Consider the following 269,029-nt stretch of genomic DNA (forward strand, 5'->3'; position numbering starts at 1 on the left):
TACACTGCGTTACCGGTCCCTGCGGAGCCGCAGCCACCGCCACGGCCGGTGCCATCCGCCACTGCGGGTGGAGTCTACACAGCGCTACCGATGGCTACATGTTCGCAATCAGCGTTAGTTGTGCCAGCTGAGCCAACCACACAACACATAGATTTAGGCACACGTAAAGAACATCATTGTAATTGCTACCAAAATAAAAAGACTGATCATGAGGGTACACAGATTTATCAGCTGGCTAACGCAATTGCGGACCTCAAGCGGCCTACACAGGTTTGTGAACTCCTTAAATTTGACGGGCGCGTCGCGGACTGGTTCATTTTCAAGAAGGCGGACGACCAGTCGAAGGCACACTTCACCCCAAGCGAAAATGTCGCCAGACTTAGCGCTGCACTGTGTGGAGCTGCTAAGGAGGCCGTCGCAGTGCGCTTGGTTGCTGCTGATGATCCGGACCAGATAATGAAGGCTCTTGAGGTTAGATTTGCACAGCCTGAAGTCATCATTCTTCACCAGCTTGCCATGGTAAGAGCCCTTCCTAAACTCGGTCTTTATGACAACTCGCGCGAATTGAATACTTTTGCCTGTCGTGTTCGCAATTGTATTGATCTAGTTCGCCTACTCAATCAAAGTGAATATCTCGCCTCGCCAGAGTTATCCAACTCCATCATTACTAAATTGACCCCGCTTCTCAGGTCTAGATGGGCTGACTTTGCGGCGGCAAGAGTTGGCTCTGGCAAATTTAAATTAGAAATTTTGTCAGACTTTTTGGAAAACGAAGCATATTTACAAACGAAATTTGGCATTGTCATGTCAGAGCCGACGTTTGTCAAAAGTCAAAGTCAGCCTGTCAAGACCAAAGACAAAATTTATCAGAATGTAGTTTCGTCTAGTTCGCCTAGTCAACCAAAAAGTTCCGAATCATTGTGTAAATATTGCGCAACCGGTACGCACGAGGTAAGCGAATGTATAGGATTCAAATCGCTTGGTGTAGATGATCGGTGGCAGTGGGTCATGGATAATAAGGTTTGCCGCAAATGTTTAAGGAAGGGCTCTCATCTGTATAAAAACTGTAAAAAGCAATGTGAAGTTGATGGCTGCGTGGCGAATCGTAGACATCATACGTTACTTCACAAGCTTAGGTCCGACCTGTCGGCTTCCACGACTCAACCGGAAGAGCAAGCTGCCATCGTAGCGCATAACGCTGCACCGATCGTTAGTAAGCGACAACCGCTACTCAAAATTATTCCCGTGACGCTTTCAGGTAAAAAGGGTAGTGTCGATACCTTTGCGCTATTGGATGACGGTAGTTCCGCGACGTTGTTGGATAGATCAGTTGCTAATGCACTAGAGGATGAGGGACCGAGAGAACCTCTGAGAATTCATTGCATCGGGGGTCTCACTAAATTGTCGGACGTCTCTTTTTTTAATATTAAAGTGAGAGGCCGGTATAGCTCAGACACTTTCGAGATTCGCGCTCGTTCTATCCCCAATCTCAATCTCAGCGCGCAAACTGCCAGCTTTGATGATGTCCAGCGATTCAGTCACCTTACAGATTTAGCCGACGTCTTAGCTTATGGGGACGCTCAACCAACATGCCTTATAGGAACGGACAACTGGCATCTTCTCTTGACCCAAAGCGTACGTCGTGGTACAAAATCTGAGCCTGCCGCTGCCCTTACCCCTTTGGGCTGGGTACTTTTTGGTTTTATGGGCAACACGGCCAGTTCGGTAGAATTTGTCAATCATGTAAATCAAGTTGAAGATGACCAGTTGGACAATAATTTAGAACATCTGGTTAAAAACTACTACAAATTAGACTCCATTGGCATAGAAAAGAAACTTCATAGCAGTCCTAGCGATAGACGTGCTATAGAAATTCTAGATGAGACTACGGTGCGGTTAACCTCTGGTCGCTTCCAAACTGGTCTTCTATGGCGGGACAACATTAAGATCATCCCCAACAGTAAGCGCCTAGCACTGTCCCGATTTCAAAGTCTCGAATCTAAAATGGCTAAAGACAAAACTTACGCGACTTCCTATAAACAGAACATTCAGGGTATGATTGACAAAGGATACGCGGAGCTTTGCTCTGGACCACCAACTGGTAACATCACGTGGTACCTCCCGCATTTTGGGGTCGTACACCCACACAAAAAGAAGTTACGCGTGGTGCACGATGCGGCAGCGAAATGTAACGGGGTGAGCCTGAACTCTATGCTTTTATCAGGTCCAGACTTGCTGCAACCCCTGCTTGCTATTGTCATGAGATTCAGAGAAGGTAAGATCGCTATTACGGGGGATATAAGGGAGATGTTCCCACAAGTAAAAATTAGACCTGAGGACCGCGACGCTCAGCGCTTTTTGTGGAGGGATGACCCTCAGTCCCCTCTCTTAGAATATAGGATGTCTTCTATGATTTTTGGAGCAACGTCTAGCCCGTGTACAGCACTCTACTTGAAAAACAAAAATGCTCTTGAATTTCAGAATTCTTATCCGAAAGCTGCTCAGTCCATTATAGAAAATCATTACATGGACGATTATCTTGAAAGCTTTGAAAGTGTAGAGGAGGCAGCTCGCTTAGCTTCGGAAATAGTCACCGTCCATAAGGCTGCAGGATTTGAAATGCGATCTTGGGTCTCCAATCACGCTGAGGCTCTTACCTTATTACCTTTAGACCTCCGCGCCACTGAAGCCTCTGAGGTAGGGTTAGGTCCGTCTTCTCCATCGCGCATTAGAGTTTTGGGATTGACTTGGCTTGTTGGCGATGACTCCTTGTCCTTTCTTAAGTCCATCCCGAAATTTCCCCCAACGCTTACGAAACGTGCTGCCTTGTCTTTACTTATGTCGATATACGATCCGTTAGGGTTGATAACGCCTCTTATTATAAAGGGTCGAATTCTTTTCCAAAAGACGTGGAAGTTAGGTTTGGATTGGGATCAAAAATTATCTGAGGGGTTATTTCTAAAATACCAGTCGTGGTTCCGGGAACTTGAGAACTTATCAGGGAGCGCTATTCCCAGATGTTATTCGGAGGGAAAGCAAGTTATAGAAAGTCAGCTTCACGTCTTATGCGACGCTAGCGAACTAGCTTACGCTTGCGTTGCCTACTGGCGATTTGTTTTATCGGATGGTTCAGTCAAATTGGCGTGAACGTCAGAATGGCGGGTGTATGGTCACAGAAATGAATAATATAAATATGAATTTTTAATACCTGAGGTGTACCTTTATGTACCTTTAGTTATTAATTTTGTACTTCCCTAATACGGGAACAATTTAAATTACAAAATGAGCCGCCAACCTGATATCAGGTTGGCGGGTGTATGCTGAAATTGGACGAAACAGGTAAGTTATGGTTTTCTTATATTTACCATTATTTAGTACCTCAAATGTACCTCACAAATATATTATGATAAACCAAATGCGACGAATAATTAACGAGAAAATTGATACGAAAAATTTGATGTCCACCATTTTTTTGATGGCCACCATTTCTTTTAACAAGTTAGAAAGTTGACACTGACACAGATAATACATACCATACAGATATTTTTTAAGTCTGTTTTTTATGGCATGCACACTTGTGCATTTGCCAATGCCAATACTTTCCTAAAATCTAAAAGTATTGATAGTAGCGCCCTGCTGTAAATGTCATAAGGTTGTCCAACGTGGCAATAATAGGGATGTTGACTGGGTAATGAAATCGAAATTCTATTCAGTCCGTCAGACAGATAATAAAAATATTTTGGAGACATTTTTTTTTTCATAATCTAATAATTACAGTATTATATTGAGTTGAAATGTCGCGTGACGTCACTTTTGAGTAAAAAATCTACTCAAGCGTGACGTAACGCGCCAATTCAACTCGATGTAGGACTGTTATTATTTAATTAAAAAAAGAAAATAAAAAATATGAGTTTAATATTTTCTAATATCTGTCTGACGGGCAAATAATTGAAAATTTGTCATTTAGCCTTTAAAAGTATTGATTGATAGTAGTGCCAAGTGCTCTCCTGTATAGGTCTACCAGAATCTCATGGCAAACAAAAATATTGGAAAAGTGTGGCTTTCAAGGAAATTGTCTATGGCTTTATTGTCACCTGTCAAAACAAATTACGAGATTTGTCAACCACTGCAGAAATTTTGTGAATCTTCATGATTATTTGTTATTTTTGTGAAAATATAAAAAAAAAACTCAAGCGAGTTATATTGTTTTTAATGTGTATTGTAAAATATGGCGTAATTTAAACTCAATCTTTGATTTTAAAGCACGTCGTTGAGTTGACAGGTAAGTCGGACTGAAATGTTAAGATTACATTTAGTTTATTACCCGACTGCGTCAGAAAGAGGGTTATGTTTATTTTTAAGTATTTTTCTTTCTTAATAGCTGCTTTATTGAGGTTTACCTACAGGTGAATCTCACAAATTGGTGCAGAGGAATGGTGAAAATGTTGTAACCATGTAAAGAAACTTGATAAGATTTCATCAAGCAAAATCATTATTAATCATCAAGCAAGATTGAATAATAAAATTGAAATGCTGGAAGAGCAGTTTATAATAAATACCTCTTTCTCTTGATTATCTGTTGAAGAATAAGAAATAATAAATAAATAATATCCTTGGACATTTTAGACTGCGCTTCTAGTCCCAAACTAAGCAAAGCTTGTACTATAGGTACTAGACAACGGATATAAACATATTAAATGCTTTTCTTTTTAAATCATACATATACATAGAAAACACCCAGTCCAATACAAACAAAATATATGTTCATGCATACAATTTGTTTGTAATATGCGATAATCGAACCCGCAACCTCCGGAATAGTAGTCCGTTTCGAAACACTACACCAAGCGGCCGACTAAAATGCAAGTGGAGTTCTTAGAATCGTTTTCTAGTATTTTTTTATCCACAACGAGGAAGCTCTGAATAAAGTAATACGTTATAAGTTGGATACATAATAAAATCAATTTTCTTTGTTTTTTTTTTCGTCTTATTTCTTCTTATTATTTTTTTTCTTTCATCTTCTCATATTTTATTTCTTTTTATCCTCTTTTTGTCTTATTCTTCATTCATTTATTCTGTCTGTATTTCATCTTGTTTTTACTATTTTTATTCTTCTTATCTTTCTTCTTATCATAAAGATATTATATCAAGAAGAAGAAACAAGAAAAAATAAAAGAAAACGAAGAAAAAAGAAAATAATAATATACAGAAGATAAAAGAAGAAGAAATAAGACAAAAAAAACAAGAAATGAAGACAGAAGAAGATAATAATAATAATGAGAAGAACCATGGGAAAAAGAATAAGAATAGAAGATGAAGGAGAAAAGACAATAAAATTAGAAGAAGAAGACGAATACGATGTCACGAATAATAGTTCCAATAGTCTAAATGACAAAATTTCAATTATTTGTCCGTCAGACAGATATTAGAAAATATTAAACTCATATTTTTTATTTTCTTTCATAATTAAATAATAACAGTCCTTCATCGAGTTGAAATGGCGCGTTACGTCACGCTTGAGTAGATTTTTTACTCAAAAGTGACGTCACGCGACATTTCAACTCAATATAATACTGTAATTATTAGATTATGAAAAAAAAATGTCTCCAAAATATTTTTATTATCTGTCTGACGGACTGAATAGAATTTCGATTTCATTACCCAGTCAACATCCCTATTATTGCCACGTTGGACAACCTTATGACATTTACAGCAGGGCGCTACTATCAATACTTTTAGATTTTAGGAAAGTATTGGCATTGGCAAATGCACAAGTGTGCATGCCATAAAAAACAGACTTAAAAAATATCTGTATGGTATGTATTATCTGTGTCAGTGTCAACTTTCTAACTTGTTAAAAGAAATGGTGGCCATCAAAAAAATGGTGGACATCAAATTTTTCGTATCAATTTTCTCGTTAATTATTCGTCGCATTTGGTTTATCATAATATATTTGTGAGGTACATTTGAGGTACTAAATAATGGTAAATATAAGAAAACCATAACTTACCTGTTTCGTCCAATTTCAGCATACACCCGCCAACCTGATATCAGGTTGGCGGCTCATTTTGTAATTTAAATTGTTCCCGTATTAGGGAAGTACAAAATTAATAACTAAAGGTACATAAAGGTACACCTCAGGTATTAAAAATTCATATTTATATTATTCATTTCTGTGACCATACACCCGCCATTCTGACGTTCACAAATTGGCGCTTATAGGAGGCAAAGCTAGGCTCGCGCCACTAAAACCAGCGACTATTCCGAGAATGGAACTTCAGGCGGCGTTGATAGGCGCGCGTTTTGCTGCTTACATTATTGAGGCTCACAAAAATAAGCCCTTTAAAACGTTTCTGTGGTCTGATTCGATTACAGTGCTGAAATGGTTACGTAGCGACGCCTGCACGTTTAAGCCATTCGTGTCCTTTCGTGTAGCCGAGATCTCGGATCTTACTGATGTACAGTCTTGGAGATATGTTCCTAGTGGCTTAAATGTTGCTGACGACGCCACGCGCGATACAGCGGAGTTCTCTCTACATTCACGTTGGTTCACTGGCCCGACTTATCTTCTTTCACCGGAAGCTACGTGGCCCCGCGAACCGCTTTACACTGATTCTTCAACCACAAGTGAAATAAAAATGGTTGAATGCTTGGTCGTACCTTCTGCAGAATCCCCGGCTCTTTCGCCTGTGGTCGCAGACCATCGGAGATTCAGCCGATGGATTCGCTTGCTCAGAGCCACAGCTCGAGCACACCAGTCGGCAAAAATGTTTAGGACCTTATTACCTCTAAATTCTAAATTGTTTCTAAATTCGCCTCGTTGCGATCGAAAATTACCTCTTTTATCAGCCGACGACTTAAATTCGGCAGAGCATCATTTACTTATGTCTGTACAACGCGATTCATTGTCCGAAGAGCTTGATTGTGTTAACGCAGGACGCCCCGTTTCTAGATTAAGTAAACTTAAGAACGTGTCCTTGCTCGTCTGTAACGGTCTTCTACGGTTATCCGGTCGCACATCCGCTTCAGATGCCATTGAGTCCCACCCAATTGTCCTTGATGGAAAGCATCAGATAACAAGACTGTTGATTCATGAATACCATATACGATGCGCTCACGCAAACAATGAACTCGTCGTCAACGAAATGCGCCAGAAGTTCTACATCATCGGCCTGAGATCTGCCGTCAAACAAGTGGCTTCAAGATGTCAGCGTTGCAGAGTATGGAAGGCTAGACCTGTGCCGCCGCCCATTGGCGACTTACCAGACGTGCGGATGGCCATCTATGAGCGCCCATTCTCCTACGTCGGTTTGGACTATTTTGGCCCTCTCAATGTCACGATCGGCCGGAAGCATGCGAAAAGATGGGTCGCGCTCTTTACCTGTATGACTGTCCGAGCAGTTCACCTGGAAATCGTCGATAACCTGTCAGCGGACTCTGCGATAATGGCCCTACGCCGCTTCATATCTCGTCGAGGCTGCCCGACTTGCATCTATTCTGACAATGGGACGGCTTTCGTTGGGGCCTCTAAGATGTTAGCGGAAGTCTATGAGTTCGCGACCACCAAGCGGATACAGTGGAAATTTATCCCGCCGTCGGCTCCTTTCATGGGTGGATGCTGGGAGAGATTGGTACGGAACGTCAAGTCTGCGCTATCCGCAACCTTGAAAGAACAGTCACCCAGAGAAGAGACACTCCACACCCTACTCCTTGAAGCAGAGGCTATAGTTAACTCTAGGCCGCTAACTCACGTGTCAACGGAACCCGATGCAGAGGAGGCGCTTACGCCGTTTACGTTCCTTATCGGCACCCCTTCGTACGATCTGCAAACACGGCCGTTCGACGACACCGATCTGTCCAGCCGGGCACAGTGGCGGAAGGCACAGCGTCTGGCCGACCATTTTTGGCAGCGCTTCACCAAAGAATACCTGCCCAGCCTAGTCCCTCGCCGCTCTTCACCGACGGCTTCTACGAGCTTCATCATTGGCGATCTGGTGGTCATAGTGGACGGGACTCTACCCAGGCGTTGTTGGCCACGTGGCCGCATCGTTGCTACCTACCCTGGCAAGGACCGGATAGTTAGGGTAGTGGATGTTCAAACTAAAGGGGGTGTCCTGCGTCGGCCCGTAAAAAAATTGGCCAAGCTGGTCGTTTCACCCTAAACCTGGTGCTTACACCGCCGGGGCCATGTTCACGACCACCTTTTTTATAAGCCTTTTACATACTTTTTAGATTTACCATAGATTTAACCTATTAAGAAAAAATAAACCAGTGTCAAACTAGCTTCTGTTTGTTTCACTCAACAGTATTAAAAACGGGTGCGAATCGATCCCTTTGAGAACTAGTAATCGCATACTACTAGTTCAAAAAGGAAAATCGTGCGAAACTACTACTAACCCAGAAAATCATTTTTTTACAATCGGACTTTTCAGCTTTACCTTAATTTTTTGGGTAAGTAGGTACATACATACATACAATTTCGAATAAAAATATATAGCCCATTGCAACATTGGTGAACTTACCAGTCAGCATTTATGTTGATCCGTTTATCAAAACGCTAGTAACAAGTGGGTTAATTTGTAGATCAGTAAAAGTTAAGAAAGACTATAAAATTATCCTCTCTTCTATTTTAAAATATTTTTGGACGTAGGGATATCAAAATCTGTGGATTCATTTTTCATAATCCAGATTAACATTTAAAATATTATGCTGATTTCAACCAGACATGCAGTTTGCAGTCTAAATTAATTCTATTCGAATTATACTTGAGAATTCACAAGATATTTAGATTTCATATCTGACCCAATAATTTCAAAGAACTGAATTGGCTTTTAATTGATCTTCATACATCGTATTTAATGTTACGAATACATTATTTTAAATTTTGAAATAAGATAGCAAACCAATTCAAAAATGAAAAACAAATCCCATTTCAAATAAAAACTGCGCGGACTAAATACTCGTAAATATAAATCATGGAAGGATAGTGATCATATTATTATGATCATAGTCATAGAACTGGAAGCTAAGTGGATGACATTATTATTTTTTTGAAAATAAATGAGTTTTTAAATCCCATACAAAAGACTTCAACGCGTAAATAAAATAAAATAAATTAACTAAACGTTTAATTAAAACTGAAATAAATTGAAGCACCATTTAAAACCCTTTTCTATTAATTTTAAATGAGTTTCGTTCTTCAGAAACCATTTGCCTGTTGATAAAAAAAATATGAAGAAAATGTTGTCGGACTACAATCTTGCAACCGGCTTTATGCCGTATGCAGGCAAAGACTGCGCTGTGCACTGCATCGCACAATGCATAAACAAAGAGATAAAAATCGAAGATGAGATAATTACGTTTCCAGACAAAACTAAAGGCAAACGGCCCGAACAGGTACTTGACAATATCTGTGAAAGCATACATCGTAAATAAAAAGACAATTTGTAAATTGCGAAATGTAATTGCAGACGCCGGCGGCGAGTGGCGAGCGGCGAGCGCGGCGGCAGCGGCGGGCGGTGGTGAGCGGTGCTAATGAAAATTTAAAGTAACCGGTGTGAGCGCCTCAACTGTCACAAGTTATGAGCTATAGCGAGTTTTGTGGCAATAAGTGGTTCATTATTTTGTCCTAATTATTGAAAATTACCAGAAGTACGTACCGGAAAGCGCAGCGTAGGACGTCCACCTACAAAATGGACCGACGACCTCATAAGGCGCTGTACTCGTATGCAGGCCGCCACCAACCAGCCATTGTGGAAATCATGATGATGATGAATTATTAAAAGATTATACATATATCCTGAGAGGCTAACTTAACCATACATTGGATATTAGCTGACCAAATCGTAACCATCATTTATTAATATTACGAACAAAAACAGATACAAATTATCACTACGTACGTATGTAAACATGTAATAAGATGCTGTTGTAGGAGGTTGGCTGAATCGAAAACCTAACCGAGTACCTTGCCCAGTTTCGTGCACTTGACAAGGACTTCATTCCGTGGGCTAAAGATCACGAAAACCTATTCTAGGAGGAGTAAGCAGAACCGCATTTTGACCTTCTTCGGCCATGTGTCTCGCCGCAGTAATGACTCCAGCATAAAGCATCTCGTAGTGCAGGGAAAAGTTGAGGTCACCAGACCACGTGGTAGATCATCAATGAGATGGACGGTCCAGATCAAGGCCGCAACTAAATGTTCGGTTAACGAAAGTGCCCGGAAAGCTGCAGTCCGCGAGGAAGACGCCGTATTGCGAGGAACATCACTCATCGTTCACAACGATGACCACGACCACTCTGACAAGAGTGTACCGACCAGCGTTGCCAGACGTCCCTTTTTTGGCGGGACGTCCCGATTTTTTGATCAAATTTAAATGTCCCGCGCGGGACAGGCTCGGTCCCGCTTTTCGGAGAGAGACACTCACTTCACCAGACTATTGTTTGAAACGCCATATTATTCTAAAGAATAAAACTTTTTTAATTTTTTTCTTTTTTTATTCTAAAGACGAATAACGATACAGTAAATCTGATTTTAAATATTATTTTTTTGTTAAAATACTTTTTCTATGGCTACTTTTGCTATCTATTGTCACGTAAACGTAATTTTAAGTCAAATAAAAAGAGAAATATTTGAAAACCTTTGATTATACATATACGTTTTTTTACTATGTCCCGCTTTTGACGGAAGAATCCCGCTATTTTCACTCAAAAAGTACCAAAGTCCCGACTTGGCGAAAAAAAAAACTGGCAACGCTTCTTCTTCTTCTCAGTCGGTACTACCGACTGAGAAGAAGAAGAAAGGAGAACCGCCACCAGCTCATGGCATGAAGAAAAAGGCTCCAGCGGCGGGGTGCAGCGGGCGGGCGGCGTGCCCGGTGCATCGCGACCTCGGTGCAGTGACCCCCGCCCGCGTCACTGTCGCCGCCACATTGCATTACCACGTGCATTTCTGCGAAAATCTCCTGACATTTTCGAGATAATAATTGAGCAGGAATAGCTGCATTGCTAAAGCTTGAAAGCTAGTACTAACCTCCCGAGCGCACCTCGTTAACAGATCAACAGATGTTTTACTGCTTTGTTGCACTTTCAGGGTATGAATCGCTGAAAGACCAATAACTATTTTGTCAGTACAAAACCGATTTGTGTAAATTGATACTTTTATGGAAAATAAATTATTGCGTAGGTACGTGGATATACTTACCTAGGTAACTTTTTCTTACAATACAGAAGGAAATACTGAAAGGGCAAAATATAGGGTGTCTTATCGCTAGGAAGCGATCTCTTCCAGAAAACCCGAGGAGGGACAGTTATTTGAGACAAAAAATACACAAACATAGGTAGAGTCTTAATCAAGAAATAATTAAGGATGGACAAAGAAAATTTTTGTAATGTCAGTTTTACCTTCTAAAGTACATATAAGTATCTATTTATGGATATTGAATTGAACGAGTTCACAAACGATGCTTTCTTAAGTGAAGCAGCAAATCGAACGCACAGTGTTGAATAGAGCTCTGTGATTGGTTCGTGTGTCATCCTATGCGTCCACGCGGACTGTGAGACTTCATAGTAATGTTTGTGAATACTAGCGTTAAAGTCGTTGAATCCATTGATACCTAAATCCATGAATACCTATTCATAAAATTATTTTTTGCACGATCCTAACTTTTTACTGATTATTTTTAAGAGGACTAGTAAAAACCAAACTTTTGTAACTACATACTAATTTACCGTTTTGCAGCTATTGCTCCTCCCTTACCTTTGAGTAGCTACTGCCAGTCATGAATCATCAATAGGTCTCAATAATTTAAATAGAGTGTACACATTCTTATCGATATCTGTCGACATCCAAAGGAAATGAAAATACATCAATAAATAATTCATCATCTGTATCCGTTATTTTGAATGCTGCACGCGCTGGTTTTGTAGGGCACCAGCACGTGTCAAACGAAATTGAGAATGATAGGTATGTTTTTCTAAAAATTCTATTGATTTTTGTGAGTCATTGCTTACAGACCACCAGTTTTGGAATTTGTCGTGAATTTTTCTGATTAATGGCATTCAAGCAGAATCATTTTAGTGCTATTTTTTATTTTCAATTTTGTGTAAATTCTTACACACACAACAGGTTCGAGACAAAAACAAAGTATCTAACTGTCACAACTCCAAGTCAACGCCTTTATGAAATAGAGACGGCTTGAATAAAGTTCAAATATTAGATGGAAGCTGTATGTCGACAAACGTTATGAACATCTCTGAACATCTCTATCTCCATTTGCGATTACCTATAAATGGCTAAGCAGATACATAATTTAAGGTCGCATTATTTGTATTGTATTGCTGTTGATTTTCCGAATAAAATAAATAAATAATAAATAAATAAATCACAAAGGTACATACTTAAGCCACCTAAGTATCCTGGAGGTCGAACTGATCATCCCAACATAGTTACTTGTAAATAAAAATTCGGATGTTGTTTTGGAGACTTCCTCAGTTTCATCAGAGTTAATACAACTATACATATAGGTACTTTAAGAAGTCTTGTTATCATATCATACTATCCAGCAATCCTCTAAGCTATGCACAATCGTAATAATAATATGAAAAAAGAAAAAAACACGAATATGACGAATGATGATTATTCCGAATAACTTTGCATATTTTTGATGAACGCTCAAAATTCGATTAAGTATTGACTTGTACTGTTACGTTAGGTACTAATTACTATATCTATTTTAACCGCAAAAATCAAAATAAAACATATTCCTCTCATCAACTAGCTATGTACGCGAACATAGTTTGAAAAATATTTTTCGTTTTTGCAACAATTTTCTTTACTGCTCCGCCCCTATAGGCTGTAGTGTAGTTAGGGTGATGTTAGGCCTAAAGCTTTCTTCGTTAAATGGGCAATCCTACACAAAAAGGCTTTTTCAAGCAAAGAAACAAACTCTTCAGCTTTATAATTATGTAGATAAACTTATTTTGATAATCTTCTTCTGATAACCTTAGATAAGTATCTGCTTATTTTAAAAAATCAACAGGCATATTCATCATCATCATCATCATCATTTCAGCCACAGGACGTCCACTGCTGAACATAGGCCTCCCCCAATGACTTCCACATCGCACGGTTGGTAGCGGCCTGCATCCAGCACCTACTAAACCTCTCATATCTATATATCTCTCATATCTCTCATACTAAACCTCTACAGGCATATTAAACCTCTCTAAATGAACTCTATTCTCTGTAGGGGACGGGGACACTAAATAGTTTTCATACAATCCAAATCACACACAGGCAGAACTTTACATTAGCATTCATTTCATACCTGACCTTTAGTCTACACTACAGGTTTAAATCTCTGCTTACCTCCAATTACACGGTGAATTATTATTTTCAAAGCTTTTGCCCCGCATGGAGTGATAAAAGGAAATACTCACTACATACTGTGAATGTAGAGTTAATTCAAATGAAATAGCGCATTCACCTATTGTTTTACTTAGGTGAGCTGTTCATTGTACGTGCACGACAGAGTAATACAAACAACTTGCTAACTTGTAGACATTATGGATTGCGATGAAAGAAAATGACTACGAATATGTTTTATACGGTTTTTTCGAAACGTTTCATACAATATTACGCTGCATAGATTACGCGCCGCAAGCACAGAATATTTATACAGGTGGAACTTCCCGACGTATGAGAGTTCAACGTAATGTCAAACACCTATCTATATCTGAAATAATTTTCATCTAAATATAAACCGTGCATAAGAATTCACAACACAGAGAGCGCGAGACAGTGAGATAGTGCGAGTCTCTGTTTCCTTGCCAATAGCTGCGACATTGTATCTATTGACACGGGCCAGCAGCACGTTGGTCGGCGACTATTTTGAGTGGACGGGCAACGCACGTGCGCGAGGCGGGTCCGGCCCAGGGCCCCAGTGGGCCCATCAATGAAAAAAGAAAGCCCCACAGCACCGCATCGACAACCGCGCCGGTGCTGCGAATGCAGGTGGCCTAACCGCGGTACATATCGCATCACCGCCCGCCCGCAATTTCGCGTAAAATTGGCAGCGTGCGGCGGGCGGGCGGCGGCAGCGGCGCGGAGCGTCGCTCCCGAAATAGTGTTCGGGCGCGGTCGTGCGCTCTCGGGAGCGGCGCCCCAGTCGCCGTGTGGCCGCGCGCGCGCACCCGCGTCGCCTCGCCAGCCGCCTCGACGCCGCACGAATACCCGGGTGACGAGGCGAGCTCGCCGGTGCTCGAGACTCGAGTCGACGTCGCGCGTATTTCGGTCGCGAGAGGGCCCCGGGCCGCGTCGGGCGCGCTGCCCGCGCGCTGGCCGCCGTGCTCTGGTGGTGGTGCGTGGCGCTGCTGCGGCTGGTCGCACTCTGTGCGCCTCCCCCCGGCCCGTCCGGCGTCGGCGCGTCGCCGCCGCCCTCCGCCCGCGCCGCGGAAGATGGGCCTTCGGCGGCCGCCTGCGCGAGCGCGCCCTCCAACAGCACCGACCCGCCGCCGCCGCCCGCGGCGCCCGACCCGCCCGCGCACACCGGTCAGTACCACGACCGCGCCCCCGCGCCCGCGCCCGCCCCGCGCCCAGCGTCCACCGTCGCCGCTTCATTCATCCCTGACAAGACGATGCATTTTTTAAGAAACACGTGGCCAGTTATGCGCACGAACTACTTGCTTCGGCTCCGATATAGATCGAACCTTGCGAATCGGTTTCACCTGTTGCCACGTACATCCTCGTACATCTAAATAACATGCTCGCGTCATTTAAAATTATACACGCACTTCCGTGAAAGCCAGTCACAGTGTAATAAACTCGTTACCCCCCACTGAAGCATCGTGCGGTGCATTTAAACTACTCTCTGACCTTCACCATTATCAGATACCTAATCATGCGATAAGAAATAAACAACATTACAGACCGATTACCTAATGTTTCATGTTTACATAAACAAATAAATATTTAAAGAACTTGCAGTAAAACAGTATCAGTCTGAGATAATGGTTTGTTACTACCCGCACAAAATGGCTCAATATCACCAGGTACATCCGATATTTATGAATGAAAAGTAAAGCTAAAAAAACAAATTCTTTAACTCCTCTTGTTGATGACTCAGTGATAGCAAAGTAACCATCAAAACAAATTAAAAACGTGAGACTTTCTTTCGTTCGGTGACAAGTTAGTGAGCCAGCCTAGTGACGGAAAATCAATACGGACCTCCTGACGCCTACAACACGCCTCGATTTTTATCTCCATCCTGTTTCCGACACAATAGAGTGTCAAAGGTGATGTACGAATACAATGGCAATACGGAATAGATCCATCCAATCCATACATAATGGAGGTCGTGAAGGTGTGCGTGAAACTAGAGGCGCGCAAGAAGCCGGGCGCGGCGCCACGCGACGCCGGGGTGCAAGTATATGGGTCATCAGGCCGAGCGCAGGAACCCTCGCCCTTCACCCCCCTCCCCCACCACCTTTCGCCAAATTCACGATACGCACTGCGCAGCAACGCCTTCGCATACCCCTATAAGATATACCTAGGTATGAATACGAAATCAACAAAGACAAAACATGTAAGTGTCAAGTCTTATTTCTCGGAATTATAACCGCAAAATGTAGACATATCAAAGGCAGGTCACAGAGGCAGCTGAGCGGAGATAAGCACAACACAAGCTTGTATGCAGATAGTGGCCCGTGTGATTCAATTTGCTAATTGGGACGCCCGCTAATGACACGACGTCCATAAAGGTCTCGGTGGCGTAATAACATATCAGAGTGCGTCATTTTTTAATAGTAACGATACAGTTTACATTTTATATGACACCTGACTTTGCAGTCAACAAACCCGTTACTTATTTTGAAAAAAACTTGAAGTAGTTAGAGTCTTTTCAGAGCCAGAAAAGGCTTTTCATTTTGATATACTCGTAAATAAACAACGTCTGTTACATGTTAAAAAAAATTCATTCGAATTTACTTTGCAATTTCATTCGCAATGTGCACATCTAAACTATTATCCAAAATTATAAACTATTAAAATCAATTGACCTGTATTCTCAAACGATAAACTCAACTAGGTATATCATTGTCTCCAGTCCAGACAATGTAATCTATAGGTAGATTCAATTCCGAAATCGCACTAAGTAACAAAACCGTTACATAATGTTATTTTATCGAATCGACATTTAATAATGAATTTAAATTACAGCAGTTGAAATGTAGATATTATTACTTATTAATATGGAAAATCTTGTAGTTAGGGGATTCGTATCACTATACTTTTGTTTGTAATACAGTCCCAGGTTAGTACAGGACCGTTAATACAAAACTTTTACAGTTACTTCAAATAGGTAGTACGAGTACCTTTATGCAAATGAAAAATCTCTACAAAGAAGAGAGGTAGATAATTTAATTTTCATCTCAATATCACGGTTTTTTCCCAGAGATGTGTGGAAAATATGCAATGAGGGCTACCGTTTTAGCGCTCGCCAGTTAGCGCCACTGTAGAGTAAGGTCCTGTCACTTGCTAGTAGCGAAGACAGTGGCACTTATCAAGATGGCGCCACTGTAGAGTAAGGTCCTGTCAATCGCCAGGGGTGCCAACTGTTAAGAATAAAAACGATAGCCCTCATTGGGCAGGGAAAATTCACACTCTAATTTGACTCTACAATCAAATAGGTAATAGCCGTTTCGTTGGAACATTGAACGTTGATGGCTAAAGCATTTATAAGATAGCTTATGGTTATAAAAATAATTAAATACATACAATCGCGTTTAGAACATCTGGTTAGGTCAACCCAAGTCAGATGCCTGTAGCGGTCCCTAACATCTCACATAGAACCATTACAGAACTCTAGACCACAAAAAATTAAAGGGTCAGAACAGTAAACATACTAAGAAATCAAATTACAATCCACATCAGTCCATGTCGAATTCAATCCTCAGCCTAGCTATTATTCGTCAGTCTATGCTGGCATCTGTTATCTGGATCTATTTCAGTGTCTGGACAATATTATTAAGGAGTGATCACACTAAACTTTCTTCTGGTCTACAAAACCGTCCATCGATTCTCAATAGGTTTATCGGTGATAGCGACCAGCCCACTACCACTTCAGTTTACTTTTCCACATATTTTGTTGAACACTCAAGACTTTTTCAGTATCCTACATCTCAGATCAACGCACACCTGCTAAATACATCATTCAATAGAGACTAATACCATTATCATTAATGTAAGCTTTGTTACTATTATTATTATGTTTTAATCTTAATTTCTTATAGCAATAAATTGCCTGACTTGTGTGTTCTCAGACCCCAAAGTAAAGATCTTCTTGTAAAAACTAAAAGGCTCCTGCGACACAAGCTATGCTTAGTGCAGAAGCCGCTAGTCATAAGAATACTCTGTACATTGATTTAATGGCAATAAACATTTTATTATTATTATTATTATTAATTCACTATTGGCGCTTATTAAGTAGCATGGCCATATTATTACTACACTGCAAATATGCGGTGGATCTCGTGTGTAATTTACTTGTTGACACCGTTATTAAAGCGGCCGTTATGACGTTCACGACTAATCGACACAACTACTTACGACAAAACGCAGTGCGGCGTTTTAACAGCGGTTTGTACTGTAGACTATCTGCGGTGCGCACGATACTTAAAATAAGTTTTCCGCTTGTTTAGTTATTTTCTAGTGTTATGGGTGCCTACTCTTACAAACTCTATGTAAGAAGGACCCACAATCATCTGGTATAACTTAATAGAAACAAATAGGTACATATTTGCGGAATTAACCGCTTTTTCATTTTGGTTAATATGCGTATCAGTAAGTAGGTAACATCATTGCTTAATGTTACATTATAGATTATTCAGATTAAAACCGAAGCATCTCATGTAGCTAATTAAATTAACCAAATATTATTCATCACTACTAATTAATTATGTACATTCATTTTTAAAATGTGTGTCACGTCTTCATCAGAGACAAAAACAAAGCTACTTAATTAGGATGTTTATATGAATTGAGGAGAATTTATCTTACAGAGTTGAGTAATTGGGCAGCTCTAAACATAAAATGCCTGCCTACTTGTTTTAATTTGCTTAACCTTAAGCTTGTTTAAAGATGATATTGAATATTTAATATGTAGGTAGGTACTGTTTAAGTATCATACTTAAATGAACCTTACTATAAATTTTTGTAATTCCTAATTTTTTCTTTAAAAAGAAATAAGGCAACTTTTCTCAAATACATAATTGAATAAGTCTTGTTCTTTCTGTAAAGGACTGAGGTCGCACAACGCTTTTAATAAAGATAAAACACACGTAAATGCTTGACGTGTCGTCTCTATGGACAATCATGTAATATTCTACTCAAATACACTCATTTTCCACCATACCAACTTAGGAATATTGAGAGGATCAAATTAACCACTAGGCCATGGAGGCCTTAATAAGTAGCACCGTTAGGTGTAACAATAAAATAAAACATTGATTAAATTTTCTTTTTCGTTTATCTATCTTTTATTAATTAATGGAAATTAATATTTTGATTACGATCAATAGCATCATGGCGTGGGCGTGGGTCATACATTTCTTTAAATAAAACTTAAGAGTAGTAACTTAAAACTTAAAATTCAAGAACGACCCACAAAATTAACATATCAGTTATACTTTGTAATAACAAAGTGACACTTTGCCAACACGTTTACTCGTATATCCTAAATATTCACGTCAGCTGTCGTATATGTTATAGCCTGACCAGGAACATAAAAACCCTCGCCATGTTGCGGAAAACTAATGGTACTAATTTCTTTTAATGGCAACAGTAACTGAAAACTTCATTGACATCACCTTGCATGTCAGTCTATTGCTGTCAAAGTGTAAACAAACTTTATTTTAAATGTGCGCAATTGGTTTTATGAATTAAATTGCTAAAATATTTTTATAGTCGTGAAAGAAAAGTGGTTCACAATGTGTTAAAGTATTTGTTGAAGAGAAATATTAAGGGTTCGGACAATATTTTCATTGAATAATGTTTCCGACAAAGGTTGTCAAATTGACTGACATGTTTATCGTATAGTACAGTCCACTATGAAAATTAGCTGTGGTTTGTTTCAACTACCTATTTTAAAAATTTTGTCACTTTCTAAGTGTTGAATTTTATGGGATTGGGAAAGAAGTACCGATTTTGAAGCGTTCATGAGCAGATATTGCAGACAATATTCAAGTTCTGAATTTGATTATTGATGAATAATAAAATAAATCTACTAGCTCGATTGATGGTTTCATTTAATTTATTTAAATTAGGTTACCTATAATAATATTTTTTCGTTAATTTATGAAAATATCAAATTAGCCCGTAATCCTGAATCCTGATACATAAAGTTAGCCTATTAATTTAATACAGGTACGACTGTACTCAGTGTTGCACTATCAAATGCAATTGACGCGCCTCTATGCCAGGGTTTTTATGTTCCTGGTCAGGCTATAAAATTCTTACTTCATCATAACGATTAGTAGGTAAACAGAACTAACAGTTTAATGCGTTAGAGAAATTCCAATAATCTCATGAATATTTTTATTTTTTAGGCTCAAACTTACAATCCTAGACGACGAAACCTGTTCCTTCTTGCCGGCTAAGGTGCCCGTATTGTGACCGGTTACTATCAATGTAAACCTAACATCATGAACAAAAACCGGAATCTAAAATGGGAGAAAAAATAAACTAAGCAAAACAATGCTGGACTTCTTTCAATTCGAGCTCCCTTAGAAATAAAAAATGACCTAACTCAAAAATTTGTAAATACCTACATTATCTGGAATTTAATACAGTAATGATGGTACTTGACTATACTTACCGGCTAGTTATCTACCCACTAGTACTGCACAATTAGTAATTAAAAAAATACACTTTAAAACGGCTAGTACGTACATTTGCCTAATTAGGTAATATACTTTTTAGTTTTTTTCATCTATTTCTTCTTTTATCTGTACTTATTATGTTCTACTTGTTGGCTGAAAAGGATTTTGGGCAATCTCCGCATTCAAGGACAAAGGTCGAGGGGCCGGGCTCGTTAGCTCGGAGCTCGTTACTTCAGTTTACGAGTCAATATAAACACCCCAACCATCCCGAGTTTTAAAAGAAAAGGCTAATCAGGGAGTGCTTCCGAGCAAATACATATCGTTAGGTACAGATTTTAAATTAGGTGATTCTTTCTTTATGAAAAACCCTAAAAATGAGAGCTGTAAAGACGCTGTATAAAACCGTCTATAAATTAGAACCGTTTCGCGTCTGTATTCTTGTTTTGATTTTATTCTCTCTTTGTTTAATTAATTGGAAAAAAGTTGTTCTTAAAAAATATTAATACACAAATTACACGCTAGACAAAATAGGTTATTTTTAGCTGTCTTATCACGACGCTAATATTGTTTCTACTTGGTTGTGGTCGACCGGTTGCGGTTTAAAGACGCAGCGGCTAGTCGGCCGTCCTCTCCCATCCCAGAGCGTGTCCTTCCTTAAAATTGTGCCTCCTGGTATGCCGGTTTGACCGGAGCAGGCCTCGTCCTGGCTGGGTGAGCACTATCGTATCGTATCGTATCGTCTTATCACGACGCTAATATTGTTTACGCATATGTATTACTTACTAATTAACAGAACATGCAATCTATACAAATTATACGTAATTTGGCAAAGCACGTGAAATTAACGTGGAAGTACAAACGACAGCACATCAAGCTAAACGCTGTGGCATCGAATGTAGTTGTATTATGTGCTGTTTTGCAACGAAAATGTAGAGTTTGATGTTCTGGCTGAACCTATGCATAAACGGTGTCTCCGCATCTGCATTATGTCACAAAAACTCATGGTAACAATAAGTGATATAATATGTATTCTCGTAATAGCCGCAAGCCTGCGGTTAAACTAGTTAAGCCGCCGAATATCTTGAAGGATAGGTAGAGATAACCAAAAATTGGGGTTTATTGCGTGTGCTATAAGAACTGTCGTAGATCGTGCGATGGGTATCCGAGGGAGAAGCCGCGAGGGGCGGGGGGAGGTTTGTTATGGCGGCGTCAGGAAGCGCCCAGTGGCACGTGTAAGAACGGCCTTGAGACGCAGGTCGTCGAACGCGCCGCGCCGCGGTGCCAGACGTAGCCGCCTGTCGCCCAGCCCGGGGCAACCGCGACACCATAGCCTGTCACTTCCCACCCGCCACCTAACTACCGGGACATCCTACCCCGTAAACTCCCCTACGGCTATCGATTACCGACGACGTCCTGATTGAACGAAACAGCCCGATTGCTTATAACAAAGGTCACCGTGTTGCAGTTTACGATAACAACCGATCGGATCATGAATTATGCATTTAGAATAAATATCCTTTGAATTTAAATAGCCAAGACAGGTATTTTTTAAAGTCATTGCTAATGTCTAACACGAGTCTGAAATCATAATGTGGTTCCTAAACTTCTCAGGTCATCGTATTGATCATTTATTTACACGTAATCGTGTGTTTAGTTCCTTGTTTTTAGAGACATGCGTTGGAGTTTCAAATATTTTGTTTTGTTATCAACGTTTTGCGCGTTTGGAGGTGGTCACACTTTTTATGCGAAATATACGTAGCTCACATTCTTACGAGAACACGTCGAGTTTTTATACCAGCTATGATTGTATTATTATTTATGATGTACCTACCATTTCCGTCTCCTTGTTTTGAGGACAAAAGATCTCGTGGTTAGTTAAAAGGTTTGATTCTCAGGTAGAGCACACAATCTGGTTAATCACTTTGATGAAGTTCTTAGTTCTAACCACTGCATGCGTTTAAATTAATCAACCTGTAGACTATCTTGATGCGAAAGATGATGCGATGCTTCCGGTCATACTAGGTCGTAATACCTACTGTGTCTAGACAGCAACCCGTAAAATCTGTAATGAGAACTCTATACTACTCGTACCTGACAATCTTGGGCAGATGTATGAATAGGAACGGTTCTTCTAAAATTGGATGATTTGTGTTTTAAGGAATAATGAGTTTACAATAATATTATTCTTTGGGTATTTTTATGGTATGTTACTTAAATTACCCAGCACTTCATTTGCTTTTCCCTATTAATCAAATTGCGCCATTGACCATGGATGTGGAGCTCTATTTAGCTTCTAAAAGCGTCACAGTAAACTTTGACCTTTAGCTAAAGTCTTCGATAGCATCTATATTGTTATTGTCAACAAGTATAAAACGAGATTCAATCAAAACTTTCTTCCTTATTATATACTACCTACCTATGTATTTGATAGGAATCGAGAATGTTGTTAGTAACATGCAATAAATATTGAAATGCTGAGCATCATAATTAAACTGCGGCAATTATCTGTCTGGCTTGAGTGGTAAATTACATTGTATTTGTTGATATTTGCATTCAATTATAGCGATGAAACAAAGACAAGGCAATCGAGTAGTTGAGTTCTCGCGCACTGAGTTATCGGTTGCTGTTGAGACTTCTTGTTATCAGTTTGATAAAGGAGAGCGGGGTGAGGGTATTTCACGGGTGGGGGGATATCATAAGGGGGGAGGGGAAATGGGTCGCGGGGCCGTCGCCCGAGCTCGGCCTCTGCCGACCTACGACCGGCCGACTCTACCCCTGCGCGCAGAATTCCGCATCGGGACTAGGAATACGGTAATATATTCCTACTCAAAATCTAATGAGATCATGGCTAAGGCTCCAGACGGCAATTTTATTCCATCGCCATTTGAATTTTATTATCTATCTCCACTTTCACTAGTGATGTCCAATTGTCCGCAATGTCCGCCCCTTTTAAATCTTTTGAATGTGACACACATAATTCATTAGACAGTACTTTCATTATTCTTCTTTGTCTTTTTGCTGGCAACATAGCAAAGGCTTGACTATCTTCATTACTATCATTGGTCGATTCTTGATTTTATGAACTTCAAAAAATCTTCTACCGCAGGCGCACCTGATTGTACGTACGAACAACAACAGCACAATACATTACACATTAAATTTTGTATAGTCTAATGTGCTGGCGAGTGCAATTCTAAGTAAGAAAGTTCGATTACCTAATTACAATCCTATATTTTACTCTACACTTCGAAAAGACATAAATCATCGTTAATAACATCTCAATAGAGTTGACGAAAATAGGTCATACACAGTAAAATATAAATAGGCACAGTAACATATTGACCTCGTATTTTTTACCTTGAAGGCAGCCCTATCTGTCTTCGGAATCAGGACAATGCATGTAATGTTGTCTGGTGTTTGTTCATATATTATTCTTGGCTGTTTAACTGTACTGTGCCGGTGCTCGTTATCAGAAAGACGTCAATATCGTAACCAGACGTTTTGTCTTGATAAGCGACGGATACGGTTATCACTACAAATGAGACATTGCAAACACGTCAAGCCAGACGGAAAGTGCATAAATGCTCTGCCAAGTAAATAATGATGCAAGTCTAGAAATCTCTTTAAACATTCCTCTATGCACTTTGATAAGATATTAATATAGGTATGTTGCAAGTAAATTAATTGGTCTCCTGTATGGACATCTTACCAAGTTACGAGTACATTAGAAGGAGCGTGCTAACTTAAAGGGGATATATTAAAGAAATTTGAGTTACACATACGAACAGCAGCATTTTTCTTCAGGATAAAAAATACTCTATCAACTTCAAATTGCAATCATATTTATACCTTTTAATATGAACTGGAAAGTAATGAATTTTAGTAAATAGTTACAACTTATTTATATTATCAGATCACGATATCGTGACACAACGGCACGATGAAGGTTCTACGTATAAGTATTTTAGGTTTTTTTATTATTTCTGAATTTCTTTTCCTAGTGTGAACCTGATGATTGATTATCGGTTTAGTAAAAAGAGAGTATATTTTTCACCATTAATGCAATGAATGAGCGGTAGAATCCCCTCAACAGGTGTTTTGCGTCTCTACTTATTTTTACGTCATATTTTTAGGAGCAAATGCACTGCACAATCTACTGTTCAAACATAATTACACTGTAGGCCAACATCATATACATAGAAGGCTTAGCCTTCGTTTAACATTTGTAAACCAGCTACCTGTCGTTATCAAATAAAAAAACTATTTATTGGTAGAGTAACTTTGAGTTTTGAGAAGTGACTACCGCCATACGCATTACGTGGCATTAAGTTCTCACTTTTTCCACTGTCAAAGTACACGTCTATGATACTAGAATATCAAGCGTTGGTACGTAGTGGTAGCGTTTGTGGACAGTGGGGCGTGCGAGCGGCTCGCACGCCGCGGCGCGCGCGCCCGAAATAACGTCGAAACACGACGAAAACAATCGAGCCCGCGCCTGCGCCCTCACGCGCATGCAAAAATGACGGGAAAATATGCACATTGCGAGCCTATTCGTACTTTATATCCGATCGATTGTAATCGTAATCGATCAAGAGAACACAGGTATTTTAGCAAAAGAAAGCTATTGGAGAGGAAACACAGACGCAGCAGTCTATATCATAATAAATAACTATCCGTCTAAGGGCTGATTTTTCAAGCGTCGGATAACTTTTAACTGAAGAATAAGTTTGGCACATTGACAGTTTCAGTATATAAAATATGCGATTGATTGGCATATTCGTATATAGCCTGAAAATTCAGATTGATTGAAAAATCAGCCCTAATTGATAATCTGGGGGTTTAAAATAGGCACTTTCTAACTGACAATAAAACGTCAAAAATCAATCAAAACAGAAAGAAAAAATAATTCATCAGAATGTAGGTAGGAGTTAAGTTTGAACCAAAATTCCAACCACTAGTGTCTTGTTCTAGGGTAGAACCCAGAACACAACACTAGTATTCAATAAAAAATAATATGACTATAATCAATTTTAAAACTATTCCCAATAAATAGGTTTTTTTAATCTAATTAATCATAATAACTACTTACCTAGTAGTAAACAACACTATAACGTAATATGGAATAGAGTAGAGTTTCGCCGAAATAAGAGTAGAGAATTTCACACAGACAAAGCTAATTGAAAAATGTTGTAGAGACGCCAGGTACGCGTTTTCCCAGTGCATTACAGAGTCCTATAGTGAAATAGGTGTCGTATCTGTCGTCAGGAGAATGTAACGGAAACCCTAAAGTAATTAAAATGAGGACAAGTACCGAGAAACCCGAATAATCCGCTCGATACTGAACGGGAATAAATTACTACCATAAACTTCTTCGTTGATGTGTTTATTAATAAAAAATACATTGAATATCACTTCTGTAGTTTCCCATGTCTTGAATATTAACATCTCTACCTACTTACAAACATCAAAACACACACAGCGAGGACTTAATTATGATAAAGTAGACTACCTCAAAATGTATAACTTTGTTAGAAACCATACTAATGACCTATCCACTTAGTTCCTAACTAAAAACACACCAAGGTGTAAAGTTTAACTTTGATTAGTTTAAGGTAATGGCGACAACAATCCAACCTGAAATATTTCCCAAGCGAAAGCTCAACTACTAGCAAATAAAAATGTAGAGTCGGATGTATTCCTTGTAATTTTTACAAGCTTTTATTTATTAATATCGAAATCATTTTTGTGGAATGCTTGAGATCTTACCGAAATAATTAAACGAGAGGTTTTACTTTTTGAAGGTATTTAATACAAGAAGAACCTCCTACATATTATGAAAATTAAATAAAAACAAACTGTAAAAATAGAAGCGCCACTGAATACCCTATCAAAGAGGTAGTCTTTGATGGAATCAGAGGTGCCTCTATTTTTATTATTACTATGATATCGACACTCATATAAAAGTTGTTTCAATTGATGACCGTATCTTTCTCCATAAATATTAACAGATAAATTGAATTGTACTCGTACTATACTCAAACAGCGAATCTCAGTTGACACTATAATAAATCATACCTATCGATTTACCGATCGATTAGCACTTTTGCCCTGCCTCTTTTGTTTCGATGTACATATGTTGTATCTGTCTGTATATTTTCCATTATCGACAAAATAATGCAGATAACTATAGGTGTGTGTGTGATCAATAACTGATTACATTTTAGTACTAAATAAGAATTTGTATCCAGACAGAGACACTCGTTTCTAAGATAAACTAAAAATGACATATCCAACGCCTTAATACTAATTGAATACCCATTTTATTTGTTTTTGTGTATTTTCTAAGTATTCAATGTAAGATTTAAAGATGCACTTGGCATTATTTTAAAGATGAGTCGTTTTTATTGTTAATTACAATTACTTTTAGAACCACGAACTTACAATAAGTGCGTTGTTGCCGAATCATTTATATGAAGCATCTATAATATCTACATTGCAATTTGATTCTCTCTCTAGTCGTACCTGTAATGTGAACAATCGTTCGTTAACGCAGGCAATCTATATTACCATTTGTGAAGCAGCACCCAATGCCCGGCCACTGGCATACGCGCACAGCGCACCTCGGCGGACATCAATCGATACCGCATCATACTCGACCTCGATTACGCCTTGTAAATATGTAAATACGGTACACTACATGCACCCACATTGTATTATTGTGCAGCTCTCGCTTCAAGGGCCCTACGATACTGCACTAGGCCCTCACTAGGGGAAGATCGTGCGTTTGCATTCCAGTAAATCTTTGGAAATACGGTTGGTGCTCGTTCGTCTGAACCATTTTGCTGCGGGAAAATAATGAACCTAGTTTTTACCCCGATCAAAATGTATGTAGTGCGTCGCCTCTACCGGTTTTGCGCAGGTCAATTGCATTCAAATCATACACATATCTGTAATAATAGCATTACTTTACACACAAAGGGAAGTTTTCCTTTGTTAATTTGGAGTGAATGTTGAATTTTACACTTGATTTGCTTATCAAAAAAGCAATTTGATAAATTAAATCGACCTTCATGTTTGCTATTTCATTTAAATCCGCTTTTATTAATACATAAACCTATGATTGCGATTCAATATAGGTACGTAGGGATACAAGGTGAATTCGTAGTGTATTTATCAAACTAAAAGGATTAATTGTAATGCTTAAAAACGAAAACTTTTCAAAAGAAAAGGAAGTTCAAATCTTCCCAAAATATTACCTTTTTCAGCAAAATATTACCAATTCAATGTACAAATAACTTTTAGGTAGGTCTTGTTCAAAATACAGAAGATGGTGAATCTAACTTTACTTCGCACATCACAAGTTGTCGTATTTCCACTGTGTTGTCTAATATGTGATACTTCAATCAACCTGTCAGCTATTTCGGTTTGAGGGACAGACTTTCTCCTCTATAAACCTACAATACTAATTATTTAGGTTTACTTCAAAAACATCAGTGAGTGCGACAAACGTTACATCGAATTTTGTTTCTTCGAAAACCTTTCTGCGAAGTTACTATACTGCGACGCCTTGTTATATCGATGCCTTGTTACTGCGATGTTACGTTACATCGAAAAACTTTACTGCGAACGATTTTATAGTCGTATTTTATAATTTATTTATATTTATGTTTCTATTCTTATGTTATTTAATCAAAGATGTAACTGTTAAATATATGTAATAAGTAAATAAAATGTAATGTATTTATAATCTTATTTCATCTATAATTTTGTACCGCCCACTTTATTCTATGTATGTATGTAGGTATGTAATTTCATTTTTTTATCTATCTGCTAAGTCAAATAAAGAAGGCTTCGCAGTAAAATCGTTCGCAGTAAAGTTTTTCGATGTAACGTAACATCGCAGTAACAAGGCATCGATATATAAAGGCGTCGCAGTATAATAACTTCGCAGAAATTGTGGTGCAGTTGCGTGCTAACATAGAGCAAAACCACTCAAGTAATTTTGGACTATGACCAACTTCGGTATCATAAAAAAGCCAGCATAAACTAGTTTTGTTACATTCGTCTTTTCAAGTCGTCGACAATTCATGAATATGTCTGGAGCCATATTTCGCCACACGGACATTGCATTTAAATTCAGAGGTCAACATTTCACTGCCGTGAGTCCACTTCGTTAGCTCCGTAATCCGCATAAGGAGCTCAAATGTAATTTTACTAGGCACGATACAATACAGCTAAGTATGGTCCACAACATTGTTGTCGTACTCCAAAGGATGTTTTGTTGGAGGGCCGTGGCTGCGGACGATAGAAATAACTGGTTATTTATTGCCTACTTGCGGATTGCGTCTTGCGTTATGGGATACTCACTTTCTGGGTATGCAGCGTCTAGTTTAACGTTAACTCAATCGCTTTAATAAATATGGTTATGGTATAAAACAATAATTTATTAGTCATATCTTATCTCAAAGCACTTTACATACATACACAATATGTAACTTCGAGTTATTGCAATGATTGCTTAATCAATAAACATATGAAAGTAAATTAGACTTTCTTGAATATAGCTTTTAGGTACATATTATCCTGAAGTGTTTTAACAATACAACGTGCACATTCAATTGCTGTTTAAAATGTAGAGTCTCTGAAAACTAAATACTGAACTTTGTTTCGCAAAAATCAATTAGCCGCAGTCTCATAGTTCTCTGTCTTAGCAAGCTAGGACCACAATCTCAAGCTACGGCGCAGTGCTCTCAGCTGCGTTACAACAGACCATTCAGCCCAAAACACGGTGCGCCCCTGAATGGTGCCGCCGGAGTGGCATTGCATTCACATAGACAATGGCGATTGTTTGCGAGACCGCGTGAGACGTATTCCCGCTGGCTCGCGGTGCTCGGATCCATGTTTATTTATAGCTAGCGGTGGCACCGGCACATCGGCACCACTTGACGTTGACAAACAACTCAAATATTAGCACCGCGGCCGCTCGCACTGCGCCTAGAGGAACACATCCATTATCGAATGAAAGTGCCGCGACATCCTCCGGTGACCTTCGAGCTAGCGCAACTCACGTCCGCGCGGCCTGCCAACTTAGTTTCTTTCCATCGTACCAATCAAAATTCCAAACGGTTCGTCCAGGTAGCTCTTGTGATTTAATCTCTCTCTTCAAGTGTTCACAAAGAATTCTAATATTACCGGCGGAATACAAGTGGCAAAGTAAGATGAGTTAGATAAACAAGATCAAATCGTAGCACACGTCATTGAACCATTTCGAGGGCAGAGACCGAGTTATAGCGAACGTATGAACGGAGAAACGAAATGTTGTCACATTCTTGCTCTGCCACTGTCAGGATACTGGGTAATTGAGTTCAATTTGCGCTGATCCCGGGTTGACGATTCTTAATTCACGTGTTGTGTCATGGTTTTTACCTCGGCAAGGGTACGGCAGTTTTCCCGCGAAGCAGCACAATTTACCTATTACTATTAATTAGAATGTGACGCAAGCGGGGCGCCTAGGCCGGCCGGCCGCGCCGCCGCTGCTGCCTACGCGCTCACCTTCCTAATTACACTCCGTCTAGACAGACGTCGCTGCGTCCCGACTCCCGACCGATCTTCATCCCCGCCTCCCCTCGTCTCCCTTATCCCACACCAAGCACCACCCTTATCAAACACCGGTTACAAAGTTTGTACCTATTGAAGTCATACGACATAGGTACTAAGCATACTGCCTATCACATTATACATCTCTATACTATTATCCTCAGCTCAACTAACTATGAAATTGTTTGTAAAATAATAATAATATGCTTTTGATATTAACTATTAAACGTGACGTTATATTCTAACTCCCTTTCAAAATATTCGGTCCGAATACCTAAGCTTTAATTAACTTAGTTAAGCTCTTAGCATAGGCATTTTCATTATCTTGAAACGGGTATTAAATAAATGACACTAAAGGTATATTATTTTTTTTTTTTTTTTTCCCTTATTCTATTGCAATCTGTCTTCTGTAGGACATTCAGCAATATTTCTGTTTATTATTTACAGTGGAAATTGGGGTGCATATCCTGTGACATGTCCTCACAATAATTAGAGCAAGTCTTGCGGTACTCTTTTTTTAAGTCTCCGGACACTCGGAGTTAAGTCATCCATAAGGTGGTGTGCCAATATGTTTGGGTGTAGCTGCAGTCTGTCTTTATATGCCTTGGCTCTTGCTTTTATTTCTTCCTTCACTGTTTTGATCTCAAGGTCGTGGTGTAGTCTTTCATTAGTGACATACCATGGGGCGTCCACTATCATTCTCAACATTTTTGACTGGAATCTTTGCAGTATTTCGAGGTTAGAGTTTGCGGCTGTGCCCCACAGTTGTATTCCATATGTCCATATTGGCTTTATGATGCACTTATAAAGCAGAAGTTTGCTCTCCATTGAGAGCTGACTATTTCGGTTTAGTAACCAGTACATCTTGCGCACCTGTTGCCCCATAGCAAGGCGCTTGGTATAGATGTGCTTCCTCCATGTCAAGCGTCTGTCTAAGTACATTCCAAGGTACTTCGCTTCGTCAGATTGTGGGATCTGCACACTATTTAATGTCACCGGTGGACAGGTAAGTCGCCGCGTCGTGAATGTGACTTGTACAGATTTTGTTTCATTGGCTTTAATACGCCAATCTTTCAGCCATGTTGTGATTTGGTCTAGACTGGTCTGTAGCTTATAGGAGGCCTGATTTGGTGTATCATCGGAAGCCATGACAGCTGTATCGTCGGCAAAGGTTCCCATGACCACATTGTCAGAAATCGGCAAGTCTGCAGTATAAAGGAGGTATAGTGTAGGTCCCATAACGCTGCCCTGCGGCACCCCCGCTTGAATTTTTCTAAGCTCAGTTGTAGCCTCTCCTTGACTGACGAAAAAGTGTCTACCAATCAGATACGATCTAATGATAGTATAGTAATTTATTGGCAACGTCTTCTTTATTTTGTATAGGAGTCCATCATGCCAGACTCTGTCGAACGCCTGTGATATGTCCAGAAATGCAGCCGTACAGTATGATTTCTGTTCAAACGCCTTTGTTATTGCCTCCGCAAGTCTATGAACTTGCTCAATTGTGCTATGCTTTTGTCTGAAGCCGAACTGGTGGTCTGGTATTAATTTAGATTGTTCAATAACAGGATTTAGTCTTGATAGAATCAGCACCTCCATAACCTTGGAAGCAATCGGGAGTAGGCTTATTGGGCGGTAGGACTTAGCATCTTCGGGATTTTTGCCTGGTTTTGCAATCATTATAATTTTGGCTACTTTCCATTGTGGAGGTACATATTCTCTGCGCAGGATGGCGTTGTACAGCTGTGTCAAGTATGTTATACCCTCCTTTGGTAGTTCTCTAAGGACAGTTGCTGTGATTAGGTCGTAGCCCGGTGCCTTTCCTACGTCTAATTTTTTTATTGCTGACTTGATTTCGGCTTTACTAAACTTTCGAATTGGTAGTTCTAGTTGGTGAGTCTGATTTAAGAATTCGGCGACGTTGTCAATTATAGTAGAGCCAGTGTCGGGATTAGGTGTGAAGACTTCCTGTAGGTGGTCCATGAAGACGTGAGCTTTTTCAGTATCATTATTAGCCCAGGAGTTATTTGGCTTCAATAGAGGTGACTGATGGTTAATCGGGCGTTTAAGGTCCTTTGTCGCCTTCCATAATGAGTAGTCTGTTGATGGTTTAGCGTCCAGGTTCCGCAAGTATGTTGCAAGGTTACGGTTGCGATCATCAGTTAGTAGTATCTTGAGCCGTGAAGCTAATCTATTATAAATTGCCTTATCTCCAGGATACCTTGTAGACTGCCATCTCTTTCTAGCTTTCCGCTTTTCACTCAATAGTTTTCTAAGAATAGGAGAACATTGAGGTCCGTCGCGGGTGGAGGCTGGTGTAGGAGGCATGGCTTCCCATGCTGCTTGCTGGATAATGTTGTTAAAATGTTCAACCGAGTTCGTGATATCTCCGTCTGTCTGTAATGGTATTTTTAGATCTATAGAGTTTGCCACCAGTTCCCGGAAATATTCCCAGTTTGTTCTACGTGTATGTAGTCTACATGGTTTCTCCTTTTCCACGATCTTTCGACGCAGCAGAATCTCAACAGGAGAGTGGTCAGAGGATAGGTCAGTACTGGAATTGCAACTAAAATATTCAGTACTAAAGCCTTTAATGATGCAGAAATCAATTAGGTCTGGTTTCTTTTTTGTGTCAGTTGGCCAGTATGTTGGTTCACCCGTTGAGACCAAACCAAGTCGCAGTTTGTTAACAGCTGCTAGTAGTTGACGACCTTTTGGACTTATTACCCGGGAACCCCAGAATGTGTGTTTGGCATTGAAGTCGCCGCCGGCTACGAACCTATGCCCAAGAGATTCAAAGTAGGCAACATAATCCTCTATCTTAATGTTGTGTTTCGGAGGACTGTAAACGGCTGATATCGTAAAGGGGCCGGACCAGTCTTCTATAATAATATTTGTGGCCTGAATTTTTTCCAAGCAGTAGCTTTTAACTAGGTGATGTCTAATGTTGTTCTTGATCAGCACGGCACTTCCTCCGTGGGCTTTACCGTCTGGATGCATGGTGTGATAAAATTTGTATCCTGGTATACTAAAATGACTCTTCCTTGTAAGGTGCGTCTCAGAGATCAGCATTATGTCAATTTTATTAATTTCCATATATTTTTTAACCTCTAGGGTATGATTTGGCAGCCCATTGGCGTTCCAGAGCACTATTTTTATTTCGTCCATCCTTCACTTAATTTAGTTGTGAGATTTAGGATTAGATTTGTCATTGCTGTTAGTTGTTGCATCATTTGTTTCATTGCTATCATCAATTCTCTCATATCACTTTTATTGTCATGATTTATTTTGGTATTGGATTCTCCGGCCTGTGTTGCTGTATTGCTTTTTACCTTTTCAGCATATGTTGATCCTGCCGTCGAGGTCATATTGATATTCTGTCTTGTCACTTCGTTGGATCGTATACGTCTTTTGTCCTTTTCCGGTGCCGGGGGAAACTTAATTTTTTGTAATTCCCTTTAGATTTTGCAGCCTTTATAGTTTGCGGGGTGGTTTCCTTCGCAAAGCGCGCATTTAACGCTGTTAGATTTGCCTTTTTGTGTACAATCTGCTGACAAATGATTGCCGGCACACTTGATGCATTTTGGTTTTCTTCTGCAGTACGTTTTCGTGTGGCCATATTGTAGACAGTTTCCACATTGAGGGATTTCTCGCTTTGGTCTTGGCGGTTCAAATTTTACCTTACAGTGTAAGATGTATTTTATATCGTATATGGACTTATTGTTTTCTTTTTGTTTTAGTTCCACTATGAACATTGGTAGCGGTTTTTTACTGGCGTGTTGTTTCATATTCCAGATGTTAGTACATTCATGATCAAGCTCTTCTAATGCATCTTTGATACTATCTGTGCAGGTAGAAGGATGTATGTTTTTTAGAATGACTTTAAAACTCCTGTCCTGTTTCGGTTTATAAGTATAAAATTCAGTTTTTTTGTTTTCTAATTCTTTGACTATTATAGTATATATTTCTGAAGTCTTTGCTTGGATTTTCACCTGTTCATTTCTAAGTACCTTTAACTCATAGTTGTTATAGGCATGTGTTTCCAATAGTGTTATCAGCGGCTGAATATTGCTAACCTTATCCACAAAAATGGGTGGTGGCTTGCTTATTCTGTGAGATGCTGCAGCATGAAGGTTGCTTGAATCATTGCTAGGTTGCTGCAGCTGCTCTTCCAGCGCAGCAAAACTGTTTGAAGTTGGTGTTGGTGTGGGTTGGGATAGCCAATATGTGTCTAGTTTGCTTTGCTTTTGGGAGCTGGGAGGTTCAGGGCTTGATCGCTGTCGTTTTTTGTTGGTGATTCGAATCCAGTCTTTTTCCATTTCTGGTGAGTGTTGGGTTATAGACTGTTGGTTGCTTACATTATTGATGTTCTCCAATTCTGTTGAACTACCTATGAGTTGCGTCTCGGTGTCTGTACTGGTACTTGGTGAGGTTCTCTGATCACGTAGTTCCCTATTTCCGAGAAGTGAAACGCTTCCAGTTGAGGCACTTCTTGGTCTTATAAAGAGGCTTGGATGGAAAGCTTGTTGCACATATTTCTTGTCTTGACCAGTAGCATTTACTGTCACGGGGGCCTGGGTACCCACCCACGTGGAGTCTTCGGTAGCAAATTTCACACCTTCCAGCCCGGGTACTGGAAGGCGCCGGGGGTTAGCCGGATCGCATGACAAAGCACAATCTCTATTATTCGACATTTTCATTTTAGGAGAGTGGGAGAAATACTAATAGTGCTTTCCCAAGGCACTATAGCCACACTTTCAGGGGGTATTTAAGTCCCCTTGGCCAGCGGATGCCATTGTCAGGTTATTAACCGCCGCCTGTTGCTCGGCGTTGTTGCTCGTTAGCACCACCCGGAGGGCACGTGTAGGGTGGGCCTAGGAGAAGGTGGTAAGTCCTACGGACGTGAGCAACATCGCCCTCCGTATATTATATGAAAGCATTTTAAAATAAAACTCTTTTGTTACACTGTGGAATCATTTGACTTGACTGCCGAATCCTGATGACTGGTGTAACACCAGTAACACGCTCTTGGCCGCTTTTTATAGACAGTCAAACAGTGGGCGACCTTTGTATTTAAGTGAGAACATAGTCCGGTTTTAAGTTGTAGAATGATTGGAAGAAAAAACTACAGTTATACATACATATTATACACCTATAAAATTGTCAAATTAAAAATAACTGTACATAAAACAAAAAATATTTAAATATATTTATATCACACCACTCACTAATGATGAAACTTACAGTCAAGTTACAATTTCTATCTATTCAGCACGTCATGTGCTTTTGAAAAGTTTTCACCGTAACACGCTTTGTAGACAAACTCATTTTCTTTCAAATATTATTATGATCTAATAAAAATCCACAGGCCATAATCTTACAATCTTCTTATGGAATACTTACTCTAAGAATTTGATATCAATTAACTTACTATAAATCCTTCATAAGTTCAACTTCATAAGCTCCTTCACTAGGAAACAACACACATCGAAAAGACGTTTTAACTTAATCAGCAAAGCAAACAAAGTTGCAAGCTTATTTTAAAATTTGTCAACTTGATGACTCAATTATGATATAAGTTACGTAAATAAAGTAGTTCAATTCGAGGCGCGTGGCGCAGACAACGACGCAACGCTGCGTTACATAATTAAAGAATCTAGGCGATCTGTTGGGAGCTTATATGTTAATTACTATGGAAATTATACAATCGAGTTACACGACCCCAATTTGGTCTATCTACATAATAAACTATGGCATGTTTTAATTTGGAGTATAGACGCAAAGGCAAGCGGTCTTTAAATTTGTTGATAATAAACTTGCAAACTCGTTTTTATTCTGTCCCATATCCATTTGACAGCTTTACAGCCGAACATAAATATAAATTGATTCAATGTGAAATAAGGCTACATCGCGAACTACTTAGGCTGGTTTTAGTGTCACGCGGACCGTCCGATGCGGACCCGCTCCGCTCGGCTAATCTGTATGAACGGTCTGTGATATGAATATGAACTGTAATGCGGTCTGAAGGAACCGCTCGCTCCCTAGCAGTTCATACAGATCGGCTGTGCGGAGCGATCCGCACTGACAGTCCGCGTGACACTAAAACCAGCCATAGACACCGCTACACCAAAACAAACTCCCTGTATAGCAACTTGAGTTAGGTGTTCTTCTTCTTCTGTCATGTAAAGTTCTGGTGGGTTTCACACATCCAGTGTGTACCAAATCATATTATATTAATCATATCATAATCTAGACTACAATATCATTGAGCAGTCAAATTACATTTATGGCTGAAATAAAAAAATATCACTATCAGCTACTCACTGAAAAAACCTTAGGTCTTCCATATAAAGTCATAAGTATAGTTCCGATTTGCCCGATAAGAATTTTCTTATCTCGTAAGTATTTAATTCAAACACACTAGCATTCATTAATAAACACATCAGCATGGGATTTCATATTGGTTTTCCCTAAATTAATTATTTTAATCGTTTTCCTATCAACATTCAATGAATAGGTACGATATCCGGAAAAATTGGTACCTAGGTATAATAAAATAAAGTCGTAAACATAACAGACTCATTCTGCTATGATCATTAGTTAAAATATACTTTAAAAACATATTTTATAAAAAGTTCTTGTACATTAGGTACATTATTATATTTAATAAATATAATTTTAAACAACTACAAATACAGAATGTCTATTAACGATAAGGTTTTTAACTTACGAAATACAAATAATGTAGCGCCGTAGCTCCGTAGCACGTAATGCAAACGTGTAGCCAAAGATAATGTCGTAGATAAATACATACTTATAGTTATTTAGGTATTAGTGACGAATTTACAATTTCATTTATATTAAGTGATCAAAGTTCAATTGTTCAATCCTAAAGATGTTTCACGAGAAATTATGAGTACAAATAAAATAAGACTACGACGCGTGCCAATCACGTGATTACAGCAATGTACAAATATGATTTCCATTTTATCTGCTATAATAGGAATTGTCTGATTATTTCATTAAGAAGCATTTTTTAATATAAATTGTTAAAATAATTGCGTCGATGTGGCGTCGATATACCTACCTACTACTATTATTAGTGTACTTGTTTAAATACTTCATATGAATGAATGACTAATCAATCGTGACACTATTCCTGTGCTTGTTAGTGAGCTTTTATCGTTATGGGTAAGTGAGTAATATGTTCCAAAAGGTTCCACAGTGAAACGGAAGGAAATACCTAACACCTATTTAAGTATCGTATATAAAATTCGAATGAAGGAGGATCGTACAAAGTAACAGATTTCCTTGATTTTCGCTGAAATATTTGCGCGGCGAGAAAAGCGGATGCGTTCTTGTTACTTTGTTCTCTGACGATTTTATTTTGAAATCATTACGAAAATACCTCGTGTTGGTAAACAACGGGGCTTGATACAATTGTTGTCTCCACGTCACTTATTAGCCGAATGCCTACGGCTCGTACGTTCCAATGTTTATCGTCTCTGCCGCGGTCCGATTGTTTGACGCACTCGAGTGCACAAAAGAATGACGATTGATCGGCTGACATCAGGTAGACACCTTCCGAAGGCGGGCCTTGCCACGTGGTCAGGTATCGCCAGCTGGAGAAGTTATTTCGGTGATCGGTGGCAGGCCCCGGCAGACCGACACCAGACGTCGCCGCCGCCCCCGCGCTCCTCTCGACCTCTAAAAATAACCGCACTGTGCATTCTTGGGCGAACGATGTCGAATTTTTGTCGAGTACACGCGACCACATGCCGTTTGTTTTGGCCCCGGTCGCCGACGGTAACCTTCGACCGGTCGGATGCCCGCGCCCTCAGCGGCATCCTCCGCGATGCAGCGCGCGCTAGCCGCTTCCGCGCCGCCCCGCGATCGCATTCTTTCGTATTTCATTGGGTTACTAAACTCCGCATCGCGAAATTGCTCACATGTATTTTTGGATTACGCAAGGAGCATTCTTTCCCTTTATGCACTTGGATTGCCAATCTCAAAACTTGGTAAACCGGCTTCCAATTTTTATACCTTTGTATGTTATATTTACTATTTTTGGGGCTTAAGTAACTTATTAAGTTATCATCATACCTACTTAAATAATTGAAGTAGGTATACTCAACGTAATCATGTACAGCGTACATAGAAAGTCTGAAATAAATTATTTATTTATTTGTTATAGACCTACAATACTTAGAAAAACAGTTAAGGTAAACGGCTACTAGTTCGTGATAGTACGTAAGTTCGTAAGTTTTTTTTCTAGCTCAAATAATAAGCAAATGGAATATTATTTATAAAAATTCTTCGTTACTACAAAAACTCTGTTAGTTAAGCTATCTAAAAAACCAAGTACCAACATTGTGGCGCCAAAAATTAGAGCAATACGAAGCTTCAAACTCTCAGAGAGACAAAAACATCCGTGCGGCTTGCAAAGGTTGCTCTCACCGTAAGGTTAGCGCTCCAACTTCTTAAGCTTATAAAAAGGCGAAGGAACGTCCATTAAATAAAACTTGTATAGCCTGACCAGGAACATAAAAACCCTCGCCATGTTGCGGAAAACTAATGGTACTAATTTCTTTTAATGGCAACAGTAACTGAAAACTTCATTGACATGTCACCTTGCATGTCAGTCTATTGTTGTCAAAGTGTAAACAAACTTTATTTTAAATGTGTGCAATTGATTTTGTGAATTAAATTGCTAAAATATTTTTATAGTCGTGAAAGAAAAGTGGTTCACGGTGTGTTAATGTATTTGTCGAAGAGAAATACTAAGGGTTCGGACAATATTTTCATTGAATAATGTTTCCGACAAAGGTTGTCAAATTGACTGACATGTTTATCGTATAGTACAGTCCACTATGAAAATTAGCTGTAGTCTGTTTCAACTACCCATTTTAAAGTTTTTTGTTACTTTCTAAGTTTTGAATTTTATGGAATTGGGAAAGAAGTACCGAGTTTGAAGCGTTCATGAGCAGACATTGCAGTTGAATATTCAAGTTCTGAATTTGATTATTGATGAATAATAAAATAAATCCTACTAGCTCGATTGATGGTTTCATTTAATTTATTTAAACCAGGTTACCTTTAATAATATTTTTCGTTCATTTATGAAAATATCAAATTAGCCCGTAATCCTGAATCCTGATACATAAATTTAGCCTATTAATTTAACACATGTACGACTGTACTCAGTGTTGCACTATCAAATGCAATTGAAGCGCCTCTATGCCAGGGTTTTTATGTTCCTGGTCAGGCTATAATAGTGGTTTCAAGTGTTCGTTGACAATTGATTTGGCTTAAAAAAAAGTTATATGAAAACTTAGAATTCCTTTAAAATTGCGATTAATTGACTCACGAAATAGCGTACATATTATTTTTCGGGTGTCCCCTATTTCGTGACACTACCGATTCAAGGATATTATGGATAACATTTTGATGCTTGGTTTTTAAATAATTATTTATGCTAATTTAAATGTAAGTTATGAAACAAATAATGCATTTATTTAAGTGTCTCATGACCTAAATTCGGTATATGTTTCGTTCACTAGAATTTATATGACACGAGTTTGAAGTTCACATAAATGACCAATTTTAAGATAAATTAGCATAAGTAGTACCAGCGTAATTTTGGTTTTATTTCGATTTGTTTTATTTATCTTTGTTTATTTGTATTGTATATGGGATAGATAATAGTTAATTGACACAATTTGACAATAATCCATGAATTTTACTTGGGAAATTTGGAATAATCAGTATCACGAAACAAGGAACCGTATTATTGTTACTTTTTTCCAAGTTCGTGATATATAAATGTATGGTGTTAGGTACTTCTATGACACATACCATTAAAGAAATCGACATATTTTTTAGTTTTTAATACTTACCTACCTAAGAAATTAATTAATTACTTACTTTTTATTATGCGTCATTGGCGTATCTGGGGTTATTTTCAGGGGGGGGGGGCTACCCTCACTTGAAACAGTTCCAGGGGTGGGATTATGGGGAGGAGGGGGGGGGGGGTAGTCCCCCCTCACATTTCTAATGGCTTGTGTAAATATTTTCACATACTTATCGTTACAAATAACAAATCAAAATTTTATGGGTACGAAGGGGGGGGGGGGGGGTAAGTATATTTTCACATACTGTTAGAATTAACAAATCAAAATTTTATACGTAGGTAGGTACGTACCTAGCTAGACACATCACATTATTTCTTATGAATATTTCGGGTAAGTAATATCGTCAATTTCACATAATTCTTTTATGCTAAATTTATATTATCGTTTTTAAATTTATTAAACCCTTAATCATTATTAAAATATCCTAACTGGATGCATAAAACCTTATCCCGAAATAGGGGACATAAGTTCACGAACTTAGAAACAGAGCAAAATTTTATCACGAAACAGGATCCAAACAAGAGGTCCGCAGAACAATTAATATAAAAAAAAGTTCAAACTATATAACTATAAATGATGTATTAACTTACTGTCAAAAGACCAAACTTTAGCATACAAAAGCTTTCATACTGATATCATGCTTGGTTATTTTTAAATAAAATGTTAAAGTCGTAAGAGCCTTAATATACCGAAGTAGGGGGCACTTACCTTACAGTTGACTTTTTTTTTGCCCGTTTTCAACATCAATCTCAAATTTTTAGTGACACCTATGGTAACACTTAACAGGCTTTCACCGTTTTCAGGTGCAGTCCTGTTGTCCCCCCTGCTTGGCCCCCCTGGGGGAGCCAACAGGATTTCGAAATCCTGTTGTCCCCCCTGGCTAGGGGAGACAACAGGACTAGATTTTTAATCAATGATTTGAGGACTGTTGTCCCCCCTGGCAAAAATGATTTAAGAGCCATATTTTTTTATAACATTTAAGAAGGACTGAGGTACCTGAATGAATGCCAAATTGCCAAACTGAATACCTAAACGTATGTCAAATAATAATTAACATTTGGATAACGAAAAAAATATAAGTTCTTGGTACCGGTACTATTTTAGACTATTTCAAAATCTGCTTTACTTGCTTTTAACAGATCGTTATGAATGATCCCTACTAAATAATATTATAAATGCGAAAGTAACTTTATCTGTTTGTTACGAATTCACGCCTAAACCATTGAACCGATTTTGATATTTAGATAGTTTTGAGTCCTGGGAAAAGTCGTTGGACAGTTTTTATCCCGGTTTTTGAAACAGTGATGCGCTCTATATTTTTTCTGTGACGGACAAAATTTTTCACGGACAAAGCCGTAGGCAAAAAAGCTAAGTACCTCTATTATGTTATTCTCATGTATAAAAAATATTATCTAGGTACTCTAAAGTTTATTAATATCAAGTGTAAGTAAAAATCCGTTTAGTAGTTTTTACGTGAAAGAGTATCAAACATCCATACTCACAAACTTCCGCATTTACTTACAACATTAGTAGGTAGGATGCTAAAACTGAATATGTAAATTTAAATTAATCATAATATTCAACAAATTACTTCCTCGGTGACAGTGATTCAACTAGCGGCCGCCCGCGATTTCGTCATATTATTTTCTATCCTTTAATAAATAAATTCCGTTCTTAGTGGATGTCACTCTATAAGGAACCTACCTGCCAAATTTCAAGTTTGTAGGTGTTAGTTAATACCGGCCGGCACCAATACCTATCAAAATAATTGTAATTATTACCTACTTGACAAACGTTTAGGTATTCAGTTTGGCAATTTGGCATTCAGTCAAATATGTACTTCAGTTTTTCATAAATTATGCTACAGAAATTTATGGCTTTTAAATATTTTTTGCCAGGGGGGACAACAGTCCTCAAATCATTGATTAAAAATCTAGTCCTGTTGTCTCCCCTAGCCAGGGGGGACAACAGGATTTCGAAATCCTGTTGGCTCCCCCAGGGGGGCCAAGCAGGGGGGACAACAGGACTGCACCTGTTTTCATAGGGGTCACATAAAAATTAGGGATTGATGGTGAAAACGGGCATAACCATCTAATGTTGTATACTTGTGTGTGACTGAAAAACCACAAAATTAATGAAGATAATTATTATTATCTCATACGAAATTAAAGAACTTAAAGCTCTTTTTAATTTGCATACCTAGTCTGAAGGTTAATTTAAGAAAATGCTTTTTCCAGTTTTTGAAGTACTAAGGAAACAAAACTTCAAAAAGAAATCCTTAATATATTATAAAAGACTACAATCAGTATAATTTTGGTTTCAGGAATTAGTTGTGGACTTATAACAACGTAAGCACCATGTATGGTTATTGTTTTTTCATTTAACATTTGCTTTTTCTTTTAACATAAGTTATTTTAAGCTTATAATGTATTTTGTTTTTTGTAATTCCTTTTATGTATAAAAAGCAATAAACGTTTTTATTATTATTATTATATTATATATTTTATTATTATTATTGTTTGAATTGGCCGTTACGAGACAAGCTTTCGTCAAGTGACATTTTTTAGAAATAAATACTTTTTTACTTTACTTTATGTACCACAGGAAGTCTAAAGGACTCCTTTTAGGTTTCGAATCTGCAACTGAAAAACCGAGAAAATTATCACCTTCGATGGGCTAATAATACGAGTAGTTGTTTTATGAAAGTTCAGAATCTTCTAATGTTATGTGTTGATCCAATAAATGCGACCCAATACGAATGCGAATCATATTTGCGTGGTCTTGGAGGATTGAGGAAATGGGGTGGTTGCCCATATTTATGAAAGAGGAAAAATATTTCAAGGAATAATATATAAAGCTTATCTTCTTTCGTATCGTGCGTATCAGCCACACATAAATATAAATGTTAATTTACTAACATTATTAATACAACCTTACAAAGTAGGTAAACAGATATAAAAACAAAGTAAACAAATCGTAGACACTATATTTTGTATCGTTGTCCTCACAATAACAGACAGACATGCCGTAATTAGACCATGTTTGTAAAAACAATTGATTGGTATAATATTTAAGATTGAAAAGGGAAAAATAATCGAGTCATAAAATTACAAAAGGCATAGTGAGCCGGAGCGTGCGCCGCATTCGGCGCGCAAGCTTGTGAGCGAGATATTCTGATTAAGGCTTGCTAAAATTAGAACGACCACGCAAACAAACTCTCATTAAAAATAGAATCGCACATAAGTAACATCTCTCTAGGCATGTACAATACAATTAATTCTTACTTTCTTTAAGATTATACGTACTTTTTAACCCTCTAAATGTCAAAAGGTGTACAATATTATCGAACTATTACAAAAATTAAAACTTTGTCAGTCGAAAGCAGAAAATTAAAAAAAAAGTGAGTTTAATTTTTTTATAGGTACCTATTTATAAAGCTTTCGAGAGAAAAGTTTAAAAAATTAGCCAAGTGCGTGTCGTGCCACGCGCAGTGTAGGGTTCCGTAGTTGTACATCGTTAACACAATATATTTCAGAAACAAGCAATTACTTCATCTAAAGTCACTTTTAATATTTTCTTCTAAGGAATTTTTACTATATAGTTAAGAAATTTTATAATAGGTACATGAGTTAAATGACTATTACTCTTAAACTAACTAATGTATCTTAACCGTTATAGTTTTCCTTGAAAGTTCATGAAAAGCAATATTATTACGTATTTTTCCAGATTTTTCAAGCCAACAGTTTAGTTTTTAGAGGGGGGGACGCCCTACTCGAACAAAAATTGGCATTTTAAACTTTGATAATTTGCAAACAGATCCCTAAATGGAAAAATAGTCTTAGAAACCCCTAAGCCATTTTAAAAGACCTATCCAATGATACCCTACACGATGGGGTAGAAGATGAAAAAAAAATCATCCCCACTTTACATGTAGGGGAGCTACCCTAAAATAGTTTTTTTTCAAAATTTTATTTACTGTTTTGTCGGCGTGATTAATATACATTTACCTTCACAAAATTACAGCTCTCTAGTGCCAATTGTTTCCAAGCAAAGCCTAGTCGGACAGACAGTCAGGACTACGGAACCCTAAAAAGTGAGGTTAAAATTACCATGTTCCATAGCACCATGGTCGAAAGTAGGTATATCCGTTTGTTCCCGTTCTCATAGACCCTGACAGATTTTTCGTCTACTTGCTTCATTTCAGACAAAACTTTCACTTGACAGATTTTTCGTCAATTTGCTTCATTTTTTAACAATTTTACCAATCTCATGATGAAAATTAAGTGTTAGTAGCTAGATAGATTCGCAATTTACCTACTTATGTCGGATCCAAAAACTTTTGACAAACTTGGCACCGGCAAGATAATTGAAAATTAATTACACAATGCTCGATGTAAATTGGTTCGTAATCCGTTTAGCTTTAGCTCAAGGAGCTGAGTGATTGCTAGGGCTAGAAAATAATTTCGGTCTGTCGCCCACGGACTTGCCGGCTCTGAATAGACACGTACATTCTATGCAATAACTGAGGTTGAATGACTCTAACACGTGTACTCGTGTTGTTTTCCTTATATCTTGTTTTACATAAAATATGCGTGCTGCCTAATAAAAAAGAATTCCTAACTCGAAGGTCAACTGACGGTAAACTAAGGGAAACTAGGTCTATTATTCGGTTTATTCTTATTTGTTTGATAACCCAGTTTTAAAAAAGAATCAAAATCTAAGTGCACCCGACTTTACGACTTGAGTGAGTAGACTCGATACGTCATAAAAAACATACAAAAATTAACTCTGCGTCAAAACTCTTCCAACATATTTCGTGACCCGTATCTAGTGACGAATTTCTTTCAATGATAAAACTTACAAAAGTGTGTCGAATCGATATGTGGCAAATTGATAATAGCCCGTCCAAAGGCTACTTGACCAAGGAGGCGTTACATAACACAAATGATGGCGAGCAAAGTGATTTTTTGTTGTTTCAGAGTGGTGGTGGGCGGGCGCATGCGTGGGCGCAGGCGTGCTGCTGTGCGCCGCGGGCGCGCTCGCCTGCCCGCGCCTGCGCCGGCGCCACGCGGCCGCAGCCGCCGCCAACCCCGTGAGTCGTCACTTAACTCAATCAGATCAGCTAATCAAATCAAAAATATATGAATGTCAATGATAATTAAAAACAGGTAGCCCTTAAGGGGCATTTTACATGTCTCCATATTATAACTTTTGGGCCCTACCAGAGCTTCAAAACAAACTTAAGGCACAAAGCATCAGGATTCATTCGTGAGGGCTCTTTTTAGTCTGTAGTTAAAATCTTGAAAAAGGTCAAAAAAACTCAGCAGTCCCATGTAAAATTTATGAAATAATAACGAAATAAAACATTCCCGTAGTAAAAGACAAAGATGGCACACTTAATAAAAAAAATGTTTGGATACAACATTTCCACAGAAAATTCATTGGGTAATTTATTTTGGATTCATTAAAAAAGAGTACCTATTAAATTATTAGGAGGAAGTAAAATAAATAAAGTGGCCTAATTCCACGTTGGGCACCAAAAAAAGGAAATTCCCGTTAAAACTTTCATTTCAAAGCCATCCCATATAATTTGTCTTGTGAACTTTTTACTTAAAACAGTCTAAAAAATTGTTAAAGCTACTGCCCGTTAGTATCGTGAAGTGCTGACAGTGGTTAGTCAGCACTACACTACAGTCTCTTCCTGATTAAAATCTGACCCACACTATCAGTGGAATATTTTAACATGGTAACTGCTGTAATGGGTTAATGGAACCCAATGTATCAGCTTAATCACTGTAGTTATTTTTAAAGTGCTGTAATTTTGATACTAAATTGAACTTTGAGTTTATAACCTTCGAAATAGGTCCTTACCGTTTAGTGAAATACATTCTAAGGTTTTTTATCTGCCATATCTACAGCTACCATACCATCTTACTTGCTTACCATACCCTTTTTCCAACCTTTTTCGCTAAAATTCTGTTCTAATGACAGACGAATGGTCTCGTGTATATTTCATAAAGAATATCTAGACAATCGCAACGACACCTTGCGTGCCGAGTACCCGTTGTAGGCTTGTGGGTCAAACCGTTTGTCTTTTGCGAAATCCCGATGAAGGATTAAGTGCGGTCTTTGCCAAGTTCGAAATACTTTTCAACATATCATCTTGAGACATCTTCTTGTAATATAAAACATACGAGTATAATGATTGTACAAATTATACTTAGCTAGGTAATCCTTTATACCAAATTTTCCCATTTTTATATATTGGTAAAATACGGACAATCCGTGGTTGCGGTCTATTACCTGCACTGACAAAGTAGGTACCTACCTATCTAGGCAGAAAAAATACAGTCGAGATACTAACTGCAACCTTTACAGCATCTGATATGGATCTGGAAGTATATCTAAGAAATATTTTTTTCCCTTTATTCGAAAATCTCTTTCACTGAGAGACAAAAACAACACTTATTACGAAGAGACATGGTAGGTTTAATTCCAGACTGCAAATACTTACGTCCTAATCAAACTGGAAACCCCACTAGAAATGGATTTCTTCGTCACTTAGTGTTTTGCTTCTAGATACGCACTCCCAGTTACCTAAGTAGGTACTATAGTATCTAACTTATCTAATACTTTACCAGATGGCAGCAAGGATACGGCCAATTTTCACCCTTGAATTGACTTTCAGTCAGATACTTTTAAAGATATAGATAGATATTATAACCGACCATTTTTCTTTGCGGTCCACTGTAATGTAAACTTAGCATCTAATCTACTCCATTTTAATAGGTTTATTTCGCAAATGTGTAGTCTGCAGATACATGCAATCAAGCATTACTTATGTATTTCTTTCCCTCCTCAATTAAGGTACCTACTTAATTAACTAAACGCACATAAGCAAAAAACACTAGATTGTTTAACTTTATTGTTATTTTACTGCGGTATGTATTCCCGTTTCATTTGTAAAATCGAACCTAGAACCTAACTATGCCAGAACTTTGAGCTTGTCTGTCTGTGGCCCTCTGAGTGTTTCAATTTCCGAAATTAAGACAAATATTGAAATATATAAAGTTTTCTTACCTATTTAATTAAACTGTTTCAGTTAGGTACATATTATTTAATTAAGGCTAATTTCAGTCTCAGTATGAGCTTTCTGCCCCTGCATAGCTCGTAGTAGAGAATCCTATTATCTATGCCTTAGCCTGTTCTGGAGAAACGAGGGAAAAAAAAGAAATGTCATCCGTGATCAAAATAGAGATGCACACACGTACAAATTAATTAAATTCGATTTATTAAAAAATATATCGATTAATCGTTAATGTATGTTTTTAATTATTATTATTGTGTAATAACCAAAAAAATAAAAAATATACCTAATCAATTTCTAAAAACTAAGTAGGTACATGAATATGGCAGAGGTTATAATTATTTCAAACGCAATAATTATAATACAAAAAGCATTTTTTTTTACTTTTTGTATATTTACTTGTTTTCTATCGCTTATAAGAGCCACTCTGACTTAGGTATTTCTTATGAGTTTATATTATGTTTTTTCTTTTTACATACTATGAAAAAAAATTCTAGCCCAACAATAGGTATTTTTGTATTTACAGTTAAATAACCGCACACGCTTAGTAATAAATATACCTATTAGTAATGTATGTAGATATGATCAATATAATTTATTTTTATCTGGAATACCTAGATTCGTGGGAATTGCTTGATGAGTTACTCCGGCTGGTTACGTACGACTTTACGGCTACAACTCGATCATTGAGCAATGCCAACCGTCTCGTCTCACGAGCCGACAAACGCGTCATCGCTCACTATTACAATTATAGGTGCGCATACATATTATAACGCCGACGACGGTGGCAGCAATCGAGCTTATTTCACATGTGTGCCTTCTCATGTGTAGATACACTTGCGCTACGCTCACTATCATCTTGCATAACTCACACTTACTCACCGCATCGTATCATCGTACCTACTGGATCGAAGTACCGATTGAGCACACAAGCGTAGCTAGACAGATTGTTTATATGTATTGAGTGACGATACACGCCACGGTTGTAGTGTGCGGCGACATCGGGGCAGCCGGTGCACCGCCCGCCCGCCGATCTCCCCGCTACGCGACTGCGAACACCGCGCCGCGTCCGCGTCATTGAACAACAAGACTCGCTCGATGGCAGGCGTTTTCCTGCCAATATGAAAAGAGTTAAGCAACTCTATCACAAAATACGCGATAGTGGAATTTCTATGTTATTCTTATTTTACAAATAATTTATTTTTATAGTGTTGTTGCATTGGAAAACATATTTTTATTTATTAGTGAATAAAACCTAGATAATTATTGTAAATACGCTTTACTGGTGTTGTATTCGCCGTACAGTGCTCTGTGATTGTTTTGTTTAAATATTCTAAGCTTCGGGAAAATAGCAAAAAACAGTGATAGTGTGGATTAACTATCCAGCCCCGCAATATCGAGTGATCAACCAGTTTCTAGTGTCTCGATTGAGGTGTCATCGGATTCATTGACACAAGCATCACTAACTGTCATCAATAGGTGGAAAACCTACAAAAATTGTGGACGACACTGATTCAAATAGTAAGTAGAAACTTTATCAAAGAAAGTGTTGTAATTTTTCTTTGTAAACTTATCAAGTGATTCTGACATGTGTGGCATAAACATCCAATCAAAATACACGCCGTGTCGTGTGATAGTGATAGTTAACCCAAACACGAGAAACTTGCAAAAATTGTGCAGAGGAATAAGAATGTTTGTAGTAAAGAAGGCAAGGCAAGTGAGGCCCAAAGCAGCTCGGACGGCCGAGACGGCGGGAGCGTGCCAAGTGATAAGAGGCGCGCCGATAGCAACGTCACACCCAGACGTTGTTTGTGTGAATTTAAATAAATTTTCATGACAGACAGTTCCGTAATCACCTCTCGCCCATATCACAATCGTGACATGCCAACTCGGTATAGTGACCACAAGTCTGCAAACATTTATTTTAATACATAAAGATGTAATTTATTTGTTACAAACAAAATTACTAATGTCTCTGTATGCATCACAATATTATTTTTTCGAACTAGTGAAGTTGCTAAAAGAAAATGGTACTTAATAATTTATTCACAAATACAAAATAATGTTTTATAAGTAAAACATTATGACATTAGGCAATTAGTGTCTTCTTAAAACCAAAAATAAATGTGTTCAATATTACATACCTATTTCTTAATTTGAAAAAACTTGCCTCCGTTCTGTGATTTCTTGCTGGAAATTTTTTATTTTAGAATCCTAAGTTAAATGGTAGGAAAAACAGTTAGTGGTAATAAATGTTATTTACATCAATAATTGGCATTTTTTAAAATAAAAGCTCATTAATTTTTCATAAATTAATTGTTATGGAGTGAGAAAATCAGGTTTTAAAAATGTGAAAAATAACTAGGTGCCTAGCTAGATTTTATAACTGATAATATTTGGACTATTAAGAAAGTTTTATTATATTAAATATTAAAATCTTAACATACTCTCTCCCACTATGCTCCGGCATGGACCATTATTGGAGCCTAATATTTATTTTTTCATTTTAATTATAAAAAACCATAAACAATTGGAATGTAGTAAATGACTAAAAATTAAATTGTGATAAAGTCATCATTTTAATATGATTTTAATATACAAATATTGAAGATAAGTTTTGCTGTTGCACCAGACTGAACAGTAGGTATCTGTAACATAACATCTTAACATAATGTTGTTTATGCACAAGTGTGAGACAGCTAATACTGATAATACATTTTCAGACTTGTTTGCAGTTGGTAGCTCGTAGTAGGCAGATAGTTTTATTATTTGTTTACGTCTATACAGTATGATACAGCAAGTTTCTAGTAAGAAACAGTGATAATTAATTATATCATTCTACATCATTGCATTGGTATGGTAGTATTAAAACATAAAAAAACTTGCTTGCCTATGAAGTTTCATTATTCAAATTTGTAACAAATAATACAATAATATACAATGCAAATTCATTTACTTAACCTTGTTTCTTATAAATAATCTTATTTCGAATAGTTTTAATTTGAAAGATATTTATCTATTTATGTACGGTACTCATTCACTCAACATTCACATTCAATTTACACATACATTTAAACTCACATTTACCAATATCTTAGCCAGAGTGTATAGTCTGATCATAGTGAATAGGTAAAATTAGGTGTATCATGTTATCTTTAAAAAGTTTAAAAAATCAAGTTATAAATCCAACTCATAGCTTTAATAATTAATATAAAGTACTTACATTTGATAAGGGTAGAGCCATAATCAAGATTATAATATGTAGGTACTTTACAAAATAAATAACCTTTCATTTGTAGACATGGAACTATCTAGCTAGCTACATCTTTGGAATAAAATATAATAAATCAAAATAAAGCAGACAGTACCTGTGTTTTTTAGAATTTCACTACATATTTTAATGTTTAAAACTAAGTCCTCCTCCGCGTCTGTCTGTTCGCGATAAACTCAAAAACTACTGAACGGATTCTCATGCAGTTTTCACCAATAGATAGAGTGATTCATGAGAAAGGTTTAGGTATATTAGTTGTGTAGGAGAAAAATATAGGATAGTCTTTATCCCGGTTTTCAAAGGGGGGACGCGCGCGATAGAAAGAAGAAATTAAAGAAAAAAATACAATTTTATCCCAGCTTAAGCTTAAGGAACTAGTAATACTTTACTAACTCAGCACTTTGTAGGTATAAATACCTACCTGTTCAACTTAAGACAGGTTTTAGAATCTCCTATTGTTTTTTAAAACTAGCATTATGTATTATGTAAAATATCATTATTTTTATAAGTATTTATTTTTTCTTAAACATAATTATTTAACAAGCTGTAGCGTGATGGTTTATAATAATAGCCTATAGCCTTCCTCAATAAATGGGCTATCCAACACAAAAATACTTTTTCACATCGGACCAGTAGTTTACGAAATTAGTGCAATCAACCAAACAAACTCTTCAACTTTGTAAATTAAAGATAGATGGGCATCAAACTTCAAATATTCTTACTACAGTTAGGTTCTAATTATGCCACACTTAGGGCTTTATACAATTTAATAATGTTATTATATTAGACACACTTAGTAACTGAATATTCAAACCATGCCCATTCCTACCCAAAGTTATGGGCTGGATTTGAATGAATAATGTTTCGCTAATTGACGACTTTAAACAGAACTGTAAAAGGTGTTTCCGAGTGAAGATGTTACTTAACATTGAATAGTAATTATTTAAAACTTTTATGGCTATAAAACTGTTAAGCTGGGATTAATCGCTATCCATCTGTTAAAGAGGACACGTGAGATCATTATTGGGTTTTATTACCATAAAAATTGGTCTAGTTGATCCCAGAGGTAAGCCCAAAGTGAGGTCTTTTTTCAAGTCACATTTATGGTATATGTTAATCATTTATTAAGAAATTAAATGTGTTTTTCTTTAAGGATATTTATTGGGCTTTCAAATAACACCAATATTGTTGGGGCACCATGATTGTGTCAGTAGAAAATATTTAAAGTTCGCTTCGCGGAAGGTGCGATTTATTTGATGTTGAGTATATTTTATAGCTTTTGGTATATTTTGGCTCCAAAGTTCAAGGCCAGCGTTTGTCTAGTTACCTTTCTTTCTCTATTCATCAAATAAGTATTATTATTATTTCACCAGTAAATAAGTTGTCTTGAGATGAGATTCATAAAGGCAAAGCTTTAAAGCATAAAAAAGCCTTTTCTGTAGATACATATAAATGCTAAGCAATAACTCCACTCTGTAATGTTCATCATTGCTGGATCCCCAAACAACTTCACAAAAAACAGTCGTATACAGTCATCTTCGAAATCCATATCCATAGTACCTGTTCAAAAATCTTTATACTTATCCTAATTCGAATTCAATAATTACGGAACTAAAAGATGCAACGAATACCCACAGCTCATATTGAATTAGGTCTAAGACTGAGAACATTTCTTACACCAGACACTTTGCTATTTAATTTCAAATTTGCAAACACAGCCCTCAGCTGCTATGCACCCGCCATAGGCGTTATCGTTATATTTACAGGATAGGCTGTTAATTTTTTGTTCTGGATGCAGTAGTGTAATGTTGGTGTTGATGAGGACCACATAAGTGAGAGCAGTGTGTTGTGATTTGCAGATGCTCTCGGTTCAAGTGCCGGGGTGCGCGGGCATGGAGCGGCTGGGCGCGCCGGGGGGACCGCGCCTACGGCACGATCACAGACATCACCATTCCACATTGTAAGTATCTCAATCTCCAACTCGCTTCTGCTGCACTATTAACAGACACCGCTTCCGCTAAACTGGCTAATCTCACTGCATGTGCACGACTAATATGCTTTATTAATTTCTGCTTCTCGATTAATTGCCGTTCATGCATGCATATACTCCTGGCTTTTTCCAAGAATACCCACCTCAGTATCACCTTCGTTACGTGCTACGGTCTGCCACCTTCAGAAAGCTGGAAAAGTCTATCCTGCCCTATCCTATTTGGCTTCTATTTCTGTAAACAAAAGTACGCGTGACAGCGCATCAAGCTATTCGCATCATGCACTTGAAAAAATTAAATTCTGCAATGAAATTAAATGTAGGTATAGTCTGATGTGCTGTCGACTGTAAAACAATAATAATCTAATCATAATCTCCTTAGCTAGATCATTCTGGTCGACGCGTGTACTTATCATGGTCATACTAACTGTGCTTCTAATTTGGCCAGGCGCAAAAATACATTAGTCAGTCCTCTTCCCAGGCTTCAATAAAAAAAATCCCTGTAATGACCACAGCTCACCACTTTTTTTTTCAATGGTGAAGGTTTGAACTTTCAACAACCCTGGTGTCAGGCTTAGAACCACCTCGTATAACAGGCTCGATCGAGCCGATATTAAAATATTATACATGGCTATTCGAAGCACATTACGGAATCATATTGTTTTCGGAAAATCAGGTTGATGCAGCTCTGAAATGTTTTAATCGAACTGGGAAGAATACACAATAATATTGTGTCCTTGTTTATCGGACCCTGAACCTCTGAATCGAACATTTTCTAACCTTTGGAATACTGAAGCGTTATGCAAGACTGTTTCACTGGCACTAAACAACAGATAAACGCAGTTATATTTACTGATATTATGTGCACGTTATAAGCAAACATCCGTTAATGAGTGACACACGTGAAACTATAAACATTAATGTAACTCGCGATTTTTAAAAATAGACGTTTACCATACCCAATAAGCATCAACTCTCGCTGTTAGAACAACAATAACAATACAACCGGCAGGTTTCCTAAATGTACGTAATTTCAAAATCAAAACAATATTTTTATCAGTTTATGCTTCTCTTTTTAATTAAGTAGCATCGTACGAGTTAGATTGTAGTTAGGTACTTAGTCTGGCTGATAATCTACGGCAAAAGTATAGCCTCAATCAGATTACCTATCTATCTATTAGGTAATCAAGTAGAAATCTAATTTATACAGTGTGAGTCACGTTAAAGTGTACATATGAAAATAGATGAAACTAGACCTATTTTTATCGACAAAAAAGAGGTCAACAATTTTTTGAGATTTTTTTTTAATTTTTTAAAGAATTTTTTTTCTTCCTATTACTTATTGTAAAGAAAACATAATAACTTTTAAACTAAGCGGTATATCCTGATAAAATAAAAACAGTAATAATGCTAAATAACAGGCGATACTAAAAAAATACATAAAATACACAAAAAATGCCAACAAATAATAAAAAATGATACTTTTTGAAAAAAATCTGCTTAAAAATTCGTGTTTTTTTTGGTTATTTGATAAATTTCTCCAAAAAATGCCCCTATACCAGGTGGTTTTTATTACTTTGTATTATTCTCTATCGTATTATCTTTGTAAAACCAAAAATCACATGTCTCTATCCCTATCACAACATTTGCTGTGATCGTTTGAACAAAGGCCGGCCACAACATTATTTTCCGCTGCAGGTAGAGACAATTTTAATTTTAACTAAAATGCTTATTTTACTTCGAAATCTTTTGTTTTTATTTGAAATCTAACTTGTCTTTATCAAAATTACAAATCTAGAGCCATTTTCAGTTTCGTTCTTAACGAAGCGTTGAATGGCGCGCCCGGAGAGGCTTAGTTCAAACGATCATTGCAAACGTTGTGATAGGGATAGAGACATGCGATTTTTGGTTTTACGAAGGTAATACGATAGAGAATAATACAAAGTAATAAAAACCACATGTTATAGGGGCATTTTTTGGAGAAATTTATCAAATAACCAAAAAAAACACGAATTTTTAAGCAGATTTTTTTCGAAAAGTATCATTTTTTATTATTTGTTGGCATTTTTTGTGTATTTTATGTATTTTTTTAGTATCGCCTGTTATTTAGCATTATTACTGTTTTTATTTTATCAGGATATACCGCTTAGTTTAAAAGTTATTACGTTTTCTTTACAATAAGTAATCGGAAGAAAAAAAATTCTATAAAAAATTAAAAAAAAATCTCAAAAAATTTTTGACCTCTTTTTTGTCGATAAAAATAGGTCTAGTTTCATCTATTTTCATATGTACACTTTAACGTGACTCACACTGTATAAAAACAATATTAAGTAATCAAGTACAAATCTAATTTATATAAAAACAATATTACCGCTTTCCTTTCCACGATTCTGTTTTGTTAAGTTATACAGGGTGATTTATTGGTAGATGATCAAACAAAAACGATTGATTATACAGCTCTGTATTATTTGAAATTTTTAAGGAAAATCTAATCCGTATTCGTTACTGTTTCGTCTACGAACGACCATTCTTGACTTTAATTAGCTCTTCGTCGGATATGTCCTCGTTTTCCCCATAAGTATACCCAGCGAAAACCAGCAGGTACCTATTTCACGCGATAGTGCACGCCCAATACAATGCTTGAACGCTCCACTGCACGTTTCATAGGTACTAATTTTCCGCATAGAACAGCGAGATTGTGTATAATAAAAGATGATTTATGATTTTCCGTTGTGGATTTCAGGGAATGGGAGAAGCAGCAAAGACTGCAAGAGATGGTGGGACGGATCCAGGAGATGGTGGAACAAGAAACGCGCGCGCGGTCCGCCGCCGCGGCAGAGAGGCTCCGCCTCCCGCCCAGCATACAGCTGCCCGACGGCGAGTACGGACAAGACGCGCATTTACAGTTACGAGTCCCTTATCAGGTGAGAATGTGACAAACAACACCCATTCTTCGAAAATGAATAATCGAACCCCCGCAGAATGCTACGCATAATCTCTAGTTGAGCTAAGATTAAGTGCAAGCGAATTTGTGCCTTATCAGGGTTTCAACAGATAAATATTTGGCTATCGCTAAATCTTTGCTCAAGGAGAGATGATAACAGAGAAGCGTCTTAGTAGTCATCATAAGATAGCTGGGGAGGGTTTCGACTATAAACATCTGGAATCTTCAGACGAACTAAAGTAACTAACTCACTTCAACTAGTTTCGAAGACTCCAGAGTTTTGTGGACCATAATAACAATAAGCAACATGTATTTGTTTTGATATACCATATCTTTTTTCCCTTGCTTGCTTTTTACTTCCATTGCTGAGCGTCCCCCTCTGACCACCAGATGCACGTTTTTATAAAATTTATTTTGTTTTGGTCTCTGCTCAGTTACAAATGCGATTTCCGTAAAAAATATCACTGGGCGGCTCGTCACGGTAATTTATTACTTGTTGACGTAAGGTGCTCTTTAAATTGTAGGTAGTCTATCCACTTTAATGTTCGACGTTTATTGAGGGAAAAGTATAGTATTAAGTAGGCAACGTAACAACTCAAGTAGCTTTTAAAATTGCTGACTCATCATATATCGCGTAACACAAAAGCTACAGAATTCACCAGCACCAATCAGTAGTAGGTATATTCACTTTCTATCAATTTATCCAAATGGGATAACCATTTTCATTTTTCTAGAGTTTGTCTTTCGACTCTATCAATGCGGTGCCATTCACTTGTCTTCAAATGTACCTACCGTCAACTGAGTCCAAACAAGTTATGATTAGAAATTGTACATTATAGGTAAGACTGGCGCATCATGCATAATGCATATTAGAAAGATATAATAACAAAGCTACCTTAATTTTTGTAATAAAAACAAGACGCACATGTATACTTGCCAGTTCCTTATCAGGTAGGTAGCCGTTTGAATTAGCCTCTTATCAAGTGTGCTCCCGTTTGAACTAGTCCCTTATCACGTGTATACTTAGTTTTTACTCCAGCGGTTGGTAGCGCCTTTCGACAATCATTCTAGCTATACTGCCCTGAAAAAGGCCTACACACTAATAAAGAATTAGAATAAATAAGTCCTGTATTATTATATTTCCCGCTAGGTTTGACTTAGATTCCCTGATACCTACTCAGTTTGCATGCAATGCATGTTTCACGTTACGTCCTTACACGGGCCACTTTGAAGTAGGTTAGGTAGCCATTACTTACTAAGTGATTGCTGCACTTTCCATTTGAAATCAGTCACGCGCAACACAGCATAATGTATTTTTGTGCTGTTCAGGGTTTTTACAAAAAATCCGGAAAGTATGTTGTTACGTGTCATGTGCAGTATGTTTAGAAAAGATGTTATAGCTCAATCTAGTTCGTTTTATGGGTCTGCGCCCTTGCAATTTTAGTACCTAGACAAGGCAGCATAAGCGTATACCTACTGTCATTTTCACAACTTATTATGGGTATTCTTTTTTAAATAGTATGGCATGCACGGATTATTATAGTACTTATCTCGAACCCCTATCTCGAATTCTTTTCTACAATTTTGTCGGATGTTACATAATAGGATGTATTTATTAATTCAAGAATTTGTAGTTTTTTGTGGGGTGATTCTGACTGAGGCTTTGTGTCTTGTAAACAGTTAAATATAAGAGCAGGCCACTGCGTGCAAGCTATGCGTATCAGTGCCACGTCTGAGACAAGGTTCAGCAGGGGTTCGCAATCGCCCTACTCCCATTCGAGTCGGAGCCCTACTGACTGAGGTGTATGTCCCCAGCAAGCCGAGCTGACGAGAAGCAGCTTCCAGCCGCCGCCGAACAAGTGCGTGAGCGACGTGCCGGAGTGGGCGGGCGACGGCGCGGGCGCGGCGCGGCGCGCGGGCAAGAAGGACGGGCTGCTGCAGAAGGCGACGCGCTGGTGGGGGCGCATGGGCGCGCGGCCGGGCGCGGGCGGCGCGGGCCCGCCGCCCTGCGTCATGGTGCCGCGCCGCCCGCGCGCGCCGCCCGACGCCTGACGCCGCCGCCCGCACCATATCACGCTTACATTCCATTGTCGGGCCGCGAGCGCTCGGCCGGAGTATTGTAGCCTCGCCGCCCGCCGCCCGCCGCCGCCGCCGCCGCCGCCGCCGCCGCCGCCGGACGCGCCGCCGCGAGTGCGATGTGACGCGCGGAACCAAGACTGAGTAATTAGCGCCGAGTCGGAGTCGAGGTAACGTTGTCTTAGGTAAAATTAATTCAAATAGAAACAATTAAAGTATATAATATTTAATGAAACTTTCGATTGTAACCTTCGATGATGTTGTATATTGTGAGAGGTCGGACGCGAGCGCCGGTCTCGCGGTGTACGGTTTCATGTTTATGTGACCCGTTTTGAACTTTATTTCTACCCGGCAGCTCCGAATCTGTGTTTAAACAACTTTTATATTTGTTTACGATTATATGTATGTGAAAGAATGCATATCAGTACGGTGAAAGCGAGGAATATTAATTTACAGAGCATAGTGCTATTTTATTGTAAATATTAGATTAATGATGGCCGAATGCCAGAATCCGAGGGTCTTTTCGATTGAGTGTTTACTACATTCCATATTTATGTTGAAATATTCTCAGTTCTGATTACTGTACACGCTGCTTTCCGCCCGCAATAGTAGTCTTTCTCGTTCGCGCCTCAACTCACTTGTGTGTTCTCCGGTGTATTGTCGTCGACAATAAACAACAACTAGTGAATGATATTAAAATGCAATTATATAGAAATCTCATTAGGGAATAGACATTGTTTAAATTTTAAAATATTGGTTGACTTAGTTTTAAATTAAGCAAGTATTTATTGTAATTTATGTTAGCATACATATTCTGCATTGCTTAATTAATAATAATTTTACAGTAAGTTATAAAATCCTAATAAAATAGTTAAAAATGCAGAATATGTGTGATCCAAAAAACGTTGAAGGATTATTTAAATTGTCATTACTAGCCGCTTCTGGGCATAAATAAACGTAACATGCCTTGAACATACAAATAAATATAAAAATATAATTTCCCTGTAATAAATAATAAATGTATATAAAAAATGTATGTGCAAGGTATTTGTTGCCGAGAATGAATAAACGCAAGGTTGTCTGCATATCTAAAATGCATCGCATGTCAATGAGTCGATGGAGCGCAGGCAGCCTTGGCCGCGCGGCCATTCATGCTCAATAGGACTGAACTACGCCATTCATTGTTTATTATCAATATTATTTTGTCTACAAAGTGTCATAAAGCTGTAAAAATGTATGATTTTGTGTTTATTTTTATGTGTCATGTGTCCCATTTAATTTCGAAGCTACGCTATCCTGTATCATAATCACTCGTGTCGTGTCAAATTCAAATTGAGTTGTGGTTAATGTGTCCGTAATAGTGTCTAATAATTATTGTCTGCCTCTTTTATGAGACAATGATGTAGAAAAAGCAGTTCTTGTACAAAATGCTAATAAAAATATAAAAGTTGTTTAAAGTAGTATCACAGAATAGATTTATAATCTAGAATCAAACAATATTCCATTTGTCATATAAATAAGTAAACGCAGAAGCAAATGATTAATAATAAAAAAAAACTGCATTAAATTATGACCTACCAATAATGAATATGTTTTTCATTTGTCCTAATAACCTGTATAAAAATATTTTTTTCTAGTTTTATAATGTTATATCAGTGACTTGCTTTATTTTACTATGCTTTAATATTTTTATCCTTAGCTCATCAATCCCGAATTCCCGAACAATTACCTTACTTAAATATTTTTTAACCTGTTAATCCAATTTCAAAATTAAAAAAGAAGAATATGAAGTGAATGGTCTACAGGGCTAGATTTGATTTTCAGTTGAGGATGAATACGATACGAATCTGTCCTCGTCATATCGGTTTTATTCATTATAATAAACATAGGTCCGCTTCGAGGAATAAGTACCTCAATAACTTTTCTAACTTCGTGTGCAGTATCATAGCGTGCCTTAGACGAGCCCTGTACCCAAATTCCAAGTTGGTTGTGGCCCCCATGTAAAAAAGGTCACTAGATCATGGGGACCCTTTTTATTAAATTTAATCAGAATCAGAAAAAGTCCGGCCCTAGTAGGGGGCCCCGTATCATTATTACGGCGGTAGCTGCTGCGCCCCTATTCGTGTGGTTTGCACATTATTTATGTTGACTGTGCTCCCAAGTTTCAGCAAAAACGTGATATCACGAACTTCTTAATGGAATATTCTTATTTCATTCAATAAAAATGTCTAACTCTAATAAAAGGATTATACATTATATAGCCTGACCAGGAACATAAAAACCCTGGCATAGAGGCGCGTCAATTGCATTTGATAGTGCAACACTGAGTACAGTCGTCGTACCTGTGTTAAATTAATAGGCTAACTTTATGTATCAGGATTCAGGATTACGGGCTAATTTGATATTTTCATATATTAACGAAAAAATATCATTATAGGTAACCTAGTTTAAATAAATTAAATGAAACCATCAATCGAGCTAGTAGGATTTATTTTATTATTCATCAATAATCAAATTCAGAACTTGAATATTCAACTGCAATGTCTGCTCATGAACGCTTCAAACTCGGTACTTCTTTCCCAATTCCATAAAATTTAACAATTAGAAAGTGACAAAAAACTTTAAAATAGGTAGTTGAAACAAACCACAGCTAATTTTCATAGTGGACTGTACTATACGATAAACATGTCAGTCAATTTGACAACCTTAGTTGGAAACATTATTCAATGAAAATATTGTCCGAACCCTTGGTATTTCTCTTCGACAAATACTTTAACACATTGTGAACCACTTTTCATTCACGACTATAAAAAGATTTTAGCAATTTCATTCACAAAATCAATTGCGCACATTTAAAATAAAGTTTGTTTACACTTTGACAGCAATAGGCTGACATGCAAGGTGACATGTCAATGAAGTTTTCAGTTACTGTTGCCATTAAAAGAAATTAGTACCATTAGTTTTCCGCAACATGGCGAGGGTTTTTATGTTCCTGGTCAGGCTATACATTGTTTTTGAAACATCCTGTATATTTTTACGATTCTTTCGAGTATACCGATATCGGTTTGTGATTGAGACCTCACTATTTTCTAAATAAATTGTCTGTGGTCAGATTAAAAAAATTGTCGTTTGATTGAGGCAGATTGAGGTTATGTTATTGTTGTTGTTAGGCCCCAATAGATAATTATTTACATTGTGCTACAATTAATACATTTTACAATGCAAATATATGTCGACTGGTAAGTATGATTTGAATATTTTTATAATTTTTCAAAGATACAAACGAAATTAAATTGTAGAGCGCCAAAAGCGGTTTTGTCTTAAATTTTTCGAACATAGCTTGATTAGTGTCAACAAATTATAAATTAACACAAAAAGATTATCTACTTACTAGGCTTCCGGTATTGTATGTTAAATAATTTATTTTTTGCACTTTTTTTAGCTATTTAATCCCAATAATTGCTTAATTTTATTTTTGTAGGCAAAGGCATTATGCCATACAGACAGCTAAGTTCCCCCCATTTCCCTCGATTTTCATTCAGTAAAGATGCGGCGCTTTATTGAAATATCACACGGACTTCATTACGAATATTGGATTTAGTTATTAACTAATTTTTCGTACTAAAGGTTCGGCCAAACCAACGTGTGTACAGTCTAATTTTTTAGAAATCAGCAGAAATGTCATCAAAAATGGCCAACTGACATAAAAATATTTTTAGTCTGTGAACTAGTGATGCGACAAAACCTCTCGTTAATCGCGAAGTGAAATTATTGTAGTACTTGCGTATCATTGCCGGGTGATCGTCAAAATACTAAAAATATGCAACAAAGTCGCAACCACAGATATGGATAGATGCAGCATGTGTCAAAAATTGTATGAAGCCGAGCGTGCCACTTTTTAAACGTCATTAGTGTCATTTTAGCGAATTTTAGTGATTGCCGCAACGTAAAAGTAATCGTATCATCGTACTGCATTCGCAAAGTCATCGAAAGATATCGTGTGACTCGATTCGAAAATTAATTAATTCCGATAAAACTGATAATTTGTTAAATACAAAACCAAAAACATCTTTATTTACCTTTTTAAAATAAAGTAATTCTTACAATTCGTCAAATCTCGTTATTTTTTTTACCCTACCAGCGTTTCAAGACATAAATTTGTCAAGTGCATGAATACATGGATCAGTGTGTGTCTTATTGTTATGAGTAAGTACGGTTCCTTGGGATCGGTATGAGTGCACCACATACAGGGACCATGGTTTTAACTCTTAAGAGTACATCGCAGGATATGTATTAAAAACAATGCTACTTTATACTTCTTCTACTGCTACTTTATTCTAATTAATTATTTGCTACTTGTGCTGTTAATTACAATTCTCAATCCGTAAATAATATCTTCATTCTACCGTGTTCGTACTACTGTTCTCGTAAAATCATCGTAACCGATTGTTGTAATCGGATTACATGAACATCACTCGACCATGTATGTCCATTTGGACATATCGGAATGGCACGCTTTGACGATCAACTTTAATCCATATCTGTGGTCGCAACATTGAATGTGAACTGATTATGAAATTTTCGAGAACAGGAAACAAACTGTATGCACAGATGTAATCAAAAAACACACTGGACAGTTAAACAATCAATGATATCCGTAAAGTTATTAAACTTTAAATAGTTGCAAAAAGTTCTGTTTGACAGTGTTGCTACTAGTGACATCTCGCTCGCTCAGTTCTTTGTTGCTCTATTCCGCTAGGGAGGTAATTTAAGATGCTATCAATTGAAAGAAGTTTTTTTTCTCTTTTATTTGATTTACTTATATAGGAAAATAAGCAATGGAACAATACTTAAGCATAATTGCATAAAAAAGTGAAATAATTTCGTTTAAATAAAACCGACTAAAAATTAAACTGACTCCGAAAAAGTATACACTAAAAGTAGAAAAATAATTTTACGTTATCTCCAATATTGTCGAAGTTATCGCTGGAAAACTAAACAAAGTATCGAATATTTTTTATTTAAAATTAATCAGTAATCGGAATAAGTGAATACTTAAAATAATATCGATTAAATTTACAGATTATTGTCTATGACTCACAGGTTACAGCACTGATGTGTCAGAGACAAGTCATAGACAATATGGAGATAACACATGATTTTAAACGTCAAGTCAATTTGACAAGTCTCACAAATTTTCATCGTCCACGTATTTTGCTAAAATAATTTGTTTCAAAGATTGATTTCAAACTTGTATAAACGTGAAAATAAAGTTGGTTTCATGGGCTTGTTAAATAATGTGTATGATATTATGAACACGTAAGTGATTATGGTGTAATTGTGTATGAAAGTGTTTGTTTACATCTCTGCTGGATTCTAAAAAATCAAGGTATATGCAGCCTGCATACGCGTTGGTTTGGCCGAACCTTAACTAAAAAAATCCATAGGAAAAAAGAAGTCGAAGTCCAGACAACTTATACCAGTCGTTTATGTTTGTGAATAGACTTTTCTAAAGATTATTAACTAGAATCAGATTGATCTCAACTTATAATGTGAATGTTTTAATAATAATAAAAACAAGTTCATCGCCATTAATAAAAGAAGAAGAATAAAATGACTACACACATCACTAGAGGTTGAAAGTTAAAAAAAAATACAGTACCTTCATTGACATTGACAGACAGTTGTGAGTTGTCTGTCAATTGCTGTCAATTTTCGTTGGAATTTTGTTGCGAATGTTCGTCTCGTAATAAAAAATAAATAAAATTATATTTAACTCCTACCAGACACAACATATGAGTTAAATATAAAATTATAATCCGGAGAGTAACATTTATATACTTTCCCAAGGTAAGTACGTATTAAAATAGCTATTGCAATATTTATCAAAACACTTTATTTTGCTTGTATTCTCATAGTTATTAGCTTAGATTTTATGCATAAAAAATGTTTTAGGATTATTTGCACGTTGTATCATCGAAAATGGGACCTCCTAAGAAATTCAAAAAGTATGACTCTAAACCTGGAAGTGACAGATCAGGTAAGTTGTTCTTTATAAATGCAAAATAAACTGGATGTAGATTGCATTCTAATCATAATAATTATGTCTACCTGTATCATATTATTTATGTTATACATGTATCAGTATAACCAGTGAAAAATTATGCAATATCTATTTTCACATGCACTACAAGCCCCATTCTTTAGCATCCAAATGAAAACACTGTACATTTACTAAATCAAGTATAATGAAAATTATTACGTTTTAGGTAAGAAAAAGAAAGTGGAAGAAGATATGACTATAGACCTGGTGGATGATGAAAATACTGAGAATGTTGGAGTGCCCGGAGCTGCTATGCAGGATGCTGAAAAGAATGACCAAGTTCCTGATGATGAATTTGGAGCAAAAGATTACAGGTTCATTACATTTGAGATTTTTACATACCGATTATTAAAAAATTACCACATAAATCCTAAATGACAAATTATTTATTTTTTATTAGGAACCAAATGGAACTGAAGCCAGATAATGCAAGTCGTCCCTTATGGGTGGCACCAAACGGTCACATATTTCTTGAAGCATTTTCTCCAGTTTACAAACATGCACATGACTTTCTGATTGCAATAGCAGAACCAGTTTGCAGGTAATAAATTAGTTAAGGAAATTTGTATCTATTTGCCTACTTTCTAGTCTAAACACTTTCTTTCTTTTACACTACACAGAAACACTTGCAGCATGTAATTCACCCATTTTGATTACAATGTTTCAGGCCTCAACACATTCATGAATACAAATTGACAGCTTACAGTCTGTATGCAGCTGTGTCTGTAGGGTTACAGACCGGTGACATCGTAGAGTACCTGCAAAGGCTCAGCAAGTGCACGGTGCCTGCTGGAATCATAGAATTTATCCAACTTTGTACATTATCTTATGGGAAAGTGAAGCTTGTTCTTAAACACAACAGGTATGTATTATAAATATCATAATGTCATTCAGTCTCATCATTAATAAACTACAGATTAGATAAGATTAGAATGCAGTTTTTATTTTGTAACTTTATTTATTGTCTAATATTTTTTTTTTACCTTTATTGAGAATACAGTTGGGAAAATGATTAATATTTTTTCAGAAATAAGCTAATTTTTTATTTTATTTCAGGTATCTAGTTGAGAGCAAACATGTTGAAGTGTTACAGAAGTTACTCAAAGACCCTGTAATACAACAGTGTAGGTTACGTAGGGATGGTGATGAGGATTTTCTAGCGTCTGCACTACCCAACAAAACAGCAACGGCCGCTGTACCCGGTGGTGCCAAGCCAGGTATTATTTTAACCTTTACTATAAATAACAAAAAATGGCAACCTTTGTGTTGTAAGTTAGGTTTGAATTCAATGAGTTTAGAGCTCATGTTGTAGGTATTAGGTCTAGTCATTTAGTGCATGGCAAGTCTGCATAAAATATGATAACAAAAATTAACACAATATAATAAGAAATTACAGCCATTTTCTGAAGCAATAATCTATTTTCTTATCGTATTTTTATGTATCTTCTGTTTATAATCGAACTGTAACAAATCTTTGTTATAATACAGCTGATGACAAACCAGCTGCAAATGGCACAGTACCAGATGACATCAGTCAATTTTATCAACAGCTTGACAAAGACGATGATGATGATGAAACCACTGACATTGTAGCAAACACAGCAGTCGCTTTTGAAGTAGATCCTGACAAAATTGAGGTAAGTATGGTCAATCAAAATCAAAAGTATTTTATTCAATTTTAACCAGTATTTTGGCACTTATGAAATTGGTTTGTTACAATTTTGGACTTGCTCAAGTAACATTGACGAAATTTTCAAATAGCTATCATGAGGCGACACACACGTTTTTATACAATTTCGTAACAATGGGTAATATGAGTATGACGCAACGTGAGCGTAACGTATTATGCGACGATTCACATATTATATTTAACTTGCTTCAGGTAATACAAAAAAGATGTATTGAACTGGAACATCCGTTACTAGCAGAATACGATTTTCGTAATGATTCTGTAAATCCGGATATCAATATTGATCTGAAACCGACAGCTGTGCTTCGTCCCTACCAAGAGAAGAGTTTGAGGAAAATGTTCGGCAATGGTAGAGCAAGGTAAATAAATATACATTTTCTCTAAACTTTTTACAATGATAAATAAATGTAACTTGGTAAAATAAGTGGTAAATAATATTGCCCAAGAGAATTCTCAAGACATTTAAAAAATGGATAAAGCTGCATTAGGATGTAAAACCCTGAAAAAAACTGAATGATTCCCAATTTAATGAAATTCCGTGCTCATTAGCCGTGCGTTCGCGGCTCGCGCTCGTTAGATCGCGCGAGAAGTACAGATGTACAGAACCCTTGGGGGGTAGAATTTTGCAAAATTCCGTCTTAGTTCGTCGATTCTACGTTCTAAAAGAAACCCCCATGCAGAGACACCTAGCACTTGTAGTTTCTGAGATTCTGTGATGAGTGAGTCAGTCAGTAACCTTTCGCTTTTATAGAGCGTCGTTGACGAGTGACACTTTTCGAGCTCGCCTATAATCGAATTTTCCTTTGTAATAACTACAAAAACCGGGAACAGGGTTATTACAAAAATGTCCAGGAGACGGTTTTTTGTCTCCTAAAAGATTCGTTTCGGTACTCCCGAGGTTTTCATTCGTCAACGACGATAGATAGTTTATTCAGTCCTACTAATATTATAAATGTGAAAGTTTGGATGTATGGATGTTTGTTACTCTTTCACGCAAAAACTGCTGAAAGGATTTTGATGAAACTTTACAGTATTATTGTTTATAACCCAGATTAACATATATGCTATAATTTATGACGATCTGTGACAAACTAAATTTCACGGCTGCGGGCTAAAGCTAGTCCCAACTAATATTATAAATGCGAAAGTAACTCTGTCTGTCTGTCTGTCTGTTACGCTTTCCCGCTTAAACCTCGCAACCGATTTTGATGAAATTTGGCATAGAGATAGTTTGAGTCCCGGGAAAGAACATAGGATAGTTTTTATCCCGGTTTTTGAAACAGGGACGCGCGCGATAAAGTTTTTCTGTGACAGACAAAATTCCACGCGGGCGAAGCCGCGGGCGGAAAGCTAGTCTACTATATAAAAATAAGTCGGGTTTTCCTCCCTGACGCTATAACTCCAGAACGCACGAACCGACTTCCACGGTTTTGCATTCGTTGGAAAGGTCTCGGGCTCCGTGAGGTTTATAGCAAAGAAAATTCGGGAAAAGGGGGTAAAACAGGATCCACGCGTACGAAGTCGCGAGCGGCCGCTAGTACGGTATAAAACAAAGCCGCTGGGTATTGTCCACAGGTCGGGCGTGATCGTGCTGCCGTGCGGCGCGGGCAAGTCGCTGGTGGGCGTGACGGCGGTGTGCACGGTGCGCAAGCGCGCGCTCGTGCTGTGCAACTCCGGCGTGTCGGTGGAGCAGTGGAAGCAGCAGTTCAAGTGCTGGTCCACGGCCGACGACAGCATGATCTGCAGGTGAGAGAGAGAAAAAAAAAGAAGTAATAATATATAGAATCCATTATTGGCTGTAAGAACAAAAATACCTGTTTGTATTATTATTATAAAGAGCTGTGGTTTTCTGAATAAAGAAAAATAAAATAAAATAAAAACTTCCAGAAGAGGAGAAAAGGGGCAAGATAGACTCATGCCCATTTTCACCATCAATCCCTTATTTTTAAGTGACTCTTAGGTAAACAAAATTCTTGTTATTTGTTACCATAGGGGTCACATAAAGATTAGGGATTGATGGTGAAAACGGGCATCAGATACTTTTATCTGAGAGTCTATCTTACGGGACTATTCCCACCACTGCAACTCCTGTGTAGCCAGGATCTACAGCTTGACCGCCACAAAAACCCAACCAATGAAGGTCAAGTTTGTCCCGGGGGAAAGTTAAACTGTCATTGGACCCGCAACGTCTATCAGAGTCTAGACAAGAGTCTATCTTGTCTTTTTTCTCCTTTTCTTTTTCTTATTGTACACAACTACAGATCTGACGCATAACTTAGACGGTGCCTGAGGTATGGGAGCGCCGCGGGAGAGGTGACATACGTAACAGAGCATATAATAAATCTGTCTATAAGCAGTCTCGCTGACGTTTGACGTCACAAAAACACCTCCCGAATAGCTAATATAGCCCGGGCACTGGCTCAGATGCGTTAGAACTGGCACTATCATGCTAAGAGTTAGTTTACTTGCGTTTTGAAGGTCACTCTTTGGTGACAAACTACAAGCGTTTAAATGACTCCTATGTAAACAAAATTTTTGTTATTTGTTACCATAGGGGTCACATAAAGATTAGGGATTGATGGTGAAAACGGGCATCAGATACTTTTATCTGAGAGTCTATCTTGTCCCTTTTTTGCTTTTCTTTTTCTTATTGTACACAACTACAGATTTTACGCATAACTTAGTCGGTGCCTGAGGTATGGGAGCGGTACGGGAGGGGTGACATATGACGTAACAGAGCATACAAGTCTATAAGCAGTCTCGCTGACGTTTGACGTCACAAAAACACCCTCCCGTATCGCTAACATACCTCGGGCACTGACTCAGATGCGTTAGAACTGGCCCTATCATGCTAAGAGTTAGTTTACTTGCGTTTTGAAGGTCACTTTTTGGTGACAAACTACAAGCGTAACCCAAAAGAAGGTGAAGCTTTCTTGAATTCGATCTGTGCTACGTGACTATGAATCATACTTACTTTATCAAAATCGTTCCCAAGCCTTGAATATGACCCTCCATACTCACTAAAAAAAGGCCTGTTTATTTCGTAACCTTTAAGGCCTATTCAGACCTAAGCGGTATTCGCTACCGTCTGCGCCAGAGAAAACCCAGTGGGTATGCGGTAATAATACTGTTCAGACCTAAGCGGTATTGCCGCGGTACTTGATACTAAATACCTGAGCGAAACCCGCGTGGTATGTACCTCTACCCACAGCGGCAGCGAATATCGCTCAGGTCGCTCTAGCCGCGATACTTGATACTAAATACCTGAGCGAAACCCGCGTGGTATGTACCCCTACCCACAGCGGCAGCGAATATCGCTCAGGTTTGAATAGGCCTTAAATCGAAAAATTCTGCCCCAGGTTCACATCAGAAGCGAAAGACAAGCCAATGGGGGCGGGCATTCTAATCACCACGTATTCCATGATCACGCACGGCCAGCGGCGTTCTTGGGAAGCGGAACAGACCATGAAGTGGCTGCAGGCGCAGGAGTGGGGACTGGTGGTGCTGGACGAGGTGCACACCATCCCCGCCAAGATGTTCCGCCGCGTGCTCACTATCGTGCACTCGCACGCCAAACTCGGTGAGTAAAGAAAGAAAGAAAACATGTTTATTCAGTATCACCAGGGCTGTTCATCTCCGCGAGTTTACATCGAAAACAAAACACGCACGATGGCCCACCTACAGGATACTATTCGACAAGGCCTCACATACGAGCGAACATTGACTCACGCACGCGTATTCTTGTGTATGATGGAAGAAAATAAAGAAAATGATGTACTAAATACTGTGCAGTATTTAACTGCCTAAATAATAATAAAAACACAGAATGTACTTTTTTAAGTTGCCTCAAGACACTGAGAGGTAAATAAGTAGTTAATATTATTCATGATAATTCATGCTATTTCATGTATTTCCTCCGCCATTTTCCGCAGTTTGGCACCTCACGTCACATCGTTTTACCGAAGTCAGCCCTATAACTTCGGCGCAGTGCCGATTACTGACGTTTGTCAACAAAATGGTGCTTGACTCTTGAGACAGGCTAAATTACACCATATTGTTAATGACATTGAGCATACATTTTTTTAAATACCTTCACAAAGTTAATCTTCTGTACGTAGTACTTATTATTATTCTGTGGTATCACACACACTGTAGTAGAGTAGTGGGCAACTGCTCCTCCCACGAGCTGTAAGCGGAATGGTCTTGTGACCCCACAGGGAAGTTGGGCTACTGATTTAAATATGATTGTGATAGTACTAACTCATGAGATGTGATACTACACTCAACATCAAATAAACCGCACCTTCCGCGACGCGAACTTTAAAGATTTTCTTCTGACACAATCATGGTACCCCAACAATATTGGTGTTATTTGAAAGCCCAATAAATATCCTTAAAGAAAAATACATTTCATTTCTAAATAAATGATTAACATATACCATAAATGTGACTTGAAAATAGACCTCACTTTGGGCTCACCTCTGGGATCAATTAGACCAATTTTTATGGTTATAAAACCAAATAAAGATCTCACGTGTCCTCTTTAACAGATGGATAGCGATTAATCCCAACTTAACAGTTTTATAGTCATAAAAAATGGCTATAGCGTAACTACCTATTTTTTGAAGAAGTGACTCTGGATCCTTGTAAAGACACATTTTTGGGGTAAAAACCTTTTCTTTAATGAAATGAAGTTTAGAACTAGGCTTTCAAATGGTACCAATGTTGGTGGGAAGTGAGGATGCATACGTTTGATAAGTGCTTGTCGCGGGAGGTGCGATTTATTTGATGCCGAGTGTATTTACATACTGTCCCAAAATTCAACCTTAGAAAAGTAAGAAAAAAAATTTGGGTTTGAGTTATCGTGTATTTTTTCGAAGAAAGAGCTAGATTCGATCCCATGCTTGTATGCATTCAATGTAAATTAATAAATGGATAGAAACACTGCGAAGTTTTTTGCAATAAAAACTCATAGCACTCGTTATTTTATTTACAGGTCTTACTGCAACGCTCCTTCGTGAGGACGACAAAATCGCTGATCTGAACTTCTTGATCGGACCGAAGTTGTACGAAGCTAACTGGTTGGAGCTGCAGGCTAATGGGTAACAACAGTTACTTTATTGATTTTTTTACTATTTTAAAGCTCTGGATTTAATGTTGATATGGTTTTACACAGATATATCGCGCGTGTGCAGTGCGCTGAAGTGTGGTGCCCTATGACTCCAGAGTTCTACCGCGAGTACCTAATACAAAAGTAAGTAGCAATAGAATAGAATAAACACTTAAAATGCGTTTATTTTTTATAGTCTTATTAATCATTTTTCTTTTTGTATCACAGGATCAACAAGAAAATGCTGCTATACGTGATGAACCCATCAAAATTCCGCGCCTGCCAATTTCTGGTCCGCTACCACGAGAGGCGCGGCGACAAAACCATCGTATTTTCCGACAACGTATTCGCACTTCGGCACTACGCCGTCAAAATGAACAAGCCCTATATCTACGGGCCTACGTCACAGAGTGAGCGGATACAGATCCTTCAAAACTTCAAGTTCAACCCGAAAGTGAACACGATATTCGTCAGTAAAGTGGCGGACACGAGTTTCGATCTGCCCGAGGCAAACGTGTTGATTCAGATCTCTTCGCACGGCGGGTCCAGGCGACAGGAGGCACAGAGATTGGGTAAGGCCACCTATTATTTTACGTAGTTACGAATTTCGTAGGATAAGCTCCTCAATATCAATTTACAGCTTTTTCGTCCGTAATTTAAATCATGAATAATAAATTACAGGTCGAATCTTGAGAGCGAAAAAAGGCGCCTTAGCAGAGGAATATAATGCCTTCTTCTATACTTTGGTATCCCAGGACACATTAGAAATGGCGTACAGTCGTAAGCGACAGCGGTTCTTGGTCAACCAAGGGTACAGTTACAAGGTAAATACGTTATGAAATTGTTCTTATATTTCTTCAATTGTTTGTCATTCATGTTTCTTTTAAATTACAATCCAAATCGTTAATTTCTTATTTTATTTTTACAGGTAATAACAGAATTGAAAGGAATGGAGCAAGAGCCAGATATGTTTTATGGATCACGCGAAGAGCAAGGGATGCTGTTGCAACAAGTAAGTCAAAGTCAATATTATGATGTGTATGATTTTAGTTGAGGTCTGTTCATAGCTCGGTTACAAGATACAGGGAAAGCGTTGTGACAGCTTATAAAAAGTACCAGCTTATAAAGACCATAAATTATGTACGGGCAAGCCATTGTACATTGCACATAGTTTTACGCTTTCATTTGCGTCCTACTTTCTAGGTGCGAGTTAGTAACAATTTTATTTAAGTATTTTCATTATAATAATTTAGTACGTCAACAACCGTTCTACCGAACACTAACTACTCAAGGAAAGATTTGCGACAGTAACTTTGTAACTATATTTCACGATAATAAATATCCTTAGACATACTCGTATTACACTGCGCTTCTAGTCCCAAACTAAGCAAAGCTTGTACTATGGGTACTAGACAACGGATATAAACATACTTAAATACTTTTTTTTTGTAAATACATACTTATTATACATAGAAAACACCCAGTCCAATACAAACAAATATGTTCATGCACACAAATGTTTGTACTGTGCGGGAATCGAACCCGCTACCTCCGGAATAGTAGTCCGTTTCAAACCACTACACCAAACGGTCGACAATATAAACTTTAAACTTTAGATTTCAATTCGACGTGCTCATTAACTTACTGCAACTCTATGTAATGTATGTAAATGTATGGCCACTACAAATTATACATTTAATGGTCCTTCGAGCCGGATTTATTTTACCTTTTTGTGAGAATATATCAAGAGATAAGTCCAGATTTCACGTATATCCTTTATTATCCTTAGGTGCTAGCAGCGTCCGAGACCGACTGCGAGGACGAGCGCGAGGGTGGCCCAGGTGGCGTGGGAGGGACGGCGAGACGTGGCGGCGCCCTGTCATCGCTGGCCGGCGCCGACGACGCGCTGTACTTAGAGCACCGGCGCGGGCCCGCCAACAAGCACCCGCTTTTCAAAAAGTTCCGCTGCTAGGCGCCCGGCAACCGGCACACGTGACTTCATAAGGTATGCTATTTGGTATTGTCAGTTGCCAGATGATATGGAAATTATTTGACAAAAAAACAAGATATCTTTTGGCCAGTCACATTTTGACATTTCAATTTACACTCATCAAGAGTTACAGTTCCAAAATACTGAACTGTCCTATGCATGACATTGACAGTGGGGCGCCACCGTCCATACCGGATCGCTGGTTCCGATTTTTGCCATGTTGGAAACCATATAGTTGAACGATGGTAGCGCCCCCCTGTCATTGAGTTTGGTGGGACAGTTCAGCGTGGGTCATCTATAGCACCGATGCTATACACGCGCGACATCATCGGTCTCATACGAATAACAAATATTAGTCATCATTTTATATCATCTTTTGTTTCAGGTTACATGACTAGATACTTAATACAAACAAGTGCCTAGCTACCCAGCAAGAAAAATAAACAATTATTTACGACACGAATCCTTTTTATTTCACATTTATATCACTCTCCCTTCACCCCTATAAATTAAATATTCAATTAAAAAACATTTGTTTTATCTTTACAGTAAAACGGAGAACGAGAACGGTGTGCCGGAGTGGGCAATAGTAGAATTGCAGGGGTTGGTCCAAATGAAGGAATCTTCGGGCGGCGCGGCGCTAGTGGGCGACCTGAGCTTCACGGCGCGCAGCCGCCAGCCGTCGCTCGTCTTAGGCCACCACGTGCTGGCCGGCAAGGAGGTCAAGCTCGACCAACCCATGGCCGTCATCGAAAAGGTCACCGATGACCACACCACCCGATATCGCGTCAGGGCCGTCGTCAAAAAGAAGCTGCTGTTCAAATCGAGACCGAAACCAATTATTTCTAATGTCGCCGAAAAGATATGATTGATTAAAATTATGTATACAGAACATCGTTGTTTGCTTTATATTTCCTTCTGTGTAGGTATAGTAGAAATCCTTATAAATGCCACGGTAATTTGTATCATGGTCTTTTGTCAAAAAGGTCATAAATTGTTATCATTTTAAATGTAAACAAATAAGTTCCCAAGTGATCCTTTATTGACACAAATAATAATGTAAATTACATTCATGTAAGTTTGACCGTTTACTTACTTTATAAAACGCGTAAAATATAGCAAATCTTCGACTTACAGGTGCTTGAAACCTAACGCCTCAACTCTGCTGAAGTGCTGATATCTCATTGCAAAGAATAATAATAATAGTAGTGGCGACACTGATTTTAAAAAAATAGGAACAAATTCTTAATTAACATTTATTTGTATTTCTTACACGAAATGGTTTTTGACCTGTCACCAAATTTTATAGGTACTTATTATTTACCTTCTTCTGCCCACAGCTTCGACCGGCTTATTTCACTATTCCCCGTTGACAATCCCCGTTAACGCCAATTGGAGCTTATAATGGGGAATGATGAACTAAAAAGTTCATTAATCCCCGTTATATTAGGATTTTATTTTGAACGTAACGGGGATTAATGAACTTTTTAGTTCATTATTTCCCATTATAAGCTCCAATTGGCGTTAACGTTAAAGTTCACTAATCCCCGTTGACGGGGATTATCAACGGGGAATAGTGGAATAAGCCCTTCAACCGCATGGATTTCAATCTGTCAGTAAAAAGTAACTATTCAATATATTCAAATCTTTTTATCTAAAGTCTCTAACTTTTTAAAGATAGAGATAAAAATATAGAAAATTAGTATGAGCAGCGCACGCGGATTTCCGCAGTGTGAATTTCCATGCATTATTAAATTACTACATATTTGTATTGTATTACAATCAATGTATATTAATTTATGTAAGTGTAGTCTGATGGTTTGTTTAATATTGCCATGCCTAACACACAAAGAATGATTGATGATGACAAACATTTGTCAGAAGTAGACAAAGATAGTTTGTAAAGAACCGACGACGTCGAAACAAGCGGAGGCACGTCATCAATGGCGGCTTCTCTCACCAGTAAGTGAGCAAGGAGGGAGTTCCAAGTTTATGGTAAATAGAAATTATTTATTTTATTTTACACACCAAATTATTTTGTTAAAAAGTTTAACAGGTTTTAGGAACGTGACATGATTGCAACGAGACTTGACACAGCGAAACCCACGCGGACATAAATTATTATAGTATACCTACTTAATAAATGTAATAAAATATATAATATACAATACATATTAGGTAAATATCTAAATTATATTATATTCGAGATTTAAAGTTATACAAGCATACATTCCTATTTCATTCCTTGTGTAACAATCAATACTAGCACATCCAGAAAAGCCATCTTTCGTAAATACGTACCGTACGTCAATGTAAGAAACGAATCTGAGCCCCGATTACGGTAACTTTTAACGTCTACAATCCAGACGCGTTTCTGATTCTGCAATACGATTGGTCAAAACAGCTGACGTACGCTGTTGAACGACCAATCGTATCGCAGAATCGAGAAGCGTGTCTGGATTGTTGACGTTAAAAATTACCGTAATCGGGGCTCTGTATGGTTATAATGGACAATAAGTTATGATGAATACCATAGTATAAGATATTTTTCTGCATAAAATAATACAATACCTAAAATACACACGAATGTATGTATTCATTCGTTTGACGTATTATTTGTTCCCATCAACTGTAAGCAAGTGAGATCTTCTGTTAAATAGTGCTGTATCAGGATTCTTCTGTAGAAGGTCTCCAGTCGGCTGATCTTTTTTAGCCCAAAACTTAATGCTGTGTATTACTATGAGATATCTACTATTGATAATGAAATGTGACCATGTACATAATCTAAAAGATGATGAATAACTATCAACATAATATTTATATTATAAATTACTAATATTCTTTACAAAAAAATAATTCCTCTCACGATAACTTGTCTGTAGACCATATAGCAGGCGTGAATCTATACTTATCTATAAAATCAACGTTTAATAATCTATATAATATAGACTGTTCTAATTCAATAATCAACGTAATATAGACTGAATAACATCTTCCTAATTTCGTATTCTGAATCTGTGCTATAACAACTAATCTATAAGAAAATATTGCAGAACCCCTTGGTCCTATCACATTCCAGCTAGCCCCATGAGGTACAGAAGTTATGTTGCATCAAAACCCATGTTTTTATAGTATATAAGTTTATTTGTTTAAATGTGTATGATTGAAATTATAATATTATGATGAAAGGCACTTTATTTTTAATTAATAAAGAAAAGTAAATAAATTATTTCTATACTTATAACTAAGTAACTTACAAAGATGTTAATAAACTAAATAAGTCTAAATAAACTGACGAATAAGAAGTTTAACGTAAAACAGTCAATTTAGGGTCAAAGGAATGAATACCTCTTAATATTAATTTGTAAACTGAATATTCTCGTATTAGCCACTTCATATTATGATGCATCTAGTGATTGTGTAGAACTTTGGCTGGATATACACCATATGTGCTCTAAATTATAAACTCAACATCTAAAACAAATACATAAACAATTTCATCTATAACGTAACATTTACGACTAAATTAAAAGACTTGCCGTCCATTACGCCGTCTAAACGAATTAATTCGTTAGAATTTATTAACTATGCATCCAAACCGAAGTAAAATGTGCTACTTATATAGAGCGAAGTAATGGACGCCAGGCTAATAGGTTCAACATAGGCTAATTTTGATAAAATAATAGATTTAATTGAATTAAAGATTTCAATCAGGATCAGGAAATGATCATTGGATAAAGTAAAATTTACAACCAATTAAAACATCAATATGCACACATATTAATCAAGCAACTATGTTGAACCCAATTCTTAGATTGCCCTAATAAAACAGTCCACACTAACATATTATCTGTGTATTATAAATCAAATAATGAACAACCTCCAACTATTTCAATCATCAATATCTAACTTATCATATCGTAACACACAAACTCTTCAATAGACTTGAATCTGAAACATTTACACATCTATCCTACTCCAGAAAACTTTTGATATATTTTAAACACACATCAACTTCTGTCCATACATTTATAACGTTTTTTTAATTAAAACTCTGTGTTGTGGTTGCATTAGATGACAATTTTACTTTAGAAGTGTTTATGTTTCTCAATGAGCACTATTGTCAGAAAAGTTATACCCCTTTTAGAGGATCTGTTTCTCTATGCCCAAGAGTCTCCAGACCTTCCTTCGAGCTCCAATACTCGACGAAGAGAGCTCGCTCAGCCTCCAATTGAGCCAGGAATGTATTGTCTGAATTTGTCCTTAACTTCAGCAATTTCTTTTTCAACAGGAGAGTCTGAAACAATAATTTATTATTTGTAACAGAATATTTAATACTGAATAGAGCACAAGGTTAGGCTTATCTGTACAAGTTGACCTATTAGTCGACGTTAAGTATAACAAAATACATTAGTATCAAGAAAATTCCTGATGTGGACGAACAAAGTATTGTTCGTACTCGTACTTTGTAACAACCATATCTATGGCAGCAGCAGTGACGAAGAACCAGAGCTGTACTACTATGGTATAGTAAGTACACAACATTAAGCAAGTCATATTTTTGAAGCTAGTTTGATTTTAAAACCAAGGTCGTAATTTATTAGTTGACTTCACTAGTAATGATTTTGAATTTACTAAGCCCTAACAGCGTAATCTAAAAACAATTAAGGTAGCTTCATTATAAATGCCTAATGATATTTGGACGGGAAATTATTTCCTAATGTGGAATGTTGTTTTTGTATTCAATTCATTAATATAATTATAATAACCTTTAAATAGGCAGTTAATTAATATTTCATTACTAATATTTATCTAATATCTTGTTTCATAAACTAGAGAAATAAATCTCTTTCGCCGATAAAGCCTTTCTCTTGCTTCGATGCTTGACATAGATTCAGGGAATTGACTGAATTACAATATTTAGACCAATCACAGGAGAGAAGCTATGTCTGAGACGGGTTTGATCGTAACAATACACCCTTATAAAGACTACCCAATTCAGTTGGCCAGCATGTGGATTGCAGGCAAAATCGTCCATCCATAATCTACCAAAGGCAAACTGAAAACGGTCGTGCGGTTGCCGCAGACCCTGAATGAATAGGCCTTCATGGCCTAGGACGTGCGCCGAGATAAATTTTATCGATTTGCGCGATAAGCCCATACATTTATCGTGAACCAGGAGGAGAGCGAGCGCGGGCTGCCGGCGTGCGGCGCACGGCAGGCATGTGGGACGCTGCTGCAGCGCTACTGGCGACCACGCGCTCTGCTGCGCCTGTGTCGCTGCCGCAATCGCGCGCGCTGCCTCGCGCCCGCGCCGCCCGAGCGAACGATGTCGCTCAACAACCACGCGGAGTTACAGGTGGGGCTCCTCGAAGGAATTTGACCCTTAGAGCGCTTTCACATTTAGGCGATTTATGCCCGTTTTCACCATCAATCTCTAATTTTTAAGTAACCCCTATGATAACAAATAATATGAATTTTGTTTTCATAGGGATCACTTAAAAATTAGGGAATGATGGTGAAAACGGGCATTAGCAGTTTGTCGCGCGACAGACGCGAAATTGCCGAAAATTTCATACTATGTGACAGCGGATGCATGCAGGCTCACGTTCACATTATAAAAAAGCCGCTGCCGCGCTGTTGTCGCGCTTCTAACGCCCTAATGTGAGGGTGATTTTATGCCGTAGTACATAAGAACGGTATTTGTTTTAAGCAAGAATGTCAAATTCTGTCAGATACTAGAATAATCTCTTGACTCCTGCACAAAAAAATATCGCCCGTATTCACAAACGATGCTCATGTGAAGCAGCAAATCGAACGCACAGCCAGTTTTTGCCAAGGAACCCTAATTGATTATACTTTTCCTAGCGGAATCCCCGTACTACTCCGCCCGCACGCCCTGCCCCTCCCTTGTGCGTAAACAAGTCGGTGCGAGCGAACAACGTCGGTCACGAAACGTGGGATAATATTTTTTACGGAACCCTTGCGGCCTTTCCACGGAACCCCAGGGTTCCGCGGACCACCATTCGGGAACCGCTGGAATAGAGCTCTGTGATTGGTCCGTGTGTCACCCTGTGCGTCCACGCGCACTGTGAGACCTCATAGTAATATTTGTAAATACGGGCGTATTGTATGACACTCCCCAAGTTACGCCTGTCTACTCTCCGAAATTACTAGCTATCGTAAACCACTATAGACTGATTACACTATGCTTTATTACAGTTTTGCTCGTCGACCACCGATTGGCCTCAATGTGGATTCGGGGAAACATCTCTTGTCGTTGAATCCGATTACGATCGCATGAATCCAGACGAGTTAGAAGAGATGCACCATAGAAATATACAGCTCACTCCACCCAATATCACAGTCAACTGCCAATGCCTACAGCCCTATTACTGGAAGTTGAAAGCGAAATCGGAGGGGACTCGAAGTTACCAGTGCGGTTTTCTACCAGTTTGCCGAACTGGGGAGTTTTGCGGCAATGTAACCAGCGACTTGTACGCGTTATACCAGTCGTGTCTGTGTCCACGTCATCACATCTGTGTGCACAACGGTGGCGTCGTTTACCATGATATATCTGAGATCCTGTACGAAGGACAAGGATGGAAAGCTTACTGTCAAAAAGTAAATGATACTGACAGTTATGAAGATTATTAGAAATAGCTACATTACTCACTTGTACCGGTTGATTGGCGATTTCACTGACGATGGATTGTAACTGGTCCATGACCCCGGTGGGCCACAGTACGCGGCTGACGAGGCCTCTCTGCAGAGCTTCCGACGCAGACAACTGCCGCTCGAATATAACTAAGTCATTGACCTGTAAATCAACGATTAATTACGTTAGAAAAATTACACAGTTGCAGTGGTTTTTACCGTGTTTTTTATTGAACCTTTTTTAAACATTAATTTATGATTGTGTAGTTCAAACATTGATTTTATAACCGAATGCAGTTCGATTCTTCCTCCTATTTGACGCTATCTTGTAGAATTTAGACGAACGCATATGTGGTCTACTCTCAAGTGGTTCTAGGTTCGATTCCCCGGTGGGAATTTTATAATCAGCTAGCGCCAGCCCCACGGCTGCGGCCAGTTCATAGACTGACGTCAGAGGTCGGAAGAAGAATAGGAACAAACTTACCAATGACTGCGGCAACGGCTGCGCGCTAACCACAGCGACCACGCCGGGCGTGAGGCTTGCGGCGCGGGGGGCGGGGCCAGCGAGCGCGAAGCTGGCGCTCTCCGCGGCCAATTTAAAGACTCTCGGCAGGGCTGTGACGTAAAAAGTTAAAATAATGACAGGAACAAACTTACCAATGACTGCGGCAACGGCTGCGCGCTAACCACAGCGACCACGCCGGGCGTGAGGCTTGCAGCGTGCGGGGCGGGGCCAGCGAAGGCGAAGTTAGCGCTCTCCGCGGCCAATTTAAAGACTCTCGGCAGGGCTGTGACGTAAAAAGTTAAAATAATGATAGGAACAAACTTACCAATGACTGCGGCAACGGCTGCGCGCTAACCACAGCGACCACGCCGGGCGTGAGGCTTGCAGCGTGCGGGGCGGGGCCAGCGAAGGCGAAGTTAGCGCTCTCCGCGGCCAATTCATAGACTCTCGACAGGGCTGTGACGTAAGAAATTAAAAGAATGATAGGAACAATTTAAACTTACCAATGACTGCGGCAACGGCTGCGCGCTCACCACAGCGACCACGCCGGGCGTGAGGCTTGCGGCGCGAGGGGCGGGGCCAACGAGCGCGAAGCTAGCGCTCTCCGCGGCCAATTTAAAGACTCTCGGCAGGGCTGTGACGTAACAAGTTAAAATAATGATAGGAACAAACTTACCAATGACTGCGGCAACGGCTGCGCGCTCACCACAGCGACCACGCCGGGCGTGAGGCTTGCGGCGCGAGGGGCGGGGCCAGCGAGCGCGAAGCTGGCGCTCTCCGCGGCCATTTCAAAGATTCTCGACAGGGCTGTGACGTAAGAAATTAAAAGAATGATAGGAACAAACTTACCAATGACTGCGGCAACGGCTGCGCGCTAACCACAGCCACCACACCGGGCGTGAGGCTTGCGGCGCGCGGGGCGGGGCCAGCTAGCGCTCTCCGCGGCCAATTCAAAGCCTCTCCGACAGGGCTGTGACGTCAGATGTTAAGAGAATAATAGGAAACAACTTACCAATGACTGCGGCAACGGCTGCGCGCTCACCACAGCCACCACGCCGGGCGTGAGGCTTGCAGCGTGCGGGGCGGGGCCAGCGAAGGCGAAGCTAGCGCTCTCCACGGCCAATTCATACTCTCGACAGGGCTGTGACGTCAGAAGTTAAAATAATGATAGAAACAAACTTACCAATGACTGCGGCAACGGCTGCGCGCTAACCACAGCCACCACGCCGGGCGTGAGGCTTGCAGCGTGCGGGGCGGGACAAGCGAAGGCAAAGCTAGCGCTCTCCGCGGCCAATTCATAGACTCGACAGGGCTGTGACGTCAGAAGTTAAAATAATTATAGAAACAAACTTACCAATGACTGCGGCAACGGCTGCGCGCTAACCACAGCGACCACGCCGGGCGTGAGGCTTGCGGCGCGAGGGGCGGGGCCAGCGAGCGCGAAGCTGGCGCTCTCCGCGGCCATTTCAAAGATTCTCGACAGGGCTGTGACGTAAGAAATTAAAAGAATGATAGGAACAAACTTACCAATGACTGCGGCAACGGCTGTGCGCTAACCACAGCCACCACGCCGGGCTTGAGGCTTGCGGCGCGCGGGGCGGGGCCAGCTAGCGCTCTCCGCGGCCAATTCAAAGCCTCTCCGACAGGGCTGTGACGTCAGATGTTAAGAGAATAATAGGAAACAACTTACCAATGACTGCGGCAACGGCTGCGCGCCACCACGCCGGGCGTGAGGCTTGCGGCGCGGGGGGCGGGGCCAGCGAGCGCGAAGCTGGCGCTCTCCGCGGCCAATTTCATACTCTCGACAGGGCTGTGACGTCAGAGGTTGTAAGAGTGAAACGAACAAACTTACCAATGACTGCGGCAACGGCTGCGCGCTCACCACAGCGACCACGCCGGGCGTGAGGCAAGCGGCGTGGTCGGGGCCAGCGAGCGCGAAGCTAGCGCTCTCCGCGGCCAATTCAAAGCCTCTCCGACAGGGCTGTGACGTCAGATGTTAAGAGAATAATAGGAAACAACTTACCAATGACTGCGGCAACGGCTGCGCGCTAACCACAGCGACCACGCCGGGCGTGAGGCAAGCGGCGCGGGGGGCGGGGCCAGCGACGCAAAGCTAGCGCTCTCCGCGGCCATTTCAAAGACTCTCGGCAGGGCTGTGACGTCAGAGGTTGTAAGAGTGAAAGGAACAAACTTACCAATGACTGCGGCAATGGCTGCGCGCTAACCACAGCCACCACGCCGGGCGTGAGGCTAGCGGCGTAGGGGGCGGGGCCAGCGAAGGCTAAGCTAGCGCTCTCCGCGGACAATTCATACTCTCGACAGGGCTGTGACGTCAGAAGTTAAAATAATGATAGAAACAAACTTACCAATGACTGCGGCAACGGCTGCGCGCTCACCACAGCGACCACGCCGGGCGTGAGGCTAGCGGCGCGGGGGGCGGGGCCAGCGGTGTGTGGGGCGGGGCCAGCGGCGTGCGGGGCGGGGCCAGCGAGCGCGAAGCTGGCGCCCTCTGCGGCCAGCGGCACGTCGGCGAGCGCCAGCAGCGCCAGCCCCACGCCGCGGCACGCGCCCCACGCGCCCGCGACCACCAGCTTGCTGTGCCGAGCCACCGCCGATAGCACCGACCTGAGAGCGACAACGGCGGTTAGAGACGAACGCGATTGCTATTTTTTTATGAGACCACCGCGCCGAGTACACATTTATCGTAGCAGAGTATGAGTCACGTGTGAATTTACTGTCTGCGGAATCTTGAAACTGTTGGATTACACGAGCACGTAGCATGTGGCACGTTGAAATGAACAATATTTACTTTAGCAATAAAAGCAGTTTGTATAACAATAAAAAGTATGTGTACCTACCTCACACCTTCAGCTATATGTTGAGCGTTTACTGCCCTCTTTTCATTGTCGTCCTCCAATAACGGTGTTAGGTCCAAATTTGAGCACAATGTGCCACATTCTGATGTCATGAGGGTGAGAGATATGTCGCTCCTTCTATCGACGCCAGATAATGCTTCTTCTAATTCATATAATACCTGCAAAAATAGAAAACTTGATAAATATGTTTACATAACTACTTCAAAAAGAATTGTGTGTGACTAATAAATTTACTTACATCAGCATTATAGTTAAACCCTGTATTCCGAACACTTATTATAGCCACTCCTTTATGAAAGGTTATAGACAAATATTTAAAAACATCTACTTCTACATCATCTTCTTTGTGATCCCCTTCAGTTTTAATGATTTTTTTCTTTGTGGGTTTATCAGTCTTACTGCTTTCTCGTTTTCTTTTATTTAATGCTAGAGATAATTTTGAATTTAATTTCTTTTTGATTGACAAACAATCATCCTTATTAATCATTTCTTTAGTGATTGGTGATTCTTGCGGTACCACATCCATAACCATATCTCCATCCTCACAGTTTACATTGGTTTGGTCTTTTGATGTTTGTGAGGTATTTGTGACCCCTGCATTAGTTTCGACATCACTCAGTCGCCGGGGGCTCATGCAACTGCTAGAATATGAACTTGAAGAATGACGTCTGTAAATGATTGAATCATCTGCACTGTGAGTCTCAAAATCTTCACAGGCCTGAGGAGACTTTACAGAACTGCTCAGGGAAGATCTCTGCTTTCCTCCAGATATTTTTTTCGCTTCTGCGTCTTCACTTTTGAGGCATTCTTTCTTTCTTTCTCTGAATTTCATCTCCTTGCCCTCGGGTGTGGAACTTTGCAACTTCTTTATAAACTCTGCTTTAGTTCTCATATTTTTCTTCCCTTTAGGTGCCTCAGGGGTGAGCTGATATATCATGTTAACTGCACCTTCATCCATTAACAGTTTGTCAACTTCTGACAATCTCTTAATTTGTTTACTATTTTTGGGGGTTGGCTTTTTCCATTGCATTTTAGAGACAGGTGATTTTGATTTTGGCCGTTGCACAGTCTGCTCCAATTTTATTTTTTTGCTGGGCTGTGCATCATTTTGGGTTTCTTTGTTTTTATGTGTTTTGCTTTGTGTGTATGTGTCTGGATTGTCAGGGTCAAATATAACTTTCTTTTTAATAACACGACCTAACCTCCTTTGAGGCTGAGTATCGTCAATGGTTTTATTTACAATGGGTGTTTGTCCATCACTGGCTGCCGAGTCAATTGATGTCCTATTAGTGTTTGTAGGTTCTTCTTTAACTGCTAAACTTTCTGTTTGATCTATGGGGAGACTTTCTGACGACTCATTAACTTTTGAATTGTCATCATCAGGAAGATCCTCATCATCCCAGTCACTTACAAGAGCGCTAACAATACTCTCCTCTTTACTGTTTGGTTTATCCTCTTTGTTTTTAGGCTTCTCTAATTTGCTGTTAGATTTTTCACCTTTTTCATTGGGTTTTTCACTTTGATTTTCAACTTTTTCATTGGGTTTTTCACCTTTTTCATTTGGTTTTTCACCTTTTTCATTTTGTTTTTCACCTTTTTCATTTGGTTTTTCACCTTTTTCATTTGTTTTTTCACCTTTGATAGATTTCTCACCTTTGTTTGGTTTTTCCCCTTTGTTGTTTGGTTTTTCCGCTTTGTTGTTTGGTTTATCCCCTTTTCTAGTTGATTTTTCCCCTTGCTTGTTAGGTTTTTCTCCTTTAATATTAGTTGGTTTGAGCACAGACCTTTTCCGATTCATAGAAACATTCTGTTTAATTTTTCTGCTATCGTTCCTTAACCTTGAGAGTTGCTCCATAGCCATTTGTGCCTCCAGTGTGGTGGACTTCAAGTGCAAGACTTCAGCAGCATGATAATCTGCAGTAGATTGTGCATCATTGCCTTCTAAAATATCTAGCAGTTCTTCCTTATTAAATACCTCTTGCCTAACCGCACAGTTATTATTATCAGAGTTCTCTGTAACGTCTGACGATCGCAAGACTTCACTCAGTTCTATGTTCTGACCCAGTTCACTCAAAATATTATTGGTGTCATCAGGTTTTGAGCTATCTATTTCCACTTCATTAACATCATTTGATTCCACCAAAATTTCAGTCTCAAACCTTACATTTTCATTACTTACTGAATCTACATTATCAGATTCTGCAAGACTTTCTTCCATCTGTACATCAGTTGCATCACTTACTTTAGTTTCTTCAACAGTGCTAACAATACCTTCAGTCATTTCTTTCTCATCCAGTTCTTGCTCCAATGACTCACAAGTTGATTCAATGTTATCTCCTTCAGATATGATCATTTCTTCATTACTGTTTGATACTATTGGCGGTACTTCAGCACTGCACAGTATGTTAGATGCATTTTCAGAAATGGTTTCTGAAGAAGTCTTACAAACATTAGAATCCGCTTCTATTTCTCCGTGTGTCTCGATTTTATCAGCTTCGGCTAGTGAAGGTATTACGTTGGCCGATTCGGCGACACCATTCGATTTGAGACTTGTATCCTCTTGAACTGAAAATGGTTTTTCACTAACTTCGTTTAACTTATTATTGTCATTCGATGGGAGCTCTAAAACTGGCTCTACAGCGGGCACAGCAGCTTCCACCTCCATACTTAACTGATAATATGATAGTGGAACTCAATGTTGTTAGCAGCAAACGATTGATAACCTAATTCAGGGCTAGAAACGTAATTTTTAATTGTTAATAAATCTGAGTGCTGTATGGTTACATTATATCTATTATAATTAACAACTAAAAACCGAAGTAAACATACGCAAATGCGTACAAACTATTAATTCACTATACAAATCGAACACAAAACTATATTTCTTGCGTTGCGTCCATTACGGTCGCTTCAATCTCGACGATTTATTTTGTCCATGGTTCAATGACAATCAACGACGTCACTATGTTCCTCCCAAATACGCTCCCAAAGGTTGTTGCTCAATCGGAGCGTGTAAAGGGACCTTAGTGATGTAACACTAAACTCGGTTCATCAAACAAGTCTCAAAAATTGCGTTAGGGTAAGTGTGGACTACGTCTAAGCCGTAAAACTACAAATTAAAAAAAAAACTGTCACTGTCACCAACTGTCACTCATGAAATGGTGGAGACGGATTTGTTGACGTTGTTTTTCCCCTATTTACGTTTTTTCCATTAATTATTGGCCGTGTTATTTTAACTTGTGATTATAGATAAAAACCAGGAATCAAGATGAATATTTTACCAAAGAAAAGGTAAGTAACATTAACGAAACTGATTGTAACACGATTTAATGGCCGAGATCATGCACTACTTTTGACTGCATTGTTATCCCTGTTTGATTCTCTTTCTGCACTCGTAACTGAGCAATGAATTGTTGAGGATGGCATGTTTGTCGACAAATACTCTGAAGTTAAAGTTAACATCTGTATGTGGTGTATATGTACCTACTTATTGAAATGGAGAAATAATCAAATTACTTCTTTATTTGCAGATGGCATGTAAGAACTAAAGAAAATATCGCAAGAGTCAGAAAAGACGAAGCAGAAGCCGCTGAAAAAGAAAAAGAAGAAAGGTTACGCATAGAAAATGCAGATCGAGAAGCTCGGCTTAGCATATTAAAACATAAAAGTAAACAAAAACTGCTCGAGTCTGGAATTAGTGATACTAAGCAGCAAGAGGAGGAAGTTGCAGGACATATAAATTTATTTACAGACCTTGATCATGCAGTAAAACGCACAAACAAAGACCATGATAATGAAATAAAAGAAAAAAAGGAAGAATTTGAGAAAAAAATTGGATACTTAACATATCTTGGCCAAGACACAAATGAAGCTCTTAAAAAGAAGAATTGGTATGAAGTGCCACCTTCATCAAGGATTTCACAATCTAGTAGCATAAAAGATACATATGAGAAATTAGTTCTCAAAGATCAGGATGGTAAACCCAAAAAAAAGGAATTAGATGTAAAAGATGGCGAAATTGATTGGAAAGCAAAACAACGTCATGATCCTATAAATAACTTCAAAAAGTATTGTACAAATCAAGTAAAAACATCTATGGAATCAAAAGAATGTAATGGAAAGGAAATTAAACATACAAGCAATAATAAAATAAATAAGAGTAAAAAGAAATGTAAAAATGATAAAGAATTAAAACTTAAATTACTTCGAGAGGCTCGAATCAAAAGAGAGCAGCAAGAAAAATACAGAACTGAACTATTCCTTAGTGGCCTTAACAACAAGACACCTGCTAGTACAAATACAGAAACAAGTCCAAATAAAGTTAAAGCAAAATATAACTCTCAGTTTAACCCAGAGTTAGCAAGACAAAACTACAGATAATACTTATAATTTTTTATTGATTTTTACATTACAGCATATTATATTTATACAAAAAATAAACATTAAATTATTTATTCAAAAGATAACAATATAATCATTTTCCTTAAGATAATTATATAATATATTCAATTAATAATTTATCAATGGGTTTGATAACAAAACCAATGGAAGTTTGTCTTCCATTTTACTAAACGGATAACTAAATATTTCGCAAAACAACTGTAATATTCTTACAACATTCATACCCTCACCACTGGCATCTGTAGATTTTGTCCTGCAATAAAAATATATTATTATAATACCACTACCTATTATTTAAAATATTATTATTATTATAGTCTATGTACCTACCTCATAAGTGTTGCTACTCTTGCATATGTGCATAAGAAATCAATAAATATTTCAATACTATCAGTTTTTGTTTGATGCAGCATTGTGTAGATACCCACTAACAATGGATACCCGTCAATATTCTCCCCAGCTTTCTTTGATATTATATCCCCTTAAAACAAAAACACAAAAAATATAACTGCAAGATTTATAGTTGGATAAAGAGAATATGCGTTGTTGTGCGACTTACAAAATAATGTGCGTGTGGGGAAGGTGGGCCCCTTCGTTATAAATAAAGATCATTATAAAAGAGTGGGCCATCACACCACTAGGGTTGCCAACAATACTGTTTTAAACAGTGTTTTTCACTAAATTATACTTTTTACTGTTGAACAAAAATAAAGTATACAAAATACTGTTTTCAGCAAGCATCACTAGTATCCAAAGATATTTTTAAAAGTAAATGCCCAACACTACATTTTTGAAAAAAAAAGTTGGCAACCCTACACTCCACACCACTTGTAATATTATGGCTTGTAAAACATAGCAACATACTGAATCAGTAGGAGGTACTATTACAGCCGTGCTAGATAAAAATGCACTTATCTAAAAATGCACAATGCACGCAAACGTATGGGCTTATCGTACAAAATTGATAAAATGCCTCTATAAACATTTATCGTGGCGCGCATCCTAGACCTACAAGGAAGCGTTCAAGCGTAACCCAAAATGTCATTGCCTAAAATTTTACAGAGGTGACCAACATTTTTAAAACAATTATTTTTTTAAATTTATTTTTATTTATTTATTAGGTACACCAACGATAGGTACAACAATACACAATATGTTAAAAATACGCAAAATATTAAACTAATTGCACTATCACTTATAATGAAATATTTTGTTTATCAGTGTTTTGTTGTGTCGTGTCCGGGCGGGCGTGTATAATTGACCCAACAAATTCTTAGAGCATGATCTAGAGACGATTTTACGAAGAAAATACTTCAAATGTGGGGCTTGACCCATTTCTCACAAAATTACAAGGATTTAAGTTTTTAATTTTTAGTATTAACCTCTTCCTTCAAAAAACAACAGGATAGCGTGGACACCTTAACACTAATAAGCAAATATTTTATACCATGCGATAGCTAATACAATTATTTATTGGTAGAAGTAAAAAACAGACACAAGTCTCGTATATTTTAAGAGAGTAAGATAAGAAGCGTTGATTTGAGAAGAGGTGAATGCTAAAATTTAAAAACTTAAATCCTAGTAATTTGGCGACGGCGATAGGTAGGTAAGGCCCCAGATTTCAAATATTTTCGTCGATAAAATTGTCCATAGATCACGCCCTTATCACTACATGCCCGCCGGACACACTATATCTCATAAAAATAACAATTTCATTAATGTGTTCATACCTGTAGTGTGGCATATATGCAATTTAGTCAGTTGGGATATCAATACCACTGCCAGGAGACGACCAAAGTCTACATTTAAAAGTTCTTGAGACGTTTTCAGGTATATTTTCTCAAATGGTTCATTTATCCCACATCTCACCAAGTGGTCCTCAAATATCTGAATCAATGATAGGGATACTTTTGATTTTTCGTCATTTTTTGCAGATAACTTCAAATCATTCAGTAAGGATCTATAATATAAATTGTTTTTATTAATTTATCTTAAATCAAGCTTATAAAATATATTTAATTAATCTTAATGAAAAATGATCGATGGTTATACTTGTGTGCTAAAATAAATATAAATACTTACTCATTTAAGGTTCTTAGAGAAGCTTCTAAATGGGCAGAGTTAAACTTGCAGGTAGTGTTCAGTTGGTATGCAATATGCTTTCTGATGATTTGCAGTGATCCAATCAAAACAAGAATCTCCACTAATTGTTGTATAGTTTTGTGCCCCTTGACATTTATTAGTTCAATGTCTTTTAAGTCAGCACTTATGTTGTAAAATATTGTTTTGTCTTGATTGCTTCGTAGGGTATGTTGAATATTTTGCAATTGATTTTTAATCATATGAGCATAAAGTGTGTCTAAACCATAAATTCCGACAACACCCATAGCTTCGTTTAATTTTGCGAAAGTTTTTGTGTTTATTATTTCATTGTGACTTTTTACGTCATACCAAGCGCTGCAAACGCTTAAATAAACACATGTCCTGCAAGTAACAAACTCAAACTTAAGTATTGTTGCTTAATAATTATTTGTTTATTCCATTTAGTGGAAATAATTACCTAGCATCTGTCAATTGTGCAATTTGTCTAGCCAAACTACCCATGAACCCAGCTGATGGGCTGTATAAGGCGACTCCTTTTCGTATACTTATTTCCTGGGCCACACTTTCGCTGATAATAGCCGATACCTAAAAGAAAAAAAAAAGTAATGTAGATAAAGCATAGAAAACGTGATAAACGTAATTATAATTAAGTCTGTACACAGTGTTCTCACTCATTACATACCTGCTTTTGCCAAATTCTTAGTCCATGTATATTTATATAGTCTTGTATATACTCCAAGGATCTCTTATATCCATCCATGCTTTCTGCTAATTTTTGTAAACGCGGTAATAAATTGTTTGAGGACGCTGACAGCTTTTTTGATTGTGGTTCCAAGAATTCTGTAAATTTCTTGCTTATATGCCTATCTAATTCATTTAATAATCCTTCTTCTAATAACTCGGCAGGATCTACTCTAATAACACCTACTAAAGTAGATCGCATATCTAGTATTCCTGAAATAAAACAATTGTAATAAAGTATGTACTTACCTACCTAGCAGAAAAAAAAATTTTTTTTAGTGCTTCGCGTCGTACTCGGCTTTACTACCTTACCACTCGATCAATAACTTCCGAAAACAAGCTAAAAAGTACATAGTCAAGGTAATAATATAGATTGTATTACCGTGACATAGTATTAAACATACCAGTTGTAAATGTGGAAGCAGAATGCGTCAATTTTGCAACTTCCATTCTATGTTCTAGTTGTGCAAAGTCTCTTAGTTTATCTTTTTCTAGTCTTGTTGGTACCTCCTTAATGGCCCATGTTTGTAGATCTATAATTTTTTCAACTATGCTAAAAACCATTTCTGGTATTACTTGCAATACCTTTTGTATGTATTTGATCAGTTCATTACTGTAATATTGGGAAACCGAAATTAAGTCATCACTATGAGCCTGATTGATCCGAAGTAACGGAATTTCCATGGCACTTGCCAACTTTAGGAACAGGGCCCTTAATCTGCTGGTTACAGCAGGATCCTCCTTAATACTTTCTTGCATAAAATTTGTATATGAATCAATTGTACACCATGCATAACTAACATCTGCTATAGTTTCTAAAGTCACTAAGGAATCTTCTTTTAAAGTAGCAGCTCTTAGAATATTTTTCAAAGCTATCTTGCTTTCCGAAAGGAATTGAAGAATTGTTGAAGTACTTTTGATACCATGAAATTCTTCTACTTCATCAAGGGCTTGTATAAGCTGGGTAATCTTTTTTATAGATTTGGTTGTAATTGAATCACTCAGAGAAGTAATCTGTTTAGCAATGTTTTCAAACCAAAGTTTTAAATGCTCATTTTCTTGTATCTTTGTTATTGGTTTCGCTCCAGAAAATAATTCAGCCAAACTATTGATAGCGTCCAGGGCTAATGCTTTGTTCGAATTCCAAGATTCGTTTCTAGTTTCCAGTAACTTTTGGAGACTTTCTCTTACTTTTAGTTCTAATTCTGCAGTACTTATAAGTAGTTCAAAAAACTTCAAAGGATCATGATTAGATTCTTTTTGAACCAGATCTTTCAATTGTTTACTTTTTTTGTTATTATCATAAAATATAACATCACTGGTGTGCAGCATCAACCATCGTAAAACGAGGTTCGAATTTAGTAACAGATTCAATATTTTGTTTATGTTGTCCAATACAAAATCATCACTTAAAATTCCTTCTTTTAGAAGTTGATGTGTTTTAGTAATCAACATTTGAACTGAATTACCCCTTTTACTATATACTTCTTTCACCATTTTATTGTTGCAAGTATTGCTAAGCGCCATCTTGGCAGCTTTGAAATTTTCCCAATAATCTATAATGTTAAGAGTCACTCCCATATAAACAGGTATTATCCAGTTGCTAGGGAAGAATTTATCTACAATTTCTCTCATTTTTGATGTGTCTGAATGCAAGTAATGAGGAGTGAAGAATAAACAAACCACAAGCATACTTGCCTGTGTGGCTAGAGCTGAAGCTTGGTGTTCTGGAATGGTATAAACAGCTAATTGATTGTAAATGTCTTCTGATCTCAGTTTTCCAACTATCTTTTCAATAAATTCCGGGCGTATGTTGATGCGGCTAAAATTAAAAAAAAAATCTGTTACACAGTTTCTAATTTTGTGATAATATAGTAAATGAGTTTTTTTATTGCTTGATGATATCAGTACCAACCTGAAGTACTCAATGGGGTAATCAGCTGGTCTTTTCCCACTTTGTTGATTATATCCTGTATCTCTTAATAGTTTACAGACGTCATCAATATTAGATTGCGACTGACTTGTACTATAACGATAAAATGCCACCAATAGTCTTTCCCTCACTGGTCCCGGGATATACAGATCACATAACAAAAGCATTGCACCATACAAATATAGTGATTCACACTGAAAGTGGTTGATAAAAACTTTCCAAGATTAATTATTGCCTCATGTCATAAGATACCAATCATACATTAAGTTAATATACTCACCAGAAGTTGTTTTCCCTCAACATCTCTTAGAACAGTTTCGATGTTTTGTTGAATAAATCCACCATCATTTAATTGCTCAACAAACAAATTCAAATCCATGATATACTGGTAAATATTTTCAAAAAGTAAATAAAAGCGATTTATCAATTCCAAATATTTTTCTTTTAAGTCATCATCCAAATCTTGTAATTTCTGCAAAGAAGCAAATATATTTATATTTGTGTACCCAAGTTCCTAAGAAGAAGTAAGTATGTAATAGCCTTACCATGCTAGTACTTATTTTCTTTTCCTGGCTTTCTGAGATTTTGAAGTAACTAAAATCCATGATAACATCTTGATATTTTTGCTGTAAATCTTTATTTTCTAATCTGTAACATTATATATTTTATTTTTGTAGTATCACATTAAATTATTGCAGGTGAAATCTTGTAAATAAAGTCATTACATTACATTAATTAAATAGTATATTTATTAAAGTTTATAAAATGTTCGTCTCCTCTGATGAACTGACACTTTAAAATTTGACATTGACATTTCTTGTTTAGGCACTTCCCTAGAAGTTCAAAAAAACTTGCTTTTGTATAATAAAATTCTAGTGTGCCTACTGTACGCTGCTGAATTATGTAATCAGCTTTTGACCATTTTAACCTGAGCCTGAGGTTATTAGCTTTAGCATAGTAGTACCTAGGTTTATTTAATAATAAATTATTAAAGTTAAATCCAATTTAAAATTGCTGTCCAAAAGTAAACATTTAAGTAGGTATACAAAATGTATCTTGTAAGGCAATTAAAGATTACTTACAAATAAATCGTAGGATGGTGATCTTTCAATCTCAGAATTTCTGCTACTATTGCATTTCCATGGGACACCAATTTCAACAAGTTTTGAGCACATAAATTGTCTTCCGCCATAAATGCTCTCATGATGATATTATTGGGTTGTCAATTAAATAACAAATTGTAATCCTAAGCCGCCAAACTACACAAGATATAATTTTTCTAAAATTGTTTGTAAACTCTTGCTGTCTCATCTGTCTTGTTGTTTCTTTCTTCTTTAATATTTTTTTTTTTTTTGCTGTGATGCAGGCAATCTCACAGTTATGGATTAGAGTAGATACAGCAAGTTGATCGTCAAAGCGTGCCATTCCGATATGTCCAAATGGACATACATGGTCGAGTGATGTTCATGTAATCCGATTACAACAATCGCTTACGATGATTTTACGAGGACAGTAGTACGAACACGGTAGAAAGAAGAAATTATTTTTACGGATTGAGAAATGTAATTAACAGCACAAGTAACAAATAATTAATTAGAATAAAGTAGCAGTAGAAGAAGTATAAAGTAGCATTGTTTTTAATACATATTATCCTGCGATGTACTCTTAAGAGTTAAAACCATGGTCCCTGTATGTGGTGCACTCATACCGATCCCAAGGAACCGTACTTACTCATAACAATAAGACACATACTGATCCATGTATTCATGCACTTGACAAATTTATGTCTTGAAACGCTGGTAGGGTAAAAAAAATAACGAGATTTGACGATTTGTAAGAATTAATTTATTTTAAAAAGGTAAATAAAGATGTTTTTGGTTTTGTATTTAACAAATTATCAGTTTTATCGGAATTAATTAATTTTCGAATCGAGTCACACGATATCATTCGATGACTTTGCAAATGCAGTACGATGATACGATTTGCTGCATCTATCCATATCTTCACAGATATGGATAGATGCAGCATGTGAAAAAATTTGTATGAAGCCGAGCGTGCCACTTTTTAAACGTCATTTGTGTCATTTTAGCGAATTTTAGTGATTGCCGCAACGTAAAAATAATCGTATCATCGTACTGCATTCGCAAAGTCATCGAAAGATATCGTGTGACTCGATTCGACAATTAATTAATTCCGATAAAACTGATCATTTGTTAAATACAAAACCAAAAACATCTTTATTTATCTTTTTAAATAAATTAATTCTTACAAATCGTCAAATCTCGTTATTTTTTTTACCCTACCAGCGTTTCAAGACAAAAATTTGTCAAGTCCATGAATACATGGATCAGTGTGTGTCTTATTGTAATGAGTAAGTACGGTTCCTTGGGATCGGTATGACATTGAGTGCACCACATACAGGGACCATGGTTTTAACTCTTAAGAGTACATCGCAGGATATGTATTAAAACAATGCTACTTTATACTTCTTCTACTGCTACTTTATTCTAATTAATTATTTGTTACTTGTGCTGTTAATTACAATTCTCAATCCGTAAATAATTTCTTCTTTCTACCGTGTCCGTACTACTGTCCTCGTAAAATCATCGTAACCGATTGTTGTAATCGGATTACATGAACATCACTCGACCATGTATGTCCATTTGGACATATCGGAATGGCACGCTTTGACGATCAACTTGCTGTATCTACTCTAATCCATATCTGTGCTCGGCTTCATACAAATTTTTTCACATGCTGCATCTATCCATATCTGTGGCTTCATACAATTTTTGACACATGCTGCATCTATCCATATCTGCCCCCCTAGACAAAACGCACTTTTTGATCGAATCGAAAGTCGAATCCGTCAAAACTCCATACAAAAAAGGGGCTTTTCGACCACTTTTCGACTGGTTTGCGATTATATTTGTACTTTGTCTAGACCCACTGTGGGGCGGACTATGCAGCCACAGTTCTATTTCCGTTTTTTCTCTCGCTCTCATCAAATGGTGGTTCTTTGCGACAAAAGAAGACGACATGACCGGAAATGGGCAGCTAGAACTCTGGCCGTTGAACCCAGAGCCGGTACAACACATATTAAAAAAAACTAATGACATGTGTCAGTAATGACAGCTAGACATACTCTCTAATCTGTGATGACAGCAAGTGTCATCATGTCATTTCATCACATTTCATTTCAATTTCATTTTGTTGTCTGATGTGATTGTGTGCGGTTTATGTTTTACCATGTATTGATTTAGAAAAAGTTATAACAACAGCTTTCAAAAAACATTTAAAATGTCTACATTATTTAGTTATGAGACATTGGTGCATGCTATGGCGGGAGCCACGGTAATAATAAAATTCTTAACTTACCTTTAGGGTGTGCCCTATTTTTCTATTTAATTTATAAGATTAAGCATGCACTAATCCAATTCTGAGATTAGTGAGAGATAAAAATAATGTATAGTGTTTCTCTTGAGTACATTAAGTAATTAATAATGTACAATGTTTACAGGGTAGTGTTGTTGGAATGGCTGCCTTCTATCCATTAGACACTTTAAGGTCAAGATTACAAGGTAAAAATCTGTTTACTTATGTACATAACTCTGTATGTTTATCCTATTATAATAAATGTCATAGCTATGTGAATTTTTATGACATTATTGCTTATTTAACACTACCATGCAAATCTTGTTCATGTGACTACTATACTACCTTAACATTAAATATCTTTTATGTATAAAAGTCACGAAATTGTTTTCTGTCGAGTCTGGCAGTTAGTAGTAGGTATTGTTAGTTATGCTAAGATATTAGTCAGCTAGTCATTGGCTGCATGGCCAATGTTTAATTACATATATTTAACTTTTGTCAGTTGGAATGGACAGTTTATCATAAATGTAATTAATGTGTGATCTTTGACCTCTGAATATAAATGCGACTTTAAGTGAATATGAAGTAGCAAGCAATAAGTACCAAATTTTTACTTAAAGTCTGTTTCGAAAACTAAATACTTTTTTCTTTATTCAGTTGCAGATACAAACAGTCTTCAGGGATCTCCATGGGAGTTATTGGTTAAATTAGCTAATGAAGAAGGTTTTGACTCCTTATACCGCGGTTTGTCTCCAGTTCTTCAATCTCTATCTGTTTCAAACTTTGTTTATTTTTATTCATTTCATGCATTGCGTAATTTTGCATCCAAAGAAAACTCGGCTCTAAAGGACTTGTTTTTCGGAATAGTTGCTGGTAGTATTAATGTTATTCTAACATCTCCCTTGTGGGTTGTAAACACACGAATGAAGTTGGAAAAAAATTTATACAATAGTCTGATTGAAGGTCTTGTTGATATCGGTAAAAAGGAAGGTGCTCGTGGGCTGTGGTCAGGCACTATTCCCTCATTGTTACTTGTATCCAACCCAGCAATACAATTCATGGTATATGAAACAGTAAAAAGGCATTTTGTATCTAAAAATAGCTTTCACACATATGAGGCTTTCTTAACAGGTGCAATTGCTAAAGCAGTAGCTACTACCCTAACTTACCCATTGCAACTTATCCAATCAAGATTACGTGCTGGAACAAGTCTTAAACCTTTAATGAGTGCTGTCAAATCCAACCCAGCTATTATGTTCCGTGGATTGGAGACAAAATTATTGCAAACTGTAATGACAGCTGCTCTAATGTTTTTGATATATGAAAAGCTTGTAAGGCTAGTGTTAACTATTATGAGGGTGAGACTTAATAAAAGGCATTGATTTTTAAATAAAATGGTGGCAGTAGGTTGTGGCACTTGTTCAAAAAATATTAATATTGGCAAAATTGCAGACTTGATCTGGGGATACTGTAAAATAGGGATTACTTATAATATTTAAATTAATACAGAAATATGAAGTGATGTGTATTGCCAAAATAAAACACGCAGGTTGGCTAACTTATGATAATGTAGGGTTATTGCTTATTGGTTAAGGACTAATACATATTTAAGGAATCTTAAACTACCGACAAAAGGCCGATGTATTACTTTGTCGCCCGAGGGTGTAAATTTGTTGACTCGTAGTGAATTTTACAAAGCAGACAAAACTAAGCTATTAATAAATACTTACTCTCTCTGCTCTATGAAACTCCCAGATCTTTTTTACAATGTTTGTTATATTTTTTTTTATCAAAACTGTTTTATGTGCAGTGTAACATATTATTTATGCTCTTCAGGTACTCTAGATAGTATTAGAATAGGCTAGTTTCCTAAAAAAATGTTTTAGTCCGTCAATTTTATATAAAAAAATATTGGACACGTATAGGTATTTTTAATTGTCAATCAAACAAATAATTACTAAGTTATAATGCGTTGAAGTTCAGCGCGACGTCACAAAGTGCTGCACTTTTACGCACTCACTGACGTCACGGGCCTTTTCTTTAGAACTTTGGCACGCTTTTATCTCTTTACATTTTCATTAGTTTTAAAAAGTGAAAAATAGGTGTCGAGTATTTTTGATAAGCTAACTGATGGACTAATTAAAACTCTTGCTTTTTTCCCAGGAAACATCCCTATTCTAATATTTCGCAATGTAAAATTACGCAGTTTAAAAAAGTTCTGACAAATTAGCTCTCTTAATTATATGACTAAATCTCTTGTAGTTAAATTATATAGCTTTAAGAGTAGACAAATGGTCGTATTTTTTTCAGTAATCGTCTTCCCAGTAGTTCGAAAAGTAAATGAAAGTAATGAATAGGTATGTTGCTATTTGATAAACATATTTGTTTGCTAGCTAACTAACTATGAACTTAGATGGCTTGGAAAAGTTGTAATATATTTTTATTTAATTCTATTCCACTTGGATCGCCTAAGTCTATAATTAACTTGAGTGTTCCACGAATTAGATAATGTGATATCACCTAGGATGAAATAGACTTATAATCACATATTAATTAACCTAATTGACGTTTGTTTTCTTATCTTAGTTTTTTAGAGAAATTAATTATTTATTAATGTTCAGTGCTATTCTTTTTGATGATGCATGTTTCTTTTTAAACACTGAAAGAAGTCACATATGATTATGTTGTCTTAAACATAACTTCAGTGGTGTTTTAAAAATAAGTAAGATTTGGTGAAAGAATATTAAACTTACCACATGGATGTTAAAATAATTGTTTTGCTTTGTTCTATTGTTGTAAAGTTAACATGAAGTGTTGCAGTGACCAAAAATTATTGCATTTAGTTTTTATGGCTAATAACTTAGCTTTATTATCTTGGTTAAAGATATTTAAAGATTATGGTGATATAATTTTATTTAGTTAAATAAGGGCTTGGTGCAAATGTATGATTTTGTGTATCATAATAAATAAAAGACTATAATGTGTAAATGCAAACATGTTTTATTTCTAAATCCTTACTGTATAGTTGCTAGCTTCATATCCTCAGATGTTCTAATTACCACTTGTATGTACTCTTTTACGAGACTATCCAAGTCGTTATAAACCTGCAAGTAAAAAAAATACCTAGTTAGTTTGGAAATAAATGACGTAGTTTGGCCGTATACATATGCCGGATACTAATAATTTAAAAAGTAAAAAGAGCTATAGATTTTAATGCAAAATGTTCGTTCTAAGCAACAAAAGGATTTAATTTCACACAGCTCTTCATTCATAGCAATATCGATGGACGACATTATTCGACAGAGCAATGTTAGATAGCGTTATTGGTGCCTATTTTTAGTTTTTTAATTTCGATGTGATCCAACATCACGTGAGCACATGAATTGTGGACATGGATTATATTATAAAACTAATTTTATTTAGTAGTCTGCTGACGATGTAGGCGCAAACACTGCGGGTATCTGAGCTCAGTACCCACCTGGTTCACATAGGGCTGGTTCTTGTGGTGTGCGAGCTCGGCTAGCAGCAGGTCGGCGAGCGCGAGCGGCGCGGCGCGCGGGTGCGGCGGGAGCGGCCGCAGCGCTGCGAGCGAGGTGCGCAGTGCAACACACTGCGGGTGTCTGAGCTCAGTACCCACCTGGTTCACATAGGGCTGGTTCTTGTGGTGTGCGAGCTCGGCGAGCAGCAGGTCGGCGAGCGCGAGCGGCGCGGCGCGCGGGTGCGGCGGGAGCGGCCGCAGCGCTGCGAGCGAGGTGCGCAGTGCAACACACTGCGGGTGTCTGAGCTCAGTACCCACCTGGTTCACATAGGGCTGGTTCTTGTGGTGTGCGAGCTCGGCGAGCAGCAGGTCGGCGAGCGCGAGCGGCGCGGCGCGCGGGTGCGGCGGGAGCGGCCGCAGCGCTGCGAGCGAGGTGCGCAGTGCAACACACTGCGGGTGTCTGAGCTCAGTACCCACCTGGTTCACATAGGGCTGGTTCTTGTGGTGTGCGAGCTCGGCGAGCAGCAGGTCGGCGAGCGCGAGCGGCGCGGCGCGCGGGTGCGGCGGGAGCGGCCGCAGCGCTGCGAGCGAGGTGCGCAGTGCAACACACTGCGGGTGTCTGAGCTCAGTACCCACCTGGTTCACATAGGGCTGGTTCTTGTGGTGTGCGAGCTCGGCGAGCAGCAGGTCGGCGAGCGCGAGCGGCGCGGCGCGCGGGTGCGGCGGGAGCGGCCGCAGCGCTGCGAGCGAGGTGCGCAGTGCAACACACTGCGGGTGTCTGAGCTCAGTACCCACCTGGTTCACATAGGGCTGGTTCTTGTGGTGTGCGAGCTCGGCGAGCAGCAGGTCGGCGAGCGCGAGCGGCGCGGCGCGCGGGTGCGGCGGGAGCGGCCGCAGCGCTGCGAGCGAGGTTCGTAGCGCGCGTGAGCACGCTTCAGCCGCTTCCACGCAGCGCCCGCCGCGGAGAAGAGCGCGGATGCAGCCGCCCGCGTCTACATCCTGTAAACATTACATTAATAACTAGGTAGGTATTTGCACATTAAAACCGAACGTCCACCGCCGGCTAAACTAAGTTAGTTTAGCTTAGCTCGCATAGTTGAGCCAGTTTTTCATACATGTGCGTCCACCGCAAACTATGCCACATGTATGAAAAACTGGCTCAACTATGCGAGCTAAGCTAAACTAACTTAGTTTAGCCGGCGGTGGACGTTCGGCTTAAACATTTTAGATGGTCTTGTACTTCTCGTAAAAGATGTCACGCTCTGTGATTGTTAACTCACTTTTGTTACTTATTATTTTCATTGAATGCGGTACACAATATTGAATAGCATTCTCTTTTTGAGCCAACAGAAACTAGAGTAACAACATTGATAGACAGCTCAACTGTGCTCTGCACATCTGGATAAAATTTGCAAAAAATACTGATATCGCTAAATCGTCGGTCTATCGAGTCTACAATACAGCATCGTCTATAAGTATAAAATAATAAATAACATACCATGTATCTCTGTAGGAACCAGTGGGGTAGGAATTGACCCGTGCTGAGTACTCTCTTGGTTACTGCTAATAATGTTTCCGCATCAGCATCCTTCAGTTTTGGATACAATTTCTTGAAATCTATACTTTCATTTTCTGAAAATAATAATATGTATAATAAAATTAGTCACGTGAGCTTGTGTTTATAAGTTTTCGTACAAACTTTAAGCTATCTTAAGTAGAGGTAAATTTAAAAAAATAAGCAGATTGGTTTAATGGCGTTTACCGAACTTGAATTAAAAAATTTGCAATTCGCAAGTTAACAAAAAAAGATGCTAAAACTTACTATTTAAGGCTTGCTGTACTTCATCTAAGGAGTCTGGATCTTCAGCGCGCAATTCAGCCTCCAGTTCTTTAGGTCCGATAACCTGTGTAAATATTTTTAGTCTTATAGAATTATAAAATGAAAGTCAAATCATTGGAGGCGGTAGGTAGTAGGTAGGTAGCTTTAGTTAGTAAATATAGGTCGTTTCATCCACGAAGACGCACGCACTTTTTGGTCGAGGGAAGCGCGGGGTGCGGGGAGTTTGATCCGAACAATCCGAGCGTCATTATTGTAGTGTGCGTGTGTTCATGGATATTGTCATGTCTATGGATGACGTCTCCATAGAAACACATTGTTTACTAATAAAAAAATATGGATTAGCGGAATGCTGTACTCGTATTATTTAATAATTGGCGACGAGCAGCCCTGAAGGGCAGCCTTACCAACACAGAATATTGTAAGTACAGTACTAGCGACTGAAATCTCCGACGAAGGGATTACATTACGAAACTCCCCGTACTCCGCGCTTCCCTTGACCAAAAAAAAAGTTTGAAAAGTGGTGGGGCGCGTCTTCGTGGATGAAACGATCTTAGTACTATTGTACCTGCAGCGCGGCGGGTCCATGGTGCGGCGGCGGGGGCCGCGCCAGGAAGGCATGCTCGGGCCGCGCCAGGCGCAGGCACGTGAGCGCGGCCGCGAGCCACGCGCGCCTGCGGGTGTACTACAGTACCTGCAGCGCGGCGGGCGCGTGGTGCGGCGGCGGCGGGCGCGCCAGGAAGGCGTGCTCGGGCCGCGCCAGGCGCAGGCACGTGAGCGCGGCCGCGAGCCACGCGCGCCTGCGGGTGTACTACAGTACCTGCAGCGCGGCGGGCGCGTGGTGCGGCGGCGGCGGGCGCGCCAGGAAGGCGTGCTCGGGCCGCGCCAGGCGCAGGCACGTGAGCGCGGCCGCGAGCCACGCGCGCCTGCGGGTGTACTACAGTACCTGCAGCGCGGCGGGCGCGTGGTGCGGCGGCGGCGGGCGCGCCAGGAAGGCGTGCTCGGGCCGCGCCAGGCGCAGGCACGTGAGCGCGGCCGCGAGCCACGCGCGCCTGCGGGTGTACTACAGTACCTGCAGCGCGGCGGGCGCGTGGTGCGGCGGCGGCGGGCGCGCCAGGAAGGCGTGCTCGGGCCGCGCCAGGCGCAGGCACGTGAGCGCGGCCGCGAGCCACGCGCGCCTGCGGGTGTACTACAGTACCTGCAGCGCGGCGGGCGCGTGGTGCGGCGGCGGCGGGCGCGCCAGGAAGGCGTGCTCGGGCCGCGCCAGGCGCAGGCACGTGAGCGCGGCCGCGAGCCACGCGCGCCTGCGGGTGTACTACAGTACCTGCAGCGCGGCGGGCGCGTGGTGCGGCGGCGGCGGGCGCGCCAGGAAGGCGTGCTCGGGCCGCGCCAGGCGCAGGCACGTGAGCGCGGCCGCGAGCCACGCGCGCCTGCGGGTGTACTACAGTACCTGCAGCGCGGCGGGCGCGTGGTGCGGCGGCGGCGGGCGCGCCAGGAAGGCGTGCTCGGGCCGCGCCAGGCGCAGGCACGTGAGCGCGGCCGCGAGCCACGCGCGCCTGCGGGTGTACTACAGTACCTGCAGCGCGGCGGGCGCGTGGTGCGGCGGCGGCGGGCGCGCCAGGAAGGCGTGCTCGGGCCGCGCCAGGCGCAGGCACGTGAGCGCGGCCGCGAGCCACGCGCGCCTGCGGGTGTACTACAGTACCTGCAGCGCGGCGGGCGCGTGGTGCGGCGGCGGCGGGCGCGCCAGGAAGGCGTGCTCGGGCCGCGCCAGGCGCAGGCACGTGAGCGCGGCCGCGAGCCACGCGCGCCTGCGGGTGTACTACAGTACCTGCAGCGCGGCGGGCGCGTGGTGCGGCGGCGGCGGGCGCGCCAGGAAGGCGTGCTCGGGCCGCGCCAGGCGCAGGCACGTGAGCGCGGCCGCGAGCCACGCGCGCCTGCGGGTGTACTACAGTACCTGCAGCGCGGCGGGCGCGTGGTGCGGCGGCGGCGGGCGCGCCAGGAAGGCGTGCTCGGGCCGCGCCAGGCGCAGGCACGTGAGCGCGGCCGCGAGCCACGCGCGCCTGCGGGTGTACTACAGTACCTGCAGCGCGGCGGGCGCGTGGTGCGGCGGCGGCGGGCGCGCCAGGAAGGCGTGCTCGGGCCGCGCCAGGCGCAGGCACGTGAGCGCGGCCGCGAGCCACGCGCGCCTGCGGGTGTACTACAGTACCTGCAGCGCGGCGGGCGCGTGGTGCGGCGGCGGCGGGCGCGCCAGGAAGGCGTGCTCGGGCCGCGCCAGGCGCAGGCACGTGAGCGCGGCCGCGAGCCACGCGCGCCTGCGGGTGTACTACAGTACCTGCAGCGCGGCGGGCGCGTGGTGCGGCGGCGGCGGGCGCGCCAGGAAGGCGTGCTCGGGCCGCGCCAGGCGCAGGCACGTGAGCGCGGCCGCGAGCCACGCGCGCCTGCGGGTGTACTACAGTACCTGCAGCGCGGCGGGCGCGTGGTGCGGCGGCGGCGGGCGCGCCAGGAAGGCGTGCTCGGGCCGCGCCAGGCGCAGGCACGTGAGCGCGGCCGCGAGCCACGCGCGCCTGCGGGTGTACTACAGTACCTGCAGCGCGGCGGGCGCGTGGTGCGGCGGCGGCGGGCGCGCCAGGAAGGCGTGCTCGGGCCGCGCCAGGCGCAGGCACGTGAGCGCGGCCGCGAGCCACGCGCGCCTGCGGGTGTACTACAGTACCTGCAGCGCGGCGGGCGCGTGGTGCGGCGGCGGCGGGCGCGCCAGGAAGGCGTGCTCGGGCCGCGCCAGGCGCAGGCACGTGAGCGCGGCCGCGAGCCACGCGCGCCTGCGGGTGTACTACAGTACCTGCAGCGCGGCGGGCGCGTGGTGCGGCGGCGGCGGGCGCGCCAGGAAGGCGTGCTCGGGCCGCGCCAGGCGCAGGCACGTGAGCGCGGCCGCGAGCCACTTGCGGCGCCCGCTCGAGTCGTTGCCGCGCTCCGCTGCGCAGCGCGACGCCCGTTCGTACATCACTGCTGCCGCTGCGAAGTGCAATTTCGAAATTATATTTATGCACGCCCCAAAGTAGAACCAGCGCCATCTTATCTTCTCAATTATACGCAAAAAAAACTGCAGGAAAAGCAAGTGCGCGTGCGCAACAGTGTCTTAATAATCATAAACACGCCATACGGTCAGTGGTCCCCCCCCCCCACCATATAAGTCCATTTTGGGTATACGTATAGCGGGAGCCAGGGCATCCCAGACTGGTCTGGAATAGCCTCCCCAGGATTTTTGGGTTACCGATTGGAAGACGACAAATGTTAGTACTAAGTCATGAGCTATATTATATGATACCAAGCAGATACGCCAGTGCTCACCCTTGCGGTAGTGGTGTCGCGAGACGTGCAGCGCGTAGAGGAAGTCGTAGTAGGGGTTGTGTCCGTGCGCGTCGTGCAGCTTGGCGCGCGCCGCCGCCGCGCGCTCCGCCTCCGCGCCCAGCGCCGCGCACTTCACTAAAGCACCCAGTTGCTTGCGCGATGCTGCAATGAAAGTAATGCGATGACGGTTTTCTTCAACACGAATACAAAAAACTCCCAAAATGCCTTCATTCTACGGTGGAGTAACGAATAGGCTATAGTCTGGTCTGCGAGCACGTAGAATTTTGGCCAATGACCCCAAGCTACCCATCCTTATCGCTCGCGTGTAATTATGTTGCTGTCGCGACTGTGCGACGGGCGCCCGCAGTGAGTGTGCAAGCGCGACAGCAACCTAATGAGGATCATTTCGATTTTTAGCTGTGAATGCAGATTTATAGGGCTAAGAAATCCTTAATATACAGTCCAAAAATTTTTGTTCTACGACAAAAATTGACGAAGTTATGGCCAAATTACTAAAAAAGTTCACTGACCGCCCGGCACGGGACCGATGACGTCATTATATCCGATCCGAACGCTGCCGGCGTACTGCGTGGATAGAAAATATTTTTTTCTAGCCAAACTATCAGTTTTAGGAATAACTTGTAATGACATTTATTCATCAGAATAAAGTAAGCTATCGATAGGTAATTTAAAAAAATAGAAATTGAGAAAAATAACGCAAAAAATCCATATGCTCATACGATTCAATGGAACGCGGAGACGCGATTGGGGTCTCCGCGGTGGTATATTTGGCGATTTATTCAAATAAAGTGTTCATAAGTGTTGTTAGTCAATCTTCTTCCAAATAAATATAAAAATGTATAAGTATTAATTTATTTACTTCTAACAATAAGGTATAGCTGAGGCAGATACACTCTGCCTAGGCTACAAGCAAGACATTGCTATGAAGATCATTTCGATGTACACGCAATGCCTACCTGTTATTTAGTTTTTCTGAGTTTAACCTACGTACCTACCTATCTATTCGCCGTTGCCATGGGCGGGCCAGCTGCTGCAGGAAAGGACAGCTGCTCCCTCCTGGAAATTATTTAATCTTAGCCTAGAAGCTGGGTATGACTCCCCCGACATGATGACTTCCCCCTCGGCCAGAAGTTGGGTATGATTTACCCCCCCTCCCAGGCCAGAAACTGGGTATGACTTCACCCCCCCCCCCCTCCCCCAGGCCAGAAGCTGGGTAAGGCTAGCCCCTCCCCCCAGTCCATAAGCATAAGCTAGGTATGACTCCCCCTCGGCCAGAAGCTAGGTATGACTCATATTATGTATTATTATGTTCAATACAAACAATCATAAAGTTACACTCACCCCAACCGCGTTTCCGCATTCCATCGAATCCTATGAAAATGTGGTCTTTGGACATAGCGATACTTATTTTTCACAATTTTTATTTTTTAAAATTACTGGTCGATGGGTTACTTTATTTTGATGAATAAATGTTATTAAAAGTTTTTTTCTAAAACTGATAGTTTAGCTGGAAATAAATATTTTCCATCCCAATAGTACGCAGGCTGCGCTCGATTCGGATACAATGACGTCACGCGGCCCTGCGTACGTTGACTTTAAGCGGCAAAAACGGCCTATGTTTATTACTTAATATCTTCGTAAGTAATGGTCCGATTTGGATAATTCAAAAAGATATATCTTCCTTATGTCTTAAAGATTAACGTAGATACTAGTTTTATTGCATTTTCTACAACAGTACTGATCCTCATTACGCGCGAGCGATAAGGTTGGGTAGCTTGGGGCCATTGGAAAAAATTCTACGTGCTCACAGTCCAGACTATAGTAAGAAAAGCTGAAAGAAAAAAGTATTAGGGCCACGTTTCTGTTCCGAATGTCACCGCTGGCAACACACAAAGATTAGTTTTGAGGGAGACACTGCGGTATTTTGGACGAGAAGATTTGGCGAAGCTTCCCGAAGCTATCTCCTATGTTCTTCTGATTAATTCGTTGTGGATCCAATAACAGTTTTAACTTTCCCCCGTAACAAACTTAACCTTCACTAGTTTGGTTTTTACTGGTGGCCAAGCTGTAGATCCTGGCTATTGGAGTTGCAGCGGTGGGAACGAGAGGTGGGAATAGTCTCGTATCTATTCCAGTTCGGGTTGCCAGGTCCAAAAACACAAAAGCCGGACTCTGTGCTTCATTTGGCCGGACATTTTACCCTAAAAGCCGGACATGTCACAATTAATGTAGTAGCTCACCAGACACCTGGCAACCCTAGTCGTGTATCTAGTGGCTCGCGCTCGTTTGCCAAATATTAAAAGCCGGACAAGCCGGACACCGTTTATTTTGGCCGGACACGCAATCAAAAAGCCTAACTATGTCCAGCTTTATCCGGACGCATTGTAGTATTACCCAGCGTGGTGAGCAGCGTGGCGGCGGCGGCGGCGCGCGCGGTGGGCGCGGGGCTGGCGGCGGCGGCGGCCAGCGCGCGCTCCACGCGCCCGCCCGACAGGTGCCACTTGAATACCAGCCATTGGAACATCGCCTGCCAAGGAAAAGTAACTTCACAATAAGGGCGTCTTCAAATGGCAATGCCAGATTTTGTATGGAAGGGGGCGTCTTTTTTTTTTCACGCGGCCATCGACCAAACTTTGTTTTTTGATTACAAAATAGTGTAATAAACCAAACTCACTATGACATGTATACCTAAACTCAGTCTGAACTGAGTTACGAGCGTTAGAAGTTTGATAATTTACATACTAGATTTGCTTTTTGCGCGCAAGTTTTGTAAGAAATTGCAACAAAATATTCCGTTATTTTTTTATTGCGCTGATTCTACTCCACACTGATGTCTGGAGCCTTTAATGGATGGTATTGTTTGTTTACACATACAATGTCACTATTTTGTTGCAATTTCATACAAAACTTGCGCGCAAAAAGCAAATCTAGTACCTATGTAAAATCATCAAACTTCTAATGCTCGTAACTCAGTTCAGACTGAGTTTAGAGGTATACATTACATGTCATAGTAAGTTTGGTTTATTACACTATTTTGTAATCAAAAAACAAGGTTTGGTCGATGGCCGCGCGAAAAAAAAAAGACGCCAATTTCCGGCATTGTCTTTTGCCGCAAAGTGCCGCGCGGCGGCAGCGCGTCTGCAGCGCAGAGACGGCGCTGTTTTGTAAACCTATGTAAATAAAAAAACGCGCGATTGCAGCGCTACACCCGAGCTGCGGCCACGCATCAATTCATCGACCGACTAGTGACTGCTGCGTTCACGTATTTTTTCTGCCTAAAATCCTTTTTCGTTTTATAGTAACACTAAGAGCAGTGTTTCTTCGTCAGAGTCCATCGTACAACTAAATGTACAACACTACGATTCTCAAACCTAGCGACAGCAGTGCGGCTGCAGCAATTTTGAAGGCACCCTAATAAGCGAGTAACATGCTCTGTACGTAAACATTTGTGTGACGAGATACCTATAGAAGTCCGCGATCACGCACGCAACGGCAGATTTCTTCGGAGAGCACCAAGAAATCTGCTGTTGCGTTGCGTGCGAACATGCGCACACTACAAGACAATATCGGACGGTTATTAAAGCTTTGTATTTAAAACACATTAATAAACATATCCCCATGACGACACATCGAACATGGTTTCACACAAGGAGTTACATGGATACACGTTTTCACTCACTTGCTTTTAAACTAATTTTATTGGTAATTTACACCTGTAAAGAATTTTAAGACTTACCAAATTCGGATCATCCTTGTCGGCGATACTGATGGCGGTTTCAGCCAGACGAACAACGCAAGCACCCGCGTCATGTATTTCGAAGAGTTTTATGACCTACAACATAAAACGGCTATTTAGTTTCACATTGTTGTAATCGTTACAACAACACTTTCTCGAGATTGTGATAGCTGATTGTAGATGCAGAATTTTTGTCTGCCTCCTACATGTAACCGACTAGAGAAGTTCCCAAAAGCTTATCAAATGTTTTCTTTTCTTACCTTCATGTAATATAACACCAACGCCTGATGTTGTGTTAGCCGAGCATCGGGGGCGGCAACCAGCTGCCTCAAGAAAGGTTCCGTGCTGACGCCTTTAGCCGCTTTGCAGAACGCGGTATAAGCGCTCTCAGAGTCTTCGAGATCCAGCAGAGATAAGCCCAAGATGAATTGCCCTACGAAAGAACAAATAGTTTCGTGTTGAGGGGACTAGTTATGGTAATAATAAACTATTTAGGAAATAAAAAAGTAACTCACGTGAGCAGGCATTCCATTCGCACCAAGGCTCCAGCATCGCAACGTAGCTCTGCACAAGGCGAGGTTGGTTGATTGAAGCCAACCACCATCCGAACTCGAACCCTCCGCTCACTGCCCATCTATTTATGTGCTAAGAAAATCATCTCTCCTCTATAAAATATTCGAAGAATTTTTGTATTGGGCTATTGTTTTTGTGTACTGCTCTAATACCTATTACCTAATTTGATGAAGTAAAAATTAAAAAGACTTCGCGAGGCGTGCAACAAAGTGAAACATAATTAAAGCCACCGCATACCCATTCGCACGCAATGTACTATCGGCAACAGTGTTAACTACCCATTGCCGGTCATGTCGTCTCGTTCTATCGCAAAGAATCACCATTTGATGAGAGCGAGAGCAAAAACGGAAATGGATAGTTAACACTGTGGCCGATAGCACAGGCGACAGCGCACATCAGACTACATATTATTTTTGTTGCAAAAGCCACCTCTTACAACTACATAAGATGCCGTAGGTAAGGTTTAGATTGATGATTGATGTGCTGTCGTCCGTAATTTTTGACGTAGTAATTTTATTTAAAGTTATTAGCAGTAAAGGATACAATTGATGCGCTATATGATACGCCAGCAGCGGCAGCGCATGATGCCAGTGGTCGGGCGCCCGTGCGGCGGCCAGGTGCGCCCGGGCCCGCTGTCCGCCGGCGCTGCGAGCGTATGCACCCACGACCCCCGCGCCCGCGCGCGCCGCCGCCCCCTCCAGCCCCACCCCGCCGCGGGCGGCTATCTCCGCGCTGGCTTCGGCGCCTAACGCGCTGAGTTTCAGACGGAATGTTTCGGCTGAGCTTGCCGCCCTGTGGAAGCAATTTCGTTACTCGTTAAGGTAAAAGTCGGCTTCGGCGCCTAACGCGCTGAGTTTCAGACGGAATGTTTCGGCTGAGCTTGCCGCCCTGTGGAAGCAATTTCGTTCTCTGAGCGCCGCGTCAACTCTCGCTGACGCGCGTTAATGCGCGCTCATGTGATCAGTTGTACATGTAAATACTACGATGTCTACGAACATAGCCTAAAAGTCCAAGATTAACTGCAGACCGCAAACTGCAAAAGCCACCACGGTTTCTTTGATCGTCCAGTCATCTTGGACTTTTAACGATGAATGAAATGTTGGCGGTTTATTGGATAATATTGGGTATTGACACTGAGATAAAACTTTTTGATAACACACACTTGATGAAGTCTTAACCCTTTAATTGATTAGTATGAGAAAAAATATTTTTAATTTTTTTTTTTACATTTTTACCTCCTTAAATTTCAAAATACGGTGACAACAATTCAGCCATTACCAGGTTACAGGTTACTAAAAATGTTAAGTAACCATTGGTGCTCATATAAAACAACCAACAACAGATCTTTAATGAAAAACAGCATCCGTACTCAAAATATGAAAGCAAATATGTTTTGCTCGTAAGTGTGGCAATAATGCAAATAACGTGATGACGATGACAATGTAAACTTGACTTTTTAGGTACACGAGTACCTACGAAGCGCGAAGGTCATTTGAATTGCTAATGGCTTACGTTATCAGTAAACATTTCGATTCGATGTTTAAAACCAACATTGTTTTATTGCCTAGCTAGAGGAACAAGAATAGGTAAATATATTTATAAGCTATCATTGGATAGCTGTGAATTGAGTTGGCCACAGGACAATTCCTTCCACGCCGCGGCGCCGCCACACTCAAATCTATACTTCTATACTTAATATTATAAATGCGAAATTAACTCTGTCTGTCTTGCTTTTACGCCTAAACCACTGAACCGATTTTGATGAAATTTGGCATAGAGTTAGTTTGAGTCCCGGGAATGGACATAGGGTAGTTTTTATGCCGGTTTTTGAAACGGGGACGCGCGCGATAAAGTTTTTCTGTGACAGACAAAATTCGACGCGGGCGAAGCCGCGGTCGGAAAGTTAGTTGTATATAAACATTTTACGGCCCGACATTTCTCCGTTCTGCTTCAGTGGAGACCGGGCCTTACTCATATAAAGTATGTCAATGAGAGTTCGTTGACGTATCGTATTTATGAATAGTGTTGTGTCCCTATCCCTGTTAGCATTATCACTTTTTTTTTATGCTAAACAAGGCAGGTATTTGACCACAATCGCACCTGGTGTTAAGTGAGATGCAGTCTAGGATGGTACATATCTGCCCTGTAAGTGCCTATTCACTCTCGCCTTGAAAACGGGCACTTTATTTCACTTACGGGCGGGTAAGCGTAGCAGCCCGCAGCCATAACAGAGCACGGTAGGCCTGCCAATGCACGGCGCAATGACCAGCGCCCGGCACGCCGCCCGCGCCGCCGCTTACGCCTAGTGCTGCCAACGCGCCGCGCACCACTCGCGACCTGACAAGTTAAATTGAGCTTTAAATCAAGAGTAATAAGGTAGTTGAAGGAATAGGGCAGGACAAATTTTATTAATTTATTTAATTTAATTCTCTCACAACAGACAAGGACTGACTGCATCCATTAGCAGACTGCAACTAAACGCCCTTGGAGCTCAGAACTTTCGAAGTTCAATAAAAACTGTGAGCACATTATTAGGTACTTTAACCAAAATCAAAAAATAAGGAAAATCATTTCGTATAATATATCTGTTTAATTATAGATCAGCAATGTGAGAGCTGGTGCCTATTGTAGATTTTAAGAAAATCTGTATTACAGGTCACCAGGCCCACTCCGCGGAAATTATTTTATTAAATAACTATACATTTCAATAATTGTTAGATTCCTAAACAGTGTTGGGTTCTAATTAAATAGACAGGCTAAACAAAAAATACCGTAAAAATACCCAGTACCACATATTCTTCAACGTCATAAAACTGTAAGTGGACAAAACATTAAAAAATCTAACCTCATTTCAGCCATTTGCCTTATTGCTTCAGTAATCACGGACACTCCCAAATCACTTGCGAATAGATTGTCGTACTCGCTGGTGTCTTCATCATCATCTGAGAAAAAGAAACACAATGTAATACCCCAAATGATGCAAGGCAATAAAATGTATTTAAATTTATGTTGTGAAATATGATGATCTTACGGTTAGAAGTATCGATCTCCGGAACATCTAATCTCAGGGCATCGTTGAGCTCCAGCACGGCATTTTGTAGATCTTTTATCGGTTCCAAAATTGACGTGAGCTCGTCAATTTGCTGGGGACTGAGAATCTGAAAATGTAAACTTTGTTAATAATTTATAACTTTCGTTTTATTTTCTTAGTAGGTGTTGGAGCATGTATTTTACCAATAAAACAGATTATTCATAGTTGGATGGAATTTATTGCAGTCGAGAGGGGTAGCCGCACATCTCCTCTCGTCTCCGCTCCACCTTGGTGGAAACCGGACTTAAAGGCTGATTTACACATAATAATTAGAAAAAGTAGGTATCTAAATTTTAACTTATTTTTTCGGGTAAGATAGTGGGCGGGGCTTGTCACTTGACACGTTTTGACAGTTTCATAGTAAATAAGTTCTTGACGTTTGGACATAGACTTAAAATTAAGTTAAAATTTAGTTACGTATAACTAACTACTTAATACGAATACGTGTAACTCAGCCTTTAGGCAGACCAGAGGGCCTAGTGTGAGTTTACATCAAACGCGCTCACTAGTGAGCGCGTCAAAAATGACATTAAATGTATGACGGATTGTACAGCGCCCCTAGCGGAAACGTTCAAGAACTAAGATTTTCATAAAAGTTACGTAAATACTAACTACTTAAACGTGTAAATCAGCCTTAAGGCAGACCAGAGGGCCTGGTTCGAGTTTACATCAAACGCGCTCATGAGCGCGTCAAAAAATGACATTAAATGTATGACGGATTGTACAGCGCCCCTAGCGGAAACGTTTTAGAACTAAAATTTTCATACATTTTTTAAACGCGCGTTGTAAACTCACTCAGCCCACAAAATTCGGGGCAACTCACCGCTAATCAACGTAAAATTTTGTCAGTGTGTGCGTGCGCGCCGCATACGTATTGGCGCGCTCACATACAAACCGCGCTCAGGCGTTTCTATGAAGATGACCTACTCATTTGTATTTACTCTGGCGGTACTCACGGGCGCGTCGGCGGCGTGCGGCGTGGCGTCGGGCGCGGCGGGCGCGGGCGCCTGCAGCAGGTGCAGCAGGCGCGGCAGCAGGCGGTGCTGCGGCGCGGCGGCGGCGAACAGGCGCCGCTCCAGCTCGCGCGCGCCCGCCGCGCTCGCCGCGCGCTCCCACCGCGCGCCAGCCAGCACCACGCGCACCGCGTCCGGGGATAACTCGCCGTCGCGGGCGCCTGCTGAACAAAACACGATCGTAAAACTTTTTTGGGGCACCTGGTGTAGAGATGAAACGGATATCCGGCAACTATCCGGTAGGCCGGATATCCGGCCTAAATTTACTATCCGGCCGGATACCGGATAGTAACTCACTATCCGGCCGGATACCGGATATTAAAAAATTACGACAATTTCCTATTAATAAAATGAAATACATTAATCTTTGCGGTAAATATAAATAAAATGGCTTATAATAATGACGGCTTTTATTTAAAGTCCAAAAAGTTACAAAAAAGCCATTCTTCAGAAAGCCTTTCAAAAAACTAATTTCTTTTTCTGGGGTATTCACTCTAATGACGAATACATAAATACAGGGTGGCCCAGACGAAAATTCACTTTTGAACATTGAAGGAAAGGAAAACTGTACCTAAATTTTTATAGAACTTTAACTATTGCAATTTGAAGGAAATTTAATGCAATTTATTTTTAAATTTACCTTTATTAAATTACATCGCCCAGGAGATTTCCTTGACGCTTACAACATTCGATCAACATACATTAAAATCTTGAAATGCGTTTCTTAGAATTACCTCGAAACCTATTTTCAATTTTTTGCCGAATGCTCAGCTTCAGTTGCTGCATGTTTGTTGGGTTATAAAAGTATACTCTATTCTTAATGTAACACCACAAAAAAGATTTTTCTGGAGTAAGATCAGGGCTTCCTGGTGGCCAGGAGATGTCACCCCTGCCTGAAATTATTTTTTTGTAGGAACATGTCTCTTACAATCTAAATGCTCTCATTTGAAGTGTGACACGTAGCCCCATCTTGGTGAAACCAAGTGCTCCGGTCATAGCCTTGCGAATCTTGCAGCTTTAACTTTTCAGCCTACCAGTATAGCATTCTTAAAAATTAATCATCCTTTCAATGCAACAAACCTATTAAGCAGGAATGAAATCTCACTGCCTCTAAAAAGCGCTAATCTCATTCCAGCAGACTTCTTTTTGCGGGGTTACCTTATGAGCAGAGTATACTCTAATAATCCAAAAACTCTGCAGCATTCATCCATCCTGAATCCATTTTGAGGTAACTCTAACGAAGGTTTTCCAAAATTTTGATGTATGTTGACCGAATGTTGTAAACGTCAAGGGAATCACATGTACGATAAAATTTATAAAAGGAAGTAAATTTTAAAATAAATTGCACTAAATTTCCTTTAAATTGCAATAGTTAAAGTTGTACAAAAATGTACAGTTTTCGTTTCAGTGAATTTTCAAAAGTGAATTTTCTTCTGGGCCACCCCGTAGTAAATAATATCTGTTAATGTCGAAATATTGCCAAATAAAAAAGGCGATCTTTTTTTCACTGATGGTTTGATGACATGATGCATGCTGTTCAGTCAGATTACGCAGCAAGTAAACTAATTTAATTTTCGCTATTCAATTACACACTAACGATAGCAACCGAAAACGCTCGAATTGATCTGCCCTCTAGACAAGTGGCAAAATCTGACATTCTATTCGGACAGATTCGATTTTCGAAAAATGTGACTAGTCTAGTCTACTAATAGACCCACTGATCGCGTTCGAAGCACCTGTGCAGCGCTAAACTCGTCACGACATGAAACAAGACAATGGGCCAACTATCCGGCCGCCGGATATCCGGCTATCCGGTATCCGGTATCCGGCCAAACAACTATCCGTTTCATCTCTAACCTGGTGATCAAAACACGATCGTAAAACTTTTTTGGGGCACCTGGTGATCAAAACACGATCGTAAAACTTTTTTGGGGCACCTGGTGATCTAAACACGATCGTAAAACTTTTTTGGGGCACCTGGTGATCAAAACACGATCGTAAAACTTTTTTGGGGCACCTGCTGATCAAAACACGATCGTCAAACTTTTTTGTTTTTTTCGTCGCTTTCATTTGTTTTTGACTATCGAGAAAACGCTAGAGGCAGAAGGTCGGCCATATCTCTCCAAACTGATGATAGAAAAGTTTTAAAGTAAAGCCTGGTCCGTGAGCACGTAGAATTTTGTCCAGTGAGTGTGCGAGCGCGATAGCAACATAATTACGCGCGAGCGATAAGGATGGGTAGCTTGGGGTCATTGGACAAAATTCTACGTGCTCACGGACCAGACTTTAGTTTAATCGGCCGTTTGGTGTAGTTCAGAACGGACTACTAGGCCGAGAGGTCCCGGGTTCGATTCCCGGCCGGGCAGAAATTGAAATGGTGAACTTTAAATTCTGTGACGGGTCTAGGTGTTTTCTATGTATACTAAGTATGTATGTATTTACAAAAAAAAAGTATTTAAGTATGTTTATATCCGTTGTCTAGTACCCATAGCACAAGCTTTGCTTAGTTCGGGGCTAGCGGCGCAGTGTAAAAATGTAAAAAAAAGGAAAGTAAAATGGTTTCCGAATGAACAGCATCTTGACGAGGAAGGAAAAATTAAAAAAAAAGTAGAAGATTGTGCTTTTTTCGATCAATGGACTGCGATTAGCTGACATTTAATGACAAATAGACAAAACAATTGCTTGTGTTTTACGCTTCCGTAACAGTTCATACATACCCATTCCAGATTCCATAGGACTGAGATCGGGTGATAGCATCATACGCTCGAGTGGCTCCAACTCTCGGACCAGCGATATGCCGGCTCGCCGCACTACTGCACACCACCATCCGCTTTCTACATCATTGCCCTAGAAATGACAAATTCTACTAAGTTTCAAAGGAGCTGTCTTCAGATTGAACGTAACATCTGCAGAAATACATACGTGAGTAGAAACCATGAGACCAAGAGGTTTTTGCAATCCTTCCATGTATTGCATGCACCAACTGTACAAATCTGACCAGCACCTAAAAATTTTTTAAAGTATTAACATCTTTGATGTCATAATTACTTACTGCATTTGATATTTTTATTGTAAAAACAACTTTATTACTTGTGCATCAGATGCGAGTGGTCAGGAGCAGAGGCTCGTGCAATGAGGTGCCTGAGGCGGGTTTGGACGGCGTTCAACGCCGCCTCGCTCAGATCGCCGTCGATAGACGTTTCGTTGCTGCCCCATGTACGGCGGTATATCTTTAAAAAAACATATTACATTGAGTGCCATTTAAATTAGACAAATATAGCTTTTTACAATAGTAATAATCACTTTCATTTTAGTGCTACTTAAAATCTTTCAAATCCATTAAATGAAGGCCATAAAAGGTTTATCATGGTCCTTCGAGCCGGATCCGACATTTAGATTGTCCATTGACTAGAACAAAGAAAGAATAATACGCCCAGATCTCATCATGACCCAGTTAAGACCAAATACAGCATATTTTTCAGCATCTTTTTTTTGCATTCCTCTGCAAAACTATTGAGCAAATACAGTCAAATCTAAATACAACTATTTTCAGGAATGTGCAGTGTTTTGTACCAATAAGGATGATAATTTAGTAACTTACCACGAGCGCCTTATTAACCACCGATGGCGGGAACAATCCCGGCGCCAGCAGGCGGTCGCGGTATTGCTGGTGCGAGGCCAGCTGCGGCAGCGGCGGCGCCGGCTCCCGTCCCGCCACCGCGCGCCAAGACACTTCCGCGCCCAGGACACTGCCTAAGGAACATCACAAAGCTCTTGTATCAACACATCTGGGCCCCGATTACGCTATTTTTTAACGTCTTCAATACAGACGCGCTTCTTCGATACGATTCAAACGGTCAAAACAGCTGACGTCAGCTATTTTGACCAATCCGTATCGCAGAATCGAAGAAATCGAAGAAGCGCGTCTGTTTGGAGAAGTTAAAAAATAGCTTAATCGGGGCACTGGTTACTTTGTTTCAATACCTACTCAGATATGTAACTCCCGCCGGCGTGGAATGTAAACATGTGTCGAACGAACAAAAACAAAGCGATAAGCGGGCACCCGGCCATTGAAACCTGACACGCCGGTAAGTACAAGTGGCGCGCGGTGGGGGGTCCGGGGATTGAAAGGTTAATATTAATAATCTGGTCAGCCAGGTGGGGATTCTTGGATGGCTCAAACATGGAGTGCAGGTGCGGTTTCGTTCCCCAGTCGATGAAGCACATGATGTCGTGCCCTGAGTACCCGAGCAACTGCACGCAGGAGCATTTAATGAATGCTGCTGACAATGCCACTCTTGTGGCGAAGTTTTGGGCTGACACCGTGTAGGTTTTTTGTCGACACGTTAAAAAGATTAATATTACTTTTTCACTAAGAACACTGTGCCGGTATGCACAATACTAAATCTCTTCATATCTTATCTTGATCACGTTCACAGTGTCAGCACATTTATCACGTATAGTGCTGATGCTGTGACGTCATTCACCTTTGATCTATATCGTATAAATAGTCGCGCAGTTCACATTAATAAACAGATTGATATCAGAGATTAACTACAACCCGTGTCTCATTCATACGGTCCCCCAACATGGCACAAACACCAATATCAAATAGGTTGTTTCTATAATGTAGCAAAGCAATGTTTGTACAGTAAAATGTTTATGAGCCAAAAATGTGACCAAACAGAACTTCATTATTTGAACTTAGACCTTCGCAATATTGCGGCGTACGTATTTGTTACCTCAGGACTTTTTTTGCAGTTCACTTGTTTACAGTTTTGAGTACTTTTTTTCTCTTTAATTAATTACTTATCTCAGACAGACAAATTTGAGAAACAGAATTGAACAGAATATTGCATATTGCAAACAAAACTCACTTGTTATGATAGTTTCGCCATCAGGCTGACTCCATAATGCCCAGATAACATTGGTACCCTCACCATAACCAATGCTATAATCAAACAGGTCCAACTAAAAAAGAAACTTTACAATTAGTTTATTTATAACACCATAAACCTAATTAATCAATTTGCTAAACTATGATCTTACTTGTGGTCCAAAAATACGGCAGATATGTGAGAACTTAACACCAGCACCGCCATCATGCATCTTCATGACGACAAACTCGCACTCATCAGGAAATGAGATATATGCTACCAGCATCACACTCCCATCAGTCCCAATTGACTTCTGCAACATGTGGCCATGTGCTGTAAGAGAAATAATACCAAGTTTAAACATATTAGTCTTTAACTGTAACAAACATCAAAAACTGTCAAACTCCATAAAAAAAAAGATTATTTATTTAAGATGGAGCAACTCAGCCTTAGAAAAATACATTTAACTGGTTACATTAGAACGAAGAAAAGAAACCTGGATTGTGGTCATCCAATCCAATTACAAAAAAGCAGTCTCTTGGCATGAAGTTTTTCCAGTATAAATATTTATTTTGCATATTGATTGAAGTTGTAAATCAACCACATGTAGAGCAATTGTTTTGTACTCTATTGTAATTTCTATGCCATACTTACGAGGTGGCTTAGGTCTGACTACAGTTTGGGCAAGGGGAGGCGAAACAGCGACCGGCGCACCGCCCTCGTCGATACCCCACGCGCGAAGACACGTGTCGCCGCATATTGCTACTGCCAAATTGTGGGTTAACACCACCCCATATGTTTCAAGGCCATCAGTACTTTTTCCTCTAAAAACAAGAAATAAATCAAAATATTTGATTTGTGAATTATCTTAAAAGCTGATTGTTCATTTATGTATTTATAAAGGCACTATAACAGAAAATAATTCAGGTTTTATAATTTCAAAAGACTTACAAGGTTTCATGTTAAAGTTAAATTGTGATAAATATTGCACACAATATTAACATAGAAAGGTAAATACTTAAGTAGATACAAACCTTAATGCGCCAGTGATTCCTGATAAAAATCTGGGTACTGCTGACTCCCTTTTAAGTGGAACCGTTACTGCAGATCCTGATACGGGTAGCTTTACTAACAGGAGGCCTCCTTCACCCCCAATGCCAAATGCTAGGGCAAATAATGCTTCACCATTTTCCCGCAGTAGAGAAGAACATGTGTGGGCAACACCTGTAGCTATAATGTTAATAAGTTTAAATTAATAATAATTTAACAGTCATCGGTATTTTTAACTTAAAGAAATATTGGGAACCAGCAAATCAGCATAAAACTTGAATAAAAAACAATGTTCAGTTTCACAATACTTACTTGCATTTGTATATTGATTCAGGATAAAGTAATTGTTAGGATTATTCAAAGCACTTATATCTTGGAATATTGAAGGCGATGATGTGCTCAATGAACCAAATGTAGACTGAAGAATAAAGACATAACATTAAGATATTGTAAAACTACATAAATTTTAAATAAACTTTGGGTAAAACAAAAGTTTTTGGTACTTACTTTCTTATCCAAAACTTCAGGATGAGGGAATGTTAATCTATGAACAGAGGAAACAGTGGCAGCCAAAATAACTATTTCACGGTACATGGGACGTTCATAAATTGTTATACTGTTTAACGGTGGAGTGCCTGGTACTTTACATCTCAGATTTGCTCCAGATAAATTCACATCTAAGGATGCTTCTGATAATTCTATTGAGTCTGGAGTAGTTTGCCTGCAAATTGATGCATCAATACAATTGGTTATTTAACCAGCAGGTATGCAATGTAAGATTTAAATTATTTGAATGTTTTGAACTAACTTTTATTACTTACCAATAGATAAAACGATTTCGGGTGTTTGCTTTCTTTAATTCTCTGTACCAATAGCCCCCTGCCTTCTGAGGTAACTTTATATCCTGAAGGGTGCTGTGAGTACCACCTATGACAAAAATGAAATTATTATAAGTAGGTTCTAAAAAGTATTATTGTTGTTTCAATTGATGGTTGATAAAGATCAGGTTGCATAAATTTAAATATAAGACTAAACACATTGAAATTATTTCACAAAGTTTATTGTTTATTTACCAAAATACATGAAATACAAACCTGTATTCAAAACAATTTCCTTCCATTTCTCTGGAATATTGTGATTAGGTGTAATTTCTTTAAAGGTGACTGGTATTGCATCAATGAATTCCATAATTATATCACTGTAATAGTGATTAGAATATATTAAAATTTAAAAATTACTTATTTTTAGGTTATAAATTACACCGCCGACAGCCGTTGCACTTTTTTTGGTGTCTGACTTTGTTTTTTTTTTTTGGAGTCAGTGCCAGAGCCAAGAAATTGTTGTTAACATTCTCGTTATGGAGAAGGCATAACATTTGTAGCTTATGGCCATAAACGTTTTAATGTTGAATGAATGTTTTAAGGTTTATTTATTACCAACAGCGATATAATATTGAAAATAATAGATAAAAGATTACAATTTTTGTTGGAAAAAATGAATATAAGATGTTAAAAAATTATAATTTTCAAATACAGCAAAGCTTAAAGCCGGTTCTCCAGCGAATGTTTTTCCCTACACATACAACAAAAACATTTTTTGTAAGCAATTTTATTGAATGTTGACATGTTTTTGTAGATTTAGATTTTCTTTCGTTCTTTTTTGTTTCTCTCAATCGGTTTTTGATAAATAAGCACATCCCTATGCGATGACGCATTCCCACTAAATCGTTCAAAAACTGTGAAAAGAAACTTTGTATTGGTAGACAATTTTGACGTTTTTCTTGTTGTGTATTTCTGAACGTTCCAAAATTATTATCCGACTGATTGCAAGAGTCCGATAAGTCCGATACTGATTTTTCTTCCTTGTCAGGATCTACTGCTTTTCCTTGTATTAGAACGAGATAGTGTCATTAGCTACATACGACTACTATATTTTCAAATGGATTGGTTTAATTAGTCAACCAGACACAATTTTAACGAGCTGTATTTTTCAGTATTTATTGGTATTTATTACCATTTATTACTTTTCTGTGTTATGTGGTCAATTTAGGCAACTAAGTGAGAGATTTAATGAACTATTCAATATATTATGCACCTGAAGTGCTATAAAAATAATGGTGTTTTTACGTGAAGTAAAAAATACATAGGTTTGTATGAACATACATCGATTTTTTTTATGTCACTCATTTACTTGCAAAACAATGAATAAAACAAATCCTTTTAACATTGTAAATGTAATAATGTGTCTTGTTTTTTTAAAGAAAATAATTTGATACGTAACTCCATTCAAAAATAGAACCTACCGCCCACGTACTTCTGACATGAACTATTGTATTGTGTCCCAGGGATAACACAAATCCCAGTGCCAATTATAAAGTTTAAGCTTATTATGAATAATTGGAAAATGTTGCTTGTATTTGTCATATTGTTTTGTTTTCTATAGGTTCATTTAGGTCATTAATTTTCTGGAAATTCTTGCACTTCTACTTAGTATAAGTTCAAAGTAATGATATTTTTAGCTTACTACATTGTCCTATAGAAGATTTTTTCAAATGCGCTTTATGTTTGCTTTTAGAGAGATATTAAAATAGACCACACAAGATGAATTCGGCTTCTCGTTTCAATAATTGTTTGCTGATTGTCCATTTACTCGAAATGAAAATTTAACACTGGACCGTTTTCTATTATGAAATCAGCTGGCAATGTCATTCAAGGAGTGCTATCAGTCGTGAACAAAAGGTATGGGGATAGTATATCAGTCGAAGCGCTAGAATTTATGGTAAACGGTAATAAATATATTTGAACAAAGAAATATCGTTTTCAGCGGTACCGAGGTGGCGGGTTGCGAGCACGGAGCCGGCGGCGCGGGGTCGGGCGGGGGGCGGCCGGCGGACACCATCCGGCGCGTCAAGGTGAAGATGTCGTCGGTGTCGGCGCAGGGCGTCGTGGAGCGCGCCTCGGCCGAGCTGTCGCGCCGCATCACGGGGCTGGGGCTGCGCGGCCGCAAGCGCTCGCCCGGCGTGGTGGAGCGCGTGGCCAACGCGCTGTGCGGGCCCGCCGCCGCCGCCGCGCCGCGCGTGCCCCGGCGGCGCCGCCCGTCGCCGCGCCCGCTCGTGTGGAGCCAGTTCGTCATGGAGGACAGGTTCCTCGAGAAGTTCTTCCTGTACTTCACGGCGAGCGACCGGAGGAACCTGGCGCAGGTGTGCACGAAGTGGCGCGACGTGCTGTACGCGTCGCCGCGCTGGTGGAGCGGGCTGGTGGCGGTGCTGGAGTGCCGCGAGCTGCGCGCGGCGCCGGGCTGCTGCACGCAGCGCTTCTACAACTCGCTGGTGCGGCGCGGCATCCGCGGTGTCGTGCTGGTCTCGGCCACCGACGACGACATTAACGAATTTATAAGACAATTCCCGTTATCGGCTCACCATGTCCACGCCATCGGCTTAAAAGGCTGCACGATAACTGATAGAGGGCTGGAAGCTATTTTGGATCACTTACAGGTTTGTGTTGTGCATTATTAACAGACTAATTTTATACTGGAAATGACTCAGGAATAAAGAATACTTATTTTATAGATAAAAACGTAAAATCCGCCATGGAGCTCATCGTTTTTAAAAATTCGGAACTATTTATTTGAGCTATGGCATCCTTTCTGATTTAATTTTCTGATGATACATATAAAATTTCTCTTCAGAGTATGGCTGAAAATTTTTTAACACTTTCCATGCTCTGGTTGATAATTTCTCAGTCAAGTCAGAAACATTCATCTTCATAAAAACAACTCATACTTTCACTTGATAATTTTTTTTAGGTTCTGTTTGAGCTAGAACTAACCGGATGCAATGAAATAACCGAGGCTGGTTTGTGGGCATGCCTAACTCCACGAATTGTCTCTCTCACGCTTACTGACTGCATTAACATTGCTGATGAGGCTGTAAGTACACATTTACATTTTAAATTGCAATGACTTCGTATATTCCTAACTTTGTAGAATGAATATGCGAAGTTATTGCCTACAAATAACAAAACATAATACAGTTTAGAAGTAACCGGAATGGTGACCTTATTTTATAAGTATTGTTAAAAGCAAAATTGGGGCGATTATAAATTCAAAGTTAATCATGTTAAGTTTGCTTCTTTATTGCATCTTTCTTTACAATTTGTTGGATACTATTGTAATGGTAATAAAGCAGCTTTTTAATGGTGCCAGGTTGGCGCAGTGGCTCAGCTGTTACCCTCGTTATACGAATTCTCGCTACAAGCGTACCACGTGACTGACGCGGCGCTTGGTTACTTCTCGCCCAAGCAAAGCGCTTCGCTAAGCGTCCTCCGTCTGCATAGTTGCTGGGAACTGACAAACCATGGTGTCGTCAACATAGGTATGTTGTCTACTTACAAACTTCTATCGCTATTTTAAACGCTATCTAATTAGTGCAGATCATTCTACCTAAATAAGTATTCAAGTTATATTGATATGCAGCGCGCAAGTTCGTAATTAGTTAGTAAATGACAAGTACTTTTATAAATAGATCGGATTTACCGAGTACTCAGCCGCCTGTTTACTTCATTGCGTAGTTACGTACTTATACTTAACGAGCGTGCATAGTAAAGAGTCCAATTATGTCGAGTATGCGGTGGCGTTCTTTGTGCGCTCCTAACCCATTTAGGTCAAGAGATCATTTGAGCTACCTTTTCTGAAGTACAAAGTAAGATTAATTAGCATACGAAAAGTGGAACTGAATATTCATAATGTATAACAAGATCTCATAGATATCTTTGGAAATAAAACGACGATTAAGCAATTGCCTTTCGATAAATGAGGCATATATTTTGTTATAATGAAGAGGAGTGTTTTAAGAGTTCCTTAAATTGTAATTCTATTAGTAACTTTGTGTAGTTTTCGAGTTAGTATTTGATCGATTGTTTAAATATTATTAAGTGTAATTGCAGATCAAGATAGATGCTTTTTTAATTAATTAGCTATCTGAATGGTCAACTAATCTGACGTAAAATGTCTCTAAAACGCTTCTGTCTCATTCTCTTAGAGCGTGTTGACGGGCCGGACAGAAACCAGCTCGTCAACACACGCTCTTAATCTTCTACTGCCACGTCCCGTTGTTTTTTTTATAAGTAAACTAGCGGCCGCCCGCGACTTCGTACGCGTGGATCCCGTTTTACCCTCTTAGGGGTGGAGTTTCGTAAAATCCGTTCTTAACGAGCTCCTACGTTCTAAAAAGAACTCCCATGCAAAATTTTAGACTCCTAGCACTTGTAGTTTCTGAGATTTCGTGATGAGTGAGTCAGTCAATCAGTGACCTTTCTATCTTTTCAATTCCTACATAATTCCATCCACAGTGCATTCTCTGCCGAACCTAACGGTGCTCTCGCTGAGCGGGTGCAGCAAAGTAACGGACGAGGGCGTGGAGTTGCTCGCCGAGAACCTGCCTCGTCTGCGCAGCCTCGACCTCAGCTGGTGTCCGCGCGTCACCGACAATGCGCTCGAGTACATCGCTTGCGATCTCAACCATCTAGAGGAGCTGACACTTGACAGGTAAGTTCGGTTTACTACATAAAGTTAATATTCCTTCAGAAAAGAGCAACAACCACGAGCTGTCAAACTAAACCAATTTTGCGTGACACTGGTGTGTCAGAGTCAGTATTATTTCACTGTTTTGTACAATAAATCAATCACTGAACCAGTCATCATGTTTCTTAAGCACTTTTCTCATAAACATCCACGATTTCACTCACGTAAAATCTGAAAATATACAGAGTTCAAATTTTCAGCGAAAAATGGTTCTGTTTGACGTGACGGAGACGGCATTACGCATCTCTTTTTTATCACACAGTGTTGCTGCTTGTGACATCTCGCTCGCTCAGTTCTTTGTTGCTCTATTCCGCTAGGTATATTAACTTTGTGGTGTACTACTCTTGATGCTGGATAGGAAATGTATGCGCGAAGTCGTGGAGTTGCTCGCTGAGAACCTCGTCTGCGCAGTCTCGACCTCAGCTGGTGCAGAACTGACATTTGACAAGGTAATATTGCAACCGCTGGCGTCACACCGGAAACTAAAAGAAACTTGTCGCTGCGTCTGCTGATATTTCGTCTTGAATTCTTGATGGTGGATATTGCGATGTACGACAAGTTGAGCCGTAGCTGTCAATCAATACAGTCGACAGCTCAGATATTTTTGTTACAAAATCGCTCTTATTACAAGTACTTAAGTGCCAAACATGCGGTTGCAGATGCGTGCACATCACGGACATCGGCGTGGGCTACATCAGCACGATGCAGTCGCTGGCGGCGCTGTTCCTGCGCTGGTGCTCGCAGCTGCGCGACTTCGGCGTGCAGCACCTGTGCGGCATGCGCTCGCTGCAGCTGCTGTCGCTTGCCGGTCAGTATGAGCTTGGCTTCAAGCGCTTTAAGCGCTGATTTGGGCGAGTCATCCACGCCAAAGTTATTTGACTTGGTATAGTTGTTGCAACTATACCAAGTCGCTACTGTTCATTTTTCAAGTTTTCATAGACATTACATGACACTACGCTATAGTTATAGATGACCCAAACTGTCCCACCAAACTCATTGACAGAGGAGCGCCACCATCGTTCAACTATATAGTTTTCAACATGACAAAAATCGGAACCAGCGATTCGGTATTGACGGTGGAGCCCCGCTGTCAATGTCACGGATAGGACAGTTCAGTATATTGGGTCTATATGTGCATTTACACGTACACACTGCACACACAAGTAAAACTCACTCGCCTTCGTGAGTTGTAAGAACAATAGACGTGAAACTGATTTCCCTGTTTGCGCCAAACTTAGCCTAGGCGCAGACCACCGACTTATACACTCGACAGCAAATAAATCGCACCACCCGCGACGCGAACTTTAAAGATTTTCTTTTGACACAATAATGGTGCCCCAACAATATTGGTGTTATTTGAAAGCCCAATAAATATCCTTAAAGAAAAACACATTTAATTTCTCAATAAATGATTAACATATACCATAAATGTGACTTGAAAAAAGACCTCACTTTGGGCTCACCTCTGGGATCAATTAGACCAAATTTTATGGTTATAAAACCAAATAATGATCACACGTATCCTCTTTATAAGATGGATAGCGATTAATCCCAACTTAACAGTTTTATAGCCATAAAAGTTGGCTCAAGCGTAACTATCTATTTTTTGAAGAAGTGACTCTGGATCCTTCTAAAGAAACATTTTTGGGGTAAAAACCTTTCCTATAATGAAATGAAGTTTAGAACTAGGCTTTTGAATGGTACCAATATTGGTGTGAAGTGGGGATGCATACGTTTGAAAGTGCTTGTCGCGGGTGGTGCGATTTATTTGCTGTCGAGTGTAGTTGGCCGATAGTTGGGTCGGGCTGTTAATCAGTATGGACATGTATGAAAGTGCGCACATTACAGAGATTTGATATCGGCCGATCTTCATATAAATTAGAATCGGGCCTAACTATCGGTCAACTAAAAATCAGTGGTCTGCGCCTAGGCTTAAAGAGTGGACTCGGTGCAAGGTTGGAAACGGATTTCTTCGTTTACACCAAACGTAAAGAGGGGACGGAAGGCCTGAATGAATTTGATAACTTTTTTTTTAATTTGACATCAAATTGGTCACACGACTATACCAAAACTTTTATCCAGTTGACAAAACGAACTAAAACAACTGACTCTCACTCTTATAACTACATACACTCGCTTAATCCTTTGCAAGATTCCAATGCCAGTTCTTTCTACAGGCTGCCCACTCCTGACGTCCGGAGGCCTGTCGAGCCTCATCCAGCTGCGGCAGCTGCGCGAGCTGGAGCTGACGAACTGCCCGGGCGCGTCGCCCGAGCTCTTCGACTACCTGCACGAGCACCTGCCGCGCTGCCTCATCGTCGAGTAGCCCCGCCGGCTGTAGCCATACAGCCTTTGGAACAACACGTATGTGATTAATTTTATGTAATAACAGATGTTTCTTTTTAATCTAATTTCTTAGATCCTTTTCCCAAAAAGTTCTTATTACCTTTTGGATGTTTCTTGTATGTAATAGTTGATGTGTAACTTTCGTTTGCACTCGCTATTGGTCTCTGAACAAAAGAAAGCGATGACGTCTGAAACGCGACGATTTTGTTGCACATTATTCCGAAATTGCGTTTCACTGGCCGCTTTAATGATTTGATTGGCGCCAGGAAAGAACAGAAATAGAGTTCTGAATAGTTGTAATATCATCAATTACTTCCAACATCCAAAGTCGATTGCATTTAATGAACGTGGTTACAGACAGTTTGTTGACATAGAGAGAAAGGGACGCTGCTCTAGGAGCTTAAAATCTATTGGATAGAGTGCTGTCCCTCTCACTCATGTGACGATGTATGTACAGGTGGTACGTTAGCTAGCTGCGCTAATTGTATTAGGATATACTATATTGTATTTTGGATTGAATTTCTTTCCATTTTTCTTAAATTTTGAACAATCGTAGATTCGTTATTGGTAAGGTAAGACCGAGTGCAGAGGCGTGGAGTAAAACCCGTATTTCAAGTATAATACATTCAGATACTTCGTGGAAGACTGTTGAGGGGTCCTATACTATCTAATGAGTAATAATGTATAAAGCTATATAAGTTACCTCGTCATAATTTGAATAATAAATGTCAGTTATTGGTAAATTTAATTTTGGTATCTCGCTCGATATTATGCAAATAGATGCATACAGTCCTCTCAACTTAAGCTGAGAATTGCATTTGTGTGAGTGCACACCGATAGTGTAGAGTGGCAATCGGCTTGAAGCGCGGCGCGTCCCGCGCATGGTTTAAACCGGTTTATACTAGTTATAGCAAGCGGCCTGAGTCGCGGCGCGTCCGCCACGCGTCACTTCCCTGCCGCTCACATACTTCACTTCACCCCCGGTACTGGTAGCAGATAGACGTGTAATTTTATGTAATTGTGTTCCAAATATTAGTGAAATGGCTGCTACTGTAAGTGAATTTCCTGTACGAAAACCATTAAGCAGGCAAGTGAAACAAATTTTATGCTAATTGAATACGTATTTTAAAGGTGAACGAAAAGTTTTTAGTCTGTTTTTATTTTGTAATTTTATAAAGTTTGTCTTTTTGTTGTATTTTGTAAGGCTGGCTGGACGCCCTCTCTATAAACGGTGCTCGCAGAATATCAGCGTCGCGGTACTTCGTGCCTTGGCAATTGGCATATGCTGAGCGAGGACCTGTTTTTATTTATTTATTTATTTAAAAGGATGTGTCAATTGTCGTTACATCGGCCCAATTGGTAGCTAGTGTTTTATGGAGTTCCTTTTAATAAAACATTAATTTTGTTTGTATGTGTTTTACTAACTGTACTTTTGGCGATCACTCACACAAATGCAATTCTCAGCTTAAGTTGATAGGACTGTACCTCTACTATACAGCATGTACTAAATCTTTCGGCGGGTTACAGACGGTTTTAAAAAATAAACCGAAAGTTTTAAAATATTTTGACCTCTCTTGATTTGAATTATCGTTCACTTTGTGTAAATGTTTGCCATGGTTTTTATAAAAATGGTTATAATAATACCAAAACTAACTGTACGGATGTGATAAAAATATACAGAGCTACAATGTACAGATACTGCATGGCTATGTAGCTGGTTAGCCCAGTAAGTTTTTTGAAAAGAACTGTAAAAATCATGCCTCATAAAAGATAATGTACCCTAAAAATTAAAAAATTATATTATATTCATAATAAAATAAGCTCTTCACCATTAATAATATCATCTGTATTCTTAGGCGCAACCGTCCCCATGGCTCAACTCCAAAGTTAACTAAAAAAAATATTCCACGCGACACTCCCTTCACAGTCGGGTCTCAATCTTCTGGAAGTAACGACTGCTATGAATATATTCTTCTTTAACTCCGATTTCTATGAGTAGATGAATCACCCTGTAAATAAATAGAAAGAGGTTAACGGAAACCAGAACTCTAGGTATGGTAAATATTTAAATTACATACTAAACATAAATATGTAATATGAGTTCAAAGAAATTATCCAATAATTAAAAGGCATCGTCTAAGAATATGGATGTAAAAGTCTGCCTTCTAGTAATAATTTCAAAGGCTATAATAGCTATAGGGGTGTTATAGTTCAATTACCTAAACTTATAGTATAACGTTCATATTTTTGACATCATGCAATCTTCAATCAATAATATACTTATAATATTTTAGTTATGTATTTGAATAGGTTTAAATTTTAAAATAATTTTGAGACAAATCTTATTATACTTAATAAATTAGTTGATAATCCACCCCACTGCATTGCATTTTTTTCACTAAAAGACCAATTTCAATAGTCCATAAATTAGTATATGGTATCATTGAATGGTTTCTGTTTTACTTGAATAAAGAGACAGTGGCATAGTAGATTGCATAATTTCTATAAAAACAAGTTGTATTTTATGTTTGGATAGATGTATATTATTATTACTTACCATAGTTAAGTACCTCGAATGTTTGTGCTTCTTTTTATCATTCTTATTAATTTTTATTACATTATGTATGTATATTAGGAGTCGTTGTTTCTTATTCCTAAATGTTTGCTCAAATTGTTTGAATTGCCATGGCGGGAACAGTGTAAATATATGAACGACTGCTGCAATAAACTTACTATCAACAATTTGCTCGTAAGATTATGGTAACAGATGTTTTAACATGAATAATAATAGTCAAAAAGATGAACACAAAATTGTATACTTTGATAGTATAGATTTGATCATACCATGAATAATAATAGTCAAAAAGATGAACACAAAATTGTATACTTTGATAGTATAGATTTGATCATACAATTTGTAAATGATACAAAACGCATTTAATACTTTGATGCACATAAGCCCTCACAATGCGAAATCAAAGTCAGTTCGGGACGCCTGAAATTTCACTTCGTGCTCGTTTGACTATTATTACATGTCTCTCTATGTAATACTTTATTAGTGAGATAATCAATAAAATAATTTAATAATTTGTGTGGATTGTAAATGATTTAGATTAGATCAATTTTATGTTAATATTAATGATATAGATTTTTATTGACATAAAACTTTATTTAACAATATAGATTGGCATTATATTCCTGATATTCAGATACCCGCATGTTTATCTATGGAAAATGAGTGTGCTGTTGTACTAATACTTCTTTTCATTCATATTTTCTAGTCCATTTATAAAATACGTTTATCAGACTGGGTTTTATAGGATTATTTTTTCGGATCTCTCGTTATGTTTATAACTTGCTTTCTAGTCAACTTCTATATACTGTATACAATTTATTTATTTATCTCATAAGGTGTTGAGAAATATTTCCCTTTCAATTAATAAAAATGTCATATAATAAATCGGACAATATTATAATAAAAACATTTAAATGAAATCTAGTATTTTAGACACTGTTATGATAATTTACAACTCTTTTAGACCATTACAAACTGTATTCTGCGCCTTTAGGACTGTAGTGCGTTTAGTATTAGACGAATAGGGTTCTTATTTGACGTAATAGGTAAATAAGCTAAGGCTGACTTTCGCATTTCTAACATCAGACTGGTCTGTTGGGACAAATGCGGGCTTTTGTTTTGTTATTTATCTCCATGCCGTCCGAAACCGCATCACTGTAGGAATGAGTGAGTTTCTATTTCTTTGACCAATTGATATTTGTGATGTCACTTCGATGGCAGCAAAGACGTGATATAGTAATTCTTTCATCAGGGCTGGTCACACATTCATTGAATAAATGAACGAGTACATAGTCTGTAAGAAATTTCAAATTAGGACCAGCTCTTATGAAAATACCTCGTTACTCAAAGGAAAATAATTCTAGAATATCGATGAAGCATTCAAGTAATATAGAGATTACAGCAATAATTCTAGGGTAATTCACATAGCGCGTGGTACCTCATTAACAGTGTTATTGACGAGCTGATGTTAAGCTAGGTCTAGCTAGTAAAATTAAATCAGACGTTGGCTAATAGCGTTTAGACACCACAGTATTTAAAATTGTAGCCTATAATGGTAGTTATAAAGTGCACAAGAAACCTGTGTCAATATGGTAGATTCATAAAAAATTAAAATCAGTACATTAAAACGCACTTGACACTAATCAATAGTTCGCCGGTTACAGCTAATTACAGCATGATAAATTAAAAAAATGATACATTAGGCTAAGGGTTTGTTACAAATATGTGCTACGCTCCAATTTCTCTATTTAGCACTAACGATAGTGAAATCGAATCGTAGTGCAGTAAATATTGCATACCAAATTCAATTAAGGCTTGGTATTTCTGCTAAAGTAGGTATTTCGCGCTGTCAAAATCTGCGCGCGCAATACTTCGCCGAAGACAGCGCGCCAAAGAGCTCTCGTGGCTACACAGTATAGAAATACCAGTTGGTTAGGTTAGGTTGACTTCCTTTCGTTCAAGCGTCACACTCACAGCACTTTCTAATACAAATCATATCCAAGTGATACAAATTAAAACAACTTTCAGAATTTTTGGGAATATATTTTAGAATCGAATAAATATAAAATATAACTGCTAAAGTAAACACGGTTCAAAGAGGCGTGGCGTCACCCGACCTTCCGGAATTTTCAAGATTACGTCACCCGACCTATCGTTAGGTCCTCGGGAGCTTGAGCGATTGGAAAAACATTTTATGATCAGTTACTCTTAGTAGCGATTATTTAGAGCTTGGATAATAAATTATAGTTGTTGCAATTCACGAAACTTTGCATGTGGTTAATTACATTAATCAGTACACGCATCAATTTTGTTCAGTCTTTTTGTTTATTAATAAATAAAAATATCATACTAAAATTGCATACATATTTTTTTGTATTGGTCTGGGTGTTTTCTTTCCATAATTTATGTATAACGTATGTACGGGGCTCTGTATTGAAAATCACTATGAGCATCACACGCGGTTACCTGCCGCAGGCACCCGCTCTGAGCACTCATGGGAGTTAATGCAGAGGTCGCTAGAGTTTGACTTTGAGCTTTGTTTATAGTCATTACGAAGCAGATTTTGATGGGAAACTGCACTGTCTTGAATTCGAAAGGGTAATTTGACGGTGTTAGGGGAATTCTAGGAATAAATGCAGTGCCTCCTCATTGAAATTGAGACATTTCAATTTGAGATTTCACTTGACATTGATTGCAATCTGACATGGAGTTTTCAAACACTTGTAAAAATAAAAAGAAATTAAATCAAAAGCAGTAAGACTCCCAAAATAACTTTCTACCCCTTTTACACGTTTGTCATAAATTATAATATTAAGGAATTGTTAAGCAAAATTTCAAATAGATTGAACCAAAGAATCACTGTCCCATACAAACTTTGCCCCCTTATTTCACCCCCTTCATTTCTTGACCCCATTTCGGAAAATCGGATGCCTACGTCATACAAAGAACACACCTTCCAACTTTTAGGTCTCTACGATATCCGTCAGTCATTTAGGACAAAGCATTTTTATTAGTTGTCCGATACTCTATCGTTCCAGGTATGTCATTGACAGGAGGGCGCTACTATCTTAATGGGTTATTTATTAGTCCCAACTTTATGCCACTTGACATTTCAGAATCGTTTGACTTTAGATACCTAAGCGATTTGATATTCAGAGTCCCTTAATGAAATCAAGTTCTAAAATAACTTGAGGTGCTGTACCCGATCAAGCTTTTCATTGCAGGACAGTTAAATAGTTTTATTATTAGTTTCTTCTTTAAGTCTTGATTTGTCAGAGTAGGTAAAGGCTCCATGAGAGCAAAATTTAGCTTTATAATAGTTTTTAATTTTTTTCTTGACATATTTGACGCCTTGTAATCTCTCGTTAATATAGGTCCACACAAATAAAGAATGTTTGACTTTAATAATTATGCTCTTACATAATAAGAATAATATAAGAATAAGAATTTTTCGGTTTTTATATAAGGTGTTATTTTTTTAACTGATCATATTTTACCAACACATCCTATTACCCCCTATTGGGTTAGTAGTAGTTTCGCACGATTTTCCTTCGCATGAATATGCGAAACGTCCCCTTTCAATAATAATTTTTTTTAGTAGGCGTTTCGCCCGGATGTATTAGAAGTATTAAAATCGCGTGCGAATCGACTCTTTTTTGAACTAGTAGTATGCGATTACTAGTTCTCAAACGGGTCGATTCGCACCCGTTCGATTGTGAAAACCAAACTAATATATTTACTGTAAGTAAATGCTAAATAGTAAATATTAGTTTGGATTGTGAATATCCTATCCTACTATAATATTATAAAGGCGAAAGTTCGGATGTCTGGATGTCACGATGTCTGGATGTTTGTTATTCTTTCACGCAAAAATTACTGTACGGATTTTGTTGAAACTTTATAGTATTATTGTTTATAACCCAGATTAACATATAGGCTAACTTATGACGATATGTGACAAACAAATTTCAATAAATAAATAAGACGTGTCTAAAAAGCGCCATCTACCTATCGTCATTGGTTAAAATCTACAGCGCTGGACAAACTACTGTATGACGTTTGTAAATATTCATTCAGGGGAAGCCGTGAAACGCCATCTATCAACATGATATCTAACGGGGGTAAAACAAGGTCCACGCGAACGAAGTCGCGGGCGGCCGCTAGTTTATAATAGGTAGCTTTCCCTCCGCAACCTTATTGGTATTCCATGTATGTGTCTTTTAACTGATTTCTGTTAAAAATTTCATGTAAAATTTGTCCAGTTATAACTCCATTTACATCTGCATCTGTAAACAAGGGTTCATGTTCTTCAGCCCAGATGCCGAGTAAACAGAATCGTCTTTCAGTGACGTGCAGCTGCTCCTATATTTGACCCACTGACCTAATTTTTTATTATTTATTTGTATCAGTGTGCTCTTCTAATAAGTGTAACAAGACGATTGTATGTAGGTACTATTAATATGTAATTTTAACTCATTGGTTTTGTCTCATATTTAAGGAATTTACTATGTATCATGAGTAGAGTCTTCGTTTAAAAGGATGCGAACGATTTAAATTTCAATAGGTAGACAAAATTGATAATTCTTAATTATCAAATATTTTAGCTTTCTCCAGTAACACTGATATTATTATACTGTGACTCATCAAAGTCATCATTGTCAAAAATATTGACAAATCGCGAACTGTCACGTCCAAAAAACTGACACGCGTCCGTCCTCCGTAAGCGCCACCGCGCGACTGATTGAGATTGTCCAAGCCGTCATGGACGATTTTTTCCACATTTTTTAACATAGTAACTAAATAAGACGCAATATAAAAATTCCATCCGTTAAAAGCCCTCAAGTTATTTCTGAACTTTAGTTTAGTAAAAGATTTAGAATCTCAAATCGCTTATTTTAAAAATAAAACCATAATTAGAAAACGAATAGAGGTAACTTTGGGAATTTATTCTATCGAGTCAACTTCATCAAATCGTGTTTCCATCCGTTAATAGCCCTAGAAAATATCCTCAACTATGCCCAATAAAAATCTTAGCCTTTAATTTTACTGTTTAGTACCTCAAAAATGAAAAATGAAAACCTCATTTTCGCCATTTTCTCTGCTACCCGGCCTTAACTGTGTAGCTATTTCTACAATATATTTAATTTGAAGATGCCTTTTTACAATATAGGAAACATTTAATGTAATTATCGTGGTGACATTAAGCTCACTGTTGATTCTACAGATGAAGAATATTTTATGGTATGGATGGTGTAAAAATCCGTATTGTATATAATTAATAACAAATTGTAATTATGTAGTCTATTACAGACATAATTTTAATATTGTTGAAGAGATATGACTTATCCACTCGCTGTACTACAATGGTTGTAAATGAAATCAATACAAGCAATAATTTCTGTTAGGGATGCCTATCAGACGCAGCCTCGTTTATTTGGAATATTTACTTCAGTTTACATACATAATGCTAACAATAAGGTGTGTAATATGTAATAAAAATACCGAAAATATTTTTGTATAGCGTCAAAACTTTGAATAGCGTAATTATAGCTATTTTTATGTGGATTAATGTTTACATTTGTCTTTTTGAAGTATATTTGCGCTCTAAATTTTCCAATCTTACTTCATTGTGTACCTTCCATTTACCAATAAATAGGTTTTCGTGTGTTATCTGCACCTACTAGATATTGGCATTGTTGTGTAAGATTTGTGTTTTCGTGTTATTGTCCAATTTCATAATAACACCTATTTTGTACAATACCAAGTGAAATGTTATAGTGCAATATAGATGTACTGTTTTACGACTTGTTTTATTTTCAAACCTACTACTTTGACTATTAACCAGGCCTAAAAAGTCATTGGTTTTCAACCACATCTTCACAACATACAGTTCAAATTGATGTGGGCTCTGTGGATACCAAAAAAGGTCTAATATTATTCTGTGTGGAGAGCGGGATTCCGGGTGTGGACGGATCTTTTTGTGGTTATGGGATAAAGCTAAGAGCGTGTGCCCTTCATCGATACGATGAACGCGAAAAATCTCCGGCCCACGCACAGGAGTGTCATTATTATTTTTTCTCTGTGAAATGAAAATGCCAAAAACATTACCTACCAGAGGGCCTAGTGTGAGTTTTCATCAAACACTAGTGAGCGCGTTTTATGTAAACTCACAGTCAGCCTACAGATACCAGTCATTCAACCATTGGTTAGACCAATGTTAACCCGCGGTCAATTACAAGATTAGTGCCCTGAGCACGAACAAATATAATTATTGTTCTTGGGCATACCCAAGAACAATATCATAGTAACCGTTCATTTTAAATAAATCAAAACATCGCTACCTACCTACTGTTCGTTCGTTAGTTTCAGCTCGATCGCTACTGTATCACTGTAATGAAGGAATATACAGGGTAACTACGAAATTGTAAACGAAATATAATTTTGTACGATTTATTGCAATAACACAGTCTTACAAAAGAAATCAGTGATGACAACAAATGAGGCAATTAATTATGTTGGTAACTTCGAATTATTAACCACTTAACATCACAATCATTATAATTTTGACTGACTTAGAAACCAATAAAGTCAGATCCAAAACATCCTTATAATATGCAAACCTATTGCACGATAGTGATACATAGTCGAATGTCTATCTAACTATAGAATTACTTATGAAGGCATACAATGAATTATTACTCAACAAATAAACTAAAGAGATTTACGGGTTTGAAACAAAACAAAAATGTATTCAGCACCAATATTAATCACTCGTAAACATATTTAAACAAAATATAATAACATTTTTACACATTTATACAAAGGACATGCTATGGCTTTGAATAGAAAAACCTTGTATCAATGACTTTCTCATTTGACGCTGGGACTACTTTACAAACAACAATCGGCATGACCATATTTATTTATGACACCAATGTCTAAGCAACGCAACGCGGTTGGTCATTTCAATAGCCGTTCTGGTGCTTTATGCGATTGGCGCTACTATGAACGTGCAATCAGTGCGACTTTTGCTAGCAGCATGCACGTTGAATGCCGAACGCATTCGAATCAGTCGAACAGCTGTGTTAGCGCTCTAAAATATCTGCAGTAATTATTTCTAGTCCTAACAACCTATATTATTAGAAGTGTAACGAAATGCATTAACTTAGGAGTGTTTTATTGTTACATAAATAGAATACTACAAGTAAATATAATACAATATCAACTCCCGTACAAATTTACAATAAAGAATGTCACTGGAAATAAATAAAGCTTGCTCGCTAGGTACTTATTCTTCGATTGAAACATAACTGGGGATTTCGTTGTAGTTTCAGTCTTGCATTTATTATTTGGTCCTGGAAAAGAAAATGATTTCGTTATGAACTTGGAAGTGTTATAATTAGTTGTCTCATTGGGATAAAATGCTTTAAAAGAACACATCGCGGTAGTGCGGTGGTCAGTCCTAGCCCTTCTGCTGGGGAGAGTTCCACATGATCCACTGGTAGTTTCCATCGAGTGGATAATCTTTAGATAATTATGACGTCGCTGCTATCATCATTGCTGTCGCGAGCAATGTGTTCTGTTTTTGGGCATATTGCTGCGACACCCGCCCCCTTTTCACATCTCGCTTTAGTTTCTGTGATCTGTGGTCATCGTAGTTCGGCAGCGAGGCTCACTTATACAATAAGTGTAGTGTGTGACGGTACTTGGAGAATAAATAATACCATGGGGGTAGAATTAGATGATTCTACCCATCATACGGATCGCGCACTCGACGCTCCAGTCAGCCTGTGACCACGGTCGATGCAACTCGGTCGGAACGTCAGGCAAACAGGTAATATTTCAATGTTACCCTATCAGCGTATCGCGTTAAAATTAATTTAATTATGCAACGCGAAAGTTTAAAATGAATGATTGAGGCTCACCTGGTCAGTGGTAGGCCTGCAGGTAGGCGGGGGCGGAGCTCACCTGGTCAGTGGGAGGCCTGCAGGTAGGCGGGGGCGGAGCTCACCTGGTCAGTGGGAGGCCTGCAGGTAGGCGGGGACGGAGCTCACCTGGTCAGTGGGAGGCCTGCAGGTAGGCGGGGGCGGAGCTCACCTGGTCAGCGGTAGGCCTGCAGGTAGGCGGGGGCGGAGCTCACCTGGTCAGTGGGAGGCCTGCAGGTAGGCGGGGGCGGAGCTCACCTGGTCAGTGGGAGGCCTGCAGGTAGGCGGGGGCGGAGCTCACCTGGTCAGTGGGAGGCCTGCAGGTAGGCGGGGGCGGAGCTCACCTGGTCAGTGGGAGGCCTGCAGGTAGGCGGGGGCGGAGCTCACCTGGTCAGTGGGAGGCCTGCAGGTGGGCGGGGGCGGAGCTCACCTGGTCAGTGGGAGGCCTGCAGGTGGGCGGGGGCGGAGCTCACCTGGTCAGTGGGAGGCCTGCAGGTAGGCGGGGACGGAGCTCACCTGGTCAGTGGGAGGCCTGCAGGTAGGCGGGGGCGGAGCTCACCTGGTCAGCGGTAGGCCTGCAGGTAGGCGGGGGCGGAGCTCACCTGGTCAGTGGGAGGCCTGCAGGTAGGCGGGGGCGGAGCTCACCTGGTCAGTGGGAGGCCTGCAGGTAGGCGGGGACGGAGCTCACCTGGTCAGTGGGAGGCCTGCAGGTAGGTGGGGGCGGAGCTCACCTGGTCAGTGGGAGGCCTGCAGGTAGGCGGGGGCGGAGCTCACCTGGTCAGTGGGAGGCCTGCAGGTAGGTGGGGGCGGAGCTCACCTGGTCAGCGGTAGGCCTGCAGGTAGGCGGGGGCGGAGCTCACCTGGTCAGTGGGAGGCCTGCAGGTGGGCGGGGGCGGAGCTCACCTGGTCAGTGGGAGGCCTGCAGGTAGGCGGGGGCGGAGCTCACCTGGTCAGTGGGAGGCCTGCAGGTAGGTGGGGGCGGAGCTCACCTGGTCAGCGGTAGGCCTGCAGGTAGGCGGGGGCGGAGCTCACCTGGTCAGTGGGAGGCCTGCAGGTGGGCGGGGGCGGAGCTCACCTGGTCAGTGGGAGGCCTGCAGGTAGGCGGGGGCGGAGCTCACCTGGTCAGTGGGAGGCCTGCAGGTAGGCGGGGGCGGAGCTCACCTGGTCAGCGGTAGGCCTGCAGGTAGGCGGGGGCGGAGCTCACCTGGTCAGTGGGAGGCCTGCAGGTGGGCGGGGGCGGAGCTCACCTGGTCAGTGGGAGGCCTGCAGGTGGGCGGGGGCGGAGCTCACCTGGTCAGTGGGAGGCCTGCAGGTGGGCGGGGGCGGAGCTCACCTGGTCAGTGGTTGGCCTGCAGGTAGGCGGTGGCGGAGCTCACCTGGTCAGTGGTAGGCCTGCAGGTAGGCGGCGGCGGAGCTCACCTGGTCAGTGGTTGGCCTGCAGGTAGGCGGTGGCGGAGCTCACCTGGTCAGTGGTAGGCCTGCAGGTAGGCGGCGGCGGAGCTCACCTGGTCAGTGGTTGGCCTGCAGGTAGGCGGTGGCGGAGCTCACCTGGTCAGTGGTAGGCCTGCAGGTAGGCGGCGGCGGAGCTCACCTGGTCAGTGGTAGGCCTGCAGGTAGGCGGTGGCGGAGGCGAGGTCGCGGCGCAGCCAGGCGGCGTTGAGGCGCACGGTCTCGAGCGCCTGCTGCACGGAGCGCTCGGTGCCGGGCGAGTGGTGCGCGCGGAAGAACGCCTCGATCTCCTGCGCCGCCGCCTCCGACGCGAAGTTCTCTGTCGTCGACTTCACTAGCCGCGCCAGTAGGAAACCGCCCTGGAAAATAAATAGCATCTTTCAGTAAGCACTGCATCATTTAAGCCGGAAAACCAATAGAAATATAATTTCAAACTCCATCGCAAGCGATATGAATCGATCAAATGTCAAATTGATGACACAAATAGACTGCTGAATCCAGAAAAATAATCTCTACACTACACACAAGTGGAAATCTAAATAAGATTATCGGCAATAATAAAGCTATAGGTCCAGCGCTTAGCGTCTGAGGTATGGGAGCGACACAGAAGGATGATTTTGTGACGGTCAAACGTCAGCGAGACTTGCTGAAGTAATTGGAACGCATTAGTTCGTTAGTAGTCTATGGTTTGGTTTAAAAAGAATATTTTTTTTTTTTTATTGACGTTCTTTGTGTGTCACTTACCTTTTCGAGGAATAAACTGAAATGTATTTTGAACTCGCTTTTCATTAGAAATCCTTCATGGTAGCAGAGCGTACCGTTTACCGTGACTGTTAGAGGATTTCTAGAAAGGCGACAAAAGTGTTAGGGCGCCGGCAAGTCACGGCATTTTACAACAATAGTTTGACAACTCCAATTCTAAATTTTCAAAACGATCAACGATCATCATGTCTGCATCCAATATGTTCAATATTGAAAAACTAACTGGACGAGAGAACTTTTCAACATGGAAATTCGCCGTAAAAGCATATTTGGAACATGAAGATTTGTGGAAATGTGTGGATCCCGAAGAAACAAAAACCGATCCCGATCTTGACGTAAAAGCCAAGTCAAAACTGATTTTGCTTTTGAGTACACAGAATTACGTGCATGTACAAAACTGCAAAACAGCACGAGAGGTATGGCTGAGTTTACATAAAGCCTTTGACGACAACGGATTGGCTAGACGCGTTGGCTTGCTGAAGGAATTGATTAACACTTCTCTAGAATCAAGTGATGGTATAGAAGATTATGTCAGTAGAATCATGGTTTCTGCGCACAAATTAAGAAATATTGGCTTTGAAGTTAATGAAGAATGGCTTGGGACACTAATGTTAGCTGGGTTACCCGACGAGTATAAACCTATGTTAATGGGACTGGAGAACTCGGGAGCTAAAATTAGTGCAGATTTTGTAAAAACCAAGCTACTACAAGAAGTAAGAACAACTGATGCTAGTAACGCTTTCTATACCAACTCTCGGAGATTCAAGAATGTTCAGGAAAACTCGTACAGTGGTCAGGTCGGAAACAGTAAGGCCAAAGGGTTCAGATGCTTCAATTGCAATAGATATGGCCATATAGCAAAATACTGTCAGAATCCGAAGAAGACACAGAAAGAAGAGAATTCCAATTTTGTTGCAGCTTTCTCAGCTTCCACCAGTTGTAATTCTTCTAAATGGTACATGGATTCTGGTGCCTCCATGCACATGTGTAACAACGTGGAGTGGATGCATGATATTCATGAGCCTTCCGTGAAGACTGTCACAGTGGCCAACAGCGAGCCACTGCCGGTACAGGGTGAAGGAAATGTCAGTATCAACATTTCGAATAACAACAAAATTCTGGTAAGGAATGTACTGTTAGTACCTGGTTTAACAGCAAATCTACTTTCTGTCAGTACTATTGTGAAAAGTGGATTCAGGGCTGTATTTGATGAAAATGTTTGTGAAATCACTGATAAAAATGGAAAACTTGTATGTTCAGCTACATTGTATGACAAACTATATGTTCTTAACACCCATTCTGTCACTGAAACTGTACATCTAACAGAAAAATATGATAATGTGAACCTGTGGCATCTTCGGATGGCACACTTGAATTTTTCAGATGTGAAGAAGTTGCCTACCTGTGCTGAGGGGGTAAATCTGGAGCATGGAGGGGAAACAGAGAGTAATTGCTCCAGCTGTTTTGAAGGTAAACAAGCAAGACTACCATTTAACCATATTGGGACCAGAGCTACGAAGCCGTTGGAACTAATTCATTCAGATTTATGTGGACCGATGGAATGCTTGTCCTTTGGAGGTATGAAATATTTTGTTTCTTTTATTGATGATTACACTCGGATGGTACATGTATATTTCACTAAAGATAAGTTGAATATACTTGATATATTTAAGGCCTTTAAGGAGAGAGTGGAAAATCAACTTGACTTTAAGATAAAAGCGTTGCGTACCGACAATGGCACTGAGTATTGCAATACAAATTTTGAGACTTTTCTTGCTAAGTGTGGAATAATTCATCAGACGTCCACTCCTCACACTCCTCAGCACAATGGTATGGCAGAAAGAATGAATCGTACTCTTGTAGAGAAAGCGAGATGTATGATGTTTTATGCAAATTTGAATAAACCGTTTTGGGGTGAAGCTATTGCCACAGCCATGTATATTGTGAATAGGTCTCCAGCCAGAGGCCTAGATGGTAGAACGCCTTACGAATTATGGACAGGCAAAAAACCTAACCTATCCCACATCAGAATATTTGGCTCAGAGGTCATGGTTCACGTCCCAAAGGCGAGCAGACAAAAGTGGGATAAAAAGTCCAATAAAGGGATCTTTGTAGGTTATTGTGACAGTACTAAGGGTTATCGTGTCATGGATCCCAAGACGCATCGAGTTATAAAAAGCAGAGATGTTGCATTCTTTGAAAATGGTTTTATGCGTAATGATATGATTACAGTCCAGCCGAAAACTACAAGTACATCAGCTCAAACCACAGCAAGCCTAGAAAGTAAAATTCAATCAGAAGAGACTTGTACTCAAGGTTCGGTCATTTCTCCTCAGCCAAGGAGAGAGTGTGTGTTGGAAGGAACTGATAGTGACGAGCTCAGTGAGTATGAAACTGATTCAGCTGACCATGATGAATCTTACTGTCCTCCTAGGGGTATGAAGGGTTTGCAGGATCTCCAAAGTGGCATCACATTGAGGCCACGTCACCGAAACGATGACCAGGGATTATTTTGTTTACTCACCAACTTACCAGATCCGAAGACTGTTAAGCAGGCAATGTCATCTCCGAATGCTGATGAATGGAGAAAAGCTATGGATGAGGAATATAACTCACTACTGAGTAACGATACATGGATCTTAACTGATCTTCCAGCAGGAAAAAGGGCTTTACCTTGCAAGTGGGTTTTTAAAACAAAAACTGACCAGAATGGCATTGTGATACGTTTTAAAGCACGATTAGTCGTGAAAGGATGTGCTCAGAGAAGTGGCATAGATTATGGAGAAGTCTATTCACCGGTTGTAAGGTATACTTCCATTCGTTTCTTGTTCGCTTTGGCCGCTAAGTATGACCTTCAGATAGACCAAATGGATGCAGTATCAGCCTTCCTTCAAGGTACAATTGACACTGAGTTATACATGACTCAGCCGGAGATGTATGAGCGTGGAACTCAAGTATGTCTTTTACAAAAATCGCTCTATGGTCTTAAGCAAGCAAGCAGGTTGTGGAATATTAAACTCAGGGATGTACTTAATGAGCTGGGAGTGAAACAGTCCAGAACAGATGGATGTGTTTACTATAATATTGAGAAACAGATCTATATTACAATCTGGGTCGACGATTTGATGCTATTTTATTCTAGGACAGAGGACATATGTGAGTTGAAGGCGAAGCTCAAAGAAAAGTTAAATATGAAAGATTTTGGAAGTGCAAGTCAGTGCGTTGGATTCAACATTACCAAAACTAAAGATAGTGTTATGTTGGATCAAGAAAAATATATTAATGAAATACTGGCGAGGTACAACATGACAGATTGTAAGCCTGTTAAATCACCAGCTGAAGTTGGACTGAAATTTTCAGACAACACAGAAAAGATACCTTATGAATGCCCTTATCAAGAAGCTATTGGTTGTTTGTTGTATCTAGCACAAGGAACCAGACCGGACATATCTTTTATTGTGAATAGATTGAGTAGATTCAACAAGGCACCAACATCTGAGCACTGGGCTGCAATAAAAAGAGTACTTAGATACTTACAAGGTACAAAGAGCTATAAGTTGACATACACTAAGAGTGGTGAGGGTCGCATCGTCGGATTTTGCGATGCGGACTGGGCGAGTGATCTCGAGGATCGGAAATCGTGCACGGGGTACGTTTTCATGTTGCAGGGAGGTGCCATTTCGTGGTGTTCACGTAAACAGCAGACTGTGGCGCTGTCCACGGCTGAGGCCGAGTACATGTCCATGTCCACCGCCGCCCAGGAGGGCCTGTGGCTTCTGCAGTTGGAAGAAGAGCTCGGCGAGCAGCGTCATGAGGCGCTTGAGATCTTCAGCGACAACCAGAGCGCGATCATGCTAACTAAGAGTGATTGCTATCTCCCGAGGTCCAAACATATCGATATAAGATATCATTTTCTGCGAGACTATGTCAATCGAAATAAGCTTAAGTTTTCTTTTGTTAAAGGAACCGAAAATGTATCGGATATTTTGACAAAAGGAGTTACGGTAGACAAACTAAAATGGGCATGCGTTCAGGGGGGGCTGAAGTAATTGGAACGCATTAGTTCGTTAGTAGTCTATGGTTTGGTTTAAAAAGAATATTTTTTTTTTTATTGACGTTCTTTGTGTGTCACTTACCTTTTCGAGGAATAAACTGAAATGTATTTTGAACTCGCTTTTCATTAGAAATCCTTCACTTGCAGATTTGTATGCCCTGTCACGTCATAATATGTTAATGTCAGCCCTCCCGTGCCGCTCCCATACCTCAGGCACTGAGTTAAGCGCTAGACCTATACATGAACATGATCCATACCTGGTACCGGTCCATGAACTCCTGCCAGTGGTCCTTGAAGAACTGCCAGGCGAGGTCGCGCCCGTTCCTGCTCACCGCCACCGACACCACCACGAACACCGTGTCTTGGGAACGCACTTCATCCTGGGGGAAAGAAGACGACCTTTTATTAGTCACATTGAATGATATAACTAAGATGGCGCGGCGACCTAGTGAGTCTTGGCTTCCGACATAAGAATCACTTCGGTCTGTTCTGCGCCATTTATCAACGTGACGTCCATGGCGATTTACTTGAGACGACCAACCGGCCGACGGTCATTGAAGGACATTGAGTTTTTTGTGTTGCACAAACTAATAGTTCCGTTAACCTCTTGTGGTAAGCTTGTGTTACGAGTGGGCTCCCCACAACAGTCGAGCGGCGGCGGGGTGCGATCCCGCGTTCCTCGGGTGTCATGTCAGCCAGTCCGACCTCTTCACCGGTCGGCTATGATGGATTAAATCTATTTATCAATTGGCACTAGCGGGCTTCGCGGCTCATCTCTAGCTCGCAGCACCCCAGTAATGTACTCACAGAGAGCGCGAAGTCGAGCACGCGGGTGAGCAGCGCGGGGTCGCGCACGGCGCCGAGCGCGCGGCTGATGCGGTCCTTCTCCTCGTGCAGGCGGCGAGCGGAGGCCAGGCTCGAGCGCGTGTGTACACACGCGGCGGTACTCACGGAGAGCGCGAAGTCGAGCACGCGGGTGAGCAGCGCGGGGTCGCGCACGGCGCCGAGCGCGCGGCTGATGCGGTCCTTCTCCTCGTGCAGGCGGCGAGCGGAGGCCAGGCTCGAGCGCGTGTGTACACACGCGGCGGTACTCACGGAGAGCGCGAAGTCGAGCACGCGGGTGAGCAGCGCGGGGTCGCGCACGGCGCCGAGCGCGCGGCTGATGCGGTCCTTCTCCTCGTGCAGGCGGCGAGCGGAGGCCAGGCTCGAGCGCGTGTGTACACACGCGGCGGTACTCACGGAGAGCGCGAAGTCGAGCACGCGGGTGAGCAGCGCGGGGTCGCGCACGGCGCCGAGCGCGCGGCTGATGCGGTCCTTCTCCTCGTGCAGGCGGCGAGCGGAGGCCAGGCTCGAGCGCGTGTGTACACACGCGGCGGTACTCACGGAGAGCGCGAAGTCGAGCACGCGGGTGAGCAGCGCGGGGTCGCGCACGGCGCCGAGCGCGCGGCTGATGCGGTCCTTCTCCTCGTGCAGGCGGCGAGCGGAGGCCAGGCTCGAGCGCGTGTGTACACACGCGGCGGTACTCACGGAGAGCGCGAAGTCGAGCACGCGGGTGAGCAGCGCGGGGTCGCGCACGGCGCCGAGCGCGCGGCTGATGCGGTCCTTCTCCTCGTGCAGGCGGCGAGCGGAGGCCAGGCTCGAGCGCGTGTGTACACACGCGGCGGTACTCACGGAGAGCGCGAAGTCGAGCACGCGGGTGAGCAGCGCGGGGTCGCGCACGGCGCCGAGCGCGCGGCTGATGCGGTCCTTCTCCTCGTGCAGGCGGCGAGCGGAGGCCAGGCTCGAGCGCGTGTGTACACACGCGGCGGTACTCACGGAGAGCGCGAAGTCGAGCACGCGGGTGAGCAGCGCGGGGTCGCGCACGGCGCCGAGCGCGCGGCTGATGCGGTCCTTCTCCTCGTGCAGGTCGGCGGCGCGGTAGAGCGCCAGGAAGCGCTCGAAGGTGGCGGCGTCGGCGTCGGCCAGCACGGCGCGGTAGCACGCCGAGCGCAGGTCGGCCGGCAGCGTGCACGCGCCCGATATGTGCTTCTCGAAACTGCGCAAACGATTGCACGTCATTAGATCTCTTTCTGAATCTTGCCCTGACCCTTAGAGTAGGTTAGGTAACTCAGTCAGTGCTTAAGGTACGGGAGCGGCACGGGAGGGGTGGCCATATTAAGACGTACAAATCAAATCTGAAGTCTCGTTGACGTTTGGCGACTCAAAAACACCCTCCCGTGCGGGCTACCATACCTCAGGCACTGACTGAATTAAGCTGTAGAGAACTATAGTTTTGAGTACCCATAGAGACGAGAGGATTTTGACCAACAATGAAAAATAATAATAAAAAAGTAAAATTGACACATTATCATAATGAACTACACTGAACTGTCCCACCAAACTCATTGACAGGGAGGCGCCACCATCGTTCAACTAAATAATTTCCAACATGGCAAAAATGGACAATCAGTTTTTATAGTCTATCCTATCTAAGGAAAGGTTTTCAGAATGTATCAAAATAAAGGTTTCTCACCGATTCTTAGCCTCTTTGATAGTGTCCGGGTCCTCAAAGCTGATCATCTTGTTGAGCACGAGGCTCCGGAGCAGCGTGTCGAGGTGGCTCTCCTTCTCCTCGGCGTCCCAGCGCAGGCGCCGCGTGACGCCGGCGAACAGCTTGCGGCCGTAGTTCTTGAGCGGCTTATCCAGCGCCGTGTGCGAGAACAGAGCGCTCAGCTTGGACAGACAGTTCGATATCGACGACCACACCGTGAAGTTCGTCTCGTCGCTGAACGCCTCTATGAGTTTCAGGGACTGGAAAGAATAAGCGGAATAGGCTAGTTTCCTAAAAAAAAAACTTTTGGTCCGTCAATTACATTATCAAAAAATATTGGACACGTGTATTTTTATTTGACAATCAAACAAGTAATTACGAATTAGTAGTATTGTAAATACGTTGAAGTTCCGCGTGACGTCACAAAGTCCTACGCTTTTATGCACGCATTGACGTCACGGAACTTTTCTTTTGAACTTTGAAGCGCTTTATTTCTTTCAATTTACATTAGTCTGAAAAAATGAAAAATACGTATCGAGTATTTTTTGATAAGTTAATCGACGGACTAATTCAAACTCTTGCTTTTTTGCACAGGAAACAAAGCTTCAGAGGCTATGGCGGCAAATATCTGTGTGAGGGAAATACACGCTGTATCATATTGAAGTGCTGAGTAGGTACTGCTTTCTCAATCGAATCTAAATCGCACTATGATCAGTAGATTTTTAACAGCAGTTGTAAAGATGTGTATCAAGATTGCACGGCTATTAGCGAGGCTACTCGAAAAGAGCAAACTCATAAGCAGCTTTGCAATGTCGATACATGCCTTAACTTTTTATAAGGCTCTGGCGACTATATTGCTGCCATGATTTGCATCTTACGCCCGTATTCACAAACATCACTATGAGGTCTTACAGTGTGCGTGGACGCACAGGGTGACACGAACTGATCACAAAGCTCTATTCAACGCTATGCGTTCGATTTGCTTTATTTAAGCAAGCATTGTTTGTGAATAGGGCGTAATTCACTTATCATAAGGTTGAAAGTCAACGAAATTTTTCAGCCTTACAGAGGATTAAGGCATTATTCCCGCGACTCACCTCGGCCGTGTGCGTGTGTCCGGCCTGCACGAGCGCGAAGCAGTCGTCGAGCAGCCCGAGGCGGTCGAGCGGCGGCAGCGAGCCGTCGCGCACCGCCGTCACCAGCTGCGCCAGCATCGACGCCGGGTACCGCGTGCGGTAGTACCCCACCTAGGAAACATGTTTTATAAGGGTGTTAATATCGTGCGGATTGCATGGCGGACGCGGGATACATCAAGCTTTTACCTGCGACTTTGTGAATTGCTATCTGTATACATATATATCTATCTGTCACAAACGTAGAAATACACGTGAAAACCGGGCTTGTGTGCTAAGGGTGTTTTTACCCGACTACGGCAAAGCAAAAGGAGTATTATGATTAATATCGTGCGGATTTCATCACGGACGTGAGATTGCCCCGCGTCCCCTCACCCCTCGCGTGCGTATTCCACGCATTATATTAAATACTTGTATGAAAAAAGACACTTGGTGCGGGTGTCACGCATGCGGGGCAATCCTACGTGCGTGTGGAAATCCGCACGATATTGAAAACGCCCTAGAAGAATATTAATATTATTATTATTCTAGATTTTTCCCACGACGACGTTACATTAGTTAATGAAACTCTTTCATTTATAAATGATTTTCACTTGTAAAATCGTGTAACGAGGGCGGTTTAAGTCCTACTAAAGGCAATCTATTTTTTTTTGCCAAATATACATAATACTCGTATTTACTTATGTTTTTTCATAAATAACTCCTGAATGAATACTATCACATTTGTAATAGCTGCACCGCAACATTTGATCTTATTTTATTTTAGTTAAACACTGTTTCAAGGTCTACATTGCAATAATTCTAACTGTAGATAACACCTTACCTATCTTTAGGTAATACCAGAGTAAATACAAATGAGTAGGTTATCTTCATATAAACGCACGGAGCGTATGTGAGCGCGCCAATACGTATGCGGCGCGCACGCACACACTGACAAGATTCGGCGCAACTCCCCGATAATCCACGGTAAATTTTGTCAGTGTGTGCGTGCGCGCCGCATACGTATTGGCGCGCTCACATACAAACCGCGCCCGGTGCGTTTCTATTAAGATAACCTACTCATTTGTATTTAATCTGGTAATACATTACATCTACAACTACATACAACGGTTTTAACAATTCGACGTAAACTAAGTATATTCACATGTTCAATGTGTTTTAACTTCCTAGTTACTTTCAATCTGCTAAACAACTTAATGGGATTTGCAAGTTTGACCATCACTTAAACTTTTAAAGAATTATTGTGGAAGTAGTTATGTTGATGAACCATAGGATGCTCAGGCAAAGCAGTGTTCAATTAACTTTCTCTATTTCTTTTAAACTTTCAACCAAGTGTCAAGGCAGATAAATCTTTATAGAAAATGGGTAATACCATTGTAACACTTACATGAGAATATACTGTCTTGAATGGTTTTATTATTTAGAAATCGTCTAATAAATACATTGTGGATGTCTTGAATTTATGTGAAAATTCACATACTATGTGTGTAAATATGCATTTAAATTCGTTTTTTACTAAATTCCACAGAGCATTTGACACAAATCAATAGGTCATTAATTAATTTAAATGATCAACATTTAAAAACGTCAAAAACATGTTGTCAATGAGCTATCTAAAACATTTATAACTATCTAGAATAAGATACACTTTGAAATTTATTATTGCTATTTCTATTAAAGATAATACAACTACAAAAGTAACTTCATAAACCAACAGATACGTGATAAAGAGTGATTATTTTAAAGAGACTTACAGTGCCAGGGTTGAGTTTGACCCATGAAGATTCAGCAACATTTTCTAAGACAACTTCTTGAGTTCTCTGCTCTAAAACTGTTGACAATGCCACCTAGGAAAAGTAAAATAAAATCAATTAAAAATGCATGAGATAATTCTGAGCATCATTCTTAGTACAAGACAATATGTTATGACAGAAATAATAATGTAAAAAGGAGTCTACAATTAATTTGTATAAATCAACATAATATTATTACATCAAATTAATCTTTACATTCAAACTGTGTCCATCTTGCAACTGTATTAAAGTGGCAGACTCCTTCCATGCACTATGAATGTCACAATCACAATCTTCAGCTGAACATTTTTCATCCAACAATTTTTGTTGCAACTGTTTATAATACAAAACAATCTTTAAGCTCTATCCATTAGTAAGATGATCAGAAAGTAATCAATCTAGATTAAATATTAAATAGAAATGGGTCAATGTCATATTGTTTGATATTGATACACTGATAAGCAGTATCAAGAACTTAAGTGATTAAAAACAGATTATGTGACCTTGAATATATCCTTGCATTTGAAAACAAATCGATTTGTTTACCTTTGAAGGTTGTTCCTGAGTAGATATTGTTATTGGCACCATCCAAAGGGTATCGTCGCCCAAACTGCCGTCGGCGCAGAACTTTTGCTGAGTCAGCGTGAGGACGCGGTCTGGTCCTCTTTGTTCCGAGCTCACCTAAAAATAACTCAAAATATTAGTATTTTGGCATAGTTCCTACACCAAGAATGTCTCATTCAGGTCATTAACATACAATAAAATATTTTCTTTTGTTGCCCAACATTCATATAATTCTTTAATTGTTGAACAATGGATGATTCAATGTGACTTTCAAACAAATCCATTGTTCATTTATATAGGTATTATCACATTTCTATGTCCTATTGTGTGTACTTGGCACTTGTCACTCCCTGAATGTTTGCACTGATAAATGTGTTATTTATCGCACAATACCTACATGGAACTTCTATAATTGTAACAGTGATACATACACTACTATTTGTATAAATCATAATATTGCTAAAGTATTAGTAGCAAAATAACAAACATTCATCATAATTTACAATGTATACATTGTAAATTATGGTAATTATTTATTTATATTTTGAAGACCAAGCAACATTAATTAATAAGAGAATACCAAGTCTTTACAAATCACCTTTCATCCTTTGATTACTATTTTTACAAACCTGCACCATAGGAAAACCCATCTGTTTAGTCCAAGTTGACATAACAGCTCCAACTGGCTTATTTGAAGCTTCCTCCAAGGCAGCCCACAAGTCTTCTGTGAAGGTGTTCTTGTACTAAAAGTATAAAAAAAATATGGGTATATTTTTAAAAGTTATTAGTATAAGACCTTATCCAGCTTCTTCTTCAAATAGAGTTGTGAGTAAAGAAGGTATTGAACCCATAGCTCAAATAATATGGGCTTGGTTAAAAAAAGGCCTCTGAAGAAACCAGATCAAGTTCTTGCACTGCCACAGTTGGTATGTGGACTAGTGTGGACCAGACTAGATTTTAGGAACTAAATTGACTGTATGAGTGACAACATAAATGTGTTATTTTTAAAATGCTTGAGATTATTACCTGATGTCTTGTCAGATAGATATTCATTCCCTTTCGGAAGTCATCATCACCAATGTATCTATGCAGCATACGAATCACAGAAGCTCCTTTGTTATATGATATGTCATCAAAGATTTCATCAATTTCTGATGGGTGTCCCACAGGCACCTCTATAGGATGAGAATTTTTCAAACAATCCAATTCCAATGCCCTGAAAATATCACATATTTGTTTACCAAGAAGAAAAAAATTATTTTAATCACAAGACTTCCTTGTTTAATCTAATTAAATACCTATGTTTGAATATAGTAAAATATAAAAATACATACCTAATGTATGTTTCAGTGACAAATTGTGTCCAAATGTCATACTCAGGGAACAGATGGTTAACACAGAGGAACTCCACAAAAGAAGCATATCCTTCATTCAACCAGAGATGTGTCCACCACTCCATGGTGACCAGGTTGCCAAACCACTGATGAGCCAACTCATGGCCTACAACGAGGGCTATCCACTGCCTCCTCACAGCAGAGGTGTGCTCTTCATCCACCAGAAGGCAGGTCTCCCTGTAGGTCACAAGACCCCAGTTCTCCATTGCTCCAGCAGAGAAATCAGCTATGGCTATTAAATCAATCTTAGGCAGTGGATAAGCAATATCAAAGTACTCTTTATAGTACGGCAGCACCCTTGCTGCAACTTCTAGGGCAAACATGCCTTGTTTACTTTTGCCAACAGGAGTGTAAACACGTACAAGCACGCCATCTCTGGATTTTTTCTCTACATAATCATATTCGCCGACCACCACGGCCACAAGGTAGGTCGACATCACAGGAGTGGTATCAAAACGAAGGAACTTTTTACCACCCTCAATCCTTTCCTCTCTGACAGGCATGTTTGAAAGAGCAACGCGATCAGCTGGGACGTCGAGTGAGATGTCAAACGTGGCCTTGATGGCAGGCTCGTCCCAGCACGGGAAGCATCGACGGGCATCTGTTGCTTCGAACTGAGTGACGGCGGCGTAGCGCTCTTCGCCGGCCGGAGTCAAGTACTTGCTGCGGTATAATCCTTTCATCTTGTCGTTGATCTCGCCGTTAAATTCGCAAAACAGCATTGCCTCGCCCTCCGGAAGCGGTTTGTCGAACACTATACACGCCGTCTCATCAGCAGCGTTCAGACGCACTTCCACCGGGCTGAGCGTTGAATCCGATCCACCATCGTTATATTGGAGTTTGACGCTCTTCAACTCCAAATCCAAACTATTCAGCACTATCTCTTTAGTAGAATTCACGATCTGAAAGTGAAGGCGACTATAAACGCGGCACATGGGAACAACATATTTGCAACGGCGATGTGATGAAATTTCCTCTTACCGATACTTTCACTGCTGTCTTTCCTGTGAACGTTAATTTCTCCAGGTTCGGTGTTAATTCTAAATCGTAATGTTTAGGTATAACATTTTTAGGAAGTCGCTGAAATGGTTTGTTTTCGGGCATTGTCACTTTTTCTTTCACGATCGTAAATGTGGGACGCACAACAGAGAAATACCGTAATGACCGAGTGACAGAGTGAACTCGCGTTGCAATCGTGCCGCTGATACGTGCCCCTCTCGCTCCTCGAGACCCCCACTCCGAATAACGGTATTGGCTACGTAAGAACCTGCAATGGCGACTGAAATGTGTACGATTTTCAAAACGAATTGCAAATGAATTACGTATGCCGCGTAGCAGTTGTAGCGTCATGGAAAGCAGTTACGATGACGTTGTAGTAAGTGAAAGTTTAAAATGGCTAAATACCGCAGTAACTTTCCAATATGCGAGGTTTGTTGAGGTTATAACGGCATACAAATCAAAATCGGCATTTTTTCATCAAATTGTCAAATTGTCAGTAATTTTTTTTTTAAAGTGATGAATGACTATGGTTTTAATTTTTAATAAATGATTGGAATCAAGTAATTTTATCCCAATATTCATCTAGACGAGTCATAGGATAGGTCGCTCAACGAGAGTTGAGCCGTTGAGATTATCAACAACACAAGCGAAGATTTTCATACGCTGTGTGTATCGAAGACAAGGGCTTTCTTTTCTGTTTCATTATAGATAAGTATGCGCCTATCCTTATTCGTCCCAGCCATTCCTTAACTGCGGTTGCAGCACCTCTTCCTGGCACTCACCTGAACTACTCTGTGTTACCTACTGTGGCTGCCCCTTTTCCTTGTATCCTCCTGCACGACTACGTTGCCTAGCCGTATGCCTGGTCTAAGGTTCGACGCCAAAAATCAACAACAACAAGTTCATATTAGAAAGAAAGAAAGAAAGAAACATTTATTGCCATGGACATCACAGAAGACAAAAGATGTATGATATTAAAACGCTGAAGAGTTTTTTGTTTGTTTGTTTAAACGCGCTTATCTCAAGAATCACTAGTTTGATTGAAATAATTATTTTTGTGTTGAATAGCTCATAAATTGAGGAAGGCTATATAATATATACAATCACTCTACGACTAATAGAGGCGAAGCAGTAAAGAAAAATGTTGCAAGCAAGGAAAATAGTATTTAAACTATTTTCACGCGTACGAAGTTCATTTTGTGGCGTCGAACCTTGGACCAGGCATATGGCTAAGCAACGCAATCGTACAGGAGGATACAAGGAAGAGGGGCAGCCACATTAGGTAACACAGAGTCGTTCAGGACAGTGCCAGGAAGAGGTGCAGCAACCGGAGATAAGGAACGGCTGGGACGAACAAGGATAAGCGAATCCAACTCGTGATCCTTGACAGGGATACGCTGGTTAAGGCGACCCTTTACAAGGCTTGGGAGCCTACGGGTGACGAGCTATTGGACGTGGAGATGGTCATTAATTATACACATATTTTCTACTTTGCCGAACATTTGCACGAGAACGGTTTGTCTAAAACATATGAATTTGGTGTTATTTAATGCAGGATTAAATGCCCTTCAACCGTCAAAAACTAATGAAAACAATCTTACGTAATAAACGAATGGCCCTAAATACGCACTAAAAAAAATCAATCATCAATCTAGTCGCGCTATTAGGGTTGCTATGTGAACGACAGTGGTGACCTCATTAAATTCTACTCTTTTATGTCGCACTGTAACTGTCTAGCTAGGAGGTAGGCTGTCGTGTTTTGTAAGTTGTCTACCCCACAAAGGTACTTCTACCCCGTATAGTGAATTAGTCAAAATATCAAAATTTTTTACACATTATTAAATCACAAATAAAACTATGTACAAACAAAAAATAAATAAAATAAATGCATATGGGCGGAATTTATTTTATTCATAGTATATTCTATGAATGCCTCCTTCAGTGCATATTCTAACTTTCTACTCTTGCTCGGCCGCCTCTAGTTGGTTCTTATGTCTATTTTGGCTCAATTACTAACTGCCACAGCCGGTATCTGTCAGTCATTGATGATCTGTGATTCGATCGGTAAAATAGCAAAATTATTAGAATAGAGATAAATGCCGCAGAGGGTGTTTATTTGTATCGATTTTTATATTTTCAATAAAATAATTAAATGCTGCAAGTATTAAAATTAATCCAGAGGTTCTGCAATACCTCCTAGGTCACTAAGTCTTAAGCCCATGTGTATGTAATTTCCACCATTACAATAATTGTCACTTAGTACGCAATAAAGATTTGAATTTGAATTTTGAATTTGAATACATACGCATTGTTAAATTAAGTTGTACGGGAATAATGAATAAAATAATTGAAAAGTGTTTATTCATATTAGCAGGTAAATAAGTTAAATTCGTTAATAAAGTTATTTTTGAGTAATAGGTTGCTACCGTATCTACTATAGTCTAGTCATTTAAATAACATTGAAACTGTTTACTCATAAAAATCTATCATGGTACATGGATAATGAAAACTTCATTATTTACATTAGCATTTTTTATATTACAGTTTTATGTGGTGTATCAACATCAAGAGTGTTAGAATTAAGTGACAAATTTATCGAAATCAGTAATGATGGTATTTGGTTTGTCAAGTTTTACGCCCCATGGTGTGCACATTGTCGTCGTTTGGAACCAGTGTGGGCTCATGTGGCACAAACACTGTACAGTTCACCTATCAAAGTGGCTAAAGTAGACTGCACAAGGTTCAATGCAGTAGCTGCCCATTTTAAGATACGAGCTTATCCTACGATCATGTTGTAAGTTATATTAACATAGAAAAATATTATTATATTACACTATTACTATTATTATATTCATTACATTAAAATTACAGCATTAAAGGTCCATACCAACACGAGTACACTGGTGATAGAGTAAAAGAAGAAATGGTGAATTATGCACTTCGAATGTCTCAGCCAGCAGTTCAAAAAGTATCTCATGCAGACAGCATAGGATATCTGAAAGAAAATCATCCCATATTCTTTGGATTCATTGGAAAGCAGCACGGTCCATTATGGGTAAGAATGCCAGCTTTGTTAGTTTGTATTAGGAATTAGGGAAACTTTACTGATTTAGATTTTTGCAATACAGGAAATCTTTACAATTCATGCTGAAAAGTATCAACCACATACATGGTTCTATGCAATGACACATGAAGTTGTGAAACATGAATTGAAACCACCAAATGAAAGTGCAATATTTGTTTACAAAGAAGATGATGCATTTTTCTTTGAAGGTATGTAAGCACTTAGGTATTACAGCCATTGTTTCTACATAAATAATTTATAATACAAAAATAAATTAATACAAATGCAAATATACATAATTATATACTTTTTTTACAGCTAACTCAGCATTGTTGGAGGACAAGGAAGCCTTAAATGTGACATTGGATAAATGGATTAACTCTGAGCGGTTTGGATTTTTCCCGAAGATTACTAGAGCAAACATAAATGATTTAATGGATACTGAAAAATACATAGTTATTGCAGTTGTATCAGAAAACAAACTAAACGAAATCACACAAACTGAGCAAGATTTTAAGGACATGATAGAAGGAATAATTAAGTAGGCATTGGGATTTGTTAAAATAGAGGTCAATATGTAGGTGAAAATGAAATATTTTACTAATATAATAAATTGATATTTATTTCAGGAGCAGAAAAAGAGACCTTCACCACCGCTTCCAATTTGGTTGGATGGGTACTCCAGAGCTAGCAAACTCTATTGCTATGACTGAACTAACTGTACCCCATTTATTGGTGCTGAACTCTACTACCAGCCACCATCACATGCCTGATGATGATCCTGTTCTGATGACACCAGAAGCAGTTGTGATGTTTTTGGACCAGATACACAACCAAGTTGCTCCTGTAAATATTTTAATTTCATCTATACTAATATTATAAATGCGAAAGTAACTATCTGCCTGTCTGTCTTGCTTTCACACCTAAACCACTGAACTGATTTTGATAGTTTTTATCCCGGTTTTTGAAACAGGGACGCGCGCGATAAAATTTTTCTGTGACAGACAAAATTTCACGCGGGCAAAGCCACAGGCGGAAAGCTAGTTTTGAAATAAGCTGAATCTCAGAAAAAAATTACTGATTTGTGTAGATAAATTAAATTTATGATCTCGGTTCCTGTTGCGTGGTGCAGAACTAGTGTAATCACGCAACTCGTTTCCTAGCATATCAAACAAACAACATAATATAATACTGAAAACTTGTTGGTAGAAGATGTAATTAACTTACTTTTTTTTTTAGGTTTATGGTGGAAATAATTGGCCCGTTCGATTGTATCGCGGATTTTTCGAAGCAAGGACGACCCTTACTAACATGTGGCGAGGGAATCCTGTCTTGACGGCGCTTGTATTTGGATTACCTCTTGGTTTCCTGTCTCTTATTTGCTATTCTGTTTGCTGTGCTGACATACTGGACGCAGAAGAAGAAGAGACTCCAGGTAAACTGTTCATTCTAAAATAACTGTGAAGCAAAAACAGTGAGCGTATTTACAAAATATTTTCTCATATTCAATATTGAAAAATAAATCTTGTTTGCCAATGTGGGTAATCCAAGATTCGTTACACCCTCCCCTCTATAGGTACAGAATTCAAGTACAGAATTAATAATTGTGTTTTATTTTCAGAGACACATGAAAAGAAGGATTAATTTCTTGATTGCGCTGAAAAACTCGCATCATGCTTCGCCATCTTAGCATCAGCTTTTATTAACTACAAAAAAAAGGACATGGTAGCATAGAAAAAACAACCACCAAAGATATGAGCAATTTCGTTTTTATGTCTATAGTAAATAACATTTCAAAATTTAAGTGTATGATTATACCTAGTCTATTAGTATATGAATATGTGCGAAGTCATCGTCAAGTCTCTAGCTGAAAAAGTGTGAAAATAAATATTGTACATAATTTTAGTAATGTATATGTAATTCGAATCATCGCTGTATGTATATTAACCTTTTAAACTAATAAGTACTTAAATCATAACCAATCTAATTTAGGCCAGATTTAAACAGAACGATTTCGCACTACGTCCAATCCCAATCTGTAAAAATTATATGATTTGAAGTAGTCTGGTCGCCGAGCACGTAGAATTTCGTCCAATGACCCCAAGTTACCCATCCTTATCACTCGCGCGTAATTATATTGCTGTCGCGACTGCGACGGGCGGCCGCAGTGAGTGTGCGAGCGAGGATGGGTAGCTTGGGGTCATGGGACGAAATTCTACGTGCTCGGCGACCAGACTTTAGTTATACCGTGGTTATACAAAGTACTATTTATGTAGTAGTTTATGCACTAGGTTCGATTTCCGATAACCATATTCTCTAATCTCTTATTACTTTCCTAGATCCGTATTTTGACGGATCATAATAATATATCGTATTGGACGCAGTGCAAAATTACATTAGGTATATGTACCTATATGACGTGATGTGATGAATACCTTCCCTCTGAATACCAATGAGGCATCATCTTGCTTGGTGAGAAAATTATTTTCATTAATGTTAATGAAATAAATTATGCAAATTGAATTCTAAAGTGAATTCAACCCACAGGATCAAATCAGTTTTGTTATTGTTATTAGCATGATAAGACTAGTCTTTTAAAAAGAGAGGTGTTCTTATTTTTACATGATTTGATGCATTATTTTTATTAGTTAATGTTTTATATTATGGTCTTTTATAATTTTTATTTACATACTACGGTTGAGGGCGGTGTGTGCTATGTGCCTAGCGTCACAGAATAATAATAAAAAAATATTTTTTGCATATTGGAACAACCTAGTCCTGGAATTTTAATTAATGGGACAGACCCCTAGGCAAAACAGTAGAACTGCTTAATATATTCAAAACAGGACAAGGACATACTACCTTCTGAGAGATAGCAACAGAACAGTCCTACATTTTTTTGTGCTTTATCTGCTATCAGTCTCACGACAGTTTATGAGTGGATGAGAAGGTTATAGTGTCCTTTGTATGTTAAGTATCTTCCCCACTGAGTCAGTCATTTACATATTATCTCTACACTCCCCAGTGCAGATTTAAGATGTCATACCTCTTGAGGTGTTTGCTATAAACTTTGTAATTGACCTGAAAAAAGGGTGTATAAAAGAGTATCCCACACATTAATTATATTACACTACAGTACTAGTGCATAGGTTTTGTTCTGGTTTCCATTGTATTGTTCATTCCGAACAGGTACATGAATTACTTTATAGTATCATATTGTTACACCCCCTGATAAGTCAGTGTAGGCTGATGGTAATTATTAAAACAATGTACTTGTAAAAAAAATGTTGCTAGACATAATAATTTGTGAGAGTGGGAAATAAACAGTTTTTTGGTAATTAATTTGTTTTATTGAAAGCATAAAATGTGATTACATGTTGCTTAATTCTTCAATATAAAGAGCAATTTCAATTAATTTAACTCTATTTTTTAACTGATAATACCAACTTTTGTAATCTTCAGTGTACTTTTCCTGATAAACATAATGATTCTCATGCAATGTATCACTATCATCAGAATTAGTTGAGTCACTTTGAACTTTTTTCATGTTTATATTTACTTTCTTTTTAGATGCATGATTACCGTAATTATTATTTCTGATTATTATTGGAGACTGTGATTCTTGAGGTTCATAAGTTGATTCTTTCTTAATTTTACGATCAGTTGTTTGTTTATATTGTTGGTCATTTTTGACTTCATATTGTTTGCTTTGTAATTCTTCGCCATTGTCGGTCGTTATATGACGGTTTTTGATATATTTTTTTCTATTTGTTTTCTTAGAGTAACGACCTTTTGAAGTACCAAATGAGGATGGAAGACCTGCATCTATAAGATCTTTACTAGAACATGCATCAGTATTTGTAAAATCATCTAATGGATTAAGAGCATTAATATTATTATTTTCTGAAATGAAATTATCTGTTCTTGGATTGAATGTTTGTTTTTTCCCATTATTAAGAACATCTAATGAATTATTGTTTGATTCCATTCTGGACATATCTTTTTCATTGGGTTTAGGCTTCTGACCATTTACCAACGATTTTACTGATTCATAAAAATGTTTTATTGATGTTTTGGGTATTATTTTTAGCAAATTGTGAGAAATATCTGTATTAGAAGTATCATCTTTATTTTCTTCAAATGAGTTAATTAAATCAGTGAATGATTCAATTTTAAAAATTTTAGATTCTTCAAATGATTCACGTAATTTATCAAATTCTTCCAATTTTTCTTTATTACTGTTTAGACATAACAGATCATCCCATACTTCTTTGGACACCGCTTCCAATTCACCAGCAGTTAAATTGTTTTGCTTTGTAAGGGACAGGGGCAGGTTTACATTACTGGCACTGTTTTCAGACTCATCTGCCCATAAATTGGTGACTTTTAAATTATTGAGGTTTATTGCTTGTATCATATTTTCAAATTGAACTTCTTCTTTGCCTTCACTAAGTATTGCAATAGACAAACCATATGAGCCATAACGACCTGCTCTGCCTATTCGATGCAAATATGTTTGCCATTCACTAGGTGGTTCAAAATGAATGACTAGGTCAACATTTGAAGCATCTATTCCTCTTGCAGCCAAATCAGTAGACACCAATATTCTACACTTATATTCTTTTAATATTTTCAATGCATCAAGACGATCTGTCTGATCTTGCTGTCCACGTAATTGTTCAACAGGCCAATTTTGTCGTGATAGTAATTTGTGTAATTCAGCCACTCTTGCCTGATAGTTACAAAATATCAGGCACTGTTTAAATTGCTTTTTGGTTAATATTTTTAACAATTCCTGAAATCTATTTTTAGTTTGCCTAACAATATTACTGTTGCAATTTACAACAGTTTTTTTTTGCTCTACACCCAATAGTATACAACTGATATCTGGGCATACATGTTGAGCACATTTGATATATTTGGTGATAAATTCTTTAGTAGATTCAGAATATGTAGCACTACTCATGATGACTTGTTTTTGGGCAGGTAATGTTGAAAAAATATAGTTTACATCTGCCTGAAAGCTTTTCTCCATTAATTTATCAGCCTCATCAAGGATTAGAAGTCTCACAGAAGAAACGTCTATGTATTTAGATTGAATCAAATGGCGTAACCTTCCAGGGCTGCCCACAACTACATGAACATTCTTTTCAAATTTGCGGATATCTTCTTCCACTGGAAGCCCTCCAATCACAACCTCAACAGCCAAACCTTGAAAATGTAATAATCAACCATGTAGGTAAATACAACAGAAAATGCAAATAGTAAAAGTAATTAATATTGATACTGCTATATAATAATACAAACAAACCTTTATAATGGGATCCTATTTGTTTGATGACATCACATATTTGGAAAGCAATTTCTCTAGTTGGTGCTAGTATTATTACTTGCACTCCTTTGCCTAGATCCAATGTCTCAAGAGATATAACAGAAAATACGGCGGTTTTTCCAGTTCCAGATTTAGCTTCTAGTAATAGATCTGCAAAAAAAATATTTTATAAATTAATAATAGTAGGAATGTAGGTATTCCAAAAACACATGTATGAATGTAAAATATCTCACCAAATCCACATTTTCCTAATGGAATGCCGTGTAGTTGAACTGGTGAGGGTTTATAAAAACCGGATTGTTTTAATCCCTGCAAAGTATTAGGTGCTAGCAGCATTGATTCAAAAGTAACATTTTGAACTATCTGCACATCACACGTTCTATTGCCCTCGTTAATGTCATGGGCTAATACCATGATTGTGGCTTAAAACTTAGCTTTTTCGTTAAAAAATAAAATTAAAAAGACTGCCGTGCCGGTTGAACAAATTAAAATTTTACTCGCCGCTTCATCGATCGTCCTCAGATGAGCAGACAGCATTGACACTAATGACAAGACGCAAGGCATAGAAAAATTGACAAGTGTCAAAAAGTATACCAGTCCTTAGCACAAAAACAACCATTTCATAACAAACTCCACCGGTTTCCACCAAGGTGGAGCTGTGCGGAGCGGAGCAGAAAAATTTACCTGAAATTTAGTCTTATTTTGATCTATTTTACATATTCCCGCCAAAAAAACCTAAAAATTTAAAATATTTTTTCTAAGTCTCGTGCGTGCACGCGCGTGCCCCGCCCCCATGGCGCCCCGTTTCCTATACTCCAAGCCGTACCTAGCTAGCGAAGGTGTGAAATGCAGACAAAATTGACTGTATTCTACAGATGAGACAGCTGTATTCCAAATATCAAAGACGCAAAGTACAGAATTGACCGATAGTATGTACCAAAAGCATCGAATACATAAAAAATATTAAAATGAACATTCGTTGACATAAAATATTTTAATTATACTTATCATGAAGTTAGGCATATTTCTTCTTGGAAATTGGGAGAATGTATTAAACTGGCAAGATTATTAAAAAAAATAATGACAAAACACTGACATTTAACAATTCGTTCAAAAACTGTTCATTGAATTATTTTAATCAATATTTAATAAAATTATTGTGATTATTTGTAAATATTTTTTTATTTTCATTTTGTGACTTCATATTAATTCTTGATTTCATTTGCATTTATCCATTATCCTTTCATCATTTCACGACTTTTTACCTGAAATTTATTAAAATAAAATGACAATCAATTGAGGTCGTAAGTTTCTGAACTGATTTTTGTGAAATGGCGAAATTGTGACTCTTGAGGATCAACTTATTTTTATGTTCGATAATTAACAATTTCTAAGTAAACCAATGCAGTTTTGTAATTCTTATTGTTATATTTATTAACATTTATTAGTTTGGAGTCTATAAATGGAATAAATTTATCTTAATGTAATTATGTTACTTGAAACCAGTTGATCGTATTTTTGCTATTCAGTGTAAATTTTCTTCCACTGGGCTACATTCATTTATACGTAGGTAAGCAATTAAACAAATAACTGTTATCTGATAACTTCAACATTAAAACAATATAGAGGTCATTCAAAGATGTGTACTTTATTTTATTAAAATTTTTGTCACATTCAGGTCATGCATTTTGTAAATATTATGACTTAGTGAATGTTATTCTATTGTTTCCTACAATATCAGACGTTTTCCAAGTTTTAAGCAATGCCGTAGTATTTGCTATATGTATTAACATTGTAATAAACAGTGATGTGTTCATGTTCAGGTTAAAATAATGAATAATTGTGGTGGAGTTGGAGGAGGCGGGGTGGGTGCTGGAGGAGGCCCGTACGACGCCAAGATCGCGGGGCTCTACGACCTGCTGGACACCCTCGGCTCGGGGCACTTTGCAGTGGTGAAACTGGCCCGGCATGTATTCACAGGAGAAAAAGTGGCTGTGAAAGTTATAGACAAAAGCAAGCTGGATGAAGTGTCTAAATCACATTTGTTTCAAGAGGTATTGTGGAGCAGTTATATTTTGCAATATTTACAGACTAGGTACATAATTAGTGTTATTTACAAATAATATTTTTAATGATGTCCTTATTTTTACCATTTTAGGTTCGGTGTATGAAATTAGTGCAGCATCCAAATGTTGTTCGACTATATGAAGTGATAGACACACAAACTAAACTATATTTAATACTAGAATTAGGAGATGGCGGAGATTTATATGACTACATAATGAGACATGAATCTGGACTATCAGAATCTCTTGCTCGTGATTATTTCCGTCAAATAGTTCGCGCTATATCATACTGTCATAGGTAATTTAATTTTCTAAAATAATAAAGCACATTAGATTTTGGATGATGATCTAAAAAATACTCTCTGTTGCAGGTTACACGTTGTGCATCGTGACTTGAAACCAGAAAATGTAGTGTTTTTTGAAAAACTAGGAGTAGTTAAATTGACTGACTTTGGTTTTAGCAATAAATTCTGTCCAGGTCAAAAACTAGAGACTTCATGTGGATCCTTAGCTTATTCTGCCCCAGAGATACTCTTGGGTGACTCTTATGATGCTCCGGCTGTGGATGTGTGGTCCCTTGGTGTTATTCTGTACATGTTAGTGTGTGGACAAGCTCCATTTCAAGAAGCTAATGATAGTGAAACATTGACAATGATAATGGACTGTAAATATACTATACCACCTCATATATCAAAATCTTGTAAAAGGTGCTTTTCATATAATATTTTGTTGTGTGAAATTATTTAGATATGACCTGATGATAATAATAATACATGTAAAATTTTAGGCTTATAGGTAGAATGTTAGTGAGGGAACCTGAGAAAAGAGCTACACTTTCAGAAATAGCCACTGATCCGTGGGTAACAGCGGGTGAAGGCATCACTGTTGAAGACTTTGACACTCCGCTGGTAGCCAAGGAGCAGCTGTCGGAGGATGACCGCACCGCTATCATCCAACGCATGGTCAATGGATCTATAGCAACTAAAGAAGAGATTTTAGAATATTTAGAAAAGAATGACTATAATCATATTACTGCTACATATTATTTATTAGCAGAAAGGAAATTAAGAACTAAAAGGTTGGTGTTTGTTATCAGTAAGTTTCTATTTATCAATCCATAACTTTGTAACTTGATAAAATACTCCTACTCATTAATTTTTATTAGATTTACATCAGATTAGATGATAATCTATGTAATAATAAAGGACTATCAATGCCAGTCATGTGATGTATTAGCTTTCGGCTTCGCCCGCGTTAAATTAAGTTTTACACGAAAAGGCCGACTCATTCGACACTAGTTTTAACGCAGGAGAAATAATTTAGGATTCTTAAGGTGAAAAAGTTTCCATGTGCACAATCAATTCTTCTTTTTCTGCCTCGCCTTATCCCGTTACGTGGGGTCGGCTTTCTCAATCGTGCGGTGCCATTCGATCCTATCTTGAACGTCTCATTTGTGGAGTCCCAATATTTCCATGTCCTTTTGGACATTTGTCATCCAGACAATAAAAATAATCAATCTGTCTATATTTATTAACGCGAAAGATCACTGATTGACTGACTCACTCACTCATCACGAAATCTGAGAAACTACGAGTGCTAGGAGTCTCAAATTTTGTATGGGGGTTACTTTTAGAATGTAGGTGCTCACTAAGAACGGATTTTACGAAACTACACCCCTAAGAGGGTAAAACGGGATCCACGCGTACGAGGTTGCGGGCGGCCGCGCCACTAATATTATAAATGCGAAAGTTTGGATATCTGGATCTTTGTTACTCTTTCACGCAAAACCACTAAACGGATTTTTATGAAACTTTACAGTATTATTGTTTATAACCCAGAATAACATATAGGCTATAATTTAGGACGATCTGTGACAAACTGTGTAAATTTCACGCGGGTGAAGCTGCGGGCGGAAAGCTAGTTGTTTATAAAAAATATGTTTATATTTAAAGTTTCGCGGTTCCCAGGCTAGACACGCTCCGACGCGGGGAGGCGGGGCGCGGCGCGCGGCGGCCCGAGGCGCTGGGCGTGGCGCGGGGCGCGGGCGCGCAGGGGGGCGCCACGAGGAACCTGCTGGCGCCGCCCGCGCTGCCCGCCGCGCCGCGCACGCCGCAGGACGTGCCGCCGGTGGGTGCACTAGTGATTTAAACTTAGAACACTGTGTAACATTTGGATTTTATAAGACATTTTGCGTCTCTCAAGCTGGAAACGCTTCCGAGTGGCCAGTGGCACAGCGAGCTTTCACTGTAAAAGATGGGAGTCTGCACGTCCGCTCGCACACTCACTGCTGCCGCCCGTCGCACAGTCACGATAGGTAGCTTGGGGTCATTGGACGAAATTCTACGTGCTACCAGACTAGACACGCTCCGTCGCGGGGAGGCGAGGCGTAAGCGCGCAGAGGGGCGCTACTCGGAACCTGCTGGCGCCGCCCGCGCTGCCCGCCGCGCCGCGCACGCCGCAGGACGTGCCGCCGGTGGGTGCACTTATGATTTAAACTTAGAACATGATGTAACATTTGAAGGAGACTTTGTGGCTCCAATGACCCCAAGCTATCTATCCTTATCGCTCGCGCGTAATTATATTGCTGTCGCGACTGTGCGACGGGCGGCAGCAGTGAGTGTGCGAGCGTGACAGCAATATAATTACGCGGCGCGGGGAGGCGAGGTGCGGCGGCCCGAGGCACTGGGCGTGGCGCGGGGCGCGGGCGCGCAGGGGGGCGCCACGAGGAACCTGCTGGCGCCGCCCGCGCTGCCCGCCGCGCCGCGCACGCCGCAGGACGTGCCGCCGGTAGGTGCTCTTTTGATTTAAACTTAGAACATGGTGTAACATTTGAAGGAGACTTTGTGGCTCCAATGACCCCAAGCTATCTATCCTTATCGCTCGCGCGTAATTATATTGCTGTCGCGACTGTGCGACAGGCGGCAGCAGTGAGTGTGCGAGCGTGACAGCAATATAATTACGCGGCGCGGGGAGGCGCGGCGCGCGGCGGCCCGAGGCGCTGGGCGTGGCGCGGGGCGCGGGCGCGCAGGGGGGCGCTACGAGGAACTTGCTGGCGCCGCCCGCGCTGCCCGCCGCGCCGCGCACGCCGCAGGACGTGCCGCCGGTGGGTGCACTCATGATTTAAACTTAGAACATGATGTAACATTTGAAGGAGACTTCGTGGCTCCAATGACCCCAAGCTATCTATCTTTATCGCTCGCGCGTAATTATATTGCTGTCGCGACTGTGCGACGGGCGGCAGCAGTGAGTGTGCGAGCGTGACAGCAATATAATTACGCGGCGCGGGGAGGCGAGGCGCGGCGGCCCGAGGCGCGGGGCGCGGGCGCGCAGGGGGGCGCTACGAGGAACCTGCTGGCGCCGCCCGCGCTGCCCGCCGCGCCGCGCACGCCGCGGCGCCGCAAGATGTGCCGCCGGTGGGTACACTCATGATTTAAACTTCGAACACTAACATTTGGAGGAAATTTTGCGTCTCCCAGGCTGGACACGCTTCTGATTGGTCAGTGGCAGCGCAACGAGCTGTCAGTTGATTTGCAATCAGATTGAGAGTAGCTCTGCTACATAAAAATATCGTCTCGACTCATCACGCCAATATGAGTCACAACTAAATTCGTCTTAATTTTTTTCTGACAGCGCTCGCGCAAGTGCAGTATAGTCCGTGAGGAAGAAGACGATGAAGAGGCCGCGGTGGCGGGCGGCGGCGCCACGCGTTCTTCGGACGCGCGCCGCGGCTCGCGTTCCGAGGGCCGCCTGCATCTAGCCGCGAGAGCCGCGCCCGCGCCTCAACTCGTGGCCCGCCCTGCGCAACTGGCTGATAACCTTACTAAGGTAATATGCTTATACAGGTCTTGAAGACCTGCAATGTGTGCAATAAGTACCTCACTAAGATACCTGTCCGAGAGCCACATGTAACTGGCTGCGCGCTCTACGCAGCTGGTAGATAACATCACCAAGGTAATATGGTTCGTACAAGTGCAGTATAGTCCGCGAGGAAGAAGACGATGAAGAAGCCGCCGTGGCGGGCAGCGGCACGACGCGGTCTTCGGACGCGCGCCGCGGCTCGCGCTCTGAAGGCCGCCTGCATTTAGCCGCACGAGGCGCGCCCGCGCCGCAACTCGTGGCCCGCCCTGCGCAACTGGCTGATAACCTTACAAAGGTATGCTCAGAGCCTCAGATACAGGCCTTGAAGACCTGCAATATGTACCTCCCTAAGATACCCGCGGCTCGCGCTCTGAGGGCCGCCTGCACATGGCCGCGCGAGCCGCGCCCGCACCTCAGCTCGTGGCCCGCCCAGCGCAGCTGGCTGATAACCTCATTAAGGTAACATGCTCATATACAGGCCTTGAAGACCTGCAATGTGTGCAATAAGTACCTCACTAAGATACCTGTCCGAGAGCCGCCTGTACCTGGCTGCGCGCTCTACGCAGCTGGTAGATAACATCACCAAGGTAATATGGTTCGTACAAGTGCAGTATAGTCCGCGAAGAGGAGGACGACGAGGAACCCGCGGTGGCGCCGCAACACGCCGCTCGACCTACGCAGCTGGCTGATAACTTACTAAGGTAATATGCTTATACAGGTTTTGGCAACCTGCAATATGAGCTGGCCGATAACCTTATTAAGGTAACGTGGTCATATACGGGCCTTGAAGACCTGGAATATGGGTAATAGGTAGCTCCCTAAGATACCCGCAGCTCGCGCTCCGAGGTCCGCCTGCATCTGGCCGCGCGCGTCGCGCCCAACAATACTGAACTAAACCACCCCCTTTAGAGATCTCTGCAGAAACATCCAATTGGCCCGAGTCCCTCACCAAGGTATTATACTCCTACTCAGTCACAGGCCTTAAAACCTGATATGGCATACAGCAGCTGTAAAGGTACCTTATTAGGATACCCACTACACACGCCCTAAAAAATGATTTGCAGTGGCAAAATTCGCCAAAGCCTCGCTGTCATGCTATACGACAATACGACTAACTAAATACCTCACCAAAGTAACTCGTCCCTACACAGAAGACCTTGAGGGGCACAATAACTTCACAATACAACAGAAAATTAGTAGTGTTCGTAGTGCACGTCGCCGCCAGCCGTATTATCTTAGTAATTCAAACGCACGTCGCGGTTTCAAGCCGCCATCAGCCGGATTCCTCCGATAATCTTAAGGAATGTGATACTATCTATAAATAGTATGTAACTATTAATTTGATCTTATCCAGTGTTACTCTAGATAAGAAAAATTTGAATTAACTTTAATTAGCATAAAATGTGATATCAAAAAAATTACTTAGAAATCATGGAATATGGAAAAACTTACGTACCTAGTTTCTTGCATATCAGTCTGGACGCACCTTGTCCTGCACGTCACTTCCCTTTGTGACGTCACGATGCTTGACGTTTTATTTCTCTTTCAATGATGACAGCGATAAAGGCGCTCAGTGTCTTTTCAAAATTTTCGCGACTCATCCCATTTCCCTTGACCAGATTATTAGTAGGGAATTTAGTGCAATGATTTGTATGGAGACCCCTCCACTTTGGTATAGAAGGCTCATTTTTGCAACAGTGGTTCTTTGGGTGCTTCTGAGTGGATTTCCGTCGGTAGACATCGGGAGCCCCCCCTGTGGTAGCAGGGGGAGGGGGGGCAAGTTTCTTTCCGCCGCGCTTCACTTTAAGGCCCATATCTTCAAAACTATGGGTATTAATTAGGGCAAGTGTAGTATCATTTTCGGATAATTAAAGGATGGCGAATTCATTTCTAGAACAAACTTTTTGCCTTTTCATACAAAAAAATTGAAATATTGAGTAAAATTCACAAAAACCAAAAAGTATTTTTTTAAATAAACGTCGTTTACTTTTAAACCACTGGAGATAATCTAATAAAAAAAATATGACCTGGAAGCTACATTTATCAGGATTATAAAAATATAACATTGTATGGTACTTTTTTCGCAAAAAGTAGGTGAAAAAAATTTTTTCTTCAGGGCACAGCGGGCGAATTTAATTGCGCATCGGAAAAAAATATTTATTTTATCCATGAATTCATACTATTTGGTTCATAAGCAAGCAAGAATTATTATTTTAGAATTTATTTAGAGTTGCTGGCACATCAATCTACCATGATTTGTATTTTTTCGTCAATTGATTTTGAACTCTATGTGTGAGACATAAGGTTGAAAATAGCTTAAAAAATATCATAAGAAGAAAGCACTAAATAAAGAACTTTAATTTGTCTAAACGTCTTAATGATTATTATTATTTAAATTAACACTTTTATTTCTACATACTATTGTACCAGTGATTTAACGGAAAGGTAAGTGTGAGGAAAATGAGGTTTCACAATCATAGTACGGGAGATATTTTTAGCACAAAGGTTACGGCTGTGACCGTTTTAGTTGTTTTTTTCAGACAGCACCAGATTCTGCACTACTTCTTGCACTTACATCTCACCATTTTCAGGCAAGCCTCGGCAGCTATACGGGCAAACAGGTCCATGTAGGCTCCATCTTGCTATCGACTCTGGTCCACCCCCAACCAGTCGGGTAAAGGGAAGACTCGAGTCGGTTGCTTGCACCTGATCCTATACGCGAATCCCTTGATATACTGCCAGTAGCCAAGGCTGATACAACGCTGCTGCTGCTGTCTGGGTTATCTTATGTAGGGCCTAAGCTAAGCTAGGTCTAAGCGTAGTCCACAGCGACCCATTAGGATCTTTATGCTCCATTTTTTATTCCCTATCATCCAAAAAAATCCTATCCATTAGGTGAATTAAGCGTCTGAGTGAAAGCCTTCTAAGTCTTCTGATGCCGGATATGCTGACCCAAGCAGACCCATCCTTACAGTATTGATTCATGGACCCCACATGTAATGTATTCCACATGCTCGAGAGCTGTCTTCTGTTGTTAGACACATTTTGTGGGACATGTGGTTCGTTCCATAATGCCCAGTTTGCGTACCAGTAATTGCTTGGGCTTAGGTACCTTTTATTTCCGCTTAATGAGTTTTCTCCATGACCCTGTGTTTCCCTTTAGGAATGATTTGGAGAGGCTTATCTTATATTGTTGGAGCTTTCCCATTCAGCACTGTGCTTCTTGGATATGGCCATATTATGGCCATGAGGTATGCCGTTAGATAAAGGTAAGTATCAGTTCTGGCCCAATAGGTATCGCCTCTGACCCTAGTTTCGCTAGACTGTCGGCTCTCCCATTGCATTTGATCCGTGTATGTCCAGGTATCCCACATCAGGGACACTTTCAAGCCTTCCGAGTTTGTTCAGAATAATTCTAGACTCAACCTTCACTGAGGCGATGGCTTTTTGTTTGAGTGCTGCCTGGCTGTGGATCAGGATGTAAATATTGCGTCTTTTACACCCCTTTTCTTTAGTGCACACATATTATAGCGTAGAATTCAGCTTGAAACACTGTATCAAACCTCCTTAAGCGTTCACTATGTTCGAAGTGTTTACAGTAGACGCCCGTTCCCGTTCCCAAGGCCATCTTTACAGTGGCGGCCCCACGATTTTGGGGTTACCTACCGATTCCAAGATTGAAAGACAATGATATAGACCGCAGACTTGCTATGCAGATGCGCCAGTGAGTACTAATCTGTGCGACATGTGTCACCCTCTGATGCTTGGCACCCGGCTACTGCATCTTTGAGCTGTCAGTAAACCAGATAAGGCTGTTCTGTTGGGATTTTGGTCCCTCTTTTCTAGTCGTCCCTTGTTCAAAATCTATCCACTTACTTATTAGATCAATCAAGGCGTTCGCGTATAGGATTAGTTGCAAGCAACCGACTCAGTCTTCCCTTTACCCGACTGGTTGGGGGTGGACCAGAGCCGATAGCAAGATGGAGCCTACATGGACCGGTTTGCCCGTAGCTGCCGAGGCTTGCCTGGAAATGGTGAGATGTAAGTGCAAGAAGTAGTGCAGAAGCTGGTGCTGTCTGAAAAAAACAACTAAAACGGTCACAGCCGTAACCTTTGTGCTAAAAATATCTCCCGTACTATGATTGTGAAACCTCATTTTCCTCACACTTACCTTTCCGTTAAATCTCTGGTACAATAGTATGTAGAAATAAAAGTGTTAATTTAAATAATAATAATCATTAAGACGTTTAGACAAATTAAAGTTCTTTATTTAGTGCTTTCTTCTTATGATATTTTCAATATTAAAATGTATTTAAGCTATTTTCAACCTTATGTCACACATAGAGTTCAAAATCGATTGACGAAAAAATACAAATTATGGTAGATTGATGTGCCAGCAACTCTAAATAAATTCTAAAATAATAATCCTTGCTTGCTTATGAACCAAATAGTATGAATTCATGGATAAAATAAATATTTTTTTCCGATGCGCAATTAAATTCGCCCGCTGTGCCCTGAAGAAAAATTTTTTTCACCTACTTTTTGCGAAAAAAGTACCATACAATGTTATATTTTTATAATCCTGATAAATGTAGCTTTCAGGTCATATTTTTTTTATTAGATTATCTCCAGTGGTTTAAAAGTAAACGACGTTTATTTAAAAAAATACTTTTTGATTTTTGTGAATTTTACTCAATATTTCAATTTTTTTGTATGAAAAGGCAAAAAGTTTGTTCTAGAAATGAATTCGCCATCCTTTAGTTATCCGAAAATGATACCACACTTGCCCTAATACCCATAGTTTTGAAGATATGGGCCTTAAAGTGAAGCGCGGCGGAAGGAAACTTGCCCCCCCTCCCCCTGCTACCACAGGGGGGGCTCCCGATGTCTACCGACGGAAATCCACTCAGGAGCACCCAAAGAACCACTGTTGCAAAAATGAGCCTTCTATACCAAAGTGGAGGGGTTCTTGCACTAAATTCCCTACTATATTTGGGCTGCTTGTCGCTACTGATTTTAAGAAAAACTGATTTAAAGGTTCTATACTCTTTTAACCAACTAAGGGCTTAGTGTAAGTTTACATCAAACGTTCTCACTACACTAGTGAGTGCGTTAAAAAATTAATAAAATATGAGAATTTTAGTTCTTGAAAGTTTTTTTCTTTATGCATGACAAGGCAGGTATTTGACCACAATCGCACCTGATGTTAAGTGGGATGCAGTCTAGGATGGTACATATCTGCCCTGTAAGTGCCTATTCACTCTCGCCTTGAAGAAGTTTCCGCTAGGGGCGCTGTACAATCCGTCATACATTCAAATTTTTTTACGCGCTCACTAGTGACGACGTTTGATGTAAACACACTACACCCCCAGAATTCGCTACTGATTTTAAGAAAAACTAATTTATAGGTCCTCTATTCTTCTAACCAACCGATCGTTGTCCAGGTGAACCTCACGGAAGGCGTGAGCGGCGAGGCGGCGCGGCGCGGGCGCGCCGAGTGCCGGCGGCGGCGCGGCGGCTCCTGCTCCTCCTCCGACCTGTCCGACGACGACTCCGAGAAGAAGAAACGGGCCGCTGAGCACAAGCCGCTGCCTGACAGAGCTCGCCGGGACTCGCATGATGACTCCAGCGACAGGTATGATTTATTATTGTTTAATTGTTTTTTTTTAACGTAGTTGAAAGGCTCACGTGAAAGAAGTACGTCGCTGAACACAAGCCACTGCCCAACCGCGCGCGTCGTGACTCGCATGATGATTCCAGCGAAAGGTATGGTTATTCGATTGTTTTATGTAATTAGCGCAACGTGGCGGCTCGTGTTCCTCGTCCAACTTATCCGATGATGACTCCGAGAAGAAGAAGCGCGCCGCTAAGCACAAGCCGCTGCCTGACAGAGCTCGTCGGGACTCGCATGATGACTCCAGCGACATGTATGATTTTGGAACTCTCGGGTTAAAGGCGCGGCGCGGCCGCGAGGACTGCTGGCGGCGGCGCGGCGGCTCCTGCTCCTCCTCCGACCTGTCCGACGACGACTCCGAGAAGAAGAAACGGGCTGCTGAGCACAAGCCGCTGCCTGACAGAGCTCGTCGGGACTCGCATGACGACTCCAGCGACAGGTATGATTTTGGAACTCTCGGGTAAAAGGCGCTGCGCGGGCGCGCGAAGTACCGGCGGCGGCGCGGCGGCTCCTGCTCCTCCTCCGACCTGTCCGACGACGATTCCGAGAAGAAGAAACGGGCTGCAGAACACAAGCCGCTGCCTGACAGAGCTCGTCGGGACTCGCATGACGACTCCAGCGACAGGTATCAATCATACATCATCATTCAATTGTTTTTTGTAGCTTAGCTAGCATGGCGCAGTGGCTTAAAGTAATATGCTCCTCGTCCGACCTGTCCGATGACGACTCCGAGAAGAAGAAACGGGCCGCTGAGCACAAGCCGCTGCTGACAGAGCTCGCCGGGACTCGCATGATGACTCCAGCGACAGGTATCAATCATACGTCATCATTCAATTGTTTTTGTAGCTTAGCTAACATAGCGCAGTGGCTTATAGTATGCTCCTCCTCCGACCTGTCCGATGACGACTCCGAGAAGAAGAAGCGCGCTGCTGAGCGACTCGCATGATGACTCCAGCAACAGGTATGATTTTGGAACGATCGGGTAAAAGAAGCGAATCGTAGAACACGAGCTACGCCTGATTGATTGAAATCATGCTATAACTCAATAAATCTGTCAATTTGATTTTCAATTCTATGCGCTTGCTACGTTCTCCAGTTTATCAACTGGACCATACCATCGGTGCGGATACTTGGGAAAATTGATATAGTTATTTAGTCTTGCAGGGCAATCGAAACCTTAACCTCTTGATTGGGCCATTGCGCGATTTGTGGTTTATCTTCCTACTCCAACCACCTCAGATCCCCCTAGAAAGCAAGAAGCCTGTCTAGGCCGCTACAGGCCTCCTGCAGCGACGCTGGTGATTGGAAAATTTGAGCCCATTGATTTGCTACGCTTCTGCACTCCATGAGCACATGCTGCGGTGTTTCTTCTGCTTCCATGCATTCTCTGGACAGTGGGCTGTCTGTTACACCTATGTTGTGTAGGTGCTTGTTTAACATACAATGTCCGGTTATCATAATGTAGAATGTTCACAAATTTTGTTTTTTAGCTTTCTGTATTCTCTGTTAAAAATAAAAAATACACGTGAAAGAATTGTTTCGATACGTCAATTAGTTTCCAAGATATTGAATTTTAAAAGTGCGGGCGGCGGCCGGCCCGCCATTTTATGCGCGTGACATCATAGTACAGTGACTGGCTCAAATTAGTATGGGTGGAATCTTGCAAGCTGAATGAGGATCAGTACTGTTGTAGAAAATTCAATAAAACTAGTATCTACGTTAATCTTTAAGACATAAGAAAGATATATCTTTTTGGATTATCCAAATCGGACCATTACTTACGAAGATATTAAGTAATAAACATAGTCCGTTTTTGCCGCTAAAAGTCAACGTACGCAGGGCCGCGTGACGTCATTATATCCGAATCGAGCGCAGCCGGCGTACTATTGGCATGGAAAATATTTTTTTCCAGCTAAACTATCAGTTTTAGAAAAAAACTTTTTATAACATTTATTCATCAAAATAAAGTAACCTATCGGCCAGTAATTTTTAAAAATAAAAATTGTGAAAAATAAGTATCGCTATGTCCAAAAACCACATTTTCATAGGATTCGATGCAATGCGGAGACGCGGTTGGGGTGAGTGTAACTTAATGATTGTTTGTATTGAACATAGGCCAGTAGAATTAAACACAAAAATTGATTAAATCGGAAATAATTCCTACAAAAGATGTTTTTGCTTTAATGGCTTCATTGGTTGCCCATTAAGACTCTCCTAAGTTTTCGACTTCGACGGAGTTGTGCTTAGGTGGTGGGTCCCCCGAAAGGGGCGTTTTTTCGGTTTTCCGGTTATACCGCGTAAAGGACTTACCCTATCGAAAAGTGGTCTTCATGACGGTTAAAGGGCACTTAATCCTGCATTGAATAAGACCAAATTCATATGTTTTGGACAAACCGTTCTCGCGCTAAAGTTCGGCAAAGTAGAAAATATACGTATAATTAATGACCCTCTCCACGTCCAATGGCTTGTTACCCACATGCTTCCAAGCCTTGTAAAGGGTCGCCTTAACCAGTGTAACCCTAACAAGGCTCACGAGTTTGATTCGCTTATCCTTGTTCGTCCCAGCCGTTCCTTAACTGCGGTTGCTGCACCTCTTCCTGGCACTCTCCTGAACGACTCTGTGTTACTCTGTGTCTAGGCTAAGATTAAATAGATTTCCAGGAGGGAGCAGCTGTCCTTTCCTGCAGCAGCTGGCCCGCCCATGGGAACGGCGAATAGATAGGTAGGTACGTAGGTTTAACTCAGAAAAACTAAATAACAGGTAGGTATTGCGTGTACATCGAAATGATCTTCATAGCAATGTCTTGTAGCCTAGGGAGAGTGAATCTGCCTCAGCTATACCTTATTGTTAGAAGTAAATAAATTAATACTTATACATTTTTATATTTTACTTGGAAGAAGATATGACTCTAACAACACTTATGAACACTTTATTTGAATAAATCGCCAAATATACCACCGCGGAGACCCCAATCGCGTCTCTGCGTTCCATTGAATCGTATGAGCGTATGGATTTTTTGCGTTATTTTTCACAATTTCTATTTTTAAAAATTACCTATCGATAGCTTACTTTATTCTGATGAATAAATGTCATTACAAGTTTTTCTCTAAAACTGATAGTTTGGCTAGAAAAAAATATTTTCTATCCACGCAGTACGCCGGCAGCGTTCGAATCGGATATAATGACGTCATCGTCCCCGCGCCGGGCGGTCAGTGAACTTTTTTAGTAATTTGGCCATAACTTCGTCAATTTTTGTCGTAGAACAAAAATTTTTGGACTGTGTATTAAGGATTTCTTAGCCCTATAAATCTGCATTCACAGCTAAAAATCGAAATGATCCTCATTAAGACCCACTTCCGGACAACCGATTAAGCTGAAATTTCGCATACACATGTGATTTGGATGACCATGCAATATTATGATGACATGGAGCTGATCTGATGATGGAGCTGGAAGGTGGCCATAGAAACTCAAAAATTATTTAAGTATGTTTATATCCGTTGTCTAGTGAGCGGACACTGTGAATGTACGTCACGCGGGTTCACGTGACCGTCGGCGGGACTCGATATTTAAGCGAACTTTGAATGCCTATAAAATCATAACTACTTGGTATTTTTGAATGAAATAAAAACAAATGTATTTGTATATGTAAAAGCTTAACTGTAACATAGGTTTCAAGTTATTTTGCATACCTAGTAACATTCTCAATTTTCACGTGTGATACCTGTTCCCTAGCCAAGAGCGCGGCGCGGGCGCCGGGCCGGGCGGCATGGGCGGCGCGCGGGTGGTGGCGCGCTCGGCGGTGGCGGGCGCGGGCGGCGCGGGCGCGGGCGACGCGCGCGGCTCCACCACCGGCGGCGGCGGGTATGTTCTACTTTATATTGTTTATGGATACGTTTCAGGAACATTATGGTTACATCGAGATTAAAAGTATGAATACCAGCCTTCGGGAGTAAACTTAACAAGGGTACCTATAGTTGTTTTTAAAAGACCTTTTCGTTCGTTTTAGACAAATGACGTCCACTGCTGGACAAACGCCTCCCCCAAGGTTTTCCACAATGAACAACGGTCCTGTGCTGCCCGCATCCAGGCTCTTCCCGCGACCTTTACCAGATCGTCGGCCCACCTAGTAGGAGGCCTGCCCACGCTACGTCCTGTTTTTAAGATAAATCAATACGCTTGAAGGTCAATGGCGTTTAAAATATTTCTCATTATCTTGTGGCGTGCGTGTGTATTCAACGTGTATTCATTAGGCTCTCGTATACTGCCATTTGCGTTTGATGCAGGCCGCTACCAACCGGGCGATGTGGCAATCATTCAGCAGTGGACGTCCTGTGGTTGAAACGATGATGATGCAATGTGTCAATTTGATGTTGTCGCGTAGTGGGAAATTAATAAATAATGAACACTAGTGTACACAGATAAAATTACAATTCATTGATTTTACAAATGAGGGCGGGGTTCGGATGCCCGACTGTGGGTATGCTTTCGCGGTCCGTGACTTCCCTGGTGAGGGCGGCCGAAGGTAGATGGTGGCCGTAGGTGCTGGAAGTAGTCGCTGTCAGCTGGAGGCGCCTTGGATCTTGAGCCGCAGATGGTACGCGTTTGCCTCCGCGTTAGTCCCGAAATTCGATAAACGAACCATTAGCAAGGTTAGGCTAGTTTTAAGTGATTTATGTAATTATTTGTTTTGTAAATGTTATTTGATTAGTGATAATAATAAAATCTTGTTTACAGTTTTTTGTTGTTTTATGTATTTGATAGTTTTAGTTATTTTTATTCATTATTATGTTAATTTAATTATATTTTATTTGTACAAAAATCAATAAATGTAATTATGTGACGTATAACTTTACAATGTGTCTTCTATCGTGTTCTCCGTGTGCAGATGCACGGGCAGCGGCAGCGGCAGCAGCGGCAGCGCGGGCGGGCGGCGGCGGCGCGCGGCGCGGCACGAGAGCCGGCTGCGCGAGTCGCGCTCGCTCAACCGCATCGCCGAGGTGGAGGAGGCGGCGGCAGCGCGCTGGGCGGGCGGCGGGCTGGTCGCGCTGTGCGGCCGCCCGCTGCTGCGCCTGCTGGGCGCCGCCCGCCCCGCGCCCTCCGCGCGCCGCCTGCACGGCCTGTGCTAGGCGCCGCCACGAACTGGCTTCTGCGGCGCCGGTAGCCGTCCGAACGTGTGAACCCGCCGCGAGCTCCGCAACGTGGACGATATGGACGTCGACCGTATACCCGTTCACATAAAGCGCTTTCACATTAGGGCGTTTGTAGCGCGACAGCAGCGCGGCAGCGGCGTTTTTTATAATGTGAAGGCATGCATCCGCTGTGCTGTCACATAGTATGAAATTTTCGCCAGCGCGTATGTTCTGCGGCGCCGGTAGCCGACCGAACGTGTGAACCCGCCGGTAGCCGACCGAACGTGTGAACCCGCCGCGAGCTCCGCAACGTGGACGATATGGACGTCGACCGTATACCCGTTCACATAAAGCGCTTTCACATTAGGGCGTTTGTAGCGCGACAGCAGCGCGGCAGCGGCGTTTTTTATAATGTGAAGGCATCCGCTGTCGCATAGTATGAAATTTTCGCCAGCGCGTATGTCGCGATGCTAAATTGCCTAAATGTGAAAGCGCACTTACACTTCCCGCTGACTTCGACCGACGACGGGTGTTGCGTGACGTTTTCTACTGTTTGACAGCCGTGTGAAAAGTGGATATAGACCCAATATACTGAACCGTCTTACCCGTGTCATTGACAGCGGGGCGCCACCGTCAATACCGAATCGCTGGTTCCGATTTTTGTCATGTTGGAGACTATACAGGGTGTTAGGTAAATGGGTATATGAGCCGACACTAGCCCATGTTAACATGGTCATATAAATGGTATGGTGAAGTCAAAAAATTGATATCTTCATTTTAATTATTTAATTTTTCATACAAATCGGATTTTATAAAATTTATTTTGTATGAAAATTAAATGATGGTATCAAATTTCTGACTTCACCATACCATTTATATGCCCATGTTAACATGGGCTAGTGTCGGCTCATATACCCATTTACCTAACACCCTGTATAGTTGAACGATGGTGGCGCTCCTCTGTCAAGGAGTTTGGTGGGACACTTCAGTTTAGATCGTCTTTACGGGGCGCATCGGTGGCTGTCAAATTGTTGAAAAAGTTCATGCCCCACCCGCAGTTAAAAAAGTGGCTCCGAAGCCCCGTCCGTTCACATAAAATGAGGAGTGAAGCGGGGCGTGAAGCTGGTTCCCGACCGAGTGCATTACGCGTTCTGGCGTGTCTGACGCAGGCCGTACGAGTGCATGATGCCCTGAGCTGCTGACTCGGCGCAATAATCTGTACCTATACGTGCCAAAAGTACTCGGAAATAAAAATAGCAAAAACTTAACAAAAGCATGCGTTTATAAACCACAATAAAAGTTCTTATCAAACTTAAGGCTTTTTCTTCAGCCACTTGCTCATCGGTTAAAATATTTCTCCGCCTTATTCAAATTCTACTAGACTGCTGAATTAGCGTAGCGAAAAGTTATTTTGCTATTTTTATTTTTACTATGCATTACGTTGGTGTTAATCTAGCGCGCATGGATCCGCTTGAATGCAAATTATACAGTGTGAGTCACGTTAAAGTGTACATATGAAAATAGATAAAACTAGACCTGTTTTTATCGACAAAAAAGAGGTCAAAATTTTTTTGAGATTTTTTTTAAATTTTTTATAGAATTTTTTTTCTTCCAATTACTTATTGTAAAGAAAACGTAATAACTTTTAAACTAAGCGGTATATCCTGATAAAATAAAAACAGTAATAATGCTAAATAACAGGCGATACTAAAAAAATACATAAATTACATAAAAAAGGCCAAAAAATAATAATAAATTATACTTTTTGAAAAAAAAAAACTGCTTAAAAATTCGTGTTTTTTTGGTTATTTGATAAATTTCTCCAAAAAATGCCCCTATAACCGGTGGTTTTTATTACTTTGTATTGTTCTCTATCGTATTATCTTTGTAAAACCAAAAATCGCATGTCTCTATCCCTATCACAACATTTGCTATGATCGTTTGAACAAAGGCCTGCCACAACATTATTCTCCGCTACAGGTAGAGACAATTTTAATTTTAACTAAAATGCTTATTTTACTTCGAAATCTTTTGTTTTTATTTGAAATCTAACTTGTCTTTATCAAAATTACAAATCTAGAGCCATTTTCAGTTTTGTTGTTAACGAAGCGTTGAATGGCGCGCTCGGAGAGGCTTAGTTCAAACGATCATTGCAAACGTTGTGATAGGGATAGAGACATGCGATTTTTGGTTTTACGAAGGTAATACGATAGAAAATAATACAAAGTAATAAAAACCACCAGTTATAGGGGCATTTTTTGGAGAAATTTATCAAATAACCAAAAAAACACGAATTTTTAAGCAGATTTTTTTCAAAAATTATCATTTTTTATTATTTGTTGGCCTTTTTTGTGTATTTTATGTATTTTTTAGTATTGCCTGTTATTTAGCATTATTACTGTTTTTATTTTATCAGGATATACCGCTTAGTTTAAAAGTTATTACGTTTTCTTTACAATAAGTAATTGGAAGAAAAAAAATTCTATAAAAATTTTTAAAAAGATCTCAAAAAAATTTTGACCTCTTTTTTGTCGATAAAAATAGGTCTAGTTTCATCTATTTTCATATGTACACTTTAACGTGACTCACACTGTATTAACTTTTCCGCGGACTCCCCGCCTCACGCCCTTCGTTAAACTCTGTGCTTGGCCAGAGGGCACGCGCGAACGCGGCGCATTGTACTCAAACATTTGAAATCTTAATTGAGTCTCCATAGTGGCGCCCGCGCGCGATTCTTAAATGTTTATACAACGCGCCGCGCCCGGGCGCTCAGCCCGTCCAAGCATTTAGTGTACGTATGTGTGCACTTAGCACGAGTTGATCTGCCACATCCTATTCGTTCATATTTGATAAGATTATATGCAAGATCTAGGCCAGATTATATGGGAATAACACTTGAAACTAGATTCGCGGATGAAATTGAACTTTCGACCTAGTTTAAATTCCGAGTGTATTTGTTCTAAGTTGGGGGTATATTCATACATTTGAAGGCGAATAGAGCGTGGCGGTGTTAACGTGCAGCCAATATATTCCAATCTGAAGCGAAATATTGTGTATGGGGCCATTACTCAAATATTTTTAATATCCATGCAGATGCAGCATTTTAAGTGATCGTTAAACAGGGTTTCTCTAAATTTCGAGTTCATGATTTTAAATTCACTAATATACAGATCTCTATTGATCGTACACAATTTGTTCTGTTGTTATACAGCTTGTACCCAAAGCACAGGAGAATCTAAAGGGAAGTTAGGGTAAACTTGGATCTAGATTTATTTTCAATTTTCTTTATATTTCATCTCCGATTATAATGAAATAACGCGCAAGCTATTAAATAAGTCATCTATTAATCACGTAATGTTTTAACCTCCCCCTCCCTCTCAATGTTGTCCTCTACCCAAAATCACGTGTAAAGCACAAAAATCAGTGTCACTGGCAAGTGGCACTGATTTTCAGCATTGAAGTCGTATACTCGATATACTGCCTATCCTTGTGATATTTAAATATTCTTTTCCCCCCTCCCAAGCATCACGTGATTCGTGGACGATCCGTAGGGCTATATTTCACCGGGAAACCATGGCGGCGTAACCAGTCGCCGGCTACCAACAAAATGTATACAGCTCTATAGAGAGTTACTCACCTGGTGTCCGTTTGGTTGCGCAAAGCTGTATGCATTTTGTTGGTAGCTGCGACTGGTTGCGCCGCCATGGTGTCCCGGTGAAATATAGCCCTTATATGTGCGGTTTTATTTAAGGCATATTTTATGAGCTTGGTTACATGCTGTATGGTATTCAGATTACCATATTTTTACAACTATGGGGTGAAACCCGGTGACTGATTCCAACTCCTAACTCATGTAATTACATTGCATCAGTTACATGAACCTAATATATCATTGTGGAATGTTTCAACAACATTTTCGAACTATGCGATGTGTTTTAGTGATGGGTGGTCCTTTATACTTAACCTTAACTAAATTAATTAGTCATGTGTCAACTGTATTAGATATCTTGTTGTTGTATTCCAATGTATAGAATACCAGACCCAGATTGTAATTTACATTGTTAAATAATGATTGACGCAATACTAGATCTAAAGAGAAGCAAATCCCCTGGACTATGAGATTTGAATACGTAGATTGAAATAAGACAAGATTTTTGAAACTTGACTTAATGGTTATTTTTATTTATCGATATCGTAATAATCTAGCTGAAATAAAATGTGAATAGCAAGCTTTTGTCCGCGTAAATATCGATAAATATGTATGAATATACTTAACTCGTGCGCGTCCCCCTTTTAAAAACCGGGATAAAAACTAGTAATGATTTTTAATTAAAACTTTTAAGTTGATAAAAATATATTTAAAATACAAATTATAAATTGGGATTTGTGCAGCTATTTAGATCAAGCAGTGTGATACGTAATTAAATATACATACATTAAATAAGTAATTTCCAAGATAGTAGTAACTATTCATGCTATTAAATTTTACGAAAGTTGTTTATTTGTTATATTATTATGATTAAAATTTCAAAACTGTGAAAAGCTTTCTTTGCTTTAGTGACTGAATTTTTCAAACTGTTTAAAATTAAACTCTAATGACCCTTTTAAAGTACTGCTGTACAACTTATGATTATTTGAATGAATATTTATGTAATTTGTTTGAGCTGGAGATATTTTCCATTCACTTTCTAATCTATCAATTTATTTATATGGACTATGCATTACTTATATTAGTTAGTTATTTTAGGTATTCCATTGTTCGATGTGAATAATTTTGTTTGATAACTGTATTTCATGCACTACTTATTATGAACGGGAATGTTAAGTTAAATGTTGTGTATTAAAAATCTATGTACATATTTAAATTGTTGTAAATAATTAATATTCTATCTCAAATATTACATAATAAAATAAGTTGATTTTTAGTTCTTATTTATGCAGTATGTATCAGTTGAATACACAAATCTGTGTATTGTGTGGATCGTTAGACTGTTGAAACATAAAAATAACTAAAGTAATTGCACTCATACAAAAAATTGTTGCACTTTGTGGTGTTTTCTGCAATAATAAGTAAAAATAACAAAACCAAAGATTAACAAATTATGTTTATATGCATTTTCTAACCACATCTTTGTGCTTTTCGGTGCCAACGTAAATGTAATTTTAAGTTCCGTACACTCGTGTGATTGCTCTTTTAGAGTGAACTGTTCTGGTGCTTGTCGTTTTTGAGACTCGTGTATGAAATTGTTTTTACTTAAGTAATGTATCTTTATATCTTCTTTCTTACATGGTAGTAATTTGAATTTGTTATTCTCGTTTTCATTTTTTAAATTAAATATGGACGATTGACTTGTGGCTCTGATAGCTGATAGATAGGTCATTCCCTGCTTGGAGTAGGAACCCGTGACAAGTCGTGCTGTGACTGGCGTGTTGTATGATCGAAAGTCGTCACCTGCCTGCAAGACATTGAAGTTCTTCTCGGAAACCAGCCTTTCCATTTTTTTAAATGGTGGTATTTCTCCCCATGCAGCGCACGACGTGATTGTACTGTCTAAAGTTATTGTTTTTCATGTGGCTAATCGTGTACCCTTCATTTAAATTTAATGTCCATTCTCCACCTATTTTCCTTAATCGTGTCGGCTTTGGCATACTTCAGGATAGGAGAGGAAACTATTATCCTACGAAGCTACTTAAATACGGTGCAATAAACCTCGGATTAGGGAGGCGCGTTCTAAAAATATCTAGGAATATACATGAAGCTATTATAGTTAGGATTCTAAAACAATAGATAGTTATGAACGCCACAATAATGTTATCAACAGTTTAACTGCTAGGCCTGAAGGTTGTCACAGTCAATAAGACGGCGGGAGGTTACTTGATGTTAAATCGAACAAAGTTTATCAATAGAACAAAAAACTTAAATATCTCAATTTTGTTATTACAGTAATTATTTCACCTTGTTCTGCTGGTAATCGGGATGAATGAGTAATCTTGCCTAAAATAGGTTTGTTAATGTGGCATAAAATAAATTATTAGCAATCCAAGTCACTTTTATGATTCCAGCAGAAAACTGTGATAATGATAAATACTCATTTAATTCAATTTTGTTAGAACCATTAATAGTTTTTATAAATACATAATACTAACCAGTAACCAGCCAATTTATAAAAAAATATTCCATAAGTCTGTCTGTGCAATATATTGGATATTCAATGAGAGCTTTGTAATTTGTACATTTATATTAAATTTGTATGATTGGAGTACATCTGTTAATAGTATAGCTTTATAGCATTTTAAACTGATATTCTAATAACTGTGTACCTGGTGGCCATCTGTATTTGGCATAAATTAAGCTTTTGCAAAATGTCCAAACCTGTAGCAAATAATTAGATCTTGTATAATGTATGTATCATTACAAGTTATTAATAGGCATTGTGTATTTGATTTGAGACTTCGAATCAAAGGACTATTGTCTTGCCAATAAAAACGGAATTTAGAAATTATTGTTTTCCAGTATTGCATATAATTTATAAAAACATTAATGTTGTATCAAAGAATCTGTTTTATAAACAAATAAAAATATATAGTACCTATAAAATATTTTTTTAGTTTGAATGTTCTCTTAAAATGTTTGTCTCAAATAAATGTAAAAAAATATGCATTTGTTTTAAATTCATAAAATTAATTTGTTTAGGACCCGGCTATATTTTATTATTATAGCACATATATTTTCTTATCATGATCAAAAGCAGAAATTTTCAAATTAGATTTTACACTGATGCAAATATTATCTTTTCTGCCTCGGCTGCCGCGCTCGCCCTGCCCACGACGTCACAACAGCTAAGTGCGGAAGCGGACGCAGCACTATGTATTATTTTTCTCTATGGCACTGGATACTGTCACCATGCGCAATGTAAGCAAGCGTAAATTTCAATCAGACCAGGAGATAGTAATGCGCGAATTTATGTCAGAGATGAGAACTATGTTCAATAATTTTACTGATTCACAAAACCAAAAACTTTCCTCAATACAAAACTCTGTGACGGTTATTAAAGAGCAAAATGACGAAATTGTCAAGTCGCTAGACTTTTTGAGCCAGAAGTACGACGAAATGCGGGAAGAAATAGACAGTCTTAGAAAAGAACAAAAGGAAAGCCGAAATTACATTGACACACTTGAAAGAAAAATTGAACAATTAGAACGGAAATCAAAATCAAATGAAGTGGAAATACGAAACATACCAAAACCAACTGGCCTGGAAACAACTCAAGATTTACGAAAATCTTTACAAAACATCTGCTCTGCGATTGGCGTGAACATAGGCGATGGAGAAATAAAGGCATTATACAGAATTAATACGAAAATAGAAATAAACAAGCCAATTATTGTTGACTTTGTTAGCAGCACATGTAAAGAGAGACTTTTATCTGGATTAAAGTCGTATAATGCCCAGTACTCGTCCAATAAGCTAAATACAAAGCATCTGCATATAAGTGGTCCGGAACGTCGTATCTTCATCTCGGAATCACTCACCTTTAAGGCGAAGAAGCTTTTCCGCATGGCAAGAGACTTTGCTACTGAAAATAAATACCAGTATTGTTGGACATCGCATGGAACCGTGTACCTAAGACAAAGGGAAGGATTAAGGGCGCTAAAAATTACTTCTGAAGAGGACTTACCAGTACCGGAGTCGTCATCCAAATGACTAGATGCATGTTGTTTAGATTATTTTAATTTATCTTGTTTATCATTGTATATACATTCTCTCCTACTCATCATACACGCAAAATACAATAACATAAACTCATACATACACTTAAATATGATACTCATAAACACACACATACACATACTTTACACGATGGGACTGGCAATACTAGGACATTATTACCATAAGAATATACCCAGAGTTTTTCTCAGAAACACAAATAGATATTTTTCTTTTAAAAGTTCTCTTATGTGTTTCAGTCAATCTGCTTGTTATTATATCTTATTAAGTCCAATATGGGTACTACAAATAAAATTATAAATGATATTATTGACGAGACAGACGATATTAAATGTCACCAAATATTAAGCCCCGACACTTGCTCACTGTTTCTTACACCTAGAACAACACATAATGCAAAATCACTATGCATTTTAAGTCATAATATTCGCAGTATCAATAAAAACTTACATAACTTCCTATTATTCTCATCCTACATAGATGTTCACGTTGATGTTTTTGCATTTAGTGAGTGTTGGACCGCAGCGGACTCTATTCTTTCCTCGATTAGTAACTACAACGCATACCATACAAAAAAAAGCTACAATCAAAATGATGGAGTAGTTGTCTATGTCGCCGATTACCTAAAAACTAATATTTATGAACCGGAATACATGTCTGATTGCAACTGTCTTGTTGTGGACTTAGATCAGAAGCTATCAATCATATGCCTATATCGTTCCCCAAGCTTTAAAAATCTAACCAATTTTATTGACTCCCTTAATAAATTACTAAATACAATTAAAACAAAATCGATAATCCTCACAGGAGATTTAAATATTGATACGCTCAACGCCGGCTGCAGTGATACGGCAGAATATCTCGATGTTCTAGCTGCAAATGGGTTAGTCCAAGGTATTACGATGGCAACAAGAACTCCATCGAACACCTGTCTTGATCACTTCATGGGCAAATGTCAATTTCCTTGGGAAACGGCTGTCTTTGAGGGAACAAATATTACAGATCATTCGCCCATTTTGTTTTATTCAAACAATGTCTACTATTCACATAAAACTAATGTACTAAAAATAAAATCTAAGTTAAATTACAACGCTATAGAAGCCTATTTGGAAGAATCTTCTTGGAAGGAGTATTACGAGAGCACTGATGCCAACTGGTGTGCGGAATTCTTGATTAATCGAGTTCAACACGCTATCAGTAATTTTTCTGTCTCCATAGAATTATCAAAAAAACGAAATCCTCTCAAGCCGTGGATAACTGCAGGTGTTATCAGATCATTAGCAAAAAGAAACAGAATTCACAAATCCTTAAAAAAACAATACAATGATAGTTTGAAAATGTTTTATAATACGTATCGCAATTGGTGCACCAAAATTGTCAAAACTCTTAAACAAAAATATTATAAGATCCAATTGGCCAAAAACTTAAACAATGCTAAAGCTACCTGGAAAATTATAAAAGAAGTTGGTAATCTTAAACCCAAAAACCAATCTACTAGCAACCTACTTGGGATCAGAGACAATCCGACCGATTCACTTGATCATGTTAACAATTACTTTACATCTGTAGGAAACGATCTGGCAAATATTACCCTCAATAAACTTTGTGTAAATGAAACAGTACTAGCAAGCAAATCCAGAAAGAAAAATGGTCCATCCGAATCCATGTCTCTCTATCTAACAGATCATTACGAAATCACAGCAATAATAAATAATCTTAAATCTAGTTGTGCCCCAGGCTGGGACAATATCTCAAACGAGTTTTATAAAACTTGCAAAACCACCCTCAGTAAGCCCATAGCACATTTATGTAACATTAGTTTCACAACTGGTGTCTTCCCTGACATCTGCAAAAAAGCTATTGTTTCCCCTATTCATAAAACAGGTGATACCTCTAATGCCTCAAATTATAGACCGATTTCCCTTCTCTCATCTTTATCAAAAATAATTGAAAAACTGGCTGCCAAACGATTAATCAGATATTTAGAATCAAAAGAGTTACTGGCGCCTAACCAATATGGATTCAGAACAAAAACCTCTACTGAAGACGCAGTTCTTAAATTAACTTCCAAAATATATAACGTACTAGATGAAAAACAAAAATGTATAGGCATATTTCTTGACTTGCAGAAGGCTTTCGACACAGTCTCAATTCCAATACTGATTTCACGAATGGAGAATTTGGGCATCAGGGGAGTCACACTTGATTGGTTTTCTTGCTACCTAAGTGATCGAAATCAAATGGTTCGAGTCGAAGGGCAAATGAGCAATACCGCCTCATGTACCTATGGAGTTCCTCAGGGCAGTATCTTAGGTCCAACGCTATTCCTTGTGTACATTAATGAACTATGTATAGCCTGACCAGGAACATAAAAACCCTGGCATAGAGGCGCGTCAATTGCATTTGATAGTGCAACACTGAGTACAGTCGTACCTGTGTTAAATTAATAGGCTAACTTTATGTATCAGGATTCAGGATTACGGGCTAATTTGATATTTTCATAAATTAACGAAAAAATATTATGATAGGTAACCTGGTTTAAATAAATTAAATGAAACCATCAATCGAGCTAGTAGGATTTATTTTGTTATTCATCAATAATCAAATTCAGAACTTGAATATTCAACTGCAATGTTTGCTCATGAACGCTTCAAACTCGGTACTTCTTTCCCAATTCCATAAAATTCAACACTTAGAAAGTGACAAAAAAATTTAAAATAGGTAGTTGAAACAAACCACAGCTAATTTTCATAGTGGACTGTACTATGCGATAAACATGTCAGTCAATTTGACAACCTTTGTCGGAAACATTATTCAATGAAAATATTGTCCGAACCCTTAGTATTTCTCTTCGACAAATACTTTAACACATTGTAAACCACTTTTCTTTCACGACTATAAAAAGATTTTAGCAATTTAATTCACAAAATCAATTGCGCACATTTAAAATAAAGTTTGTTTACACTTTGACAGCAATAGACTGACATGCAAGGTGACATGACAATGAAGTTTTCAGTTATTGTTGCCATTAAAAGAAATTAGTACCATTAGTTTTCCGCAACATGGCGAGGGTTTTTATGTTCCTGGTCAGGCTATAATATGCAATTACACAATGGTGAGTTATTGATGTTTGCAGATGATACAGCCCTCATATTTCATGGATCTTCATGGGAAAATGTCAAGCAATGCGCTGAAAGTGGCCTCTCAATGGTTACTACCTGGCTCGAAAATAGTCTACTCTCTTTGAACACAAGCAAAACCAAATATATCTGCTTTAGCATAACTAATTCTGGCCGGCCTGATGACACTTTCTCGATGACAATACACACCTACCCTTGTAATATAGAGACCAACACTCCTTTGCGATGTAATTGCCCCATTCTAATTCGTACCAATACCATCAAATATCTGGGCATCATGATCGATGAACACTTGAATTGGGAATCACATCTGTCACTTATTACCGGACGTATTAGAAAGTTAATGTTTGTATTTAAAAACCTTAGAACTGTAGCTGATTTCCCTCTCCTGATTAAAATCTATAAAGCGCTAGGTGAATCTGTCTTGTGTTATTGTATCTGCATTTGGGGAGGATCTGCTCAAGTACACTTTCTCCAGCTTGAAAGAGCTCAAAGGGCAGTATTAAAAGTTCTCATGTCCCTGCCAATTCGACACCCCACAACGTTGCTCTATGAGAAAGTAAAACAACTAAATGTACGAAAACTTTTCATTTATCAAACCATACGTAGATTCCATAGTAATTCTGTTTTAATCACCCCTGATCCCGGCACTAGACTAAACCGCTGTAATGTACCATTCTTCAAAACCCAGTTTGCAAAAAGATCCTACAAATTTCTAGCTCCCAGATTGTACAATATGTTACAAAATAAACTGAATCTCAGAACGTTTACAAGCAGACAAATTAAAGAGCCATTATTTAAACACCTATTAGCATTAAATGAAAATGATATTCGTCCCCTACTTACGCCCCTAAAATAAATTTAAATTACGCCCCTAAATAAAATAAAATTTAATTATTTAATCTTCTTGACTTTATCTATTCTTGGTTTCATGTAACTTACGTTACTCTATAAGAATACGAACAAAGTAAGAAACTTCTACACTATCACACACGTTACACCTTACACCTCACACCACCCACCACACAACTCTCACTCACCACACTCCACACGTTTAAATTATGTCTTTTCTAACATAATCAGTAAGAAAATAAACCTTATATTGCATTAATTCTTGTATTGACATGTTAGTTTAGTTTAGAAGCATTCTTTCTATTGTGTTATTTTCGGTTTAAGAGGTGGAGACCTGGTGTCTTGTATTACAGGTTGTCTCAACCCATATCAAGCACCAGTCTTCACAATAAGTAATATTGTTTAAAAATGCGTTATATTGTTAGTACATGTAATTGGAAACTTACTTAGTCCAGTCAATAAAGCATTATAGATGGAAAACTGTAGAACACAATTTCTGACTTCAGGACTTTATTTAGACTAGTTAGGAGGTGAACATAGCAAAAGTCCCCGCCCTTAGCCCTTGAGCCGGCGGGGAGAGGGGGGTTTAAAGGTGCCACTTTTCGGTTTTTCGCTTAATCCTCGGAAACTATGCGTCCTAGTGACATGACTACTTTGAACCAAAAAAAGCATATACAATTTGCTACAGGTGAGATAGACAAGTTTTTCTATAAATTGTATAGTTTTCGCGGCATCTGCTCTAGAAGGTCTGTAATATTGGAAATTTTATTTTTGTCTTACATGATCCCATCAGGAGAAAATCGAGTAAATCAACATTGAGCAATCATTCTAGACATGCGGGAGCATGTTAAGCCTAGTTCCTGCGAGGGGACTACACCGTGCGTATATTTAGACGAATCACTTTGAGCCACTTTTTACTCCTCATCACTCAAAAACTACTGTGCATTAACACTTCAAATTTGGCTCATGTGTTGAGACTTGCAAGATATACATCAGTTTCAAATTTCATAAATATGCCTCAAACGGTTCTTTAGATATTGACGTCCAAAAATCTACATGTCTGACCTATAGAACAAATTCTAACCACTTCCAGATGACCTCGAAGGTTCAAATTTGGCATCCAGAAAGGTAGTTATGTAAATACAAAGGAACAAATAAAAAACCAGTAAATTTTAACATTTCACATGTGATAGATAGATTTTAGTGCTCTAAATATCGATTTTTGAACGTCAATACCTAAATAACCGTTTGAGGTATATTTATGAAATTTGAAGCTGATGTACATCTTGCAAGTCTCAATACATGAGCCAAATTTGAAGTGTTAATGCACAGTAGTTTTTGAATGATGAGGAGTCAAAAGTGGCTCTAATTGGTTCGTCTAAATATACGCACGGTGCAGTCCCCTCAATGGAACTAGGCTTAACATGCTCTCGCATGTCTATAGTGTTTGCTCAATGTTGATTTAGTCGATTTTCTCCTGAAAGGAACATGTAAGACAACAATAAAATTTCCAATTTTACAGACCTTCTAGAGCAGATGCCGCAAAAACTATACAAGATATAGAAAAACTTGACGATCTCACCTGTAGCAAATTGAATAAGCTTTTTTTGGTTCATAGTAGTCATGTCACTAGGACGCATAGTTTCCGAGGATTAAGCGAAAAACCGAAAAGTGGTACCTTTAAACCCCCCTCTCCCCGCCGGCTCAAGGGCTAAGGGCGGGGACTTTTGCTATGTTCACCACCTAACTAGGCTAAATAAAGTCCCGAGGTCAGAAATTGTGTTCCACGGATTTCTCTCTACACCGTTGTTAAGGCATTCATTGACTGGACTAACTTGTGAAGAAATTAATAAAGATTTATTTATTTATTTTTATTAATTTCTGAAATTGAAGGGATATTAGGTGGATGTCTAGTTCCGGTAGGTATTGTTAAAAATTATGAACGACCAAACCACGACCAAACGCAACAACTCGTCTAGTAACTAGAAGAGACTGCTTTGCTTCATGATTAACTGAAAGAAGTTTAAAACTGTTTAGGGTTCCGTACGTAAGGAAAAACGGATAGGTACCATAAAGGATCATTCCTTTGACGCGTGGAGATACGGTAAGCGTCAAAATCCCTGGATCATTAGTTAGATTATTTATTGTTATGATGATTGGGTTGATGCTTACGAGGTATCGAATTGATATTAAAACTGCAACTCTATTCAGATGATTTACAGTCCCAAAAAATCAAACTTCTAAGTTACAAAAAACATAAAATACAAGGCCGTATAAGACGCAAAAAATAAACTTGTATTTCGAAACACTAAAGGAAATCTTTTCCATTGTTCCTAAATAAACCTTAATTGCAGGAACAAACTATCTAATGGTCTATACATATACCTACAAGTTTGTACGGAACTTTCGTAGCGCGAGTTTGACTCGCACTTAGCCGGGTTTTTATTATGCATTTCCCTATTACGTAAGGGCAGTCAATGGCAATGGTGTGAAAAAAGCTTTGGTTTTCTATGCTAGTGAAAGAATTTCAACATAATATCACTAACTAGCCTTTTAATACTACATATTAAAATAAATAAAAATGACGTTAATGGTTATTCCTTACTGGTATTTTGGTATGGCTTCACTAATCGGGGCTTATAAACAAGTCCATTTACGTACTGAAGTCACACTTAATCACTCATATTATGGGTTTTGAGTGATTTTCTGGATAAATAGGAAATTGAAGAGTACACTTCTGAAGCGTAGGTAAGTGAAATCCAAAAGATAACCTACCTTAATATTCAAAATCAACATTAAAGACCATTTATGACAGTATTATTTGATTTATTTACCTTTGCTAGTTATACATTGGTAAAAATATTAATGCTATGAAACAATTTGACTTAGCATTTGGTTTGTAACAATAAATTCACGCATAATAGTTAATGGGAGATAATTGTAGTGGTACAGTGTTTTGATAAACAGATTTCATAGTAAAACTGTTAATATAAGTTTTATTATGAAGTTGTCACAGTATTTATGAATAAGGAAACGGTAGCAAAGCTTCATTGAACCAGTAGTACTTTATCTTATGTGCCTAAGAAATAAAAGTTTCCTAAAATATTTTACACTTGATCATGTTAAACTATTAAGAAAGTTAAGCTAATTTCCTTTATCATTTCAGTACCATAATTAACCAATTTAAGAAAATAAGACCTTTAATTTTCATATAATAAATGAGAATAGATTATAAATAATTATACCCATATTTATAAGCAACCATATCAAAAGTTTGAAATGGATAGATGGTTTATACATAGATATAGGTATAACAATCACTTACCTAAAATCAAGATGTCAGTAAAACTAGCCTTAATCATACCAAAAGCAAGTTTAACTTCTTAAAAGGCCACAATAATTTAGGTAATATGATAAATAAATGGGTGTTACCCTCTAAGTGGGTAAATTACAGCTGTTGAGATGATTCTTACAAAATACATAATTATTTACCCAATCTACAGTGACAGTTGCAGTCAGAAGAAAATGCTTATAGAATACTTTAATATAAAGGAAAATAAATGCATTGTTATAATAAATCTATTTGATTTTGAAGATACAAAACAGCACAGCAAGATATTAAGCTCATAAATCACATTTATAGAAGAAATTATTCATAAAAACTATCAAAATAGGGATCAAATCTAGCAAATAGTTCATCAAAGTAGATTGGGTCCATTAAGACGTGTTTTAGCAAGAAGAGAACTAAAAAGTGCTTCCCTCTGGAGGCTGAGACAGCTTCATGTTTTCCTTCAGTGTCATGAGACGTCTAAGCTCTTGAAGAACTGTCTTGATAGTGTAGTCGCGTTGCCATCTAGCAAGGATCGGGACTTGTCTATTGTCAACCTGTAATCAACATAACAAATGTTAGTTTATAGAGACAATAGAGATCAGACTTTACTTATATGCATTACTTACAAGTCCTGTCTGGCTGTTCACGCAGTTCATGTTGATTCTAGAAATAAATCTAGCAGTTGGTGGTTCATCAGGGTACCGAGTGCCACATTCAATTTTAAGTGAGTACATTCTATTTTCATAAGGAGTCTGAAAACAAAACAAGTGTTACATACAGAAGTTAAAGTATGTTGCATTGAAAAAAAGCTGATGAAATAATTACCCTAGGGGGTCCGATTATCATGCCAGTCCAGTGAGTTAGAGTCATGTCATCGTCGCTTTCCAGTCCCCAAGAAATGGTGCCATCACCCACTCCCTTCTGCCCTTGTTCAAGCTCTTCAAGGAGGCGAAAGTTGCGGGGTACAACTGTAGAAAATAAAGTATATTTGTAATAAGTATTGCCATGAAAAATCAAGATGTTAACTGCGAAACAAATACAAAATAAAACATCTAAAAAATCTTACCAACGCCTGATGACGGATTCGCCATGATCACGAATTTCACCGGCGCACACTACTTACACAATTACTTTTGCTAGTAGTTTTAATATGCCGGCATTTACTATAAAAATGATTTTTGTTGCTTCCACACTTGCGAATCTACGTTTATTTTAGGATGAGGAATTTATTACTCAAATAATTCTGATTTTTTCAATCAAAGAGTAGGTTAGCAATTTTTTTTGCTGACTTTGACAAATGTCATCACTCTTTTCTCTATGACAATGCCAAGCCCTCAACAAAGGTTTTTCAAAAATCAAAATTAAATGAATAGCTAGAATTATTATTATTTCAGGGATAATAACGCATGAAAAATATATTAATTTAAGGTATTTTAGATAATTTATCAACCAAAGTTTTGAATTTTCATATTCCTCATAAAATGGGGATGATGTCTATGAGTGAATGTCATTAATTTACGTAAATAAAAAAAAAGTTATTGTCTGTGGGTAATGTCGAGCGCCGTGGACTTGTGGCTGTGAAAATTTCCTTTTCCAAGGCTTTTTACTATTTTGAAATACACATGGTTATCTTTATTTTGGTGATTGTTTCTTTAAATAACAGATAAGAAAATTCGGCAGAATTATGATCAGTGCTGTGATTTGATAAAGTGATAGTGCAGTTTTGGAGGTAAAATGCCCGCTTCCATTTGCGATCCAGTATCAAGCGCATTGCGTTTATCTCTTACAGCAGATGAATCGCAAAGTTCTTCTTTGTTGGACAGCAGAATATATTCTTCTGCTAAAAGTGTTCTCCTGACGAAAATAGACTTTGAAGAATCAGGGGACTTTCAGAGTAATGTTCTTGACGGGTTGAAGTCTAAGTACGTGGTGATTCGACCTAAAAAAACAGTGCTAGAAAGTAAAATTCTTAAAAAAGAAGGATCTTCTAGTAATCAGACAACAGGTAAAAATATCGCCTAAAATAGTTTGGAAAGAACACTGATAAATAAATTCAGCATGCATGTTAAATATAATTTAGAGGTTATATTAACTGTAAACTGTCAATATTTATAAACTGCATAAATTCGAAGTAACCTTTGCGTGTTTTGACATTTATGTAAACAAAATGTTTTTCAGATGGTAATAAACATGGTGAAGAAGGACTACCTAAACCCAAAAGGGTTCTTTTTCCTGTTGAAAAAGTGCAGTTGGGATGGCAAAGTGCATGGGCTGCAGGAGCTGGCATGCAGAATGTGGGAAACACATGCTACCTCAACTCCACACTGCAGGCACTCTTCCATGTGCCTGCTTTAGCTAATTGGTTGGTCTCAGAATCAGGGCATGCTGAAAAATGTAACCAACAAGGTACATTTTCAATTGTTTTTTAAGATCATTCATTGGTAGCAGATATGATAAACAGCTACCTACATCTTTTTTTACCAAGCTTGTGATGTTATAATAGTAATCAATTTTCTGTTTCTTTATTATTACAGAAGCATGTGTAATATGTGGGATGCGTGCTACATTGATGGCAACTCAAAAAAGTGGAGGAGCACCTATTAAACCCTGGCAAGTTTATTCCAAGTTACGTCTTATTTGCAGACATTTAACACCAGGTCGCCAAGAGGATGCCCATGAATTTTTGAGGTAGAAACCATTTATGTGTTATTATACCAAGCCATACTATACATATATTATACTATACAAAGCCTTATTTCTATGGCAGAGTTGCACTTTGTCACAAATATTTTGAAATAAAACCTAGCTACCTACTTTAGAAGTTTGTGCCAACTTTTATTGTATTTATTTATCATGCTTACATTTGTGTCAACAAAGGTTTTATTTTATTTAGATACCTGGTAGAAGCAATGGAAAAATGTTACCTGTCACGTTTTGTGAATTCAGACAAGTTGGATCAATATAGCAAGGAAACAACACCTATGAACCAAATATTAGGTGGCTATCTGAGGTCTACAGTTCGGTGCTTGGCTTGCCATCACCTATCAACCACTTATCAGCATTTCCAGGCAAGTATAACAATATTTATATTAATAAATAAAGATATAAACAAATCCTTTGAAATATGAAACTCTATTTGAAAAGGATAAAATTCTTGATTTTTGAAGAATTTTGATCCTCATCAATTATGTCCTTTTTTCATACTCTCTTTAATTTTCATCTATTTTTATTTGCAGGATTTGCTTCTGGATATTAGAAAACATTCAACATTAGATGAAGCACTTGACTCCTTTTTCTCAAGGGAGAGATTAGAAGATTTGGGATACAAATGTGAAGCATGTAATAAGAAGGTAAGTTTCCTGCCCTAAAATGCCTATAATGATTCATTTTTCAAAATTCTCTTTTTCTCTAGATAGGTACGTACTTATTATTTTTTGCTTTTTAGGTGTCTGCCACAAAACAGTTTTTCATTGAACGGGCCCCTATGGTGTTATGCATTGCATTGAAAAGGTTTTCGCTGACAGGAGGCAAGCTTTCAAAACATGTTCAATTTAGAAAAAAGATAACACTAAATAAATATATCTACAACAAAAACAACAATCAACAGCTGGTAAGCTTTGTGATTTCAAATGTTCATTTTTAAAGAAGAAATTAATTGGAAGTATGTATAAATGTATTTGTATTGTTTCAGTCATACAAGTTGGTGAGTTTAGTGACTCATCTTGGTCCGTCGCAAAATTGTGGACATTATACAGCAATTGGACAGGCACCAAATAGTAATTATTATCAGTTTGACGACAGCTGTGTGAGACCACTACCTTTGTCAGCCGTTCTCGGAACAAACGCTTACATAATGTTTTTTGAAAAAGACAACAGCACTGAAGACACCTCCGTCCCCACCGCATCCACTTCCAGTGCCGTGTACGGCCCTCAATTACCAGATAGTATTATAAGCAGGGAAAAGAGCCCTCTCAAACTAACATTTTATAGAAACGATGAAAGAAAACCAATAGTCCTCAACAGCACATCCACCGAGGCTAATCAATCTGAAAATAAACCGATAATCTTGAACAGCACACTGAGCAAGTCATCGGAGTCCAGCAACTCCAACAGCGAACCCTGGGTGGTCAAACAGAACGGGGAGGTGGAGAAAGTGGTTCAAGCTCCTAAAATATTGAACGGAATCGAGAAGAGCAATTTTAAACTCGATGAGGATAAGAAAATAAGTTTCGTAATCAAGAGGCAGAACGGGGAGGAGAAATCGAAAGCGAAAGAGTCGGAAGCCAGGTCGAGCAACGGCGTCGCGAAGACTCCGGAGAAGGCGTCGACGAGCAAGCTGGTGCGGCCGCCGAAGTCGCCGCTGGAGAAACTGGAGGAGCAGATGAACCGCAGCGACTCGTCGAGTGGCTCGCGCGCGCGCCTCGTGCCCTACGACTCGGAGTCCAGCGGCGACGAGGCGCGCCCGCGCCGCCCCAAGCCCAGCCGCTGCCGCTCGCCGCCCGGGCTCGTCGTCACCACCAAGGGCATGCACCACGCCTGGACCGTCTCCAGCGAGAAGAGCGGCCCGCTGCTCAGCCCCAGCCTCAACGGCGTCACCAACAAAAAGTTAGTCTTTGATTTCTAATTAGAACATTCAAATTAACGTTCAATTAAATTAATTGATAGGTTGGCAAATATTTTGAATTTCTTTCTCGTAATTACGGTAATTATCAAGATTTGCGTCATATCAATTAGCAGGGCGGTTTAAACAGAGTTATCATTAAGTCAAGTTTTTTATCAAAACATTTGTACACAAGTATTGACTCAATACTATGGAGTACAGGCTTACTAATATGCATGAAGACAGTGATTTTCGAAGTTACAATTTTAAATTATTATTTTCTCAGGGTGAAAGAAAAGGAGGAAAACGAGCAGAGTCCGAACACGAGCGTCAGTAGCATGTCTCCGCTCAGCGACCGCAGCTCGCCCGCCGCCGCGCCCGCTCCCGCGCCCGCGCCCGCGCCCGCGCCCGCTCCCGCCAACGCGCCCGCGCCGTCCTTGCTGCCGGGCGAGGCGGCGCGCCACCTCAACACGTTATCTCACCGCGGCTACGGCGCGCCCGTTGCCTCCTGGAATGGAACCCACAGCGCCATGTCCAGACAGGTGAGCTCAGATTATTGTTTTCTAAATTTTCTTGACCAAGAACCCTTCTTTGTTTTAGAGCGCTGATAACATGACGTGTCTGTGATTGAATGCGATTCCTATAGATGTCCAACTCCAAGCACTGGAAAGCCATTATTGATCACACCACCGCTGGTGCAGGAAATAGGTGTAATATAATTCTAGTTTTGAATTTAAAGGGTCAAGCAAGAGTATCCTCGATTCAGGACAAGTTAAGAAAATGCATTGGAGGAATTCAAGGACAAACTAAAAGGCGGTTTGGGTGATTCTAAAGTAAAAATCTGAGCATGGTGTTTGATCGGTAGGTGTTCGAGGAGAAGCGCGACGAGCGGAAGCGCGCTCTGGAAGCGAGCGACGAGATGGACCGCGGCCGCAGCAAGAAGGTCAAGAAGTTCCACCACTACAACCGCTTCAACAACAATAGGAATGGATACAACCCCTTCCAGGTAAATTACCTAGAGCTGTGAACCTTATACTCAGGGATGTAGAGCTTATATTCCACTGAACATCTTTATGACAATAAACCTCCTAAGGTTGTGCTGTACTTGTAACAGGGGAGTTTTAAAACACCCATATTTTGCGATTACCGTTATTTGATGAATATTATTATGCATTACATTCGTTTTTAATTTATATTTTCATTTATTTTATCCAACAGGAAAAGCAAAACAAACCCCATTGGGGAGGAAACTTCAAGTATCGGAATGAGCGCCGTCCACCGCACCACTTCAATAAACATCACAACAATAAGTACAACAAAAGATTCAACCGGTGAGTGTTGTAGCTTTACTTTTTCGTTTTATCGAAATGGCTTATCGCGGTCGAGTTCGTAACTAACCAATGCTGTGTTTCATTAACAAATGTGCACTGCTTATACGATAATACATCTAGTTAACCTTTTAAGGTTTTATAGTATTTAAAATGAACTTTTTTATTTCTAGGTACAGCAATGGGCATCACTACCCGAGGCATCATTGACCCAGGTCAAACATAGTCCTTCTAAGGTGTATATAGATACTCTGGACATAATTATTAGCTAATCTTCTAATAGTCATGCATAGTGATAATTGCAACATGTATATTCATATAAAAAATTGCTGCCGCGTCAAATGAATAACTAGCAGCCTGACCATTGATGCATGTTATAAAAAAACAAAACGTTCGTCAATATACTGCCAAACAGCCTTTCCATACCGCATAAACGCAAAAAATAAAATAAAATATATACATGATAATATACAATTTACGTGTTTATACATATTATTCTTGTTTATTCACGGTTTGCATTTGAAATGCAGTGATAACTCCTAGTTTGATGATTTATTGATTTACTTATTGATGTAAATTGTGCAGGCAATAGCCGTCGTATTGTCTAATCGGGTTTGTCCTGTGACTTTTTGCATTTGAATAATGTCTCGGTTTTAATGAGAAATATTGACTGCAAGGTTTAACTTCTTAGTTGTGTAGTTGTTTTTTTTATTATTATGTAATTATTTCCTGAACATGGCTTGTTTGTTACCTTTTATGAAACATGGTTATCAAAGGTAATGAACATTATTATGAATATGCCGGTCTGAGGTCTTACTTGTTGATACTTTCCGTATAATATTGGGACGTTAATCAAACTATCTGGCATTGATTCATTATTAATTTTAGTGTAGTGAAATATTAAAAAAATAATAGTCAAACTTTTGAAAACATAAAATTAAAGCTCTATCTAGATGTAGGCTTTTCGTCAATCCCTTCTCGTTAGTCCCTACAGCTATAATAATTGTTATTGGTTCCATTTTATAATCATGTACTTCTTGTCTATTTGTTACTTCATTCAGCATGGAAGTATAGGACATACTACCGGTTGTTGAATGAAATACTAAACATTGCTCGATTTCCGGCAATGTTACGGGAACTGAAATAACCTCGTAGTATGTCTACACTGAAAATACCATTATAAAATTACTGTAATATAACATTTCTCTATTATAATACTATTCACAATATATTTAAATTAAATTTATTAATAGAAATTCAAAATTATCCAATTCGGTACAATTAAGGTACTTGTCTTATTTTCCTCGTTTGCAATTTTGTTTCTTTTAATTCAGATTTACCTATGTTTGTTTTATTTTGAATTTTCTTTGCCAGAAATAAGATTGTGATTTATATGTTTAATTGTTGTAAATGGTTATAATGGCAAGATGTTCACGTTATGCGAGGTTTTCTTTTAGATGAGTAGGCCACCCCATTGGAATAAATCCAACACGACAACGCAGTTAAGAGCATTTTAAAAAGAACAGTTATATTTTAATGTTATTTTATTTGTACTGTACTATACGACCTTGGTTTAGAGATAGATTTAAGTATTTTATTTCGATTACATTCTTCAGACCCGTGACCGTTTCTAAAAAATTGGGCACCATTATCATCTGATACGTTTGGTAGTTAAGTATACCTAAGTTTAATGAATGTGTATTTGAATTTATTAGAATACATTTGTTGCACAGATATACGCGTCACTCGCGTGCTGCGATGACGAGCATAGCGGTATTGACTTTGTCTTATTCAATTAAAATAGAGATATTTTATAACCGAAATAATTAGCAGTAAGTTACACACGTTGTTAACGAGAGACTTGTTTATTATGCGTAATTAAAAGTATTTAGCGGTGAATCGTCTCAATACTTCATCAATACTTAATTCATATTAGTTGATTAACCTGGGATTTCTGAATTTTAGCTCGAGCGTGCTGATCATAATATGATCATAATAAAATCTTAATTCAGAAACCGGGAGTAAGAAATATTTCGCTTTGCTATTCGTATGTACGAATTTGCGGGAAATTCAGAAATAGGTTAGGTTCTCTTGCACACTGAATTATACGGCCCAGTATGAACGGTAGCCAAAGGTAATACAATAAATATTATCTCTTGGCTATTGATTCTGTCCACTGGCCGCAAGACATCTGCTGGGTTGACAGCAGAACTGGGAATGCGCAGACGCTTCGATGGTGAAGGATCATGGCCGTCTTGTCAAACTCTTGAGAAAAATGATGAGTTGGCACTAAAATGTCATTATACGTGCACAGTTTTAGTGCCGGATGCGAGTTACGTCGTTCCCGACAGTGAAAATCTTGTCGAGCGAAAATGCTTAACGCAAGTTCAGTAACGAAACAGTTTGTATAGATTGAAATGCGTGCCTATACAGCCGCGTAAACCAGATCGGTAAATGCCTTTATTCTTTGTAACATTTTTACAGAATATTAATATTTTACAGAATAATAATATTGTTAAGAGGTCTATTTGAGACGAATCAAATCTGTTGTTGTTTATGAGACGCATTCTTAAAATTTAACAGTACAAAAAATTAACACTGGTAAATTAATAAAATATGTTATCTGTGAATTTTTTATAGACAGAGTGCTTCCAACAATTCCCCTACAATGTTGCTTTACAGAAGACAGAGACCCTAAGGTTTTTTGGCATTAAAAATGTTTCTCAAATGCCATCGTCGCCCTTTTGATGCCTTCGCACCATACTAAGTTCGCTTTAAAAGTAAGTTAAACCTGAGGAACCGACCGAACGGTGCTACTTATGATCGTTGGTCACTGTATAGTTGATATGTGACAAAATTTCCGTTTTGACACAGAGGGTGGAGACCACAATACATTTGATTACGTAGGATGTAAGGGCGCACTCTAATACTAGGAATGTTGCACGTTCTCAAGCACTTTGTTAATAAGATTTATTACAAAACAATTTTTTCAGTACCAAACACGTAAGTGTACGAGTATTAGCGTACGCCCTAACGAAGTCCTAGCCTCCGTATAAAATCAAAACTTAAACACAATAACAGGACATAATTTTTCACATTGTATTCGTGTTTTTTTGAATAAGTGGTATTGTGATCCTTTTAAGATATTTAGTTTATTTTTATATTTTGATGTTAACACATTTAGCCAATATTGTAGTGTACTGGCTGACTAAACAAGTAAGGTATACATATGTTTTGATTGAATTTGGTATTGTTGTCTTCACCCATTAGTCCAGTCAATGAATGCCTTAACGACGGTGTAGAGAGAAATCCGTGGAACACAATTTCTGACCTCGGGACTTTATTTAGCCTAGTTAGGTGGTGAACATAGCAAAAGTCCCCACCCTTAGCCCTTGAGCCGGCGGGGAGAGGGGGGTTTAAAGGTACCACTTTTCGGTTTTTCGCTTAATCCTCGGAAACTATGCGTCCTAGTGACATGACTACTATGAACCAAAAAAAGCTTAATCAATTTGCTATAGGTGAGACCGTCAAGTTTTTCTATATCTTGTATAGTTTTTGCAGCATCTGCTCTAGAAGGTCTGTAAAATTGGAAATTTTATTGTTGTCTTACATGTTCCTTTCAGGAGAAAATCGACTAAATCAACATTGAGCAAACACTGTAGACATGCGGGAGCATGTTAAGCCTAGTCCCAGGGAGGGGACTGCACCGTGCTTATATTTAGACGAACCAATTAGAGCCACTTTTGACTCCTCATCATTCAAAAACTGCTGTGCATTAACACTTCAAATTTGGCTCATGTATTGAGACTTGCAAGATATACATCAGCTTTAAATTTCATAAATATACCTCAAACGGTTATTTAGGTATTGACGTTCAAAAATCGATATTTAGAGCACTAAAATCTATCTATCACATGTGAAATGTTAAAATTTACTGGTTTTTTATTTGTTCCTATGTATTTACATAACTACCTTTCTGGATGCCATATTTGAACCTTCGAGGTCATCTGGAAGTGGTTAGAATTTGGTCTATAGGTCAGACATGTAGATTTTTGAACGTCAATATCTAAAGAACCGTTTGAGGCATATTTATGAAATTTGAAACTGATGTATATCTTGCAAGTCTCAACACATGAGCCAAATTTGAAGTGTTAATGCACAGTAGTTTTTGAGTGATGAGGAGTCAAAAGTGGCTCAAAGTGGTTCGTCTATATATACGCACGGTGCAGTCCCCTCCCTGGAACTAGACTTAACATGCTCCCGCATGTCTAGAATGATTGCTCAATGTTGATTTAGTCCATTTTCTCCTGATGGAAACATGTAAGACAAAAATAAAATTTCCAATATTACAGACCTTCTAGAGCAGATGCCGCGAAAACTATACAATTTATAGAAAAACTTGTTTATCTCACCTGTAGCAAATTGAAAATGCTTTTTTTGGTTCAAAGTTGTCATGTCACTAGGACGCATAGTTTCCGAGGATTAAGCGAAAAACCGAAAAGTGGCACCTTTAAACCCCCCTCTCCCCGCCGGCTCAAGGGCTAAGGGCGGGGACTTTTGCTATGTTCACCTCCTAACTAGTCTAAATAAAGTCCTGAAGTCAGAAATTGTGTTCTACAGTTTTCCATCTATAATGCTTTATTGACTGGACTACATAGATTATTCGATTTTCAAGCGAGATATTGGTGTTAAGGTGTTAAATGGTTGACGATCTCGAAAGTTATGTATAAAGGTTCTAACAAACAAGATTTAGATTGACTTAACGTTGTGTTATAGATTTATATTACACAAATATAAGGTCCTATATTATTAGTCAAGTTACGGGAAATTCTACTGCTCTAATTTAAATACCTTTTTTTATGGAACAGCCTTTGCATACAAACTAGTAAAAACTGGATTTGCCCTAGTTAATATAGATTTTATGAAGATAATGATGTTTGGAGAAAAAATTATTCTATTTCAGAATTATGGCATACGCACGTTGTAGAAGGTCGTTATTACTTAAAAATAAAATAGGACCTTGTAAGTTGTTAAAGGTATTCTTCCAGCAATAATAAAACTCAAACCTCAGTCAATAGTGTCTTAAGAATGTATTGTGAAATAAGCTTAGAATAATAGTTAGCCTTTGGTTATAATTCGTTTCGTAGGAGAATGTAAAATATTAATATTTTAGGTACCTAAGCTAGAGTGGGTAGGCATTTTTGTAATATCCACTCCAATGACTAAAATATGAAAAAAGTTGCTACACTTGAAAGCTTGTGTTTTAATTTCAACAATAGTAAACACCTTGTTACATCACTTCATGTCTTATTATTTGACATAGCAGACAGTGGTGGACAGAAACTGGGTTGGCCAATATTAAGACATTATTATGACGGAAGTATTTGCCCGCCAATCTAATCGGGTTTAACCTTAGTTTCTGTACCATATTATTTTTTTATGTGATGTTATTAAAAATAACACGAAGTCACGATCTTCAAGATTTAAAATACATGTGAAATTCATTAACCCCTCAGTGCCCGGATCAAACTTCTATTATTGGGATGTATTAGCGTCAATGACTCAAGATTATATTGATATAAGGTCCAACAAATGTCAGACGTCGCGTGTATATTCTGATGTCGAGCCGATTTAAAACAGGTTCGAGATTAGGGACGAGTAGTACTTTCGTTATGGAAAGATTTAGTTGAATTTAAATGAGTCAACAAATAGTTATTTAAAATATGTAAACCATTTTATTGGTATGTATATAAATAGTAGTTTACAATAACATATTATGTACAAATTACAAACTGCCAACAGAACGAAATGGAAATTCAATTTCAAGATTTCAAAAGGTATAGGTCGCTCAGCGAGAGTTGAGGCGATCAACACAAGAGTTCGTACTGTTGCAGTGGCGGCGTAGCATAGGTCCCCCCCCCCCCCCCCCGTCACAATATAACAGAATGGCACCCGGGGAGGACCGCCCTGTACTGTTGGCCACAGTTCCAGCTACCCATTTCCGGTCATGTCTTCTCGTTCTATCGCAAATTCACTATTTGATGAGAGGGAGAGAAAAAAACGGAAATGGGTAGCTGGAACTGTGGCCGATAGTAGATACAAATATTACGTCAGTGTGAGTACAGTGTTCACCTCAACTTTCGTTGCGCAACCTGCGACTAGGTATCTATGTATTGACTCGCCCTAAAATAGTCAACGCTTATATTATTTTATTGATATAAACATCCAAAAATAATGCAAGACCCACAAGCAATTTCAAAAACATTTTGCTTAGGTTTCTTGAACTGGCCGTCTTTCGGTGTCACTTCATTCCATACCTAAATAAGCTTCTACTTACAGCACCTAATAGCTTAGATTCAACGTTTTAAAGCTTTCCATTATACCAATGATCACAAACTTACCGAAATCACATCCATATTTCATTAATTCGGACGAGTCCAATTAAAAAAAAAACGATCTTATTACAATATCTTAAGTCTATTATAAGGATTAATATACACAATGTACGAGTACACGAAGAGAGTTACATGAATCATCCGATAACAGAATCAAATCCTGCAATTGCTTCACAGAGCGAAGTGGTTAGCGTACAAAAAAAAGCCGGAGTGAAGCGATTTTGGAATTGAATCTGTCACGAATATTACTTAGTCTAGGAAGGCAGGTCCTGATAAAAAAACAACATCCACAGACGTAAACGTTTCTTTTAAGTACGAACCGGGTATTACGTTTCGTACAAAATATTTATGTTTTGCCACGGACCTGAGGATACACGGAACTGGGAAAGATAATTTTATGTATGTCCAAAAGATTTTCAACTTAGAGAGCTTACACGACAAATTTTATTTGTTTGTTAATATTATATGCTTCATTAGTTTTTTTATTATATTAAAGTAAGAGTTTACATTAGAGGTAGGCACTTAATAAATTGATGAAGATTAAGTCTTAGGTTCAATAAACGTTTAAAAAAATCAAGTAGCTAATGGCGCCATCGCTTAATTTTTAAGTTTTACTATACAATTTACAAAATCCTAAAATCTAAAGTAACATCCACTAGCTTTTGCCCGCGTAATATTTAGTTTGACACAGAATTACCGTCCAACTTGACACATATCGTTGTAATTTGACGAATTACTTCATTTTCTTATAAACAATGATACTGTAAAGTTCATCGAAATCCGTTCATTATTTTTAGTTAGAGAGTATCATCCATCTTTCCACTCTCACATTTACACTAGTAATGGGATAGGATAAGCATAATATTTTTCATAATTTTATCAAAGACTTTCGATTACTTCGAGGATATTCAATCAAGGGATACACTGCACTTCATTCCTACTCGTAAATAAATACCTAAAGAATTATATAACATTATTGATGTAAAATAACGACTTAAGAAATATACCTAAGTATTTCGTCGTTGGGGGCTAGACTTATTGCTTGGCACATTGCATGCGGAAGTGTTTTATACATTTTTCTCTTTTGTGAATCCTGCAATAGAGTACGCCATTGATGATTTTTCTGTAAAAAAGAAATAAAGTTATGATATTACGCAAAATAAAGAATGTGTGCAAGAGAGACAGAAAGAGTTTGACAGTCTGACTACGCACTACGTCACAGATAAATGAACAAATAATTGCTTATGTTGATTGTCTTAACTCTCGCTGCGCGACCTATAACCACAGAATAATAATAAGTACTACGTACAGAAGTTTTACTTCGCGAAGGTATTTAAAAAAATGTATGCTCAATGTCATTAACAATATGGTGTAATTTAGCCTGTCTCAAGAGTCAAGCACCATTTTGTTGACAAACGTCAGTGATCGGCACTGCGCCGAAGCTATAGGGCTGACTTCGGTAAAATGATGTGACGTGAGGTGCCAAACTGCGGAAAATGGCGGAGGAAATACATGATTTAGCATGAATTATCATGAATAATATTAACTACTTATTTACCTCTCAGTGTTTTGAGGCAACTTAAAAAAGTACGTTCTGTGTTTTTATTATTATTTAGGCAGTTAAATACTGCACAGTATTTAGTACACCATTTTCTTTATTTTCTTCCACCATACACAAGAATACGCATGCGTGAGTCAATGTTCGCTCGTATGTGAGGCCTTGTCGAATAGTATCCTGTAGGTGGGCCATCGTGCGTGTTTTGTTTTCGATGTAAACTCGCGGAGATGAACAGGCCTGCTATAACCAAGCACTATAATAGGTCTAGCGCTTAACTCGGTCAGTGCTTAAGGTGTGGGAGCGGCACGGGAGGGGTGTCACATGGTAACCTATAGTACTGCTATAGTTACTATGTAGACCTATAGTAATAGATTGCCATATTAAGACGTGATAGAGCATACAATCTAAGTCTCTCTGACATTTGACGTCTCAAATACAGCCTCCAGTGCCGTACCTATCTATAGTAATAATTTATTACTAATAAAATATTACCTGATGGGCAGAAAAGTTTTCGCGTGGCAACCACGAGCCGGAAGACGTAGTGTGGGCAGGCCTCCCACTAGGTGGACCGACGATCTGGTGAAGGTCGCGGGAGGTGCCTGGACGCGGGCGGCGCAGGACCGGTCTTTGTGGAAAACCTTGGGGGAGGCCTTTGTCCAGCAGTGGACGTCTTTCGGCTGAAACTGTCTGCGGGTGTCTATGGGCGACGGTAATCACTTACCATCAGGTGATCCGTCTGCTCGTTAGCCTCCTGTCACATAAAAAAAAAACGAACTAACCTGTACTGCGTGCGGGTTGAGGCACACGGCGAGCGCGTGCCTGGCGCGCGTGAGCATGACGTTCATGCGGCCGGCGTCGGTGAGGAAGCCCACGCCGCTGGAGCGCGCCAGCGACACCACCACCACGTCGCGCTCCTGCCCCTGGAAGCTGTCCACCGTGTTCACCTCCACCTGCGCCTCCGACCTGTTACGGGAGAATAACACAAAAGTCAGCGGTGCTATCCTGGAAAGTGCGAATGCGATAGTCACAGTTTTAGCCACGAACGAGTGACAGAACCTCACTAATGGCGCATTTTCATTAGTCGATAACTCGTTCGGAATACAGCATGCGGGGACTCCATGCATGCGAGATAACGACCAATGAAAGTTGCAAGTCGATACGCGTTCGGTACAACGCCTGCGGGGATTCCCCGCATGCATTATACCGACCGTGCTATCGACCAATGAAATTCATCAAACGATATACAGCTTGCTTGCGGGTCTTGAGTCAAATATTTCATACGTGTGCTTGTTGGATTAGAACTATCTCCAGTAGCTAAATAACGTAATGTGACCTCAAGTTTTAATCTTGGAGATAGTGCCTCACGAAATGGAGTATCTTTTTTCTGAAGTTGTGTTTCTATTTTATTTAATAAATCTTCAAATAAAGTCATTAGATAATCTGAAAAAATTATCATGACCTTCTTCATCACACTCCAAATCCAATTGTAACTCCTTGCACAATGTTACACAGTCAAAATTGCTCCTCATAACATTAATTGATGATTTAAGACAAGAACGTCTGTCTCAGTGCCACTCTCGTTAACAACTGGCGACGATGTTCTCTCCCCGCATACGGACCATATCGACTGATGAAAACGGTTCCCCGATTGCGGGCCCTGTGGCACGCGTTACAGAAATCTCTCGCACTCCGCATGCGGACCCTATCGACTAGTGAAATTGTTAGTTAGCTTGGAGCCGACATAAAAATGGTGCAAAAATATTATCGTCGAGAAACTAGACTTGGACGCATCTTCATACGCGTAGAAATAGTATTCTTGGAGGAAGGATCAGGCTACATTTCAGCTACAACTACGGTCAGGCTGGTACCCAACTAATGTGCGGGACTGTACTATAAAATGTCAATGCCAGATTTTGTATGGAAGGTGGCGTCTTTTTTTTTCGCGCGGCCATCGACCAAACCTTATTTTTTGATTACAAAATAGTGTAATAAACCAAACTTACTATGACATGTATACCTCTCAACTTGGTCTGAACTGAGTTACGAGCATTAGAAGTTTGATGATTTTACATACTAGATTTGCTTTCTGCGTGCAAGCTTTGTAAGAAATTGCAACAAAATAGTGAATGTGTGTGAACAAACAATAACATCAATTATAGGCTCCAGTCATCAGTATGGAGCAGAATCAGCGCAATAAAAAAAGACTTCACTATTTTGTTGCAATTTCTTATAAAACTTGCGCGCAAAAAGCAAATCTCAGTATGTAAAACATCAAACTTCTAATGCTCGTAACTCAGTTCAGACCGAGTGTAGAGGTATACATGTCATAGTAAGTTTGGTGTATTACATTATTTTGTAATCAAAAAATAAGGAGTGGTCGATGGCCGCGCGAAAAAAAAAAGACGCCACCTTCCATACAAAATCTGGCATTGCCATTTTCTTGTCATATTTTTTTTAAGCATGAAAGACTCGTTTTATCGAAAAATGCATAATGACAAATGGTGATCAGCATTCAAAATGCTATCCAAAACAATTTTTGTTTCGGTGAAATTATGACTTTCGATCGTATGTCCACCTTTTTTTAAAATCAAACTACTGTGCGTCGGCGCCCGACGCGATACTCACGGCTCGAGCAGCGTCCGCAGGCACTTCTTGATGAGCTCCTTCTGCGCGTTGTAGGGCGTGATGACGGCCAGGCTCAGCCCGCGCGCGCGCAGCCCCGCGCCCAGCGCCGCCACCAGCCGCGACACGCCCCACGCCTCCGTCTCGTTCGCGCCCGATGCGTCTGCGGAATTGCTGTCTCTTTTACACCGTATCAAAATAAAAATGACTGTATCAACACGTTTTCACCCTGCGCCGGTTAGACGTCACATTTACACAACCACTCGGTGCTACTCGCGTGTTATGTCTTGATACGTCAACAGACACTTTTATTCCATCAATTAAATTATCAAAAATTATTAGACACTTATACAGGGTGTTGATTTCAATCCTCGCCATATTTAGGTGATCTATTATGACGTGTATAAACGCATTATACACAAAAAAAAAATTACAAAAGAAAGTGGAATTTTTAGTGAATATTTTCCGTGCTAAATCAACTGTACTGCGGCTCGCAATACTGTAATAGCTTACACTGCGGCACCATTGAGCTATGCGGATCGCTCGCTTATCATGTCGGATAGCCTACTGAAGGAAGCCACGTAAAGTAGGTAGTGTAAATAGGTATTTTTCTTTGACTAACTAAAGTTAAAGTTCGTTTTAATTTTTTTTAGAAGTCAATTTTTTTACTGATTCGTGATCAGAATAAGCTACATAATCAAATCCCTAAATATGGCGAGTATTGAAATCAACACCCTGTATTTTTATTTGTCAATCAAACAAGTAATAACGAAGTTGTGATGCGTTGAATTTCCGCGTGACGTCACAAAGTGCTACGCTTTTAAGCACGCCTTGATGTCACGGGCCTCTTCTCTTGAACTTTGGCGCGCTTTATCTCTTTCAATTTTCATTATTTTGAAAAATTGAAAAATACGTGTCGAGTATTTTTTGAAATAACTGACGGACTAATTAAAAGTTGCTTCCTTTTTTTCCAGGAAACATCCCTATTAAAGGCCTATTCAGACCTAAGCGGTATTCGCAACCGTCTGCGGCAGAGAAAACCCAGTGGGTATGCGGTAATAATACTGTTCAGACCTAAGCGGTATTCGCTACCGTCTGCGGCAAAGAAAACCCAGTGGGTATGCGGTAATAATACTGTTCAGACCTAAGCGGTATTCGCTACCGTCTGCGGCAGAGAAAACCCAGTGGGTATGCGGTAATAATACTGTTCATACCTAAGCTCAGGTCGCTCTAGCCGCGGTACTTGATACTAAATACCTGAGCGAAACCCGCGCGGTATGTACCTCTACCCACAGCGGCAGCGAATATCGCTCAGGTTTGAATAGGCCTTTAGTCTAGTGCAGCGGTTCCCGAAAGGTGGTCCGCGGAACCCTGGGGTTCCATGGAAGGGCCGCAAGGGTTCCGTAAAAATCATTATCCCACGTTTCGTGACCGACGTTGTTCGCGCGCACCGACTTGTTTACAAATAATTGCATAAAAACTTTATTTTTTTTTATTTAAATTTCCATTTATCAAAGTAGGGTTCCGCTAGGAAAAGTATAATCAACTAGCTGACCCGGCGAACTTTGTTCCGCCTTAATGGCAATAAATAAGCAGACGTTTTTTTAATTTCGAACGGGATAAAAAGTATCCTATGTCCTTCTCCTGGCTCTAAACTACCTCCCTGACAATTTTCAGCTAAATCGGTTCAGCCGTTCTTGAGTTATAAGTGGAGTAACTAACACGACTTTCTTTTATATATATAGATTAGGGTTCCTTGGCAAAAAAAATTGGGAAACCTTGGTCTAGTGAACAAGATTCAGACTCACGTTGTCCCTTATCCCCGCTGGAGATCCCAACTATACAGTACGGCGGCAGCGGCATAGGCGGGCGCGCGCGCGGCGCCGAAGTCACGCGGCCGGCGTAGAAGGCGCGGTTGGGGTAGTCGGCGATGTCGGCGTGCATGCGGTACTGTTCGCTCAGCAGCGTCACGGCTGCCTCGCCGTCGCCGACGCCCGCCGCCCAGGCCTCCGCGCACGATGCGAGCCGCGAGAACAGGCTCTCGCCGAGGCCGTGCTTTTTCGCGCGCTGAAAATGACATTTGGTTCGGTTCCAACAAATGAGGGCAATCGTTTTTATACTTAACAGTTGGCACCCCTGGCGATTGACAGGACCTTACTCTACAGTAGCGCCATCTTGATGAGTGCAAATGCGATAGTCCTCCTACCACTTTAGCGCTCACAAGTTGGTGCCACTGTCTTCGCTACTAGCAAGTGACAGGACCTTACTCTACAGTGGCGCTAACTGGTGAGCGCTAAAACGATAGCCCTCATTATAATGACATAATGAGGGTTTTCGCGAATGAAAAATCCGCCAGATGGCAATACGTAGACGCGAGGTCCAAATGCTGCATTGGTTTGGTTTGATTATTTTTGACATGACATTGACAGATATGTCAAAATCCACCAATCACGCAGCAGTCAGACCCCACATCCACGTCCCGCCATTTAGCGGATCTTTCATTCGCGAAAATTCCCTCATTGTTTTAACCTTTAAAATCCTGATTTTTTTTAAAAAGCTCACGTTGGCGAAATCGTGGTTATTAAAACCTGAGTCATTGCCATTTTAAAAAATAATTGACGTACTTTTTAAATAATTGCCGGGCAAATAGATTTTAGGTCAGATAGTTTGACTTGCTCTTTCGAAGCGCCTTGCAGGGGGGCTGCCCTCTCCTGCTCCCACCTGAGCACGCCCATGTGCCAGGTGTAAACGGTAATTATCTGTATGGCGCAAGTAAGCTATGCAGGAAATTGATAGACGCCCGTATTCACAAACATTACTATGAGGTCTCCCAGTACGCGTGGACGCACTGGGTGACACACGAACCAATCATTCAACGCTGTGCGTTCGATTTACTGATTCACTCAAGCAAGCATCGTTTGTGAATACGGGCGTGAGATGTTAAACACCATATCCGTCCATAACGCCCCCTGTTGCGCGCCTTCTTGACTGGTAGCCTCAATATGGTCCCGGTCAAGAGGGCGCGCAATCCGCAATCTTCATCGTGTTGGTTCCCGCTGAAAACCAGCTTCTCGACATGGCGCATGTTATGTCGCGATTATAGCTGAGCGGACGCCTCTTCAGCATAGCTTGTAGTTTAATGTTTAATGTTATATGTACTGTATTATTATTTTATTTTTCTATGCTGAATAAAGTATTCTTATTCTTATCTCGGTTATTTTCTCCTTCCCCCACTCGTGCGTCGCCCGTGCGCGCCATTATGCATTTTCTATGAATTCTATCTAAAATCTGGAGCTAAAGCCTGGTCCGTGAGCACGTAGAATTTTGTCCAATAACCCCAAGCTACCCATCCTTATCGCTCGCGCGTAATTATGTTGCTGCGGGCGCCCGTCGCACAGTCGCGACAGCAATATAATTACGCGCGAGCGATAAGGATGGGTAGCTTGGGGTCATTGGACCAAATTCCACGTGCTCACGGACCAGGCTTTAAAATATAGTGCGGTTACCTGTGAGCAGATGTATCCGGGTAATTGCTGCGGGTCGCCGATGAGCGTGAGGCGCGTGACGTCGAGCGTGAGCGGGATGAGCGTTTCGGGCTCGATGGCCTGGCCCGCCTCGTCCACGATGCACAGCGCGATACGCCGCTTTAGGCTGGAAAACAATCACGAAGTTAAAGCAAGGTTTTTTTATTACTCACATCAGTGCTTTTCTTTAACAAAAAATTCAAAAGATACCTTAGATCAGTGGTTCTTAACCTTTAAGTCACGAGGGACCATTTTACCAAATTTCTGTCTTGTCAGGGACCACTTTTTTTTTTCAAAGAGGAGGTCGATTTCTCGCCCACTGTGCGCCGTTTGCGTTGTGTTGACTTGACTCCATCACGTCACGTCACGTCACTTGTTTATTACGATGTCTTCGTGGACCACTAGGAATGCCTCTAGGGACCACCAGTGGTCCGCGGACCACCGGTTAAGAACCACTGCCTTAGATAAAGACGTTAGAGATCTCATGACGTCATTGGTCATGTTAGAACGACACGCAGAGTCCCAGAAGAACGACGGCTCGTCACGACCCGATTGATTTTGATAATATTATTATGTGCTGTTCTTGTTTTCTTGTGTCTAAGTGAGATACAGGCCAAGAACTTTCTCGTTGTGAATGAAAAGAAAAGAAAGCCAGAAGTGTGCACTAGATAAGTCGATTGACTTCCTACGTTCTTCTGAATGTAGGTCGAATGACAATTTAATATCTCCCTGGGACAAACTCGCCCTTCACAGGTTGGGTGTTTCTAGCTACACAGGAGTAAGGCTAAGTCCGCACTACGGTTTTTTCCCGCAAGCGGTAAACCGCCAAACCGCGAGACCTCCCAAAACACCCCAGGATGTTAGTACGAATGAGCTATATGATACCAATGAGTACTAATCTGCGCGACTGTTGTCACCCCCTGATGCTTAGCATCTGGGGCGGACCGCCCCCCCCTTACGCTACTGTGTAACTGCCATTGTCAGCTAAAGTCTGCCATCAGGGTTATGAGATTATTACTATCGCATGTCCCCACCGCTGCAACTCCTGTGTAGCCAGGATCTACCGAGCTACGAGCTTGACCTTCAATAAAAACCCAAGCAGTGAAGGTCAAGTTGTACCAGGCCTGTTCATCTCCGCGAGTTTACATCGAAAACAAAACACGCACGATGGCCCACCTACAGGATACTATTCGACAAGGCCTCACATACGAGCGAACATTGACTCACGCACGCGTATTCTTGTGTATGATTGAAGAAAATAAAGAAAATGGTGTACTAAATACTGTGCAGTATTTAACTGCCTAAATAATAATAAAAACACAGAATGTACTTTTTTAAGTTGCCTCAAGACACTGAGAGGTAAATAAGTAGTTAATATTATTCATGATAAATCATGTATTTCCTCCGCCATTTTCCGCAGTTTGGCACCTCACGTCACATCATTTTACCGAAGTCAGCCCTATAGCTTCGGCGCAGTGTCGATCACTGACGTTTGTCAACAAAATGGTGCTTGACTCTTGAGACAGGCTAAATTACACCATATTGTTAATGACATTGAGCATACATTTTTTTAAAATACCTTCGCGAAGTAAAACTTCTGTACGTAGTACTTATTATTATTCTGTGGTTGTACTGACCCGCGCATCTTGTGGCTGAGCGCGCTGGCGAGCGTGGTGACGACGATGTCGGCGCGCTCGATGTAACGCCGCTCCACCGCTGCGAGCTGGTCTGGACGGAGCTCCTCGCCGCCGCCCCCGCCGCCGCTGCGCAGCTGGTGAATATGATACTAGTTGAGGGCTATCGTTTTTATACTTAACAGTTGGCACCCCTGGCGATTGACAGGACCTTACTCTACAGTGGCGCCATCTTGATAAGTGCAAATGCGATAGTCCTCCTACCACTTTAGCGCTCACAAGTTGGCGCCACTGTCTTCGCTACTAGCAAGTGACAGGACCTTACTCTACAGTGGCGCTAACTGGTGAGCGCTAAAACGATAGCCCTCATTCACGAAGGCGAGTGAGCTTTGCATGTGTGGTGGCTCGTTACTGTTCGTTTTTCAAAAGTTTTGATAGATATTACACTATCGTTATGTGCATGTACAAACAAGTAAAGCTCACTCGCCTTCGCAAACCTGCGGAACTTGCTGTTTAAAATTTAGATACGCATGATTCAAACAATCACAAAATATAAGGTAAAATAATAACTAAAAGGATGCTCAGTCATGGCACGAGTGAGAGAGATAGCAATATCGGAAGATCACAAATCACGCGCAAAGCCACAGCGCACACATTTCCGAACGTATAACCTTTACTTTATAGGTTATACGTTCGGAAATGTGTGCCTTAATCTGAAATATTGGAAATGTCTATTCTAAAAAAATTAATTTCCAGTCAGTCTAGTTAGAGCCAGATTTAGAATAAGCTGCCTCATCCATTTATTTTCTACAATGAAAAAATCAGCAATGACTTCCCAGTCGGCGCCGGTGGCGATTTGTCAGCGTTCGTTAGTTCGAGAAAAAGTATACAGTGTGAGTCACGTTAAAGTGTACATATGAAAATATATGAAACTAGACCTATTTTTATCGATAAAAAAGAGGTCAAAATTTTTTTGAGATTTTTTTTTAAATTTTTATATTTTTTTTTTCTTCCAATTACTTATTGTAAAGAAATCGTAATAACTTTTAAACTAAGCGGTATATCCTGATAAAAGAAAAACAGTAATAATGCTAAATAACAGGCGATACTAAAAAAATACATGAAATACCCAGAAAATGCCAAAAAATAATAAAAAAGATACTTTTTGAAAAAAATCTGCTTAAAAATTCGTATTTTTTTGGTTATTTGATAAATTTCTCCAAGAAATGCCCCTATAACAGGTGGTTTTTATTACTTTTTATTATTCTCCATCGTATTACTTTTGTAAAACGAAAAATCGCATGTCTCTATACCTATCACAACGTTTGCAATGATCGTTTGAACTAAGCCTCTCCGGGCGCGCCATTCAACGCTTCGTTAACAACGAAACTGAAAGTGACTCTAGATTTGTAATTTTGATAAAGACAAGTTAGATTTCAAATAAAAACAAAAGATTTCGAAGTAAAATAAGCATTTTAGTTAAAATTAAAATTGTCTCTACCTGTAGCGGAGAAAAATGTGGTGGCAGGCCTTTGTTCAAACGATCATAGCAAATATTGTGATAGGGATAGAGAGATGCGATTTTTGGTTTTACAAAGATAATACGATAGAGAATAATACAAAGTAATAAAAACCACCTGTTATAAGGGCATTTTTTGGAGAAATTTATCAAATAACCAAAAAAACACGAATTTTAAAGCAGATTTTTTTCAAAAAGTATCATTTTTTATTATTTGTTGCCATTTTTTGTGTATTTTATGTATTGTTTTAGTATTGCTTGTTATTTAGCATTATTACTGTTTTTATTTTATCAGGATATACCGCTTAGTTTAAAAGTTATTACGTTTTCTTTACAATAAGTAATTGGAAGAAAAAAAAATCTATAAAAATTTAAAAAAATATCTCAAAAATTTTTTGACCTATTTTTTGTCGATAAAAATAGGTCTAGTTTCATCTATTTTCATATGTACACTTTAACGTGACTCACACTGTATTTAACACAAGTAAATTTTTTGGCCACTGGGTGTCACGAACTATTTGACGCTGTCTATACCTATTCTAAAAATGTCCACTTACTAGTGCGATCCGTTTTGCAATTTCGTTGATGCGGCCCTCGCAGTAGGCGATGCGGCTGGGGTCGCTCTTGGCCGCCGCGTCCTGCACCGCCGCTTTCCACATGTTTATTTTCGCTTCTAGGCGGGATATCTCGAATTTGATCTGAAAATTAACGTCATAAAGCTTCAGATTAGAGAATCACTGCGCTTGAATAGGCAGATTTATTCCGATTACATTGCAGCATAAGTAGGTAAAATAGGACCACCGTCAGATTAGTGTGGGGCGTGTAACTAGGTCAAACCTTCCATTTGCTAAGCCTATGGTAGGTAAGTTAGAAAGGGTCACGCTTCTGGTGATAATGATGAGTAGATAAGACATTTATCGCACCATCGATTTTACGCGATAAGTCCAAACACTTTTCGTCTAAAATCGATAAGGCTTTATCACGGCGGCCATCCTAGCCCGGCAGAAGACTGCAAGTCAAGGTAAATGTTTACTGTGGTATCTTAATATGTCGTTGTAATAGGTACTTTGCAACAAAAACGTATACTCCGAATATGATGTGTTCAAGTGTAAGTACATAACAAATCCTAAGTTCCGTACCTCCTGGTTGAGCCCGTGGCGGTGCTGCGGCTCCTTGGCCAGGCGCGCGGCCTCGCGCTGCGCCAGCACCTGCGAGCTGACGTCACGCGCGCGCGGGTGCATCGCCTCCGCGCGCCCCACGCGCACCATGCCGAACCTGTCGTCTGTACGTAAAAAATACTAGTATTAATCCAATTTGAACTCTATGCTGTGAAGATACAGATATTAATATTTTTCTCCTAAAAGCCAGTTACTGCGAGCTGACGTCACGCGCGCGCTGGTGCATCATCTCTGCCCGCCCCACGCGCACCATGCCGAACCTATCGTCTGTAGGTAAAAATACTAGTGTTAATCCAATTTCAACTCTATGCTTTGAAGATACAGTTAAAAATATTTTTCTCCTAAATCAGCTACTGCGAGCTGACGTCACGCGCGCGCGGGTGCATCGCCTCCGCGCGCCCCACGCGCACCATACCGAACCTATCGTCTGTAGGTAAAAAATACTAATATTAATCCAATTTGAACTCTATGCTGTGAAGATACAGATATTAATATTTTTCTCCTAAAAGCCAGTTACTGCGAGCTGACGTCACGCGCGCGCTGGTGCATCATCTCTGCCCGCCCCACGCGCACCATGCCGAACCTATCGTCTGTAGGTAAAAATACTAGTGTTAATCCAATTTCAACTCTATGCTGTGAAGATACAGTTAAAAATATTTTTCTCCTAAATCAGCTACTGCGAGCTGACGTCACGCGCGCGCGGGTGCATCGCCTCCGCGCGCCCCACGCGCACCATACCGAACCTATCGTCTGTAGGTAAAAAATACTAGTATTAGTCCAATTTGAACTCTATGCTGTGAATATACAGTTAAAATATTTTTCTCCTAAGCCAGCTACTGCGAGCTGACGTCACACGCGCGCTGGTGCATCATCTCTGTCCGCCCCACGCGCACCACCTATCGTCTGTAGGTAAAAAATACTAGTATTCATCCAATTTCAACTCTATGCTGTGAAGATACAGTTAAAAATATTTTTCTCCTAAACCAGCTACTGCGAGCTGACGTCACGCGCGCGCGGGTGCATCGCCTCCGCGCGCCCCACGCGCACCATGCCGAACCTATCGTCTGTAGGTAAAAAATACTAGTATTCATCCAATTTGAACTCTATGCTGTGAAGATACAATTAAAATATTTTTCTTCTAAGCCAGCTACTGCGAGCTGACGTCACGCGCGCGCGGGTGCATCGCCTCCGCGCGCCCCACGCGCACCATGCCGAACCTATCGTCTGTAGGTAAAAAATACTAGTATTCATCCAATTTTAACTCTATGCTGTGAAGATACAGTTAAAAATATTTTTCTCCTAAACCAGCTACTGCGAGCTGACGTCACACGCGCGCTGGTGCATCATCTCTGCCCGCCCCACGCGCACCATGCCGAACCTATCGTCTGTAGGTAAAAAATACTAATATTAATCCAATTTGAACTCTATGCTGTGAAGATACAGTTAAAAATATTTTTCTCCTAAACCAGCTACTGCGAGCTGACGTCACACGCGCGCTGTTGCATCATCTCTGCCCGCCCAACGCGCACCATGCCGAATCCGTCGTCTGTAGGGAAACTTCATTTAACGTTCATCATTCCAAATCTGTAGGGACGGTTGAAAACTAATTAAAATAATTTTCTCCTAAAAGCCACTGCTGAGCTGACGTAACAAGCTCGCGGGTGCATTGCTTTCGCGGTTCGATTTTTTCCATTTTCAGTAAAAGACAAAGACACACAGCCAAGTGTTGAGTATGTTATCGTTTTTTTTCTATCTATAAATTGAATGAAAAGTTATTTATAAAAAAAATCTGTATTTCAAACTTACCGTTCGGCAATGTTTGTCTTATGTTGAGCAATCTAATAACCAGTTCGTCGACGGCGGCGTTGCTCGTCGCGCAAATTAAAATCTTTCCTCGGTTCTGTTGCTTGCTCCGGTGTTCATCATAAAAGTACGACATCACTATAGAACATATCACGCTGGATTTTCCTGTACCAAAGAAAGATAAAATACATTATGACTTTTTAAGTTATTAACGATATTATCGTGTAGGTATATTTATATGAGATAAAGTAAAATCAGGATCTCTTCCTAGAATGTAAATATTTAATTTAGTAGATTGGAGATGTTTCCAAACAATTTAGCTATTTGTTGTTAACATGGTCTGTAGATGTCTAACTCCGGAGTGAATTGTAAAAAGATGTATTTTTCGGGCGAATAACTCTTCAACTTTATAGATCCGAACTAAATCTTAACGTCATAGTGATAAGGTTCGATTAAGATTGATTGGAATACGAAAAATGGTATAAAATCGATTAAATGTCTCGATAAAAGTTTATCGTGGCTTGCATCCTTGGCCTAAGATGATAGCACCCAGTGGTAAAAGTAACAAACCTGTCCCAGGCGGCCCTTGCACCATCTGTATGCAGGGCCGATCGCCCATGGCCGCCGACACTGACGATTCCACCGCCGCGTATTGACTCGGGTTTAGAGTTATCGTCCACTGCAAAGCAAAACAAAATAATAATAATAAGATATTAAGGTCATCTAGTGATAAAAATTCCACTTAAGTAGCTAATCTGCGTTATAAGGAATATTTATGCTTCTGTCTCTAACTGCATAGATAATAATGTAACTCGGATGAGCATGTATAAAATTGTTCTGGATCAGAGTTTCTGGCTCCGATTATTTCAAAAACACTAGGTACATGATAAAGCAAGATGCATATAATCAATGAATAGGAAGTACCTATATCGTTTCTTTTTTTCTAGGACCGGTTTTCATCAATTAAAATAAAACGTAATATAAAATGAAAAATATTGTTTTATAAGTTCAAGAAAACTATAATAATACAAGATTTTGAAAACCAAACCTCCATGATAATAAAAGTAATGATGGATGCATAATTACCGGATTTGTAATATTCACGCCAGGATGGTGTCTCCTCATAAAGTGGCGCGGCTCCGGCCGCAAGATGGCCTCGCTGAGCGGCGAGCCTGCCATATACGCCATCGATTCGAACAGCGACAGCTCTTTATTGATGTAAGCCAACCTAATCGCTGTCATAGGTTCACCTTGTTTCAACAACTGCATTTTCTCACTGTATGTGGCTTGCAGAGTTATGTTATAAAAGGAATTTCTGTTACCTGAAATAATTACAATGTATGCTAATGCTCTACTCTGCATGTTTTAAAATATAGTTTTTTAACCTATTAGCCGCCAATCCATTTCAAAAGTGGTCCTAATCCCGGGCGCCAAGCTATGGCGCCAGAAACAGTAAGAGAAAATAAAGAAAGCATTTGTCTGAAATGTTGTGATTAGACATTGTCTTCTAAAGAAGTCGTGGCGTGGATGGCACGGAGACGTTTGTCTGCTATAGAAGAACATGGCGCTGAAAAGGTTAAAAAATCATGAACATTGCACTAACTTTGTGGTGATGGAAGACATCTGATATGGTGTACAAAGAAGAACCTTTGATGCCTCACACTCTCTGGTCCGAATGTAACAAGTAATATTTCGCCAACCCTGGGCATATTCCTTGTCTCGGAAGTAGGCATTGAAACTGAAACATACATTAGGATTAAGATATACATAGCTAAATACATACTAAAGCCAGTGTTGCCAACAGCTACCAAAGGCTCGTAGCTAGGAATTTAACAGAAAGTTGCTAGATTGAGTATATTTTTCTCCCTAAAAAGTAGCTAGAAGTAGCTGAATTCCGAAGTAAATAAAATACTAAAGAAATAAATCACTGCAGTTAATAAATCAGCTATAAACTTTTATCAACTTAACTTTAATACTGTGACTACTTAATCTATATACAGTGTGAGTCACGTTAAAGTGTACATATGAAAATAGATGAAACTAGACCTATTTTTATCGACAAAAAAGAGGTCAAAAAATTTTTGAGATTTTTTTTTTAATTTTTTATAGAATTTTTTTTCTTCCAATTACATGTTGTAAAGAAAACGTAATAACTTTTAAAATAAGCGGTATATCCTGATAAAAAAAAACAGTAATAATTCAAAATAACAGGCAATATTAAAATAATACATAAAATACACAAAAAATGCCAACAAATAATAAAAAATGATACTTTTTGAAAAAAATCTGCTTAAAAATTCGTGTTTTTTTGGTTATTTGATAAATTTCTCCAAAAAATGCCCCTATAACGGGTGGTTTTTATTACTTTCTATTATTCTCTATCGTATTATCTTTGTAAAACCAAAAATTGCATGTCTCTATCCCTATCACAACATTTGCTATGATCCTTTGAACAAAGGCCTGCCCCAACATTATTCTCCGCTTCAGGTAGAGACAATTTTAATTTTAACTAAAATGCTTATTTTACTTCGAAATCTTTTGTTTTTATTTGAAATCTAACTTGTCTTTATCAAAATTACAAATCTAGAGCCATTTTCAGTTTTGTTGTTAACGAAGCGTTGAATGGCGCGCCCGGAGAGGCTTAGTTCAAACGATCATTGCAAACGTTATGATAGGGATAGAAACATGCGATTGTTGGTTTTACGAAGGTAATACGATAGAGAATAATACAAAGTAATAAAAACTACCGGTTATAGGGGCATTTTTTGGAGAAATTTATCAAATAACCAAAAAAAACACGAATTTTTAAGCAGATTTTTTTCAAAAAGTATCATTTTTTATTATTTGTTGGCCTTTTTTGTGTATTTTATGTATTTCTTTAGTATCGCCTGTTATTAAGCATTATAACTGTTTTTATTTTATCAGGATATACCGCTTAGTTTAAAAGTTATTACGTTTTCTTTACAACAAGTAATTGGAAGAAAAAAAATTCTATAAAAAATTTAAAAAAAATCTCAAAAATTTTTTGACCTCTTTTTTGTCGATAAAGATAGGTTTAGTTTCATCTATTTTCATATGTACACTTTAACGTGACTCACACTGTATACAGGGTGTTTCTTGTAAGGTGTCAAGCCGAAGGCAGGTGATAGGTGAGGACTAGACCTATCGATTTCACCCCCATGTATGTTCTACGATTTTTCATAGTTTAGAAGTTATCGTTAATTTTGTGATTTTTTCAAATTGTATGACCCAGTAGGCTTTAAATTTTTTTATCTTTTTTTTGGGTCGCCTTTTCTCAGATTTCTTTTTTTTGACAGATTCCCTATTAATTGCAGATTTTTGAAAAAAATAATCAACTTCCTATATTTGATGCAAGATACAAAATTTTTGCTAGAAACATAAAAAATATGCTTTTAGCGGAACATTCTAAAATTTTCAACTTAAAGGTTTGAAAAAAAAAAGAACTTCCATAGGTCCAAAATAATTTTAAAAACTGCGCAGTTTTCTGAACTTTCATAATAACACAAAAAAACATGTACTTAATAGGCCATTATTTTCTGTAATCGCTCCACTCAAGTGGCAAGTTGGAGATTCCGTTACATGTTTTTGACTTTCTTAGGACTAAGTAATGTTTGCAATCCCTTAAGTTTACGTTATGTAGAACGCATTTAGAGACAATATCTGAAAAGAACATTTTTTATCCACAACGAGGAAGCTCTTGCCCTTCATCTGGTATACAATAGGAAATATGAAAATATTGATGAACTGCGGACAAAGCTGACTGAAGCACAAAACCAAATTAAAATGAAGAAGAAGGTTTTACAAATAATTTTTTGCGTCGTTGTCGAATGTGCATTCAGGTCAACGGCGGACATTTTGAACATTTACTTTAAATTAAATCATTACACCCTTCTCTCTCTCTCTCTCTCACACACACACAAACACACACACACACACACACACACACACACACACACACACACACACACACACACACACACACAAACTCTTTCCCTTTCTCTCACACTCTAATAATATGTAGGTATATCGAATTTAATCGTAAAGTAACAACCACCACTGTGGTCTAGTGGTAAGGCCACCTATTTAGGACAGCCAATTCCTCTGTGGTTTAGGATTCCGAGTGAAGCTCGCTGATCATCCATCAGTTTCCATCAGGTCAGATGAATGGCAAGAGATTCCTCGTTGTGGATAAAAAAAATGTTCTGTTCAGTTATTGTCTTTAAATGTGTTCTACGTAACGTAAACTTAGAGAATTGCAAACATTAGTTAGTCCTAAGAAAGTCAAAAACATGTAACGGAATCTCCGACTTACCACTTTAGTGGAGCGATTACAGAAAATAATGGCCTATTAAGTACATGTTTTTTTGTATTATTATGAAAGTTCAGAAAACTGCGCAGTTTTTAAAATTATTTTGGACCTACGGAATTTCTTTTTTTTTTTTAAACTTTTAAGTTGAAAATTTTAGGATGTTCCGCTAAAAGCATATTTTTTTATGTTTCTAGCAAAAATTTTGTATCTTGCTTTTGGAAAAACGTAATTGTGACAGCACTGGCCGCTTTTCCTGAGCGAATCTTTTATGCATAAAATAGAATTCAGAGTTATAAACTCATTCTATTCCTCTGTTTATTTTTTATTAAATTCATTTGAGAGAACAATCTTTCTACCTCAGCATTTGAATGCGGAAGTGAAAGACATGTTATAGCGAGTTCACTTATGTCTTCAAATACTTTGTAAAAATATATTATAATCAATAGTTGCTAGAAAAAGTAGCTAAAAAGTTTAGCTACAAGTTAAAAAAAATTGTAGCTGCCTGACATCAAAAAGTTGCTAAATCTAGCTATAAAGTAGCTAAGTTGGCAACACTGACTAAAGCCTCTGACATTTTCGATGTTATTATTATTAATTATAATGATAATTAAATAATTTTTTTAAAGTTCAAACATCAAATCAATTCATGCATGTGATACAAATATAATGTTTACTGTCCCATACCATCAACACTGATATTAAAAGTATCAAAAATTCTCTCTTGAGTGGGTGCAGGTGGTAACGACGCAATGACCATTCTTATACCAACATCTTGATTACGCAGTTTCATATAAGCTATTGTTAAACATTCCCAAATTTCCATTAGTAGTAAATCTCCAATTAACCTAGAATTTAGATTAAGATTAACAGTGAATCCATAAACATGAAACAATATTAAGTAAATATTGAACACAAGCTTGTAAAACAGCTTGGGCATTATAATAATTATTATTTACGTACTGCACATATTGGTTGTGGTTGCTAAATGACTGGAAGACAGCTAAAGGTGGATTACTATGCCCCAGTATTGGTGGTGGGTCATTATTGTTTATTTGCTCCTCTAACCAGTGAGGATTCCATCGCAAGATTTTCATCAGAGTAGTTCTTTCTAGAGAAAGACAGGGCATTTGTCTGGTGACCCCTAAATTCGTTTGGGCTAAACTAGTTTTCTTCATCTTATTTCCATCCTCAATTGTGAAATAATGCACTTCTGGTGGTGCTTCCGAAAAACGGACAGTCCGTTTCTTTTTCTTTTCAATTAAATCTTGTGTCTTTGAATTAACATTTTCTATCGATGGTTTCAATATCTTTAATGATGTTTTTGAATCTGATTTACTACTTTTTGAAATGCCATTGCATTTGGGATCTTTTGGACTGTGTATAGTTTTGTTGTTGGAATGTTTACTTTCCTTTTTGTTAGACTTTTCTTGTAATTTGGTGCTATGTTCAACATCATTCATTTGTTCTGTAGATTTATTTTCCTGGACTTCTTTTGGGGACACACTTTGTTTTTTGGTTTTGTCTTTTTTAGATTTCTCTTCTAATTTGGTTCTATGTTCAACATCATTAGTTTTATCCATAGATTTATTTTTATCTTCTGGGGATGCACTGCCTTTCTTTGTTTTGTCTGTTTTTGTTTTTGGTGGACTTTCTTTTCTCTTAATTGGTTTTCCAATTAGTTCATCGGTTAAAAATGCTTGTCTGGTTGAAGATGTAACTTTTATATGAGACACTGACTTCGTAGATTTATCTTCTTGATGGGAAGAAACTGGCTCAGGTTCTTCTTTACCTTTCTGAGCAATTTCCTTTAATTTTCTTTTCCGTTCTTCTTTTTGTGAATTAGTTATATGGGATTTTGAAGTGTGTTTTGTTTTTTTATCATGCTTGGAAGATCTTTTTGATTTACCTGAAAGTAGCAAGGTATGTTATCATTAGTAAGTAAACAACACCACACAATTCAAAATTTGGAAATTCTGACTTTTGAATATAGGTAATAAACTTGCAACTGTATGAAAACTTATAATTTGACTGCTACTGGGCTATCTTACTAAATTATTAAAATGAATTCTATGTTTTTAACAATCATTAGATCTTTGAGACAAAAAAAAAACCTGAAATCATAAATACTTACTTTCTGGTTTAGCAGTTGCTTTGCTTTCATTCTCACTGGTTTTAGTGGGTTGTTTTGTTTCTATGTTTTGAATTGTTTTTGTAGAGAGACTTGTTTTTGTACTAAGACTTATTTTTCTTTTCACTTGGTGTAGAGGTTCAATCATTTGTGCTTTTTTCCCTCCAGGAGGTTCTAAAACCTTGGTAGTAGCAGTTGTAGTCACATGGAGTGCTTCTTTTGTACAATATCCATCAATTTCATCTTTACCAGAACTAGGTGGACTTCTAGAATGTGAAAGATTTCCCATAAGATCAACTTCATGTATTTGAGCTTTAGAACTATTTTGAGCAGTTTGATTGCTTTCATAAAGTATTTCAGCAACAGCTTCTGATAATTCATTATCAGCATCAGGTGGTTGAGGTGGTATAGATATAGCTTCATCTAAATATTCATTTTCATTGTTTAAATAGGCACTACAGTCGAGACCATCATCCATTTGGCTGTAAGAGCTATCTTCTGGTTTATTGTCCATTTTCTCTGGCATTTTCATAAATGGTTTACCTGGAGAGCTCTGTGACAATCTCAAGTACCAATGTTCTGATTCACTGTCACTGTCGCTATCAATTTCAATAGCTTCATCATATCCTGAATATTCTTGTTTTACATTGAAAGCTTCAAATTCTAAATACTCATTATCAGTTTTTATTTCATTCTTGATTTGTATATTTTCTTTTTGAGGAAATTCATTGGGTTGATCACAGTTTGGAGTTTTTGGATTAAAGTTAGTTTCAATAAAATCCCTGCGAGAATCCCCATTGCCTATTGCCAACTTCAGTCCTTTATGATTTAAATTGGTTTCATTTTTGTTATGCATACATGTTTCTTTATGGGGCTCTTCAGATACTGGCTCTAATTTTGGTTTTTTTCTTAGTACTGTTTCAGGTTGTTTAAAGTTATTTTCTGTGTCGCTGTCGGAAATTTGAATGATTTCATCACCATCTAGCACATTAATAGGTTCATTTTTTATTTTATTGTTTTCTATTATTCTTGGCAAAGAATTAGATTCTAAAAATTTCCGTTTTAAAAATGGTTTGTCTTCAAATAAATCATTTTTAGTTGTACTTTTAGTGCCCTCCAAACTGGCGATTTTTTCTTCAATGATGTCTAAATCATCATCTTGAAAAGTTATCCTGTCTATTACAGACATTGGTTCTTTGACAACTTTGAAAACAAATTTTTCATTATCCTGAATTTTACCAAGTGGTACGTCTATAGCCCATCCGATTCCAATTACATCAGATTCCTTTATTGCATATGGTATGTTTGCTGGAATTCTTTTTGTACCAACATATATTCCATTGGAACTCTGAAAACATTTTGTAGTATTGTTTACTGTACATAACCAAGTTACCAAGCATGCTTACATATTTACTACTTATTAAAATCATAATAAAAAGAATGCATGTGTACAGATTAGTACTTACATTTAAATCTGTTATCAGTATTTGGTTTCTTTGAAACTTTATCAAACAATGTGTCCTAGATACAACTAAACTGGACAATGTTATGGTATTGTTAAATCCTCGGCCTAAAGACACTTCTTCTCCTTCCGAAAAGGAATAAGTTTCACTGCCGAAAGTTTGACGGCATAACTTCCACTTCGTCATTTTTACTAACTGAAAAGCTATCACCCAATACAACTTTTATATGTCTTTTAATAGTAACATATTATTAATTTCAACAGAAATTATCCGCATTTTAAGAAAAAATTGACAAGTTTGTATTGTGACAGTTCGCGTCTAATAATGACAGCTCTAAGTATTTTTTTTAACTGGAAAGAATATTCCATGGTCAGATATTTAAACTGCTTACATGTTAGTTTATTTTTCATGTTTTTTTTAAATCTAAACATAGTTATTTAATTTAATTTGTTTGTGTTTAATTTTATACCTTATCCCAAAAAGGAAGATATTTTTTCCGGAAATTTTTGACAATAGTGAGACCCTATGTTTGAGTATTTGGGACAAATAAAATATACTTCTTTCAACGCGCTGTTAACATTTTTATTTCAGTTTTAGAGTTCACTCATAACGGCGTCGAATATAATGTATTATTCTAAACCGATTTAAAAAGAACTTAATGAGGCTTAGCACTTTAGCAGCCCTCCTTCCATTTCAACGCCTACTTGTCGCCACAGTATAGTAAGGTGGTGCAAGTGCTAGTCCAAGTGGCTAAGGCGGTGGCGCCAACTAATCCAACTATAAGCGGAAATAGGAAATACGGTAGCCCCAGTAAGTTATAGCCCTCATATCGGGCCGCGCGCGGCCGTTTGATCACAATTGATGTAGGTACTTAGTGCATACTTAACATAGTGGTTCGTCGTAACAAACTAGGTAGGTACTATGTCAGATATCAGGGGCGCGGCCACACTGTTAACTATCCATTTACGTTTTTGCTCTCGCTCTAATCAAATGGTGTTTCTTTGCGATAGAACGAGATGACATGACTGGCAATGGGCAGTTAACACTGTTGCCGATAGTACATTGTACATTTTTACAAAAAAAGTACTAAATAAATTAAGTAGTCCTATGTATTTATATCAGTTGTCTGGTACTCACAGCTTTGCTTAGTTTGGTATATATGTTACGGTTAAAGTGATAAATGTGAAAATTATGAATAATCGCCGGTTATTATGAATAATTACCACATGATTTGGTAAATGTGATTAATATAAGATCATTTATGTGTGTATAAAACTAAATAGACGGCTTAGGGGTGGCCCAAGGGCCACCCCCGCCGCACCTTAACCTATTTTTCACTTTAAATCAAAACAATGTGTTATAGGCATTATGGTAAAGTAATGTTACGCAAGAAACAGTCCAAACTCATTTTGGCAAATTATATTAATATATGATATCAAAACGTTTAAAGTGTGAGGCTGTACATGAGCGCTGTACACGAGCCGGTGTTCTCTTTTATTATATTCGTTAGTACTAAGGATACATTATGAAATAATCACTGATAAATGTGATTAATTTATCACTTTTACCTCGCCTGTCGGTAATTATTCATAATAACCGGCGATTATTCATAATTTTCAATTTATCACATTAACCGTAACATATAAACTAGATGGCACAGTAAAACATGTCTAAGGTAAGGAAATTATCCTATTATTATTCCTATGAATGATTTCGTATCTATAGGTACATACCTACTTTCAGATTTTACTCGGACTGAATGAGAACCAAAGACTAACTGATTCAAAACTGTAATTCTGCACTGACTGAAAGTGCTGGGTTGACTCGAGGATCCTAACTGCCTCCACCTCCACGCCTCCCCACGGCCGTTACTCAGGCGTATCATATGGATCGGTCTAGGAATAATCCTATCAAACCGCTCTTACCAGGAATATGGTACACATGAGGTGAAGGTCAGGATCTGAGGTGGAATTGTGTAAAGCAATCGTAATCACTTGACAATTCATAACGTACGATTGTTCTGTCAAACGCTTTGTTTAACTGACTTTATCGTACGTTATGAACTGTCAAATGATTACGATTGCTTTACACAATTCCACCTCTGATGATTTAACCGCCTCTGTGGTCTAGTGGTAAGACCGTCTGCTTCAGACGCAGAGGCCCCGGGTTCGATTCCCAGTGGGGGTAGATTTTTCTGTTCGGTTTGGTTGATGGCTTGGTGGCAGGGCTTGTTCTAAGTCCGCCTGGCTAGCTACCACCATCTTACCTAAGTCTGTCGCCATAACAACAATGTTAACAGCATTGTTGTGTTCCGACAGTTAGAGGTAAGATAGCCAGTTCCTCCGTGGTTGAGGATTCCGGGTGAAGCTCGCTTCCACCTTCGGCCTGATCATCACTTAATTATACCATCAGGTGAGATACAGGCCAAGAGCTTCGTTGTGGATAAAAAAAAATGAGATCCTGGGGAAATCGAAGGAAACCCTCAAGTTTTATAGGTAGTTAGGTACCTACATAATACCTAACTTTTTCATATTTTTTTCTCTAGTTATTTAATGAGGACTATGCTTTTAGCGCTCACCAGTTGGCGCCACTGTAGAGTAAGGTCACTCTGTCTTTTGCTAGTGGCGAAGACAGTGCCCTAACTACGTAGTTACAGCAGGACTATCGCATTTGCACAATGTCAATCGCCACTGGTTCCAACTGATAAGTTTAATAAATTAAAAATGAGAGCTTTAATTATTTCAAATAAACATAATTTATTACAAGACTTGCAGCTATTATTATATTCGCGGAAAATACATGCGCGAATGGGTTTATTCATAGTTAGTAGTTGTTACAGGTTTTAAGTAGGTATCTCTATCTTCTACCTTTCGGGATGAAACATTTACATTACAATCGAAAAGGCAATACTTAGTTAGGTAAGTTTATGCGGATTGCAGATCAAGAGTTTTTAAGTTAGTTTAGTACAAATCAGCGTGTTTACGTGTTTACCTATGTGTCTAAATAGGGCGTGCATTTAATTAAAATTTAATAATGTGCTAAGAGACTAGCTCCGAGATTCAGCAGGCCATGTCATGCAGTAAGTAGAAGCTTTGCGCACTTTTGATTTCTTTGGACATTTTACACTGCGCCTCTAGTCCCAAACTAAGCAAAGCTTGTACTATGGGTACTAGACGACGGGATAAACATACTTATATACTTTTTTTTTGTAAATAGGTACATACATACACATGGGACCCATGTGTATGTATGTACCTATTTACAAAAAAAAAAGTCTTTCGTCCCAGACCCGTCACAGAAATTAAAATTCATCATTTGAATTTCTGCCCGGCCGGGAATCGAACCCGGGACCCCTCGGCATAGTAGTCCGTTTTGAACCACTACACCAAACGGCCGACAAATTTAAGTTTTATGACGGCGTAGTTAAGACAATCTTTCCCTTGACTTGTCTTTAAATGTGTAGAAAGAAACTTTAACTGTTTCCAAGTCTGGAAACTTCGTAAGATAATGAAAATTTGCATTTCAACCAATCAACAACTTCGCTCGCCTTGTGCAGCAGCTATCGTTAAAATTTTAAACGGGCTTATCAAAAGCATTGACAACACGAAGAAAGAAGTGTTGTTGTTGCGTTGCGCAGAGAAAGCTCTGTGCGGCGAGCGCGGGGAGGGCGGCGAGTGCGAGCGGGCGCAAATAGCGGCAGGGCTTTTTGCTCGGGCGGGCAGTCCGCGCCCGCGCGCCCCACCGCCCGACGCTCGCCTCCTCGCTCTAAAGAGCTCCGCCGCGCTCCATCATCTTCGATCGCGCGCGATCTCCACCAACTCGCTCACACCATCCCAAAGACCTCCGCCAAAGAACTGTTCAATCGCGACGACTCCTCATAAAACTTACTAACAGTTCCCATAACTTAGTGCGCCCTAACTACCTGTGAACTGATCAAACCTGGACCACCCAGGTGTGCTGGTGAACGTCCTCCGCCTCCACGTGGCACTGGAATCGATAGCCCCACCTCTTCGTCTCATCCTTCTCAAGGTCACTAGGGGAGGTAAACAAAGACCGCTTTCATTCATAATTTAGATCAAAGCGTTAATGTAAATAGCCGTTATTAATAAGCTTCAAGAGAAAACGAATCGTGTAGTGTTATTTTTGAAGTAGGCTAAAAGCTCACTTGTGTACGAGTATGAAAAACTTCACGAAAAGTGCTTAAAACAATTTGAAAACGTTTTTGTTTCTTCGCTTGCTTGAGCTTGTAGTTAGTTCCCCAAAAACTTCGATTACCTATAAGTTATTTACACAATGTAAAGTTACGAGTCGATTGTGAAGTGCATGACAAGCAGTGACCCATTTTCGCGATTTCGACATTCCGCATCTTACACATCGTTTGGCAATATGTAGGTGAGAAAATTTGCTTTCACGAATTCTCTGAAGTTTATTTTAAGAAAATGTATCAGCTGTCTTTGCTATTGTTTTTATACATCGTTTTTACAAATGTAAGTCGCAAATTTTAAAAAACATATACCTATTAATTAAGACCTATTTAATATTATTGACGGGAGGAAAAGGAAGGACCTGTCCTTACTGCGGTATTCTACAATAAGGTATTAATAGAGTTGCAGCCCAGTCCCTAAGGGATGGATTCATAAAACTCATTAGATGATTAACTTACAACTTAAGAATATTTTTGGTTTTTAAGCTACAAACACTGAAATGTCTTCAATTGAAAAATCAGCGTCTAACGAACGGGAGTCCAAAATGCATCAGTCCTTTTGAAGTCATTACCAATGTTAAGCAGGATACTTAGACACGATGCTATTGTGTAGGCACTCGGAAGCATTTGTCCGAAGTAGCAGCCATTTGCCGACGCGTTCGATCAACAAATACGGTAGAACAAATACCTTCGGCTCCACCACCACCCTTTGTTTGCTGGACAGTTGCGTGCACGAAATTACACGTAATTCACGTACGATTACGTACGGTTGTAATAAATGCATTAAACCATTACAGAAAATACATTACAAACAGTCTCATTGTTGTTACCATAAACATGAATAATGACGTTCAAATGTTTTTGTATTCTCTATAAAGGTAAATAAGCTTAAATCAAATTATACATATTCTTATACATATAAGCTATGTGACAAACTATATTCTCTCTGTTTATTAATATGAAAATTCGTAAATTAGTAATCTAAGAACATTAATGAAAAAAGCTCGACGTGCAAGCGATTGCATTCCTAAATTTTAATATAACTATTCAAATTTTTTTTATACTTACTCCTAATAAAAAGATCTACTTATTTTCCTTAGTTTAAACATTGCAATAGCTGACGCCTTGTTTATCAGCCAAAATTACCTATCAGTATCAGGCTAAGATAAAAATGTAATTCTTATGTAAGTAGATATATTAATTTTTGTGCATGTTAATTTTTTCTCTGCTTGACCCGTGGTTGACTGGTGGAGAACGCCAACCGGCATTTAAGTCCACCACAGTACTCTACTTTTGTGCAAAATGTTTAACTAAATAAATAAAGAGGCTAAGCTTATCAAGTTTCATGATTGTACGTAGGTCAACAGGAAGAATCCTGTAGGTTTTGATTAGATCAGTTACAAGGACAACGAATTGACTTTATAAAGGCTGCATTTTCCTTTTCAGTTGCAGAAGCCTAGACAGTAAACAGAACATCATTCTACAAAAATCTGTGGTCAGTGTGCAATTTCAGCGACCTCATAGTTTTTTTTCCATGAAATCTCATTAATTCAATATACTTAAGTTATATAGGGAGCGACTAAGCTTAGGCGCAGACCACCGATTTTTAGTCGGCCGATAGCTGGGCCCGATTTTTATTTGTATGAAAATCAAATAGGTGTAATGAGCGCACGTTACTTCTATACATGTCCATACTGATTAAAAGCCCGATCCAACTAAAAGACGGTAGTCTGCGCCTAGGCTAGGTTTGATTTCACCTAGATATTCAGAGAAAACTTTACGATAAATAAATTGCCATTTTCCTGGAAAACAAATAGGTTGGCAACATTATGCTATCGTCGAACATTCAAGAATGAACATTGACGGAGGGTTTCCCACAGAATTGACGAAATTACCGAATAGCCGTAAAATATGTCAAGCGTAAAGAACATTGTAATTAATTTAAGCCTTCGGCCATGAATTATGTATGAGGGTAAGACGATTATTGGTTGGAATATACCATATTTATGTATATTTATGACAAAATATTCTAAGTACTGAAACAAAAGTTTTATTAGCACAGAAATACACATTGATGTTGAAATAAGCTTCGTGAATAATTGATGCGGCTTATTGATGCTTACTATCTTTTGGTATCTTTAGGTTAATCTGCTCATTAATTGTCACTTTCAATTCTGATTTAGGGGTAAACAGAAAAGTATGTAGTACTAAATTTGCTCTTTATACTTTATAGTTAGTTGTACTATGTACTTCATGAGTTATTTACAGCCTGCAATTTCGTATGCGTGGAAATTGTTTTTCAGTTGGAAAACTTAATTGGGTCATAATATGACTACGTCTATAAAATTAATATTACTTAGGTAGGCTTACGAGTGGCAAGTAAAAAATAAAAATGTTAGATTTTTCATCAAAGTTAACCAAGGAGTATCAAAAGGGTGTCTCCGTTAATTGGATCATTTTTCTTTTGAGCGTGACAGGAGCAATTTGCAAACCCAAAAGATTAATCAAATGAAACCTAATTGCACAAAAGCTAACGTTGCTGCAGTATCATTTTGCTATCAATGTAGAGCCTCTTCCTTGTCCCAAACCTCGCAAGTAACGTTACCTATAATTGGTGTGCAACTCCGAGGTATCGTGGGTACAACCCACTCAGATATTGATCCAACGTCTTACGACGCCATAGCCGTACCTGTCTGTCTATTATTGATTAGGTTCATTACTACTACACCCCACTACATTACAAGTAGTATAGCTTCTAATTGTTTTAAAATCGACAAACGCTTAAAGTATGCAACGTACATTTAGGATGAGTTTTTGTAAAGTAGAACTCTACATTTAACATAGTTCAAAGCTTATTGAATTAAAACTTTTATCCTCAAAATAGAATTTTCCTCAACCTCAACGGGCGTCGGCAATGTTTAACAATTTCAACGTACACAATTATGTTTGGAACAAAGTTAGATTGTGCCTCAAAGTTGATGAACACCTCCGGGAACATCCCGGTTGCAGATGTTTCCAAACTTATCCATAGCAAACTATTATACAATACCTATCCGGTATTAAACAATACCTATTTATTGTAACCATCGGCATAACAGAGAGAAATTTAGATTTTTACTAGTAGCAGCATCGGATAAAATTTAGATTGGGGTCATTCCAATCAACTGTATGTACTCGTAACTGTATGTAGGTATTTATCTTTATCTAAAAGCTCAAGAAGTAATGTACGTACTTACCTTTTACAATTAAAATGTATAATTAAATTACTACACACCATACGTAGGATATTTTGGGTAGCTTAATAGACCTTTAAAAATCCCTTATTACGTACTGCTACAGTGAAATATCTTAATTATCCAAACGTAGCCATTATACAAAACTATCCAAATCTACAAATTCAGTAAGGGTTCGGTAGCCGAATAGTTCAAAGTAACGAAGTTTCATCAGAGTGTAAAATCTGATTAATTCCAAGTAGGTACGAGAAGGAGTTTTCCTATGAGATAAATGGCGGCGCTTAGGCGGGTTCATTCGAGATCGGAGGCTCTGTTGGCAACTGTCCAACGAGCCAGCCCTGACCGAATTTCGACGAGTTTACTTTAGACGTTTGGAAGGGGTGGAAAAATATTATCTCAGTTTTAGAATAACTTTAGTTGTTTTTCAGATGCTAAAGTTATCGGCCCACTTGCGAAATAATCTTTACCTTTGCAGACATTGCGTAAACATAGGGTTGTAAAATTAGATAAATAGACCAGATGTTAAGCCTTTAATTTTCCTTTGTCTAATACGTATCTGTATGTTTTAACTAAGTATTAGGCAATAATGAAAGGAACAAATTAGAAGCGGACTAGACTTAAAACCTCTGATTACTCGTAGTTTTTCTAAGCATTGTGTTACGGTTGCAGAAGTTTTTAAACTGTCAATTACATTTTTTGTGTTACCTTTCAATATCATTGTTAACGATAGATAAGTAATGTCTTTTGATTTGAACAAAGGTTACTTAGCTTTTTATTCAAAAACAATAGTAACTAATTATCTAATGGCTTTCGTAAAAGTTTTCCCGTGAGAAATGTTAGTAATTTACTAAAGTAAAACCAACCCGTTCCAGATATAATACTTAGTATTCATACTGATTATTATAACTCTTCCAATTTTAGAAATTGTTCTCACAGATACAGAAGTTTCCATATTTATACGAATGTTTGTGCAAGCAGTATCAAGCATTTTTGTTTTGGAAATGAAATAATTTATTCATTAAGTATATGGTATTTGTAATTAAATGAGAGTCGCGTGGCCTCTTCCTCGGTTGGCACGCGTCCAGGCAAATACGCGTGCCAAACAAACTCTTCCTTTGGCGGGAATATGAAAACACTGGTAGGTAGTGAAAAGAGTTTAATACTTCGTGGTGAGATAGAATTTTAAAAATAATAAAGTGAAGTGAGCACGTTTTTTTTTTATGTGACAGGAGGCAAACGAGCAGATTGATTTCTTACATGTTGAAATAACAGACACTTACTAAAAATAGTAAAAGCGTTAATTAACGGATTAAAGAACGAATTGTAGTCCCTATAGAGTTCAATGATGAATTGCTTCGTGAGTAAATGAAATAAAATCCGTTTACCAATGAACAATTTAACAGGTTTTTTTTCGGAGTAAAATTTTATTTAACATTGTAAATTATATTATTTTTTTATCTTTTGTTGTGCTCACATATTAGCAAAAATACTTCTCTGTGGTGACCCGGTTCGCCCGGTCTCCAATCCCCATGTTGTTGGCAGTTCGCATTCCCTGCATTTATGGTCGGGAAACTCGTCCACAAACAGATTTTATGCCTCGCAGGAACAACGAATTTTTACAATAAAATATGCTTTTATTGCCGCCGGGTTCACGTCTGCCATGTGAGTCACATTCATAATAAATGTTAATGATATGTTTAGATTGAAGATTCTTTGTCACATAAATGCAAAATATGTATAAATATTCATATTATTACCTAACCACACTTTGACACCAGCTTGACTAAAACCCCAGGGGTTAGCTGAAATGCATTTTAATTTGTACAAGCGTTACCTAACCTGAACTGCAAATAAACCAGAATGAGTATAGAACGTAAATGCATTTAGCATTGCAGTACCTTTTTTGATTCAAATTCGTACAGAACCAAGCTCAAAACTCGATTTAATTTGGGGGGCCTATGTAAAGCAGTGGACGTCCTATTGCTGAAATGATGATGATGATAGATTTAAGGCGATTAGAGTCCTCAATCCGCGTCAAATGGGCATTTTGTAAAGCCTACTCCTCTTTTACTGCTGGACAGATATAGTTGAAAAAAATATATGTTATACAACAGTTCAAGGACTACATTTGTGACGTTTGAATTTTCGCTACGTCTCTTTGTTTTGGATTAAAAAAATAAATACGGGACATCGATTTTTTACTTAAATTCCCTACTCCTCCAAAACGGCTATGTTAATTTAAAAGATTTTTGCACGAATAGATTAGGAATTCTTTAATCTTTAAATGACACGTTGCGTTTTTCAATCGAACATTACTATCATTCATAAATTTTACTTTTGATAAATTCCGAACGTTTTGCTGTTGAGGGGGCCTTCGCGGGGTGCGGGCGGCAGTCGGCCGCTGGCCTTCAGACGGGCAGGTTGTGTCACTCGCTGCAAACTGACATTAGCGATCAAAATGAATTTTTTCTTTGGCTGAGTTGCACCACCTGACGTGACCTAACTTTGACCGTAGCTTTAGCGATAACCGGTGTTTTTTTGTATGGAGTTTGACAGATTTTTGACTTTTGTCAAATTTAAAATAAGATGGTGCAACCTAGTCTTTGTTTGACAATAGTTTTTATGTCAGAGTTGTTCATAGAGCACGTTCAGTCAGACGATATGATTGAATTAAGGCATGCTCGGACGCTATTATCTACCTAAATAGAATCTATTAGTGTAAAAAAATCGACTCCAAAAAAAACGGCACTAGATAAGTAAAAGTTGAAAATATATTCCGTTATTTATTTACTAGGCCTTTGCAATCAGTATCCAAATTAGGAGCTAGTCAGAATCATTAACTTAATCGATTTACGTGAAGAAAACAATTTATATTTTTCATTCTTAGGCTCGGCGCAAATGGGCCATTTAGAATTAGATTTTCAATATGTTTCTTCGCGAAAATACCACAGTTAAAAAAAATAAGATAAAGTGGTATTGATAAATTGTTCTATAGAGTTCTTATTAAAAAATGTGGATACTGATTACAAATGCCCGTATATCATGATTGATATTTTCGGAGTCGGTGGCAGCCTACCTTTTGGTGATTCGTTTTGGAGTTGGTTTTAATTTTTGGTGAAAATTAATTTATTTCATGCCTTTAGTAGACTATAGGTACTCAATAGACCTTGTTGTTGCCACTGAAGGTGCATAGGTACACAGTACATTGATACCATATTTTTCATGTTAAGTGGAAATAAACTTCCCTAAATTACCTAACCATGAAACGTACCTATAGGCTATAATAATTAAAAAGTTTCGTCGATAAAAACTGAAATCCTCTTATAAGATGTTGAATTTTGGGAGCATGTCATGAAACTAAAATTATTAGCATTCAAAAACGTCTTGTTTTAAAAAAAAGGTTTTTTCTTTTAATTTATTTTTTTATTTATGATGCGGAATTTGCTGCGGCGTAGTAGCAAAGATTTTTCGTTATGTAGCTCGGAATAATTTCGAAGAATAGGGATGTTTCCTGGGTAAAGCAAGAGTTTGAATTTGTCCGTCGGTCAACTTACCAAAAAAATACTTTAAATGAATTTTTCACTTTTTTAAACTTATGAAAATTTAAAGAGATAAAGCGCGCCAAAGTTCAGAAGAGGCCCATGACGTTAAGGCGTGCTTAAAATTGTTGCGATTTGTGACGTCACGCGGAATTTCATCGCATCATAACTTCGTAATTACTTGTTTGTTGACAAATAAAAAAATCCCGTGTCCAATATTTTTTGATAGTGTAATTGACGGACTAAAAGTGTTTTTTAAAGAAACTAGCCTATTCCTACGGCCACATTCCAGCTCCATCATCAGACCCTGTTTGCCTTTGAGAATTGAAGTAGGTAGGTACTCGTGATTTTTAACGTAGCTTACTTACATAATATTACTTACTTATATTTATATAAATAAATAAATACAAATCAAACGAGCCTAAACTCGATGGAATCGTTTAATCCCGGAGTTGCTATGGGGCCACTGGCATTCCAGCTCTATCATCAGATCGACTCCATGTCATCACAATATTGCATTGTCATCCGAATTACATGTTTAACCAAAATTTTAACTCAATCAGCTGTTGAAGGATTTCTAATAAAAAGACGAGATTAAACACATTTTCAGTTTATTCTTCATAAGTGACACAAAGAGAATGACAATAGACAAAAGAAAAATCATTTGCTTTTTTAAACCATAGACAATACTACTATGTGTTCCAATACCTACAGTTGTCGTCAGGAAGTTGGTCTAACAAATTCAGCTTGCAAGATTCCACCCGAAGTTACCTACATATTACATGTTCAAATTTCGAGAACGGCTGAACCGACAAAAACATTAGAAAATTTACGAAAAAATTTAATAAAATAAAAAAAATATCCCGTACCTACAAAATGTTCATGGATTGTGTTATTTTTATTAAATACCTTTACGCCTGAGTTAAATGACACCGACATCAAGGTTCATCAATTCAAGTTTAAAATAATAGGCAGTAATGTCATGAAAAAAGAGCTTTTATTCTGTATCTACCTATGCCCGTGTAATTTTGATCGGTGTCAAATCGGAGTTTTCGTGCGGGGTGCGCGGGTGTATCGCGCGGCGTGAAGGTCAAACGCCCAAGGTCATTGAGGACTCTAATCGCCTTAAGGCTTTTAATGGTTGAATTTCAATATTTGAACCATTCATATAATATAGGTATTTTATGAATCTTCAGCTTGGATCTTCAGGTTTTTCTGGAATATAAACTGTAGAAATGTGACTAAAGTAGGTACATAATGGTCATAATTACTAATTAGGTAGATAATCCCCAGACAAACCAATATCCGCTTACATAGAGCTACTTGCAAGTCTAGATCGAGCACATTGTTTGCTAACTGACGCCAACAACAAAAGCGATGAGCATGCTTCGGCGCCTCGAAGGCTTTCGTTCATTAGCCGTTAATTAAGCTCGCATTCAGCGCGAAGTGCGCGACATCGGCTAATTACGGGCTTATATGCCGCGTATCTTGGACGGCTTAATAGCCAAAACAGAACAAATTGTCACAGAGAGACAAACATAAAAACACATTTATCAAATAGTTTTTCAACGGAAGCATGAGATGTTTGTGACACTTGGTTTTGGAAAAATTAAGGCTTAAGACGGTTTAGCAAGCAAATTATGTAGTTACTCGTAAATGTCCTGAAAAGACCATTCATAGGATTTTGGCAAATGTGCATTAAAGACTTATTAAAAATAAGCTACCTTAACCTTTAGCTAAATACAATATAGCATGTTGTAAGCAACGATGTAGCTGTTGTATTTACGCTGTGCGGATTGTACCGGGTATTGATCGCGGGCGCGCGGGCGAGAACAAAGGCGGGCGGCTTTGTGCACCGCCCTGGGACTCTGCAATTATCGCTGTACCTGTGATCTTTTGAGATATTGTCACCTGGAGCTTTAAAAATTTAATACACGCCAAAAGTACCTACATTAGGCAACTTTATTCTTACGCACTCTGAAATCCAATACAAATAAAGATATTCAGATCAATGTGCCAATAAATAGAATAAAATACTGGAACTTTTTTGACCTCTATGTTAGAAAAAATAACTATTTGAGAGTTTTACAGCAACGCTTCTACAGTGATGTTTCGGATTCAGTTTTTCGTAGCACAAGTTGGTGTAATTCCGGTGCGGCACGCGTCATCCTACCCTATCAAAGTTGGTAGGAAACGGATCGGCGCACCTCCCCCATACTAAGTACAGCTGCGCCTTAATACAAGCTATTGGACGTATCAACGGTTTCGTAGCACGCTTACCTACTTGGTCAGGACTAATTTTCTATGCCGGAAATGTACAAGTTATGCACAATTTGAAGGGTTGTCGTTTTCAGTTTGCCACCTGCAGGTACCTACCTACATCGTAGGCGGAAGCTTCGGTTATGTGGACATTTTATATAACGTCGTTTTCAGTTTACTTGTGTAAACGCTATTCTCTCTAATTTTAATGTTCATCCAAATTATGTTGAGTTGAAATCCTTCCTTTGTGGACAAAGGAAAGCTTCATGGATGAAGCCAAACCAGCAACTGTTCTGGAACTGAAGGCTTTGCGCAACTCACCTGTTCGAGCAAAATTTTAAGTCAGAAAGCCTTTGTACTTTTTCGTCGTTACTTTGATGAAAACATATTGCATCATGTTTAAAAATTATAGCATTTGAAAGAGCTCGTGGAGCACTTTCAGGATCAGTAACCAGGTTTTCGATTCTTATGTACCTACGAGTATACTTAGTTTAGATATAAATCGAGTGAGATGACTTATCATTTCCATCCTGTATCTATACTAATATTATAAATGCGAAAGTAACTCTGTCTGTCTGTCTTTCTTTCTGTCTGTCTTGCTTTCACGCCTAAACCACTGAACCGATTTTGATGAAATTTAGCATAGAGATAGTTTGAGTCCTGGGAAAGGATATAGGGTAGTTTTTATCCCGGTTTTTGAAACAGGGACCCGTGTGATAAAGTTTTTCTGTAACAGAAAAAATCCACGCGGGCGAAGCCGCGGGCGGAGAGCTAGTACCATATAAATAGGCAAGTACGAATATGAAAACCGCACCTTCCGCGACGCGAACTTTAAAGATTTTCTTCTGACACAATCATGGTGCCCCAAAAATATTGGTGTTATTTGAAAGCCCAATAAATATCCTTAAAGAAAATCACATTTAATTTCTTAATAAATGATTGACATATACCATAAATGTGACTTGAAAAAAGACCTCACTTTGGGCTCACCTCTGGGATCAATTAGACCAATTTTTATAGTTATAAAACCAAATAATGATCTCACGTGTCCTCTTTAACAGATGGATAGCGATTAATTGCAACTTAACAGTTTTATAGCCATAAAAGTTGGCTCAAGCGTAACTACCTATTTTTTGATTAAGTGACTTTGGATCCTTCTAAAGACACATTTTTGAGGTAAAAACCTTTCCTTTAATGAAATGAAGTTTAGAACTAGGCTTTTAGATGGTGCCAATATTGGATGGATGTGGGGATGCATACGTTTGAAAGTGCTTGTCGCGGGAGGTGCGGTTTATTTGATGCCGAGTGTAGTTTCATTGGTTTACTACTCATTGCAAGTCACGAAAATACATCAACCTCTAAAATGTAATAACAACTAAAACTAAATTATAAACCATTTTATTTTTCTATTTTTAAGCATATAATATTAAAACGCGTTTTATGTGTGAACTAACGATCGAAATTTATGATTTTACATTTTATAGAATGTCTATATCTCGCGTAGAGTGTTTTAACATAAAATCGATCGCCAATAATTTACAGCTGTCGGTTCCCGGGAGATAAAACGTCACGTGTCAGTCACGTGAACCATTTTAATTGATGCTCTATTGTTTTTGGATTCTGCTCAGGACGTGTTTTGTTTTGATAGGTATTATGGTTTTTATAATTTACTAGCTGACCCTAAAAAACTGCTTATTACTGATTTGTTTATACAGTTAAGTTACAATTAACTTGCAGGAAAATATTTAAAAAGATCAACACCTTTTTGGGGCTTACTTTAATGTCATAAACCATCTTTGTATTGTGAGTATTTTTTTAAGATATGGCTAGTATCCATGTTTATTTATGGTATCTCATATAAAGTCTGCATGACTCTAAAACCATCTTACGAAAACAAATACATAGTTTTTATTAGTAAAATGTAAATATTTCAAGAGCAATACCCAATTATTTATATAATTAGTGTAAATATTTACGGCACGCAATAGATTGTTTAGCCGTTGTGGCTGTGCGTGCGCCAGTGTGGGTTGTCGGCGAGGCTTGATGTTCACGTTCAGGTTAAACTCTCACCTTGCGGTCGTCGGCAATCTAGCACGTAACAGCTCCATTATAACGCCATCAGGAGCCCATCGACGACGCCATTACTGCGAGTGGTTCGACGCGAACGTTCGCTGCTCACACGCTTGTACCTGCACATTTGTTAGCCTTAATTCGGCCATCAATCAACGCTAAAAGGATATTTGGGGTGCGAAAGTTAGCAACTTGTAAGAGCCGAAGGATTTATCGTATTGTTGCCACTTCGTTTTAGTTATGCGTCATTAATTCTTATTACAGTCTTGACTAAAGAAAGGGTGAAGGTGATATTATGTTCGTTAGAATATTTACTAGGGAACGGATGTATAATATTGACAGTAAAAAAATTTTAGCGATAGATAGGAGACCTCATTTTAACTTCTCTCATTCAACAATGTGGAATAAAAAGTGCTTACGATTGTATCAGTAAGTCTAGTCAATAAATTATCGTGCAAGTAACTGCTGATCCGAACGAGCTAGGATCGCGAGTCGTTTGCATTCCGTGAGGAGCCATTACTCGGGCGAGATGGTGCCAACTGTCAGCCGTGTTTACTCCCGCTTTGTCAAGGCCGCCTCCTAATTACCTATCGAGGAAGTTTACACACTGCACGCATATCGACTACATGTGCTATTAATTTGAACATGCCCGGAGCTGAAAAACAGCCATGTGCGTTTCGTCATTGAAGTCTACTAAACGCGAATCTTTTCATATTTATAATGAATAGTGTAATTTAAGACAATAAATGTATTATTTAGGTTGATTTATACATACCTATTAGTTAGTAACTGAAATGGATCAATCTATTCTACGAATCTGTATTTTCAATTTTTGACTTATTATAACTCTCAGATTAATTTGTTTGCTTATCAAAAGATGTATACGAGTGAATAAGGTTCCAACTTTGTAGATCTGTCCAGTCTTCTAATTAAAATCGGGAAAACTCAACAATAAGGCCCTGACTGGGTATTGTTTGAAACCAAACTGACATACAGCCAGTGAATTTATTAAGGCGTATTGTGTTTCTATCGAAACAACAAACATTTAATCTGCGACTTGGCAGTATTTCAAGTCAGAACAAAATATAGCTTGCAATTAGATGAGCGACATTTGAATACGATAACTCGGAATAATATTTTAACACATTAAAACTAATGTTTCTATTTCTGTTTGCACAACTTAACGGCTTTCGACTTATCGGTTGATGACGTAAAAACGATGTGTTTTGTATTGTGAGCTGTGTGCATTCAGATAGGCATGGCTCTCGTGATAAGCGTTGTTCGGCAAATAGACAAGCCCTTCAGTTATCAGGCTATTATGTGAGATAAGGCAGTAATCTCGGTATGTGGAGAACCTAATTAATCGGCGAGCCCACCATTATTAACATACAAATGCATGCAAGGCATCACTGTCCTTACCAAGGTAAACCATTGCTAAGATCAATAAAAGAATCCAATCTATTTGTAAACCAACCAAAAACTAATTTGAATTTATCTTGAATCAGTAATAATCAAACGTGGCTTAACCGAACTCCTCGAGCAAGTGGAAAGTAGAGCTAGAGGGTAATAAGACCCTGTGAAAAATATTACTGGTACTTAATTCAGTAAGTATCGCAGACGGTACTTTATTCGATTGCTTGAGACTACGTTTTATTCGTATGTATTTATAGGTACTCAAATTCCGGTACATAAGCATTACGAGTCCGCAGTATGCATTTATCTAAGGATGTACAGCACGCTTCCCGCACATTAGGCATTCGGCCGACGCCAGCCCTGACCTATTTGCGAAGCCTTCGGAGATGTTTCACTTCAGATATGGCTGAGGCCAACAATTTATTACCTGAGCCGTGGCCAAACGTATTTCAATGATCAAAAGAATCTGCATATTTGCATTTTAACGCAAGAGGGAGTCACGAGTAAGGATAAAGACGAATTTAGGCGAATCTTAAACGAAGATAAAGATTAATAGCGTTCGAATTAAGTTACGAGTATGCTACGAAACTCGTAGCGATGCTGCTACGGTTCGTAGCAGTAGCATTCGTAGTCTTGCTTACGTCTTGTTTAATGCAACTATAAAAATATGTAAAGTCGCTGTGGTGAATAATTTTAAGAACGAATAGAAAGTTATGATAATGATGTTTTGAAAGTAACACGTTATTTTCTCGTTTTGTACCAACAAGTACACAAATTTCATTTTCGTAAAGTAGTTCAGCGCACAGTAAATTATGTTCTCACTATGTTGCTCAATTTGCTCAGTTTTCGCAATTTAATTTTGAATTTCTTACATTGTAACTCTCTATTTTCGTATCTAGTTTATATTGAGATGTTTATCAGTACAGTTATAGTCGTAATAAATCGATATCACATCGAGGCTCGGAGACAGGTTGCCGATGCAGTTCACCCACTTGGCAGCTTAGAACTGGCACTCCACCAGTTTTATACACTTTGCTCTTTAGGCTATATTATCTCTAGTCCGACGCATTTGAGTAGGCATAATATTTTTGATGACCTTTGCCTCTGAATAATGAGTTGCATCTGTTTGACAGTTTGAAAGCCCGTTCAAGATTCCGTCCAGTTAATAATAATATTGTGTTGTTAAGGTGTATATTGGCGCAGGCGGTGCACGTGCCACGTCACTTCTATTACGGTATCGGTTACGTTACGTAGCGCGTTACACTTGGCTTCTGATGCGCGTTGCGTCATAAATAGATGTCACTGCACTAATTAAAGCTCACTAGAAAGTGAATGTCGCAACATCTGGTTAGATGCTGTAATACATAGGTTGGCGATTGTTATAAAAATAAATTAGGAGTAGTATTGCATAGTTAGTTATAGCACAGAATAATAATAAGTTATATAAATAACAGTTTCAGATCTGAGCGAGCTTATGTTTCTCTTTATTCACTTCACCCTTAACATTTTCTCTCAAGGATAGGAATTCGTTTGTCTAAAATTGAAACATTTTATTTAGTTCACATTAATTTAAAATCGCTAGTTGCTTTCGGGGTAACATAATAAAGTACCATATTGCGCTCGGTTAGTACGAAGTTTATAAAATTGTAAATATGATTCACTGAACTCCAATTTACATCATCAACACGATGAGAGTAAATATCACAGTGAATATACTAACACTTACTCATGACGAGTCATGATTAAAAGATGAAACAAATATTTTGACGTACACCACTCCCACAAGTCTCAGCTAAGAGCCATCTTTATCACAAATTCACAATATTATGATTTGAGCAGTACTTATTATTATTCTGTGGCCTTACTTACATGAGCCGAGCTATTAGGGACGGATTCAAAAGATCCACTGCAGCTGAAACAAAGGGAGATAAAACTCTTCACTTGTCTTTGGAATAGACACCTTAGTATCTACCTTTTTCCTCTGTTATCCTGACTAAAATTGTTAATTTTGTTATGTTTCAATTTTTATCATTGGACAATGGAGAATAGAATAATCCACATTACCAGCTGATGTTTGACAATGACCCAATTTAGTGTTAATGTATACAGCTACTCAGAAGGGTTTTCCATGTTTGCTATCACAATTCGCAAATGACTAAGTCCCTAAACGGGTCATTTATCATTGATTTGTGACAGTTAAATCACTTCTTAGCACGAGAGTGACTGAGTCAAATAATATCTTTGCGGGAGTAGGGTCATACGTGCAATTTGCGAAAAAGCTCCCGAAAGCGGATTCGGGAACGCGGCGAATGCTGCGCTGGCGCACTGCCAGCGAGTAGTTATCCCCATTCTGACGCTTAATTCCATATTTCTTTCAAACCCTACTCCGGGGAACTCCTTTGAGTTAATATACTCTAGTTATTGATGTTACTTATTCATTAACTCCAGAAGTGTAACATTTGATGTGTTTATATAAATTAAATATTAAGTGGCTTGTAACTCCGCATTACCTGGTTAAGGATGGTTAAGATTTTTCTCATTGTCCTAAATCTTCCTCTATAATTTTGTGTTCAATAAACAACTGTCAATATAAGCCTAAGTTTATTCGTAATATCGAGCACAGGAAGCATAGCATTAAAATTTCTAACATAATGTTTTTCCATAATCATTAGATTTTTCAGTGAACGTTTTATTTCGCATGCGGTTTTCTGTCCACCTGCTCCGGATGCATCTGGCGTTGACATGTCGATGGTGGAAATATCATTTACTGTAAGGGACAAAACACGACTTTTCAGGAGAGCCAAAAAACGATTTTTTTTTTCTTTATACCTCAATATCTTTTTATGTGATGTTACGATTTAAATAGTTTCTATGGCAAAGTTTCTTAGAATTTTCTGTTCTTTCATAATATAAACGCCAAATTTTCGAAAAATGGGTAGTTTAAAAGATAGCATGTCCCTTACATTAAAAAAACGAGCTTGACTGTACCTTACAATGTTGAAATTTCACAGTATGGAATGTCATGTATGTTGTAAGGTACATTTAAGAATAAATACGACAGTAATATTATTGTAACTTGACAATTTTAACATTGAAACCTGATGTAAGTAGAGGTTGCATTCGAGTTTTCATTAACAAAATGAAGAGAAGAGATAGAAACAAGACAACTTAGTGTTCACAAATGCAGTTGGAGGCATCAAATACACATCACCAACAAAAAATTTAGTCAATAATGATGCCTACGTCTGCATTTGTGAACAAGTTGTCTTGTTTCTATCTTTTTCTGTTCATTTTTACGCAGTTAGGTTTTTTTTTAATCATCGTTCGTTCGTTTTAGCCCAATGAAGTCCACTGCTGGACAAAGGTCTTCCCCCAAGGATTTCCACAACAACCGGTCCTGCGCCGCCCGCATCCAGGCACCTCCTACAACCTTCACCAGATCGTCGGTCGACCTAGTGGAGGTCTGCAGCACATTACGTCTTCTGCTCGTGGTCGCCACTCAAGAATTTTTCTGCCCCAGCGGCCATCAGCTTTGCAAGCGACGAGCTCCACTCACTGCCACTTGATTTTAGCGATTCTGCGGACTATGTCAGTCACTTTGGTTCTCCTGCGGATCACGTCATTTCTGGTTCAATCACTACGAGCATAGCACGCTCCATCGCCTTTGACCTTGAGTTCTTATGAGGCCCACAGTAAGCGACCACGTCTCAGATCCATAAGTTATCAAAGACTTTTGTCTTGAGACAGTACGATATTTCAGACGTGAGAATATCGCGAAGCTTCCTGAACGTTGCCAGCCGAGTTGGATTCGACGATTGACCTCTTCCTCGAAGTTGGACCTACCTAAGGCTGGTTTTAGTGTCACGCGGACCGTCAGTGCGGATCGCTCCGCACAGCCAATCTGTATGAACTGCTAGGGAGCGAGCGATTCCTGCGGACCGCATTACTCTAAAACGCTTCCTCGAAGTTTACAGATCGGCTGTGTGGAGGGGATCCGCACTGGACGGTCCGCGTGACACTATAACCAGCCTAACTGGACTGTTTGTACTAGGTATATATAATTGTCAACAACTGCCGAGTGTAGAGTATCCAACCTTTAGAGTGCGAATCGAAGGTGGGTTATTTACTCACCGTTGATATTTATGCCGAATCCGTTCCAGTCCAGAAGCAGTTCTCCAGGTGGTGAACAGTTTCGGAGTTTTCAGTTCCCCCTGTCTGCTGCTGCAACTGGTTTCGAGTCTTGATCCTGAAGACGGAACGACATTGTGGCGTTTTCGTACAAGCCTTTCAACACTTCGATGTATCGATATAGTCAATTTGACACCGTTGGAGAAACTGTAGTAGGTACTGCCCAGGTCTCGATCGAAGCTTTCTCATAGTCCACAAACGCCAGCCAAAGTGACTGACTATACTCCTCGGTCTTCTGTATAATCTGCCGTCGCGTATGTATGTGGTGTACTAAAGCTTTTTCGGAAACCGGCTTGTTTGAGAGGCTGGAAGTCATCGAGCTTACGAGCGAGACTATTCGTAATGACTCTCGAAAACAGCTTGTAGACATGGCTCAGAAGTGAGATGGGTCTATAATTCTTCAACAAGGTTTTGTCGTCTTTTTTGAAGAAGAGTATCACCACACTTCTGTGCCATACCGTAGGCGTTTTGCCTTCGAGGATGACGGAATTGAACAGCTTCTGAAGAGCCTTCAGCCCCTCGGTCAAAAACCCAACTGCGTAAAAATGAACAGAAAAAGATAGAGACAAGACAACTTTAAGTGTAGTAGGAGTGGGAGACATTAAATGCATATCACCACCACGAAAAGTAATTGATATCCTTTATGCATATTTTAACGTAAGGGCCTAATTATGATAAATCAAAAAGTTTAAAATAAAGTAAGGTTCAATGAGTTCAAAAGTTAAAACCAACAGTTTAGGGTAAGGGCTGAATTGTATTATTAAAAGGAATTTACGTCCTTTAAATCATTTATTTCCCCAAAAGTCGTGTTCAGACGACTAAAAATGTTTAAGGTAAGGGACATTTTTTTAAAGATATCAACATTTCAAGTATACCAATCGATAGAGCCGAAAATTCTGAATGCGTTGGTATATATAACTCATTTTGGCCAAAATGTCCCTTACATTAATTGATACTTCCACCATCGATGTTTACACAAAGCAAGAATGTAGTCAATATTATTATGAAAATGCAGTCATAGTTGTTTATAACTTCATCGATGCTTACAACGTACATAATATCACCTGTTTATTAGAATACCTACTTAATAAATATGTACCTAACAGCACTAACAGTCGTTTAATATAGCAGGAACTGTTGGCATAATATTAATCAATGAAGTATGTTATTACTGATTTTACTAATTTCAGATTATTAAATTTAGATTTCCGTAACTGATATTGTTTATGTGCGCAAATATTGAATAAACGCACCTATTTTCAGCATTATATCCGGCGATCGTACTTCCACGTATCAATGCCAATTAATTTATTCGAAGTAGGTTTATAGCATATCAAGCTCAATAGTGAAAATTATGTTTTTAAGAAACTTGATTTATAGGTGGAACTTTTTGGAAGACCTAATCATAGTTAAAGTACTCTGCACTGCTCATCGTTTTTCATGGAAGTGTTTTCTTTGTTACTGAGCGATGCAGACATGCACCATTAATTTTGTTACCAGAAGCAGCTCGTCCATCAACACCTATCTTGTGTGTATTCCGTTATTAGCTACGGATATACAACTATTTACATTAAGCTCTAAATTTAGATCATGAAGTGACTGCTAGATGTTATAATTTTAACGAAATGTACACAAATAACATGCATGACGTCTCCGTTGTCTAATGGTTGGAGATCTAGACTCTTTCGAGCTGAAGGTTCTGGATTATATTCCCAGATAAGACTTTTTGTTTATTTCATCAGATTTGTTAGGACATTAGATAGTTCGAATTAATTTGATTGTTTTCTATCGTGTAAAAAAACCTTCGGGCCTGTGGAGCTACGATAGATATCTCATTACGGTGACTCATATAATTATAGTTCACCAGAATAATAATATGTGATATTAGTTGTTATTTTACCCTTCATCATAGTGACTTTTTACAGAAAAAAGAACACGTGCGTTCCAAGTGATATTCTTTAAAAACAACGTTTAAAAAGAAACAAAGTTCATTGTTTAGATAGCATTCGTTGAAAACAGATTCGACACTACATCTCGACAGCTAAACGCAATAAACAGTTCAATACAAAACACATCGGGCTGTAATGACCGCTATCTGGTTTACGCGGAACAACACGAGATAATTATGATGTCTAGAACAATGAATGTTGCTAATTTGAGTTAGTAGTCGCCGTGTTGTGGTTTAGACGATAAATCCCCATTAACGACCCACATCCGCGCGATTGGTGCAGGCACCGCTCTCGACGCTAACGCTGACGATTCCACTCGTGACGTCACTCCTGAACATTTTCGCCGACCCAATATACAGCTCTTTAAGTAATTTATGGGACTACGTATGCATACGCTACACAGAGACATAAGAAAACACACACACGTTTCAAACGCTGCTTTGAAAGCTCTATTTTTAATACGAATCGATGTTTGATTCGAAACAAAGCTATTGATTAGTGGGTTACATGTTCGTATATTGTGATTTTAATACTTTCAACTTATTGTTCTTGGGTCGTTGACATCAGTAAACAAAATTCGTGGAAACCCAATTAGTTTACTATTAACTGTTAATCTACTTACTAAATGATATTTTAGTTGTTTGTAAATCCATGAAAATTGGCAATAGTAATCTCATAAGTTCCTCTGTAGCCATAGAAAATCTGTTTTGACAACTCATAAAGCTCTTGGTGATGTCAATTACCAATTCAGCATAGTCTTTACCTATCGATAGGTGGAAAATTCCTACTCGAATTAGTAGATTAAATAGTATACTTAAATATACCTCAATGTAACCTTGTTGGTGTTCAAATAAATAAATAAATAAATAGAGTTAATTTTATTAAAAGCTAAATCACAAGCAAAAAACATTAATCAACAACTCCGAGCGGTGTCCACCGCGGGCGACATGATGCTCAATTACGGGGAGAGCGGTCTGCCATGTGAGCCCTGTAATTTGTTTAGTGCGCTGCAGGAAACATCCGATTATTTTCAGGAGCAGTGACACGTAGAGTAGAGGTACTTTTTGAATCGAGTTAAGAGTTAAACGTATTAGAGGCAATTTAGTTATGGGTCAAAGCTTAGTGGATTTATAAAAGGAACCTTTTGTTGGAATATTTTGCAGAAAATGTTTTTGAATAGAACTATCACATCACAGCTTTTGTTGTAATTTAAAGAAAGAAAGTAAAACTATTTATTTCATGCAAGTACATCCTTACAAAATAAAATAACTAAAACTCATCAACAAAAATTATTCTTATTTATAAGAAAATATTTAACATTATAGTAAGCTTCAATCATGTGTATTTATGGAGGTTGGAAGTCAGGTTAACGAACTAACTCGGTTTAGAGTCCTACACAACACCTTTAATATGCATTTTGATGATATAACTGATATACTTAAGTTCATAGTTAGGTGGTGGCTAGCATGAGTTAGTTCTACAGAAAAAGTTCAGTGAGCTCCATTACCTACGTTCGCTCGCTTTATTCACTAAATGGGGACTTATTTTCTTGAATATTAGGGGAGCGTGTTGAACACCGTAATTTACATTTTTTACCGTTATTTATTTGAGCATTTCAGGGAATAAAGAAGCAAATGTAATTTTTCTTTGGATTGACTATTGTTTTAAGATTGCAAATATTTTCCTATGTTGATTGCAAATTCTTAGCTGTTGTAAATAATGCTACAAGTTCGAATAAATATAGAAGACATTCACACTGACCGTCGTAAAGCTTTTATAAATATTTACGACTGTCAAGGTCGCTCTAATAGAGCTGGATTAAACGTGAGCGAGTTAATTTTGTTTAACCGGGAATCCGTCGGTTCACTGGAACTGGGAATATCAACATTACGAACTGAAATATCGCCTAATTCGAACAGATGTGGTACAAAAATAATGTAAATGATTTAATCGTGCAACTGAACGTTTTAAAATCCTAACTCCTATGAGATTTTTTAGAATTATTTTATTACATTTGTTCGTGTTAGTATGACGTAAGTACATAATGAACAGTTACTTTCACTACTATGGAGCTGTACGTGACAATGACAATAACTGCTCCAATAAATAATATTCGCAGGTTTCGCACCTATCATTTGTTTTATTTGTTCCATTAAACAGTGGTCACACGCGAGCTGTAACAAACATGCAATAGGTCGATTTAACCAATTTGTTTAATGTGAGCGTGAGCGCTGAGTGGATTTGCATCCTTAGTAGTTCTCGACGGATGCCGGCGTTGTTTACGGAGCGATCGTCAGCTGCTTTGATCCCACAGCGAAGTGCACTTTAGAGCTCTCGGAAGTTCTCGCCGCAAACTGCAGCGGCGTTCCCCTAAATTGTTTAACTTCGATAAACTTTTCTCGTTTTTCTTTCAGTTTTTTTTCAGCGTGCAATGAAATTGTTTCATATTGAGCGATCGCTATATTACTTTATTGCCTTCGTCACAAAATTTTACGATGCAATTATACACAGAATTGCTTTTTACGAACAAACGTCACACATAGTTGAGTTAATGCGTGATAAATTGTTGCAATCACTTGTTATGTTGGAATTTTCCCTGCGCATATAATCCTATACAATCATTCACATTTATACGAATGTGTACGATCAGCTATTTTTAAATGATGTAAGAGATGTTACGTCGCTTCTGGTCTATAATTAGAACTAGGCGTTAAACATCAATTGCTATAAAATGCCAGTGAAAAGGTTATGGAGCCTTGGATAATGTGATTAAACTATTTGGTTCACGAACAAATCATCATTATTTTCAACACTGGTTGAGATTATTTATTTTGTAAGGAATTTAAGATTGTAGCGATTCTTTAATGTTTCCGAAATGAAAGCGTCCAGCGGTGGGAGTACGTATAACCAAAGCAGTTTATAGTTCATGTGTATGATTTTGCGATTTCTGGCTCGTTTGTTCTTGTTGTTTCCTAATTTTACAACTTGATTTATGAAGTTTACGACATCCAATCTTCTCAAAGCTTGCGTGACAAAGGGATTTGATATTATGTTTTGTAATCCCGGCAGTTAATTTTTTTATTTCTTACTGCTTTCTTTAAGTCTGCTCCAACAGCGCGTGTAGAGTACTGAAACCGGAAGTAGTGGTGTTTATTACGAGGGTGGTCTGAAAAGTTTCCGACCTAACATAGATACAAGATTTTTTTTCTTAAAATTTATTTTTATTTTTCTACATAGTCTCATCTACAGTAATTAGTCGGCGCCAAAACTCGGATTTATTGCGCCTAAACTGCGCCAACAGAGCATTGGAAATGTTCATTCGAACACGTCGTTGGTCTGACGTTAGCAAACGCGGCACCCAACGCGCGGACAGCTTTCTCATGCCTAAATCTTGATTTAATATGTGACAAACACGTTCTTTGGACATTTTCATTGCCTCTGCTATCTCTCTCACTTTAATTCGGCGGTCGTCTAACACCATTTGGTGAACTTTAGCGATGTTATCGTCAGTAGTTACAGTTTTTGGACGTCCCGAACGTTCATCATCTCCCAAGCTCTTACGGCCACGTTTAAATTCGGCAGCCCAAAATTTTACTGTGGTAAATGACGGTGAAGAGTCCCCGTACACAGAATCTAACTCATCTTTGATTTGCGTAGGGGTATTCCCTTTCAAAAACAAATATTTTATGAGAGCTCGATACTCGATTTTTTCCATTTTCACAAAAATACTCACATCGACTCACTCAAACGACTTTCAAATAAAAACCGCGCGTCAAAAATGGCTGAAATTTTGAAGTGTTGCTGTCAAAAGATGCACAATTACATTCCCTGACTTTAATTGATGTGTGCTGCCATCTTCACGTTGAGGTCGGAAACTTTTCAGACCACCCTCGTATATTTCTTGTTGACTTGTAAAATATCTATGACGTAGCAAGACTAGCAAGTTTACCTAGGTATAACAAGTAATGACACACGGAGAAGAGTGCCGTCGTTTAAATAGTGTATAAAAAATTGAAATATGAATTTTTGTAATAATTGACTTATGTCTGCATAGAGTAAATATTGTATAGCATATTAAGTTACTATGTAAGGCTATTTTACAATAAGAATATATCGTCTTATATGTCCTGTCAACTGTACCTGGCAAAAATTTATCGATGTTATGACTTTAGCCTAATTGGTATACGTGTGGTTCCTGGACAAACCAAGCTGCGTGTCCATAGTATTCCGATTTCTAAAAAGATTGCTTTATATAATGAAAACACGAAGAAATAACCATAATATTGTTTTGTATTTCATATTGCTTTGTATCTCTATCATTTGTAGTTACAGTAGGAAAATCTCGTGATTCGTGAAACATTAACTGTGACCTTAATTTTCAACGGTGCCTATGCGCAAATTAACATCTAGAATAACGGCTGGCAATAACAATAAAGGAAGATTTACTTTATACCGCAATTTAAATGATTAAAAATTGATGTTAAAATGTCCTTACGAAAGCAATGGGCACGCGCATAGTATCGGCTGCTTGCCAATGAGTCGTAAATGGTAGGATGGCCCGTAAAATCGGCCATTATTGACGGCCGTTACGCCGACACTTTACGAGTCGGTGACTGCAGGGTCCCAGGACGGTCTGCGCCTTACGCGGCTCTCCTTTCATGAATATATTAGCGAGATTAATTGCAGCACGATGCCGTCGTTTAACGTGGGAAAGACTTCGAACTTTCAGTCGTTGGGCCTGGCTAAGGATATAAAGTAGGTATTACCTTCCTGAATAAGTTATCTGGGATTGAAATTAAAAACGTTATTTGGGTAATATGAATCACGAATTGTTATGATGAATCTAGACTATTGTATTGTATTGATGACTATATAATTATTTTGGAGCTTTCGATCTTCACTCATAAGCAATATCTCCGTACAGTTTAAAAAGTAGTACCTACTGTTGCTCCAAATGTTTCCTAGTAATCGCACAAATCATAATCCTTCAAATTATTTCTACACCTCGTTTATCAGTTCGTTGGCAAAGTAAACAGTACGAGCAATATCAATCAATGTTAATTTAATAAAAGCGGGCTAGTCAAAATATTGAACAGAATAACAAATTACAAATCGAATGTGAACGCGCACGCGACCTTAGAAGATATATCAAATTTTCTTTATGACCGTGGACGGAAAATAAATGTAATTTGCTTCAGTCCGCGCGTGGGAAAGACTGCACCTGAACAGCTTTACTTTGCCACCTCACACTTAGCTATTTACACTTGAATTTCATTGAATTAAGTTGCATGTCATGCAGGATAATTATTATTGGCTATAATATATAAGTACAAGGGCAAGAAATGACGCAGCCGAAGGCATAAGCTATTAATTTGTTGATTTTCTCTCAATAATTAATGGAATACGTAACTAGGTTGTAACTTTTTTAAAAATTAGTTATACAACATGATTTCGTGGTAGGTATACTTAATTACATTTTTGAAAATAATGTTCATTTTTTATTTTAAAGAAAAACGTAATCTAGTTACCTACTTGTCGACTAAAACATGCTTGTCGATAACCGTGCCAGATGAGTCGCACTGGCGGTCGCATCCGACCAGCTGCTTAGGCGAAAATATCTCCACACGGATATATTCGCGTGTACACTTGCGTGTGTAGGTACCTCCTGTGATGCCGATGCTACGGCCGCAGAGATAGGTCAATGTCTCGGGCTAGATCCAAGCTGGCGCTGCGTAACGACCGGCGAGATTGCGGGCTCGTCTCGAAAGTAAAGAGTGGACTGGAATAATTGAGTCACCAGGGCATCCCCAGACACATTGAAACAGCTTTCTCCACATTATCCCTGTCATAAATGCCTTGTTGACTAAATTTCTTCGTCATAAACTTTCGAATTGGATTGAGCTTTAGACGTTTTATACGTGGGCAGCAAGTAAAATATTGTTCGCTCATATTGCTAAAATAGCCGCAACACATATGAACTAACATATAAATTCAAAGGCATTAATAAGTTTCGTAACGTTACAAAATCAAATCAAGCTCGGTCCAAAAACCAAATCCAAGAAACATAATTCGGAATTTTAGCTAAGTTCTTTTTTATTAGTTGCTACGAGTACAAGTCATATTATGAACGTCAAGATGAGAAATATGAGAGTTCAGTTCATATAAACACTGTTCTGAGTTAGACGTCTTATTTTCTGTTTTCTACAAGACTTGTGTGAGCTCTGTTTATCAACAGGTGAAACATAAAACACTACTTCAAAGTCGAATACCACAATTCCAACGATATACTTTTACAACATTACCTACTGGTTGTATCCAAAGCGAACTATAACTAGTAGCTGTTGTAAACTCTTAAACATTTTGGAATAAGTCTACCACTTATTTCATGACTTAGTTTGGAATATCATTCGCCACACGCCATTTAACATTTTATATTCTAATGCTGCGGACATCTATGATACTATACATGCGCTAAAGTGGTCCATTGGAGTTATGCGAAGCTGGCGCTGGAAGTCGTCACTGGATTACTATTCGCATCGGGATCGACATACGTTTCTGCTGACGAAAGAGTTAATATTAAACGGACGCATATGATATGCGGTAGCCCTGTATCAAGGCGAGGCCCGAAATACCCGACTTGACCTACGGCGCCACGCGGCGACTCGCGTTATTTCGGCTCCGGGAACATGTCGTTAGCGCTACATGTGTCACTGGACTCAATGGTTGCGGATCCGCGGTGTCGTTGGCCTTTACACAACATTCGGACTCTCAGCTCATGTTAACATGAACAGATTCGGGAAAAGAATGAATAAGTAAGTTATGTTAGAAAAGTTTTTGCAGTAAAGCAGATTTAACGATTGTACGTGATCATCATGGCTTTTTATTGGGGTTTGCTTAGTACTATACGCAGACGCTACTTCTACCAAAATCGGGATTTACAATTACAAGATTTACAAGTAGGTAGAACCAGGCCTGTTCATCTCCGCGAGTTCATATCGAAAACAAAACACGCACGATAGCCCACCTACAGGAGGCGATTCGACAAGGCGTCACATACGAGATACGAGCGAGCATTGACACACGCACGCGTACTCTTGTATTATGGAAAAAAATAAAAAAATACTGTGTAAAAAATACTGTGCAGTATTTAACTGCCTAAATAATAATAAAAACACACAATGTACTTTTTTTAAGTTGCCTGAAGACACTGAGAGGTAAATAAGTGGTTATTGTTATTCATGATAATTCATGCAAATTCATGTATTTCTTCCAATGATTTCTTCCGACATTTTCCGCGATTTGGCACTTCACGTCACACATTAGTTTGCCGAAGTTCGCCGAGCCAGCTATTGTCAATTATTATAGGTGTCAAACAGGATAGGGTCTTTGCGCTGGTTTTCGTCCAACTATCGGAGTTGCCAACTTTGTGATCTTAAAATACCCTTACATAAATGTATCATTTTATTTTATGTCGTTCGAGTGCTCATAAAGGCAGTCAACTAAAGTCCATACTGCAACGCACACACAATCCGCACCGTAACGTAAACGCCTTGCCTCGCCGATGACAGTGCGCGAAGGGCAATGACAGCTCGCAAAACACTGACGTATATCAATGTCTCATGGACTTGGCGTAACTTTAAAATAAACGTACTCGGTACATTACGCACACATTTACACGCATTATAAATACATACACGATTTAAGAAAACAACATGGCCGCAATATAGGCAATCAGCTGACAGGTATTTGTGTGTGTGTGTGTGTGCGTGTAGTTGTCAGCTGATTGCCTATAAATATGTTGTTTTCTTAAATCTTGTATGTAGGTACCTACTCGGCGCAAGTCAGGTAGTTAGTGACGTCACATGAAAATGTTGCCAGAATGAGTACTGACCAAACATTATCTATTTCTTTTTTTTATACATCACCAGGGGTAAGTTAGAAAGAGATAAACAGCTGTTTGTCATTAATTTGTCGAATTTTTGTATAGATCTATATTTCCTCTCCACTATTACCTCCATGCCACAAAAGGCGATACGTTGTTGATCCCTTTCCGAGTTGATTTGCCTGCTATATGACCTGAGCTATGATTAAAAAAAATGACCCTTAGTCATCTAAGATTTAATTTTGTATGAAGAAGTTTAATAAACACTTAAAATTGTGTTTATAATGCTATCAATTAGACATACGTGCCAAAAACTTTTCCTGTCAGCACGTTTTTTTTCTAGCGCGATGATTTCTGCAATGTACCGGTGACCGGTGTATGGCCGCGCATTTACGTAATTTTTTGGAACTCACTACTTTTTAAATTACATTTTCATTTAGGTAGAACTGTTGCTTAGGCATTATAGATTGCAACAAAACTAGCGCGGGATGGCTACTGCCTTCTGTGAATACAATACTTTGTATTCAAATTTTACGCATGTGTTTATGGCAGCTCAGTGAAATGGACGAAAACCGAAGTTAGATAGAAAACCAGCACAATGACCCTACTTTCAAAAATTAATATTGCGATTTTATAAACAACTTTATATTAATTTGCGATACGAAGTACGCCGGGACAGCTCGTAAAACAAATTCATTATTTACATATTACTAATTTATCAACTTTGTTCATTGTTAGTTCATTAGTTGTTCGTGTTTCGTTTGGGTTAGACCAAGAGCCGAATGCAAAAAATAAATGTTACTTAATTATATTAATCCTACAAAAAACGGACGGACGTGTGCAAGTCTAATAGCCATATACTTGGTTAACTCATTTTAAAAAGTGCACAAAAACGTTCTATGTTCAGACAGACTATATGACGAATCTATAAGGGTTCCGTTTTTGCCATTTGGCTACGGAACCCTAAATACCGTATCAAAATATGTTGCATAGTTTTAAAGATCTAAGCATACATAGGGACAGACAGACAGGAAAGCGACTTTTTTTTTATAATTATTACGTAGTGATGATGGGCATATAGACCAAATAAAGACATTTTGATTTAAGGGGGGGACATCGTAAGAGCCATTCACATTTTTATCAGAAAGTTAATAAATTAATATATTTAGGTTTTTGAAATCTAAAATAGCCAGGAAATCAAAGAGGCAAACATGATACCTTTGTGATTTTATAGGAATTTTATTGTAAAACACGGTCATATTAAACTTTTATAAAAAAAATCCAGAGGTAAATGTTTTTTTTCGAGAAATTTTTTTTCTAATCGTGTTTTCGAAAATTTCATCCCATCAACAGTGCGAAATATCGTCAATTGCAGTTTTCACATACTAAGGGCCCATAATGAAATTAGTATAATGTTTGTTTATGTAATAAAATTTGGTTTGAAATACCTACTGAATTGAATTTTTATTTCTTACTAGCTTTTTGGCTTCGCCCACGTGAAATAAATTGTCACAGTTATGTGTGTTATAAAATATTTAAGTGCTAGCTCTTACACTATATAACTGGCGGCCGCATGTAGCTGCGCGTTGCCGCGAAGAGCAGTGAATGCAAGTGTGCTGCGCTAGATGGCGACACAGTAGCTTCTTGTAGCAGTCAGCCCTATGGCATCAAGACAGTACCGATCACTGACGTATGTCAACAAAACGGTGCTCGACTCTTAAGACAAGCTAAATTACACCATATTGTTGATGACATTGAGCATACATTTTTTTGAATACCTTCGCGAAGAAAAACTTCTGTACGTAGTACTTATTATTATTCTGTGGTAGAACAATCTAAGATGCCTGCCACTTAACACAATATTGGTTTTAAAGTTAAGCGATAAATGTGTTTAATATCTCCTGGGGCTTTGTGTAAAAATATTACCACATAATCCTCACTTAGAGGGTATAATTCCGGTAAATGAGCTTGATAATAGGCTCTTAGCTATAAATAGGTAAGCGGATAATCGTCTCGTTAGCGTGTAGACAAATTCTAACCTGTTGAAGGCGCGAGGCCGACGAAGCAATGTTTTGTATTAGACAAATGGCGGGAGTCGCTTGGGTGCGCTTTTCTTTTTTGGCGAAAAAATGTTCGCTTCCACTTACTCCGTGCACGCGAGGGTTGAGTTGTGTGCATCGTAAATATCCCGGGACAGTCGCCGGCGACGTTACAACTAACGTTATTTCGGAGGATCGCGTTTCGTGAAAGACATTTAATGTAGTTCCTCCCTCTAGGTCACATAATTCTCTACTTGCATGACGTGAAATATTTTATGCGATACGAGCATGTTTAGAAATTCGAATTTTGTTTCAGTAAAAAAGCAATTTGTTCGTACATATTTCTAGTAGGTAAGGTACACGTTTATTTTATTCAGTTCATTACTATATCAAGATCAATAAAACCGACTCCATAAAAGCTCTTATGCAAATATTACTACTTACTTAGTCAGCTACTGTTACTTCGGACATTCGGTATTTAGCTAGTAGTTGCTCTGTGATGTGAATTCTCTATTCCACAAAACTATTGCATTATGAAATTGTAGTATTATTAGTACCATTAAACTAAATAATATTCAAATTCATTGCTTTTGTTTTCATACATGCGCATTCAAAAGCTTGTTTACGAGTGTCACTGTGTCGCACCATCTGTAGGTATGACTCACTTGCAAACAGCGTTCTTGTACTAAATTGTCACTAGCTGAATCATCTTTCGCAATAGAAATGTAATTATAGGCTAGCTCCGAGTGGGCAGTACTTTTGTGACAACTACCGCTTTTCCAACCTAAGTTTGTAAGCTAAATTCTACGTATTCAGTAAATGAGGGCATTGTTTTAGCGACGTGTCAGTTCTGTACGTGCATGAGTGGAGCGGGCGCAATGAGACAAGCGGGAAGAGCCCGGGAGGCGTGCCAAAAACACTCGCGCTAAAAGCGGCGGGACACGTCACGCGCCCGCGCGCTCCGCGACCGTCACGAATCAACGCACTCTTTCCCTAATTTCTTAATTACCCACAATCATTATAGCGTGACATGCGAACTTACATCAGCAAATCACTTACGAAATCCAATTCAATTCATATCACAATCTGCAAAACCACGTTTAATTATTCGCAATAAGTATAGGAATGTTCCATTTGTTTTTAGTAGACGCAGTTGGAATATCGCGCGAAGCTCGCTGTGGCTAAATATAAACAAGTTGATAATGTCCGAAATATTTTGGTTACATTCGAGAAGCGCTACGGAATCAAACAACTTTTTGCCCTGATGAAAGAAACTATGGCGCCATCAGTTTCACATCCTACATACATAATGACTCACCTTAATTATTTAAACAAGCTAGACGACTATTTATTATAAGCCGATAATGTCGCGACTAGGAAAAACTTCCCGCTTCCGTGTATTTAGCTCACGTGATAGATCCATAATAAAAATACGTTACGTGATGTCAATTTTTTTTTCATTATTTTTGCATTAGTTTATTTGGATGTAACCTAACCTAACCTGTATAATAGTGGAAATGAGGGGTGGGTCTCATACAGTCGACAATAACAATTACGGTTATGACTAAGCCCATTTCGAAAAATCATTAAAGGTTAAATAGTTTCCATAGAGTCACCCGAGTCCCGATTTACATATCTAATTAATATGTAAAACATTTGCGTTAAAGGCTTAATTAAAATATGTTGGTAGGTAATAGGCGTTTCGAAGAATCAAAGTGCTAAATCGAATGCTAAAGGTTGTAAATGTCATTAATGAGCTCTATATACGAGTGTCTTATGTCATCACCTAATGTGCAATAACATTTGGCAATTGCATCGAACATGATAAAGTCATAAAATACACAACGGTTTCATTAGCAGTGAATAAACTTTATACATGCAGCAGAACGTTTTATGTGCATGCATAGGTAGGTAATTTTATTATATGCTTCATTATTTTATTGGTATGAATAAAGTTGCCCAGCATCTAAATTTGCGTAGGGCAGATCTTCTTCTTCTTCTTGTCGTGTCGACAACAAACCTACACAGTGTCAGTCCAAAACTCTGCTACAAGAGTGGCGTTGTCAGTAGCATTTATTAAATCTTCCTGCGTGCAGTTTGGATACGCAGGGCCGCAGGGCACGACATCATGTGCTTCATCGACTGGGGAACACAACCACACTTGCACTGCAAGTTTGAACCATCTGTGAATCTCAACCTGAACAGAGGTGGAATTGTGTAAAGTAATCGTAATCATTTGACAGTTCATAACGTGCGATAAAGTCAATTAACAAAACGTTTGACAGAATAATCGTACGTTATGAACTGTCAAATGATAACGATTGCTTTACACAATTCCACCTAAGATTGTTGTTACTTCGATAGTGAGTGTAGTGGAAGTTTATAAATGAAAAGAGTGGACTGTATGAAATTAATTATCTATTCGGTATAATACAATGTTATCGAGACCGTTTTGTGCAAAGTCGTTGAAGAGAGTGCGTCAGGATCGTCTTCTTAGATGTTCGCTCGCGAACCGAACATTTTATTTTTATTTATTTTATTTTATAAAACACATGACAAATTACAATTTTCAAAAAAATATTTTTACAAAATTGTTTTGCTTAAATCTAGATTGTAATTCAGAAGTATGTGTTATTAGAAAACATTGCTCGTTCGTTCGCCGAACGCTCGCCGCTCCCTCCGGTCACGCCGCCCGCGGGCAATGTCCGTGAGTAGACAATTGTCTTTACAACGGCTGACCGGTACGGTAGGGCAGATAAACAGGTCCTATAATTGAGGTAGTACGCCCCCGGTCACCACGTCAATTCGGCATTTAATGGCGCGACTAATTTTATTGTTCCACAGAAAGTCTGACAGTTATAGCATAAGGATAAAGTCTCAATGATGATGATGATGATGACGGTTCTTGGGCTCAATATACTTACGTATTATTATTTTTCATATAGCCAAAAATTAGCTTATACCTACACTAATTGGCCTATGTATTGTAAAATAAGAATTTTAGGTTTCTCGTAATTGTACATTTCTAGTCTTGCACATTTGCACTAATTTGCGTAGACATGTTTTGAAATATATTATGTTAAAATATCTTATTTATTTCAATGAGGCTTATAAATCGCTTCATATATGATTGGTGCTACTTTTTCGTTTGAAGAAGACGTCAAACGTTCTTTCGTAATATCTTTCGGATGTTTAAATAAGAATAAAAATGCAAATAAATTACAATTTACATTTCTTAAAATTCCTTCATGAAGCATGGAAATATTTTTTGCGATAATGAACCTTATTTATATTAATCTGCAAATAAACATCTCATTAGATGATATTTGAGTCTTTGACTAACTAACAAGTACCTACATGTTTTATATGTATATTTGTAGTTTAATGGATCATTATTGTGACTGTAAATAGTATTTTGTAAAAATCAAAGCCTATACATAAACGATCGGGCGTTCTATAGTGCCATATAATTACTAAAGTCATTACAGCCGGTTCGATTTCGAAGCTTGAAATATGAACCCATAATCGCAGCTTGATCGTCATTCATTATTTTCCAATTACAAAGCAGAATTTTAATGGGTAGGTGGCTGGTACATTATTTAGCATAATTGCCGTTTCATAGCAGTGTGTTGGTATCGTTTGTTAAGGCCGTACCTCTATATTGATGTGATCTTTTGATAGTGAGGTTAATCATAGCACAATGTCGAGAAAGGTTATAGGTGTATTCAGATGACAGGTATTATATTGACGATGGCCTCTGAAAGGTATTAAAATCGTTTATTCATGCGCACGTGCTCCGAATTCAATTACTGAAAGCTCAGAGCGGGGTTGCGTTGCGGAGGCTACATTAACCGGAACGCTGCTCGCTCGCTCGCTCGCCGCGAAAGGTCAGAGGTGAGCCGTAGCAGGCTGCTACGGTCCGGCTACGGCTCGTAGCGCTACCGCCCGCCCGATATTGCTACGTATGTGCTACAGACTACGGCATATGTTATTAGCTGTAACATTGCTTGTTGACCTAGATTTACAAACATGTTTTAAAGCTTGAAAATGTTTTGATAGCGTCCAATATTTATCATATCGTGGCATCGTGAGTTTTAGGGTAAGTATAATATTGTCAGTGAATATATGAAAAAATATTCGTATGAACACTTTTCAAAGTATCTTTATGTAATGTTTCTCACTCAATATTGGGATACCGTAGGAGTGTTCAAATTAAAATACCTATACTTACGTATAATAACGACTCGTGCTTAAGTTCGGTTTCCTCAAAGGCATATTTTAGAGCAGTTCAATGAGCCGTCCTGTTACACGTTCTGCACATTAAGAACAGCTGATGAATTCTTACAACACAATTTTCAATTTATAGTTGTATGTTTTTGATTACAATTTACAAAACCGTTTGAGTGTGCTCATAAATTTATTAAACAAAAATGTCTAATTGATTGATAGACTGTAATATGTAGGTATGTATGATTTAATAGAGACACTATTAGTATTCAATAATTTACAAATTAACACATTTTTATAAATATAAACATAATAACACACATTTCAAGCTCTTGCGTGTGACATGCAAAACACTTGTAAAATCACCTTAGTTATTGCTTTCAAATGGAAGTTAAATCTACAGGGTGTTAGGTAAATGGGTATATGAGCCGACACTAGCCCATGTTAACATGGTCATATAAATGGTATGGTGAAGTCAGAAATTTGATTTCACCATTTTAATTTTTTTAATTTCCATACAATTTTTTTTTTATGAATTCCGAAGTGTACGAAAATTAAAATAATTAAAATGAAGATATCAATTTTCTGACTTCACCATACCATTTATATGACCATGTTAACATGGGTTAGTGTCGGCTCATACACCCATTTACCTAACACCCTGTATATTATTCTGTAAAATATGGGTTTTAAGTAAAAGTCCCCAATATAATAGATAAATACACTCGTGAGTGCTACCTTAGTTGTGTGTGTTGTATTAATTTATTTACGTTTATTACGCTAAGACCCTCAGAATCAGGTATCCCGGGAATCACACACGTGACGTGGTAACAATGGAATTCTACGTATTTGTTAATCCATTTACAGCCACAACATCCCGGCAAAATGGTTGTTTTACACAGGCACGCGTGCACAAACAGCGCGTCAATCCAAGTGTGGACAAACGGCAGAAAAATAAACTAGACACTAAATACAGCTTCGTGTAACATTCTAAATTTCTTAGAAATCCGACCAAACAAATACCTACAATAGAACACTCCGAATAGGTACGATTGAATGAAACGTAACGTAGGTATCTTTTGTAGCGTGAATATGAAACATGCAAATGCTTATTCATAATAATTTTACAAATTGCCTTAAATTAGTCTATGGCGTGCCGCCAACTTTTGACAATTTGATTCTGATTCAGCTTTCAGATACTAGGCCCATACCTACTCGTTTTGTTAAATGACACTTAAACCTCGATTCAAGCTAAAGCATTGATTTATAACAGTGATTATTTTAATAATCTTCACTTGAGTGTCCTTACTTAATTCAAAAATTAAGGCTATGAAACGTTTATTTCAATTTGTCAAGTCCTAATTTTTTCGTAAAATACAAAATTATAGATTTAATTTCAGCTTCAAATATTCTCAATTATCCCCTCCTCTTATCTCCTCTTCTATGCCCCTTCACACAAGTGCCTCTTCAAAGCAATCTTTCGAGAGGAGTCTAAGGTTAATAATCTATTAAATTACCACAAAACCGTAACATTGTTTATATAATATTATTAAACAAGACCGTGTAGGTAGCTAAGAAGTCTATTTATAGTAACGTTACCTAATTTTAGACGGGTCTCCTAAATTACCTTGGTTACGTAAAGCCGCACATTCTTGAGGAGGCTCGAGGGGCGCGATCCGTCGCTCAGCGCTGAATAAGTAAACATCCTACTTCTTTTGCGTACATATTTTAAAACCTTAAGCCTGCAATTCATCAGAGTATTTCTCTTTTGAGACTTTGCTCTTTGAAGAAAAAATTAATGAGGTACCAAGCACCATTCATGATTTTAAAACGCCGGGAGTTTGAGTGAATTCACACTCTTTTCATAAGTAGTGATAAAATATGTATTTATAAAGATTAACTAGCTATAATTTCAGAAATATGATATCAAAAACATATTTTAATGTAAAAGAATCATAATCTGAAAAAAGATTTCCATCGTTATTTTGGTATACAAACAAACAGTTATTTTGTCGCAATCCCAATGTACTTAACAGTGCGTGTTTCGTTTTTTTGGGTAATGGTTTATTGTTATTGCCAAAGTTACTGTATTTATATTACAGAACTTTTAAGTATTAATAATTTCCAGTTCAACTATTTCACCAACTCACTCGAGACTGTTGACCTCGCGGGAGGCAGTTTTTCCGATTGCCGTCACGGCTGGGGGGATGTCAGAAGTTATCTGGCGTTACGTAAGCGCTAAAAGTTACAAAAAGTCGAGCATATCACTATTTATCTACTACCGGCGTCGTCTGTCCCGCTCCCAACTTCAGATCAATACGGAGGCTGTCTCCACCCTCGATCCAAGTCCATTAAGCACTTGTTCGCTCTCTCGCTTTAGCCTATTACATAACAATACACCGTACCTATCTGAAGCTTATTACGATGAAGCTTTGAATGGATACCTTTAAAAGTACCTGTTTGAAAGAAAAAGTTCTGTCAATATGTAACGTTCGCTCAACAGGCTTTCTATGAAAGTAATTTTCAAGAAAGCTTAGTCAAGACGATAGATAAAAGAGCCCATAAAGAGATTGAAACTCGTAATAAGCTTTGCAATGTTTTGTTACATAATGGTCCCATCCAATATGTTTTCCTTGCAAGATTTCCTGGTGTTTTCGTAGGCTTGTACTATTTATGGGTGTTGTTTTCGCTTCGTTACTCGTAAGAACCGACACAGACCGTGTGGCGCCGTGGTAATGAGCCGTTATGGACTACGGATATTTTGACCCATATATCCGCGTATGTAGGGCGATGTCTGTGTCCTTAAACTTTAAGTTTTTGCCCTTATCTGTGTTAAGAGACGTATGTTGTGTACGTCAAGTATAATTAGCCCTTTATGGCCATAATTTAAAATCAGTCTTTTATGATTGTTTATAGTTGAATTGGAGTATCCAAAATCAACACCATCAACAACCAATCTTCCATTGCAATAATACATAAATGTTCTAAACTAAATATGTTTGCCTATTACTGAGTTATTAGTGATTTATGTGTTTACAATAACTGTCAATATTTTTAATGTGAAATGTTTCATTGATACACTATAGTAGGCGTAGCTACGAAAGTAAAAATTGCAAAGTAGTTTGATTCGCGTGCTCTTGTGTTCTTTCGTGAAACAATTTATGCCGACGTTACAGTGGTAATTACGGGGTGGAAAAAGTTAAGTGCCGAGTTTAAACTCCACTAAACTATTTGACATCGAAAAAACGAACGCTCTTGTTCGTACTTAATAGTCGAAACTGCCACACTTCGAATTTTATGTCACGCTGTTAAAAGCGTATAAGGCTCAATGTGAACAAATAAAAATAAGACAGGGCAATTTATGCAACATGGCCATAAAATATACGATTTTAACATGTAAGTTACACAAATTATTACAATAGGTACCTAACATAATTGTAATTGTATTGTATGGTAGAGCTATAATAACATGTAGGGAACGGACTCTATTCACAAATAATCTTGACATTTAATTTATGAGTGATACGACGTATTCATTGAGTAGACCAATTATGCCTTATAATTAAAGCTTCGTCGTGACAATAATGAAGGCACGCAGTCGCTCCACGTAAACGGAATACGTATCGCACACCTTGATCTAATTAATGCGAGTTTCTATCTACCGTTGGAATGGAAATCGGAAAACAAAGCGCGGTGGTGTTCCGTTGCCGAGTGCATTGAATGTCGCGCTATTATTAGATTAGGTCGATCCGCGAAGGCTTGATAGGGCCGTAGGGCGCGCCGGGCCCTGCGCATCGATTCACCCCTCCCACCGCATTATTGCTCTCGTGACTTGTCACATGATGCCTTTCCTATCAGTACGCTGAGTTTGTCACAATGCTTCACTGTCAGGTATACAGGTCGCGGTTATCTATGTTAATTATATTAACGAGAACGGATTAAAAGTTAACTCGTAGCACCCGTAGCGCCCGTAGATTCGTAGCAAGTGATACGAAAACGGAATCGTTAGAGCCGGATTATAAAATACGAATAAAGTAGGTAGTTATGGTAATATTTAAAAAAAACGTCCCAAAAAATTAAAACCGCATATTATACGGACTCTTTCTTCTTGTTTTGCTAAAATAAATTAAGACTGTTGTTTACGTCCGGCAACATTCTGGTGATGAAATTAAAATGAACACACTTATTACACGTGATTTTCTAAACAATTTTTAAAAATGATAACGCAATATTACTAACTTTTTCACTGAGTTTTCGCACGTAATAACGTTTAGCCGTGGACGATGTATAACGTATTTACTTTTCACGTAAAACGCGCACTTACCGGTTGCACACTGACCCAATTTTATCATGTCCACTATTGCAAAAATTATCGACGGTGTCCTACGTTCAGATCCGGAGCTGCACTTAATTGAAATACGTATTCGCTATCCAAAACGAAACGCAATTCCATTTTATTGGGGGTGAGCTTTACGTTATAAATAAATCCGTGATAAAGACTAACTACATCTAGATGCTAGTACGTAACATTGTCCAACATATTGAACTTTCTATTACGCAATAGGTTTAGGCTTGTTATATCGTACTCCCATTACACAGAAGCATCCCTATGGGTAATGTCAACTGTTCACGGACCATTGACTTCCCGAATCTTCGCCGTCGCAGCCTCTTAGGCGCCGGGACCCGGGAGGCGAAGGCTTGTTGTCCTTCCATTTATAATGAATTTATAGTTATAAGTAACCTGAGTAGTGATTTTTTTTAGGCAAAATGCTAGTTGGGAATTCTTAGATAAGCACGAGTGGTAAAATACGTATAATTTTTTATACACTTTCTACTAAGTAGGAAGAAGGCTTTAAGGAAAAACTACAACGAAAACATTTTTACAAGCTTTATTTAAGGCTATAAAAACGTCGATCGGGGCAATATAATCCCCCTTTTTGTTAGAGAATGCTATGAATGCGTGAGTGAATCATTTCATGGAAACTTTTGTACATAGTCAGCATAAATATTAGAAAACAACAGTCGTAAACTAAAAGGGACAGGGTAGAGTTGCGCCGAGTAAACTCATGCGTTTTTGATAGCACCCTTTGCCGGTTTAGGGAATACGAAACAAGTTTTGGGAAATAGGTCACTGCTTTCGAAATGTTCAATATTTTACTCGGCTTAATAATTACTACGTAGTAAGTTTAAGTAACCTAAGTTACCTAACACGTATTTCAATTTTAAACTTTACAGCTTATCTCTAAAAATTGTGGCCGTAGTTTGTGATAGTGTGCATAAAGCACGTAAGTAGGTCACACAACCTATTTCATATTTAGGTAAGGATATGCAGCCTCATTCTCGACTCGAGTCTAGGTAGTGCTAGTACCTATACCGAATGTTAATATCTAATTTTACTTTTGGATGCGGTAAACAGAGCCGCGCTTTTTTTTCTTTGGCAGGTAATGCTTCAAATGCAATACTTGTTTGAAAGCTTAAGTTGAATTTAAATTCGTATTTAGGAATATTAAATAATAAGTAGTTGTTATGATCAAGGCGGAAATCTGTCTCACACGGCCCTTTCGGTTCGCTTGTAAGTCAGTACATACGTAGCCAATACAGACGTGAGTAGGGAAACCCCTGTATCGATCTGATGCTCCATCAGCCACTCTGAAATATTAATATAACAGCACTAGCGCTAGCGCCCGGCCAAGTCTGTTCATTACGAAATTGACCGATCCCAATCGCAATATGTTGGGCTACTTGTAGACATGTAATTGAAATGTTCGGTTTCGTAGCATATACGAAATTGGCTTTAATAATGTATGTAACATAGTTTCGCTTCTTGAAATGCATAAAGTATCAAAGTATGTAAGGTGTGCGTAGAAGTGAATAAAATAAAATATATACTAGGCTTAATGTCTTTGTGATTGAGGATCTTCATGTGAGATTTAATATAACTAAAGAACATTGAAAAAACTTAACACTTTTTTGTTTAAAGCAGTAGGTAGGTAATTAATTTTTTTTTTGTGAAATCATCTTTTTTTTTAATTTTAAATTGAAATGATTCCTTTGATTTTATGTTTGTTCCACTATACATTTTATTGAAGGAACTCCATATATTTCTTAACGATGCCGCGATACTGACACCCTGACCTATGATGCTGTTAAGCATTTTATATTTGCATTGTGATAATCTAGGTCAGGAAATTTTTATTATTATTAAATCTAAATGATTGTGAATGCATTGCATTCATCAAATAATAAGTAGGGATAAATAAATACGGACTGAACTCGCATAGAGACATAATGAAATCTCTGTTGGATCTTATTTGACTGGCCTGGCGAACATTGATATATTCGTATCCGAAATACGTACCTACCTATCTACTTTGTGTATGTAAAAAATAATTATGAACTACATCTGCCGCCCCTTAAAATTTGCCGCCCTAGGCTTCAACCTATTCAGCCTGCTGGTAAATCCACCACTGCAATCAGAACGTAAACAGTGAATTGATGTAAAATTTCGCGCTGTGTATATTCCGTTGGTTGTATGCTTCTTAGAATTGCTATATCGATTGACTGTAAAGCCTGTTAAATAAAGAAGAGCATTCGATCGAATCTGTAAGTGGTCACATCCACCTTATAAAAATAGTTTTATAAGGTGGATGTGACCACTTACAGATTTCATTGAAAAAGTGTGAATTAAGGATCCGGTTTTATAAATCGTCAATAATGTAATGTTACATTATGTACGTTAAGTACAATAAGTACCTATCTATACGCAGGTACACATTCAAATCTTAAGACAGCCCCGTTTCCTGAACTGAATTTTAGGATAATTGAAGCAAAATAAATGACATCAGAACGAAATTGGAATAGTCCCCAATTTCACTTAATAATGATATGCTAAAGATCCCTGGCACATTGCCAGCTTACCCTTAAATCAATGTCTGGAGTGCCTGAAAGAGGGTCGGAAATTGACTATTACCTTACTTATTTGTATGAACCTAGATTGGTGCACCTGATTATGCTATTTATGACATTTTATAGATAGGAGGTGCGAATAGTAAGTAGATATGATTTATTACGGTCTAAATAACTGTTGTTAAAAACGATTGATCTACGAAAAATTAATATAGGTAATAAGTACGAGGTTTGTCAGCCAATATTGGCAAACAGTAAACAGCAGCGTGCAAACAAACTTGTGTTCAATGCGGTTGGTTAATTTGGTCCATGTAGCACGTAGAGACAAATATTGGGCAATGTCACGGTTCTCCTAACAGATAGGTACCTAGGTAGGGTTAATATTTCAGACATGTGTCTAACGTTTTTTAGTGACAGTTAAATATGGTGGTAGGGCAAGCTGTATTCGGGACATGTACTGCTGGACCCGAAAGGCCATAAGTAGGTACTGAATAAATGATTT

At 39.0% G+C, this 269,029-nt stretch overlaps 20 protein-coding genes and 2 long non-coding RNA genes across 30 annotated transcripts; 11 read left to right on the forward strand and 11 right to left on the reverse strand.

Moving 5' to 3' along the window:
- The first annotated feature begins 47,505 nt into the window (after nt 1–47,505).
- On the forward strand, nt 47,506–56,724 carry LOC135077306 (uncharacterized). Its single transcript, XM_063971838.1, has 4 exons — nt 47,506–47,991; nt 51,584–51,701; nt 54,472–54,652; nt 56,488–56,724. Coding segments are annotated over exons 1-4 (537 nt in total). The 5' UTR covers nt 47,506–47,990.
- Nucleotides 56,725–59,871: 3,147 nt separating this feature from the next.
- LOC135077596 (chromosome transmission fidelity protein 8 homolog) lies at nt 59,872–72,537 on the forward strand. Its single transcript, XM_063972150.1, has 2 exons — nt 59,872–59,987; nt 72,191–72,537. The coding sequence occupies exons 1-2, from the start codon at nt 59,968–59,970 to the stop codon at nt 72,507–72,509; spliced, it is 339 nt and encodes a 112-aa protein (XP_063828220.1). The 5' UTR covers nt 59,872–59,967; the 3' UTR covers nt 72,510–72,537.
- LOC135077592 (general transcription and DNA repair factor IIH helicase subunit XPB) lies at nt 62,461–72,280 on the forward strand. The gene is made up of 17 exons (XM_063972146.1): nt 62,461–62,598; nt 62,704–62,788; nt 63,018–63,165; nt 63,252–63,392; nt 63,519–63,713; nt 63,908–64,068; nt 64,340–64,488; nt 64,734–64,900; nt 66,117–66,287; nt 67,901–68,121; nt 69,538–69,643; nt 69,718–69,795; nt 69,880–70,223; nt 70,333–70,475; nt 70,580–70,663; nt 71,441–71,656; nt 72,191–72,280. The coding sequence occupies exons 2-16, from the start codon at nt 62,731–62,733 to the stop codon at nt 71,621–71,623; spliced, it is 2,349 nt and encodes a 782-aa protein (XP_063828216.1). The 5' UTR covers nt 62,461–62,598; nt 62,704–62,730; the 3' UTR covers nt 71,624–71,656; nt 72,191–72,280.
- Nucleotides 72,538–72,671: 134 nt separating the features above from the next.
- LOC135077595 (uncharacterized) lies at nt 72,672–78,324 on the forward strand. 2 transcript variants are annotated; one of them, XM_063972149.1, is made up of 3 exons: nt 72,672–73,636; nt 76,821–77,000; nt 77,864–78,324. In XM_063972149.1, exons 1-3 carry the CDS (start codon nt 73,634–73,636, stop codon nt 78,296–78,298), a joined length of 618 nt encoding a protein of 205 aa, XP_063828219.1. In that variant the 5' UTR covers nt 72,672–73,633; the 3' UTR covers nt 78,299–78,324. The 2 variants fall into 2 exon arrangements, with proteins under 2 accessions (XP_063828219.1, XP_063828218.1); XM_063972148.1 differs by lacking the exon at nt 72,672–73,636 and adding an exon at nt 75,981–76,171.
- LOC135077597 (uncharacterized) lies at nt 74,765–81,023 on the reverse strand. Of its 4 annotated transcripts, none has more exons than XR_010258481.1 (3): nt 80,999–81,023; nt 78,318–78,461; nt 74,765–75,938 (listed from the first exon to the last, which is right to left on the reverse strand). It is a non-coding gene; the product is annotated as an uncharacterized LOC135077597 (long non-coding RNA). The 4 variants fall into 4 exon arrangements; XR_010258482.1 differs by lacking the exon at nt 80,999–81,023 and adding an exon at nt 79,653–79,688; XR_010258480.1 differs by lacking the exon at nt 80,999–81,023 and adding an exon at nt 79,307–79,380.
- Nucleotides 81,024–81,142: 119 nt separating this feature from the next.
- Nucleotides 81,143–84,616, reverse strand: LOC135077591 (E3 ubiquitin-protein ligase RBBP6). Its single transcript, XM_063972145.1, has 3 exons — nt 81,918–84,616; nt 81,662–81,837; nt 81,143–81,428 (listed from the first exon to the last, which is right to left on the reverse strand). Exons 1-3 carry the CDS (start codon nt 84,342–84,344, stop codon nt 81,143–81,145), a joined length of 2,889 nt encoding a protein of 962 aa, XP_063828215.1. The 5' UTR covers nt 84,345–84,616.
- A 209-nt stretch (nt 84,617–84,825) lies between these two features.
- LOC135077593 (leukocyte receptor cluster member 1 homolog) lies at nt 84,826–86,068 on the forward strand. Its single transcript, XM_063972147.1, has 2 exons — nt 84,826–84,970; nt 85,210–86,068. The coding sequence occupies exons 1-2, from the start codon at nt 84,948–84,950 to the stop codon at nt 86,057–86,059; spliced, it is 873 nt and encodes a 290-aa protein (XP_063828217.1). The 5' UTR covers nt 84,826–84,947; the 3' UTR covers nt 86,060–86,068.
- LOC135077590 (WASH complex subunit 5) lies at nt 86,057–92,292 on the reverse strand. Of its 2 annotated transcripts, XM_063972143.1 has the most exons (11): nt 91,940–92,283; nt 91,403–91,505; nt 91,138–91,329; nt 90,840–91,051; nt 89,329–90,746; nt 88,866–89,137; nt 88,641–88,768; nt 88,163–88,564; nt 87,811–88,040; nt 86,411–86,561; nt 86,057–86,333 (listed from the first exon to the last, which is right to left on the reverse strand). In XM_063972143.1, the coding sequence occupies exons 1-11, from the start codon at nt 92,059–92,061 to the stop codon at nt 86,189–86,191; spliced, it is 3,375 nt and encodes a 1,124-aa protein (XP_063828213.1). In that variant the 5' UTR covers nt 92,062–92,283; the 3' UTR covers nt 86,057–86,188. The 2 variants fall into 2 exon arrangements, with proteins under 2 accessions (XP_063828213.1, XP_063828214.1); XM_063972144.1 differs by lacking the exons at nt 86,057–86,333; nt 86,411–86,561 and having other exon boundaries at nt 87,857–87,967; nt 91,940–92,292.
- A 1,736-nt stretch (nt 92,293–94,028) lies between these two features.
- Nucleotides 94,029–97,220, forward strand: LOC135077599 (peroxisomal membrane protein PMP34). Its single transcript, XM_063972152.1, has 3 exons — nt 94,029–94,211; nt 94,378–94,438; nt 94,890–97,220. Exons 1-3 carry the CDS (start codon nt 94,158–94,160, stop codon nt 95,612–95,614), a joined length of 840 nt encoding a protein of 279 aa, XP_063828222.1. The 5' UTR covers nt 94,029–94,157; the 3' UTR covers nt 95,615–97,220.
- Nucleotides 97,215–99,336, reverse strand: LOC135077598 (uncharacterized). The gene is made up of 3 exons (XM_063972151.1): nt 99,209–99,336; nt 97,870–98,709; nt 97,215–97,336 (listed from the first exon to the last, which is right to left on the reverse strand). The coding sequence occupies exons 1-3, from the start codon at nt 99,209–99,211 to the stop codon at nt 97,247–97,249; spliced, it is 933 nt and encodes a 310-aa protein (XP_063828221.1). The 5' UTR covers nt 99,212–99,336; the 3' UTR covers nt 97,215–97,246.
- A 3,010-nt stretch (nt 99,337–102,346) lies between these two features.
- On the reverse strand, nt 102,347–108,024 carry LOC135077602 (nuclear pore complex protein Nup160-like). Its single transcript, XM_063972153.1, has 7 exons — nt 107,766–108,024; nt 107,165–107,283; nt 106,910–107,082; nt 106,650–106,745; nt 105,308–105,440; nt 102,893–103,054; nt 102,347–102,556 (listed from the first exon to the last, which is right to left on the reverse strand). Exons 2-7 carry the CDS (start codon nt 107,199–107,201, stop codon nt 102,375–102,377), a joined length of 783 nt encoding a protein of 260 aa, XP_063828223.1. The 5' UTR covers nt 107,202–107,283; nt 107,766–108,024; the 3' UTR covers nt 102,347–102,374.
- A 1,390-nt stretch (nt 108,025–109,414) lies between these two features.
- Nucleotides 109,415–118,537, reverse strand: LOC135077307 (nuclear pore complex protein Nup160 homolog). Its single transcript, XM_063971839.1, has 16 exons — nt 118,348–118,537; nt 118,075–118,180; nt 117,761–117,974; nt 117,566–117,671; nt 117,238–117,433; nt 116,858–117,027; nt 116,376–116,536; nt 116,204–116,297; nt 114,928–115,079; nt 114,417–114,556; nt 114,249–114,330; nt 114,044–114,173; nt 111,270–111,487; nt 110,254–110,380; nt 110,068–110,164; nt 109,415–109,559 (listed from the first exon to the last, which is right to left on the reverse strand). The coding sequence occupies exons 1-16, from the start codon at nt 118,439–118,441 to the stop codon at nt 109,415–109,417; spliced, it is 2,232 nt and encodes a 743-aa protein (XP_063827909.1). The 5' UTR covers nt 118,442–118,537.
- A 1,815-nt stretch (nt 118,538–120,352) lies between these two features.
- Nucleotides 120,353–145,600, forward strand: LOC135077605 (F-box/LRR-repeat protein 16). 2 transcript variants are annotated; one of them, XM_063972159.1, is made up of 7 exons: nt 120,353–120,746; nt 121,058–121,180; nt 121,457–121,625; nt 122,602–122,797; nt 123,493–123,641; nt 125,011–125,197; nt 145,535–145,600. In XM_063972159.1, exons 1-6 carry the CDS (start codon nt 120,384–120,386, stop codon nt 125,157–125,159), a joined length of 1,149 nt encoding a protein of 382 aa, XP_063828229.1. In that variant the 5' UTR covers nt 120,353–120,383; the 3' UTR covers nt 125,160–125,197; nt 145,535–145,600. The 2 variants fall into 2 exon arrangements, with proteins under 2 accessions (XP_063828229.1, XP_063828228.1); XM_063972158.1 differs by lacking the exon at nt 145,535–145,600 and having other exon boundaries at nt 125,011–125,968.
- Nucleotides 134,191–150,842, reverse strand: LOC135077603 (puromycin-sensitive aminopeptidase). Of its 3 annotated transcripts, XM_063972156.1 has the most exons (13): nt 150,763–150,842; nt 150,340–150,625; nt 149,299–150,260; nt 148,991–149,180; nt 148,594–148,707; nt 147,947–148,081; nt 147,362–147,454; nt 145,572–145,721; nt 144,457–144,734; nt 142,896–143,979; nt 142,202–142,324; nt 137,271–137,487; nt 134,191–135,109 (listed from the first exon to the last, which is right to left on the reverse strand). In XM_063972156.1, the coding sequence occupies exons 2-12, from the start codon at nt 150,460–150,462 to the stop codon at nt 137,275–137,277; spliced, it is 3,465 nt and encodes a 1,154-aa protein (XP_063828226.1). In that variant the 5' UTR covers nt 150,463–150,625; nt 150,763–150,842; the 3' UTR covers nt 134,191–135,109; nt 137,271–137,274. The 3 variants fall into 3 exon arrangements, with proteins under 3 accessions (XP_063828226.1, XP_063828224.1, XP_063828225.1); XM_063972154.1 differs by having other exon boundaries at nt 150,340–150,833; XM_063972155.1 differs by lacking the exon at nt 134,191–135,109 and having other exon boundaries at nt 137,270–137,487; nt 150,340–150,834.
- A 1,577-nt stretch (nt 150,843–152,419) lies between these two features.
- On the forward strand, nt 152,420–156,759 carry LOC135077604 (protein disulfide-isomerase TMX3-like). Its single transcript, XM_063972157.1, has 8 exons — nt 152,420–152,731; nt 152,902–153,151; nt 153,229–153,412; nt 153,486–153,630; nt 153,740–153,962; nt 154,051–154,267; nt 154,661–154,856; nt 155,043–156,759. The coding sequence occupies exons 1-8, from the start codon at nt 152,692–152,694 to the stop codon at nt 155,063–155,065; spliced, it is 1,278 nt and encodes a 425-aa protein (XP_063828227.1). The 5' UTR covers nt 152,420–152,691; the 3' UTR covers nt 155,066–156,759.
- On the reverse strand, nt 155,707–159,284 carry LOC135077606 (uncharacterized). Its single transcript, XR_010258483.1, has 3 exons — nt 158,987–159,284; nt 158,733–158,903; nt 155,707–158,632 (listed from the first exon to the last, which is right to left on the reverse strand). It is a non-coding gene; the product is annotated as an uncharacterized LOC135077606 (long non-coding RNA).
- An 801-nt stretch (nt 159,285–160,085) lies between these two features.
- Nucleotides 160,086–170,815, forward strand: LOC135077309 (SNF-related serine/threonine-protein kinase-like). Its single transcript, XM_063971840.1, has 11 exons — nt 160,086–160,323; nt 160,577–160,807; nt 160,912–161,117; nt 161,191–161,526; nt 161,607–161,897; nt 162,787–162,946; nt 163,484–163,606; nt 164,450–164,644; nt 164,790–164,972; nt 170,122–170,281; nt 170,475–170,815. Exons 2-11 carry the CDS (start codon nt 160,586–160,588, stop codon nt 170,813–170,815), a joined length of 2,217 nt encoding a protein of 738 aa, XP_063827910.1. The 5' UTR covers nt 160,086–160,323; nt 160,577–160,585.
- Nucleotides 170,816–182,457: 11,642 nt separating this feature from the next.
- Nucleotides 182,458–183,189, forward strand: LOC135077310 (uncharacterized). The gene has a single exon (XM_063971841.1). The coding sequence runs from the start codon at nt 182,458–182,460 to the stop codon at nt 183,187–183,189; it is 732 nt and encodes a 243-aa protein (XP_063827911.1).
- Nucleotides 183,190–190,721: 7,532 nt separating this feature from the next.
- LOC135077608 (ubiquitin-conjugating enzyme E2 variant 2) lies at nt 190,722–191,804 on the reverse strand. Its single transcript, XM_063972160.1, has 4 exons — nt 191,603–191,804; nt 191,362–191,504; nt 191,163–191,288; nt 190,722–191,090 (listed from the first exon to the last, which is right to left on the reverse strand). The coding sequence occupies exons 1-4, from the start codon at nt 191,625–191,627 to the stop codon at nt 190,950–190,952; spliced, it is 435 nt and encodes a 144-aa protein (XP_063828230.1). The 5' UTR covers nt 191,628–191,804; the 3' UTR covers nt 190,722–190,949.
- Nucleotides 191,805–192,088: 284 nt separating this feature from the next.
- Nucleotides 192,089–198,789, forward strand: LOC135077629 (ubiquitin carboxyl-terminal hydrolase 36). Its single transcript, XM_063972181.1, has 11 exons — nt 192,089–192,541; nt 192,715–192,942; nt 193,071–193,224; nt 193,430–193,604; nt 193,773–193,886; nt 193,982–194,146; nt 194,228–195,141; nt 195,423–195,678; nt 196,002–196,142; nt 196,355–196,467; nt 196,638–198,789. Exons 1-11 carry the CDS (start codon nt 192,271–192,273, stop codon nt 196,672–196,674), a joined length of 2,568 nt encoding a protein of 855 aa, XP_063828251.1. The 5' UTR covers nt 192,089–192,270; the 3' UTR covers nt 196,675–198,789.
- A 3,652-nt stretch (nt 198,790–202,441) lies between these two features.
- Nucleotides 202,442–215,637, reverse strand: LOC135077633 (uncharacterized). Its single transcript, XM_063972189.1, has 8 exons — nt 214,856–215,637; nt 214,274–214,414; nt 212,201–212,334; nt 210,546–210,690; nt 208,848–209,106; nt 207,043–207,202; nt 205,197–205,380; nt 202,442–203,982 (listed from the first exon to the last, which is right to left on the reverse strand). The coding sequence occupies exons 1-8, from the start codon at nt 214,982–214,984 to the stop codon at nt 203,854–203,856; spliced, it is 1,281 nt and encodes a 426-aa protein (XP_063828259.1). The 5' UTR covers nt 214,985–215,637; the 3' UTR covers nt 202,442–203,853.
- Nucleotides 215,638–216,149: 512 nt separating this feature from the next.
- Nucleotides 216,150–224,880, reverse strand: LOC135077628 (uncharacterized). Its single transcript, XM_063972180.1, has 9 exons — nt 224,622–224,880; nt 223,159–224,503; nt 221,988–222,933; nt 221,712–221,872; nt 218,301–218,435; nt 217,784–218,019; nt 217,268–217,376; nt 216,701–216,862; nt 216,150–216,279 (listed from the first exon to the last, which is right to left on the reverse strand). The coding sequence occupies exons 1-9, from the start codon at nt 224,802–224,804 to the stop codon at nt 216,203–216,205; spliced, it is 3,354 nt and encodes a 1,117-aa protein (XP_063828250.1). The 5' UTR covers nt 224,805–224,880; the 3' UTR covers nt 216,150–216,202.
- Between the last annotated feature and the right edge of the window lie 44,149 nt (nt 224,881–269,029).

Source organism: Ostrinia nubilalis, chromosome 13 (genome assembly GCF_963855985.1).
Source record: "Ostrinia nubilalis chromosome 13, ilOstNubi1.1, whole genome shotgun sequence".
Taxonomy (NCBI): Eukaryota; Metazoa; Arthropoda; class Insecta; order Lepidoptera; family Crambidae; genus Ostrinia; species Ostrinia nubilalis.

Excerpts from the sequence above, each read along its gene's own strand:
- LOC135077306 (XM_063971838.1), top strand. Across the intron at positions 51,702-54,471 it reads AGACATCACCATTCCACATT|GGAATGGGAGAAGCAGCAAA; the intron begins GTAAGTATCTCA and ends TGTGGATTTCAG. Across the intron at positions 54,653-56,487 it reads AGTTACGAGTCCCTTATCAG|CAAGCCGAGCTGACGAGAAG; the intron begins GTGAGAATGTGA and ends GTATGTCCCCAG.
- LOC135077596 (XM_063972150.1), top strand. The coding sequence starts at position 59,968 with ATGCAAATATATGTCGACTG. Across the intron at positions 59,988-72,190 it reads ATGCAAATATATGTCGACTG|TAAAACGGAGAACGAGAACG; the intron begins GTAAGTATGATT and ends TTATCTTTACAG.
- LOC135077592 (XM_063972146.1), top strand. The coding sequence starts at position 62,731 with ATGGGACCTCCTAAGAAATTCAAAAAGTATGACTCTAAACCTGGAAGT. Across the intron at positions 69,644-69,717 it reads TTGGAGCTGCAGGCTAATGG|ATATATCGCGCGTGTGCAGT; the intron begins GTAACAACAGTT and ends GGTTTTACACAG. Across the intron at positions 70,664-71,440 it reads AAGGGATGCTGTTGCAACAA|GTGCTAGCAGCGTCCGAGAC; the intron begins GTAAGTCAAAGT and ends TATTATCCTTAG.
- LOC135077595 (XM_063972148.1), top strand. The coding sequence starts at position 76,073 with ATGTGGACGAACAAAGTATTGTTCGTACTCGTACTTTGTAACAACCAT. Across the intron at positions 76,172-76,820 it reads AGCTGTACTACTATGGTATA|GAGGAGAGCGAGCGCGGGCT; the intron begins GTAAGTACACAA and ends ATCGTGAACCAG. Across the intron at positions 77,001-77,863 it reads ACAACCACGCGGAGTTACAG|TTTTGCTCGTCGACCACCGA; the intron begins GTGGGGCTCCTC and ends GCTTTATTACAG.
- LOC135077591 (XM_063972145.1), bottom strand. The coding sequence starts at position 84,344 with ATGGAGGTGGAAGCTGCTGTGCCCGCTGTAGAGCCAGTTTTAGAGCTC. Across the intron at positions 81,838-81,917 it reads GGTTTAACTATAATGCTGAT|GTATTATATGAATTAGAAGA; the intron begins GTAAGTAAATTT and ends CTATTTTTGCAG. Across the intron at positions 81,429-81,661 it reads CATATAGCTGAAGGTGTGAG|GTCGGTGCTATCGGCGGTGG; the intron begins GTAGGTACACAT and ends TGTCGCTCTCAG.
- LOC135077593 (XM_063972147.1), top strand. The coding sequence starts at position 84,948 with ATGAATATTTTACCAAAGAAAAG. Across the intron at positions 84,971-85,209 it reads AATATTTTACCAAAGAAAAG|ATGGCATGTAAGAACTAAAG; the intron begins GTAAGTAACATT and ends CTTTATTTGCAG.
- LOC135077590 (XM_063972143.1), bottom strand. The coding sequence starts at position 92,061 with ATGAGAGCATTTATGGCGGAAGACAATTTATGTGCTCAAAACTTGTTG. Across the intron at positions 91,330-91,402 it reads AGAAAATAAGTACTAGCATG|AAATTACAAGATTTGGATGA; the intron begins GTAAGGCTATTA and ends GCTTCTTTGCAG. Across the intron at positions 88,769-88,865 it reads TAAGAATTTGGCAAAAGCAG|GTATCGGCTATTATCAGCGA; the intron begins GTATGTAATGAG and ends TTTTTCTTTTAG.
- LOC135077599 (XM_063972152.1), top strand. The coding sequence starts at position 94,158 with ATGTCTACATTATTTAGTTATGAGACATTGGTGCATGCTATGGCGGGA. Across the intron at positions 94,212-94,377 it reads ATGCTATGGCGGGAGCCACG|GGTAGTGTTGTTGGAATGGC; the intron begins GTAATAATAAAA and ends CAATGTTTACAG. Across the intron at positions 94,439-94,889 it reads TTTAAGGTCAAGATTACAAG|TTGCAGATACAAACAGTCTT; the intron begins GTAAAAATCTGT and ends TTCTTTATTCAG.
- LOC135077598 (XM_063972151.1), bottom strand. Across the intron at positions 97,337-97,869 it reads ACCAGCCCTATGTGAACCAG|GTTTATAACGACTTGGATAG; the intron begins GTGGGTACTGAG and ends TTTTACTTGCAG.
- LOC135077602 (XM_063972153.1), bottom strand. The coding sequence starts at position 107,201 with ATGCTGGAGCCTTGGTGCGAATGGAATGCCTGCTCAC. Across the intron at positions 103,055-105,307 it reads CACGCTGCTCACCACGCTGG|CATCGCGCAAGCAACTGGGT; the intron begins GTAATACTACAA and ends CTTTCATTGCAG. Across the intron at positions 102,557-102,892 it reads GCGACACCACTACCGCAAGG|CGGCAGCAGTGATGTACGAA; the intron begins GTGAGCACTGGC and ends TGCACTTCGCAG.
- LOC135077307 (XM_063971839.1), bottom strand. The coding sequence starts at position 118,441 with ATGGAATTCATTGATGCAATACCAGTCACCTTTAAAGAAATTACACCT. Across the intron at positions 116,298-116,375 it reads GCCGTATTTTTGGACCACAA|TTGGACCTGTTTGATTATAG; the intron begins GTAAGATCATAG and ends TTTCTTTTTTAG. Across the intron at positions 110,381-111,269 it reads CGCACGCCGCCGACGCGCCC|ATTCTCAGTCCCCAGCAAAT; the intron begins GTGAGTACCGCC and ends TTACATTTTCAG.
- LOC135077605 (XM_063972159.1), top strand. The coding sequence starts at position 120,384 with ATGGAGGACAGGTTCCTCGAGAAGTTCTTCCTGTACTTCACGGCGAGC. Across the intron at positions 120,747-121,057 it reads CTATTTTGGATCACTTACAG|GTTCTGTTTGAGCTAGAACT; the intron begins GTTTGTGTTGTG and ends AATTTTTTTTAG. Across the intron at positions 121,626-122,601 it reads CCATGGTGTCGTCAACATAG|TGCATTCTCTGCCGAACCTA; the intron begins GTATGTTGTCTA and ends TTCCATCCACAG.
- LOC135077603 (XM_063972154.1), bottom strand. The coding sequence starts at position 150,708 with ATGACGCTACAACTGCTACGCGGCATACGTAATTCATTTGCAATTCGT. Across the intron at positions 148,708-148,990 it reads TCTATCTGACAAGACATCAG|TACAAGAACACCTTCACAGA; the intron begins GTAATAATCTCA and ends TTATACTTTTAG. Across the intron at positions 137,488-142,201 it reads AGTTCATGGACCGGTACCAG|GGCGGTTTCCTACTGGCGCG; the intron begins GTATGGATCATG and ends TTTATTTTCCAG.
- LOC135077604 (XM_063972157.1), top strand. The coding sequence starts at position 152,692 with ATGAATAAAATAATTGAAAAGTGTTTATTCATATTAGCAG. Across the intron at positions 153,413-153,485 it reads AGCAGCACGGTCCATTATGG|GAAATCTTTACAATTCATGC; the intron begins GTAAGAATGCCA and ends TTTGCAATACAG. Across the intron at positions 153,963-154,050 it reads ATGATAGAAGGAATAATTAA|GAGCAGAAAAAGAGACCTTC; the intron begins GTAGGCATTGGG and ends TATTTATTTCAG.
- LOC135077309 (XM_063971840.1), top strand. The coding sequence starts at position 160,586 with ATGAATAATTGTGGTGGAGTTGGAGGAGGCGGGGTGGGTGCTGGAGGA. Across the intron at positions 161,898-162,786 it reads AGGAAATTAAGAACTAAAAG|GCTAGACACGCTCCGACGCG; the intron begins GTTGGTGTTTGT and ends CGCGGTTCCCAG. Across the intron at positions 164,645-164,789 it reads TGGCTGATAACCTTACTAAG|TGCAGTATAGTCCGCGAGGA; the intron begins GTAATATGCTTA and ends GGTTCGTACAAG.
- LOC135077310 (XM_063971841.1), top strand. The coding sequence starts at position 182,458 with ATGAGAACTATGTTCAATAATTTTACTGATTCACAAAACCAAAAACTT.
- LOC135077608 (XM_063972160.1), bottom strand. The coding sequence starts at position 191,627 with ATGGCGAATCCGTCATCAGGCGTTG. Across the intron at positions 191,505-191,602 it reads GAATCCGTCATCAGGCGTTG|TTGTACCCCGCAACTTTCGC; the intron begins GTAAGATTTTTT and ends TATTTTCTACAG. Across the intron at positions 191,289-191,361 it reads TGATAATCGGACCCCCTAGG|ACTCCTTATGAAAATAGAAT; the intron begins GTAATTATTTCA and ends TTTTGTTTTCAG.
- LOC135077629 (XM_063972181.1), top strand. The coding sequence starts at position 192,271 with ATGCCCGCTTCCATTTGCGATCCAGTATCAAGCGCATTGCGTTTATCT. Across the intron at positions 192,943-193,070 it reads TGAAAAATGTAACCAACAAG|AAGCATGTGTAATATGTGGG; the intron begins GTACATTTTCAA and ends TTATTATTACAG. Across the intron at positions 195,142-195,422 it reads AACGGCGTCACCAACAAAAA|GGTGAAAGAAAAGGAGGAAA; the intron begins GTTAGTCTTTGA and ends TTATTTTCTCAG.
- LOC135077633 (XM_063972189.1), bottom strand. The coding sequence starts at position 214,984 with ATGGTGCGCGTGGGGCGCGCGGAGGCGATGCACCCGCGCGCGCGTGAC. Across the intron at positions 209,107-210,545 it reads CCGGATACATCTGCTCACAG|CGCGCGAAAAAGCACGGCCT; the intron begins GTAACCGCACTA and ends TGTCATTTTCAG. Across the intron at positions 205,381-207,042 it reads CTGCGGACGCTGCTCGAGCC|GTCGGAGGCGCAGGTGGAGG; the intron begins GTGAGTATCGCG and ends CTCCCGTAACAG.
- LOC135077628 (XM_063972180.1), bottom strand. The coding sequence starts at position 224,804 with ATGACGAAGTGGAAGTTATGCCGTCAAACTTTCGGCAGTGAAACTTAT. Across the intron at positions 218,436-221,711 it reads TTTTAATATCAGTGTTGATG|TTTCAATGCCTACTTCCGAG; the intron begins GTATGGGACAGT and ends TGTATGTTTCAG. Across the intron at positions 216,280-216,700 it reads AAGACAAACATTGCCGAACG|ACGATAGGTTCGGCATGGTG; the intron begins GTAAGTTTGAAA and ends TTTTACCTACAG.